General features: G+C 40.3%; 1 protein-coding gene across 1 annotated transcript; it reads left to right on the top strand.

Moving 5' to 3' along the window:
- The first annotated feature begins 66,750 nt into the window (after positions 1-66,750).
- Positions 66,751-268,132, top strand: LOC134593986 (zona pellucida-like domain-containing protein 1). Its single transcript, XM_063444612.1, has 11 exons — positions 66,751-66,887; positions 168,737-168,850; positions 173,177-173,397; positions 181,693-181,874; positions 188,736-188,808; positions 196,543-196,640; positions 202,485-202,565; positions 204,847-205,018; positions 213,645-213,753; positions 238,982-239,011; positions 267,801-268,132. The coding sequence occupies exons 2-11, from the start codon at positions 168,745-168,747 to the stop codon at positions 267,974-267,976; spliced, it is 1,248 nt and encodes a 415-aa protein (XP_063300682.1). The 5' UTR covers positions 66,751-66,887; positions 168,737-168,744; the 3' UTR covers positions 267,977-268,132.
- Positions 268,133-288,358: the final 20,226 nt, after the last annotated feature.

Here is a 288,358-nt window from a genome sequence, read left to right as displayed (position 1 = left end):
AGATCAGGAACAATCTATTTATTCCACAAGGATCCCAAGCCACTGTACATTTACTCAACCAAGGATTAACGTGTGCAATAGCCAATAAGAAGAAAGTTACATAGTATTTTTACCGGGTTAAAATCGAGGATAGGTGCCCTTAAAGGCACAGAAGTAGTCTGATACGGTTCCCAGCACCCGGCTTCTCTCCTCTTTATATCTATTTGCATTACAGGAGATTTGGAGATTAACAGTCCGGTCTGGTTACTATTTAGAACCGATTGATATAGTTACTATAGGTGCCCTTGAAGGCACAGTAACAGCACTATTCAATCCTAGCACACCATCGACCTTCAGAGTGATATGGCAATATCATTAAGACTATAATTTGCCAGGCTATTTCGGGCTGACTATTTATCTTGTCCCCTTAAATCCTTACCCCTACATTATATGTCCTCAACGTGGCAATAAATGTATTATTTATTAGAAATTAGCAAATACGTACAAGACAAATAGATAGTAGACCTTACTAAACGAGCACAGACTTATTTGTATTATTAAGCAACCTAGGCATAACTTTGTATTATCACAAACAGGTATACCTTACCGCACAAATACAGATTTAAATGTATCATCTAACAACCTTGGCATGACTTTATATTATGAATGATAATAACAACTGTGTTACCACAACCTAGGGAATGTTATTAATGGTATACCGATACATTGTTTTTAACTTATCTGCCAGTGATACTTAAACACTGGACAGGGTAATATAATTTACCAATTGTATATACATTTTGTTTCTGATTTTCACATTGATCACAAATACACCACTTAAATCAAATATTTTCTTTTTTTTATCCATTTATTTGCATTGATAATAATAAAAGTTAAGTTTTACCTCAATTAGGGCACTCAATCCTTGTCTCTTCATTAACATTTCTCCAGTCACCTGGGTTACCCCCAGAAATTGTGTTATCCATAACCTTCCATATTTTTCTAAAAGGAAAATGTATAAATTAGATATGAAAGCTGTGTAAGTTATAGGTAGGGGAGATATGGTGAGGACTGCATAAACATAGTGGTTTAATTCCTAAATTGCAGAGAATCAAGCAGTGAGACATCAATGGCATGGTCTATACAACACATCCTCTTCAATATACTAAAGTTGTTTCAGTGTTTAGAGTGGCCCTTTAAGGGTGAGGGGCATGGGAATCTTCTGAGCCTTTAAACCATAGGCAAAGAGGAAGGAATAGAGACTGCACATTGGGCCTCTACCAAGTATTAGAGAGGTCCAATGGACTTAAACCTATACTTACATTATGGATCTTCAAAATGTAAATATCATGGAACTTCAAAATGGCTTCCAAGCATGATTAACTTTAGCAGCAGAGTGCTGCTTAGTGAATTGATATATAAATTAGTAAAGTACACATGAAGAAGCAAAATAAGTTACCTGGATAAACAAACTACATTTATGTTGCTACATCAAAGATAAAAACACAATTCTAATATATTTATATAAAATATAATAAATAATTCAGACATAATTAAGACATTTTAGATTATTTTTCTTTAACATCAGTAAAGCCATTCATTATGAAATATAAAGATATAAATTAAATAAATATTTAAAGCAATGACAAAATACATTATACATGACATGTTCAAGAACTTGGCATGTATTTGATTTGCCAATGTACTGGCAACCCCCTAAACACTTAGCTGTCCTGTATTATGGCCATATAAAGCCTACTTTCTTATTCCCTTTCTTTTCATTCATTTTCAGTATTTTTATATGTTATATGTGAATGATGTCTTAAGCTTGATATATCAAAATATAAACCAAGGATGCATTATAAGATAATACAAATAATACAATCTTCATGTGTAATAAAATGGGACATTCTGTCTTTATAGCTAGAACAGTGATATAAAGGCAACAATTGAATATTATGTGTGTTCAGTCACAGTTTCATAACATATTTGCTACAATTATGTTTTCGATCTTAACGCTATACTGAGACACCACATTGACTCAGAATTGAAAAGGTTTAAACCATTAAGTGTTCTCTGTAATGGATGTGATGAGCACACACAAGAAAAATACTCTTGGAAATATATGTCTCATTTTTCATTACTTTTTCATGTTAAGTGCGATTAAGTAGTACATTATATCTTATTATCTGACATCTCACTCATTCAGAGAGACATTGCATAAACTAATGCAGGTCTTTGGCTCCATTAGTACATGCTAATAATCTATTCTACAGTGTGTACACTAAATGTCCATAAAGACAGAGTGACTAAAATATGAAAGTATGTAAGACACATGTTGGCAGTTGTAGACATATTAGTTCATCACAAATGGCATCTATGTTTTACCTGCATAATTTATATGCAGGTAAGATTATAGATACATTTTAACCACATGAAAATCAGAGTGGTGTGAATAAATTATGTGTGCCATGAAAAATTAGGTACTGGAAAAATAAATAAAAGCAAATTAGATATTAAATATTATTTTTATTATGAATATCCATTCAAATATACATATGGGTAACAACATTCTAAGCATATTTATTGCATGTCCGTCATAGTCAATATATATATTTCAATCAAGAACCACAAGGAAAACAGATATTGTATCCCGGTGGGTCATCACTTCACCCAGACTGGTCACTTCATCCAAAACCTCAGGATTAAAGTTCTAAAAGGGAATTTCAAAGACTCTCATGAACGAAAGACATTTGAGATGAAAATGATCACACATTTCAACACCAGAAATTAAGGACTTAATATAGACTCTGGCTTTCTCACACACTACAAAAACTTTTTATAAACACACATCTTAATGTCCTATATAGTTCTTTTTCAATATTCTTGTTTCACCTTTATTGGATCAATTTTTATACATAGATATATGCAACTATATGCTTGCATACCCTTGCTCTGCTGTTTTCTTTTTTTTTTCTTTTTAACTAGCTTACTAACTCTCATTTGTTTATTTACCCTTTCTGGCTATTCTCAGCCAACCTGCACCTTTCACTTTCAGGCACATATTCTGCTATTTATGACCCCACTCACCCCCCCTTCTCTAACATCAGTTGTTTTAAATGTTAAACTATCAGATTGATCAGTATTGCTTCACACCTAAGGAAGAGAGGAAAACTTTTGAAAACTTGTCTTTGAAATATTATGTTAGTCCATGGCCGGACTGGGAAGAAAATTCGGCATTGGCATTTTTGTAATTACAGCGGCCCACTGAAAAGGGGGGGGGGCAGATAGGGTGTGTTTTGTCATCACCAATGACAAGCACGCCTCATCACAAAGTGAGCATGTTGGTTCAATGCTCTTCCAGGGCAGACCATGCGCAGAGCTCAGCTGAAGAGCTCTAGCATGAGAAAAAGGCCCTGTATTTGTTCTGCACAGCGCAAGCAAATTTAATAACATGCATTGCGTTTGCTTGAAATTTCTCTGGTGTCTCCATAGATGGGATACCAGGAGACAAAAATGCAAAAAAAATGTGCAGTGTGTGTGTGAGGGTGCAGGGTGTGTGTAAGGGTGCTGTGTGTGTGTGTGAAAGTGATGTGTGTGTTTGTGTGTGGGGTGTAGTGTGTGCAAGACAGGTGCAGTGTGTGTGTGAGGGTGTTTTGTGGGTAAGGGGGCTGTGTTGTGAGGGGTGCAGTGTGTGTGTGTGTGTGCTGTGTGTGAGTGATGGGTGCAGTGTGTGTGTGAGGGTACTTTGTTTGAGTTAGGGTGCTATGTGCATGTGAGGAAGCTGTGTGTGAGGGTGCAGTGTGTCTGTGTGTGAGGGTGCTGTGAGTGTCAGGGATGCAGAGTGTATGTGTGTATGTGTGTGTGTGTGTGAGGGTGCTGTAAGTGTCAGGGGTGCAGTGTGTGTGTGTGTTAGGGTGCTGTGTATGTTAGGGTGATGTGTGTGTGTGAGGGGTGTAGTGTGTGCAAGAGGGGTGCAGAGTGTGTGTGTGAGCGTGCTGTGTGGGTAAAGGTGCTGTGTGTGTGAGGGGTGAAGTGTGTGTATGCTGTGTGGGAGTGATAAGTGCAGTGTGTGTGAGGATGCTGTGTTTGAGTGAGGGTGCTATGTGTATGTGAGGGTGCAGTGTGTGTGTGAGTGAGGGTGAGGGTGCTGTGGGTGTCAGGGGTGCAGTGTGTGTGTGTGAGTGAGGGTTCTGGTGTGTGAATATGTTTGGAGGGCTTGTGTTTTGGGGCAGATTATTATCTATATATTAATTTTAAAAAAATTACGAAGCATTGATTATATCCCCCCTCCCTTCTTACCTTTAACCTGGGAGGGGGGGGGGGCATGTTGCCATCCCTGGTGGTGCTAGAGGTGAGGGAAATCTTGTAATGTTGTAAATATTGTTATATATAACTTTAACATGATAAATTAGATATGTATGTAATACAATGTACATGTCTTTGCAGTCACCAATGAATGGAAAGGGTTAACAAGTATGCAATTTTCTTCTGATTAAACAAATAATGACTTGCAATTAGGATATGAACATACAAACAATAGATTGAATGTGATCGAATACTAGTGGAACACAAATATTTTTTGATTATGTTTATGGGTCTTTTACTATGCACTCGGTGTACTTTTGCAGCAAAAAGATTTTTCATAAATAAATCCCAATGCAATTTATAGAGCAAAAAATACAATGAAATGCTTACCGAGTGCAAGAACATTGTGCCCTACTTTCCGAATGAGCAATCTGCATGTCAAAACATCCAATTTTCCAATGAATTAAAAAAATGAAATTAGGAAATATGTGTGCTTACATTTTTTCTTTCTCATTTTTTCCAGCAAACAAAACCATGCAGTGCTCAAAATACAAAAAAGAAAAAGAAAAAAGAGTTGTGTATACTACCTAAAAAAAAACTTCAGTATTTTGAACTAAGGAGTTGCAGTGGAAAAATTTTCATTTTAAAGAACATGGAATTGTAGATGTAACAGAGCTCCCTGTACCCCTGGCTGGGTACCTCCGCAAAGGACCGCTTCCTAGCTGGAACAGGGGACAAACCGCAGCACTTTGGGCCCCAGTCGCCGTGGCTTGACTTGGGCCCTGGAAAAGCTCCTTCCTGAAGCCGAATGGGGAATTAGCTTACAAGGACTTCCTGTTGAATCCCCTGCAAGCTAGAACAGCAGACACAGGAGTAAATCTTCTTTCCCTCCAATAACAGGACGACACACAGTTTTGGAGTGTATGCTGGAATATCATGGAGGCACACTGGCCATTTATGCACGTTTCCCAACAAGGGTGACACTCAGGTGGACCTTATTGGGCACAGGGACACAAAGTAAATAACCAATAAAAACAGTCATACAGTGAGACACTCCCATACACAAATAATAGATTCCCTCCTCTGTGCTTGTGAGATAATTGAATCAGGAACTGTACTAATCTAACCCAATTATCTCCAAGCACAGAAAAACACACAATTTTATGAAACCCCCAAAAGTACCTTAAAAACACATAAAACCCCATAAAGCTCCCTGCTGGGTACCTCTGCCTAGGATCACTTCCTAGCTGGAACAAAGGACAAACCGCAGCACTTCTGCCAACAGTCACCGTGGCTTGACTGGGGTCCTGGAACCGCTCCCTCCTGGGAGCTCTAGTCCTTACAAGGACTTTCCCCGTTGAATCCTCCACACTGGAACAGTGATTAGGAACAATGATTAAAGAATAGACTCCCAATAAACAGACGACACACAGTTCTGGGAGTACAAGCTGGAATACATTAATTGGCAGTCACAACTGGCCTTATATGCACGTCCCCATGCAAGGGGCACTCTCCTCTGGACCTGAAAGTAGACTACAGTAAAAATCTACACACGATTACATTGGCTCTCAGGTCCAGGACACTCCCATACAAAACAAGATAATCCCTTCCCTGTGCCTGGGAGATAATTGAGTAAGGGGCTGTACAAAACTCAATTATCTCCAGGCACAAAAACACACACATTTCACAAACACCCCGAAAGTACCTTAAAAATAAATAAAAACCCCACAAGTTACATACCTTGATAGCCCCGATCTGGGTGACCAACATATCTAAAAATCACCCAGTTTGTTACAATAGATTTTAAGTCAAAATAACCGATTTGTAAATATGCTCCAACTTGGCTATGATTTCAGTTCACCACAGTCCCATGTTGTGAATAAATCCTTGTTATTGCAGAAATAGAGAGAGCATCCTCATTATAATCAACTGAAAATAAAGAAAGCAACGTTACAATATATTCTATATGTATTTTAATGCTTTAGTTTAAAAGGCACTGTTTTCACACTACTCAGTCTGCAGGGCTCTGTGTCACAGAACAACTTCATTAACCTCTTCACAATCTTAGTGCGTGCCATGCTATCCTACAAAAGGAGAGCTTTAACACCATTAGGACAGCATAGCATGTTCTAACGATTGAATCCTCCCAGCAGCTGGCATACTTACCCTCTGTGACTATCAGGGGGATTGCCTTACAACTGAGGCAGTCCCCCTGCAGCTGATACAGCCCATCCCACACATGACTCGGAGCGGCATGATTGACAGATTCTGACAGAACTGTGTATTTATCTCTTTCTTTTTTTTACATAATTACGTGCTTTTACTTGTTATATGTTGGGGGATCTGCCTGTATATATAAAACCACCCACAGAACAGATTTAGCATAGTCTAAGAGAAACGTTGACAACAAACAAGAAGCTATATATGAATTTCAAAGTTCTTGGAGGGCTGTTTGTTTGGAAGGTGGATTAACAGTATAATGTTAACATTAACAGTTACAAGTACAGAACTTGGAAAATAACAACATTTCTTAATTTCTCACAAGTTTTTAGATTTTATTCATAATGAATTATGTTTTATATATAAATATTTAATGTGCAATGAAAGCCATATGTTTCCTGAACAAAATAATATACAATTAAGTTTGGGGGCACAGGTAGATCATGGTTAAATTTACTCAAATTCTAGGTTTTGTTTAAATCAGAATTTATACAATTACCTCCATCCTTAAAGGACCACTCCACACCCCAAAAGCACTTCAGCCAGGGAGGATTCCTTCTTACTTGCGTTAGCTCCCCTGGGCTAACGGAAGTTGCAAGCATGCTCTACTTGAGCGTGCCTGCCTGCCTCCCCCTCCCTCCCTTACAGACCTCGGAGCAGCTTTAGTAGTGCACAAGCAACGGGGCGCTCATGCACCAACATGCGCATGTGCATGCCGCAGTGCACGATTGTGCATGACTGTGCACAAGCCGACACACATGCATGCATGGGCCGTCTCGCAAGTGCACATGAGGACCAAGTCAGAGGCTTCTCAATGAGAAGCCTCTGATTGGTTATTTCCCTGTGAAGAGACTGAAAGTCTCTTGCGGTGAAAAAGGGGAAGGCTTACAAAGCCAGCAGTCATAATAACTGCAGCATTTGTAAGCTCTTTTAGACTATACTCCCTATGAATACATGCATAAAAATATGTATGCTTGTATTCATTGGGGTATATGTAATAAACTGTGGGGTGGGTGGGTTGGAAGAGTGGAGTGGTCCTTTAAGGTGTTAAGTTGTAGAGGTCATGGTGACTATATGTGAGTTTTGGTCTTGCCTTTGCATGTAAGAGCACTCATACTCCAGCATTTGTATCCCTGCAAAATTGTTTATTTTCATTGTAAATCTCAAGTGATATTTACTCATTAGAGCAAGCATGTCAAACACAAGGCCTTCTTAAAAAAAAAATTTAAAATAATTTTAAGCAAAATAAAAAGTCATATATTAGTCTGGAAACATAATGATTAAACAAATAGAGAAATGTTTAAACAGATTATTTTTTTGTATTAATTCATTCTAAGCATGTATTTGATAATCTATAGCCTTAGCACACACATCTGTGCCAGCAGCTGGCCAGATGTCCTTGTAGCCTATTGACCTTACACTGCCCCTTATTTCTCACAGAGTTAAGGCAATCTGTTTAGTGTTTTTCTTTTTTTAGAATGAACCTCAGCAAGTAGAGTGTGCTAGCAGTTTATCACATATTATCACTTGTTACATTGTGATGAATCTGGTAATGCAATGAGTGAGGAGAATACTAACCATTAGCACAAAGGAATCATAGTGTTCTGGTATACTCTCCAGAACAAGTGCCAAGTAAGTTACAGCACTTTTATTTCTACTTTCCTTTCTATCTGCATTTACAGAAGGTTGAAGTGCATTTACTGGATTCTCACACCTGAAAATTGTTGCAAGTGACCCAGATTATACATTCTGTTTACATCCTTTGTTATGCTTTATTATTGGTAATGTAAATCCAAATCCATATTAATTATGTCTGAACACAAAAATGTAAATGTAGCCACTGATGCATTTTTTTCATCTGTCAACAAGCTTTATCTACAAATGTAAGATAACAAAAGACACTGTAATTTTCATTAGTTGAATAATCTATAACTAAAATAGTTTAGGAGAAAAAAAAAGCATTTTAGAGAATAGTGCTAAAATTGAGCTTTTTAACATCAGTAAATTGTAAAGAAATTAAATATAAAATATACAATTTTTATCACCTGTAACCTGTAAATAACAGATAGCCAGATAACTCTGATCTCGAAATCAATGCAGATTATCATGAAAGTGTAATAAAGGACCTTCCTTTAAACAGAACAACAGATTTTGTTATCATGTTACCGGAATAAAAAATGCCCTTTGAGGTATTCAAAGAGAGAAATATGGGTTTGTCTGAAAGTTGTCCTACTGCTTCTGTGTTGTGAATATAGTCAGTCTGCAGGGACTTCAACAACAGAAGCATGTTTTAGAAATATAAATGCGTGCAATGCCTTCTGTGACTAGAGGAATGTTCATATCAAATGACTTCCTGTGATAAATGAGAATGGAAATATAGCTAGAAAACACTTCAGAAATGGCATGCAGCAGAATTCAAAGACCCCAATTTAAGAACACATGTTTATGTGGCTTCAATACACACTGCATTGTTAAACAAGGTATTAATGTTCTTCTTCTGTGTAACACCCCCTAAATGCTTTTGTTAACCCTCATGTTTCTGAGCAATGAAAAAAAGCATTACAGCCTGATTTCACACACCACTTTTTAATTAAATGGTTATTAAAATGTTTTCTGAATAGTGTAAAAAAGACGCAAAAAGTCACAAATGGAATGTGCCTGCTGGTTCCACAGGCTTTTCATGATGATTATCTAAAATGTAGTACTTTTTTTTTTTTTTTTTTTTAACATAACACTTGACGAAGTTTCCTTGATAAGGTTCTGAGGTAGGAAAGATATTTGAAAGAGGAGGAATAATAAGAAATCCATTATGCCAGGGATCTATTATTTCAGAGTTGAGATGCTGCATGTGCTGACAGTAGAATTGCCATAGCCTGGTCCTGTGGTGGAATCTCGGTAAAAATAAATTTAGTAGGCCGAGATTACCACGTGGCATGTGTACGTGCATATGCTGACGTATCGATCAGTTGGTTGCACGAGGCAAGATACGATCAGTAGTGTACGGAGCATGTGCAAGAATACAGGATGTAGTATTCCCCCTCCTCCATTGTGCTGGACAAGCCATGCGGTCAAACAGGAAGTTAATTCTTATTTGTGTTGATTGGTTAAGAGAATGTGCGGGTGGAGCTTAATATGGGAGGAGTTATGTGCCTATATAAGGAGCCTGCACTATTGTCCGGGGCTCAGAACTTGCTGTATTTTGGTGACGTCAGTCCCTCTGAGTCCCGATCGGTGATCCAATAAAGAATCTCTTCCTTCCTGAAGAAACCTGTGTCCATCTCTCTGTGCTTGGCTTCCGTCAGTTTCTCCAGTATCATTTGGTGCATTGGCCGGGAAGCTCATCGTTCAACGGTAGCTGAGAGGCAGAGGCGTGAGACGGTCTATCTTTGCCCACGTTCTCTACGGCTGCACCCCTGAACTTCTGCGTGGACCTCCCTTCGTCTCGGCGCCACTGGTCTGTTGTCCAGGAGATCATCGGCCTCTACGTGAGAAGTGCTGGGGTGTCCCCGTCGATGAGTGTGAACTCAGGTTCAGGAACGAGGAGGTAAGACAACTGCTGTTTTAGACGGCAGGACCCACTAGGGGTATACCGATTGTGCGGTAGGCCCAAAGGGGTTTTGAATCTGTGTATCTGCCCCCTCTGTCGGAGGGAAGGAGCGAAGGCGCACCGCTCGATCGAACGCTCTTTAGTCAAACCGTTTGATTCTGTTAGTCAGGCGGGGCTCTGGTGTAAATAGCCCTAGCCGGACACCGGTGTCTTGTCTAGACTAGCGTTCTAGGGTGTACATTTTGTTCGCTAGGTCGGAGGGACCGGGAGACTAAGCGGCGTCTGTGTAAATTCGGTTCGCTAGTTCTCATCCTATCTGGGCTAAGTGGGAAGGCGTGTAAATTTGGAACCCACTAGACTTTTGATAGTGCGACTAAGAGGCGTCTGTGTAAATTCGGTCCTCTAGCTCGCTATATATGTGGTGATTGGGCAGTGTGGCTAACCAAAACGTATGTAGATTGTTTTTAGGTAGTCCATTCAAGGTACTGGCCAATAGTTTAGTTGGGAATTGTAAATGTGTTAACGATTGTTTAGAAAAGTGTATATCTTGTTAGATAGCGCGAGCTCAGCCGTCTAGCGAGAGTGTTAATAGTGTGTTGCTGTATTATAGTGCACGGTACCATAACCCTGTATATTTACTGACACTGTATATAAGTACTAATCATTGTCGTCCATTGCATGTTTAACACCATAACCACTAATAATTGTATTGTGACCTTAACTTGTGCTTTGACCTATGCTAACCGTACTGTAACCGCTATTTGTAAAAGACGATGTTACTGGGGTGTGTTATAGACGGGTAATTCGTATATAGAGAATTATAGCGTGGGTGACTGTATAGTTACGCCAAAGGGCATAATATTGATTATATAGTGACTGGTGTAACAGCTGTGTGTGTACGGGAATTCCCTGAGTGTTTATTGTTATTGTGTACGTTTCACTTGGTAACCGTACCACGTGGTGCTGTTGCCAGAGGAAACGGGTGTGACTGTTGAATAAGTACGCGTGTATAGTATTCGTTGTCGACGACGTTCCATTGTTAAGTATGGGTGCGTCGCAGTCAACGATTCCGGATCCCTTAGGTTGTATGGTGAAGAATTTTAAAAAGGGATTTAAAACTTGTGATTTTGGGGTTAAAATGTCTCCTGTACGTTTGGTCACTTTGTGTACTAGGGAGTGGCCTACTTTGGTCGCGGCATGGCCGCCACGTGGCAGTTTGGATCCAACTCTGGTACAGCGCTTACACGTGGCTGTATCAGGTAGGCCTGAAATTTACGGCCAGTTTCCTTATGTTGATTGTTGGAGACAGGCCGTAAATGACTCGCCAAAATGGCTCCGGACATGCCACGAGGAGCAATGTCGCCTCATGGTAGCTAGGACTTGTTCGTCCACTAGGACTGGTGTTAGGCCCATTTTGGACACGCCCCCTGAGTCCGAGATCCCTATGCCGCCCCCTTACTTTCCGTTAAGAAGAAGTGACGCAAACGCAGGAAGTCCTGCAGCCCTCCCCTCATTACCCCCATCCACTTCCGCTTCCTCCTCCAGTACAGGATCCACCCCCCCTCGTACTAAATCTCCCCTTCCGGAATCAGAACCAACCCCCATTAAAAACGAATATCCTGATTTGGCGCCACTTCAGACTTCCGGTCAAGCTTCATCTAGCTCGGCTCGAAGTGTTCTATTTACAACCTTTTCCCAAAACCAAGCTCCCACATCCCCATACCCTATTTCTCCCCGACTGGAACCCATGACTGACGCCCCTCCACGTAGCCCCATACAGACCCGACAGTTGACCGGTGCCCAACAATTAAAGCACTATCAGATGCCTCTTCGTCTGAATCCCGGGTCAGCCTATATCGATGCCGCAGGTCAAATGGCACACGCTGACCCTGTCTTCGTATATGTCCCATTTACTACAACCGACCTTTTAAACTGGAAGACCCACAATTCCTCGTATACCGAGAAACCACAAGCTATGACTGATCTGTTCACCTCAATAGTACAGACACATAACCCGACATGGGCTGATTGCCAGCAGTTATTAATGACTTTATTCAATAATGAGGAAAGGACAGGAATAAATCAAGCAGCCATTAAAGCATTAGAAGATAAAGCCCGTACTTTAAACCAAGCCAATCCATCAGCATGGGCCGCAACACATTATCCCAACACCGATCCCGATTGGAACGTAAATGGTGCTGATATGGTTCAACTCAGAGCCTATAGAGACGCTATAATTGCTGGCATGAAAGCCGGAGGAAAGAAAGCTATTAACATGTCGAAGACAGTTGAGGTGATTCAGAAAAGCGATGAAGCGCCCAGTGTCTTTTATGACCGATTATTGGAGGCATACCGCTTGTATACCCCCTTTAACCCGGAAGACACAGACAATTCCCGAATGGTAAACTCCGCCTTTGTCAGCCAAGCTTACGGAGATATTAAGCGCAAGCTACAGAAGTTAGAAGGGTTTGCAGGAATGTCAATCAGCCAACTAATGGAGGTAGCGAATAAGGTTTATATGAATAGGGAAACAGAAAGCAAGAAAGAGGAAGAGCGCAAGATGCGTAAAAAGGCTGATATGCTAGCGGTAGCGATCGCAGGCGTAGATAGACGGGGCCCAGATAGAGGCGATAGTAAGTGGAATGAGGAACCTCTAAGTAGAAATCAGTGCGCTTACTGTAGGGAAGAAGGGCATTGGAGAAATGAGTGTCCGCGAAGAGAACAGTCTGAGAGAGACAGACCTAGGACAGGTTATGTAAACTTTAGAGGCAGAGCGAGAGGTAGAGGAGGCCCCGGAGGGAGTAATGGTTATAGAGGGAGTAATGGGAACAGAGGAAGTGTTAGGGAAGACAGGTATATTCCAGCAGCGCAAAGGTCCCGCGATAGAGAAGGTAGGGACTTCGTAGGATTGGCTGACACGGTCATGGAGGACTATTGATACCGACCGGGCTCCATCCCCCTTGGTCGAGTGGAGCCTATGGTCGATGTATCAATAGGGGGAAAAAGGAGTGCGTTCATGATCGACACTGGTGCTGAACATTCAGTGGTGACTAATCTAGTTGCTCCTCCATCTGGAAGGACTATTACTGTGATAGGAGCAACTGGAAGAAGTGCTGAAAAACCGGTTCTTAAAAGTCGACTCTGTACATTGGGAGGCCACGTAATCAAACATCAATTCCTTTATATGCCTGAATGTCCAGTCCAGTTGCTGGGACGTGATATGCTGTCAAAATTACAAGCGCAGATTACGTTCCTACCAAATGGAACAACATCTTTAAAGTTAAATGGACCTTCAGGTATCATGACATTATCCGTACCAAAGGAAGAAGAGTGGCGACTTTATACAGCGTTGACTAGCCAAAACCCTAGGAGTGATGAGACATTATTTAACATACCAGGAGTTTGGGCAGAGAACAACCCACCAGGACTGTCCCGCAATATTCCACCTATAAAAATTGAACTGAAACTTGGGGTTTATCCAGTGAGCCTAAGACAATACCACATCCCGCAGAAGGCTAAGAAGAACATTCAATCCTATCTGGATAAGTTCATACGGTATGGTATCCTAAAATTCTGTACTTCCCCCTGGAACACCCCATTGCTGCCTGTTCAAAAGCCCGGTACAGATGAGTATCGACCTGTGCAGGACTTGAGAGCAGTCAATGATGCGGTTGTTAGTATACATCCAGTTGTACCCAATCCATATAACCTGCTTGCTTTAATTCCGGGCGGGGCTACCTACTTTACAGTCTTAGACCTCAAAGATGCCTTCTTTTGCCTCCGAATTGCCGCAGAAAGTCAATGTATTTTCGTTTTCCAATGGGAGAACGCTGTAACGGGCTCAAAACGCCAAATGACTTGGACAAGACTACCCCAAGGGTTTAAAAATTCACCCACCCTATTTGGTTCAGCCTTAAGTCAAGATCTACTGGATTTTGAGTCCATCCCAGGAGAGTGTGTCTTGTTACAATATGTAGATGACTTGTTGATAGCAGCAGTTACAAAAGAAATCTGTCAGCAAGCAACGCACGATCTACTGCACATTCTCTGGAAGGCAGGATACAAGGTGTCTAGAAAGAAGGCTCAGTTGTGTTTGCCAACTGTCAAGTATCTGGGATTCCATATCTCTGAAGGTCAAAGAATTATGGGGCCAGAGAGAAAAGAAGCTGTCTGCCAAATACCAATACCCAAGAATAGAAGACAAGTGCGAGAATTCTTGGGGGCAGCAGGCTTCTGTAGGATATGGATCCCCAGCTATGCGATACTAGCAAAACCTCTGTACGCAGCTATCAAAGGTACAGAGCACGACCCCTTCTTATGGACCCAAGAACAGCAAACGGCATTTGAAGATGTGAAGAAGGCTTTGATGAGTGCCCCAGCATTAGGTCTACCTGATCACACACGACCATTCTACTTATATGTACACGAGCAAAGAAGAATGGCTGTGGGAGTATTGACACAGTACTTGGGATCATGGCAAAGACCTGTTGCCTACATGTCTAAGCAATTGGATGCAGTGGCCAGCGGACTTCCACCTTGTCTAAGAGCAGTAGCTGCAGCCGCCCTGCTAGTAGCTGAAGCCGATAAACTCACTCTGGGTCAAGAACTTTATGTACGAGTCCCACATGCAGTACAGACGTTGTTGGATTACAAAGGAAATCATTGGTTTAGTAACAGCCGTATGACCAAGTATCAAGCAATGTTGTGTGAAAACCCAAGAGTGCATTTAGAGACTGTAAACACCTTAAATCCAGCTACCCTTTTGCCACAACCTACTGAAAGTCAACATGATTGTTTGGAAGTAATGGATGAAGTATTCTCAAGTAGACCAGATCTTCGTGATTTTCCCATCCAGAACCCCGATGTTCAATATTATACTGACGGCAGTAGTTATGTGAAAGAAGGGATCCGCTATGCAGGATATGCAGTAACAACAATAGACAAGGTGATAGAAGCTCGGCCACTGGCGAAAGGAACATCAGCACAAAAGGCAGAATTAATAGCACTAACACGAGCGTTACAATTGGCTGAAGGTTTAAGAGTGAATATCTATACGGACTCTAAGTATGCGTTTTTAACCACTCATGCCCACGGAGCTTTGTATAAAGAAAGAGGACTACTGAATTCAGAAGGCAAAGAAATCAAATACGCAGCTGAAATCCTACAACTATTGGAAGCAGTGTGGGAGCCGAAAGAAGTCGGTATCATACATTGTCGAGCGCATCTGAGAGGAGATGGTGATGTAACCAAGGGAAACCGGATGGCAGATAGTGCAGCTAAGCGTGCTGCTGAATCAGGAAGACAGGAGTATGTGGGGCATATAGCTGCTCTTATACCAACTCCACTGTCCCAATGGACTCCAGTTTATACAGCTCAAGAAGAGGAGTGGTTAAAGACTGAACCGGGAAAGTATTTGGAGAACAAGTGGTATCAGCTAGAAGATGGAAGAATAGTCATACCAGCATCACTAGCGGTAGAAATTGTCCAAAATTATCACAACGGGACACATTCTGGGAGAGACAGTACTGAAGAATCCCTCAGAAAACATTTCTACATACCAAGATTGTCCAACTTGACTCAGGCCATTGTACGCAGATGTGTAACGTGTGCTAAAAATAATGCAAGACAAGGACCAGTAAAGCCACCAGGAGTCCAGTTTATGGGGGGACTCCCCATGTCCGATCTACAAATAGACTTTACAGTGATGCCTAAATCGGGTGGACATCGTTACCTGCTGGTAATTGTGTGCACCTATTCAGGCTGGGTAGAAGCATGTCCTACTCGTACAGAGAAAGCAGGAGAAGTTGTAAGATTCCTGCTACGAGAAATAATACCCCGATATGGACTACCCTGTTCTATAGGATCGGACAATGGTCCAGCTTTTGTTCATCAGTGCCTACAACAACTGACTCATATGCTAGGTATAAAGTGGAGGCTTCATACTGCATATAGACCCCAGAGTTCTGGTAAGGTAGAGAGAATGAATAGAACTATTAAGAACCAGTTGGCTAAAATGTGTCAGGAAACCCAACTTAAGTGGAACGTTCTCTTACCCATAGCTCTATTGCGAATCCGCAGTACCCCTACCAGAAGGATGGGCCTCTCTCCTTTTGAAATTATGTATGGGCGACCACCTCCCGTACTTGGTAACTTAAGGGGGGATTTGAGTCAGTTGGGAGAAGGAATTACCCGGCAGCAGGTTGTAGAGTTGGGTAAGACTATGGAGGAGGTACAGAAATGGGTACAAGATAGATTACCTGTGAATATTTATCCCCCTGTTCATAGTTATCATCCAGGAGATCAAGTGTGGATTAAAGAGTGGAATAATGTACCGTTAGGGCCCAAGTGGAGAGGTCCTTATGTTGTTCTTTTGTCTACCCCTACAGCGATAAAAGTAGCCGAAGTGACTCCGTGGATACATCACTCCAGGGTTAAGCCAGCAGCAGTCGATTCTTGGCAAGTTACAGCAGATCCAGAGAATCCCTGCAAGATCCGGTTAAAACGCACTACTCAGTCGGAGTAACGAGGAATCGTGTGGATTACAAATTTTATTGTTACAGGGAGTGAGTGAGAAGGCCATAATAAAGCCTGTCCTCTTACCAACACATAGTGTATAAGCCAGGAAAGTCTCGAAGGGACACCTGTGAAGACGAGCAGAACTCCATTCCCTGCAGCCCTCACATCCTGGAAGCTGAGGATCCATCGCACGGACGAAGACTGAGGATGACGGCGAAAGATGTGCTTTTGATAGTGTTTATTTATATGTGTTTTTATATTCAGGAAGGTAGAGGTACCGACACTCCTAGCTGTGAGGTATGCATTAAGACTACGAGAACAGGTAACCATATTTCCCAAACCCTAATTTGGCATTCACAATACGAGTGTAAAGGAGATGTATCGAGATGTAGATACTTAAATATAGACTATAGTGTGTGCCATTTAGGAGTAGGAGAACCTAAGTGCTTCAGTCCGGAGTATCAACCTCGTACAATTTGGTTGACTCTCAGGAATGGAGATCCTCAGGGGACCCTAATTAATAAGACGGTGTTAGAATCCGTACATTCTTCGGGTGTTCTGCTATTTGATGCGTGTAAAGCGATATCGAGTGGTAGAAAGCCGTGGAATGTATGTGGGGATCTTAGATGGGAGAGGACGTATGGGTCTAATGATAAATATATTTGTCCCAGTAGTAAAAATAAATATGTAAGTCCTAGATGCCCAAATAAAGACTATAACTTTTGTCCATATTGGTCTTGTGTGGGGTGGGCGACTTGGGGACAGACAGTAGATAAAGACATGATAGTGACTAAGTTGCCGACTAGCCCATATTGTAAGTCTATGGAATGCAACCCAGTCCATATACTTATTAATAACCCCGACAAGTTCTTAGACAAATATGGCAATTTATTTGGGTTTCAAATATACGGGACGGGTTTAGATCCTGGGACATTATTGTTTATAGGGATAGAGACTGATACGGTATCCTCCCAGACTCATCAAGTATACCATTCCTTTTATGAAGAGATGAGTATAGATAATAAGATCCCCCATAATGCTAAAAACCTGTTCATCGATTTAGCCGAAAGTATTGCCGGTAGTCTTAATGTTACCAACTGCTATGTGTGTGGAGGTACTAACATGGGAGACCAATGGCCTTGGGAAGCAAAGGAGGTAATGTCCGGTTCTGAGGCAGTTGACCAACTAATATCTACACAAGCCGATTATCATATGAGTGTTAGAGGTAAATCTGAGTGGAGATTGAAGACCTCCATCATAGGTTATGTTTGCATAGCAAGGAAAGGAATAATGTATAACACTTCTGTAGGAGAATTAACTTGTCTAGGGCAAAAAGCTTATGATGATGATACAAAGAATACAACTTGGTGGTCGGCTTCAAATGTCTCAGAACCATCAAACCCGTTTGCTAGATACGCCAATTTAAAGGATGTGTGGTTTGATTTATCCATCACATCTACCTGGAGAGCCCCAACAAATTTGTACTGGATCTGTGGTAAGAAAGCCTATTCGGAGTTGCCACAGGACTGGGAAGGGGCATGTGTGTTGGGTATGCTCAAACCATCCTTCTTCTTGTTACCAATTGAAACAGGTGAGACTTTAGGTGTTAAAGTGTATGATGTGAATCATAGGAAGAAAAGGGGACCCATAGAGATAGGCACCTGGGAAGATAATGAATGGCCTCCCCAGCGTATCATAGATTATTATGGGCCAGCCACGTGGGCTGAGGATGGTACCTTTGGTTACAGAACCCCTATTTATATGCTCAACCGTATTATAAGATTACAGGCGGTGGTTGAGATTATCACTAATGAGACATCACAAGCGCTCAATCTTCTAGCGAAGCATAACACCAGGATGAGGACAGCAGTCTACCAAAATAGATTAGCCTTGGATTACCTTTTGGCAGTAGAGAAGGTGTATGTGGGAAGTTTAACCTAAGCAATTGCTGTCTTCAAATAGATGACGAAGGGCAAGCAATAGCTGAGCTTACTAGCCATATGGTTAAACTAGCGCATGTGCCTACTCAGGTATGGAAAGGGTATAATCCAAGTAGTTGGTTTGGTAGCTGGTATGAGTGGTTTGGAGGGCTTAGGGCAGTGGTAGGTGGAGTCCTACTGATTTTAATGTTGTGTCTACTCCTGCCGTGTCTTATACCCCTAGTAGTTAGGTCTGTGCAAAGCCTGATAGGAAGTATAGCAGAGAGGAAGGCTGCTGCACAGATAATGGCGATTTATAAGTATAAGGCTTTAGATCAGGGAGAACCAATGCAGGAAGATGAGTGTTGAAGATTCACATCATAAGATAAGTCTGGTCTGGTTCAAGGTAACTTGCGGTGTATGCAAACTAAGGTTAAGTGATGCCTCAAGTAATTGTAAAATATCAAGAGGCATCAAAGGGGGGAATGTGGTGGAATCTCGGTAAAAATAAATTTAGTAGGCCGAGATTACCACGTGGCATGTGTACGTGCATATGCTGACGTATCGATCAGTTGGTTGCACGAGGCAAGATACGATCAGTAGTGTACGGAGCATGTGCAAGAATACAGGATGTAGTATTCCCCCTCCTCCATTGTGCTGGACAAGCCATGCGGTCAAACAGGAAGTTAATTCTTATTTGTGTTGATTGGTTAAGAGAATGTGCGGGTGGAGCTTAATATGGGAGGAGTTATGTGCCTATATAAGGAGCCTGCACTATTGTCCGGGGCTCAGAACTTGCTGTATTTTGGTGACGTTAGTCCCTCTGAGTCCCGATCGGTGATCCAATAAAGAATCTCTTCCTTCCTGAAGAAACCTGTGTCCATCTCTCTGTGCTTGGCTTCCGTCAGTTTCTCCGGTATCAGTCCCAATGATGCTGCTGGAGCAAAAGGGTTAAACTTAATATGTGCAGAGTCTCATAGTGAAACACAACACATACAGACTCAAAGCACCGTGACCACATCAAATCACTGAAATGGTCATGGTGCTTAAAGTCTGGGTTTTCCGTGTTGCTATATTTCTCACAGAGATATGGCAATCTATTTAACGGTTTGTTTGTTTTTTTAAGTTTTTTTTCCCCCCAGAAGTAGAATTGATACCGGAGAAACTGACGGAAGCCAAGCACAGAGAGATGGACACAGGTTTCTTCAGGAAGGAAGAGATTCTTTATTGGATCACCGATCGGGACTCAGAGGGACTAACGTCACCAAAATACAGCAAGTTCTGAGCCCCGGACAATAGTGCAGGCTCCTTATATAGGCACATAATTCCTCCCATATTAAGCTCCACCCGCACATTCTCTTAACCAATCAACACAAATAAGAATTAACTTCCTGTTTGACCGCATGGCTTGTCCAGCACAATGGAGGAGGGGGAATACTATATCCTGTATTCTTGCACATGCTCCGTACACTACTGATCGTATCTTGCCTCGTGCAACCAACTGATCGATACGTCAGCATATGCATGTACACATGCCACGTGGTAATCTCGGCCTACTAAATTTATTTTTACCGAGATTCCACCACATTCCCCCCTTTGATGCCTCTTGATATTTTACAATTACTTGAGGCATCACTTAACCTTGGTTTGCATACACCGCAAGTTACCTTGAACCAGACCAGACTTATCTTATGATGTGAATCTTTTAACACTCATCTTCCTGCATTGGTTCTCCCTGATCTAAAGCCCTATACTTATAAATCGCCATTATCTGTGCAGCAGCCTTCCTCTCTGCTATATTTCCTATCAGGCTTTGCACAGACCTAACTACTAAGGGTATAAGACACGGCAGGAGTAGACACAACATTAAAATCAATAGGACTCCACCTACCACTGCCTTAAGCCCTCCAAACCACTCATACCAGCTACCAAACCAACTACTTGGATTATACCCTTTCCATACCTGAGTAGGCACATGCGCTAGTTTAACCATATGGCTAGTAAGCTCAGCTATTGCTTGCCCTTCGTCATCTATTTGAAGACAGCAATTGCTCAGGTTAAACTTCCCACATACACCTCCCTCTACTGCCAAAAGGTAATCCAAGGCTAATCTATTTTGGTAGACTGCTGTCCTCATCCTGGTGTTATGCTTCGCTAGAAGATTGAGCGCTTGTGATGTCTCATTAGTGATAATCTCAACCACCGCCTGTAATCTTATAATTCGGTTGAGCATATAAATAGGGGTTCTGTAACCAAAGGTACCATCCTCAGCCCACGTGGCTGGCCCATAATAATCTATAATACGCTGGGGAGGCCATTCATTATCTTCCCAGGTGCCTATCTCTATGGGTCCCCTTTTCTTCCTATGATTCACATCATACACTTTAACACCTAAAGTCTCACCTGTTTCAATCGGTAACAAGAAGAAGGATGGTTTGAGCATACCCAACACACATGCCCCTTCCCAGTCCTGTGGCAACTCCGAATAGGCTTTCTTACCACAGATCCAGTACAAATTTGCTGGGGCTCTCCAGGTAGATGTGATGGATAAATCAAACCACACATCCTTTAAATTGGCGTATCTAGCAAACGGGTTAGATGGTTCTGAGACATTTGAAGCCGACCACCAAGTTGTATTCTTTGTATCATCATCATAAGCTTTTTGCCCTAGACAAGTTAATTCTCCTACAGAAGTGTTATACATTATTCCTTTCCTTGCTATGCAAAAATAACCTATGATGGAGGTCTTTAATCTCCACTCAGATTTACCTCTAACACTCATATGATAATCGGCTTGTGTAGATATTAGTTGGTCAACTGCCTCAGAACCGGACATTACCTCCTTTGCTTCCCAAGGCCATTGGTCTCCCATGTTAGTACCTCCACACACATAGCAGTTGGTAACATTAAGACTACCGGCAATACTTTCAGCTAAATCGATGAACAGGTTTTTAGCATTATGGGGGATCTTATTATCTATACTCATCTCTTCATAAAAGGAATGGTATACTTGATGAGTTTGGGAGGATATCGTATCAGTCTCTATCCCTATAAACAATAATGTCCCAGGATCTAAACCCGTCCCGTATATCTGAAACCCAAATAAATTGCCATATTTGTCTAAGAACTTATCGGGGTTATTTATAAGTATATGGATAGGATTACATTCCATAGACTTACAATATGGGCTAGTCGGCAACTTAGTCACTATCATGTCTTTATCTACTGTCTGTCCCCAAGTCGCCCACCCCACACAAGACCAATATGGGCAAAAGTTATAGTCTTTATTTGGGCATCTAGGACTTACATATTTATTTTTACTACTGGGACAAATATATTTATCATTAGACCCATACGTCCTCTCCCATCTAAGATCCCCACATACATTCCACGGCTTTCTACCACTCGATATCGCTTTACACGCATCAAATAGCAGAACACCCGAAGAATGTACGGATTCTAACACCGTCTTATTAATTAGGGTCCCCTGAGGATCTCCATTCCTGAGAGTCAACCAAATTGTACGAGGTTGATACTCCGGACTGAAGCACTTAGGTTCTCCTACTCCTAAATGGCACACACTATAGTCTATATTTAAGTATCTACATCTCGATACATCTCCTTTACACTCGTATTGTGAATGCCAAATTAGGGTTTGGGAAATATGGTTACCTGTTCTCGTAGTCTTAATGCATACCTCACAGCTAGGAGTGTCGGTACCTCTACCTTCCTGAATATAAAAACACATATAAATAAACACTATCAAAAGCACATCTTTCGCCGTCATCCTCAGTCTTCGTCCGTGCGATGGCGCCTCAGCTTCCAGGATGTGAGGGCTGCAGGGAATGGAGTTCTGCTCGTCTTCACAGGTGTCCCTTCGAGACTTTCCTGGCTTATACACTATGTGTTGGTAAGCGGACAGGCTTTATTATGGCCTTCTCACTCACGCACCAAATCCCAAAAATAATAAAATTTGTAATCCACAATAGTTCCTCGTTACTCCGACTGAGTAGTGCGTTTTAACCGGATCTTGCAGGGATTCTCTGGATCTGCTGTAACTTGCCAAGAATCGACTGCTGCTGGCTTAACCCTGGAGTGATGTATCCACGGAGTCACTTCGGCTACTTTTATCGCTGTAGGGGTAGACAAAAGAACAACATAAGGACCTCTCCACTTGGGCCCTAACGGTACATTATTCCACTCTTTAATCCACACTTGATCTCCTGGATGATAACTATGAACAGGGGGATAAATATTCACAGGTAATCTATCTTGTACCCATTTCTGTACCTCCTCCATAGTCTTACCCAACTCTACAACCTGCTGCCGGGTAATTCCTTCTCCCAACTGACTCAAATCCCCCCTTAAGTTACCAAGTACGGGAGGTGGTCGCCCATACATAATTTCAAAAGGAGAGAGGCCCATCCTTCTGGTAGGGGTACTGCGGATTCGCAATAGAGCTATGGGTAAGAGAACGTTCCACTTAAGTTGGGTTTCCTGACACATTTTAGCCAACTGGTTCTTTATAGTTCTATTCATTCTCTCTACCTTACCAGAACTCTGGGGTCTATATGCAGTATGAAGCCTCCACTTTATACCAAGCATATGAGTCAGTTGTTGTAGGCACTGATGAACAAAAGCTGGACCATTGTCCGATCCTATAGAACAGGGTAGTCCATATCGGGGTATTATTTCTCGTAGCAGGAATCTTACAACTTCTCCTGCTTTCTCTGTACGAGTAGGACATGCTTCTACCCAGCCTGAATAGGTGCACACAATTACCAGCAGGTAACGATGTCCACCCGATTTAGGCATCACTGTAAAGTCTATTTGTAGATCGGACATGGGGAGTCCCCCCATAAACTGGACTCCTGGTGGCTTTACTGGTCCTTGTCTTGCATTATTTTTAGCACACGTTACACATCTTCGTACAATGGCCTGAGTCAAGTTGGACAATCTTGGTATGTAGAAATGTTTTCTGAGAGATTCTTCAGTACTGTCTCTCCCAGAATGTGTCCCGTTGTGATAATTTTGGACAATTTCTACCGCTAGTGATGCTGGTATGACTATTCTTCCATCTTCTAGCTGATACCACTTGTTCTCCAAATACTTTCCCGGTTCAGTCTTTAACCACTCCTCTTCTTGAGCTGTATAAACTGGAGTCCATTGGGACAGTGGAGTTGGTATAAGAGCAGCTATATGCCCCACATACTCCTGTCTTCCTGATTCAGCAGCACGCTTAGCTGCACTATCTGCCATCCGATTTCCCTTGGTTACATCACCATCTCCTCTCAGATGCGCTCGACAATGTATGATACCGACTTCTTTCGGCTCCCACACTGCTTCCAATAGTTGTAGGATTTCAGCTGCGTACTTGATTTCTTTGCCTTCTGAATTCAGTAGTCCTCTTTCTTTATACAAAGCTCCGTGGGCATGAGTGGTTAAAAACGCATACTTAGAGTCCGTATAGATATTCACTCTTAAACCTTCAGCCAATTGTAACGCTCGTGTTAGTGCTATTAATTCTGCCTTTTGTGCTGATGTTCCTTTCGCCAGTGGCCGAGCTTCCATCACCTTGTCTATTGTTGTTACTGCATATCCTGCATAGCGGATCCCTTCTTTCACATAACTACTGCCGTCGGTATAATATTGAACATCGGGGTTCTGGATGGGAAAATCACGAAGATCTGGTCTACTTGAGAATACTTCATCCATTACTTCCAAACAATCATGTTGACTTTCAGTAGGTTGTGGCAAAAGGGTAGCTGGATTTAAGGTGTTTACAGTCTCTAAATGCACTCTTGGGTTTTCACACAACATTGCTTGATACTTGGTCATACGGCTGTTACTAAACCAATGATTTCCTTTGTAATCCAACAACGTCTGTACTGCATGTGGGACTCGTACATAAAGTTCTTGACCCAGAGTGAGTTTATCGGCTTCAGCTACTAGCAGGGCGGCTGCAGCTACTGCTCTTAGACAAGGTGGAAGTCCGCTGGCCACTGCATCCAATTGCTTAGACATGTAGGCAACAGGTCTTTGCCATGATCCCAAGTACTGTGTCAATACTCCCACAGCCATTCTTCTTTGCTCGTGTACATATAAGTAGAATGGTCGTGTGTGATCAGGTAGACCTAATGCTGGGGCACTCATCAAAGCCTTCTTCACATCTTCAAATGCCGTTTGCTGTTCTTGGGTCCATAAGAAGGGGTCGTGCTCTGTACCTTTGATAGCTGCATACAGAGGTTTTGCTAGTATCGCATAGCTGGGAATCCATATCCTACAGAAGCCTGCTGCCCCCAAGAATTCTCGCACTTGTCTTCTATTCTTGGGTATTGGTATTTGGCAGACAGCCTCTTTTCTCTCTGGCCCCATAATTCTTTGACCTTCAGAGATATGGAATCCCAGATACTTGACAGTTGGCAAACACAACTGAGCCTTCTTTCTAGACACCTTGTATCCTGCCTTCCAGAGAATGTGCAGTAGATCGTGCGTTGCTTGCTGACAGATTTCTTTTGTAACTGCTGCTATCAACAAGTCATCTACATATTGTAACAATACACACTCTCCTGGGATGGACTCGAAATCTAGTAGATCTTGACTTAGGGCTGAACCAAATAGGGTAGGTGAATTTTTAAACCCTTGGGGTAGTCTTGTCCAAGTCATTTGGCGTTTTGAGCCCGTTACAGCGTTCTCCCATTGGAAAGCGAAAATACATTGACTTTCTGCGGCAATTCGGAGGCAAAAGAAGGCATCTTTGAGATCTAAGACTGTGAAGTAAGTAGCCCCGCCCGGAATTAAAGCAAGCAGGTTATATGGATTGGGTACAACTGGATGTATACTAACAACTGCATCATTGACTGCTCTCAAGTCCTGCACAGGTCGATACTCATCTGTACCGGGCTTTTGAACAGGCAGCAATGGGGTGTTCCAGGGGGAAGTACAGAATTTTAGGATACCATACCGTATGAACTTATCCAGATAGGATTGAATGTTCTTCTTAGCCTTCTGCGGGATGTGGTATTGTCTTAGGCTCACTGGATAAACCCCAAGTTTCAGTTCAATTTTTATAGGTGGAATATTGCGGGCCAGTCCTGGTGGGTTGTTCTCTGCCCAAACTCCTGGTATGTTAAATAATGTCTCATCACTCCTAGGGTTTTGGCTAGTCAACGCTGTATAAAGTCGCCACTCTTCTTCCTTTGGTACAGATAATGTCATGATACCTGAAGGTCCATTAAACTTTAAAGATGTTGTTCCATTTGGTAGGAACGTAATCTGCGCTTGTAATTTTGACAGCATATCACATCCCAGCAATTGGACTGGACATTCAGGCATATAAAGGAATTGATGTTTGATTACGTGGCCTCCCAATGTACAGAGTCGACTTTTAAGAACCGGTTTTTCAGCACTTCTTCCAGTTGCTCCTATCACCGTAATAGTCCTTCCAGATGGAGGAGCAACTAGATTAGTCACCACTGAATGTTCAGCACCAGTGTCGATCATGAACGCACTCCTTTTCCCCCCTATTGATACATAGACCATAGGCTCCGCTCGACCAAGGGGGATGGAGCCCGGTCGGTATCAATAGTCCTCCATGACCGTGTCAGCCAATCCTACGAAGTCCCTACCTTCTCTATCGCGGGACCTTTGCGCTGCTGGAATATACCTGTCTTCCCTAACACTTCCTCTGTTCCCATTACTCCCTCTATAACCATTACTCCCTCCGGGGCCTCCTCTACCTCTCGCTCTGCCTCTAAAGTTTCCGTAGCCTGCCCTGGGTAGGTCTCTCTCGTACTGCTCTCTTTGCGGACATTCGTTCCTCCAATGCCCTTCTTCCTTGCAGTACGCGCACTGATTCCTACTCAAAGGCTCCCTACTCCATCTACTATCGCCTCTATCTGGGCCCCGTCTATCTACGCCTGCGATCGCTACCGCTAGCATATCAGCCTTTTTACGCATCCTGCGCTCTTCCTCCTTCTTGCTTTCTGTTTCCCTATTCATATAAACCTTATTCGCTACCTCCATTAGTTGGGTGATTGACATACCTGCAAACCCTTCTAACTTTTGTAGCTTGCGCTTAATATCTCCGTAAGCTTGGCTGACAAAGGCGGAGTTCACCATTCGGGAATTATCTGCGTCTTCCGGATTAAAGGGGGTATACAAGCGGTATGCCTCCAATAATCGGTCATAAAAGACACTGGGCGCTTCATCGCTTTTCTGAATCACCTCAACTGTCTTCGACATGTTAATGGCTTTCTTTCCTCCGGCTTTCATGCCAGCAATTATAGCGTCTCTATAGGCTCTGAGTTGAGCCATATCAGCACCATTTACGTTCCAATCGGGATCGGTGTTGGGATAATGTGTTGCGGCCCATGCTGATGGATTGGCTTGGTTTAAAGTACGGGCTTTATCTTCTAATGCTTTAATGGCTGCTTGATTTATTCTTGTCCTTTCCTCATTGTTAAATAAAGTCATTAATAACTGCTGGCAATCAGCCCATGTCGGGTTATGTGTCTGTACTATTGAGGTGAACAGATCAGTCATAGCTTGTGGTTTCTCAGTATACGAGGAATTGTGGGTCTTCCAGTTTAAAAGATCGGTTGTGGTGAATGGGACATATACAAAGACTGGGTCAGCATGTGCCATTTGGCCTGCGGCATCGATATAGGCTGGCCCAGGATTCAGACGAAGAGGCATCTGATAGTGTCTTAATTGTTGGGCACCGGTCAACTGTCGGGTCTGTATGGGGCTACGTGGAGGGGCGTCAGTCATGGGTTCCAGTCGGGGAGAAGTAGGGTATGGGGATGTGGGAGCTTGGTTTTGGGAAAAGGTTGTAAATAGAACACTTCGAGTCGAGCTAGATGAAGCTTGACCGGAAGTCTGAAGTGGCGCCAAATCAGGATATTCGTTTTTAATGGGGGTTGGTTCTGATTCCGGAAGGGGAGATTTAGTACGAGGGGGGGTGGATCCTGTACTGGAGGAGGAAGCGGAAATGGATGGGGGTAATGAGGGGAGGGTTGCAGGACTTCCTGCGTTTGCGTCACTTCCTCTTAACGGAAAGTAAGGGATCTCGGACTCAGGGGGCGTGTCCAAAATGGGCCTAACACCAGTCCTAGTGGACGAACAAGTCCTAGCTACCATGAGGCGACATTGCTCCTCGTGGCATGTCCGGAGCCATTTTGGCGAGTCATTTACGGCCTGTCTCCAACAATCAACATAAGGAAACTGGCCGTAAAGTTCAGGCCTACCTGATACAGCCACGTGTAAGCGATGTACCAGAGTTGGATCCAAACTGCCACGTGGCGGCCATGCCGCAACCAAAGTAGGCCACTCCCTAGTACACAAAGTGACCAAACGTACAGGAGACATTTTAACCCCAAAATCACAAGTTTTAAATCCCTTTTTAAAATTCTTCACCATACAACCTAAGGGATCCGGGATCGTTGACTGCGACGCACCCATACTTAACAATGGAACGTCGTCGACAACGAATACTATACACGCGTACTATTCAACAGTCACACCCGTTTCCTCTGGCAACAGCACCACGTGGTACGGTTACCAAGTGAAACGTACACAATAACACAATAAACACTCAGGGAATTCCCGTACACACACAGCTGTTACACCAGTCACTATATAATCAATATTATGCCCTTTGGCGTAACTATACAGTCACCCACGCTATAATTCTCTATATACGAATTACCCGTCTATAACACACCCCAGTAACATCGTCTTTTACAAATAGCGGTTACAGTACGGTTAGCATAGGTCAAAGCACAAGTTAAGGTCACAATACAATTATTAGTGGTTATGGTGTTAAACATGCACTGGACGACAATGATTAGTACTTATATACAGTGTCAGTAAATATACAGGGTTATGGTACCGTGCATTATAATACAGCAACACACTATTAACACTCTCGCTAGACGGCTGAGCTCGCGCTATCTAACAAGATATACACTTTACTAAACAATCGTTAACACATTTACAATTCCCAACTAAACTATTGGCCAGTACCTTGATGGACTACCTAAAACTATATACACCCGTTTTGGTTAGCCACACTGCCCAATCACCACATATATAGCGAGCTAGAGAACCGAATTTACACAGGCGCCTCTTAGTCGCACTATCAAAAGTCTAGTGGGTTCCAAATTTACACGCCTTCCCACTTAGCCCAGATAGGTTGAGAGCTAGCGAACCGAATTTACACAGGCGCCGCTTAGTCTCCCGGTCCCTCCGACCTAGCGAACGTAATATACACCCTAGAAAGCTAGTCTAGACAAGACACCGGTGTCCGGCTAGGGCTATTTACACCAGGACCCCGCCTGACTAACAAAATCAAACGGTCTGACTAAAGAGCGTTCGATCGAGCGGTGCGCCTTCGCTCCTTCCCTCCGACAGAGGGGGCAGATACACAGATTCAAAACCCCTTTGGGCCTACCGCACAATCGGTATACCCCTAGTGGGTCCTGCCGTCTAAAACAGCAGTTGTCTTACCTCCTCGTTCCTGAACCTGAGTTCACACTCATCGACGGGGACACCCCAGCACTTCTCACGTAGAGGCCGATGATCTCCTGGACAACAGACCAGTGGCGCCGAGACGAAGGGAGGTCCACGCAGAAGTTCAGGGGTGCAGCCGTAGAGAACGTGGGCAAAGATAGACCGTCTCACGCCTCTGCCTCTCAGCTACCGTTGAACGATGAGCTTCCCGGCCAATGCACCAAATGATACCGGAGAAACTGACGGAAGCCAAGCACAGAGAGATGGACACAGGTTTCTTCAGGAAGGAAGAGATTCTTTATTGGATCACCGATCGGGACTCAGAGGGACTAACGTCACCAAAATACAGCAAGTTCTGAGCCCCGGACAATAGTGCAGGCTCCTTATATAGGCACATAACTCCTCCCATATTAAGCTCCACCCGCACATTCTCTTAACCAATCAACACAAATAAGAATTAACTTCCTGTTTGACCGCATGGCTTGTCCAGCACAATGGAGGAGGGGGAATACTATATCCTGTATTCTTGCACATGCTCCGTACACTACTGATCGTATCTTGCCTCGTGCAACCAACTGATCGATACGTCAGCATATGCACGTACACATGCCACGTGGTAATCTCGGCCTACTAAATTTATTTTTACCGAGATTCCACCACAGAATGGCTTCACTGGGCGGTATACTGGGCAAGCTACCAAGCCCCCTCTGGGTGTAAGGTTCTAAGTCTGTAATCGTGGCTAAGAATTTGCCCAGTGAACATGATTAATAAATTGGGTTAAGGGGTAAAAAGAGATGATGATGTATGAAGTACACAAGATTAAGCCCTCTATATTAAAATTATACAACAGGTTTGGAGGTCTCTACAGCTCAAAGCTCACAATCTCAATGTAAAAAAAGGAATGCGGCGATATTTGGAATGAGGATGGCATGTACTTTATGATATTACATTTAGCATACTGGGCTGTCAGGTTTTCACCTGTTACTGTGAAACACTATTCAATTCAAAACCGCTTGGAATTCTCGATATCATCTGCTTTACAGCCAAGGTAGATTTCTTTTTGTTTTTATTTGTTTGGTTATTTATTTTTATTTTATTTTACATTATTAAGGTCCTGTTTAGCTCAGGAGGTTTTATTAAAATTATGAAAGTGCCATCACATGTGTTGACGTCCTTGCAGAGAATGTTTAAACGCACACATATGATTACATGATAGCTCAATGCTAATGTAGGACTATTGAAACAATACGTTTGTATACAATGCATTACTGAACTATATTAACCCCTTAACACCGCAGCCAAATGTACAAGTTGTGAACGAAACAAAATGTAAACAAAACCTGGCATTTGCGCTATATGTCTGTCCAACCGTAATTCACCTCTTTCATATTAAATGCACCCCCCTTATTATATATCATTTTATTCAGGGGAAACAGGGCTTTCATTTAATATCAAATATTTAGCTATGAAACATAAAATACACATATTTGTATTCAGCAAAGTCTCACATGTAAAACAGTACCCCCTATGTACAGGTTTTATGGTGTTTTGGGAAGTTACAGGGTCAAATATAGTGCGTTACATTTGAAATTGAAATTCGCCAGATTGGTTACGTTGCCTTTGAGACTGTATAGTAGCCCAGGAAATAAATTTACATCCATAATGGCATACCATTTGCAATAGTAAATGACCCAAGGTATTGCAAATGCTGTATGTCCAGTCTTTTTTAGTAGCCATTTGGTCACAAACACTGGCCAAAGTTAGCGTTAGTATTTGTTTGTGTGTGAAAAATGCAAAAGACGCCAATTTTGTCCAGTGTTTGTGACTAAGTGGCTACTAAAAAAGACTGGACATACCCCATTTGCAATACCTTGGGTTGTCTACTATTGCAAATAGTATGCCATCATAGGGGTAATTTTCATTCTTGGGCTACCATAGGGTCATAAAGGCAACGTAAGCAATCTGGCGAATTTTAAAGTGAAAAAAAATGAAACACAAGCCTTATATTTGACGCTGTAATTTTTGAAAACACCATAAAACCTGTACATGAGGGGTACTGTTGTACTCGGGAGACTTCGCTGAACACAAATATTTGTGTTTCAAAACAGTAAAATGTATTGCAGCAATAATATCGTCCGTGTAAGTGCTTTAGAACCCCAGTGAATGGCTACATAAGAGGATAATGTCCTAGAACAGTGTTACAAATCAATTCACACTGGCTAGCCAGTAGCCACTGGCTAGCCAGTAGCCAGTGTGAATTGATTTGTAACACTGTTCTAGGACATTATCCTCTTATGTAGCCATTCACTGGGGTTTTCTAGCGGGCTTTTGTACACACCAAGGGCACATTTAACTACTATAGCATGTGTGAACTACTTAATATCACACTGGTCTATACAGTACCCTTGAGTTAACTTTTTTCTGTACTTTGTTGCTCTGGGTATTGGAGTGTCTCTCACAGTAGCCTCTATAGCTTACGTCCACCTCTCTAGAGAGCAGTATACTCTTGTGTGGACTTATATATAGCTGTACACTACTTTTACCTCCTTTTACCCTTTGCCCAAGCTCTTCCCTGAGCTACTTACTTACCCTCTCTCCCTTCTAGAGTGCGTTTATTTATTTTTATTTTTCACCTTTTATATTCTCTCTTTTCATTTACTTTAAGTTCATGGTTTTGTATACCAATTAAATGATTTTTTATTTTAAGTGACTAGCCACTGAGATCAGTATCTCATTAGTGTTCCCTGGACGCCTGTCCTAGGTTTACACTTTACTTTCTTTTTTGTATTTCTTATACCATGCAAAAGTACTCTTATTGGTAATGCCTGATGACTATATTTTGATGTTTTTTATTTGGATGTGATGATTAATCGATAATGCCTGATAATGCCTGATGACTATATTTTGATGTTTTTTATTTGGATGTGATGATTAATCGATACAAAATACATTTTAAAAAATAAAAAATTTACATGCTGGGCTTTATTTTATTGCAAGGCAGAAAACCTCTGAAACGAAGTGTAAAACCTTTGTGCATTAAAAATCCAGAGTTTCTCTTTCTCATGCAATTTTATTAAGGCCAAGTTTCCGCATCATATCCTCCTCCAATGCAAAATATGTTTTCATGCAAAAATTCTTATCTCATATGTAAATTGGTAGGTTTTGTGCAGCAATACTCAAAAATGAATAACACTAATTGTAATGGAGCTCCCTGTACCCCGGCTGGGTACCTCCACCAAGGACCTCTTCCTAGCTGGAACAAAGGACAAATCGCAGCACTTCTGGCCACAGTCACCGTGGCTTGACTTGGATCCTGGAACCGCTCCCTCCTGGAGCCGAATGGGGAACTCACTCTATCCACCCCCAGGCATTGGACGACACTCAGTCCTGGTAGCTCTAGTCCTTACAAGGACTTTCCCCGTTGAATCCTCCACACTGGAACAAGCTGGAACAGTGATTAGGAACAATGATTAAAGAATAGCCCTTTCTCCTCCCAATAACCAGACGACACATAGTTCTGGGAGTACAAGCTGGAATACATTTATAGGCAGTCGCAACTGGCCTTATATGCAGGTCCCCATGCAAGGGGCATTCTCCTCTGGACCTGAAAGTAGACTACAGTAAAAACCTACACATGATTACATTGACTCTCAGGTCCAGGACACTCCCATACAAAACAAGATAATACATCCCCTGTACCTGGGAGATAGTTGAGTCAGGGACTGTACAAAACTCAATTATCTCCAGGTACAAAAAACACACACTTAACAAACACCCCAAAAGTACCTTAAAAACACATACAAACCCTCTGATATCCCCGATCTGGGTGACCAACATATCCAAAAATCACCCAGATCAGTTTAGGTTTTTTTTCTGAAAGTCATAATTTGACCGACCACACACATGTTCCCATGCCCAAAACAGTTTCAGAGAATCAGGGCTAGCGGTCGATTTAGTTTGGTAGTTTAAAAACGAACAAACTACTAGGAGAATTCACTCTGGGAACATCATCTCTTTTGAAACTTCTACTAAATTACTGAAATATAACCTATTTATTTAATACAGGAATAAGTAAAAATATTCTTACAAAATCCTGGAGAGTGGCAGTTCCCCTTTTAATTGGAGACTTGTGCATGGCGTAAAAATTCACTTTGTCCAAATCGATTTGTTCAAATTTTCATTTCCTTCTTTTTTTTTTTGGTGATTTGAGTTTCATCCATGTTACATTTGATTTTGTCTATGTGATTGTTTCATGTAAAATTCTTAATTAAGTAAATTAGTGAAGAAATAGATGCCTTACTCCAGGCATGTAAAAAACTGTGGTAGACTGAGAATAAAAATCAGAAAAGTCTAATGCTAAACCTAAGCAGCATGTTATAATGGGGGCATAATGAGGTGTATGGGAGGAAAAATAAGTAGTTCAGGTTTGAGATATTACCTTTTAGATAGCAATAAGATACCCAGAAATAAATATCATGTAAGGCATTCTAAAATTTTCTTCAATATCTTTTTAGAGTATTTAAAGATATATTAAATTGTCATATGCTTTTATTATTATTATTATTGCCATTTATGTAGCGGCAACAGATTCCGTAGTGCATTACAATATTAAAAGAGGGGGGGATTTAAGGATTTAACTATAAATAGGACAATTACAAGAAAACTTACAGGAACGATAAGTTGAAGAGGCCCCTGCTTAAACAAGCTTACAGTCTATAGGAGGTGGGGTGTAATACACAATAGGACAGGGATTAGCAATCAAATAAGGTGGGAGTGAAGTATAGCTGGAGGAGAGAGTAGAGTGCTGCTCTTTAATTTCTGTTTATGATTTGGTAGACATCTTCATTGTCAGGAGCGCTCACACCATATTTTCATCTTTAGGAGAGAGCAAGAGACAGGTATGTAAGGTAGAGGTTACTCTGGGTGGCCATAAGCTTTCCTAAAGAGATGGGTTTTAAGGCACTTATTAAAAGATTCAAGACTAGGGGAGAGTCTGATGGCGGTAGGCAGGCTATTCCATAGGAAGGGAGCCACCCGCGAGAAGTCCTGCAAGCGTGAGTTGGCCATACGGATGCGAACAACGGACAGGAGAAGGTCAAGGGCAGAGTAAAGAGAGCGAGAAGGGGCATACCTATGGATCTGTGGGGCAAGAATTGTTCAGTGCTTTATAGGTTATAGGTTTATAGGTATATATGGGTTAGCACTTTGAATTGACTCCTATAGGATACAAGAAGCCAATGTAAGGACTGAGAGAGGGGTGAGGTGTGAGAGAACCGACTAGAGCGGAAAATCAGTCTGGCGGCAGCATTCATTACGGGCTATAGCGGTGCATTATGGCTTTTGGGAAGACCAATCAGGAGAGGGTTACAATAATCCATTCAGGAAATTACTAGAGCATGGACAAGCTGCTTGGTAGCATCTTGCGTAAGAAAGGGTCGGATGCGGGCTGTGTTTTTAAGATTGAATCTACAGGATTTGGCAACATTCTGGATGTGAGGCTCAAAGGTGAGAATCAAGTATGATGCCAAGACAGTGCACTTGCAAGGATGGACTTATGTGAATACCACTAACTTGAAGGGAGAGAGAAATAGGAGGATCTGTATTAGGAGGAAGAAAGACAAGGAGCTCAGTTTTAGAGAGATTGAGTTTCAGAAAGCGGGAGGATATCCAGTCAGATGGAGGAAAGGCAAGCAGTGACATGTTGCAGGATGGCAGGAGAGAGGTCTGGGGAGGAGAGATATATCTGGGTGTCATCACCGTACAGGTGGTAGAGAAATCCAAAAGAGGTAATACGTTTGCCAAGAGAGGCAGTATAAAGAGAAAATAGAAGGGGAACAAGGACAGAGCTTTGGGGGACTCCAACCGAGACAGGACGAGGGGAGGAGGTATCATTATAAAATGAGACACTGAATGAGCATTGGGAGAGATAAGAGGAAAACCACGAGAGGACAGAGTCACAGAGACCGAGTGATTGAAGAATTTGAAGAAGGAGAGCATGATCAACAGTATCAAAGGCAGCAGAGAAGTCAAGAAGAATTAGTATGGAGTAGTGGTCTTTGGATTTAGCTGCGATTAGGTTGTTAGTAACTTTGACTAGTGCAGTCTCAGTAGATTGGAGAGGGCGGAAGCCAGATTAAAGAGGATAAAGGAGAGAGCTGGAATTGAGGATGTGAGACACATGGGTAAAGACAAGTCTTTCCAGAAGCTTTGATGAAAAAGGGAGCAAGGATATAGGACAATAGTTAGAGGAGGAGGACGGGTCAAAATATGTTTTCTTCAGGATAGGTACTACAGTAGCATGTTTAAGGTCAGCAGGGACAATGCCAGAAGAGAGAGAGAGAGCAGTTGAAGATGTGTTTTAAGGAATGCACAAGACAAGTGGAGAGAGATCTGATAAGGTGAGATGGGACAGGATCGAGCGGGCATGTGGTGGGGCAAGAGGAAAGGAGAAGTGCAGCCACCTCTTGTTCAGTAGCCGGGGAGAAAGTCTGAAGAGTAGGAAAGGCATGTTCTATGTGTGGTTGAGTAAGAGAATGGCAAAGAGGGGAGAATTCTTACCTTAGCTGTTCAATCTTGTTGGTAAAGTAACATGCAAAGCTATCGGCAGCAGGGTAAGTTTGGGGGTGGCTACAGCAGGGCAAAGAAGAGAATTAAAGGTGAGAGATGCCTGGGATTGCGGGAGCATGAACTAATGAGAGTGGAAAAGTAGGACTGTTTGGCGAGGGCTGCGCTGTATGAACACAATATGAATCTATAATGGAGAAATTCTGACTGGGTGCAAGACTTTTACCTGAGAGCTGTACAAGTTGTATTCAGAGAGTAAGTCAGATACTTGAAGTGTCCCTAATAAAACAAGTGGGTCAGTAGTTGAGTCTGAATTTGCACTTATATGTTTGAAAATAATTAATATAAATGTAAAATATAAATCAGGAGTAGATTAGTTCACAGGTGTCACCCAGGTCCGCTCTGCTGATGTACATTCCTGTGCAGTATGTCCACTTACCACTGGTGCCGCTCTTGCCCTGATCCTTGGAGACCTCCTCTGGCATTTTAATGGTCACCAGTCACTGTGCTTCTGAGTCCTTTTATGGCTCCACCTTCTCCTCCAGTTGCAAATGTGCATGCATCATAGCAGAGACATCACACATAAATGTTTAGATGTTACATGACTGTCAATAACCAATCAGTGCCCTTCATTGGCTATTTAAACTCAAATTAGGTATTTCTCAGTGCCCTCTCATGGTTTACCTTAGTGGTTATCCAACAATGCATTCTTATTACTGTTTCTTGCTATATTTGACCTTGACTTGTATATTGACTATTCTCTATCCTGTATCCCTGAATCTTGGCTTGTCTTATCGATTTTTTACTCTCAGTCTTCCTGAACTTAGTCTATTCTTAGTAAATTGAGTCCGGCCACTCTAAGGCCCAGTAATAAGTTTTAGTATTTAGTCCTTATATATTTTGTAATTGTTCACTTGAGTTCTGTGTGTTGCGTTTTGTTAATCCTGAAGTATAGGAAAGGTCTGGAGAGAATGGTATAAACAACATTTGTGAAATTAAGAAAAGGTGAAGAAGTGCCCTTTGGATTTAACTAAATGGGAGGTCATATATCACAGGGGGCATAATACTGAAGAAGATCAAACACGTTATGGGATGTGTGAAAGAAGACAAAGGAAATCTAAGCACTATGGAATCTTGAAGGACAGGGTTTCAAGTGATACATGGCAGTAATTATAAATCTAAATATATTGACATACACTCTCTGATAATTATCAAGTAATTATTGAGCAATGAAAAGAAGAAAACAAGAAACATTAGTTGAGTATAAGGATGATAATGATAGGTGGAACACATAAGATTCAGTAACAAAAAATTAACACAAGTTTAAAATGGAAGGTTAAAGAGTAGCAGTCTTTAGAATCAAGTCTGGAGGGTGAAAGATGCCATGTGAATCATAGGTAAACATGTATCAGTTTGCATTTCTTCTTGTTGTATTTATTGATGACAAGACCACTTTAATAAAATTATTTTTCAAAATACAGTACGCTCGAAAATGCATGTGTTTCTTAAATTAATGTTTCTATCATTATATACTGTCTATGCTTCCTTTGGTAGAAATTAAAAACTTTCTATGTTTAGGTTATCTCTACATCATATAGCTGGTACAACAAGTGCCAGGGAATACTCAGAGGGGATATTGGCCCCTCAAATTTCAGAGGAGACACCTTTTGTATGATTGAAACATCTCAAGTCTTGTAAGTGCAATTAAATCTGGCACTATAATGTGTATATTGACTGTATTAAAATATATCATGTTCTATGTTTAAGGTTTCAGTTGGTTACTTATAGATTGTATATTCTAGATAGTCACTGTGAAGAGACAACTCTGGCATCTCAGGCCGTGGAGGTGGACCAGTTCAGACCTAGTATCGCCCGTGGTATTCTTTGCATTAGCCTGTACTTTTCCTGCTAGTGAACGCAGCGACTCATTTAGCTGGTGATTCGGTTGGAAAGCATATGGTCCTGGCGCAACGGTTCGAACCTTGTATCACTTATGTGAACTTCCGCTAGCTCACCTGGCGAACATCTGCGCTGAGCTCTAGGATTCTGGTACTTGAGTTTCTAATTCCCTGGCAAAGCAGGATTCACTGCAGAGTTGCTCCGGGTATTACAGGATATTCTACCTAGCTAAAATCTGCTAGGGCCTATGATCACACTATATCAGACCGATAGTTACAACACAGAAAGAGACAAGGAAGCTTCTTCTTGATGTGAAAGCGTACTCCAATGAACTGGTTAATTGTATGAACACACAGCTCTTTCTACACTTACAGGCATGACACACTTGCTTGCATAATACATGAAGGAATATGCAGGTACAGTAATTACAGTAATAAAATGGTCAGGGCCAGCTCTTGCAATATCATGAGTCTCCATGACGATCAGAGTTTAAGCTTACAATAGGCAGGATGCGACACTGTTGACTCAATCCCACCTCCCACTGCCACTGTGCTAGCTAAACATCTTATAAACATCTTACAAACATCTTACAATGGCTTACTAGGTTCATTTCCTAATCCCATCAGAAATCCTAGCAGCTAGCTAAGGCAATCTGAGACAAAAAATGAACAGAACACATTACACATGTACTATTATTATTATTATCACTGGTAAGACCACATAAAGAAGGATATCATGGCACTAGAAAAAGTGCAGAGGCGGGCTACAAAATTAATAAAAGGAATGGAACATATCAGCTATGAAGAAAGGTTAACAAATTTAAACCTATTTAGTTTAGAAAAACGTCGCCTGAGAGGGGATATGATAACATTATACAAATATATTAGGGGCCAATACAAACCATTGTGTGGAAATCTATTCACAAACCGGACTTTACATAGGACACGAGGCCATGCGTTTAGACTGGAAGAAAGAAGATTTCGTCTAAGGCAAAGGAAAGGTTTTTTTACTGTAAGAACAATCAGGATGTGGAATTCTCTGCCTGAAGAAGTGGTTTTATCAGAGTCCATACAGATGTTCAAACAGCTACTAGATGCATACTTGCAAAGACAGAATATTCAAGGATATAATCTTTCAATGTAGGGTAATAACTGCTTGATTCAAGGATAAATCTGACTGCCATTGTGGGGTCAAGAAGGAATTTTTTGTCCTAGCTTGTTGCAAAATTGTGCTTCAAACTGGGGTTTTTTTTTTTATTTTGTTTTTGCCTTTTGGATCAACAGCCAAAAACAGGTGTGAGGAAGGCTGAACTTGATGGACGCAAGTCTCTTTTCAGCTATCTAACTATGTAACTATGTAACTATGTAACTATTATTGGTATTTATATTACGCCAACTTAATCTGCAACACTTTACAAGTACTACCACAGTTCCATAGTTCCATTTCCCTCTTGTAATCCTACATGTTGCAATAAGGTAGAACACACCTCTACAATCTAACACTGTCCTGAGATCATCATACGTCTGCCCTAATTTTGCGAGCCAGGGTAGTGGCATTATGAACTACACTCATCGCTTGCGATGGTAGCAAAATGGCACTGTGAGTTTTCACACAGAAAAAGGGGAAATAGGGCAGATAGGCCATTCATCACAGTCACATAGGAGGGAGTCCAACTGGAAAGGCTTCTTTTTGACAGCTATAATTGTGGTGGAACACTAATTAAGGGACCAGAGTGTCGCCTCTAAGGCTCTCCTTTCCTCTTCGAAGCATTAAATTCAGTGCAGTAGTCAGTGATTAGTGATTAGTCAGTAGTCATAGTATAGCTGTAGTGTATAGCAGTTTTATAGCCTTTCTCACTCCATATATTAGTCGAGACTTAATGCTCAGAGAAGAACTGATTTTATTGTCACCAACATGGTCATTTATAGATGGACCCCCAGCATGGGATCCCAATGGAATAGTACAATGATCCTGCCCTGGGGCCTCTGTGTCTGGCAGATAATTGTGTTATCTCTCGCTAAACTAATTACCTCCTGGACACAGAGGTTACAACATAAAATATCCACAAAAACATAACATAAACCCACAGAAACCCATATGTTTTACATCCCTGGATAACTCTTATCACCATTGGGGTGAAGATTAAACTGGCCACTGGCAATGTCTATGCCCAAAAGAGTTCCAGGAGGAATGGGGCTTTAGCCGGTCAAATATAGGGAATTCCTGTGGACTGAAAAAGGGGCGCTCTCAGGGAGCATTTGTTCAAAAGAGTCTCTAGTATATTCCCTCCAAAGAGCGCTCTCTTGGCTGGTTGGGAAGTGGGGGAAAGTTAGCCGGGACAGTGACCAATTGCAGCCGGGCCAGAGTTCCATAGGTTTTTCTTGTAAGTCTCGCCGTAGTCTGTCTGGATCCTGTAGGCAGGTTGGTAGCATGGAGGGCATGTGGTGAGAGCCAGGGGTTTGGGACAACGTCTCTAGGAAGGGAACATAAGGAATATGGGAGTGATCAGGCCCTTTCTGGGAGTAAGGTGTGGGGTTGTTCCTGGTATGGGCATGAGTGACTGGGTGTTCCGTCACAGTAATATATTACCAAACCTGTGAAGTATTTTGCTAGAGTGGTGGGAATTATATTTATTTATATTTCTTTTTGCGCACATACATTGTTTCATGTTGTTTGAAATAATTTCTTCTAACTTTTCACTTCATGAAGAAGCAATTTCTAACCATTTAGTTTGCAAATCTAGTCAAATAAGTGTTTTCTTTTTGTTTTATTGTACATGGGTCAATACACACTTACTCATTTCTTTATGAACTTTTGAATAATGTGTAGAAGACAGCAAATGCTTTTTTTCCTCTAAGTGCATATAATTGCATTTAGCTATTGTGTAAGCTAAAATGTAATATAGAATTTTATATTTATTCCTAGAAAAGTTTGAATCTCAAGACTAAAGTTCAATCTCCAATTCCTTCATCTGACAGTTACATTTGCGGTGATTTGTAATTGCAGCACTTTAAAACAATATTCAAATTCAATTTGAACTGAATCGAAAGAAAACTTACCATATTTTAATGGCTCGAGTATACTGGAAAAAAGTAAATTTCTGTTTTCTATGCTTCCATGCTTCTACGTAAACAAAATAATTTTAATTTCTAACATTTCTTCCTTATGCCTGAACATCAATACCTGATGAATAGGTAGTAAGTGGTCAAGTTCAATGGAATTTGCATAATTTAATTAAAATCAGGTAATTAAAAAACAACAGCTAAGTCTGGGAATTTTCTTTATTTCTCTAGTTTAGAAAACTTGCCTGATTACAGTGCCAATGCATTGCAGGTTTTTGGTTGTTTTTCTAAAAGTACATACTAATAGAGTATTAATTCAGTTTTTTTTTTTATGATAAAGGCTTGGTAAGTCCAATGCCTATGAACATCTGAGATCTAAATTAGGCCCTTTAAACATCTTCATGCAACATTATTATTATTATTATTTTTTAAATAGGGCTTGAGGGATGTCTTGAGGGATGTAATACGCATCATCTAATATACATTGCAAAATAAGAGCACTTTTTCTAACACTCCACCCACACAGTAATTATCTTTTGCTGTGTTATTGCCTCTGATTATTTTATATAATGTTTTATTTAAAACCTGAAGACAAGCTAATTTCCCATGGAAAATTACCAATGGACCCACCAAGTTTATAATCACAGTTGACTTTAGTGATTTAGTTTGGGTGACAATCATATAACATGCATTAAAACAGTGGCAGAACTAATGTAGAGAGGGCCCTGGTGTAAAACATTTTTTTTGCCCCCTCTCCCCTCTAGTGTAAGAGTGGCCAGATCCTCATCTGTCGTACAGTTCCAACGAAGCTATGCCAGCTGGGAATCTATCATCTGCCCATCGTTGCATTTTTGTGCAGTGTTTGTATGTATGAATGTAAGAATATTTTATATAAAGTATATATTTTGTATAAAGTATATGTGTGCATGTAGGGGTGTATTTGTATGTACTTTTTCAATTGGAATGCAGTGGTGTACTTGTGTCTAGTGTTTGAATTTGAATGCAGGGTATGTTTGTATGTAGTGTTGGCTTTTAAATGCAGATGTGCCTTTGCATGTAGTTTTGTTGTTTGATCGAGGGGTGCTTGTATATAATTTTTGTGTTTTAATATAGGGGTGTGTTTGAATGTAATGTTTGCTATATATTTAGTTAATACAATGTTAAACAAAAATCTGCACACCAGTCAAGCCATAAGACTTGCTTTTCCCACAGAAATCACAAATTTGCAGGGATGTTACTATCGCAAAGGATTATGGGTGGGCATATGCAAATTAGTTTAACAAAGAATCACATTTTTACTTCATTCCATTTTAAACATGGATTCCTTTGAGACTGTGTTTGCTGTATACAATGCCTTTGAAACACAACTTAGGAAAAGATGCAAAGCCAGTGAACCACTCATGGACAGTTGTTTCATTGTTAATGCAAATCATCAGCATGAGGTTGGTTACTGGTTTGCTGTTTAGTTAAACTAATTTGCATATGCCAACCCAGAATCCTTTATGGTAGTAACATCACTGCAAATTTGTGATTCCTGTGGGAAATATGTGGCCTATGGTAGAGGAAAAGGAGGCCAATGTCATGTTTAGTTTACAACAGACTTTTATCTTTCTGCAAAGATAATATTGTACACCTCAGTTGTCATAATTTAAATGTTTTTATTTGCTTTTTACTGTTACAAAATTGTAAGATGGATACTATATGTAATGATCAAAAACTATGTGTAATGTATTGCTTTGCTTGTGCCTATCACAAAAAAAATATATAACTGTTCTCAATGTTGTTTGTTTGTATCCTTATTACTATGTTGTACCTATTTACAAGCATATATTTAACTGTGATATAAATGTCAATATTTTCTTAATGGTAAAACACTCTTTCAATAAATAAAATATGAATCCAACACCATTATAAAAAATCAGGAAGACATAAACAAGTAAGAAGGAAACCATTTTGCTGGAGGTTATTCTGCAGGGTCAATGTTTCACACTCGTGTCAACCATTATATGAAAAACAACTGAATCACTCGGCTAGCTGCTAATCACACTATCTGTGAAGTAAGATGCTTTCTTGACCTGACCAATTCATGTATTTTTCAGACATCATTCCATTTATTAAATAAAATGTCAGATAGTATAAACCAAATGAACGCCTAAAAATCTTCAATTAAAACAATTTAAAAAATGTATATATATTGGAAATAAGGGTATTCTGTACTTAGGAATCTCAAAGTCTAATAGAAATTAATTTTCTTTTCACCAAGACAAGTATTTTTAAATAGTCAGCAATCAGAATTATTATAATCAAACACTGCCGTCTTGTGATCCTTGGCTTAAGGCATATATAAAGCAGATGCAGTTAGAGCAGACTCATCTGCTCTCCACTTGTGAGTGTAATCACATACATTGTTACCATATTATATTTTTCTAATACTGTGTTACACTATGTATTTCTTTTTGTTTTCCATACACATGCAAATATAATTCGGGGCAACTTGATCTGTGGTGCCAGTAAAAGCTAAATTATAAAATGATCCTGTCCTTCCCCCGCCCCTAAAACACACGCAAAAGGCATATTAAGTGAATTTATTATACATTAACTGATGTAAAAACAAAAATCTAAAAAAACATATATTCTGTTATTTTTTACATTTGAAAATTGCCTCTGTATATACAGTTGTGCTCAAAAGTTTGCATACCCTGGCAGAAATTGTGAAATTTTGGCATTGGCTCTGAAAATATGACTGATCATGCAAAAAATATCTATTAATGAAGCATAGTGATTATATGAAACCATGTAAATATTATCACATAGTTGTTTGGCTTCTTTATAGGTCATAATGATAACAGAAATCACCCAAATGGCCCTCAGAAAAAAGTCTACATACCCTTGAATGTTTGGCTTTGTTACAGACACACAAGGTGACACACACAGGTTAATTTCCCACACCTGTGGTTTTTAACCCCTTAAGACCGCAGGACGTTCTATGCCGTCCTTATTTTGGTGGCTCTAAACGCACCAGGACGGCATAGAACGTCCTGCGATCTTTTGCACTTATCCGGTCGCCGGCGATCCCACGCCGGCGATCGCGGTATGGGGGACTTACCTGGGAGCCTAGGGAGTCCCTCTCTGTCCTCTTCGGCCCCCAAGGGCCATGTGATCGCGAGGTCCTTGCGAGGACCCCGCGAGCATAGCCGTCCATGTCAATGCCAGCAGGGGGAGAGCCTGTAATGACAGGTACTCCCCCTGCTGCCTGAAAATAAAATGAAACATGTTAAATAAGTGTAAACATAAATAATATATACTTAGATCATATATATATTTATTATATATATGATCTAAGTATATATATACACATATACACATATACACATAAATATACGTACACTGTCTACGTGTATTTTAATATTAATACAGGGAGTGCAGAATTATTAGGCAAATTAGTATTTTGACCACATCATCCTCTTTATGCATGTTGTCTTACTCCAAGCTGTATAGGCTCGAAAGCCTACTACCAATTAAGCATATTAGGTGATGTGCATCTCTGTAATGAGAAGGGGTGTGGTCTAATGACATCAACACCCTATATCAGGTGTGCATAATTATTAGGCAACTTCCTTTCCTTTGGCAAAATGGGTCAAAAGAAGGACTTGACAGGCTCAGAAAAGTAAAAAATAGTGAGATATCTTGCAGAGGGATGCAGCACTCTTAAAATTGCAAAGCTTCTGAAGCGTGATCATCGAACAATCAAGCGTTTCATTCAAAATAGTCAACAGGGTCGCAAGAAGTGTGTGGAGAAACCAAGGCGCAAAATAACTGCCCATGAACTGAGAAAAGTCAAGCGTGCAGCTGCCAAGATGCCACTTGCCACCAGTTTGGCCATATTTCAGAGCTGCAACATCACTGGAGTGCCCAAAAGCACAAGGTGTGCAATACTCAGAGACATGGCCAAGGTAAGAAAGGCTGAAAGACGACCACCACTGAACAAGACACACAAGCTGAAACATCAAGACTGGGCCAAGAAATATCTCAAGACTGATTTTTCTAAGGTTTTATGGACTGATGAAATGAGAGTGAGTCTTGATGGGCCAGATGGATGGGCCCGTGGCTGGATTGGTAAAGGGCAGAGAGCTCCAGTCCGACTCAGACGCCAGCAAGATGGAGGTGGAGTACTGGTTTGGGCTGGTATCATCAAAGATGAGCTTGTGGGGCCTTTTCGGGTTGAGGATGAAGTCAAGCTCAACTCCCAGTCCTACTGCCAGATTCTGGAAGACACCTTCTTCAAGCAGTGGTACAGGAAGAAGTCTGCATCCTTCAAGAAAAACATGATTTTCATGCAGGACAATGCTCCATCACACGCGTCCAGGTACTCCACAGCGTGGCTGGCAAGAAAGGGTATAAAAGAAGAAAATCTAATGACATGGCCTCCTTGTTCACCTGATCTGAACCCCATTGAGAACCTGTGGTCCATCATCAAATGTGAGATTTACAAGGAGGGAAAACAGTACACCTCTCTGAACAGTGTCTGGGAGGCTGTGGTTGCTTCTGCACGCACTGTTGATGGTGAAGAGGTCAAAACACTGACAGAATCCATGGATGGCAGGCTTTTGAGTGTCCTTGCAAAGAAAGGTGGCTATATTGGTCACTGATTTGTTTTTGTTTTGTTTTTGAATGTCAGAAATGTATATTTGTGAATGTTGAGATGTTATATTGGTTTCACTGGTAAAAATAAATAATTGAAATGGGTATATATTTGTTTTTTGTTAAGTTGCCTAATAATTATGCACAGTAATAGTCACCTGCACACACAGATATCCCCCTAAAATAGCTAAAACTAAAAACAAAATAAAAACTACTTCCAAAAATATTCAGCTTTGATAGTAATGAGTTTTTTGGGTTCATTGAGAACATGGTTGTTGTTCAATAATAAAATTAATCCTCAAAAATACAACTTGCCTAATAATTCTGCACTCCCTGTATATACATAATACCTGTATATATATTAATATCAAAATGCACGTACAATGATATTGATTAAATATATATATATAATTTTCATTATATATATTTTTATATAATAAAAAATAAATAAATATATAAATATGTTACAAAATAAAATTAAAAAAATTATAAAAAATAAATAGATAAAAAATATATAAACATGCGTCATTTCATTCTAACTGTATTTTAAAATTAATATATATATATTGATATCAAAATACATGTAGAACGAAATAATATATATCTATATACATAAGTATATACGTATATATCACTATATATATATATACCTATATATAAATAAAAATAATAAAAAAATGATATACACATATATATATATACACATATATATATATATATATATATATATATATATATATATATATATATACACACATTTATATATAATAATTCTACGTATATATTTATGTAATACGTTTATATAATTAGGTAATTTCATTAATTACAATTTGCAGGACCTGCCTGACAACCCAGGCCGAAAGTTCAGGGAATTAAATTTTCTAGCACTATATTTAACCCTGTAACTTTCCAAGACACCATAAAACCTGTACATGGGGGGGTACTGTTTTACTCGGAAGACTTCGCTGAACACAAATATTAGTGTTTCAAAACAGTCAAATATAATACAACGACGATATTGTCAGTTACAGTGAAATTGCACTAACACTGACGATATAATTGTTGTGATACGTTTTACTGTTTTGAAACACTAATATTTGTCTTCAGCGAAGTCTCCTGAGTATAACAGTACCCCTCATTTACAGGTTTTATGGTGTTTTCAAAAGTTACAGAGTCAAATATAAGGTTTGCGTTTCAGTTTTTTCACATTAAAATTCGCCAGGTTGCCTTTGAGACCATATGGTAGCCCAGGAATGAAAATTATCCCCATGATGGCATACCATTTGCAATAGTAGACAACCCAGGGTATTGCAAATAGGGTATGTTCCGTTTTTTTTAGTAGCCACTTGGTCACAAACACTGGCCAAAATTTGCGTTCAAATTAGTTTTTTGCATTTTTAAATATTAACACTAACTTTGGCCAGTGTTTGTGACCAAGTGGCTACTAAAAAAGACTGGTCATACTCCATTTGCAATACCTTGGGTTGTCTACTTTTGCAAATGGTATGCCATCATGGGGGTAATTCTTATTCCTGGGCTACCATATGGTCTCAAAGGCAACATAACCAATCTGTCGAATTTCAATGTGAAAAAACTGAAATATGTAACACGCTATATTTGACCCTGTAACTTCCCAAAACACCATAAAACCTGTACATAGGGGGTACTGTTTTACATGTGCGACATCGCTGAATACAAATATGTGTATTGTATTGCAGTAAAAGCAAACAGTATTTTGACATTCACAGTTAATATGTCACGTAGAACTAAAACAATTACAAAAATTTGTATTTTCTCCCATTTTTTTATATTATTTTCATATTAAATTATGTTCCATACCTAAATATTTGATGTTAAACGAAAGCCCTGTTTCCCCTGAATAAAATGATATATAATAAGTGTGGGTGCATTTAATATGAAAGAGGTGAATTACGGTTGGACAGACATATAGCGCAAATGCCAGGTTTTGTTTACGTTTTTTTTGGATCACAACTTGTACATTTGGCTGCGGTCTTAAGGGGTTAAATATGCAATTAGTGCCTGTGTATAAATAGTCAATGAGTTTGTTAGCTCTCTCTCATGGATGCACTGAGCAGGCTAAATACCAAGCCATGGGGAGCAGAAAAGAACTGTGAAAAGATCTGCGTAACAAGGTAATAGAACTTTATAAAGATGGAAAATGATATAAAAATATATCAAAGCCTTGAAATGCCAGTCAATACTGTTCAATCATTTATTAAGAAGTGGAAAATTCAGGGATCTCTTGATACAAAGCCAAGGTCAGGTAGACCAAGAAAGATTTCAGCCACAACTACAAAAATAATTGTTCGGGATACAAAGAAAAACCCACAGCCAACCTCAAGAGAAATCCAGGCTGCTCTGGAAAAATATGGTGTGATTGTTTCAAGGAGCACAATATGACGATATTTGAACAAAAATGAACGGCCGAGTTGCCAGAAAGAAGCCTTTACTGCGCCAATGCCAAAAAAAGTTACAATATACCTGACAACACCTTTACATGCCTCACAGCTTCTGGCAAACTGTAATTTTGAGTGATGAGACCAAAATAGAGCTTTATGATCACAACCATAAGCGCTATGTTTGAAGAGGGGTCAACAAGGCCGATAGTGGAACAAAATACAATATTACAAACAGCTTCTTTTTGGATTTAAACAGATTTACACAGAAAGGGGACTTACCATCACAGGACTTATAGAGACTTCAAGAGTGCATTTTTGTCTGGAAAAAAGTGGCCCCATAGGGGGCAAGGCTTTTATTGCACAAAACTTTTTTTTGCCATTTTATATTGTGAGTGTCTGTTTTGCCATATGTTTTTTTGTTTGTTTCTATTAAATACTACACTATAGGTTCTTTACTTTTTTTTGTTGCTATTTTGTCTCCTCCTATACAGTTACCATACATGTGTTCCTATCAAGACTTCGTATCATATGCTTAACTTGCTCCAGGTAATAGAGTATCCCACACTGGGTTGTGTTGTGTGGGTGCACATTATAGCACTTTTGGTTTTGTGCTTAAGAAACTGTATATTATGTATACTTTTTTTGCACATGCTATTGTGAAAATACCATCCCGACTGTGAAGCATGGTGGTGTCTCACTGATGTTTTGGGGGTGTGTGTGGGCTCTAAAGGCACAGGTAATCTTGTGAAAATTGATGGCAAGATGAATTCAGCATGTTATCAGAAAATACTGGCAGACAGTTTGTCTTCTTCTGCATGAAGGATGTGCATGGGTCACTCTTGGACTTTCCAGCTTGACAATGACCCTAAGCACAAGGCCAAGTTGACCCTCTGAAGTAGCCATCACAGTCTTCTGACCTCAATATCATCAATCCACTCTGGGAAGATCTCAAATGTGTGGTTCATGCAAGATGACCAAATACTTTGCATGACCTGCAAGAAGAATAGGCAGCTATTCCACCTGCAAGAATTAGGGGCCTCATAGACAACTATTGTAAAAGACTGCATGCTATCTTTGATGTTACAGGGGGCAATACACAGTATTATGAACTAAGGGTATGCAGACTTTTGAACAGGGGTCATTTTATTTTTTTCTTTGTTGCCATTTTTTTTAATATTCTTTATTTGCCATGTTTTGTTTTATGATTGTGCCATTCTGTTATAACCTACAGTTGAATATGAATCCTATAGAAATAAAATAAATGTGTTTTGCCAGATTTGATACATATATTACCAATTCTCCAAGGGTAAACAAACTTTTGAGCTCAACTGTATGTATGTATAGTGAGTATATGCAGTTGTGTAAGTGCATGGATGGTTAAAAATAATCTTAGAAGTGGTTAGTATAAAGGGAAAGGGGTTAAATTTAGTGAGGAGTTAATGTCAGATTTAGTTTATATATATATGATGTAGCGGAATGAATCTTTGGAAGTCATACTTTGTTTCTTCAATGGGCTGTCCGTATCTCCCCCCCTGTTATTTTGTATGTTTTGCTTAATATGTTTAGTAATTTGTTTGGTTTTTAAACTACCGAACTAGACCGACCGCAAGCCGTGATTCTCTGGAACTTTTTTGGGCATTGGACCATGCGTGCGGTCGGGCAAATTATGACTTCCAGGATATTCCTGAACCCCTGAACCGATCTGGTGATTGGATATGTTGGTCACCCAAATCGGGGCTCTCAGGGGATGTAACCTTTCTGGGGTTTTATGTATTTTAAGGTACTTGTGGGGTGTTTGGGAAATGTGTGTTTTTTGTGCTTGGAGATAATTGAGTTTAATACAGTGCTTGACTCAGTTATCTCCCAGGCACAGGGGAGGCATTATCTTGTTTTGCCTAGAAGTGTCCTGGACCTGAGAGCCAATGTAATTGTGTGTATGTTTTTACTGTAGTCTACTCTCAGGTCCAGGGGGGAGTGCTCCTTGCATGGGGATCTGCATATAAGGCCAGTTGTGGCTGCCAATAAGCGTATTCCAGCTTGTACTCTCAGAACTACGTGTCACCTGGTTACTGGGAGGGGAAAGGCCTAATCACTGTTCCAGCATAGAGGATTCAATGGGTAAAGTCCTTGTAAGGACTAGAGCTCCCAGAGTGTTGTCCAGTGCCTGGGGGTGTCTAGAACGAATTCCCCATTTGGCTCCAGGAGGGAGCGGTTCGAGGACCACAGTCAAGCCACGGCGACTGAGGGCTAGAGTGCTGAGGTTTGTGCCCTGTTCCAGCAAGGAAGCGGTCCTTGGCGGAGGTACCCAGCCAGGGGTACAGGGAGCTCAGCTACATATGATATTTACTGTTGTGAGGATTAAACATTTGAGAGGAGTTTTAGTTGTGCTACAAGGGGTGTTTAAAATTATTTTGTTTAGTAATGGAATGGAATTAAATTGAACATTGAGGTAAATGGTGTATTTAATTTTTAACAGGGGTTAAACTTAGGATTGAGGTTACGGGTTTTGCTTCAGGTTTAGGCATTGAGTGCTTAAGTTTGGAAAATAGTTTCTTTAGTTTACAGGAGGTGTTAAATGTAGATTTAGGGAAACATTGATGTTTAGGTTACAAGCATGTGGAGTTTGAAGGGTTATACAGTGTGCATCACTAATTGCTGCCTCTCCTCCTGCTGCAAGTCATTTCCTGTGTGAGAGGCTGTTAGTGGGAGGGTGAGAAGTCATCCCATCCATGTCCTGTCTTGCCCCAAACAGAGACACTGGAGGAGCTTGGACAGCACTGAGTTTTACCCCCTCTCTAACTGCTCCTATGGTTCTACATTCAAGCATCAGATGCTGACTAGAGGTCATTGTTCAAGACTCCTAATACTTATCTCCTCTCACCAGCCCATATGAGCTCAAAAAGACACATAAAAGTGCTATAAATAGGCACCCTCTATAAGAAAGGCACCTACATGCAAGTGTCTACTCTGCCTAATGGGAAATCCAGCTTTGAGTAGCGGTATACATTATGTAACATACCATGAAGACACACATTACAGAATCAGCAAGTCATATAAATGTATTTTTACTCCGGGGAGAGCAAAAAAAACAGGTTACAAGAGAATACTGAGAAGGGTCAACAGCTCTTTGGTTGAAATAATCGTCCTGGGTTGTTGTATTTCTCATGCAGAAAGAACTTACTGACATTTCGGTTTTGGATTGGCTTTATGGGTGAGATCAGTCTGATATGCAAATGGTATAGGTTCTCTTTGTAATGGCACAAGTGAGAAAAAAACATTTTTGAGATCTGAATGGGTACTAACCACACGGCAAGCTACTGAGTTTCTCTACACTTTCCCCTCTTTCTCAGAGTTCTCATAGTCTTTGTTTTTTTTTTTTACTCTACTCTACGCAAATTTATTTCCACCACTTTTCAATCATTCCTGGCTCTTTGTAGGTTAAAAAGTAATGCTTCACTATATGCTTTTTATCTTTTTGAAATTGAAAAGCAGGTTAATGTAAAAGCATGCTATCCTCCAGAATGTATTATCTGCAAAGCAACACATTCAATGTCCTGACAATTACTGATGTAAGAATACAATAAGGATCCCTTTATTCATTTTGTGATTTAGCTGATAATCTTCTTAAAACATATATGTATAATTCAGTGTTAAAACAGCTTTTATAAATTATTGCAGTTATTAATGTAGTTCTAAAGGCATAAGGAAGCTATCCTCTTGTTCTCTTACTGTACATCTCATGTGAATTGATGTTTTCAACCAAATAATTACTGCTTCACTCAACCCATCTACAATGGCCAGTGAGTTGTAAATTACAGAAATGGCACAATCTTTCTTCAGCAAAACACGAGTCTTAACAATATACAAGTGGAAAATTACTGTAGCTTAAATCCTTGCAATCATAAATTATACAATACAGCAGTGTGTCTGGTTCAGAATTTGAATTGTTTCACTTGCAGAAGTTATGGACACGTTTTCTATATTTCAATCCAAGAAGCTCTTTTGACTATATGAATTATGTTCCGTGTTAAAACACAAAAAGAAAAAGATGTTCCTAAGCATCATCTGGGAAAGATCACTAATGTAGGAACACAATTCTATATTGTGTGTTGAGAGACTATTTTCTTATGTTTTGCTACATTGGCTATACCTTTCACCTAATTATTTTTTTTATCACTTTTATTGCAATTTAGTTCTGATTTAGCAAGTGTATAGTGGGATCCTTAGTAAAGCTAGATAACTTTGCAGCGTCTCTATAGTTTTATCAGTACTTCATTCTATTTATTAATTTGTCCATTTAGTGTTTCCAATTTTATTGGCTTTTTTTCAGCCTCTATATGGATATTTAGTAGTCTGAGTTTAGTTATTTATATTTCACAACATGGGATTATATATATATATATATATTTTTTTTTTTTTTTTTTGGTATTTTTGCAGTGCCGAAATATACAAACAGGCTTGTGGTGGCCCAACGGTTTGCCCCAAGTATAGCATCACTCAGCACATTTGGGACATTTAAATTGACATGCACAATTTTTGTAATATAATAGATTAACTAGGTCATTAGTGCTCAACTCACAGGTGTTAGGCATAGATAAGAAACACAGTGCTATAGGAGAAAGAATTTGTCATAAGACATAAGTATATATGAGTTTGCAATACACAGTGATGGGGGAGTCTGTGAGCTGAGGATTGTTACAGAAGTAAAGAGTGAACTATAGACAAGTAGACAACTAAACTGTCGTGTGTGGGGGAATAAAATGAACAAAGGACTAGTTGGGGCTGACGCTCTTTTCAACAATCGACTTCTTGCCCTACATTTGCTTAGGTGACTAAGTAAGTGTGTTCTTTTGAGCATCAATGTGCGTAGCCGTATACCCGCCATCCACCTAGAACTCCTGCTGGGTGTCAGGTAGACTCCGGATGGGAAGTTGGATGCCTAAGTGTATTTAACACCTCTGGGCCTTAAGAAGTTAAGAAGGTTGATTAATTGGGCATATGCAGAGTTAGAGGCAAGGTGGGGGAACGGGGGAGGAAGGGAGGTGGGTTTGAGAGAGCTATCCACTCCTCGGCATTATATTTTCTAAGTGTCATATTAAAGAGTTTTATTTTAAGCCTTGTTCAACAATCCTTTTGTCTCTGTTTTTTTCTTTCCCAGATGATGTTTAGGAGCATTTTTTTCTTGTTGTGTTTTTGATAGATAGGTTTATCCACTGTTTTCTCCTATGTTTAATTAGGCATTACAACCTTTTTTTTTTTCATGATATATTTTCCATGCTGAGCTGCCATTATTGCAATATGTTCCATGCCTTTACAAAAATATTTTTGTTACTGAAGTTAAGTACCAACCAACAGCCAACCAAACCTGTAGTTTAACCAATAAGTTCAGTTTTTAATATCGTATGGAAGGTACAATAACCTTAACATAGTGTTTTTTGTTTCCTTTTTTTGAATCTGCTGGTAAATAGAAATGTGAGTATAATATATATAGTATTTATTTTATATCTTATAGAAGGTTTAAATCAGTTATGGTAAGAAATCTGATAAATAACTAAATACCAGAAATAAATATTAATAACATTTAACAATAGGATAATTGCATATACACTCCTATCAACTGTTTAGCATTGGAAAAGTTAGCAATACATATTGGAAGAGTTAAAATCACGTTCAATGGACCAAACACAACAAACATGCTCTAGATTTAATATTTTTCAAGGAAGCAAATTTTATATGTGGTTATTGATAATGGTGAAGGTTCTCAGTTAATTTGACATTGATTCTCACATGTTAAAAGTAAAAATTTTAATAATGAGTATCATTAACACATTTTTTTTATATTTATAGCTGATTTGTGATCTACTAATATTCTCACTCTCGATTTCTATTCTTTCCCTAATTCTGATTTTCGTGTATTTGGCTAAGATTTGCTTCTTCCTTTACCACACCTTGCTATTTGCTGTCTTATTTAGTGTAAACGAGTGTTGTACTAAAAAATGAAGGAGATCCTTGAAGCATGATGGTGTCTGCGTGAGTCTAAAACTGAGGAATATTCTTGACTTGGTGCAGAAATATACTAAATATTATTAGAGACAAGAGGCAAATATTCCCCCCACCCTTGTTTTTCTACCCTTCCCTTTTTATTTCTTTGTGTCTTCATTTCATGATGGGTGTTTGTGCTGATGTGTTTTGATTCTTGGGATTCTGTTAAGGGTTCCATTTTTATATAGATTTGCATATTTACATTAATAGAATGTCTTTATGAGGATGTGACAACTTGTTTCTGATAGTGTACTTTCACAAGTCTTTCTGTTTCTTTTCCAGTGTGATCCGGATCATCCGGTATCTATATGGTTCCCATTTTCTTACATTTGATTCATATGGTTGCTGTTTATGGGTGTTCTGCTCTCCTGCTCAACTATCAAAGAAAGAGGAAGTTGGAGAGTTCAGTTAAATGTGTTATATGCTTAAACTTGTGCTGATTGGTTGGTTTCTTTTAACTATGTTAAAGGAGCACAAAAGGGTCAGGAACACAAACGTATATTTCTGAACCTATACTGTTAAAACCACCATCTAGCCCCCAGGCCCTCTCTTGCCTCCCTATATATAGTAAAATCTTGCTTGTATTCAAGCCTGAAGCCTCTGGCTCTGCCCCTGTGTGCCTCAGACCTGAAAGCAGTCTGCTGACATCATCAGAAGTATTATTCTGAGCCAATCACAATGCTTCCCCATAGGATTGACTGAGACTGTGAAGGGGGCAGATCAAGGGCAGAGCCAACACAAGTCAAACACAGCCCTGGCCAATCAGCATCTCCTCATAGAGATGAATTGAATCAATTAATCTCTTTGAGGAAAGTTCAGTGTCTGCATGCGGAGGGTGGAGACACTGATATGTTGTGATGTACACTAGGCGAGACTGCTTAAGGAAGCAGCTCTAGCAGCCATCTAAGGGGTGGCCAGTGAAGTTATCACTAGGCTATAATGTAAACACTGCATTTTTTCTGAAAAAAACTGTGTTTACAGCAAAAAGCCTGAAGGGAATGATGCTGCTTATCAGAACAAATGCAATAAGCTGTAGTTGTTCTGGTGACTATAGTGTCCCTTTAAGGTTTTTCTTTGCAATTGGAGGTGTCAGTAAAGAAGGTATAAGCAAATATTTGCCTCCAGTCTTTAGTACTCAATTTTGATTATTTCTTCACCAAAGCTATTTCTCAATTTTAGGCAGCATTCAAAAGCTTAGTTCATCACAAAACCCCTCCGAGCCTCCATTTTACCATGACATGACCCATATGCTGCAAAACACTCCCTCTTTTACTCTCTACACTCCCATTAATTAATGAATTCTCTCTCACAAATTCTCTTCTATTAAGTTATCAGTTGCTGGTAAGTACACATCTAAAATGGTGATTTTATAGAGCTTCATGGTTCCCAAAGTGCAAAGATAGCCAGCTTTTAAAATTAATTATTTAGAATGTAGGAACGTTTTTTAACTATAAATGTTCCCTTTATTATTTATAGAATATAGGACAAGTTTGGGAAGGTTTTTTCAAAGTTATTATCACCAACATTTTGCAATTAAGTTTTCATTACACTGAAGTTTGGTATTAGTACAATTTACATATAAACATAAATTGGGAAATTCAGAGCACAGTTACAATCAAAAGTCTCCTCAGCATTTGCGTTGAAGGAACGGTTAAAAAGGGTTATGTATACAATAATCAGAAGGAAACATATGGCTTCTGACTCACTTTCTGTTATTGAATATAAAATAAGCAGTCCACATCCAGCCTTTTGTTCCGATTTGTTACAGTCTCTTGTAGTTGATTTCTCACAGTGTGCAGCTGTTTCAATTCACAAACTAAACATATCAAAAGAATAAGCCGGATATCTCCTACCTTCCTTTCAATAGCCCTAAAAGGTAACAAGTCTGTGTTAATTAATCTTGCAGATGTCTTAAAGGTTAAACATAAAATAAAATGTATTAATTGTATAATTGCAACACTATGTTGGCGGTGAATTAACACCCATAACAGAATAACATGAGGGACGGGTTATATAAACCTTTCAACATTCACCCTGCTGTATATACTAAAAATAAGGGGTTTATTATTTCCAGTAATGTAGATGTAAAAAACAGATAACATTTGTAATACCTTTTTTATTGGACTAACATAATTTTTTATTGACAAGCTTTTGTGAGAAGTCTGAAGGTATTACAAGATACAAATTATATATATACCTAGTAGAGAGCACCTTGGAGTCTTGGTGAAGTAAATTCAAACTGCTGCTTTATTAAGAAAACACAGTGATTAACACAATAGTCGACGTTTCAGTCTATGCAGACTTTTTTCATGGTTTTGAAAAAAGTCTGCATAGACTGAAACGTCGACTATTGTGTTAATCACTGTGTTTGCTTAATAAAGCAGCAGTTTGAATTTACTTCACCAAGACTCCAGATTGCTCTCTACTAGGTATATATATTTTGGTTGGAGATTGTGCACTGGAGCACAAAAAGATCGGGATCATCGAGTGCTGGGACCTAGAAATATATATATATATATATATATATATATATATATACACACCACACTTACACTTATTGGTTGCAGAGTTTAAGCATTTTATTATCCGATAACTCTGAGAACCATAATCTCAGAAAACCATAATCTCAACAATCTGCTGAAGTGGTATGGTGCAGAAAGTGCCCCTTGTTTTTCCCAAAGAAAGATATTAAACCATTTGGGCACAGTTTAACAACTTACCTAAGTCCTACCAGGTGCCTGCTCCACATCTACCACTTCCTGTTTTCTCCAAAAACAGATGCTAGGTGTCACTTTAGTGCAAAAAGGACTGATGCAGGATCGTGACATATTCCTAGAGATATATTTATAATTCCTCCCTTGCTGTCTATAAAAAGACATTAGGGGGTATAAATGAAAAATACTAAAATTAGTCTATGGCAGGATGATCAGGGCCATCTTAAATATTGATTGGGCCCTGAGCAAGCATTTGCTTGGGCTCCTGGACCCACTCCCTGGCATGCAATCATGCCTCCACCCCAATGCAGTGGGCGAACTAAAGTAGAAAGAGTCCTGGTGCAAGAATTTCATTTGGACCCCCATTGAAATTGCAAGGTTGGAAAGAAGGTAGAACCCTATCTGTCGTGCAACTCCAACAATGCATTGACAGCTGGGGCTCTACCAATTTCCCATGCTTGCAGGGTTGTATTTAGCACTGTGTTTGTATGTAAACATTTTTTTGTATGCAGTATGTTTGTGTGAATGTGTTTGTATGTAGTATTAGAGTTTGAATGCAAGTGTACATTTAAGTGTAGTGCTGGAATGTAGGGGTTTGTTTATATATAATTTTGGTGTTTAACACACGTGTGTTTGTATGAAGTGTTGACTTTCAATGCAGGAGTGTGTTTGTATGTAATGTTGAAGTTTGAATGCAGGGGTGTATTTGTATTTATTGTTGGTGCTCTGACACAGGTAAACACGCTGACACACAAGCAGATACATACACTGACTACATACAGATACGCACACAGATAAACACACACACACAGAGATAAACTGAGACATACTGACACACATAAAAACATACAATGATAGACATACTGACACACACAATGGCACAAACTGTCACACAGGCAAATACGATGACAAACATACTGACACACAGATACATATACTGACACACACACAGGCACAAACACTAATAGACATACTGACACACACACACAGGCACATATACAGACATACTAACACACACACAGTATCTCTATCAGCATAGGTGGCTATGTGTGTGTCAGGATGTCTGTATATGTGACTGTGTGTGTGTCAGTATATCTATCAGTATAAGTGCCTGTGTGTGTGTGTGTGTCAGTATGTCTGTATATGTGCGTGTGTGTGTGTCAGTATGTCTATCAGTGTATGTGCCTATGTGTGTGTGTGTCAGAATGTCTGTCAGTGTATGTATCTGTGTGTCAGTATGTTTGTCATTGTATGTGCCTGTGTGTGTCATTATGTCTATCAGTGTGCCTGTGTCAGTATGTATATCAGTGTATGTGCCTGACACACACACAACAGGTACACACACACAGACACATACACTGTCAGACATACTGACAAACAGGCACATACACTGGCAGACATACTGACACACACAGACACATACACTGATAGACATACAGACACATACACTTTCAGACATACTGACACTTACAGACACATACACTGTCAGCCATACTGACACACACACAGACACATACACTGTCAGACATACTGATAAACACAGACACATACACTGTCAGACATACTGACGCACACAGACACATACACTATCAGACATACTGACACACACAGACACATACACTGTCCGACATACTGACACACACAGACACATACACTGTCAGACATACTGACACACATAGACACATACACTATCAGTCATACTGACACACACAGACACATACACTGTCAGACATACTGATACACACAGACACATACACTGTCAGACATACTGACGCACACAGACACATACACTATCAGACATACTGACACACACAGACACATACACTGTCCGACATACTGACACACACAGACACATACACTGTCAGACATACTGACACACACAGACACATACAGTATCAGACATACTGACAAACATATAAAATTTAAATTTTAAGTCCACCCTCCAGTTTCCTACCTTTTGCTGGAGGGTGGCCTCCCTGGGATCCAGTGTGCTGCCTGAGGATGATGTGAGTGAGGAGCCCTCATCCTCACTGGCTCCTCCTCCTCCCTCCCGTGCAGGTCCTTCTTCTCCTGCGCAGCAGCTCTTTATGGGAGGAAGTGACGCTCGGCACTCACTTCCTCCCAGTGCTGCCGAAAAGCAAGGGGCCCGGTCGCGCTGTTAAAGGGCCAAAGCGCCCGACCGGGCCCCTGCTGGTACAAGCCCACTGGGTAGCCCTAAGTGCATGGGCCACCTGGTGGGACTCCTTACAGGGCGGGGCCCGCCTAAAGTGGCCGGGAAACATTTTTTTTTTTTTTTTTAGGGCAGCGGGGCCCATGGGACAGCTGCCTTGGGTCCCCAGGAGTAATTGGGCCTGGGGCAGCTGCCCCGTGTTAAAGATGGCCCTGAGGATGATCACAGATTCCCCAAGCACTACCAAAATTAGCAGAAGAACCCCGAATAATTAAAGCAATTCATTGCATATTAGGAAATGTAGTGACCTTCTGAAAGCTTACTTTAAACTGCTCAGCTTTCTAAAGGAAAATATATCTCACTGTAACTAGGAAGGTTGAAAGTACCATTCAAGTGTCAGTGTCTATTTGGATAAGAATTAATGACATTTGAATGAAAGCAAACAAACAAACAAGATATATTTTCTCACAGACTCTTTGACCTTAATGACTGTGTGTTAATTACTGACATCTTTTTGGCAGTTTTCTTTTGTTTCACTGTGCTTTGCTGCTATCCCATTAAATACATCTTCACATGTGTGTCTCTTAATCCTCCTTTTAATTTTTTACCCCCTTTTTGTGTTTCTTATCCCCTTTTAGTTTTCTTATGTGTCTCTTACAGCCACCTTGTCTGTCTTTTATTTTTACCCAGACCCTTTGTGTGTTTCTGACTTCCCTCTAGCCCTTTTGTGTATCTCTTACTCCCCCAGCCCCATTATGTGTAATTCCTTCCCTCCAGCCCCTTTGTGTGTCTTTAACTTCCCCTAAATTCTTTGTGCGTGTTTTTTTTTGGGGGGGACAGCATCAACTTATGTTTAATGGGAGAGCTGGGACCATTTACATTACAGGGTAATAGCTTAAGCCCATGAGGTGAGAGTGACATTGGTATTGGTATAGAGGGATAACACATTAACCTGGATCATAAAGGAGGATCAATAGATTAAGCATTGAGGTATACTGTTGCCCATTCCAATGTCTCAGCCAATGGGGAGAATGAAGAGATAGTGAGAGGCTAAAATGCTACTAAGAAATTCTTGTAAATCGACTGCGGTAGAGAGCATAAGAACAAGCAACAGTAAAAATAAACAGTATAACATTGAGAACTGTAAACTTAACATACAGCCAGCTGACCACCCATTCATGTGGTTTGTTGATTCATGGATTCTGGATATCAGATGCTTTAGGTGTAGTTGAGGGGGGGAATCAGTTTCAGCAGGACGATCAAATAGATAGGATTGATTTACATGAGTAAATTTCATCTTGGCAGGAAATTGAAGTTGTAATTAGATCTTCTCCATCAATGTTTTGCAAATTGGAGAAACCTTTAGATGATGACTTCATGTTTCTGGTAGAGCTATTTGTTTGTTCTTCTATGTGCTTGGAAAATGGTTTCTTTACAGCAGAAGTTTAGAAGGTAAATAATTACTAGATGGCCACCTCCTGGCCACCTCTGACAGGATTTTTATCGGCGCCCCCACCTTCGGTCGCCAGGAGGATCAACCTGGTGCTGGGGGGCAGCTCAAGAGGATCCAACTAGGAAACATCCTGGTGGGCGCCCCCAGCAGGTTGGCGTCCCAGACAAATGCCTAATTCGCCTAATAGTTGCGCTGGCCCTGCCCAGGATGTACAATTTGACAGGGTTGGGAAAACAATCAAGCAATATTACTGTACTGCTTTATTGTGAAATTATGTTGTATTCAAAATCCTGTGCTCTTGTTTTTCCTGACCGTGATGAATATTTGTTTGTTAGTTTTACCTTAATTGTGAGATTCACTTTCAGTTTATAACAGTTTACTATTTACTACATAAAACAATATGTCTTTTTCCACAACAATGGTATAAAATCTTCACTTAATTTATGATTATTATTTTTTTTAAATAATAGCCTTATTTTCTTGAAACGGTATATTTTCTTAAAATTGAATACTTTTTATGAGCTCCTTATATTTATTGGAACAGAATGCTTCATTCAGGATAATTAGGCTAAAATAGTAAAATACATGCAGAAGAACGGAATCACATCAAAGTGTCTTATTTTCTATTCTTGATTTAGCTTCTAAACTAGGAACTGAACTCAGAAAAATATAGAATGCTTTTTTTGGTTATTTTCTTTCTGCAATTAAATAAATACATAAATAAAAACCTATAACATATGGCATGCACTTCAGAATTTCACATTTCCTTAACAAAAGATTGCAATAATGAGATATTTACTATTTTGTATTAAAAAGTGTTATTCATGAATCAAACATTTGTCTGATTTTAATAGGACTATCAAGATATGTAAATGTGTCTGCTAGTTAACAATACATAATTCAATGCACATAAGAGATTGCTTGTTTGCTAAAGGTTATTATCTGTCTCATTATTATAATCAGGAATTATTTAGCACTATTGTTAAAGGGAAAGTTGGTTTCTTCTAAATGATAGCATGTTTGATAACATCTAATAGTAAGTATGTAAAATTTTCCATACATATAAAAGCAAAAGAATAACAGTATTTTGTTTTCTGATTCAAATATTTTAAAGTTAATGGTGTACACAGATAGAAAATAGCAAATATATAAGTTTTTATCATTGCCACTTAAAAAAATAAATAGTGTTATCATTTCAAAATCTGCGTTATAGCATGAAAAGCTATACAGCTAAAAGTATACATTCTGCATACATGGTAAAAATGCTGAGGGAAATCAAATAATCTAATTTATTTGCTAAATACCTTCTCTCTCTCTATTTTAAGGTATCTTTTATATATATATATATATAAAACAAAAATAATCTTGCACTCCTCCTATAGAAAACCTATGTGCCTGGTGCTTGTCAGCCAAAAATGTAGAAAAAATATCCAAGATAGGACTCCAAGGACTTAATAAAAATTAACTTTTATTACCTTAAACTAAAACAGCGAAAATCAACGTTTCAGCTTGATCCCCTCAAGCTTTCGTCAGGATACACGGTGCAAACAAATAACCCCACATATATAGCATAAAATAAGATATTTACTCACCACACCTGTGTTACATCCGACTCCATGGACGCACGGACCGGGACTGCCGCGGGCTACCCGAAAACGTCAGCAGCCGCACGGCGTCACGTTCAATGACGCGGCCAGGGGTCGTCACCATGGCGACCTGTAAACACAGGGACGTAATGAGAATATGCAAGTTTAAAAACAATTTCACTATAGCACGCTCAGTGGATGTAGACAAAACCTGGAAAGTAAAGGGCTGAGCAAATACAGCAATACCAACTAGACTATAATCAAATGATTGACTCATAAGACCGGCTGTGTTGTATTAGACGGACATAAAGCCTAAAAAGAAAGGGCAAAGAATACCTATCAAGCCATTGCATAGATCCAACATAAATTAGGAAATACATAATATAGGACACCTAATGTGTATAAGGATACTAATGTGTGTATCAAGATATTATACAACTTGCTGGCCAATCTCTAAATACTTCTTAAAGAGAAACAGAAGTCCTGGAAAAAATGCAAGCAATATCTTAATACTTGGCAGTTAGCCTTTTCCACAGACAAATGAGGTCACATCTATATAGAATATATCTATGTAAATTGTCATGTCATAACCCATACAGACTGTAGGACCAAAATCCTAGACCCAGAGATTATCATAGAAATTAAACAAGCTCAAAAGGAATTGTATATTGTGATAAGGAAAAGCAAAGAGCACTAAACCCAAATGAGCCCCCTATCTAATAACGAGTGTATAGAATGCATATCGCTATCAATACTAGACTGCAAAATTCTATATCCACAACCTTGATCTCTACCATAATCACTGTGAGTAAATGAAAGGGTTGCCTATCCCCCCGGGTGGGCACCCTATCTCAATCTCACATATGTGATTACACATAAACACAATGTACAAGGTATCGGAGAAGTGCGGAAATGCATGCCTATTCCCAAGGGTGGGCATCGCATTGCTCTTCTCATAAATACCATAGGTGAGACTAAAAATGCAAAAATGCAGAAAGAGTATATTTCTCATTGAGACCAACAGGGTGTACTGTTCTCAAAGTTCTGATCCAATATAGTTCACGTTGTAGAAGCATCGTTTTACGATCCCCTCCCCTCCTGGGTAGTGGTATATGATCAATCGCCATCAGTTTTAAAGTCGGTAATGTATGCCCTTTTTCCAAAAAAAATTTGGCCACAGGGAGATCCGATTTTTGATCTCTATAAGCCACTCTTATACTTGATCTGTGGTTGCGTACACGGGAGGGAGATATAATTTTTTAAAATTCTCCAATTCTTGTCGACCATTTGCTTGAATTGTGAAGACGCTGTGGTGTAGGTAGTCGGGAACACCAATCTCTTTGTAGATGAATCTCTTGGTCTAACTGATGTTGAATGGCACTTATTAAGGGCCTTTTCAAGAGTTTGGTCATTGTAGCCACGCTGGTGAAACTTTTCCCACATATCCCTTATTTGTTCTGTTGCTTTATTGTGATCAGAGTTATTTCTCAAACTCTTAGGAATTGAGAGTATGGTAAAGATTGTTTAAGTGCATGAGGGTGAAAACTATTCGCCTGCAAAAGGGTGTTGCGGTCAGTTGGTTTGGAGTATAGAGTGTAGGCCAACTTAGCACCTTCTCTCATAACTCGTACATCTAAAAAATCAACTGTGAGTGGATCCACTGTCATAGTTAATTCCACATTCGGTGTACATGAATTGATTGTTTGAATCATCATTTCTGCCATGTAGCTGTCACCCTTGATAATCATGAAAATATCATCAATATAGTGACCGTACAATAAAATTACATCTTTGAAAGGCTCCAATATGTATTTGGACTCAAACTCAAACATGTATCCATTGGCATACATCGGAGCCATCGCGGCTCCCATTGATGTGCCCACTGACTGTCTATACCAATCCCATTCAAAACAAAAGTAATTTTGTGTCAAGACCAGCTCAAGAAGTTCCATCACATATTCTTTTGACGGTCCCTTGTATATATCTGAAGTTGAAAGGATCAATCTCATAGCCTGGACTCCCTCTTCATGAGGTATGATCGTATTTAGGCTTTTGACATCACATGTAACTAGTGATGTCAACCCAGCTGGTAACGTCAATGTGGAGATTAATTTGATGAAACTGCGGGTATCCTTGATGTATGTGTGAAGATTTTCTATTGTTTCCTTGAACAGGAAATCCAGCCACTGTGCCAAAGGTTCCAAAATACCTCCAACAGCCGACACAATTGGTCTCCCTGGAGGGTCCTGAAGATTTTTGTGGACTTTCGGGAGTGTATAGATTACTGGTGTCCTGGGATGGAAAGGGCCTCCTGTCCCAGAAGTGCTTGCTTAGCTTCGGAGTATACAGGGAGGCTCCCTGCATACTCCAAAGCGGTATACTCCGTGTATACTCCCTGTATACTCCGAAGCTAAGCAAGCACTTCTGGGACAGGATTCTGCAATTTTGCACTTTTGTTATATTAAGTGTGATTATATTGGACAGACACTCCTTTTTTGCACTATTTTGATGCACTAATTTGCACTTTTAATTTTTAAAGGTACTGCTCACCTTTCTATTTATATTCTTTGTATGGTGTTTTTTGAGCTTGTGCACTTTTAGGTGCTGCTCTACCTTTATCTTTAATATTTGCACTAATATTTTACACTTTTAGCGCCTATATTGCTTGTTTGTTTTTATTCTATAATCTTTTATATAAAAATATGAATGCATTATCTTGCCAAGATGTAGCCAAGATGGGACTTTAGGGAAATTGGAGAACTCTATATTTTATGAAATATTATATAAAAAATTTGTTCATAACAAATGTTTTTGTAGAATGCTGACCTTAAAACATACCCACGGGGGCGGAGCCTGACCAGCAAGAGAGAAAGACATGCTTTGCTTGAGCTCCTGCCGTGCGGGAAATAAAAGCATGAAATCTGGGGGTAAGAGACTGGAGGACTCTAAAAAAGAAGCTAGACAGCTTTGGGAACCCGGTACACACCTGCAGATGCCAAACTTGTCACCCGGAACGCTCGGGAACAGAAACGGCGGACTGAGGCCTACAGGAGAGGACGGGGTGGGAAGGCGGCCACTTCCCGCTCACTACTCCGAGCCACAGACAAGCACCAATCATTACCCCCCCCCCCCCCCAATGGACCGGTGGGGGATATCCCGGTCCCCGCCAAACGAAGCTGGCCCGACCTCTTACCTGCAACCAGGTCTGACAGCCAAAACCAGCACACCAGAGGAGAGGGCCTCCAACATGGCGGACTCAATCGACTCCAACACTCACGGCACGCTAAAGCAGCAGCCTGCAATGCCCAGCCCCATCCCTAAAGTGAGAGGCTCCCTTGAGGAAATCTTTGAACGGTTCTGGGCTCGGTTACTGGCACGTACACGACCAGCCATACCCACATATGAACCACCTACAGTGCAAAGCTGCAGCATAAGGAGGCTTGGGAAACCCCCGAAGGGCACAAAGACGACCCCTACTCCGGCAACTCACATAAAACGCCCACCTGGACAGAGGGCGCTGAGGGGCCAGATCCACAGGTACCGGCCACACAAGCGGAGGGCCACGAGAATCATGCGAAGACGCATGCCTGACCCACGCAAGGCCCAACGCAACCATCCGTCATTGAAGACCCTGGACCTGGAAGGATCCCAGGCTCGTGGTCTGAAAGTACCAGCCCTCGCATTGCTCCAGGACCGTGGAGGAACCATTCCTGCAAGAGGCTGCACAGCCAACCCACTGAAACCCCTTGAACGCTTTCCTGCCCAGCCACGCAAGGGAATTGGCTGATCTAAGCACTTGGACATGACCGGCTGAGATATGCGGCTGCTAATTGAACATAACTCAGTAGGACTGGAAAGCATATATTTCACCTAATGACTCAGTTTACCTACAATCGTTATAACCTATGTGCCACACTCTATCCACACACTACTACACTGCATAACATGCTATCACACTACGAGTATGCCAGCACAGTTAACCTAGCATCGCTACACATCGCCTACCTAACATACTCTTACAGCAAAACTGTGGGGACACGCTTGGTATATATACAACCACTATCGAGTGCTACACATAGAAGCGCATGCATAAGCTTGTTTAAATATTTTTTTATTTTTTTTTTAAAAAGTGCAGTCATTTCTATGCCGTAGATGTAAATAAAACATGTGAAAAAAAAAAAAAATGTGCAGTTATCTCAAAACCACATATGTGACCTTCTGTGCTATTGCTATAATTATTAATGCTGTTGTGGCAACATAAGATGTTATGTTATTCCATGCATGCAGAAAATAAAGAATTAAAAAAAAAAAAAAAAAAAACATACCCACAAGGACCAACAACAACAAAATAAACTAATAATCAAAGTATTGAAGGGTTATTTTCTCTTTTATTGTTTACCTATGAAATGGAAATATAAATTAAACATGTTATTTGTTAACTGTTTAATAATGCCTCAGTTACTTAAGTTATAATTCTAAACTAAAATGTCCTTAAAAATGCAGTAAATTTAAGAAAGAAATAAATAAAAAAAGAGAAAGATTTCTGGGAAGGCATACTACATGGCGCCAAACATTACAGGTTCCCTTGTCTCTGCTGATGGTTATAATACTGTTCAAACAGTTGGGGATAAACAAGAATTTTAGAGATACAAGACTAGATGCTATGATGTTGGTTTCATTGCTACCAGTTTGATCTTCACAATTGTGTCCACCTGCTTTGTCTGTTTTTTTCTCGATGATAATTATCATTCCGATGACACGAATCTTTATGATGACACTAAATATCACTATTTCATCTGCTTTCGTATTGTAACTGTTTTGTGTTTTTTCCAGTTCAAGTCTAGTCTGGTATTGAATAAACTAGACATTTCTCACAATAAACAATAGAACAATGATAACATTCAAGTTAGCGAGCAGTACTTAGCTTAACTTGAAAAAAGGTGCCCCCTCAAAAAAGTTGATGACAGAATAATTTCACTAGACTGATCTTTTGCACCCTGAGCCTTCTAAACTACTTTCAAAGCTGAACAACTCTCAAAACTGTCCATTGAAAAAAAGAAGAAAAAAAAAAAGAAGTAGACATGAGAATAAAATCTCAGGTTTCAGGATAATATAGAGATTTTTTAAAAGAAAGTGAGATCTGTTCACATTTCCCATCTAAATCAAGGCCTATTTCAACAAGAGGGCTTTTGGAATGAATGTGTCTTTTGGCTGTTCTGAGATCTGCAATTCTCCATGAAAATATTTTGTAGGATAGAGAAGTTGAACATTTGATCATATGCAGTAGCACAGGACACATGGAGGACAGCTGACCTGATTACAAAAGAGTATTTGGGTGAGTTTCCATTCTCTTATCTTGAGAGATTTAAATCTTTATCATTTAAGGATGTGGAAAGTCAATAGCATTGTATAAAGCCAATATTGTTAATATTATTATTTTTTTTAAATATATACACTAGTTCATAATGAATAAAACATGCATTAATACACTTGTTTTTATGATTAAAAAAACATGTATATTCTCCCAATATATTTCAAGAGTTTACATTTCAGCATCGTATATAATTAAATGAAGAAATTATATTTCATGAATTGTGAAGCTTATACTAAGAAATAAAAAATATATATTATTTTAGTGAACTGCATATGAAAAAAAGTTGCAGAAATAATTGGTGAGCTTTTTTTTTATGCGTGCAAAATCAAAAGAAAATAATATACATTTGGTACCCTGATAAATAGTAACCAACTTAGTAACTAAAGTGGTGATTTTCAGGATTTCAAAGTGAGTTCAAAGTGAGTTGTGTGATTATTGGATTTCAATTTTTTGGGCCAAAATAGCAAACTGGAAGCATTCTCAAATCAGCTAGGTTTTCAGTTTAACTATTTTGGCTTCATATTTGAAAGACATTTTGTAATCAATAGGAATTCCTGACAATTCACATTTTAGTAAATAACGTAAAATAGAAAATGATATCAAAATAATACAAACATCATGCTAATTACTTCTGCTAAATACAAAATAATAAGAAATGTTCATATATTGTGATTTTTTTTTTCAATCTATGCCTCTCACCTGCGAATGTAATCCATGATTTTTTTTAGTGAAAATCTTGTTTGTTTCGTTATGTATATCATCACAGCAGTCCGCCTTGTAAATCTAACAGCTATTAAAATTGTCATGGAATAATAACACATTGCATATTAAGGGTATTTTTTTTGGAATTGATAAATGTCAGGAGAACCCAACGTGTCTTTCAAACTTGTATTTTTTTTTTTCGTGACTCTGTGAATTATGTTATGAGGTTAAGAAAAGTCGCTCTACATTATATTATAGCACAGTTTGTAATTTATGATTGTGAATGTCAATGAAAACGAACGATTAGTATGGTTTAGTTAATTTATAGATGGCAAGGAATGTTCAGAGATATGCATAATATTGCTATAAAGAAATAGAATTGAATTATGTGCACATGCTTAAACAGTACAGTCTGATTTTCTTTGACATGTATGTTTTTTTCCCCTATAAATAGAATATCTTGGCCTTTAGGCTTCTCTTTACCAAACAGCGAGTTGTGATGAGCTTAAAACTGATCTCTAAAATATAGTCCAAAATAGCTAAATAACAAAAATGTGAAATTATTTAGAGTTTTTTTTGGCATCTCAGCATTTTGGGGAGAAATGATTTAGCTTGATTTTCAACTAATCATAGTTTGCTTTATAGGCAGTATTCCTATTACTATCACTTTATTCACCAAGCATTTAATTGCACTGGATTCAAAATACAATTAAAAAACGTAGGCTAAAGTATGTGTATTGTGTGATTATTGGAGAGTTGGAGAATATTTCCAAACTTGCTATCTAGGCCTATATTTCGCAACTTGTTTTTGAATTCACTTAAATGTGGTTTGAATAAACCTTGATATATTGAAAAGCAATTATGGATTTGGAAGTAAGTGTCTAACTGATGGCATGTGCATTTGTGTATTAATGCCTTAGAATTTCACTATAGAAACAAAAGAAATACCTAAAATATAAACATTAAATGGAAAAGTGTTGTCGATCTAATTTGGAGTGAAACAGTTTGTCTTTGGACTGAAACGATAAGATCAGATAAGAAGAGAAACATGGTGTGTCACAAAACTACTGTAAATCTGTTGGTAGACAAGAAAAGATAATGTTACATATAAACTTTGGCCTAATGTTTGTAAATTCATTGTAAATTTACCAAAGTTCCCTGTTTACCTAATAATTTAATTAAATATTTTCTATACTGGCAGAAGATATGAAATTCACATACGTTTAGTGTAATAGTTAGAGTACTAATGACACCCAATATGTTTATGATTAACTACATCCCTAATATTTAAAAATGTCTTTGTAAAAATAAAATAAAATGTAGAAATACACATAAGTTTTATCCAGCAATTGGGCACCTCCATTTTAGCTCCCTGTCAATCATTGCTAGAACTTCTGTTCTTCGCGCCAGTCAGTAATCATAGAGAAAGCATTTAGAGACAAAGAGAAATTAAATAATGTTTCTAGTTCTTCTCCTCATTTCCAATGTGTGGCCTAGCTGTGCCAGGATTGAACTGGATTTCTAATCTGTTATATCATTAATATACATTTAAAAGAAATCGGAGCATTGCATTAACAATAATAATCAGAGCAGATGCAGTTCCCCTTTAAAGAGAAATGTAATTTGCAAATATCTCTGGTGCTAAGATTTGCTGTCACTGATTTAGAAGTAAAAAATACAACACATTATAAGTTTCATTTGAACTGTTTAAATAATTGCTGCGGGTGTAATTTGTCAGTGACCGTTGTGATTTATATAGTAAAGATCACTCCAAAACATTAAGATAAAACATTAATTACACAGCCCAATGATGTTTATATGTCATGTCACTTCATTTAACGGTTTCCCACCTACACTGGCATCTTTACCGAAGCTGACACATTCTGCACCTTCTTTGTTTCCCTCTTTTTAAATTACCTATAAAAGGAAGTTAAATGATGTGGAGAGAGTGGCTGATTGGTTTAGATGACTAGAAGGGATTAATTACATTTTTATTAGTTTTAGACAGAATGAAACCACATTAGACTTAGTAAATTAGAACAATTCCTTTTAATTAAATGTTCTTTTTAATTAGCATATGGATGGGTCAAATATCCCGGAGAATGAGAAGGGAGGACGACATTCAGTCTGTGGTCCAGTCTGCCTGTTCTTGTAATTACTGCCTTAACAAAAACAAATTGACAGCCTGGGATGAATAAATTTGAATTTGGCATATCAGTAATTTTCTTTATACAAAACTATTCTAATTCTTCACTAAAAAGAGATTGTGTTGAGCTTATTTTTTTTGTTTTTTTTTGTTCACTTGCAACTGCATTGTGGTAATAGGAAAAGCATTCAGCGGTGGATTCAGAGTTCAGGTAAGTCTGTCTATAAAGCTTGAAGTTACAGCTTCTATTGTTTAAGGATGAACTTAATCATGGTAGTAGAGATGCCTTTCAAATTACTATAAGCGCATCATAGCTCTGGTTCTTGCCAGTTGAGGATAACAATAAATAACACATTTGCATTTATATAGCACCTTTTATTTTAACATTCCCAGAATGCTTTGCAATTGATATACTTCAGAATAATCTTTTCTTGGCAGTACGTTTCATAGTAAGACATGCAATCTGATGAATACACTCTTACATGACAGCATCTAAAGGAGTGGAAGGGAAAATATTATTTTTCTTTAAATGATGGCAGGTAAAGTAACCTGTTCCAGTATTTGGTAGTGCATCAATATTTCAAACAATCAAGGTTTTCAATTTACATTGAGAAGTGCTTTGCACTAGATCAAACTCTTTGTTTCAATATAACATTTGTGAAGGCAGCCATTACTGTGATTGAGATGTCCATTGTGAAAAGCAATATATGGAGCACGGAATACAAAATGGAATAATGTCTAAGGAGAAGTGTGCCTCAACAGATTTTTTTTACAAGTATTTTGTATACCTAATATTAAAATATATGTGGCAGAAAATAAAAAAAATGCAACATCCAACTTTTTTCTGTAAATTTATTATAGCCACTCTAAAACCGTGACTTTAACACACCATCATAAAAAGCCAATATGTATTGTAAAAAGAAATATTAGGCTATTGGAAAGAATTTGGGTGGAAAAAAAAATGTAATTTTAAGTCAGTTCCAGACAACTACTTGAAACAGACCCCCCCACACAGTATTCTTTAAAGCCTAGGGTGAATATAAGACAAACTTGAAAAACATTAACTTATGACACCTTGAACTGACCCTTATAACCTATTTGATGCTGAATGTCAGTCAATCAATGCTCGTTAACAGCTGTCTTGCAAATATTGGCTGTGTAAGTTCAGTCAATTGGCACCAAGCATGTTAAAAATAAAAAGGACACAGTGCCATTATTAGCAAATTTCTAAATTTAAGAAAAGACAAAAAAAAAAGGAAAAAAATGAAGTAACAACTTAATAATAACTAGGAGTCCCCATAATAACTGCCGAATCAAAAAGCAGCTGGGATTCTTATGATCATGTAGAGTTTTTTTTTTTTTTGGTTCATATTAATAATAATATTAAAAGGAAGAATTGTATGAATATTTATAGTGTGAACTTTAGCCTTTGTTACTTTAATGTGGCAATTGTATTCCATTTGCCCATTTGATCTGCAGATAACCTATAATTCATATTTCACGATTTAGTGGATGCACTCTGTGGTTAAAAAGCAATTATATTGCACAGAAAAAGATTACAGAATACATTTGAACATATCTTCTGGTTCAACATTTATGCTTAACACAGGTAAATGTTATTCAAACGTTTTTGGTTTTCAAAATAATTAAAACTGCTCATGTAACATCAGCTTTGCATCTGTATTCATTGATAAGCAGTTTAGAGTATACTAACATCATCATTTTCAATCCAGCACACTGCCCCTAGAATACTGCTTGTGATTTAAAATCTCCCTTAATTTTGCAATAATTTAGAACAGATTAAAATAGAGGATGCAGGTTCATAGATTTCTTCACTGAAACCAGGTTGTTCACATCTTTGGGAAGACTAAGCATACTTTAATTAAACTCAGCCAAATTAAAAGAATTTCATGTTTGTTGAATCGTTATATCTGACTGTGTGGTATACCAATGAAGATGGAGTACCGAAAAGCAAACACAAAAAATATTTGCCTTCAATTACATGCACTTCTATGATAGATTTATAAAGCAATGCTCTATATACATCAGGGCCATCTTAACAGCATTATACTTACAAGGAGTCCATGAGGGCCCTGCCTACACAAACACTCACATGAATAAAAATGTAAATTATCAATAAAATTAAACTCAGATTTATTGGTACCTCCAAACAAAATCAATGTTGTACAGCACAGATGAATCCAAACAAATGTTTGGACAATATAACATGAGCCTTGAAGTTGAAAAACAATAAATTCTACATAAAAATAGTACTCAGATGCAGGGCCGGCGCTACCCTATAGGCAGACTAGGCGGTGGCCTAGGGCGCTGTGTGAGAGGGGGCGCCCGCAGGGGCTGTAATACTGTCTTAATCACCTGTCCGAATATGCTGGCAATATCACTGACTGAGAGCACAGAGACCCCGCCTCCACCTGTGATACAGCTGCAGGCGCCCTCCCCTCACTGCTTCAGCCCTCCTTGTTTTTCAGGTTACAGTAAATGCTTTCTGTTAATTATAGGAGTTACGATTGTAACTCCACCTCTTCCCGCCCACAAACACTTAACCCCGCCCCCAGTCTGCCTCTTCCCCCTCCCTCCCAAAACCAGGAGGTTAGAAGAGGAGGGCAGTGTGCTGCTCCCCCTGTCCTGTGCCTGAGGAGCAAATGGAAGAATGACAACAAAGGAGGTACCACAGTGCCTGACTGGGCTGCTTCCAGTGCCCCCAGCCCCCATCTGGTATTTGTGTGTGTGTGTGTGTGTGTGTATGTGTAATAGGCAGTGTCTGGCTGTGTATGTAATAGGCAGTGTCTGTCTGTGTATGTAATAGGCAGTGTCTGTCTGTGTATGTAATATGCAGTGTCTGTGTATATTAGGCAGTGTCTCTGTGTGTGTATGCATCAGACTGTGTGTGTGTGTGTGTGTGTTTGTGTGTAATAGGCAGTGCCTGTGTGCTTTAGGCAGTGTCTGTGTGTGTATGTATCAGGCAATGTGTGTGTGTGGGTGCGTATGTAATAGGCAGTGTGTGTGTGTGTGTGTGCGTATGTAATAGGCAGTGTGTGTGTGTGTATCAGTCAGTGTATGTGTGTGTATGTAATAGGCAGTTTGTGTGTGTATCAGGCAATGTGTGTGTGTGTATGTAATAGGCAGTGTGTGTGTGCGTATCAGGCAGTGTGTGTGTGTGTATGTAATAAGCAGTGTCTGTGTGTGTATTAAGCAGTGTGTGTGTGTATGTAATAGGCTATGTCTGTGTGTGTATGTAATAGGCGGTGTCTGTGTGTGTATTGGGTAGTGTCTGTGTGTATCAGGCAGTGTGTGTGTGTTAAGCAGTGTGTGTGTTAAGCAGTGTATGTATGTAGTACATGTATGTTATCATAATATATTGCAATTATGTATAAAGCATGCAGTTTGTATCAGGGATATTAAATTTATATCGCCCAACTTATGGGACATGCAGTTCCAGGCGTCGGATAGAAAGATTTTTTTTCTTTCAGGGCTGAATCGGGGAAGCTGGTGCCAAGCAGGGAGTGTATCTCTGACAGGCATACCAGGATGCTGTAACTGGGCCTTGCTGCAGCTCACAGGGAGGTGTGAAGAGCGGCAGCATCCAACCGCTCTTCACAGTGGTTCCCAACCCATTCCTCAAGTACCCCCTACCAGTCCAAGATTTAGGGATTACCCTGTTGTGTCTAAAGTGTTTTTTTCTTCTTTTTTCTAAAAACACCTTTAACACATCTGGGTAGTCCCTAAATCCTGGACTGTTAGGGAGTGGTTGGGAACCACTGCTCTAGATTCATGACCGCCGAGACTCGATGTGACGCCATACCCGGCAGCCAACAAAGGGCAGAGTGAGCATGGGAAACTTCTTCCTTTCTCAATGAGCTGAACTAGAGCTCAATGTGAAACATAGGATATCTGTGATTGAATGTGCATGCGCACAACTGCGGCCCTAGAACAGAGGCTTCTCAATCAGAAGCCTCTAATTGGAGGACTTGCAGAAAAAAAACATTTTCTTTTGGGGTACTTCTACTAAATTGTTCAAGGAAATCTGTGGAATGCTTCCTTTTGGAGTTCAGTGCATAAACTTGTGACACGATGGAACGATCTCATGAGGGGGCGCCAAAATTGATCTTTGCCTAGGGCGGCAGAATAACTTACACCGGCCCTGCTCAGATGAAAAATCAAACAGACAGAGATGGCAAAGTACAAAATTACAATGGATTATTCTTTATTAATCAAGTATTCAACACAAACGCTTGCAAACTTTCTTTACAGATAATTGTTTTATAATTGGCTTAAAGTCAGTGGTCTTCAGGATGTCATTTTCCATACACATAAGTGAAAGCCAATTCAAACGCTGCTACCCCATTGTGCTGCAAAGCGGATTTTTAAAAATCAGTTTCAGTCTTAAATAATGAACATTCTCCTGCACAGTTGGTCACGATCATGAACATGAACGCTCTGAGTTCAAACTAAGGTGATTAGTCCACCTAAATGTTTAATTTTTTTTTTTTTATTATTCTATATTTTTTATTGTTGTGCACATATAACAACACAAGTTTGCCTTGCCAAGACAGCAAGGGCCAGCATAATCATGACCCAGATTTAAGACACGAGTGTGGGATTCTGAAAATCAACATTTTTTTTTTTAATAGTTAACAGTCAAGTAAGACGAGCATATAGTGGAACTGCCAAATATAGCAACACTGGTAAGGCATTAAATAGGCTCCTCATAGATAAGTCAGGAGAGATAGGTCGAGAGTGGTAAACTGAATAAGCTGTCATGACTATATAGAGTTTGTAAGTAGGACATGAGTAAGATATGTGTTATAATTTTTGCTCATTGATTATAGGGATAGTAGACTGAGTATAGCTCAGTTGCTGGGCAAGAATAGAGTATTATATCGCTTTTGCCGACATCGCCTTTACAAGCCTGAGGCATGTTAGGTAAGTATGTTAGAAAGTTTGAAAGAAAACAGAGGTAGAGTAAATGATACATCAAACTGGATGCAAGTGTCTACAGGCATATGCAGGTACAATGGCTTCAATGGGAATTTAGTGGGTCTAGTGATTTAGGCACAGGGGAGGTAAGTCCGCAGTACACCGGCAAAAAAGTGAAACAAAGGTTAACCTGGGTAGAGAAATGAATGGTCATTATTTGTAGAACATCAGAACATGTCCTTTACACACAGGCATGTACAGACAGTAACAGAGTAATGCTAAGTGTGAGAGTTTGTGACTGCACTATTTTCTTTTTGTGTGAATGTTTAAATAACAAATTGTGACGTACAGTTGGGGAGGGTTATGCTACCCATACATTATAATGTGTCAGGTGAAGGCAAATCATGGTGATAGTGAAAATAGGGTGAACTATGGGGCTAGTAATGCTGATACATGCAGGAAGAGTAGCTTATTCAATAACAAAAAAATGAAAATCAAAACTCAGAACAATGCTAAATCAGAACTATGCGTCCTACTTATTTTATAAGAGTGCAGAGAGTAATCTAAGCGCTTGGTCTATTCAATATAAATGTTTTACACATCTAGCTACCTATGGTATCTTGTTCCATTTGTGATAACCTGAGGAGGGAGCAGGGAGGATAAGGTGGTTTGGGCGCCAACCAGGCTGGTTAGGGTGAGTGTGATCAAACTGGTCTAGTCTAAAGAGCTGCAAGGTCTAAGGCAGCAGAGTCATATAACCATTTAACATAAGGTAATAAGTAAAACAAAGGTGTCCAGGGTATCCCCATGTTACAGCAGAGTTGAGGTCTCCAGTCAGAGCTCGGGTAGTGACTGCAGCATATGGCTTTGGTGTAGGACGCCGGGGGACGAATAGAGTGATGCGCTTCCTTTCCCACACTCGTGTGTTCTGCTGCATCGTAGCTTGTCTGTTTTGGTCAAGGGAGTCCAGGGGCAGTCCCAGGCTTTGGAGGAGAGCTGAGGATTCCTGGAGGTCAGTTATGATGTGTGTAGTATCACCTTGGTACACGATGAGTGTGCGAGATAGACGCCATTGATATCGGATAGTATGTTTTTGCAGGAGTGAGGTAAGTGGTCTTAAAGACCTTTGCCATGCCAAGGTGCCTTCAGAGAGGTTGGTGTAGAAGGTAAGTGGTATATTTTCAAAATGAGAGGGAGAGTTATCTCTCACGGCTTTCATGGCTGTTGGCTTGTCAGCCCTATTCTTGAACTGGACACCAGGTCCCTTGGGGCCGTAGTCGTGGCTTTGGCTTGTTTGGGGACACGGAAGACCCCATCCAGTGAGAGGGCCTTGGCTTGTCTTGGCTGCAGTAGGGCCTCCATATGTGGTAATTCAGCCTCTGGAATGTCTTCAGAGACTCCTCGCATCCTTAAGTCATTCCAGCGCCGTTAGTCTTCCTGGCCCGCAAATGCTGCTTATATAGCAGGTGTTTTTGCTGCAGTTACTGTACCACTTGCTGGAGTGAGTGTATTTGCTGTGTGTTCCTGGTGGAGGCACCCTCCAGTTCTCCCACATGGCCAGTTAGTCCCGTAGGTCACTGCCGATCTTAGTCACATCAGCTGAGATTTTTTTTGGAGCAAGCATTTCCTTCAGCACAGCTCTTGTCAATGGAGAGGAGGCCAGGTCCACCAGGTTCTGTGGCTGTGTGTTCAAGTTCTGCCATGGGACAGGTACACCCTCATCCTCTGTCTCAATGGAGAAGTCGTCTGAGAATTCAGAGCAGTCTCCAAGTAGGGGAGCCATCTTGGGCACCATGCGCTTGCCGCCACGTGTCTCCTATAATAAGCCCCACACCAGGTTTGTCCGGCCTCGGCTTTTTAGATTTTAGCCACCATTGTCATTGGGCTAGTAAGGGGGGTCCCCCTGAATAGAAAGTGTTAGGGTAGAATATAGCCGATATTTTACTTCTGATATCCGGAGCTCCAGAGGCCAGCGTGCACTCGCCTTTGTAGTTAAGCTTTGCCCCTAAACATTTTAATAAAGAGGGTCTGATGGTTCTGAATAAATCTCCCACAATAATATACTGAAAAGTTTGCAAGCCTATGGAGTTCCTATGCTCGTGGGGCCCCTGGACAACTGCCCAGCTTGCCTATGCATTAAGACAGCTCTAAAATACATTTTCCATCTGGCTTCAGCATACATATCTCATGCAATAGCCCGTTTACTGGCTGCAATTGCTAGCAGGTTGTTGTGGTACCATATGCCAGCCATCTGATGCCCTGTAGTGTAGGGGAACATTGTAGTTTTGCTGAACCCCTGATACATAATGATCCAAAAGTGTGCCAAGGTCTTGTTTGATTCCTCTGGGATGAAATAGACAGAAATCTGTCCCTTTTACAAGCTGGCATGTTGATCAGATGCATCAACCCTTTATGCAGTCCTTGAAACCACTATAGTAATCACTTTCCACTGGACTTTTACCAGATACATCACATGTTGCAGTCCAGCAATAAAAAAAAAACCCTTTATTTTGGGATGTTAAGCTTCTTAATTTGCAGGGCATCATGATACAATGTTTGAAACTGGACAATATAGTAACATATAGTGCTAGATTATCTAATTTGGCACTATAACTTTACAAAAAAAACAAAAACTTGCTAAGGTATGCTTATGTATTGATGTACTTAGGCGATGTAACGGAATACAGTTTGGGGGAAATTATAAAATAGTTATTAAAGGGACTCTATAGTCACCATATAAAAGCAAGAAAGACAGGTCCCCCAGCCTTCCTTCTTGCTTTTATATGAACTTTCATTCATTAAAAAAAAAAAAATCGGTGTTTTTATATTAAAAACTTACCTCCGTTCCAGCGCCGAGCTCCCCGCTAGGCCGCGCCCCCTTTTTCGTCAAAATGACGAAATCGCGGGGCCCAATGGGACGGCTTCGCGCTGGACCAATCGCGTTCTTCATAGAGCGGCATTGAATGCCGCCCTATGAAGAACCTGAGCGCTTTACCGCGCATGTGCGCGGAATGCGCGTTCGCGAGCTGAGCTGTCTGACTGACAGCTCAGCTCGCTTTCTAAAATTATCAATAATAATTTAGGGCCCCCACCCGCCCTGTGCGGCAGGTGGGGGCCCTAAAATTATAAATGAGGGGGGGACCTACTGTCCCCCCCCGGCCCCCACCCCTGTGCGGCGGGTGGGGGCCCTAAAATTATCAATGAGGGGGGGACCTACTGTCCCCCCCCGGCCCCCACCCCTGTGCGGCGGGTGGGGGCCCTAAAATTATCAATGAGGGGGGGACCTACTGTCCCCCCCCGGCCCCCACCCCTGAGCGGCGGGTGGGGGCCCTACAATTATCAATAAGGGGGGGGACCTACTGTCCCCCCCCCGGCCCCCACCCCTGAGCGGCGGGTGGGGGCCCTAAAATGATCAATAAGGGGGGGGACCTACTGTCCCCCCCCGGCCCCCACCCCTGAGCGGCGGGTGGGGGCCCTAAAATTATCAATAAGGGGGGGGGACCTATTGTCCCCCCCCGGCCCCCACCCCTGAGCGGTGGGTGGGGGCCCTAAATACAAAGGGGGGGGGGGACCCTAGTTAACCCTCCCCCCCCCAAAAAAAAATATCTCCCTACCTACCCCCCTCACCCTAAAAATAATGAGGGGGGACCATTAACTAAAAACCTGTAAAAAAATGAGATAAAATCAACTTACCATTCGATGTTTTCTTTCTTCTAAAATCTTCTTTCTTCAGCCCCAAAAAAGGCCAAATAAAAATCCATAATAACCGACGCAATTAAAAAAAAAAAAAAAAAAAACCGAGCGCAAAAAAAAATAATCCATCTTCACCCATGGAGGGCTCCGCGCAGACTGAGCTCCGCAGGGCGGGGGAAGGCTTATAAAGCCTTGCCCCGCCCTGCAATTAGGCTAAGAACACTCTGATTGGTGGGTTTAAGCCAATCAGAGTGCTCTTTGTCATTTTACAAGCGTGGGAAAGTTCTTTGGAATTTTCCCACGCTTGTAAAATGACACAGAGCACTGTGATTGGATGGATTTCAAGCCATCCAATCACAGTGCTCTGTGTCATTTTACAAGCGTGGGAAAGTTCTTTGGAATTTTCCCACGCTTGTAAAATGACACAGAGCAATGTGATTGGATGGCTTGAAATCCATCCAATCACAGTGCTCTGTGTCATTTTACAAGCGTGGGAAAATTCCAAAGAACTTTCCCACGCTTGTAAAATGACAAAGAGCACTGTGATTGGATGGATTTCAAGCCATCCAATCACATTGCTCTGTGTCATTTTACAAGCGTGGGAAAATTCCAAAGAACTTTCCCACGCTTGTAAAATGACAAAGAGCACTCTGATTGGCTTAAACCCACCAATCAGAGTGTTCTTAGCCTAATTGCAGGGCGGGGCAAGGCTTTATAAGCCTTCCCCCGCCCTGCGGAGCTCAGTCTGCGCGGAGCCCTCCATGGGTGAAGATGGATTATTTTTTTTGCGCTCGGGTTTTTTTTTTTTTTTTTTTTATTGCGTCGGTTATTATGGATTTTTATTTGGCCTTTTTTGGGGCTGAAGAAAGAAGATTTTAGAAGAAAGAAAACATCAAATGGTAAGTTGATTTTATCTCATTTTTTTACAGGTTTTTAGTTAATGGTCCCCCCTCATTATTTTTAGGGTGAGGGGGGTAGGTAGGGAGATAAGTTTTTTTTTTTGTGGGGGGGGGGGGGGTTAACTAGGGTCCCCACCCCCTTTGTATTTAGGGCCCCCACCCGCCGCACAGGGGTGGGGGCCGGGGGGGGACAGTAGGTCCCCCCCCTATTGTGAATTTTAGGGCCCCCACCCACCGCTCAGGGGTGGGGGCCGGGGGGGGGGGGGCAGTAGGTCCCCCCCCTTATTGTGAATTTTAGGGCCCCCACCCGCCGCACAGGGGTGGGGGCCGGGGGGGGACAGTAGGTCCCCCCCTTATTGTGAATTTTAGGGCCCCCACCCGCCGCACAGGGGTGGGGGCCGGGGGGGGACAGTAGGTCCCCCCCCTATTGTGAATTTTAGGGCCCCCACCCACCGCTCAGGGGTGGGGGCCGGGGGGGGGGGGCAGTAGGTCCCCCCCCTTATTGTGAATTTTAGGGCCCCCACCCGCCGCACAGGGGTGGGGGCCGGGGGGGGGACAGTAGGTCCCCCCCTTATTGTGAATTTTAGGGCCCCCACCCGCCGCACAGGGGTGGGGGCCGGGGGGGGGGGGCCAGTATGTCCCCCCCTTATTTTTTATTTTAAGGCCCCCACCCACCGCACAGGGGTGGGGGCCGGGGGGGGACAATAGGTCCCCCCTTATTGATAATTTTAGTGCCCCCACCGGCCGCACAGGGGTGGGGGCCGGGGGGGCAGTATGTGCCACCCTTATTTTTAGGGCCCCCACTCACCGCTCAGGGGTGGGGGCCGGGGGGAGGAGAGTAGGTCCGTCCCCCCCCCCCTTCAACCACTATTGTGGCCAGACAGCATCCCTGTGGGTTCGGGCTTCAGATGTCAGCTGAAGCCACGCCCACAGCAGTGCTGACAGGCTGTCAGCACACAAAGCGCGTTCACAGTGCTTTGTGTGCTGATAGCCCGTCTGATGCATTCACCCAGAATGCATCGGACGAGAGGCCTTTTTAGGGCCTCTGAACTCGGAAGTCCCTCTGGTGGCCGTCTGATTGACTGCAACAAGAGGTGTTCCAAGCTTCCAATGTAAACACTGCATTTTCTCAGAAAATACAGTGCTTACAAGAAAAAGGCTCCGGGTAGCTGTAGCACTCACCTAAACAACCTCATTAAGCTGAAGTTGTTCAGGTGACTATAGTGTCCCTTTAACGAATAATTAAAAATATATACACAATTAAAAGCAATGAAAAAGTGGGTTTATGTGCTTACTGCAATCTTTGGCAAAAACTGGCTCATAAATTTTAAATAAACACAAAATACTAGATTTACATTTGGATTTGGTCGAATTGCATTTCAAATGAATTTGGTCCTATTTCGTATCTAGAAAGCACTATATGTCTAATCAATTAAACAATTAGTGAGACGGTAGGTTTGTTTGATTTGGAATTTGAAAGTCTGAAATAATCCAACCATATAATTTGCAATATATAAATATTGTAGCAGAACTCCAATACTCCAAGCTAGTATCTCCACTGAAGTCCTCTTAGGTTGCAAGAAATGCTGCTGTAAGGATTATAGCCCACCTCCCCAAGCACTAGGTGACACTTAATGAAGGCGAGAACAACAACCTTAATTAAAACAGAACATCTATTCATACCTCCAACAGCCTCATTTACTTACAATTGTGTTACAGCGGTACCCAATATGAGTATAGACTTTAGACAGAACAAATCACACTGCATATCCTAAGCTAACCAATAACAGTATTAACTTAGGATAGCAACCAATCACACTACAACACTTACAACCAGTGTGAATATAGCCCTGTAATCACCAAGACGGGACTGAGAAAAACAAAGGCTGAGGACCACATAAAAGGATTAAAGGAGTGTCAGGACAGCCAGTTTGAACTGGTCTGGAAGTGTCGTTGGAAGAATGGGACAACACCCTACTGTGAAAACAATAAGACAGGAAAAGGGAGGAGGGGGAAAGGCACATACAACCTGGACAATCAACACCTTCAATCGAATACACAAGACCAAGTCATATGGGGAAACATATAGGCACTTGTAACAACACAATATAAACACACAGGGCACAGGGATTCTGTTGTAATACAACAAGCAACCAGGGCCCCTCACCCAAAGGGACAACAGCCCCTTTCTGGACTCCTGGGACCAGGCCCATAGTCTGTGGGTAGTAGGCTAGGCTTTACACCTCTCTAGGAGACTGTGGCATGGGAGCTTCAAATATATATTGCAAATTCCAAGTTTATATTAGTATATCAACACAGTTTTCACATATACATTGCTTCATATAACAAGCCCTATCCATCATTTGAAAGATAATACATAATATGACTATGACATGATGGGTATCTTATAACATGTATCTAACAAACACAACTTCAAATTTAGCAAAATGAACTTAACCGGAAATGCACTCATCAAAATCTTAGTAATTGAAAGGTTACAGTAAATTCACTATTCTTATGAATATATATATATATATATATATATATATATATATATATATATATATATATATATAACGTGCCTGCATAGTTGCACACAAAATATTAATAGTTTTTATTTATACAACAATGCCTGGCATGTTTTTAATGGAGACTTAACCCCTTCGTGACGAATGGCGGACCCGGTCCATCATGCCAGGCAAGCAGTTAACACCGGATGATGGACAGGGACCATAACGCGCTAAAGTTAACCTCAGATCTGTATTCGAGGCAGACCGGAAGCACCCAATTGCACTGTCCGTGCAGCAGTGATCGCTCTGACAGGCTTTTAGAGCGAGCACATGTGCTGCAGGGACTCGCGATCTGCCTTCCTGCTCTTCCACGTTCTGTGTGAAGGGCAGAGAGACGGATCAGCAGTGATCTGCTTCTCCCTGTAAAAAAAAAAAAAAAAAGTTAAAGTAAAATCCCACCACCCCTTTCCCCTGCTAAATAAAATTAACCCCTTCAGGCCAATTGATCACTGACTACAGTGACCAATTGGCAGGGACTACATTTTACTGTCATCTGATTTTTTTTTTATTACCCCCTGAGTGTCAACTTTTATTTTTTGTAACCTTCAGGGGTTAATTTTATCTTATTAAATAAATTAAAACGATATGTTTAACTAACTGGGGTGGGTGGAAGTTAGTGGGGAATTGGGGAATTTGGTGTAAGGTTAGCTAGGGGTTAACGTTACAAAAAGTTTTAAAAAGTTAAAAATGTTTTAATAACGTTTTTTAAAAAGTACAAAAAATCCCATCTCCCTTTACCCAGTCCTAATAAAAATTAACCCCTTCCCTGCCAGCTGATCACTACCTACAGTGATCAAAATACAGATCACAGTATTATACTGTGGTCCAATTTTTTTAAACCCCTTAGGGTTAACTTTTATTTTTTTTAACCCTCATAGGTTCAATTTATTTAATTAATTAATTTAATTATTTTAAAATGAATTATTTTGCTAACTGGGGTGGGTGGGAGTTATGGGAAATTGGGGAATTTACTGTTAGTGCTGCTTACTGCTAGTTAGGGGTTAACGGTAAACAACAAGCTTATAAAAATGTTAAATCTGTAAAAACAAATGGGACATTGACACTGTAAAAATTTAAAGTTTGAAAAAACCTGGAATGACTGTCTCAAATGTGCCCCTTCCATTTCCACATATACCTGGCAAAGGTACATATGGGGGTATTGCTGTACTCAGACGACATAGCTGAGTGACATATGTAGTATTATACAGTTGTAGCATGCATAAGGTTTGCAAAATATACTTTGCAAACTCACTTTGTGTGTCAAAAAAGCAGAAAAAAAAACGCTTATTACCACTATACTTGGTACAAGCTAGCGGAAAAATTATCCCACGTTAAGGTTCAAAATATGTCTTTAGAAATACCCTGGGATATCTTCTTTAAGAAATGATATGTATAGTTTTAATATGTAGCCTGGTCAAGCGCTCCAAAGTGGGACACGGACGCATCAAAACCCTCCATGAAAATTCACACTTAAAACCTGAACTTGTCATGTCTCTTTTACAGCACAGTAACTTCACAAAATAGTGTATAGGTCATACATTGGGCATATTGTTTTACTCAGAAGATGTAAATGAGCATAATTTGGGGATTTTTATGACAGTGGTACATATCAAGTGTAAGAAATACTCAGCAAAAATGCAACATATATGTAAAAATGCTATTTTTCCCCCTCACCACAAACATTGACATAAATTGGTGAAAAAATGGTGACAAATTAAGGCACAATATACACCATATAAGATACCCTGGGGTGTCTGCTTTATCAAATGAAAGCCCTTTGTGGAGTTATTTGAACAGTCACACTGCAATAATACCCTAAAATGAGACATAGGCCCGTCAAATCCATCTACGAAAATTCTAACTATAGAAACTGAATTTGACTTGTCTCTTATATGGCATTGTAGCTTAACAGAAAAGTGCCAAAGGCCTACAATGGGGTTATCGTTATACTCAGCAGATGTAGCTGAACACAATATGGGGTTCTGTACAGGAATAGCACACACCAGCTTTAAGAAATACACATGTTTGTTATGTGTAGATGCAAAAATAAAGAAAAAACACAATTTTACTCCAATATTTAGCAGAGATTGGCGATGAAATGGCTACTAACCTTAGGTAAATAGCCTGTGATGTCTACTTTATATAAATATATACTTTTGTGTGGCAATTTTTTTCTGTGATGGCTACTAAACCTACAAGACAAACATACCAACTTCTGAAATTTTTGCAAATGGAAATTTTATTTAAGTCCTTGTATTTTGTGATCTGTAACTTTCAAAATAAGCTGAAATTCTATACATATGATGTACTCTATAAATCAAGACACATAAATAAATTTATTTTGAATTACTTTTTCTAAGCTGGACATATTATGCACACGCTAATATTGGCAAAACTGTGAAAACAAATTATTTTGTAGTTTTTTTTCGATTTTTTCCCAATTTGTTGGCATTTTTTTTTATAATTAATGAGAATGTATCTATGGATATGTGACATCAAATTAAAGTGCTATTTTACCTCTAAAAAACAATATATAATATGTGTTGGTGCAATAAATGACAGAGATGCAAATTGCGTTTGAAAACAAACAGCAAAAAATGCAAAAATGGCTTGTGTCCCTAAGCGTAAGACAAACTTCTGAAGCTGTGTCCTTAAGGGGTTAAAGGATCACTCCACATCCCACATGGGGAAAAAAATGGAAATCACTGTTTAGTAGACATACACCCAATGAATACTTGCATTAATTTTCTTGTGAACTGCAGCTTTAGCAAGCTCTCCCCTTTTTTCCTGGAAGAGAGGAAACTAACCAATCAGAGCTTGCTCGTGCACACTCGCACATACATCCCGTGACACATTTGTTCTGCGGTCTAAAGCTGAGGAGCTGGTGAGTGGGGAGGCAGGCACGCTCAAGTAGAGCGTGCCTGCCTTTTTCTGTTAACTCAGGGGAGCTAACAGAAGGAGTCTGCAAACCTCCCTGGCTGTTTGATGGACAGCCAGAGGGGAGTTCCCTAGCAAATGTATAAAAGTACTGTTTTATCACAGAAAAAAAAAATATTATGAGATATTAATAAGTTGGTTAAGTTGCATTTTTCATGAAAAAGCTTTGAATGAAATGATTGTTAAATCATTCATAAAAAAATGCTAATCAGATTTGATAAAATTGTATGTTTTCTGTGCCTGGAGATAATTGAATTTAATACAGTGCTGACTCAATTATCTCCGAGGCATAGGGGAGGGATTGACCTATTTTGTATGGGATTGTCCTGGACTTGGAGTGCCAATGTAATTGTGTGTATGTTTTAACTGTAGTCTACTCTTAGGTCCAGGGGGAGTGCCCCTTGCATGGGGACCTGTATATAAGGCCAGTTGTGGCTGCCATTAAAGAGATTTGTTTTACCCTTCATGAAGTCTAGGCTCATGTTTGGGGTATTGGAGAGCTATATTCACTCTGGGGATTGCTATAATCACTATACTTCCTTGGCTTACAACGATTGCTCTTGTAAGAGAAGCATGCTTTGCTTTCTGTACTAGGAGAAATCTACCCACTGGAAGCTGGATCCTGGTCTTGGGACCAGGGTGGGTGAAGGACAGCGAGACCCCAACCAAGCTACGGCAGTTTGTGGGGTTTACGGTGGTTGTGGTGTCTGATGCGGTGTTTATGGTACTCAAGGATTACTAGGAAGCAGCAATTGATGGAGGTAACCAGTCGGGGTGCCAGGTGGTCTGTCACATGCAGTAATTTGCTGTCTGTACATGGGAATATCAAACAATTACTAAATAAGGGAGCTATCTGATAAACAGCGCCCTAATTTAGTATCCTTGTTTTTTATTTTTATTATGCTCTTTGAGTTGCTTAGTCAGTAAGTCCCTTATATGGCAATTCCATATAAGGATACGAAATTAGGGAGCTATCTATTAAACAACTGAAAGAGCAAAATTAGGAAAAGCCTAATAAGGTCCTAATTTGCTGTCTTTATGAAAGTGAATGGATGCAAAATAATTGGTTGCTATTAATTCCAGGGTGAATATAAATTTCAACATGGAGGGACCCAGACATATCTGTACAAGTACCTGTCTGAGGTACCCCCTCTACACCCTGCGGAATTCTTTTTCAGAGTCAGTTGATAACAGGATGGACTGGGGTGACTCTTCCAACTCTGCAAACAATATGACTAGGGCTTTCATGGTGTTGTGCCTTGCCTCTCATCCTGCAATCAGGGGCAGATCTAGAACCTAATCTCGGGAGGGGCACTGGAAGATAATTTTTAATGGAACAATCCAGGCACCATTACCACTACATATCCCTGTAATTGTTATGGTGCCCGAAGTGCCGTGGCATCCTCCAAGAGTAAATAGTCAAACTGTTTAAAAGCTGTTTCACAACTTACCTGGGGTCTGCCAGGATTGGAGCTGTAGTAAGGCATAGGGGGTATAATAGGGTATAGGGTCATCAGTGAGTGAGGGGGGCAATGTGTTTGAGGGATGAAGTGTGTGTTATTAAAATAAATATACTTTGGTTGGTGGGGCCGGACCGCCATGCGGACTAGTCGCATAAATGAACAGCTCGTGTACTTTGCAAACATCCCGGTCCACCCTGAGGTCCCACAATCAGCTTCATCCAAATCACCGACTACTTGAGTCAGAGGACTCGCTCATCAAACAAGATGGCGTCTGAAAGCACTCCACGCTTCAGGAAGAAGGTCGTCCCCCTTGGGGCTCTTGATGTCCTTGGCGTGCAATGCAGTGCAAAACTAGCTGAGTCACAAAAGGCTCACGAGGCACAACCCAGGGCGCTTACAATCAACACAGAGGCCCAGAACAAAGAATGTGGGAGATCTATACAGCTGAACAACTTTTCAGTTAGTGGCAGACCGCCCAAAGCATCGGCCGACCCCTCTCTACACAATCTACCTGGCTTCTCCACTACACCTCTCGCTCCACCGCTTGATGAAGTACTTGATAAGTCACTGTCACGGCTTACCTTGGTGGGAGTCCAGTGTGCAGAGATATGCTCACCCTTGCAATTAAACACAGGCCAAGGTGGTCAGGGAAGAACTCACCTGGCCTGTGAGTCTGTGCACGGGGGCTGTTCAGGATAACCAGGTCGAAGTACAGACAAGGACTAGAGCAGGAGAATCGTCGTGGGTAAGCCAGTGGTCAGAGGATGCCAGAAGGGTCTCTCCCTATGAGTTAATGTGTAGTTAATCCAGAAGTTAATAATATTCCTCTGACTGTAGTGTAGGTATCTCTACCCAGGGGTCTACTATCGTCATGGCACGTTCAATCTAGCATTACTTTACTCCCACTGTTTCCTTCCTCCATGCCATATTGTTTTACTTGTTAATGCCTGATTACTTTTGATTTAATAAAAATAAAAGATGCAATATATCATATGACATATGCTACTGATTTCTCCTGTGAACCATGTATGTCTCAACCATCCTGTACTTTTTCCTTTACACCACAAAAATAAAGAATTCAATTTTTTTTTTATACTTTATATATCGCCCCACCCTTCTTAACTTTGGGGAGTGAACTTTAGCATTCACCATCTGGATGAACTCCCCTCTGGTCCATGAAGGCAAAGCATGGCCAGCAAGGGAGATGGAGAGCCTCGGTGCTTTACTCTTTTCTCGGAAGGGGGGATGGATGGGAGCCTTCCTGGATTCACCACTGCCTGGAATGAATTCTAACAGATGGGCTAAATGCAGCAAAGTATGATTGGCCAGTGTCTTGGAGAATAACTTTACATCTAGGGTCCTTTTCCTCCTTTGGGATGAATACTAGCTGCAGTTACATTATGGCCGCTTTTGATATAGGGACGTCTCCCAAGTATGCTTGGGTTTAAATGGTACCTCACGAGGGTATGTTCTTGGGTCCCCCGCTATGCCGGGAGGGTATTTCCTACAGTGTTCATTTGCCTTGTGTGTTAGGAGTGACCCAAACAGAGTACGCCTTATCGTTTAAGATAACATGCTAAAATGTCCATGAACTGTTATTATTTTCAGTTACATACATAACGATCTGGGTAACAAGATTTTATTTTATAGTTGTCTGTACCCATGCACTGTTTATGATTCACAATTATCATTATCATTCGTCTGATATCTCTGGAGTCTTGGAGCTGTGGAGGGCTACTACTTCCCACCAGGGGTCCAGTAAATTATACTTTATATCTTTAGGCATGATAAAGGAATATTTTGAGATAGCCTGCTTTCACTCTGCAAGCACACTAATCCATTCTGTTTTATGGTATGTTTTCTTTTTGTCCATTTTTTTCTTAGATGCTCCTTCCTATTTCACACAGGCACAGGTTTAAGCTTTGTGGTTGAAGTTAGGGAACATGACTAATCAGACCTCAAGTATACGGGTCACCTCCCTTATCGTTAGAGGCATGAACACTATGCAGAAGAGAGTACATATATATATATATAACGCTATCAAAATAGAGCGGTGTTCTCATGACATGGCCTGGCAAATTATTGCTTGAAGAGAACCGTCCCCCTACCTGTGCTTAGACGGTCACAAAAAACCCTAAAACATAAAAAGGCCACTGAATCTAGAACTTTAACCTATGTATTTGCAGGCAGAGGGTTCCCCGCTTGTGGGCAGCTTCTAAAGAATGGCACTAGGATCAAGGCCCTCACTGCAAGTAAAGATGCAATGATATCTTCCTGACAGGGGTTGCAGGTAAAAATTGTTCCCTTCCAAGGGATGTATTTGATTTCCAGTACCATTTGTGGAAATTGCCTCGGAGATTTAGAATCTCACTGTCTGCCATATCTCACTTGAACACAAAAGAGAGGGGTAACAAACTGAAAAGCTTAAGGAACATTTATTTTTTCTTTCCTTTTCTTGTTTTTGCCCCTTTTTCTCTTTTACCCCTACTTTTTTATTTCCCTCAATTTTTTCTCCTTCTGTTCCCCCCTCTTTCTTTAATTTTTCACCTTTTCTCTGCTCTTTGATTATTCTCCCCGCTCTTTGATTATTCTCCCCCATCATGTCTTCTCTCCCTCCTAGCAGCTGGTGGAATTTGCCCCACATAGAACCCCCCTCAAGAACTTTTCCTTAATCTTCTTGGCGGAGTATATTGCATGGGGTGCACATGCACCAATTTCCCTAGGTTTGTCTAAGTTCACTAGCAACCATCAGGGAAAATGAGAAGCCCCAACTTTAAGGCATTTAGTGAGTGGTCTGAACGCCCTTCTGTGCTGAAGAAGGGCACTCAGAGAGATGAGAGATGCTGGGTAATATCAGAGAAACTGCTATGTTTACATTAGGGTTAAAAAAAATGGAAGAATGAGACAGCGCTTACTTAACTTATAGGCAGCAACCTTAAAAGGAATCCCTCAAACCCTTTAAAATAAGACAAGAAAAACAATAAAAAAGGCTGCGCCACAATCAGTAATAAAAAATCCAGTTAAAAGGCAAAAGTCCAAATATATTATCCTTACAAATGGTCTTTAGTGATGAGGTCTTCTACTATTGCAGTGGATCCACTTTATATGAAAGATAAAAAGAGAGAAGGACAACCAATGGTGCAGTATGTAAAATTCAAATATAGACGTAAAGGAGTAATAATATAAAACTCACATTTGCCAGAGCTAATAACCAGCTCTGGGGTGAAGCGCATACAGCGGTTTAATCCCCGCTTGTGGGATATAAATGGATTCCTCACTGTTGTCCAATTCTCGGATAAAAAGAGACAACCAATAGTGCTCACTGTATGGTAATATTGATAAAAGAATAAAAGAATGTGCTTACAAGAAAAGAGCAGACCAACTGCTCTGTGATGACAGCGTCGGTGGATTTATCCCCAACTAAGGATTTCTTTAGGTACAGGAAACTTCCAAAGATGTATTTCAGAGGTTTTACATAAAACCAATAAAAGGTGAATAAGATAATACTAAAAAGCCAGGGTAAAATAGATTATGTGTCTATAAAAAAGGTAATTGGCACAATAAAATGACCAAAAATACTTTAATATATATAAAAGAACACAATATTAGATATCCATAACGCGTTTCGTCAAAAAGACTTTTTCAAATGGAAATGGTTAAATTACTTTGTTTCTGTTTATGCAGCCTTTGTCACACTTCCCTTGACTCTGGTTGATGCAGCCTGCATGAAAAAAAGAACTGGTTTGACTTTCAATCAGATGTAATTTACCTTAAACAATTGTATCTATTTCTCTGTAAATTGAACTTTATTAACATACAGGATGCTCTTGCAGGGTCTAGCAAGCTATTAACATAGCAGGGGATACGAAAATCTAAATTAAACAGAACTTGCAATAAAGGAAGGATACATTTTAGATGACTTTTTACATGAAGTGTTTAGGAAGGCTGTGCAAGTCACATGCAGGGAAGGGTGACTAGGGTCCATAAAAAAAAAGTGATTTAACTCCTAAATGGCAGAGAATTGAGCAGTGAGGCTGCAGGGACATGATCTATACACCAAAACTGCTTCATTAAGCTTGTTGTTGTCCCTTTTTAGGGACATCTTAATTATCAGTGGATATAACAAATTAGATATTTTAAGGGTGGAGATGTTGGTTTAAAGGAGCACTATAGGGTCAGGAATACAAACATATATTGCTAACCCTATAGTGTTAAAGCCCCTATCTAGCCCCCCTGACCCCCCTTGAATCCCTAAATATAGTAAAACCTTACTTCTATTCAAGCCTGAAGCTGCTGGTTTTGCCCCTGTTTGCCTCAGAACAGCGAGCTGCCTGCTAAAATTATCAGAAGTGTTGTTCTGAGCCAATCACAATGGTTCCCCATAGGATTGGCTGAGACTGTGAAGGATGCAGATCGGGCAGAGCCAGCACAAGTCAAACACAGCCCTGGCCAATCAGCATCTCCTCATTGAGATGAATTGAATCAATCAATCAATCTCTATGAGGAAAGTTCAGTATCTGAATGCAGAGGGAGGAGATACTGAATGCTGAGATTCAAACTAGGCAAGACTGATATAGGAAGCAGCTCTAGCAGCCATCTAAGGAGAGGTCAGTGAAGTTATCACTGGGCTGTAATGTAAATACTGCATTTTCTCTGAAAAGACAGTGTTTACAGCAAAAAGCCTGAAGGGAATGATTCTACTCACCAGGACAAATGCAATAAGCTGTAGTTGTTCTGGTGACTATAGTGTCCCTTTAAGTAAAGTTTTAAAACACACACACAAGCAAACAAACAAAATCCTCAAAATGTATCATGACAGAGGATTGTTATTATGACAAAATTATTATTTGAGATTTTCAGTTTTCTAAAATTCTGCAAATGTTTTCCTTATCAACATCACAAATTGTCGTTATGTTCAAATAGCCCCAGTGCAGTGCACAATGCTAATTTAGAATGTTAATATGGTACTATCTGTTCCTTTTCCATTTCAGCTTTGAAGTTAATGAAATTATTTGCATCCTTCAGACTTCAAAAATGAAAAATGATCATTTGGAACAAAAACACACAGAAGGTCTTTGCCAAGTGCCCAAGCAGTTTCTAACAATTTATAATTTGACATGACAGCAGTGTAAACACCAGACTTTCTGAAAGATCATCTTAATGTTTTCCACAAACATGCTTCATCCTCTGTCACAGACAGACATTGTTTTTAAATCCTTTTACACTTGAATACCACCGCATGCCATTAGTCACTCAAGTACACTGTTTATCTTAAAAAAAGCACAGCATTATGAGATATATAAAAGTTAATTTTCACATAATTGTAACTTTTTAATTGTTTTAACTGCCAACACCTAAATAAAATGAAATTGGTTGCTGAGATACAATTATAGTAGAACTGAGACCCTCTATTGGAAATAAATGCAAAATCAACCAATCCAAAGTAAACATAGATAAAGAAGAAACATGTTTGTGCATGTAGCCACAAATTACATAATTAGTTTTCTGGTTAAAAAATAGTTGTGAATATTTACTTTATTGTATACTTGTGTAAAATAACCAGGGAGTTTTCATATATTGTATTGTTTTAAATAAAACAAACAAACAAAACAACACAGTGGGTGCTCGGATTACATAACCAAACACCCAACGAAATATTGCCATGGCAAAGTCATTAAAAGAAACAAAAAAACCCCCCAAAAAATAACATTTATTAAAACAAACATTCAATGTAACCTAATAATCAAAATCATTTCCATATCAAAGTATAGAGTAATCCCATTCCCGAAATAGAGATAAAAAACATTTGACAGATGAAAGTGTTATCAAATATACTCTATCCCTCTCCACTATCCAAGTTAAACTGACTTTCTCCCACAGAGTAGTCTTAACGAATATAAATTGTTATGTAGAAATGTATGGTGAAAAAGGTGTTTATTACGCGTATCTAAAGCTTGTACGTATGGCTCCCAATATTGCAACCTTACATTACCTGAACTAGGAGGCTTCTACTTAGTCCAATTTTAACACATAAGCTTATTTAGTTTTGCTTGATGTCAGAGTTTGCTTGTAGAATGAAATCCAAATATAATGAATGATTTTCCTGACAGCTGTCAATACATTTGAATGAACATAGAGCAGTTTGTGGCAGTTTGAGGACAAAATACCATAGCTGGGGAAGTGGCATTGAAAATCTATACAAACTACTGCCTCCTACCAGCATTTCAGGCAAATCGAGGAATCAGTTAAATTTAGTCTGAGTTGGGAGTCAGGGCTTAGGTAGGCATGTAATGCTATCCACAAATACATCTCTTGATATAGCGGCAACGGAAATGATTTAAGTAGATTGTTTGTCGCAGTAAGGATGTCTTAAGTCAAAATGAGGGGAGTAATGTTGACCATTTGAAAACACGGCTAGTTGGGAGATAATGGTCCGGGATTGGTCTAATAAAATTGTAGAGTAATCTGAAGGAGTCGTTTCCTTGGAGTTCGCTACAATACAGTGCAGTGGGTTAGTCCAGTCACTGTTATGTTGATGTGGTAGAACTGTAGAGATAAAGTTTCTAATTTGTAAATAGAGAAAAAGAGGGATCTAGAGTGAGGGAGACTAGTCCCATAATTGTGATAATGATAGGAAATCCTGATGCTAGTGCCCAAATAATGACAGGAAATCCTGATGCCAGGACCAAAAAATCTGGGGTTGTTTGAGAAATTTTGATCAGAAATTAATGTATTACCAATGAAGATTGAGTTGAATTCTTGTTTCCATGCTTTGATAGTGGTAAAATGTATAGAGTTACTCCAAACATTTTGGTTAGATTGATTTGGGGGCAGAAATGTTGCTTGAGTTAGTAATTACTCACCCAGGAGGGTTTCAGTTGGGATGGAGAAATATGGCCACAACGCTGGGACTAGACATTTAAGGAGTATGAGATGCAATTTGAGATCCATTTAGATATTAGGGAGGAGGGTTGTTACATTTCCAATGTGTTTCTTGTTAAGAGGTAATTTTGGGTCAAAATCTATAGAGATGTGTTAGAAACAATTCACTATTTACTGGATTGTTAAGGCCTGCCACATTTTACAACTTAAAAGTAGGTGCACAATGGTGGTAGTGTGAGGACATACAGTTAGGATAACTATCAATTGGGGGTTCAGTACCTGACAAGAGGGTGGCTCAAAATAGCTTGGAAAAAGAGTCCTGATACCAAAGCATATTGAGATATTGAGACAACTAAACAAATTATAAAATATATTTAAAAGGAACCCATCTTTAAATAAGCAAGAGACAAAAAAAAGTGGAACTTTAAAAAAAAAAAAACCCTAGAAACAAATCCAATAAGAAAAGTCAACATCATCAAAGAATAATAAAGGCCGGAGGCTAGGTGAGAATCAATCAAGAGTTGAAACCTTCTGGATCGAAGTAGAACCCTGCACAGGGCCGCCATCACCGCTTTCAACCACTTTCTTTCTCTGCACACATAGATAGCGAATATCGCTATCTATGTGTGCAGCCGCGGGCCCCCCCGGCTACCTGTTACCGCAGAGGGGCCCAGGCAGCCCACAGCTTCTCCTCTTCTGCTCTCTGCTAATAACTCTCGCGAGACCCGGTTGCCATGGCAACGCTCCGCGGGTCTCGCAAGAGTTATTGGAGGAGAGAAGAGAAGAAGCTGTGTGCTGCCTGGGCCCCCTCTGCGGTAACAGGGAGCCGGGGGCCCCCAACCGGACCACCAGGGATCATGGAATCTCCCCCCCTCCCTGGACACAGGTAAGCAGGGAGGGGGGAGAAACATTTAATTAAATTAATTTTTTTAATTTATGTGAAAATGCCCCTGCCTCCCCCTCCCCCCCCCCAGATTGCATATTTACACACACACACACACACACCACACACACACACACACACACACACACTACATACACTGACACAACACACACACTACATACACTAACACAACACACACACACTAACACAACACACACACACACACACTACATACACTAACACAACACACACACTGCATACACTGATACAACACACACACACTACATACACTGACACAACACACACACTACATACACTGACACAACACACACACACTACATACACTGACACAACACACACACTACATACACTGACACAACACACTCTGCACACACTGACACAACACACACTGCATACACTAACAACACGCACTCTGCATACACTGACACAACACACACACACTGCATACACTAACACAACACACACTCTGCATACACCAAAACAACACACTCTGCATACACCAACACAACACACACTGCATACACTAACACAACACACACTGCATACACTAACACAACAAACACTCTGCATACACTAACACAACACACACTCTGCATACACCAAAACAACACACTCTGCATACACCAACACAACACACACTGCATACACTAACACAACACACACTGCATACACTAACACAACACACACTCTGCATACACTGACACAACACACACACTGCTTTCACTAACACAACACACACTGCATACACTAACACAACACACACTCTGCATACACTGACACAACACACACTGCATACACTAATACAACACACACTGCATACACTAATACAACACACACACTGCATACACTAACACACACACTGCATACACTAATACAACACACACACACACACTGCATACACTAACACAACACACACACTGCATACACTAACACAACACACACACTGCATATACTAACACAACACACACACTGCATATACTAACACAACACACATACTGCATACACTAACACAACCCACACACTGCATACACTAACACAATACACACACTGCATACAATAACACACACTGCATACACTAATACACTAATACAATACACACACTGCATTCACTAATACAACATGCACTCTGCATACACTACGCACTAACACACTCACTGCATCCACTATACTGACACACACTCTGCATTCACTACACATTAATGCACTCTGAATTCACTACACTAACACAGACTCTGCATCCGCTACACACTAAGACACACTGCATACACTGACAAAACACACACTGCATACACTAACACACACACTGCATACACTAATACAACACACACACTGCATACACTAACACAACACACACTGCATACACTAACACACACACACTGCATACACTAACACAACACACATACTGCATACACTAACAACAAACACACTGCATACAATAATACAACACACACACTGCATACACTAACACACACACTGCATACACAAATACACTAATACAATACACACACTGCATTCACTAATACAACATGCACTCTGCATACACTACACACTTACACACTCACTGCATCCACTATACTGACACACACTCTGCATTCGCTACACATTAACACTCTGCATTCACTACACTAACACACACTCTGCATCCGCTACACACTAACACACCCTCTGCATTCACTACACATTAACCCACTGCATTCACTACACTAACACACACTCTGCATCCGCTACACACTAACACACTCTCTGCATTCACTACACATTAACACACACTCTGCATTCACTGCACTAACACACACACTACATTCCTTACACTGACACACTCTGCATTCACTGCACTAACACACACACTACATTCATTACACTGACACACTCTGCATTCACTACACACTAACACACACTCTGCATTCATTACACACTAACACACACTCTGCATTCAGTAAACTATGCACACACTCTGGATTCACTATACTGACACACACTCTGCATTAACTGTACACACAGCATCCACTACACAAACATCCTGTATTCAAAGTACACACACTACATCCACCACAAATTGAAACACTCTGCATTCACTATACACAGACACTGCGTCTAATACACACACTACATCCACTACAGACACTGCATCCACTAAACACATTTCATCTAGTACATACAAACACTACATCCACTACACAAACACACACTACATCACTGTACACACACTACATCCACTACTCAAACACACTCTGGGTTCACTATACACACTGCATCCGCTACACAACACACACTCTGCATTCACTGCACAAACAGTATCTAATACACACAAACACTACATGCATTACACACATTCTAATTCACTTCCACTATACACACCACATTCAGTCCTGCATCATTGTCAGCGGACTAGGTAAGGCGTGGGCGGGCCCGGGAGGGAGGGGGTGAGGGGGCGGGGGGCCCAGACCTTGTGCTTTGTCAGGGGCCCCAAAATTTCTGATGGCAGCCCTGACCCTGCAAAATGTGAACTTGGCACACTCGGCCATTTTTTTTAGTCATGTTGCTCTAATACTTTGTCAGTGAAGTTTCTTTAATGTACATATATCAATAGAAACACAACATACACCTCTGGAATCAAGCATTTCAAAACATCTAAACATCTAACGTCTATATACAAAAAATGAATATGTGCTTGAAGCATGTGTTAATACAGTGCAAAAGGACATTAAAAAACAATTACTACTTTTTTTGCATTCAACACTAGTATAGTAGTAATTTACTTATCAAACAGCCAGCTGTTAGAACACATTACACCTGCTAAATATATTTGAAAATTAGAACTGTCTGATGATTTTAGTGAAGTGATAAGTAATATTTACTGTGCGTATCAATATTTATCTTAGTAGCTCAATTATATTCAGTATTACATTTTTGGAATGTTAAGCTGCAAATAAGGAAAAGACAACAGTACATTTGTTATTGCAACTTGTTCCATATACCAGTCATTTATTAAATAAAGGATTGCATCGATTGATAACTACATGCCCTTCATAATTCATTTCTACAAACTATATAGTGTATTTAGGGTGATGCAGGCTTAGCTCTGTTTAGTTGTTATAGAATATTTAGTGATTTATATGGAATACTATTTTATATACGGTATAACTGTAGTGGTTGAATGTAGAAATTAGTCACAAGCCTACTCAGTGGACCTCTACAATTATTTTATAACAGTATTATGTACCCAAGAAGCATACATTAAGAAAATATATTTATTTTTCAAATCAAAATCTTGCATTCATTCTGTTTTAACTCTGCTGGACACTTGCCTCACTCTATATACAATGTTCATTTGTACTGCACTGTCATTGAACAGTGTCTGATAACATCTTTTATTTAATTCTATACTTATTAGGTCTGAATTTCCATAGTGGCGTCACATATTATTCTACAAAACAGAGATTTCTGCATTTAGACATGTTTTACAGGCAGCACAGTAAGAAAATACTTATTATAATATATTTCCCCAATCATGCTTAAACATACATGCATATAAAAGCTTGTTAAATATACATTACCAAAATGATTATGTTAACATTTATAGTTCTAATTTATAGACAACTACTACACATTTAACAGATAGTGACTAAAACAGTAGATTGATAATAGCCTTCACTTGTTTATTCATAAAAATTTCCAATCTATTATTATAACTTAATAATAAAACAAAAGATTTGTATTAAAAAGTTTTATTTTCAGAAGATTTAAAAAGTTAAATAGCGTAGACGTCATCCAGAGTGTGACTTTCTTTAACTCCATTAAAAAAAATAGAAAGTACAAATAAAGCTTCATATACCTACATTTATATTCCAGGAATGATTACCAGCTTATAGAGGAATACATTTATCTGACAATAACCCATTGTACCAATTTTATATCTGCTTTATTTACCGTTATCTAGAGGGGACTTTAAAGGATCACTATAGTGCCAGGAAGACAAACTCATTTTCCTGACACTATTGGGTCATTGGGTCCCTCTCACCATCACAGCCCCCTTCCCACTTGGCTGAAGGGGTTAAAACCTTTCTCTAGCACTGGGCTCCCTCGGCACTGGGGAACTCTCCTCCCTCTGCCGACGTCAGCTCCGAAAGCGCATGAGCATTCAAACCGCCCATAGGAAAGCATTACTCAATGCTTTCCTATGGACGTCCAGCGTCTTCTCACTGTGATTTTCAAAGTTAGAATCGCGGAAGTGCCTCTAGCGGCTTTCAGTGAGACAGCCACTAGAGGCTGGATTAACCCTCAGTGAAACATAGCAGTTTCTTGGAAACTTCTATGTTTTCAGCTGCAGGGTTTCAACTAGAGGGACCTGGCACCCAAACCATGTCATTGAACTGAAGTGGTCTGGGTGCCTACAGTGGCCCTTTAAGTTCCCTGGTGGAACAAGCATATACATGTCTATGTTTTTAATAAAAGTGTGCCATAGATCAAATCACCTTAATAAGCAAGTCCAAATCAGCCTTCAAGGGCTGCCATAGCCTTACATAATTAACATTATATATTATCCTAAAATACTGCTACAAGTGATGGCAGAGAATTACAATCCAACATCATTGCTTCAAAATATTCTAATTTTTCCTGTCAGATTTGGCAACTTCATAACAAAAAAAAAACATAGAAGTGTCCACATTGAATAATAAATGGAAATTATGCAGATATCATTAGGTCACAGGGATTAAGGTCTACATTTAGTGAATGCCTCACAAATGAGCTACTTTTGCCTCTAGTATCTTAATTACTTGAATACTGAGGATATTTTAATTATGCATTACACATTTATAGACACTGTGTGAACCCAAATTATTTATAAAAGCAGTCCTTTATTTCAGATTGAAAGGAACAATGCCAAATTAGCACAATTAATGATAATGTTTCTAGAACTTTGATAAATAATTAAAAACTATTTCCCAAAAGAGTTCTGTTGTATGAATGGTTTTTTTTTTCTGTATCTGCTTAACAATTTAATGGTAAAATGCCAACATTTTAAAACCTTTACTCCAGAAATATTTTCAAATGGATGGCTATATTTTTTTTGAGGTCCACGTATCTTGTCATATATCTAAAGCTCACACATCATAAATTAAACTATATTGTAATAACGAATTACAGCAATTACCTTCCTCTGTTATCATGAGAATATATACATGCTCTTCCTTTGTTCTGCATCATAAAATACTCTCTCTTCAATATCCCAATATTTCACTGTATTTAGTGATATATATGTAACGTAAGTTAAAAAGATAAGCACAAAAGTAAAGTTAGTAAACAGCAGCAAATGTAGGCTCTATGGCACGTTACAGAAATAAAACAAAAATAAATACAGTTCCATCCTATATTTCAAAAAAGACCACTATATTCAAAGGAACATTTAACATCCTGCAGCAAATCCTACAACTCCTAGGTACTGACGGAAGCTTGGAAGATATTCCACCTCATTTATTCTTGCATTGCTACCATATTATCATGTGTTAATATAGAATGTAGTTTGCCACTGTAATTTTCTGTGCATGCAGTTATTATTGTCATTTAATGTTTCTGACCAATATTTCATGTACACAGTTATTAATATTTTGGTTGTTACAATTTGGTTGCTAATCTTTTCAATTGTATACAACACATGGCTACTCTACTCTTTCCCACCCTCCCCCTATTCCTATGCTCCTCCTGACTGTAAATACCTTCAAATACCCTATCTCTGTTCTTCAGGCCTTACCTCACACTCACATAACCAACAATACTCAAGCTCTGCATTTTTCCCCAGCACTCCCCCTAAACATATAGCATGCTCCTCCAGCTGTTTGAGATTTGCACTCAATTACCTCTTCATTTCCACTATATTTTACTAATAGCTGCTACTCTCTGTCAACCTCTTTTAGAGATCACTTTCAAATTTCCCCTGCTACCTCTTGTCTCAAATCCCCACTGTATCCTTTAGAATGTAAGCTCACAGGCTGCCTAGCTGAGCACTTTGTATAAAAGAGCTTAAATGGCTAGATATCAGCTTACTCTACCTTTTCTATTTGTCTGTGTATATTGTACATCCTCCACTAATTATACTAATGTACGTCCTCCACTATAGGGTATTCCTGAAATTATAGTGGTGGAATAAATCATTAGGTCTCCGGTCCCCATCTTTGTTGAGTTTAAGGTTCATTATAATATTTTTTGTCTCCCACGCTGAGCCAGTCTCGCCATGACTGGCTTTGGCTCCGTGGTGAGATTATCAATCTTGATGATCTTGCTCAATCCAAAGCTTTCCCGATGGAAAGCACAGGGAGCCTATTTCGCATTCGCGGCATAAATCAATGCATATTTATGGGGAACGTTCAGTGTCTCCATGCAGTGGGTGAAGACACCTGTGCAGCACTAGACTAGGAAGCACTTCAAGCTATAGTGGTTCTGGTGACTATAGTGTCCCTTTAAATAGGAACAAGTTTATTATAAATTATGTGTTTATATATATATATATATATATATATATATATATATATATATATATATATATATATATTTTATTGGCTCCACCAGTCCTCATGTCAATCCAGCCCTGCATCAATACAATGTAAAGGTATTATGGTGTTTTTGAAAGTTACAGGGTCAAATATAGGACATGGCCATTTATGTCTTCATACCTGAAAAATTTGATAACGTGATTTTTTGGGCCTATGTCACCTTTGAGACAGTATAGTCTTTGGTAATAACATCAACACCATTATGGCATACTTTTATTTGTGTTTTTCACACACATGAATTCCAATCACAGCACATTTCATAATCCTGACATGAATTAGTGCGATAACGCTTCAGTGTTTTCTCATGAATATAACAGTACCCCCACATACCAGTTTTTCAGGTTGCTTGGTAAGTCACAGGACCAAATATAATAGATGCCCATTTCAAATTTGGAAATTTGATGAAGTCTTAAGCACCTTAAGCTCAATGTCAGAGGCTATCATAATGTCACTGTCTGCCAGAATGGCATAAGCCTACTCTGTTGTATAACAGCATGCTATGTTGGGGAGATTTTTAATAATTTTCCTACCTGACTAATACTAACTACCTCACCCAACACCCAATTTGTACTTCCACCAACAGAAAACCCTACACCCAAACCAAAAATGAAATAAATTACTGATTCCAGACATTGGCGTTGATAAAGGCATCTCTTTTGCCGAAACGCTGGTGGCTTGCTTATTGATTTTTTTCCCTCCTCTCACTTATTCTGGTTCACTATTACATAGTGAACAATTCGATACTTAACATTTGTGTACTATTCTTCATGTCTGGATATTATTATAGAACTCTTGACATGTTTTTGTATATCATCAGTATTTATGTCATACTGTGATCTGTTCTGATATGCATTGTGAGATATTGATTCTTTTTGTACCTATCTGATTATTAAAATATTTTCTTTATATTATGGTTCTGCTCCTTGATTGGATATTTTCTGCAGACAGTGGCATACACACAATTCATGGTGCCTCAGTGCGAAACTGATCCATGGGCCCCCCTTTCCTCCGACAGACACACACACACATGCATACAGACACACATACATACAGAGACACATGCACACATACATACAGACACGTACATACATACAGACACACACACATACATATATACAGACAGACACACACATACACACACAGACAGACACGCACACACAAGATACGCATACATATAAACAGACAGGCACACACACAAAGACACACAGACACATACATACACACAGACACATACAGACACACAGACACATACAGACATACACATACATACAGACACACACATACATATATACAGACAGACACACATACACACACAGACAGACACGCACACACAAGATACGCATACATATAAACAGACAGACACACACACAAAGACAAACAGACACATACATACACACAGACACATACAGACACACAGACACATACAGACATACACATACATACAGACACACACACACGCAAGACACACATACATACAAAGACAAATACATACATACAAATAGACAGGCACACAGACACACACACTCACACAAGACACACAAACATACAAAGACGCATACATATAAACAGACAGGTACACATACATACATACAGACACACAGACACATACATAGAGACACACACATACACACAGACACATACAGACAGACACATACATACAGACACACACACACACACACACACACACACACAAGACACACATACATACAAAGACACATACATACAAATAGACAGGCACACATACATACACACAGACACATACACTCACACACTCATACATACACATACACACATACAGACACACACACACACATGCAAACAAACAAACACACACACACACACATATACAAAATGTTTAAGTCACCCTCCTGTTTCCTACCTTTTAGGTGCAGGAGGGTGACTTTCCCTGGGGTCCAGTGGTATCTCAGGTTGATGGGAGTTCCCACTCTGACTACCTCCTCTCCTTCCTCCCGCGTGGGCTCTTTGATAGCTGGGAGGAGTGACCGGGGCAGTCACTTCCTTCCAGCATGTGATGTCATCACAGGGGGCCCAGTCGCACTGTTAAAGCACTGACTGGGCCCCTTGAAAATCCATACCCATCGGGTGGTCCTAACACCATGGGCCATGAACGTGATCGCACTTGATCGCAGCCGGGCCCGACCCCTATTTTGCATGCGCGGCATAAATCAATGCAAATTTATGGGGAACGTTCAGTGTCTCCATGCAGTGGGTGAAGACACTGTGCAGCACTAGACTAGGAAGCACCTCAAGCTATAGTGGTTCTGGTGACTATAGTGTCCCTTTAAATAGGAACTGTCACTTCCTATAAATGTATGCCACTGATTGCAGATCAGACAGCTGTGACCAGCACTAAAAGGTTTTTTTTTATATATAGAAATAACAGAAAAACCATATCAGCTTTATCAGAGAGCCCTCTGATCACACTAATCACTAATACAGTACTGTAAAGTCCAAATACTATACAATACAATGATTCGGCAGCATGGAAGGTTGTTACAAAAATAAACCCTGCTGTAATTGACTCTCTAAAAATATATATTAATAGTAGTAATGTACTACTCAGACTAATCACAGGGTTAATACTGTGATAATCACTGAATAAATTGGATTGGATTGACACAGATCATCCTTTCTGATGATCTTAGCCAGGGAGCAGGGTGTGGGGCAGGGTGTGTGTGTGTGTGTGTGTGTGTGGGGGGGGGGGGGGGGGTCAGGAGGGCCCAAACTCCACTCTGGCCAATCAGCATTTACTCATAGAGATGCATTGAATCACTGCATCCATATGGGTAGAGTTCAGTGGAGACACTGAGTGTCAGTGTTGCATAATCCCCCCACCCCTTCTAGTGGCATCTGATTGACTGCCATTGGAGGTGTCCTTAGCCATCAATGTAAATACTGCCTTTTATCTGAAAAGGCAGTGTTTACATGAAAATGCCTGCAGCGACTGACTATACTCAACAGAACAACTACATTAATCTGTAGTTATTCTGGTGACTATAGTGTTTCTTAATGTTGTAATTTTCATTGTATGGTTGAATGCAAATATACTATTTAAGTTAAACAATCATTTTTCAATATGTATAAAAATAAATCCCAAATTTACACCAAAAAATAATTATGACATTGTTTGAGGGATACACATTTCAATATCAATATTAAAATGCTTAAACTCTGCAACCAGTAAGTATGTAAATGAAGGCTTATGTTGTTTTTTTTTATAAATGCTTAATGGAATCTGCATTTTATAATTCAGATCAGGTGAGTCATTCTGTATTATATAAAGAAATACCCGAGTAGGTATAGCTTAAACCAAGCATGTCAAACTCAAAGTCTAGCATGGGCCAAATAAACAAGGTTTAGGTAATGTGGGCTCCAAAAACAAAAACAAAAAAAAACTTAAATTTTAATTGAAACGTAGGTTTATTTTGTAATGTGTAGTAAAAAAAAATAAAAAAAATAATCACCCTCTACTAAACTACAGCACCACCTCTACTAAATCCCAGTCCCCCCTCTACTAAATTCCAGTCCCCCTCTCTACTAAATTCCAGCACCCCCCTCTAAACAACAAGCAGACTCCACTCACATTGCCGCTGCCAGTAGTCCGGCCTCTGGTATAGCCCAAATGGCGCTGTCCGCACCCTGTGCCAAAGAGGATCCTTCCGCTACTTCCTGAAACCCTGTCAAGGTGGAGCATCGGAATGTGATGTGGCGTTGCGTGCATCCGTGCACCTCCATGTACTCCACTGTCCAGCCGCGGCCATCGCAACAATGACTGACACACACACACACTCACTGACACACACACACTGATATACACACACAGACACACTCACTGACACACACACACACACACACTCACTGACAGACACACACTCACACACAGACACACACACTCACTGACATACACACACTGACAGACACACACACACACACACAAACACACTCACTGAGAGACACAGACATACTAACTGACAAACACACAGACACACACTCACTCAATGACAGACACACACTCACTGACAGATACACACTCACTCACTGACAGGCATACACAGACACACACTCTGAAACACACACTGACAGACATACACATTTATAAATTTTTGCACACACTCAAATCATTCACTGGGGTCCAGTGGGGATCTTCTATCTTGATATCTCTTTATTGCTCCGGGTGTACCTGGCATCACTACAAACGGCGCGCGAGGGAGCAGTGAGGAGCAGGAAGACTGAGCTCCCTCGCTGACACCAACATCCTGTTTCCTATCCGGCCGGGTAAATTTTAGCAGAGTAGGCACCTGCAATTTGGAGAAAGCAGGTGCCTACTCTGCTTTAACACCAAGCATGTACTCGCGGCTCGCCAGGGCGCAAGGATTTTCATTATGCGCCGCATGCGGCCCATGGACCGCGAGTTTGACATGCTTGGCTTAAACCTTGGAAAAGATCATAGAAAGATAGTATGTGTTCACCTATTTGTGTGAGTAAATGGTGTAGATGTTCACGTATTTGTGTGGGTGAACCTGATCAAGTTACTGACAAATCACAGTACGCTCAATCAGACTGTCCTCTGTGCCATGTATATTTTCTACTGTTTATTTTCCACGTTACTTTATTTTTGTCACATTTTATTGACATATTAGAATAAAGGTCAATACCTTTCTTGACCCCAATAAAGTTTTTTTTTTAATTCACGGGTTGAGCATCCTACGGTCTGATGGAGCATGATAAGACATGAAAAATGTTTCCCTGTGGGACTGTATGGAATATTATCATATGAATGTATTACTGGCAGAGAAGAGCTGACAGCTCCGTGCTGAATCATATAACATTCTGATTACATCACTGGACAGTTTCTCAGTTGTGGGAAATTTATCTGTGAAATTCAGATACACATTACCAGAATCACACTACAAAATGTAATCTTCGATGAAATTCCTCCTTTAGCAAACAGACAGAAATTGTACTATGTTAAGATACATAAAATAAATGGTAAACATTTAGGATTATATATTATAGAGCCAATGTTGTTTTAATGCATATTTCTTGATCCATGGACTGTGAAAAAAAAGGTTATAACTTTGTTTATAATCTGCAGCACTAGTATGCCTTGACCACTGCTGCAGGTGTTATTTTACAAAATGTTCATCTTCAATCCATTGTCTGGTTTTATTGCCAATAATGATCATCATTCACATTATTTTATACATCCTATTTGCAGTTTCTCTGTGAGAACTTACAGCCTTGCACTCTCATTAGCTAGAATTTGCTATGCTAAACTGTTTATACACTGATTAAAGAAGCTCTGCAAAATCAGAAAACATAACTTTTTGAAAAGTATTTAATTATGCTACACAGTATCTTTATTTTGGACTCCTGATTTAAAATATTAAAAAATTAAATATTGTTTAATACCTTTTGAAATATGGCAGCACAAAATATAGCAATAGTATATATATCTTGATTAGCCACAACATAAAAAACAAAAAAAAAATGGCACCAAGGGGTGGGATATATAAGGCAGCAAGTGAACAGTCAGTTCTTGGATTTCATGTGTTGGCAGCAGGAAAAATGGACAACACATGAAAAGTGACTTTGATGAGAGCCAAATAGTGATTGCTAGATGACTGGAGCAGAGCATCTCCAAAACGGCAAGTCGTGTCAGGTGTTTCCAGTATGCAGTGGTTAATACCTACCAAAAGTGGTGAAAGCAAGGATGAACCAGCGTCAGGGTCATGGGTACCTAAAGGTTCACTGATGCACATGGTGAGCAAAGGCTGGCCTGCCTAGTCTGATCACACAGAAGAGCTAATGTAGCTGAAATTGCTGCAAAACTAATTGCTGGATATTACAGGAAGGTGTCAGAACACATTGCAATTTCTGGATTTGGGGCTGTGAAGCCGCAGACTGGTCAGAGTGTCCATGATGACCACTGTCCACTATCAAAAGCTCCTTTAATGGGAGAAATGGAACATGAAGCAATGGAAGAATGTTGCCTGGTCTGATTACGTTTTCTTTTAGATCAGGTGGATGGCCGGGTACAAGTGTGCCATTTGCCTGGGTAAGAAACAACAGCAGGATGCAAGACAGCAGGCCAGCAGAGGCAGTGTTATGCTCTGGTCAATGTTCTGCTGAAAAACCTTGAGTCCTTGCATTCCTAGCAACTTTGACACATACCACCTATTTAGAGATTGTTACAGACCATGTACACCCTTTCATGGCAGTGGTGTTCCCTGAAGGCTATGGCCTCTTTTAGCAGGATGATAAACCCTACAGCACTACAAAAAGTATTTAAGAATGGTTTGATGAACATGGCAAAGAGGTTAAGGCACAGCCGTAGCCTCTAAATTCCCCAGATTTCAATATGATTGAGCACCTGTGAGATATACTGGTACAACAAATCCTATCCATAGATGCCCCACCTCACAACTTGCAAGACTAAAATAATCTACTGCTAATGTCTTGGTGCCAGATGCCATAGGACACATTTACAGGTTGTGTGGGGTCTATGCCTTGACCTATCAGATCTGTTTTGGCAGCACAAGGAAGACCTACACAATATTAGGCATGTGGTTTTCATGTTGTGGCTGATCAGTGTAAATATATATTTGTGGATGTTTATATATATAACAAGATAGTATGCTACAAATACTGCAAATAATAATAATAATAATAATAATAATAACAACAATATTTACGTATTACTCTAATTTACATAAAAACTTTAATCAGGACAAATATTGCAACACAACTTCAACCCTTGGTTATCATAGCAACCAGAACGCTATGCTCACTAAAATAGTGTGATTAAAAACAAAAGCAACACAACACTATGTACAAAGTCTATTACAAAATAGACAGTGTTAAAAATGTATGTATAGTAGTGATGTACCGAACTGTTTGCTGGCGAATAGTTCCCGGCGAACATAGCGTGTTCGCGTTCGTCACGGCGGGCGAACACATGCACGGTTCGATCCGCCCCCTATTCGTCATCATTGAGTAAACTTTGACCCTGTACCTCACGGTCAGCAGACACATTAGCAGCAGACCCTCCCTTTCAGACCCTCCCACCTCCTGTACAGCATCCATTTCAGATTCATTCTGAAGCTGCATTCTTAGATAGAGGAGGGAAAGTGTAGGTGCTGCTCATTTGATAGGGAAATTGATAGCTAGGCTAGAGTATTCAGTGTCCACTACAGTCCTGAAGGACTCATCTGATCTCTGCTGTAAGGACAGCACCCCAAAAAGCCCTTTTTAGGGCTAGAACATCAGTCTGCTTTTTTTTTTCTGTGTAATGTAATTGCAGTTCCCTGCCTGCCAGCTTCTGTGTCAGGCTCACAGTGGATACTGTGCCCACTTGCCCAGTGCCACCACTCATATCTGGTGTCACAATAGCTTAAGCTTGCATTTAAAAACCAAAATTTAGTTTTCACTGTAATAGATTGAATAGCAGTTAGTTGTCTGCAAGCGTCTGGGTGTCAGGCCTTCAGCGTGTACTCTGCCAACCTCTGCCAGTGTGCTTTGCCACTCATATCTGGTGTCACTATAGCATGCCTTTAAAAACAAAAAAAGTTTTTCACTGTAAGCTAATAGCAGTCAGTGTCCTTAAAGCGGGTGTCAGGCCTTCAGCGTGTGCTCTGCCAACCTCTGCAAGTGCACTTTGCCACTCATATCTGGTGTCACTATAGCTTGCCTTTAAAAAGAAAAAAAAGTTTTTCACTGTAAGCAAATAGCAGTCAAGGTCCTTAAAGCGGGTGTCAGGCCTTCAGCGTGTACTCTGCCAACTCTGCAAGTGCACTTTGCCACTCATATCTGGTGTCACTATAGCGTGCCTTTATAAAGAAAAAAAGTTTTTCACTGTAAGCTAATAGCAGTCAGTGTTCTTAAAGCGGGTGTCAGGCCTTCAGTGTGTACTCTGCCAACCTCAGCAAGTGCACATTGCCACTCATATCTGGTGTCACAATAGCGTTGATTTAAAAACAAAAACATGTTTTTCACTGTTATAGTTTGAATAGCAGTTAGTTGTCTTCAAGCGGGTTTGTCAGGCCTACAGCGTGTACTCTGCCAACCTCTGCCACTGCACAGTGCCACTCATATCTGGACTCACAGTAGCTTGCACGCATAGTACCACTAATCCAAAAAAAATGACAGGCAGAGGCAGGCCACCCTGCAGGGGTCATCGTGGTCATGGTGCTGTGATTCCCTTTTGCCCTAGAATAATGCCCAGTTTTCAGAGGCCACGTACCCTGAACTTGAAAAGTTCTGAGGACATAGTTGACTGGCTAACACAGGACACCCAATCTTCTACAGCTTCCGCTCGGAACCTTGACGCACCATCCTCCTCCAGCTTAGCTTCGGGCACCTCTCAAGATACCACTCACCCGCCTGCCGCCACCACCAACACTAGCACCACAGCCGCTTCACTTGGTATGTCAGAGGAGTTATTTACACATCCGTTTGAAGAAATGAGTGATGCGCAACCATTATTGCCAGAGGATGTAGATAACAGGGATATATCTCAGGTAGGCAGCATTACACACATGGACGTACGGTGTGATGATGATGATGTTGTACCCGCTGCTGCTTCCTTTGCTGAGTTGTCAGATACAAGTGAAGCGGTTGATGATGACAATGCGTCCATGGATGTCACGTGGGTGCCCGCTCGGCAAGAAGAAGAACAGGGCGAAAGTTCAGATGGGGAGACAGAGAGGAGGAGGAGGAGACGAGTTGGAAGCAGGGGGAGGTCGTCACAAGGAGCTAGTGGCACAGTCAGACAGCATGCATCGGCACCCGGGGTCAGCCCGACAGCACGCCAATCAACGCATGCTGTGTCCACCAGCAGAATGCCGTCATTGCAGAGCTCAGCAGTGTGGCATTATTTTTGTGTGTCTGCCTCTGACAACAGCGATGCCATTTGCAACCTGTGCCAAAAGAAACTGAGTCGTGGGAAGTCCAACACCCACCTAGGTACAACTGCTTTGCGAAGGCACATGATCGCACATCACAAACGCCTGTGGGATCAACACATGAGTTCAAGCAGCACACAAACTCAAAGTCGCCATCCTCCTCCTGGTCCAGCATCTTCAGCCACGTCAACCACTGCTGTCCTTCTTGCCCCCTCTCAACCATCTGCCACTCCGTCTCTCGCCTTGAGCAGTTCCCGCTCATCTGCCCACACTCAGGTGTCTGTCAAGGACATGTTTGAGCGTAAGAAGCCAATGTCAGAAAGTCACCCCCTTGTCCAGCGTCTGACAGCTGGCTTGTCTGAACTATTAGCACACCAGCTTTTACCATACAAGCTGGTGGAGTCTGAGGCGTTCAAAAAATTTGTAGCTATTGAGACACCGCAGTGGAAGGTACCCGGACGAAATTTCTTTTCACAAAAGGCAATCCCCAACCTGTACTCGATTGTGCAAAAGGAAGTAATGGCATGTCTGGCACACAGTGTTGGGGCAAGGGTCCATCTGACCACTGATACCTGGTCTGCAAAGCATGGTCAGGGCAGGTATATCACCTACACTGCGCATTGGGTAAACCTGCTGACGGCTGCCAAGCATGGAATGCATGGCTCTGCAGAGGAGTTGGTGACACCGCCACGAGTTGCAGTCAGGCCTGCTGCCACCTCCTCTACTCCTCCTACTCCATCCTCTTCCATAACCTCCTCGGCTGAGTCCTCTTGTGCTGCTGCGTCTTGCTCCACATCAACGGCACCCCCCAGCTCCCCAGGTACTATTCCTCATCCCGGATAGGGCAGTGTCACGCCGTCTTTGGTTTGACTTGCTTGAAAGCAGAGAGTCACACCGGACAAGCACTCCTGTCCGCCCTGAACGCACAGGTGGAAAAGTGGCTGACTCCGCAGAAACTGGATATCGGCAAAGTGGTTTGTGACAACGGAACAAATTTGTTGGCGGCATTAATGTTGGGCAAGTTGACACTTGTGCCGTGCATGGCACATGTGTGTAATCTGATCGTACAACGCTTTGTGCATAAGTACACAGGCTTACAGGACGTCCTGAAGCAGGCCAGGAAGGTGTGTGGCCATTTCAGGCATTCCTACACGGCCATGGCGCACTTTTCAGATATCCAGCGGCGAAAAAACATGCCAGTGAGGCGCTTGATTTGCGACAGCCCGACACATTGGAATTCAACACTCCTAATGTTCGACCGCCTGCTCCAACAAGAAAAAGCCGTTAATGAATATTTCTATGACCGGGGTGCTAGGACAGCCTCTGGGGAGCTGGGAATTTTTTTGCCATGTTACTGGACGCTCATGCGCAATGCTGTAGGCTCATGCGTCCTTTTGAGGAGGTGACAAACCTAGTCAGTCGAACCGAAGGCACCATCAGCGACATCATACCATTTGTTTTCTTCCTGGAGCGTGCCCTGCGAAGAGTGCTGGATCAGGCCATAGATCAGCATGAAGAGGAAGAGGAAGAGTTGTGGTCACCATCACCACCAGAAACAGCCTTATCAACATCGCTTGCTGGACCTGCCTTAACTGCAGATATCGACACTCTGAGGAGCGATGAACCCCTTGATTACTGGGTGTGCAGGCTTGACCTGTGGCCTGAGCTATCCCAATTTGCGATACAACTTCTGGCCTGCCCCGCTTCAAGTGTCCTGTCAGAAAGGACCTTCAGTGCAGCAGGAGATATTGTCACTGAGAAGAGAAGTCGCCTAGGTCAAAAAAGTCTAGATTACCTCACCTTTATTAATATGAATGAGGGATGGATCCCGAAGGGACTGACAGTGGGCGATACATTCGACTAAAAAAGGCCTGATGAGATGAGCTGCCTTGGGCTAAAAATGGTCCACACGCTGCTGTATTTTAGCTCTGAATGCCGGTTGACTTGCGTGACTTATCCGCCACCAACTAGGATTCAAGCCGCAATGTTTTAGGGCACTTTCTGCCTGGGAAACAAACATACATTTTTATGGCCGCGCTACAGCAGCGGCTGCAACAATACCTAATTTTTCAGGCATGTGTACATGCCTAATTTTTCGTCCCTCTGGTGCTGCACTGTGGCTTCAAAAAACAAACCAAAAAAAGGCACATAACAGGGATTAAACTGATAGGAATAGTACTACTTAACTCACCACTCCTATCTGGTGGCACATTAGATTGCACGCGCAGTGCCCCAAATTTGAAGTAGGAGGACAGACCAAGCATCTTTTTCCATCTCCCGGTTCCTAAAATCGATGCCATATACACGTCCCCTGATAGGGCGCCAGCTCGTTATTCTCTTGGGCGCCAGCTTGTTATTCTCTTTTTCACTTCACTAGGGACACTTTACTGCACTATGGGCACTTAGACCCACTCATTGTCTTGCACAGTGTTATTCCTAGCCAGCATCTGTGATGGGAAATCAGGCAGTCATCTAAACGTTTAGATTGAGCTTTAGCTTAGAACACCCTTGAAGGTGTTTAAGGAGATTAGGGCTAGTTTAGAGGATTCTTCTTAGACCTCTCTGAGTCTTTATAGCCCTTCTACCTATCCAGCATTTCTGGAAACTAGCTAAGAGAAAGGGTGGCTGTGTGTCTGTGATACATTTAACTTTATATCACCTTATTGACACTTTATCACTCCAGTCTCCATACTCTCTGCAGATACCCATCTATTTAGAGGGAATTTCCTTGCCCCTGCCAATATTATATAATAGGTAATATTATTACCATTATTACACAATTAGGTCTCTGAGGACAGGTGTCAATCCATATCTTCCAAGTGACCCTATGTAGGGGGAACAGTCCCTATTCTGCTCTGTGTCAGTGTGTATCAGGGATCCTTAGGATAGGTTTCAATCCATACCTGCCAAGTGACCCTATGTATGGGGGAACAGTCCCTATTCTGCTCTGTGTCAGTGTGTATCAGGGGCTCTGAGGACAGGTGTCAATCCATATCTGCCAAGTGACCCTATGTAGGGGGAACAGTCTCTATTCTGCTCTGTGTCAGTGTGTATCATGATCTCTGAGGACAGGTGTCAATCCATATCTGCCAAGGGACCCTATGCAGGGGGAACAGTCTCTATTCTGCTCTGTGTCAGTGTGTATCATGATCTCTGAGGACATGTGTCAATCCATATCTGCCAAGTGACCATATGTAGGGGGAACAGTCTCTATTCTGCTCTGTGTCAGTGCGTATCATGGTCTCTGAGGACAGGTGTCAATCCATATCTGCCAAGTGACCCTATGTAGGGGGACCAGTCTCTATTCTGCTCTGTGTCAGTGTGTATCATGGTCTCTGAGGACAGGTGTCAATCCATATCTGCCAAGTGACCCTATGTAGGGGGAACAGTCTCTCTTCTGCTCTGTGTCTGTGTGTATCATGGTCTCTGAGGACAAGTGTCAATCCATATCTGCCAAGTGACCCTATGTAGGGGGAACAGTCTCTATTCTGCTCTGTATCAGTGTGCATCATGGTCTCTGAGGACAGGTGTCAATCCATAGCTGCCAAGTGACCCTATGTAGGGGGAACAGTCCCTATTCTGCTCTTTGTCAGTGTGTATCAGGGGCTCTGAGGACAGGTGTCAATCCATATCTGCCAAGTGACCCTATGTAGGGGGAACAGTCTCTATTCTGCTCTGTGTCAGTGTGTATCATGATCTCTGAGGACAGGTGTCAATCCATATCTGCCAAGTGACCCTATGTAGGGGGAACAGTCCCTATTCTGCTCTGTGTCAGTGTGTATCAGGGGCTCTGAGAACAGGTGTCAATCCATATCTGCCAAGTGACCCTATGTAGGGGGAACAGTCTCTATTCTGCTCTGTGTCAGTGTGTATCATGGTCTCTGAGGACAGGTGTCAATCCATATCTGCCAAGTGACCCTATGTAGGGGGAACAGTCTCTATTCTGCTCTTTGTCAGTGTGTATCATGGTCTCTGAGGACAGGTGTCAATCCATATCTGCCAAGTGACCCTTTGTAGGGGGAACAGTCCCTATTCTGCTCTGTGTCAGTGTGTATCAGGGATCCTTAGGATAGGTGTCAATCCATACCTGCCAAGTGACCCTATGTAGGGTGGACAGTCCCTATTCTGCTTTGTGTCAGTGTGTATCAGGGTCTCTGAGGACAGGTGTGAATCCATATGTCAAGGTGTCAATATGTCATATGTCAGGTGTCAATCCATATCCATTGTTATTTAGGAATGCTAGGTGATTTCTGCCCTTTATGGATTAAAACCAGACTCTGCATCAACTGTGTAATTTTCCATGGGAGTTTTGCCATGGATCCCCCTCCGGCATGCCACAGTCCAGGTGTTAGTCCCCTTGAAACAACGTTTCCATCACTTTTGTGGCCAGAAAGAGTCCCTGTGGGTTTTAAAATTCGCCTGCCCATTGAAGTCTATGGCGGTTCGCCCAGTTCGCCGGTTCGCGAACGTTTGCGGCAGTTCGCGTTCGCCGTTCGCGAACCGAAAATTTTGTGTTCGCGACATCACTAATGTATAGATTATATGAAACAAAACATTTAAAAAACAGAGGTGCTGCCTCAGTGTAATGTGTAAATAACAGAACACTAAAATATAGACTCTTGGAGCATGCAGCAAGTAGTAGCTGTCTTTTACCTATAACATGTCCTACTGAAATGAGTTATCAAAGTGCAAAGTGCAGAGCTAGGTTTGAAGAAAATTATTGACATAGAATGTAGACTAGTAGAAAAGGGTTAAAAACAAACAAAAAACATTGATTAAAAATGTTAATTTTTTTTTCTTGCCAACATAGCACTAGAGCAGCTATACTGAAACGTAATTATACTCAGAAAAGTGCAATGCTTGGTTAGTCACTTGGCTAGCAGAATACTGGCATTTTGTTGATTTTTGAAACTATTAAGATCAATACAACTACTGCTGTACGTTCAACAGTCTCCCTGGGTTGTCTGTGTATCTTCTGTTGCATATCCCAAAGAGACATTTCCACTAATGAAACCAAGCCTTGGAACAACATTCTAATAGGCTGATATTGATTTGAATTCACACATGCAGTGAAGTTCAATAGAAATATGCAATATCATTCACTTTTGTGATGAAAATATAATTGAAGACTTCATTTATATAGGCATAGTGAAGTGTCATATGTTATAGCACATGCATGAAATCATATGTCTGATACAAAAAGTCAATCCATATTTTCATTTAACCCTTAAGGGCCATGGGGGTTGTGAGACACACCGTGTATCATGCTACTACTCAGGGGACTCAGAAGTTAAATATGTAGGTAAAGTGCATTGGCTCATTTTTATTGTTCTAATTTCATTTGTGCTACCATTTTTTTTTTTTATCAGCTCAATAGTACATTTAATTTGAAAATGCTTTAGCAGTCAATGTTGAATAATCTTTGCAGGTCTCCTGAAAGGTAATCACCTTTCATTTTTTTTCGGGCCTGCATAATACATTCACTTTTATCGCTGTATCATTGATATTGTTCTAACATTATTCCTCAAATTCTTTGAGCTGGATCTTAGAAATGAAAATGCAAGATGCCAAAAAACAAAACAAAAGTAAGATAGAGCATTATCTCACAGACTGCTGACAATAATAAGTAGTAATAGACATAGGATTTTGCAGAGAAAATCAAATCTCTGCAGAAGAGCTTATCAACTAATATTTAATGTCTGAATCACTAAGAGATTAATGAAGGGACATTATACGGTCTGCTTCACTGCATTTGCTTTGTCTAGGAGTGTGTAGAGATGCTATGCCATTCTTTCAATTTCTTTAGAGACCCATAATCATGCAGTCTAAGCACAGCTACATTTGAATTAACTATTTGTAGCACACTCAGCTATCCCCTTAAAACCCTCCCCCATTCCCTTTCAAGTGGGATGGGGCAGGTAAACTTTAAAAGTAAATAGAAGTTCGTGTTTCTTCAATGCACTTTGGACAGGTATAATAAATTATTTAGAAAACACTTGTTTAATATAACCAAATTGGTAATACTTGAAGAAATTACAACCTTACTAAATATACCACAAAAAAAATCAGCTGTGTTTCCCTGAGAGGAATATACAATCAAATGAAGACTTTTCTTTAAAAACGCAAGACGCTATCCTCCCGTTACTCCTTACCGTGAACCCTTACCTTTCCTTCGCTCCAATACTCCATAACTTAAGCCTCGGAAAACCGTTTTCAAATATTACAGAGTCACCATTTAATGGTTTAGCTAGTCAGTGTGTGGTTTGATATGCGACATGAACAATTCGACTAAATGTGCTCCTGATTTCTGGTAGTTATATCTTAGTACCATAACACTTATTTAATTTTTACTCTGTTAACTGCTTTTGTATAGAAAAACTATCAAGAATACTGAAATGTAAATGTCTCTTTCTGGATTTAGTTTTACTAGTTTTACTAAAGAAGTTTTACATTGGTAGAGATTTAATGTGTACTTCTACATTTCTGTACCTATTTTTTTAAAAATACGTGTTCCCAACTTGCCCCGTTATAGTCTATACTGAATGCGGCGGCGAGGCTCATCTTCCTGTCCGCCCGCACCTCCCATGCCTCCCCCCTTTGGCTTCCCGTAAGATATAGGACTCAATTTAAGATCCTGATACTTGCTTACAAATCTCTACACAATGCTGCTCCAACCTGCTTATCCTCACTAATACATAAACATGTCCCATCTAGGCCTCTACGCTCTGCTGGAGACCTACGTCTAACCTCTTTTCGTACTCCTACCTCTGATGCTCATCTTAACCCCTTAAGGACCAAACTTCTGGAATAAAAGGGAATTATGACATGTCACACATGTCATGTGTCTTTAAGGGGTTAAATACTTCTCTAGGGCTGCACCATTCCTATCGAATGCCCTTCCCCTCTCTGTTAGACTTTCACCCAGTACCCACTCCTTCAAAAAAATCTTTGAAAACGCACTTCTTTAGGAAAGCATATCAATTAAACTGTGAACAGCTTTCCCTCCCCGCACCCTGATTCCGCTCCTGTAACTGTCATCAAAACAAAACACTAAGCCCTCAATGAATACTATCCTAGCAACCTACTTTTCTACCCTACCCTTACCTTTTGTGTCGCATTACTCCCTCTAGCATGTAAGCTCATTGAGCAGGGCCCTCAATCCTTCTGTTCCTGTGTGTGAAACTCGTCTGGTTACAAATACGTGTCTGTTAGTCCACCCATTGTACAGCGCTACAGAACTTATTGGCACTTTATAAATAATAATAATAATAATAATAAGAATAAAGAAAGTGTTGAGTACAAACAGTGAGAATACAATTATTTAAACAAGACATTGCAAACCCCCATTGAAATTCAGTTTTGTCAAAATTTGTCAAAATGTACAGACTTTCAGCTGTTTGCAATTAACAAATCAAACAAAACCAATTAAAATAGCTCAACACAATGAATGCTATAAGTGGTTTTCCCAAATTCAACTGAAAATACAACTTCTAATCACTTCTCCAGTCTCAAAATGATTGTGAAAGTCACATAGATCTTTTCGCTTACCCAATTTCCCTGCTTTCAACACATGGAATTCAAGAACTGACTGTTCACTTGCTGCCTATTAGTGTTGTCGCGAACCCGAAATTTTCGGTTCGCGAACGGCGAACGCGAACTTCCGCAAATGATCGCGAACCGGCGAACCGCGCGAACCGCGCAAACCGCGCGAACCGCCTTTGACTTCAATGGGTAGGCGAATTTTAAAACCAACAGGGACTCTTTCTGGCCACAAAAGTGATGGAAAAGTTGTTTCAAGGGGACTAACACCTGGACTGTGGCATGCCGGAGGGGGATCCATGGCAAAACTCCCATGGAAAATTGCACAGTTGATGCAGAGTCTGCTTTTAATCCATAAAGGGCAGAAATCACCTAACATTGACACCTGTCCTCAAAGCCCTGCCCTGATACACACTGACACAGAGCAGAATAAAGACTGTTCACCGTCCACAGAGACAATGATACACACTGACACAGAGCAGAATAGGGACTGTTCCCCCTACATAGGGTCACTTGGCAGATATGGATTGACACCTGTCCTCAAAACCCCTGATACACACTGACACAGAGCAGAATAGGGACTGTTCCCCCTACATAGGGTCACTTGGCAGATATGGATTGACACCTGTCCTCAAAACCCCTGATACACACCGACACAGAGCAGAATAGAGACTGTTCCCTGTCCACAGAGACCATGATACACACTGACACAGAGCAGAATAGAGACTGTTCACCGTCCACAGAGACCATGATACACACTGACACAGAGCAGAATAGGGACTGTTCCCCCTACATAGGGTCACTTGGCAGATATGGATTGACACCTGTCCTCAAAACCCCTGATACACACTGACACAGAGCAGAATAGGGACTGTTCCTCCTACATAGGGTCACTTGGCAGATATGGATTGACACCTGTCCTCAAAACCCCTGATACACACTGACACAGAGCAGAATAGGGACTGTTACCCCTACATAGGGTCACTTGGCAGATATGGATTGACACCTGTCCTCAAAACCCCTGATACACACTGACACAGAGCAGAATAGGGACTGTTCCCCCTACATAGGGTCACTTGGCAGATATGGATTGACACCTGTCCTCAAAACCCCTGACACACACTGACACAGAGCAGAATAGAGACTGTTCCCTGTCCACAGAGACCATGATACACACTGACACAGAGCAGAATAGAGACTGTTCACCGTCCACAGAGACCATGATACACACTGACACAGAGCAGAATAGGGACTGTTCCCCCTACATAGGGTCACTTGGCATATATGGATTGACACCTGTCCTCAAAACCCCTGATACACACTGACACAGAGCAGAATAGGGACTGTTCCTCCTACATAGGGTCACTTGGCAGATATGGATTGACACCTGTCCTCAAAACCCCTGATACACACTGACACAGAGCAGAATAGAGACAGTTCACCTGTCCACAGAGACCATGATACACACTGACAAAGAGCAGAATAGAGACTGTTCACCGTCCACAGAGACCATGATACACACTGACACAGAGCAGAATAGGGACTGTTCCCCCTACATAGGGTCACTTGGCAGATATGGATTGACACCTGTCCTCAAAACCCCTGATACACACTGACACAGAGCAGAATAGGGACTGTTCCTCCTACATAGGGTCACTTGGCAGATATGGATTGACACCTGTCCTCAAAGCCCCTGATACACACTGACACAGAGCAGAATAGGGACTGTTCCCCCTACATAGGGTCACTTGGCAGATATGGATTGACACCTGTCCTCAAAGCCCATGATACACACTTGGGGGAGCTACTGTCCTCCCCAACCCCTGCGCGGTGGGTGGGGGCCATAAATCACAATGGGGGGACCTACTGTCCTCCCCCCCTCGGCCCCCACCCCTGCGCGGTGGGTGGGGGCCATAAATCACAATGGGGGGGCCTACTTTCCTCCCCCCCGGCCCCCATCCCTGCGCGGTGGGTGGGGGGCATAAATCACAATGGGACGGACCTACTGATAGGAGTGGAGTATTGTTCATATCAGTTTAATACCTTCCGCGTCTCCTATCAGTGGACGTGTAAATGGCAGAGATTTTTAATTGTTGAATCACCTCCCCTTTTTAGGCCAAGGTGGGAAGATGCTTAGACCACTGGTATATTGGTGCCATCTTGGAGGATTTTTTTTTGGTTTGGTTTTTGAAGCCACAGTGCTGCACCAGTGGGCCTAAAAATTAGGCATGTACACATGCCTGAAAAATTTGGTATTGTTGCAGCCGCTGCTGTAGCAACGGCCAGAAAAAGTGATGTTTGTTTCACAGGCAGAAAGTGCCCTAAAACATGGCGGCTTGAACCCTAGTTGGTGGCGGATAAGTCACGCAAGTCAAACGTCATTCAGAGCTAAAATACAGCAGCGTGTGGACTATTTTTAGCCCAAGGCAGCTCATCTCATCAGGCCTTTTTTAAGCGAATGTATCGCCCAGTGTCAGTCCCTTCGGGATCCATCCCTCATTCATCTTAATAAAGGTGAGGTAATCTAGACTTTTTTGACCTAGGCGACTTCTCTTCTCAGTGACAATACCTCCTGCTGCACTGAAGGTCCTTTCTGACAGGACACTTGAAGCGGGGCAGGCCAGAAGTTCTATCGCAAATTGGGATAGCTCAGGCCACAGGTCAAGCCTGCACACCCAGTAGTCAAGGGGTTCATCGCTCCTCAGAGTGTCGATATCTGCAGTTAAGGCGAGGTAGTCTGCTACCTGTCGGTCGAGTCGCTCTCTGAGGGTGGATCCCGAAGGGCTGTGGCGATGCATAGGACTTAAAAAGGTCCGCATGTCCTCCATCAACAACACGTCTTTAAAGCGTCCTGTCCTTGCCGGCGTGGTCGTGGGAGGAGGAGGAGGAGGATGACTTCCACCTCTCCCCCTGTTAGATTCCCATTGTGCTGTGACATCACCCTTATACGCTGTGTAAAGCATACTTTTTAATTTATTTTGCAAATGCTGCATCCTTTCCGACGTGTTGTAATTTGGTAACATTTCAGCCACTTTCTGCTTATACCGGGGGTCTAGTAGCGTGGACACCCAGTACAGGTCGTTCTCCTTCAGCCTTTTTATACGAGGGTCCCTCAACAGGCAGGACAGCATGAAAGACCCCATTTGCACAATGTTGGATGCCGAGCTACTCATTTCCCGTTGCTCCTCCTCACTGATGTCATTGAAGGTATGTTCTTCCCCCCAGCCACGTACAACACCACGGGTACCAGATAGGTGACAACGAGCACCCTGGGATGCCTGTTGTGTTTGGTCTTGCTCCTCCTCCTCCTCCTCAAAGCTACAATCCTCCTCTGACTCCTCTTCCTCACAATCCTCTTCCAGCGTTGCCGCAGGTCCAGCAAGCGATGCTGATAAGGCTGTTTCTGGTGGTGATGGTGACCACAACTCTTCCTCTTCCTCTTCACGCTCATCTACAGCCTGATCCAGTACTCTTCGCAGGGCACGCTCCAGGAAGAAAACAAATGGTATGATGTCGCTGATGGTGCCTTCGTTGCGACTGACTAGGTTTGTCACCTCCTCAAAAGGACGCATGAGCCTACAGGCATTGCGAATGAGCGTCCAGTAACGTGGCAAAAAAATTCCCAGCTCCCCAGAGGCTGTCCTAGCACCCCGGTCATACAAATATTCATTAACAGCTTTTTCTTGTTGGAGCAGGCGGTCGAACATTAGGAGTGTTGAATTCCAACGTGTAGGGCTGTCGCAAATCAAGCGCCTCACTGGTATGTTGTTTCGCCGCTGGATATCGGCAAAGTGAGCCATGGCCGTGTAGGAACGCCTGAAATGGCCACACACCTTCCTGGCCTGCTTCAGGACGTCCTGTAAGCCTGTGTACTTATGCACAAAGCGTTGTACGATCAGATTACACACATGTGCCATGCACGGCACATGTGTCAACTTGCCCAACTTCAATGCCGCTATCAAATTTTTTCCGTTGTCACACACCACTTTGCCGATATCCAGTTGCTGCGGAGTCAGCCACTTTTCCACCTGTGCATTCAGGGCGGACAGGAGTGCTTGTCCGGTGTGACTCTCTGCTTTCAAGCAAGTCAAACCCAAGATGGCGTGACACTGCCGTATCCGGGATGTGGAATAGTACCTGGGGAGCTGGGGGGGTTCCGTTGATGTGGAGCAAGACGCAGCAGCAGAAGAGGACTCAGCCGAGGAGGTTATGGAAGAGGATGGAGTAGGAGGAGTAGAGGAGGTGGCAGCAGGACTGCCTGCAAGTCGTGGCGGTGTCACCAACTCCTCTCCAATGCCACGCATTCCTTGCTTGTCAGCCGTCAGCAGGTTTACCCAATGCGCAGTGTAGGTGATATACCTGCCCTGACCATGCTTTGCAGACCAGGTATCAGTGGTCAGATGGACCCTTGCCCCAACACTGTGTGCCAGACATGCCATGACTTCCTTTTGCACAATCGAGTACAAGTTGGGGATTGCCTTTTGTGAAAAGAAATTCCGGCCGGGTACCTTCCACTGCGGTGTCCCAATAGCTACAAATTTTTTGAACGCCTCAGACTCAACCAGATTGTATGGTAAAAGCTGGCGGGCTAATAGTTCGGACAAGCCAGCTGTCAGACGCTGGGCAAGGGGGTGACTTGGTGACATTGGCTTCTTACGCTCAAACATGTCCTTGACAGACACATGACTGTGGGCAGATGAGCGGGAACTGCTCAAGGCGGGAGACGGAGTGGCGGATGGTTGAGAGGGGGCAAGAAGGACAGCAGTGGTTGACGTGGCTGAAGATGCTGGACCAGGAGGAGGATGGCGGCTTAGAGTAGGCGTGCTGCTTGTACTCATGTGTTGATCCCATAGGCGTTTGTGATGTGAGATCATGTGCCTACGCAAAGCAGTTGTACCTAGGTGGGTGTTGGACCTCCCACGGCTCAGTTTCCTTTGGCACAGGTTGCAAATGGCATCGCTGTTATCAGAGGCAGGCACACAAAAAAAATGCCACACTGCTGAGCTCTGCAATGACGGCATTCTGGTGGTGGACACAGCATGCGTTGATCGGCGTGCTGTCGGGCTGACCCCGGGTGCCGATGCATGCTGTCTGACTGTGCCACTAGCTCCTTGCGACGACCCCCCCTGCTTCCAACTCGTCTCCTCCTCCTCTCTGTCTCCCCATCTGAACTTTCGCCCTGTTCTTCTTCTTGCCGAGCGGGCACCCACGTGACATCCATGGACGCATCGTCATCATCAACCGCTTCGCTTGTATCTGACAACTCAGAAAAGGAAGCAGCAGCGGGTACAACATCATCATCATCACAGCGTACCTCCATGTGTTTAATGCTGCCTGCCTGAGACATATCCCTGTTATCTACATCCTCTAGCAATAATGGTTGTGCATCACTCATTTCTTCAAACGGGTGTGTGAATAACTCCTCTGACATACCAAGTAAAGCGGCTGTGGTGCTAGTTTTGGTGGTGGCAGCAGGCGGGTGAGTGGTATCTTGAGAGGTGCCTGAAGCTAAGCTGGAGGAGGATGGTGCGTCAAGGTTCCGAGCGGAGGCTGTACAAGATTGGGTGTCCTGTGTTAGCCAGTCAACTATGTCCTCAGAACTTTTCAAATTCAGGGTACGTGGCTTCTGAAATCTGGTCATTATTCTAGGGCAAACAGCACCACGACCACGACGGCCCCTGCGGGGTGGCCTGCCTCTGCCTGTCATTTTTTTGGGGATTAGTGGTACTATGCATGCAAGCTACTGTGAGACCAGATATGATTGGCAATGTGAACTGTAACAGTTCTGCAGAGCACACACTGTAGGCCTGACACACCCGCTTGAAGACAAGTAACTGCTATTCAATCTATAACAGTGAAAAACAAATTTTGGTTTTAAAAGCATGCTATAGAGACACCAGATATGAGTGGCAACTGTCAAAGTACGCTGGCAGGGTTGTGCAGGGCACACGCTGAAGGAAGGCCTGACAGAGCCGCTTGAAGGACACTGACTGGCTGCTATTAGCTTACACTGGAAACCTTTTTTCTTTGTAAAAGCACGCTAAAGAGACACCAGATATGATTGGCAACTGTCAAAGCACGCTGGCACAGGTCTGCAGAGCACACGCTGAAGTAGGCCTGACACCCAGACACTTGCAGACAACTAACTGATCTTCTATTACAGTGAAAAAAATGATTTCTTTAAAATCTAAAGCTTAAGCTATTGTTAAAACAGATATGAGTGGTGGCACTGACTGTGCAAATGGGCAAGGCATCCAACCTGACACAGAAGCTGGCAGGCAGGCAGGCAACTGCTCTTCTATTACAGTGAAAAAAAATGATTTCTTTAAAATCTAATGCTTAAGCTATTGTTAAAACAGATATGAGTGGTGGCACTGGGCAAGTAGGCACAGTATCCAATGTGAACCTCATACAGAAGCTGGCAGGCAGGCAACTGCTCTTCTATTACAATGAAAACAAATTATTTATTTAAAATCTAAAGCTTAACCAATTGTTAAAACAGATATGAGTGGTGGCACTGACTGTGCAAATGGGCAAGGCATCCAACCTGACACAGAAGCTGGCAGGCAGGCAACTGCTCTTCTATTACAGTGAAAACAAATTATTTATTTTAAATCTAAAGCTTAACCAATTGTTAAAACAGATATGAGTGGTGGCACTGGGCAAGTAGGCACAGTATCCAATGTGAACCTCACACAGAAGCTGGCAGGCAGGCAACTGCTCTTCTATTACAGTGGAAACAAAATTTTGGTTGTAAAAGCACGCTATAGAGACACCAGATATGAGTGGCAACTGTCAAAGTACGCTGGCAGGGTTGTGCAGGGCACACGCTGAAGGAAGGCCTGACAGAGCCGCTTGAAGGACACTGACTGGCTGCTATTAGCTTACACTGGAAACCTTTTTTCTTTGTAAAAGCACGCTAAAGAGACACCAGATATGATTGGCAACTGTCAAAGCACGCTGGCACAGGTCTGCAGAGCACACGCTGAAGTAGGCCTGACACCCAGACGCTTGCAGACAACTAACTGATCTTCTATTACAGTGAAAAAAAATGATTTCTTTAAAATCTAAAGCTTAAGCTATTGTTAAAACAGATATGAGTGGTGGCACTGACTGTTCAAATGGGCAAGGCATCCAACCTGACACAGAAGCTGGCAGGCAGGCAGGCAACTGCTCTTCTATTACAGTGAAAAAAAATTATTTCTTTAAAATCTAAAGCTTAAGCTATTGTTAAAACAGATATGAGTGGTGGCACTGGGCAAGTAGGCACAGTATCCAATGTGAACCTCACACAGAAGCTGGCAGGCAGGCAACTGCTCTTCTATTACAGTGGAAACAAAATTTTGGTTGTAAAAGCACGCTATAGAGACACCAGATATGAGTGGCAACTGTCAAAGTACGCTGGCAGGGTTGTGCAGGGCACACGCTGAAGGAAGGCCTGACAGAGCCGCTTGAAGGACACTGACTGGCTGCTATTAGCTAACACTGGAAACCTTTTTTCTTTGTAAAAGCACGCTAAAGAGACACCAGATATGATTGGCAACTGTCAAAGCACGCTCGCACAGGTCTGCAGAGCACACGCTGAAGTAGGCCTGACACCCAGACGCTTGCAGACAACTAACTGATCTTCTATTACAGTGAAAAAAATGATTTCTTTAAAATCTAAAGCTTAATCTATTGTTAAAACAGATATGAGTGGTGGCACTGACTGTGCAAATGGGCAAGGCATCCAACCTGACACAGAAGCTGGCAGGCAGGCAACTGCTCTTCTATTACAGTGAAAAAAAAATGATTTCTTTAAAATCTAAAGCTTAATCTATTGTTAAAACAGATATGAGTGGTGGCACTGACTGTGCAAATGGGCAAGGCATCCAACCTGACACAGAAGCTGGCAGGCAGGCAACTGCTCTTCTATTACAGTGAAAAAAAAATGATTTCTTTAAAATCTAATGCTTAAGCTATTGTTAAAACAGATATGAGTGGTGGCACTGGGCAAGTAGGCACAGTATCCAATGTGAACCTCACACAGAAGCTGGCAGGCAGGCAACTGCTCTTCTATTACAGTGGAAACAAAATTTTGGTTGTAAAAGCACGCTATAGAGACACCAGATATGAGTGGCAACTGTCAAAGTACGCTGGCAGGGTTGTGCAGGGCACACGCTGAAGGAAGGCCTGACAGAGCCGCTTGAAGGACACTGACTGGCTGCTATTAGCTTACACTGGAAACCTTTTTTCTTTGTAAAAGCACGCTAAAGATACACCAGATATGATTGGCAACTGTCAAAGCACGCTGCACAGGTCTGCAGAGCACACGCTGAAGTAGGCCTGACACCCAGACGCTTGCAGACAACTAACTGATCTTCTATTACAGTGAAAAAAAATGATTTCTTTAAAATCTAAAGCTTAAGCTATTGTTAAAACAGAAATGAGTGGTGGCACTGACTGTGCAAATGGGCAAGGCATCCAACCTGACACAGAAGCTGGCAGGCAGGCAGGCAACTGCTCTTCTATTACAGTGAAAAAAAATTATTTCTTTAAAATCTAAAGCTTAAGCTATTGTTAAAACAGATATGAGTGGTGGCACTGGGCAAGTAGGCACAGTATCCAATGTGCACCTCACACAGAAGCTGGCAGGCAGGCAACTGCTCTTCTATTACAGTGGAAACAAAATTTTGGTTGTAAAAGCACGCTATAGAGACACCAGATATGAGTGGCAACTGTCAAAGTACGCTGGCAGGGTTGTGCAGGGCACACGCTGAAGGAAGGCCTGACAGAGCCGCTTGAAGGACACTGACTGGCTGCTATTAGCTTACACTGGAAACCTTTTTTCTTTGTAAAAGCACGCTAAAGAGACACCAGATATGATTGGCAACTGTCAAAGCACGCTGGCACAGGTCTGCAGAGCACACGCTGAAGTAGGCCTGACACCCAGACGCTTGCAGACAACTAACTGATCTTCTATTACAGTGAAAAAAATGATTTCTTTAAAATCTAAAGCTTAAGCTATTGTTAAAACAGATATGAGTGGTGGCACTGACTGTGCAAATGGGCAAGGCATCCAACCTGACACAGAAGCTGGCAGGCAGGCAACTGCTCTTCTATTACAGTGAAAAAAAAATGATTTCTTTAAAATGTAATGCTTAATCTATTGTTAAAACTGATATGAGTGGTGGCACCGGGCAAGTAGGCACAGTATCCAATGTGAACCTCACACAGAAGCTGGCAGGCAGGCAACTGCTCTTCTATTACAATGAAAACAAATTATTTATTTAAAATCTAAAGCTTAACCAATTGTTAAAACAGATATGAGGGGTGGCACTGACTGTGCAAATGGGCAAGGCATCCAACCTGACACAGACCCTGGCAGGCAGGCAACTGCTCTTCTATTACAGTGAAACAAAATGATTTCTTTAAAATCTAATGCTTAAGCTATTGTTAAAACAGATATGAGTGGTGGCACTGACTGTGCAAATGGGCAAGGCATCCAACCTGACACAGAAGCTGGCAGGCAGGCAACTGCTCTTCTATTACAGTGAAAACAAATTATTTATTTAAAATCTAAAGCTTAACCAATTGTTAAAACAGATATGAGTGGTGGCACTGACTGCAAATGGGCAAGGCATCCAACCTGACACAGAAGCTGGCAGGCAGGCAACTGCTCTTCTATTACAGTGAAAACAAATTATTTCTTTTAAATCTAAAGCTTAACCAATTGTTAAAACAGATATGAGTGGTGGCACTGGGCAAGTGGGCACAGTATCCAATGTGAACCTCACACAGAAGCTGGCAGGCAGGCAACTGCTCTTCTATTAAAGTGAAAAAAAAATATTTATTTTAAATGTAAAGCTTAACCTATTGTTAAAACAGATAAGAGTGGTGGCACTGGGCAAGTAGGCACAGTATCCAATGTGAACCTCACACAGAAGCTGGCAGGCAGGCACCTGCAATTACATTACACAGGAAAAAAAAGCCTGATGTTATAGCCCTAAAAAGGGCTTTTTGGGGTGCTGTCCTTACAGCAGAGATCAGATGAGTCCTTCAGGATTGTAGTGGACACTGAATACCCTAGCCTAGCTATCAATTTCCCTATCTAATCAGCAGCAGCTAAACTTTCCCTCCTCTCACTAAGCATGCAGCTTCAGAATGAATCGAAAATGGATGCTGGGAGGGAGGTTGGAGGGTGTGGAAGGGAGGGAGTGCTGCTGATTGGCTGGAATGTGTCTGCTGACCGAGAGACACAGGGTCAAAGTTTGCCCAATGATGACAAAAAGGGGGCGGATCGAACTGAGCATGTGTCCACCTGCCGCGGCGAACGCGAACACGCTAAGTTCGCCGGGAACTGTTCGCCGGCGGACAGTTCGGTACATCACTACTGCCTATGATATCCTTGGCAGGTGCCATCGTAACAATATAATCAATGTTATTCATTTCACCTGCCAGTGGTTTTAATATTGTGGTTGATCAGTGTAAGGTATTCTGTAAATCAAGTTAGATAAAATTATTTTCAGGTATTGTCCTGTAATTGAACTAGTTTAGTACAAATTATAATAAACAGAGTGTTGACAATAAAAATCTTTTTTTTTTTTTACTTTAACCCCCTTGAGGACGCTAGACGGTTCAGGACCGTCATCTGCATTTTTCCCTTGCCGACCGACGACGGTCCTGAACCGTCCTAAATTTAAAATGTACTTATCCGATCGCCGTCGTTCCCCCGGCGGCGATTGGCGGTGCTCCCGGTGTGGGGAGACTGCCTGCAGCCCAGACAGTCTCCCCATGGCGGTTTAGGACCCCTGGGGCCACGTGATCGCCCAACAGGGCGACCACATGGTCACAATAGGTGTCCTAGTCTCTGCCTGCAGGGGGACTGTCTGTGCTGACAGGCAGTCTCCCTGCAACTGTAAAATCAAAGAAAAATTTAAAGTGAAAGTTAATAAAAAAAAATATTATTATATATGTGTATATATATGATATATAGACATATATTATACCTATATAATATATGTCTATATATCATATATACAATGTCATGCTAAGTGTATTTTTATATTAATATGTACATATATTAATATAAAAATACACTTATAATTAATTTACACACGTATATATATAATATATATATAATAACTATATATATTGTATATATATTATTATAAAATACGAATAATAAATAATTTAAATTAAAATGAAAAAAATAAAAATAATAATAAAAATTAAAAAAAAAAATATATCTATACGAAATTTTATTCTAACTGTATTTTGATATTAATATATATATATATTTATATCAAAATACACTTAGAATGAAATTGTATATATATCTATGTATATATAAATAAATAAAAAGAATGCAAACTATTCATATGTTCATATACAAAATTACATAAATAATTATATAAATATACACGTAGACTTCAAATATATAAATATGCATATATATTTAAATTCTACGTGCGTATTTATGTAATATTTTTACATAATTAAGTTATTTTATTGATTGCAATTTAAGGGACCTGCCTGCCAACCCAGGCCGAAAGTCCAGAGAATTTAATTTGCTATCACTGTATTTTACCCTGTAACGTTCTACGACACCCTAAAACCTGTACATGGGGGGTACTGTTTTACTCGGGAGACTTCGCTGAACACAAATATTGGTGATTCAAAACAGTAAAACATATCACAGCGATGATATTGTCAGTGAAAGTTACTTTTTTTGCATTTTTCACACACAAACAGCACTTTTACTGATGATATAATTGTTGTGATACATTTTCCAGTTTTGAAACACTAATATTTGTGTTCAGCAAAGTCTCCTGAGTAGAACAGGACCCCCCATGTACAGGTTTTATAGCGTTTTTTAAAGTTACAGGGTCAAATATATGGGTCAAATATTTTTACATTGAAAATGGCCAGGTTGGTTACGTTGCCTTTGAGAGCGTATGGTAGCCCAAGAATGAGAATTACCCCCATGATGGCATACCATTTGCAAAAGAAGACACCCCATTTGCAATACCTTGGGTTATGTCCAGTCTTTTGTAGTAACCACTTAGTCACAAACACTGGCCAAAATTAGCGTTCAATTTAGTTTTTTACTTTTTTCACACACAAACAAATATGAACGCTAACTTTGGCCAGTGTTTGCGACTAAGTGGCTACTAAAAAAGTCTGGACATACCCCATATTGAATACCCTGGGTTGTCTACTTTTAAAAAAATATGTACATGTGGGGTGTTATTTAGCAATTTATGACAGATAATAGTGTTACAATGTCACTATTGATACATTTTAAAAATGTATGTTTTGAAACCGCAATATCCTACTTGTACTTATAGCCCTATAACATGCAAAAAAATAGCAAAAAGCATGTAAACACTGGGTATTTTTGAACTCAGGACAACATTTTGAATCTATTTAGCAGTTTATATCATTCGCTTTTGTAGATGAGTAAAATATTTTTCACATAAAATTCAAAAAACGTGTATTTTTTTCAATTTTTCATCATATTTTTTCATTTTTTTAAAATTAAATTACATGAGATTATATAAATAATGGTATGTAAAGAAAGCCCCCTTTGTCCTGAAAAAAACAATATATAATTTGTATGGGAACAGTAAATGAGAGAGCGGAAAATTACAGCTAAACACAAACACCACAAAAGTGTCAAAAAGATGCCTGGCCGCAAATGTACAACATCGCAAAAAAAGTCCGGTCCTTAAGGGGTTAATTATAAGAAAAATATTTAAATCATTAATTTCTTAATTATGTATTAAAGTTAAAGGGATACTGTAGGCATCAAAACAAGTTTATCTTAATGAAGCAGTTTGGGTGTATAGATCATGCCCCTGCAGTCTCACTGTTCAATTATCTGCCATTTAGGTTATATCACTTTTGCTTCTGTTCATACAGCCCTACCCATACCTCCCCTGGTCATGACTTACACAACCTGCATAAACAAAATGGATTTTCATTCAGATGTTAACTTGCTTTAGACATTTTTTTATCTTCTGCTCTAAAATTGAATGTTAATCACACACAGGAGGCTCTTTCATGGTCTAGAAGGCTATGAAAACATCAGGAGATAATAAATTATAATTTAAACAGCATGTATAATACAGTTTAAACATTAGACCTCCCTTGACAGGACATACTTAGGAAGGTGCTTAGCTCATTGGCTGAGATCATCAGCATATTCAGGGATTAGCTCCTAGGCTTATAGTGGTATGGTGCTTGGAGTGTTCCTTTATATATTTTTATGTAGAAAGTTATAGTTATATCCTCTTCTTTTGTTTGCCTGTATAACACAATGCAACAAATTAGAAAAGTACGAGAACAATTATACTACTTTATCTAAAAGGTGTTTCTGTTTTCTTTTTCTGTTGTCACAACATTTATCACATCAAAGACTTTTATGTAATTGTAAGTCCTCTTAATAAACCACAATAATGTACCCAGGTCCAGACAGCGCAGCGCTCCCCTCTTTCCAGTCACTAAATGAAGAATGGCCAAACTGTGGACCGCAGGAGAGGAGCTCTGTAACCTGTACCCAGTCTGATATATGGAAGGGCTGGGGGAATGAGACACATTGAGTTACTGAAGGAGACGGAGACACACAGAGGAGCTTGGGGGGCATACACAGAGGGGCTTGGAAAGGAGAGACACAGAGGTTCTTGGAGTGGGAGAAGCACACAACGGGGCTGTGGGTAGAGAAAAAGACACACAAAGGGGCTTTGGGATAGAAAGAGACAAACAAGAGAGGCCATGAGGAGAAAGAGACACAAAGAGGGGCTGTATGAAAAAAGAGACACAGATGAGTGGGAGGAGACACACAAAGTGGAAATATGGGGGATACGATACACTAAAGTGGGTAAGACTATCAAAAAATGGGATGAAAAACTAAAAATGGGGCAAGTAATTCAAAAGGAGAACAGGTAAAGATGCATTTTTTTTTGTAGGGGGTTGGGGAGTAAATGCATCCTTGCCTGTCCCTCCTGCTCTCCCTGTATCTCAGTTCTTCAGCACAGGAGTTTATTCTGAAGAGTTGATTGACAGGTGAGACAAAGACCTCTTATTGAAATCGTTTTTCACCCAATATAAGCATTTTGCTAGCAATCCTGCTAACACAATCTACAGATAGAAATTATAATTGATGTGATTCTGACCGTAAAAAAAAAGAAAAAATATAAAAAATATAAAAAAAATAAATAAATACATAAATAAATACACACACACACACACACACACACACACATGCATTGGTAATATATATTATGCCTTTAATATTTACGCATATATTAATATACATGTATATATGCATAATACACACAGACATTTCATTAACATATAACACATTTCTTGTTGCTAGGCGCACACTTTAGCACAATAACATATTCACAGTGTAGAGCACACTCATGGGATTTCAAAATAAACACGAATACTTCATCTTTTACAGTTGTGCAATAGCATACTTTTTGTATTTCAGTCCCATTACCAAACCTTAGTTAATATGTCAAGGTAGTTGGACTGAAACATTGGTTATATTCAAATACACATCTGCTTAAATTAAATCCTCTCTTTTGTTTATTTTGAAGATTGCTTTCTTTCACATTGGATTAATAGTTTTCAAATTTAAGTTATCTTTTCCACCTCTATATCTGCACACTATGCAGGTGCGACGTATTATGGGGTTTGTTTAGAATTTTTTTCCAGGGCTGCTATTAGTTCCCAGTCCAGCCCTGAATGTACGTAAACTCAAACAGAACACTCCAGTTTTAGGACATTATTGTCAGTGTGTGGATCTTTCACCTTAATAGCATAGAAGGCTAACTAACATTTTGTCCATTACCTGTATGCAATTAATCTCACGCCAAGCAGATAAAACAGACATTATCTCTTCCACACAGCTTTGACAAAATTTGAGATTAAACTGACCCATTAACCCCTTTATTGCTAAAGTATTTCTAAAAAATGTGAAACATTTAATTGAAACCTTGAGTGAATAGTTAGCACAGTCACTTAATAAAATGTCAGTTACGAGATAACAAAAACATAAAATAACAAAAACTGAAGCTATTTAAATTTTCATTTATTTATTTAACTTTTAGAACAAACTGTTCTATATATATATATATATACTGTATTCCTCATATTTCATTGTTTGAAATATTAGAAGAAGAATCATTCATTAATTAATTGCTTAATTTATTCATTCATTAACTCTTTGTTTGCCTGCAAGTCAGTGAGCAACGTATTTTACCGAACAGCAATTAGAAATCTGTGCTTGTAATTGCTGTGTTTTTTATCAGCAAAACAGATAAAACGTTTTTTTTTTTTTTTTTTTATCTATATCATCTAATTATGTTTACCATGTTTTAAATACATGCTATTCTTTAAAATGAAAACAGTTGGTAGTTAAGGGGTTCACCTGGATCCCTAAAGGTCAGGGGATTGTACATTTCATTAGTGACTTCTTAAGTTCTGTCAGCAAATTGTAGATTTTTGTTTTATGTTTTGTTTTTGTTTTTAGTAAGAAAATAATAATCTGAGTTTGTGAATTAACTAATAAGTGTTCCTTGTGTTCAGAACAGTGGAAATCATTAATGTTTTCTTTAACTATATACAAAGGTGTGGTCATGCAATAGATTTTAGCATTTTCATGTCATTTATAATTTATAAGCACAAGCATTATGAATCTTTAGGCTTGCCATGAAAATTTAGTGTGTTATGATACGTAACATAGTAGTTCAACCCTGCTGCATTCATCCTTGCCTGGATTTAACCAGCTGTAGACCCATTTCACTTGTACTCCATCAATCACATCTTTGGCATTACTTTTCTTATGCATGTCTTCAAGGCATTTCCTATATTTGTGCATAGAAATACACTGGAAGCAAATGTATCTCTATAAAAGGATCTGCAAAAGCTCTCACTAGATTGGCAGGAGTTTAGTTTACCCTTTTCTATGGGCCATTAGCCAAAACAAGCATAGATGGGCCGAATGGTTCTTATTTGCCGTCACATTCTATGTTTCTATGTTTCTATGTTTCTATTGGTTAAAATCAATTATTAGTAATAGTTTGAAATTAAAATATCAAAACACATTTACTACCTTGCATGCATAGTAACACTTGTATTTACAAATTTTTTCAATTGTATATAGAGGTTAGTGTGTAATTGGAGCAGGAAGGAAGCATAGTCAAAATAAGATTTATTATTTTAAAGATATATGATGCTGTCATAAAAAATCAGAATATTCTAGTGCATGTTGCAATAAGCTGTGTAATGACTAAATGTAGTAAAGAAAAAGCACACCATAGATCAGGGGTGCCTGAAAGGTCCCCAGATGTTGTTGAACTACAACTCCAATGATGCTTTGCATCCATCTGAATGCTTTTTGAATAACAAAGCATCATGGAAATTGTAGTTTTAAAATATCTGGGGATCAACCTTTTAGCACCCCTACCATAGAGCCTTAAAGGACCACTATGGTGCCAGGAAAACAAACTCGTTTTCCTGGCACTATAGTGGCCCCCCTCCCACTGGGCTGAAGTTGGAGGAAGGGGTTAAACACTTACCTTTCTCCTCCTCCTTTGGATGCCATCGGCTGAATGCGCATGCTCGGCAAAAGCCGCGCGTGCATTCAGTCAGTCCATAGGAAAGCATTCTCAATGCTTTCCTATGGACGCTGGCTATGTTTACAGCAGGCAGGGTTTACCCTAGAGGGACCTGGCACCCAGACCACTACATTGAGCTGAAGTGGTCTGGGTGCCTATAGTGGTCCTTTAAGATTTTAAACAAGTGGATAGACCAAAGTCGTGTTTTTGAATTATAGGTCCACTAAATAGGTTTCATTGAAGTGTCAGCCAAAAGCCTTAGTTAACATTTACAGCTTTCAGCTTGTCACACTTCTCACACTTTACTCTATACTTTTTTGCATTACTAAGGCAAGTGTTATTATTGTATATTATGTATCCTTAAATGTTTTATAAGATACACTTCATAGCAGCAATATTCCTTACAATCAGCACTTTTATCACAAGAGTCACATCGAAAACATTTGAACCAATTATTTTAACACCTGTGGTAAAGCAGTTTTTTCTTTGCCCCTTTTTGAATTTATTTGATGCCTCCCGCATTGTAGACTATTCAGTGAATGACAAGCTTTTCGGAGCTGGAAGATGTCTTTTGATAAGCTTTGGGTAAGATCTGACAAGAGATATACTTTCTACGAAGTCTCATCTATGAAAACTTCTTTCTAATAGTAGTTCATAATGAATAATACCTTGTTGGTGTCTGGCACTTTCATAGCAGAGATCAAACGTAACAAGAGATTACCCAGAGCAGCCAAGAACAGCCTGACAGCTTATGATATGCAATGTAGCAAGTGAAACCTTACTATCAGGAAACAGAAATACGTGTATTCTGGTTAAAAGTTATCTTTATTTTCATTTACAGTGTAACTGCATCATTCTGTCCCTAACTGCGGGCTTGTATAATGCATCTATGCTTTGAATTTAATTTAGAGAATTCCATATTACCCTTTTAAATTAATTAAATGTCAGGAATGGAATGGGATCCAACATGCAGAATGTAGACAAAAGGTAATGTATACCGGAACTTAGAATGGCCAGGCTAAGATAAAAGAACAAGGATTAGCCAGTATATATAATAAATACTTAAATACCCTAAACATAGAGTATTCCTTCTCCAGGTGGATATGAATGTCTGGAATAGTTTTAAGTATTATTAAGTAAAAAGAAAGTGGCTTATTGGGGGGAAAATACTTAACGACTATTCTACTTGAATCAGTTAATGTTAAGGTAACATGGGTTACTTTTTGATGGGGGAAAGTATAGGTAGTGGAGTCGGAAGAGGGTTAAGAATAAAACGGATGTGTCGCTTTAATGTGACTTTGCATACTGCAACAAACTATAAAGTCTCAAAATTGGGTACAAAACATGTTAACAAACTGTAATATTGCTATTTTACAAGGAAATTCTTTTTTTTTAAGTATTGCAAGAGAGAGCAGTTTTTATATAACCATTAGAGATGTCCCGAATAGTTCGCTGGTGAATAGTTCCTGGCGAACACAGCTTGTTCGCATTCGCCACGGCGGGCGAACATATGCGATGTTCGGTCCGCCCCCTATTCGTCATCATTGAGTAAACTTTGACCCTGTACCTCACAGTCATTCCAGCCAATCAGCAGCAGACCCTCCCTCCCAGACCCTCCCACCTCCTGGACAGCATCCATTTTAGATTCATTAGGAAGCTGCATTCATAGTGAGAGGAGGGACAGTGTAGCTGCTGATGATTTAATAGGGGAAATGATAGCTAGGCTAGTGTATTCAGTGTCCAGTACAGCCCTGAAGGACTCATCTGATCTCTGCTGCAAGGACAGCACCCCAAAAAGCCCTTTTTAGGGCTAGAACATCAGTCTGCTTTTTTCCTGTGTAATCTAATTGCAGTTGCCTGCCTGCCAGCTTGTGTGTCAGGCTCACAGCGTATACTGTGCCCACTTTCCCAGTGCCACCAATCATATCTGGTGTCACAAAAGCTGGCATTTGAAAAAAACAAAAAAAAACTTTTTTGATTGTAATATAATAGCAGTCAGTTTCCTTCACACGTATGCTTTTCAGGGCCTGCCAGGGCACAGTGTCACACCAGTGCAACTCATATCTGGTGTAACAGTAGTGTACATTAAAAAAAAAAAAAAATAGAAATTTGACTGTAAAATAATAGCAGTCAGTTTCCTTCACACATGTGCGTTTCAGAGCCTGCCAAGGCACAGTGTCACACCAGTGCAACTCATATCTGGTGTAACATATCTGGTGTACATTTAAAAAAAACAACACTTTTTTGACTGTGAAATAATAGCAGTCAGTTTCCTTCACACGTGTGAGTTTCAGGGCCTGCCAGGGCACAGTGTCACACCAGTGCAACTCATATCTGGTGTAACAGTATTGTACATTTAAAAAAAACAACACATTTTTGACTGTGAAATAATAGCAGTCAGTTTCCTTCATGCGTGTGCGTTTCAGGGCCTGCCAGGGCACAGTGTCATACCAGTGCAACTCATATCTGGTTTAACAGTAGTGTACATTTAAAAAACAACAACACTTTTTTGACTGTGAAATAATAGCAGTCAGTTTTCTTCACAGGTGTGCGTTTCAGGGCCTGCCAGGGCACAGGGTCACACCAGTGCAACTCATATCTGGTGTAACAGTAGTGTACATTTAAAAAAAAAACTAGAAATTTGACTGTGAAATAATAGCAGTCAGTTTTCTTCCCACGTGTGCGTTTCAGGGCCTGCCAGGGCACAGTGTCACACCAGTGCAACTCATATCTGGTGTAACAGTAGTGTACATTTAAAAAAAATCTAGAAATTTGACTGTGAAATAATAGCATTCAGTTTCCTTCCCACGTGTGCGTTTCAGGGCCTGCCAGGGCACAGTGTCACACCAGTGCAACTCATATCTGGTGTAACAGTAGTGTACATTTAAAAAAAACAACACTTTTTTGACTGTGAAATAATAGAAGTCAGTTTAAATTACAGCAAGTCGGAAAGGATGCAGCAGTTCCAAAATTAATTAAAAAGTATGCTTTACACAGCGTATAAGGGTAATGTCACAGCACAACGGGAATCTAACAGGGGAAGAGGTGAAAGTAATCCTCCTCCTCCCACGACCACGCCGGCAAGGACAGGACGCTTTACAGGACGTTGTTGATGGAGGATATGCAGAGCTTTTTAAGTCCTACGCATCACCACAGCCCTTCGGGGTCCACCCTCAGAGAACGACTCGACCGACAGGTAGCAGACTACCTCGCCTTAACTGCAGATATCGACACTCTGAGGAGCGATGAACCCCTTGACTAGTGGGTGTGCAGGCTTGACCTGTGGCCTGAGCTATCCCAATTTGCGATAGAACTTCTGGCCTGCCCTGCTTCAAGTGTCGTGTCAGAAAGGACCTTCAATGCAGCAGGAGGTATTGTCACTGAGAAGAGAAGTCGCCTAGGTCAAAAAAGTCTAGATTACCTCACCTTTATTAAGATGAATGAGGGATGGATCCTGAAGGGACTGACAGTGGGCGATACATTCAACTTAAAAAGGCCTGATGAGGGGGACGTAACAGGGATTAAACTGATAAGAATAGAACTACTTAACACACCATTCCTTTCTGCTGTCACATTAGAGTACACGCGCAGTGCCCCAAATTTGAAGTAGGAGGACCAACCAAGCATCTTTTTCCATCTCCCGGTTCCTAAAATCGATGCCATATACATGTCCCCTGATAGGGGACGTAACAGGGATTAAACTGCTAAGAATAGTACTACTTAACACACCACTCCTTTCTGGTGGCACATTAGATTGCACGCGCAGTGCCCCAAATTTGAAGTAGGAGGACCGACCAAGCATCTTTTTCCATCTCCCGGTTCCTAAAATTGATGCCATACACACGTCCCCTGATAGGGGACGTAACAGGGATTAAACTGATACACCTTATAACTTAACACACCTTAACACACCTTATAATAATGCAGAGAGAGGCAACGCAGAGAGAGGAGTCTGAAGAAGAGGAGTCAGAGGAGTAAGGTGGCTTTGAGGAGGTGGAAGACCAAACACAGTAGGCGTCACAGGTGGCTTGTTGTCACCTTTCGGGGACTCTTGGTGTTGTACGTGGCTGGGTGGAGGAAGAGACCTTCAATTACATCAGTGAGGACAAGGAACGGGACATGGCTAGCTTGGTATCCAACCTTGTGCAAATGGGGAGTTTGTGGTTGTGCAAATGGACTGTTTGCGGTATTTTGCGGTGCGTTAAACTGGGAGTTTGGTCTGTCACTGTGAAGCGGGCGTAACCCTTACACTACCTGATCGATACAACATCATACCTGATGTTTTAAAGCACGCTATTCCAAACAATTTAGGAATGTTAGGTGATTTATGCCCTTTATGGATTAAAACCAGACTCTGCATCAACTATGTAATTTTCCATGGGAGTTTTGCCATGGATCCCCCTCCGGCATGCCACAGTCCAGGTGTTAGTCCCCTTGAAAAAACCTTTCCATCACTATTGTGGCCAGAAAGAGTCCCTGTGGGTTTTAAAATTCGCCTGCCTATTGAAGTCTATGGCAGTTCGCCCGGTTCACCCGTTCGTGATCATTTGCTTAAATTCTCGTTCGTCATTTGCGAACAAATTTTTTTTTGTTTGTGACATCTCTAATAACCATTACTTACATAATTTTCTCTCAAAAAAAAACACAACTGGCATTGATAATTCTATGCAAATATTAATTACCAAATAACGTCCTCATACAAAATCCATATATTTTCTAATTTTCTAATGAGTGGTTGTACTGTATTTCCTATGGTTTAGCCATTTTTCAGGTAAAACATTAAAGGGACACTATAGTCACCTAAACAACTTTAGCTTAATGAAGCAGTTTTAGTGTATAGATCATGCTTCTTAGGTTTCACTGCTCAATTCACTGCCATTTAGGAGTTAAATTACTTTGTTTCTGTTTATGCAGCCCTTGTCACACCTCCGTTGACTCTGATTGACACAGCCTTCATTAGTGTTGTCGCGAACCCAAAATTTTCGGTTCGCGAACGGCGAACGCGAACTTCCGCAAATGTTCGCGAACCGGCATTGACTTCAATGGGCAGGCGAATTTTAAAACCAACAGGGACTCTTTCTGGCCACAAAAGTGATGGAAAAGTTGTTTCAAGGGGACTAACACCTGGACTGTGGCATGCCGGAGGGGGATCCATGGCAAAACTCCCATGGAAAATTACACAGTTGATGCAGAGTCTGCTTTTAATCCATAAAGGGCAGAAATCACCTAACATTGACACCTGTCCTCAAAGACCCTGATACACACTGACACAGAGCAGAATAGAAACTGTTCCCCGTCCTCAGATACCATGATACACACTGACACAGAGCAGAATAGAGACTGTTACCCCTACATAGGGTCACTTGGCAGATATGGCGGGGTCGTGGGAGGGGGAGGATGACTTTCACCTCTTCCCCTGTTAGATTCCCGTTGTGCTGTGACATCACCCTTATGCGCTGTGTAAAGCATACTTTTTAATTTGTTCAGCATGGCCACTTGAGTTTTTATAGTTTTCACGCTGCTTGTAGTTTATATATGGTTCACAAAAATCAAACAAACGATAAAGTAAACATGTAAGGATTCAGAATATTCTTTCAAACCCTTACACATTGTGTGTACGTATTTTTTGTCTTAAGTTTGTGGCTTTAAAGAGGTTCACGTTGTTTCTATGATGTGCATAACATGTTCTTGTAAATGTTTGTTAAATTTTTCCTGGAATTGTAATTTTTGAATCTGAATAAAGATAGTCAAATCCCTGATACACACTGACACAGAGCAGAATAGGGACTGTTCCCCCTACATAGGGTCACTTGGCAGATATGGATTGAAACCTATCCTAATGATCCCTGATACACACTGACACAGAGCAGAATAGAGACTGTTCCCCCTACATAGGGTCACTTGGCAGATATAGATTTACACCTGTCCTCAAAACCCCTGATACACACTGACACAGAGCAGAATAGAGACCGGGGGTCTAGTAGCGTGGACACCCAGCACAGGTTGTTCTCCTTCAGCCTTTTTATACGAGGGTCCCTCAACAGGCACGACAGCATGAAAGACCCCATTTGCACAAGGTTGAATGCCGAGCTACTCATTTCCCGTTCCTCCTCCTCACACAGAGCAGAATAGGGACTGTTCACCCTACATAGGGTCACTTGGCAGTTATGGATTGACACCTATCCTAATGATCCCTGATACACACTGACACAGAGCATAATAGGGACTGTTCCCCCTACATAGGGTCACTTGGCAGATATGGATTGACACCTGTCCTCAAAACCCCTGATACACACTGACACAGAAAAGAATAGGGACTGTTCCTCCTACATAGGGTCACTTGGCAGATATGGATTGACACCTGTCCTCAAAACCCCTGATACACACTAACACAGAGCAGAATAGGGACTGTTCCTCCTACATAGGGTCACTTGGCAGATATGGATTGACACCTGTCCTCAGGGACCCTGATACAAACTGACACAGAGCAGAATAGGGACTGTTCCCCCTACATAGGGTCACTTGGCAGATATGGATTGACACCTGTCCTCAAAGCCCCTGATACACACTGACACAGAGCAGAATAGAGACTGTTCCCTGTCCACAGAGACCATTATACACACTGACACAGAGCAGAATAGAGACTGTTCCCCGTCCACAGAGACCATGATACACACTGACACAGAGCAGAATAGAGACTGTTCCCCGTCCACAGAGACCATGATACACACTGACACAGAGCAGAATAGAGACTGTTCCCTGTCCACAGAGACCATGATACACACTGACACAGAGCAGAATAGAGACTGTTCCCCGTCCACAGAGACCATGATACACACTGACACAGAGCAGAATAGGGACTGTTCCCCCTACATAGGGTCACTTGGCAGATATTGATTGACACCTGTCCTCAAAGCCCCTGATACACACTGACACAGAGCAGAATAGAGACTGTTCCCTGTCCACAGAGACCATGATACACACTGACACAGAGCAGAATAGAGACTGTTCCCCGTCCACAGAGACCATGATACACACTGACACAGAGCAGAATAGTGACTGTTCCTCCTACATAGGGTCACTTGGCAGATATGGATTGACACCTGTCCTCAAAGCCACTGATACACACTGACACAGAGCAGAATAGAGACTGTTCCATGTCCACAGAGACCATGATACACACTGACACAGAGCAGAATAGGGACTGTTCCCCCTACATAGGGTCACTTGGCAGATATGGATTGACACCTGTCCTCAAAGCCCCTGATACACACTGACACAGAGCAGAATAGAGACTGTTCCCTGTCCACAGAGACCATGATACACACTGACACAGAGCAGAATAGAGACTGTTCCCCGTCCACAGAGACCATGATACACACTGACACAGAGCAGAATAGAGACTGTTCCCCCTACATAGGGTCACTTGGCAGGTATGGATTGACACCTGTCCTCAAAGCTCCTGATACACACTGACACAGAGCAGAATAGGGACTGTTCCTCCTACATAGGGTCACTTGGCAGATATGGATTGACACCTGTCCTCAAAACCCCTGATACACACTGACACAGAGCAGAATAGAGACTGTTCCCTGTCCACAGAGACCATGATACACACTGACACAGAGCAGAAGAGAGACTGTTCCCCGTCCACAGAGACCATGATACACACTGACACAGAGCAGAATAGAGACTGTTCCCTGTCCACAGAGACCATGATACACACTGACACAGAGCAGAATAGAGACTGTTCCCCGTCCACAGAGACCATGATACACACTGACACAGAGCAGAATAGAGACTGTTCCCCCTCCACAGAGACCATGATACACACTGACACAGAGCAGAATAGGGACTGTTCCCCCTACATAGGGTCACTTGGCAGGTATGGATTTACACCTGTCCTCAAAGCCCATGATACACACTGGGGGGAGCTACTGTCCTCCCCAACCCCTGCGCGGTGGGTGCCATAAATCACAATGGGGGGCCTACTTTCCTCCCCTCCGGCCCCCATCCCTGCACGGTGGGTGGGGGGCATAAATCACAATGGGACGGACCTACTGATAGGAGTGGAGTATTGTTCATATCAGTTTAATACCTTCCGCGTCTCCTATCAGTGGACGTGTATATGGCAGCCATTTTAGGAACCGCACACCTGGGATCCGAGCAAGATCACCTCGTTCAAGCTGCTCTGGTTCCTTGATGAGCCAGCTGCCCGTGAGTTAACATGTCCCGTGGAGAAACACTCTGTCCTGTAAAGCCTCACCACAAAAAAATTTAATAAATAACAGCACTCGGAGTGGTGAGTTTAGTAAATGTTGATATCAGTTTAATACCTTCCGCGTCTCCTATCAGTGGACATGTATATGGCAGCCATTTTAGGAACCGCACACCTGGGACCCGAGCAAGGTCACCTCTTCAACAGGCGACAAAATTTGGCCCTGTAAAACTCTCCTGGATATTATGTACAATTTCTATGGATATGGCATTGATTTATGTAACAGGGAGATGGAAGAAGATGCTTGGTCGGTCCTCTTACTTGAAATTTTTCAGGCACTGCGCGGGCAAGCTAATGTGCCACCAGATAGGAGTGGTGAGTTTAGTATTGTTCTGATCAGTTTAATACCTTCCGCGTCTCCTATCAGTGGACGTGTAAATGGCAGCGATTTTTAATTGTGGAATCACCTCCCCTTTTTAGTCCAAGGTGGGAAGATGCTTAGACCACTGGTATATTGGTGCCATCTTGGAGGATTTTTTTTTGGTTTGGTTTTTGAAGCCACAGTGCTGCACCAGTGGGCCTAAAAATTTGGCATGTACACATGCCTGAAAAATTTGGTATTGTTGCAGCCGCTGCTGTAGCAGCGGCCAAAAAAATTGATGTTTGTTTCACAGGCAGAAAGTGCCCTAAAACATGGCGGCTTGAACCCTAGTTGGTGGCGGATAAGTCACGCAAGTCAAACGTCATTCAGAGCTAAAATACAGCAGCGTGGGGGGCGGAGCTTAACCAGCGAGCTAAATGGACGCCATCTCGACAAGCTCCCCAGTAAACAGGCACAATCTATTAAAAATCCCAACACCCTCAGCCGATCCAACCTCCTCCAGCCCCCAGCTGGACTCCCTACCTACTCCCGAGCCGATCGATGCCCTTCTTTGCGGCTTCCACCCAGCAGAAGTGGAGACGGAAGGTTGGGGCCTACCCCACGCTCACAATCCCAGACCTGGAGAAACTACTCGGCGGCCACGGAGCGCGACAAGCGCGGGACGAAGCCTCCCTCCAAAGGTCAGACCATCCGTCACACACACCAGACATGGGCCGCCGCTCACAGCGCCCACAAGCCATAGAACAAAAAAAGACATAGGGACCATGCTTCAAAGGCCTGCTCCGGCTAAAACGACTCCCGCGGACACGCCGCGTACGGCGCCCCACTACCAACACACGGATCAACCGGAGGCAGAAACAACCTCAGAAGCCCACATAGGGCCACAACACCAACTAGACCCTCCAGCAGACATGACCCCAACATCCAGGCATGATTTAAAAATCCTATTTTTGGACTTCCATAAAATCCTTGCGGCAGAACTGGCCTCCATCAAAAAGGACATCACTGCCACTATAAACAGGGTACACACTAATGAAAAACACATTACAGACATGCAAACTCACCTAGCTGAGCTGCAAAAATCAATGCACCACCTTCAGGCGCAACAAAGAGCCATAATGGCACAGCAGACAACCATGGAGGAATGCCATCGGCGCACTAATATAAAAATTAGAGGCATCCCGGCAGCCATCTTGCCAGATGAACTACCGCACTACACAAGGCGCCTTCTGGCCACTATTCTGCCTCACACCACGGTCAAGAAGATGGTCACTGAGGAGATCTACCGCCTGCCTACGTCCTCAAAGGTACGCTCAAACACACCCAGAGATGTGATACTCAGGTGCCCAAATGTACACGACAAGATTCAGGTCATGTCTGCATTAAAAGGTAAAACACCCCTGATATTTGAGGGCGCTAGCCTAACCTTTTTCCAGGATCTTACAAAGTCTACCCTCATGTGGCGCAAAACCTTCAGCTCCCTCACCAACAGACTGAGGGCAGCAGACATCACCTATCGATGGGGGGCACACGGATCCCTGGTGATACCACAGAACGGATCCCAACTCACACTTGCCTCCATGGAAGAGGCACCCACAATAATACAGGCCTTGGGACTGGACCCACCGACCGCCAACTCACCCTCAAGACCCTCTACTACCAATTGGGACCCAGAGCGCACCGCAACGTTTGTACCGCGGAACAGAAGCCCTCGGTCCTCGGACCCAAGACAGCCTCAAGGGACTGGCTGACAATGAGGCACAGTAGGGACACCTTCCCAGCGCTCACCTTTACCTTAGGTCTAAAGACTGCAAAGTTATTTTCATTGAACGTTTAACATTTCTTATAGTACCCCATTGTTCTTGGGGGCAACAATATATATATATTTTTTTTTTTGTGAGCCCAATTTTGGTAACCAAGTGCCGTTTTGGAAACGTTACCATAATTCCTACAGTTCGTACACTCAATGCGAAAATCACAATTGTTTATTACCTTGTTCTTTCTCCTGAACCCTGTTTTTGAGCCGGTGGCTGTCAGTTTGTAAGGTCTCCAAACATCTGATAGAGGTTAAAGCCAAGCTCAGTGTCCCATGACTAGGGGACATTACCCTCCTAAGGCTGAATAGGGGCACTAACATTTAATAAACACACCTCACTACTTTCAAGCTACAAAAGCAAGATTAAATTGTCTTTCAAAATGTATATATTGCTAAAGCCCATTAAATGCTGACCTTATATAGATGACTAATCTAGAATACTGAACAGTAGCCGACCTTTAAGAGGGCAGCATAGTAAAGGTACAGGTTGTATACGACCCATTACCTACCGTCAAAGTGTCCATATGGCAACGTACATTATTCTGCAAAGATTAGGGTTTGTCCTGCACTCTTAGTGGGTGTAGAGCTTTAAGCTCGAGGGTTTGTGAAGTCTAAAACGAGTCAAGAATTGCATACAAAAGCATAGGTCAGGAGAAACCTATCTAACTTCACACCATACCTGAGCTACAAAAGGAGGTTTATTGTTTATGTTGTTGCGATCCCTACTAGAAGACTGACACACGTACAACAATCGACAGGCCTAACCCTGACATGGACCGTACTTGACTGACACCACAGGCTCAACGGGACCCACTCTCGCATGACTGGTACACCTAAGACGGGGACATACCACAAACGCTTAATGGAGTGACTGCTGCACTCTTACCACGACCACTCCCCCCCCCCCCCCGCGACTTCCTAGGTTAGGAGTTTCGATCACGTGAGGCAGAGACCACACTCACGGCAGGAGGCTGCACTGGACAGCCCACACGCTTCAGAAGTCACTCACTAGTACACACCCATCAATATGCCCACGGGACACCATACCGACACATACAGGCACACCCAAGTGTCATAACCATGGAGGCACCACATACTCCATAACTACTTCACACACGGAACGCGGATACCAGCACCGAATATACGACTCAAACACAAAAATAACACAGGTTAAGCGGTTAATGACCCGGATCCAAGTTATTGCTTGTATTTTATAAAATTATATAATTGGTGCAGTCTCACAAGATGCAAGATAAATATGTTGATGCTATATACTGGAAATTCTGACTTGCAATGTACTGTTTTACTGTCATGCAAAGCACCGCAAAAATAAAGAATAAAAAAAAAAAAAAATACAGCAGTGTGTGGACCATTTTTAGCCCAAGGCAGCTCATCTCATCAGGCCTTTTTTAATCGAATGTATCGCCCAGTGTCAGTCCCTTCGGGATCCATCCCTAATTCATCTTAATAAAGGTGAGGTAATCTAGACTTTTTTGACCTAGGCGACTTCTCTTCTCAGTGACAATACCTCCTGCTGCACTGAAGGTCCTTTCTGACAGGACACTTGAAGCGGGGCAGGCCAGAAGTTCTATCGCAAATTGGGATAGCTCAGGCCACAGGTCAAGCCTGCACACCCAGTAGTCAAGGGGTTCATCGCTCCTCAGAGTGTCGATATCTGCAGTTAAGGCGAGGTAGTCTGCTACCTGTCGGTCGAGTCGCTCTCTGAGGGTGGATCCCGAAGGGCTGTGGCGATGCATAGGACTTAAAAAGGTCCGCATGTCCTCCATCAACAACACGTCTTTAAAGCGTCCTGTCCTTGCCGGCGTGGTCGTGGGAGGAGGAGGAGGATGACTTCCACCTCTCCCCCTGTTAGATTCCCGTTGTGCTGTGACATCACCCTTATACGCTGTGTAAATCATACTTTTTAATTTATTTTGCAAATGCTGCATCCTTTCCGACTTGTTGTAATTCGGTAACATTTCCGCCACTTTCTGCTTATACCGGGGGTCTAGTAGCGTGGACACCCAGTACAGGTCGTTCTCCTTCATCCTTTTTATACGAGGGTCCCTCAACAGGCAGGACAGCATGAAAGACCCCATTTGCACAAGGTTGGATGCCGAGCTACTCATTTCCCGTTCCTCCTCCTCACTGATGTCATTGAAGGTATGTTCTTCCCCCCAGCCACGTACAACACCACGGGTACCAGATAGGTGACAACGAGCACCCTGGGATGCCTGTTGTGTTTGGTCTTGCTCCTCCTCCTCCTCCTCAAAGCTACATTCCTCCTCTGACTCCTCTTCCTCACAATCCTCTTCCAGCGTTGCCGCAGATCCAGCAAGCGATGCTGATAAGGCTGTTTCTGGTGGTGATGGTGACCACAACTCTTCCTCTTCCTCTTCACGCTCATCTACGGCCTGATCCAGCACTCTTCGCAGGGCACGCTCCAGGAAGAAAACAAATGGTATGATGTCGCTGATGGTGCCTTCGTTGCGACTGACTAGGTTTGTCACCTCCTCAAAAGGACGCATGAGCCTACAGGCATTGCGCATGAGCGTCCAGTAACGTGGCAAAAAAAATCCCAGCTCCCCAGAGGGTAGTCCTAGCACCCCGGTCATACAAATATTCATTAACAGCTTTTTCTTGTTGGAGCAGGCGGTCGAACATTAGGAGTGTTGAATTCCAACGTGTAGGGCTGTCACAAATCAAGCGCCTCACTGGCATGTTGTTTCGCCGCTGGATATCGGCAAAGTGAGCCATGGCCGTGTAGGAACGCCTGAAATGGCCACACACCTTCCTGGCCTGCTTCAGGACGTCCTGTAAGCCTGTGTACTTATGCACAAAGCGTTGTACGATCAGATTACACACATGTGCCATGCACGGCACATGTGTCAGCTTGCCCAACTTCAATGCCGCTATCAAATTTTTTCCGTTGTCACACACCACTTTGCCGATATCCAGTTGCTGCGGAGTCAGCCACTTTTCCACCTGTGCGTTCAGGGCGGACAGGAGTGCTTGTCCGGTGTGACTCTCTGCTTTCAAGCAAGTCAAACCCAAGACGGCGTGACACTGCCGTATCCGTGATGTGGAATAGTACCTGGGGAGCTGGGGGGGTTCCGTTGATGTGGAGCAAGACGCAGCAGCACAAGAGGACTCAGCCGAGGAGGTTATGGAAGAGGATGGAGTAGGAGGAGTAGAGGAGGTGGCAGCAGGACTGCCTGCAAGTCGTGGCGGTGTCACCAACTCCTCTCCAATGCCACGCATTCCTTGCTTGTCAGCCGTCAGCAGGTTTACCCAATGCGCAGTGTAGGTGATATACCTGCCCTGACCATGCTTTGCAGACCAGGTATCAGTGGTCAGATGGACCCTTGCCCCAACACTGTGTGCCAGACATGCCATGACTTCCTTTTGCACAATAGAGTACAGGTTGGGGATTGCCTTTTGTGAAAAGAAATTCCGGCCGGGTACCTTCCACTGCGGTGTCCCAATAGCTACAATTTTTTTGAACGCCTCAGACTCAACCAGATTGTATGGTAAAAGCTGGCGGGCTAATAGTTCGGACAAGCCAAATGTCAGACGCTGGGCAAGGGGGTGACTTGGTGACATTGGCTTCTTACGCTCAAACATGTCCTTGACAGACACATGACTGTGGGCAGATGAGCGGGAACTGCTCAAGGCGGGAGACGGAGTGGCGGATGGTTGAGAGGGGGCAAGGAGGACAGCAGTGGTTGACGTGGCTGAAGATGCTGGACCAGGAGGAGGATGGCGGCTTAGAGTAGGCATGCTGCTTGTACTCATGTGTTGATCCCATAGGCGTTTGTGATGTGAGATAATGTGCCTACGCAAAGCAGTTGTACCTAGGTGGGTGTTGGACCTCCCACGACTCAGTTTCCTTTGGCACAGGTTGCAAATGGCATCGCTGTTGTCAGAGGCAGACACACAAAAAAAATGCCACACTGCTGAGCTCTGCAATGACGGCATTCTGGTGGTGGACACAGCATGCGTTGATTGGCGTGCTGTCGGGCTGACCCCGGGTGCCGATGCATGCTGTCTGACTGTGCCACTAGCTCCTTGCGACGACCCCCCCTGCTTCCAACTCGTCTCCTCCTCCTCACTGTCTCCCCATCTGAACTTTCGCCCTGTTCTTCTTCTTGCCGAGCGGGCACCATCGTGACATCCATGGACGCATCGTCATCATCAACCGCTTCGCTTGTATCTGACAACTCAGAAAAGGAAGCAGCAGTGGGTACAACATCATCATCTTCACACTGTACCTCCATGTGTTTAATGCTGCCTGCCTGAGACATATCCCTGTTATCTACATCCTCTAGCAATAATGGTTGCGCATCACTCATTTCTTCAAACGGGTGTGTGAATAACTCCTCTGACATACCAAGTAAAGCGGCTGCGGTGCTAGTTTTGGTGGTGGCGGCAGGCGGGTGAGTGGTATCTTGAGAGGTGCCTGAAGCTAAGCTGGAGGAGGATGGTGCGTCAAGATTCCGAGCGGAGGCTGTACAAGATTGGGTGTCCTGTGTTAGCCAGTCAACTATGTCCTCAGAACTTTTCAAGTTCAGGGTACGTGGCTTCTGAAAACTGGGCATTATTCTAGGGCAAAAGGGAATCACAGCACCACGACCACGACGGCCCCTGCGGGGTGGCCTGCCTCTGCCTGTCATTTTTTGGGGGATTAGTGGTACTATGCGTGCAAGCTACTGTGAGACCAGATATGATTGGCAATGTGAACTGTAACAGTTCTGCAGAGCACACACTGTAGGCCTGACACACCCGCTTGAAGACAAGTAACTGCTATTCAATCTATAACAGTGAAAAACAAATTTTGGTTTTAAAAGCACGCTATAGAGACACCAGATATGATTGGCAATGTGCACTGGAACAGTTCTGGAGAGCACACACTGAAGGAAGGACTGACAGAGCCGCTTGAAGGACACTGACTGGCTGCTATTAGCTTACACTAGAAACCTTTTTTCTTTGTAAAAGCACGCTATAGAGACACCAGATATGATTGGCAATGTGCACTTGAACAGTTCTGCAGAGCACACACTGTAGGCCTGACAGAGCCGCTTGAAGGACACTGACTGGCTGCTATTAGCTTACACTGGAAACCTTTTTTCTTTGTAAAAGCACGCTAAAGAGACACCAGATATGATTGGCAACTGTCAAAGCACGCTGGCAGGGTTGTGCAGGGCACACGCTGAAGGAAGGCCTGACAGAGCCGCTTGAAGGACACTGACTGGCTGCTATTAGCTTACACTGGAAACCTTTTTTCTTTGTAAAAGCACGCTAAAGAGACACCAGATATGATTGGCAACTGTCAAAGCACGCTGGCAGGGTTGTGCAGGGCACACGCTGAAGGAAGGCCTGACAGAGCCGCTTGAAGGACACTGACTGGCTGCTATTAGCTTACACTAGAAACCTTTTTTCTTTGTAAAAGCACGCTATAGAGACACCAGATATGATTGGCAATGTGCACTTGAACAGTTCTGCAGAGCACACACTGTAGGCCTGACAGAGCCGCTTGAAGGACACTGACTGGCTGCTATTAGCTTACACTGGAAACCTTTTTTCTTTGTAAAAGCACGCTAAAGAGACACCAGATATGATTGGCAACTGTCAAAGCACGCTGGCAGTGTTGTGCAAGGCACACGCTGAAGGAAGGCCTGACAGAGCCGCTTGAAGGACACTGACTGGCTGCTATTAGCTTACACTGGAAACCTTTTTTCTTTGTAAAAGCACGCTAAAGAGACACCAGATATGATTGGCAACTGTCAAAGCACGCTGGCAGGGTTGTGCAGGGCACACGCTGAAGGAAGGCCTGACAGAGCCGCTTGAAGGACACTGACTGGCTGCTATTAGCTTACACTGGAAACCTTTTTTCTTTGTAAAAGCACGCTAAAGAGACACCAGATATGATTGGCAACTGTCAAAGCACGCTGGCAGGGTTGTGCAGGGCACACGCTGAAGGAAGGCCTGACAGAGCCGCTTGAAGGACACTGACTGGCTGCTATTAGCTTACACTAGAAACCTTTTTTCTTTGTAAAAGCACGCTATAGAGACACCAGATATGATTGGCAATGTGCACTTGAACAGTTATGCAGAGCACACACTGTAGGCCTGACAGAGCCGCTTGAAGGACACTTACTGGCTGCTATTAGCTTACACTGGAAACCTTTTTTCTTTGTAAAAGCACGCTAAAGAGACACCAGATATGATTGGCAACTGTCAAAGCACGCTGGCAGTGTTGTGCAAGGCACACGCTGAAGGAAGGCCTGACAGAGCCGCTTGAAGGACACTGACTGGCTGCTATTAGCTTACACTGGAAACCTTTTTTCTTTGTAAAAGCACGCTAAAGAGACACCAGATATGATTGGCAACTGTCAAAGCACGCTGGCAGGGTTGTGCAGGGCACACGCTGAAGGAAGGCCTGACAGAGCCGCTTGAAGGACACTGACTGGCTGCTATTAGCTTACACTGGAAACCTTTTTTCTTTGTAAAAGCACGCTAAAGAGACACCAGATATGATTGGCAACTGTCAAAGCACGCTGGCAGGGTTGTGCAGGGCACACGCTGAAGGAAGGCCTGACAGAGCCGCTTGAAGGACACTGACTGGCTGCTATTAGCTTACACTGGAAACCTTTTTTCTTTGTAAAAGCACGCTAAAGAGACACCAGATATGATTGGCAACTGTCAAAGCACGCTGGCAGGGTTGTGCAGGGCACACGCTGAAGGAAGGCCTGACAGAGCCGCTTGAAGGACACTGACTGGCTGCTATTAGCTTACACTGGAAACCTTTTTTCTTTGTAAAAGCACGCTAAAGAGACACCAGATATGATTGGCAACTGTCAAAGCACGCTGGCAGGGTTGTGCAGGGCACACGCTGAAGGAAGGCCTGACAGAGCCGCTTGAAGGACACTGACTGGCTGCTATTAGCTTACACTGGAAACCTTTTTTCTATGTAAAAGCACGCTAAAGAGACACCAGATATGATTGGCAACTGTCAAAGCACGCTGGCAGGGTTGTGCAGGGCACACGCTGAAGGAAGGCCTGACAGAGCCGCTTGAAGGACACTGACTGGCTGCTATTAGCTTACACTGGAAACCTTTTTTCTTTGTAAAAGCACGCTAAAGAGACACCAGATATGATTGGCAACTGTCAAAGCACGCTGGCAGTGTTGTGCAAGGCACACGCTGAAGGAAGGCCTGACAGAGCCGCTTGAAGGACACTGACTGGCTGCTATTAGCTTACACTGGAAACCTTTTTTCTTTGTAAAAGCACGCTAAAGAGACACCAGATATGATTGGCAACTGTCAAAGCACGCTGGCAGGGTTGTGCAGGGCACACGCTGAAGGAAGGCCTGACAGAGCCGCTTGAAGGACACTGACTGGCTGCTATTAGCTTACACTGGAAACCTTTTTTCTTTGTAAAAGCACGCTAAAGAGACACCAGATATGATTGGCAACTGTCAAAGCACGCTGGCAGGGTTGTGCAGGGCACACGCTGAAGGAAGGCCTGACAGAGCCGCTTGAAGGACACTGACTGGCTGCTATTAGCTTACACTGGAAACCTTTTTTCTTTGTAAAAGCACGCTAAAGAGACACCAGATATGATTGGCAACTGTCAAAGCACGCTGGCAGGGTTGTGCAGGGCACACGCTGAAGGAAGGCCTGACAGAGCCGCTTGAAGGACACTGACTGGCTGCTATTAGCTTACACTGGAAACCTTTTTTCTTTGTAAAAGCACGCTAAAGAGACACCAGATATGATTGGCAACTGTCAAAGCACGGTGGCAGGGTTGTGCAGGGCACACGCTGAAGGAAGGCCTGACAGAGCCGCTTGAAGGACACTGACTGGCTGCTATTAGCTTACACTGGAAACCTTTTTTCTTTGTAAAAGCACGCTAAAGAGACACCAGATATGATTGGCAACTGTCAAAGCACGTTGGCACAGGTCTGCAGAGCACACGCTTAAGGAAGCCTGACACCCAGACGCTTGCAGACAACTAACTGCTCTTCTATTACAGTGAAAAAAAAATATTTATTTTAAATCTAAAGCTTAAGCTATTGTAAAAACAGATATGAGTGGTGGCACTGGGCAAGAGGGCACAGTATCCACTGTGAACCTCACACAGAAGCTGGCAGGCAGGCAACTGCTCTTCTATTACAGTGGAAACAAAATTTTGTTTTTAAAAGCACGCTATAGAGACACCAGATATGAGTGGCAAATGTCAAAGTACGCTGGCAGTGTTGTGCAGGGCACACGCTGAAGGAAGGCCTGACAGAGCCGCTTGAAGGACACTGACTGGCTGCTATTAGCTTACACTAGAAACCTTTTTTTTTTGTAAAAGCACACTATAGAGACACCAGATATGATTGGCAATGTGCACTTGAACAGTTCTGCAGAGCACACACTGTAGGCCTGACAGAGCCGCTTGAAGGACACTGACTGGCTGCTATTAGCTTACACTGGAAACCTTTTTTCTTTGTAAAAGCACGCTAAAGAGACACCAGATATGATTGGCAACTGTCAAAGCACGCTGGCAGTGTTGTGCAAGGCACACGCTGAAGGAAGGCCTGACAGAGCCGCTTGAAGGACACTGACTGGCTGCTATTAGCTTACACTGGAAACCTTTTTTCTTTGTAAAAGAACGCTAAAGAGACACTAGATATGATTGGCAACTGTCAAAGCACGCTGGCAGGGTTGTGCAGGGCACACGCTGAAGGAAGGCCTGACAGAGCCGCTTGAAGTACACTGACTGGCTGCTATTAGCTTACACTGGAAACCTTTTTTCTTTGTAAAAGCACGCTAAAGAGACACCAGATATGATTGGCAACTGTCAAAGCACGCTGGCAGGGTTGTGCAGGGCACACGCTGAAGGAAGGCCTGACAGAGCCGCTTGAAGGACACTGACTGGCTGCTATTAGCTTACACTGGAAACCTTTTTTCTTTGTAAAAGCACGCTAAAGAGACACCAGATATGATTGGCAACTGTCAAAGCACGCTGGCAGTGTTGTGCAAGGCACACGCTGAAGGAAGGCCTGACAGAGCCGCTTGAAGGACACTGACTGGCTTACACTGGAAACCTTTTTTCTTTGTAAAAGCACGCTAAAGAGACCCTAGATATGATTGGCAACTGTCAAAGCACGCTGGCAGGGTTGTGCAGGGCACACGCTGAAGGAAGGCCTGACAGAGCCGCTTGAAGTACACTGACTGGCTGCTATTAGCTTACACTGGAAACCTTTTTTCTTTGTAAAAGCACGCTAAAGAGACACCAGATATGATTGGCAACTGTCAAAGCACGCTGGCAGGGTTGTGCAGGGCACACGCTGAAGGAAGGCCTGACAGAGCCGCTTGAAGGACACTGACTGGCTGCTATTAGCTTACACTGGAAACCTTTTTTCTTTGTAAAAGCACGCTAAAGAGACACCAGATATGATTGGCAACTGTCAAAGCACGCTGGCAGTGTTGTGCAAGGCACACGCTGAAGGAAGGCCTGACAGAGCCGCTTGAAGGACACTGACTGGCTGCTATTAGCTTACACTGGAAACCTTTTTTCTTTGTAAAAGAACGCTAAAGAGACACTAGATATGATTGGCAACTGTCAAAGCACGCTGGCAGGGTTGTGCAGGGCACACGCTGAAGGAAGGCCTGACAGAGCCGCTTGAAGTACACTGACTGGCTGCTATTAGCTTACACTGGAAACCTTTTTTCTTTGTAAAAGCACGCTAAAGAGACACCAGATATGATTGGCAACTGTCAAAGCACGCTGGCAGGGTTGTGCAGGGCACACGCTGAAGGAAGGCCTGACAGAGCCGCTTGAAGGACACTGACTGGCTGCTATTAGCTTACACTGGAAACCTTTTTTCTTTGTAAAAGCACGCTAAAGAGACACCAGATATGATTGGCAACTGTCAAAGCACGCTGGCAGTGTTGTGCAAGGCACACGCTGAAGGAAGGCCTGACAGAGCCGCTTGAAGGACACTGACTGGCTTACACTGGAAACCTTTTTTCTTTGTAAAAGCACGCTAAAGAGACCCTAGATATGATTGGCAACTGTCAAAGCACGCTGGCAGGGTTGTGCAGGGCACACGCTGAAGGAAGGCCTGACAGAGCCGCTTGAAGTACACTGACTGGCTGCTATTAGCTTACACTGGAAACCTTTTTTCTTTGTAAAAGCACGCTAAAGAGACACCAGATATGATTGGCAACTGTCAAAGCACGCTGGCAGGGTTGTGCAGGGCACACGCTGAAGGAAGGCCTGACAGAGCCGCTTGAAGGGCACTGACTGGCTGCTATTAGCTTACACTGGAAACCTTTTTTCTTTGTAAAAGCATGCTAAAGAGACACCAGATATGATTGGCAACTTTCAAAGCACGCTGGCAGGGTTGTGCAGGGCACACGCTGAAGGAAGGCCTGACAGAGCCGCTTGAAGGACACTGACTGGCTGCTATTAGCTTACACTGGAAACCTTTTTTCTTTGTAAAAGGACGCTAAAGAGACACCAGATATGATTGCGAACTGTCAAAGCACGCTGGCACAGGTCTGCAGAGCACACGCTGAAGGAAGCCTGACACCCAGACGCTTGCAGATAACTAACTGCTCTTCTATTACAGTGAAAAAAAATTATTTATTTTAAATCTAAAGCTTAAGCTATTGTAAAAACAGATATGAGTGGTGGCACTGGGCAAGAGGGCACAGTATCCACTGTGAACCTCACACAGAAGCTGTCAGGCAGGCAACTGCTCTTCTATTACAGTGGAAACAAAATTTTGTTTTTAAAAGCACGCTATAGAGACACCAGATATGAGTGGCAAATGTCAAAGTACGCTGGCAGTGTTGTGCAGGGCACACGCTGAAGGAAGGCCTGACAGAGCCGCTTGAAGGACACTGACTGGCTGCTATTAGCTTACACTGGAAACCTTTTTTCTTTGTAAAAGCATGCTAAAGAGACACCAGATATGATTGGCAACTGTCAAAGCACGCTGGCAGGGTTGTGCAGGGCACACGCTGAAGGAAGGCCTGACAGAGCCGCTTGAAGGACACTGACTGGCTGCTATTAGCTTACACTGGAAACCTTTTTTCTTTGTAAAAGCACGCTAAAGAGACACCAGATATGATTGGCAACTGTCAAAGCACGCTGGCAGGGTTGTGCAGGGCACACGCTGAAGGAAGGCCTGACAGAGCTGCTTGAAGGACACTGACTGGCTGCTATTAGCTTACACTGGAAACCTTTTTTCTTTGTAAAAGCACGCTAAAGAGACACCAGATATGATTGGCAACTGTCAAAGCACGCTGGCACAGGTCTGCAGAGCACACGCTGAAGGAAGCCTGACACCCAAACGCTTGCAGACAACTAACTGCTCTTCTATTACAGTGAAAAAAAATTATTTATTTTAAATCTAAAGCTTAAGCTATTGTAAAAACAGATATGAGTGGTGGCACTGATTGTGCAAATGGGCAAGGCATCCAGCCTGACACAGAAGCTGGCAGGCAGGCAACTGCTCTTCTATTACAGTGAAAAAAAAATATTTATTTTAAATCTAAAGCTTAAGCTATTGGAAAAACAGATATGAGTGGTGGCACTGACTGTGCAAATGGGCAAGGCATCCAGCCTGACACAGATGCTGGCAGGCAGGCAGGCAACTGCTCTTCTATTACAGTGAAAAAAAAATATTTCCCTATTGTAAAAACAGATATGAGTGGTGGCACTGGGCAAGTGGGCACAGTATCCAATGTGAACCTCACACAGAAGCTGGCAGGCAGGCACCTGCAATTACATTACACAGGAAAAAAAAAAAAAGCAGCCTGATGTTCTAGCCTTAAAAAGGGCTTTTTGGGGTGCTGTCCTTACAGCAGAGATCAGATGAGTCCTTCAGGATTGTAGTGGACACTGAATACCCTAGCCTAGCTATCAATTTCCCTATCTAATCAGCAGCAGCTAAACTTTCCCTCCTCTCACTAAGCATGCAGCTTCAGAATGAATCGAAAATGGATGCTGGGAGGGAGGTTGGAGGGTGTGGAAGGGAGGGAGTGCTGCTGATTGGCTGGAATGTGTCTGCTGACCGAGAGGCACAGGGTCAAAGTTTGCCCAATGATGACAAATAGGGGGCGGATCGAACTGCGCATGTGTCCGCCCGCCGCGGCGAACGCGAACACGCTAAGTTCGCCGGGATGTAATTTACCTTAAACAATTGTATCTCTTTGTCTGTAAATTGAACTTGAATCACATACAGAAGGCTCTTGCAGAGTCTAGCAAGCTATTAACATAGCAGAGGATAAGAAAATCTAAATTAAACTGAACTTGCAATAATGGAAGGATAAACTTTAGATGACTCTTTACAGGAAGTGTTTAGGAAGGCTGTGCAAGTCACATGCAGGGAGGTGTGACTAGGGTTCATAAACAATGTGATTTAACTCCTAAATGGCAGAGAATTGAGCAGTGAGACTGCAGGAACATGTTCTATAGACCAAAACTACTTTATAAAGCTAAAGTTGTTTTGGTGACTATAGTTGTAGGAAATTGGCATTCCGTGAGATCTTTGTTTTTCACACCAGTTTCTGAAGAAATCGAATCAGAGTATCTTGCAGTTAAAACCGTATATTTATTCCAATATACATTTCATCCGGAAAATAACAACAGTCTGTTTTTAAAATCATATGGACCAATAAACAATGTATATTCACTTCTAGATCTTATCCAAGCTTGATGGTAAAAGTATTGGTAAAAATTCTATCTGCAAAAGGTTTTTTATATGTTTAAATTCAGTTACATAGGGCGTATACACAAAGACATAAGGTTTGCCTTCTTTAAAATAATTGGTTATCTGAGAAAGAAAGGTGGTAACCCAAATCTCTGATTAAAGCCATACGTTATATTATTTTGGTAAATTACACACACAAAGACTTCTATATACATGATGTAATGAATAATTGCCTGTAGAAATGTGAGTCTTCAAAGGAATTCAGGCTTTCAAGGCTAGGTCAAAGGTTATTATCAACAGGGTCCACAAGTCTCCATCCATCATTCTTGACTAGAGCCATATGTGTATAAATTACAGTATGTTTGTAATATATATGCCTATGTATGACCCTTTAATGTCTGGATATGCTTAGAATAATAACTTATAATATTTCTACATTCCTAAAACACATTGAGTACATTTAAAGTTCATAAAAATATTTATCAAGATCCCCTTTGATGCTTTATGTACATATAATGCATCATAATTTACTCCAATTCCTTGTAAGACTTTAATTTTGTGGTCAGAAATTTACATCTGTATTCAACATCCATCAGTTGAGATCGCATATGATTAATTCTTTTAGACATATAACAACTAAATAAGAATAAAACCATAATGATAATTATCAATATTACCAAAGGATGAGTTATGAAGTGTGTCATACCCATAACTAATCCTGTCTTTTGTCCCCCAAACCACCGTTGCCACCAGGATGTGGTTTCTTCAATATAGTCTTGTTTAATGCTTTTAATCATACCTTGCACTGTATGTATTTGTACTAAAGTGTTATGTACTCCAGTCGCAGCTTTATCAATAACTTGTATTAACTCTTCATTGTTCTTTAACTGCTTATAGAAATCAGCTCCGTAACCTATGCTTACATTATACAAAGTTCGTTGATCATACCTCATAATAGAATCAGTCCTTTTTAGTATGGGCGGTATTATATCATAATATTTACCCCTTATATCCTTGGTAGTTACTGACAAAGCAGGTCTCTTTGTACAGTAACTTCCCGGTGCTAAGCTTACTGTCTCAGAACAATTTTTCTCATGTATTTCTGTTTTTCCTTCTATTTGATGCCAACATACCATGCCTTTATTGTATGTCCATGCAGGCTGAATTGGTATTTTATTTAATTTCATTTGACATGTGTCATTATTTTCCCAGCACCATGATACCTCTTCTAGAACATTAACACCATAAGGGCAGACATAATCACCATCATTTAGCAAACAATTTTCTATATTAAGCATGTACTCTACAGTTTTTACTCCCACTAGGATTTTATCATTTTGCTTATTATCCATTTTTATCCATTTGGAATTCACTATTTTACCCAAATCAATATATTTAAATCTGTTGTAATTAAATCCTCTAGTAGGGAGAAAAATAGCAAAAGCACAATTTTCTATTGTGTCTTCCAGACATCCTAACCATTGTGTATGCCAAAAAGCTCTGTAGTAAAAACTTAATTTAGGCACTTCAAGTGGGACTTCATAAGGCCATTGATGGTTAAAAAGAGCTTGCAAGAATATTTTTGCATTTGTATTGATGTCCATTTGTAAAGCTATACAGCCTAAAGCTAAAGAGGTATCCGTTGCAATCTTTTCCATTCCTACACTGATATTATACTTCTTATTAATGAGATTCTTAATAATGGAAATATCTGTTCTGTAGTTGTTGACAACTGTTTGCATCTGTATCTTAGATAATAACAATGAAGCATCCTGCGATTTGCTACCTGCAGCTGCTAGTGTACTCATTCTAGCTGCTAACGATTCTATATTTACTCCATTTAACATACTTGCTCCTACACCTAAACCACCTAATACTGTGTTATACCACTCACATTTTCTTCGTGTATTCACTGGTCTCGAGAAAGTGGTGTCTTGTTTTAACCAATAATAGAAATCTTGCTGTATTCCTACTGTATATTCCTGACATTGTGGGAATGTACGTGTAATGTCCCATTCTGACATGTTCAATGAATATGTGTATATACTGAATGAAGCCCCAAATAATACTTTGTGGTCATCATCTTTGTATATTCTAATGGGATCTTTCCCCTCCTGTTCTACAATATTACAATCATCTGTTATTCTTTGTTCTGGAGCCCAATTATCATGAAATGTCATGATCGTGAATGCATATGACAGCGAAACAGTGTGTCCATTCCTATTTATTGTATGTCTCATAACAAAAATAGGTGTCCATAACCATGTAGGTTTTCTAGATTTTGGATGCCAAGGCCACATTGTGATTTGGCCTGCACATTTAGCTGGGTTTTGATAAGTAAATGAGCTGTCTTGTGTTTGTTCGAGTACTTTTACTTTAGCGTTTGTGTAAGGATTAACAAGTGTATCTATTAAGTACATGTAGCAATTTAACCCATCATCATTAATACTTCTCACATTAAACATAGTAAGGGTAAGGGTGTTGTCTATACCAGTAGGTACCACACACCTACTCTCAGTATTATTTTGCCTTATATATGTCCGATCCTTGGTAATATTAATGATTAAATCAATTCGTCCGTCAACTGATAGATATGTCATACATGGTTCCTGGTTATCATGAAACATGAGCATACCAGATATTGCATCCTCAGATGTGTCTGCATTAATGCATCCACAATAATCAACATCAGGAGTCTTACAATATCTCACTTTACAATCATATGGAAATGCTGTACATTTAGTAAAGGTATCTCTGCTTTCACAATCTGGAGTACCTGTATCTTGGGCATTGATTGTACCTAACATTATCATGATTAATAACAGTATTACATTTACAAGAAACCCCAATCGGTTTGATTTAGTCCATGAAGTAATGTCTTCTCCAATCGCATCAATGAGAGCAGTCTTTTTGTCCATAGTGTCTTTTAAAAGTCCACACAGTTTGTCCTTTTTAAAATTAAACAGTCTTTGTCCATGAACAAACATTATTGGTTCTGTAATGAAAAACAGATGGCAGTTTACTATTCTTATACATTTGTGAGTTTACATTGATCAATATGCACAAGAATTGCTTTATTACATTTCCTACCAACTTTTGCTCTTTGAACCTGTAACACAGTTTGTCCTAATTTCTTTAGAATAACATAAGGACCTTCCCAACCTGCTTTCCAGGGACCTGGTGTTCTAAATGATTTTACCATCACCTTGTATCCTGGTTTAAATTTATCTGCATAATTCCCCTGAGTTACATCTTTAACCCATTGTTTGCCAGAAGGGGCCATATTCAAAGCAGCAAACTTCAAAACTGACTGCAGCTGTTCTTGTAATACTTTCAACCATTCAGCATGTTCTGCAGCAACTTTGAAAGTACTTGGAACAAAAGGTTCATTGGGGAAAGTAATTGGCATGGTTCTGCCTGTCATTAACTCATGAGGTGACACTTGCGTTTTAGAGTTTGGAGTTGCACGAATAGACATTAAAACTCCTGGTAAGTGTGTTACCCAACTACTCCCTTTATCCTCAAGCATTTTTTTCAATCTAGATTTCAATGTCCTATTCATTCTTTCCACTATGCCAGCCGACTGTGGATGATATGGGACATGAAATCTTTGTTGGATCCCCAACAATCTACACGTTTCTTTAAGTACTTCTCCAATGAAGTGTGGACCATTGTCAGATTCAATGATTCTGGGAAAACCCCATACAGAAAATACATATTTCCACAGCGCTTTACTTGTTGATAACGCCGTACAATTGGTAAGTGCTATACAATCTACCCATTTGGAGAATATATCAACAATTACCAATCCGTACTTTAGACCTCCTGGAGCTATAGGTAATGGTCCAATAAAATCAATTTGTATAGAGTCCCATGGTCCTTTTGCCAAAGGCACTCTCTGCAATTTTGGTTTCTGACCTTTAGGTCTGGGATTAAATTGAGCACATATGAGACATTCCTGCACTATATTTATACACCATTTTTTCAAATTAGGATGATAAAATTTATTTTGCAGGACCTTAAACAGTTTTTCTGTACCCAAATGCCCCAGTGTACGATGATTGAATACAATCAACTCCTGCAATAAATCACTCGGTACAAATGGTACAAAAGTTTGTGTTTCCTCATGTTTAACCCCGTACAAGCCAGTTTCAGTATCTAAATCCATTGTTTCTCTACTGAAAGCTACATCTTTACTCTGATTTTCTTTCAGATCTTGTAAGGGATCTGCTATTGGTCTTTTACTCACAGTTGCAATCATTATATTTTCTGAATATTGCAACGTTCCTATTAAAGCAGCTTCCTTTGCTCCCTGATCTACAAGTCTGTTTCCTTCTGCCATTTCATCCCCATTTTTCCTGTTTTGATGTGCTTGAACTTTCAAAATAGCACAAGTTAAACCTTTTTTTTCTGCATAGTCAAACAGTTCTGTCAAAATACCTGCATGTTTTAAAGCTTTGTCTTGAGAATCTACCATCCCCCGTTTTCTCCATATTGGGAGATGAAGTGTTAAAGCTTTAACTACATAGCTGCTGTCACTGATTATATTCACTGGGTCATATGCTGTTATTTCAAGAGCTTTCCTTACAGCCTCTAACTCAGCTCTCTGAGCAGACATATGGCCTGGCAATTTAAATCTTTGCATTTCTTTTGTTTGATCGTCATATATGGCATAACCTGTGTGATGTGATCCATCAGCATAAAATCTCGTACCATCCACATACAAACAAGGAGCCCCTTGTATTGCTTGTTTCTCAAAAGGAGATTTGGATTCAATTTCCAATTCCTTCTGACAATCATGTGGCGTTCCATGTATTTCTATCAATTCAGGAATAACATATCTTTTACTGCTTTCTACTCTGAGTGGTTTATCTTGTAACTTCAATATCCAATGAGCTACTCTCTGGCTATGTACTCCTAAATCTGGACAATTTTGTAACAGTTTTAAAGGCGTATGGGGGGTTTGTAAAATTATCTGTCCAAATCCTACAATGTGTTGTGTGGCTTCTAAAGCCCAAAATACAGCCATGAGCTGCTTTACACAGGAAAACATTCCCCTTTCCACTGGAGACATGATTTTAGAAAAATATCCCAGTATTCGTAAGGAGCCATGTTGCCTTTGCATCAAAACTGCTATTAATGAAGAGACACCTGCGTAACATTGAACAATATATGGTACTGTTTCAATGGGAGCAGCTAGCACAGGCGCTTGTGTAAGAGCATCTTTTAACAGATTCCAACTCTTTTCAGCTTCCTCTGTCCAGAGTAGCTTATCTGTATTGGCACTATCTTTTAGCATATTGTACAAGGGTTTTGCTATCCCTGCCATATCATAGATGAATTCTCTGCTAAAATTTACCAAACCTAAAAATTTCCTTAGGTCAGACACTGTCATTGGCCTTGGCAATTGCTGTAACGCTTTAACCCTTGCTGTTCGTGGGGTTTTACCTTCTGGATCTATATTTACTCCTAGGAAAGCCACACTTTCTTTCAAGATCTGCACTTTAAATGTGTTCAGTTTTAACCCATTATCTGCCAGTGCTTGACAGATATCACACAGTATCTTCTCATGCTCTTTCCTTGTAACTGTTTGAACCAATAAATCATCAACATATTGCAAAATCTTGCTCCCATACCCCAGGGGTTCCAATACTTGAGCCAATGCTTTATGAAAATAAGCTGGCGAGGAGTGGAAGCCCTGTGGCAGCACCTGGAACAGATATTGATGATTTTTAAAGGTAAAAGCAAAACGATACTGACTATCTGGGTGTACTGGTATTGAGAAAAACCCATTGGCTATATCCAGGACAGAAAAATACTTAGCATTGCCGTCTACTTGTGCCATGATATCTGGTGAGGAGGCCACTATATGGGCTGCTGGTGGGGTATACTTATTCACCACTCGCATGTCCACAATTAAACGATAAGAGCCATCTGGCTTGATTATTGGCCAAATGGGGGAATTACATTTGGAATTACCCACTCTCAGCACTCCTTGAGATACCAATGCCTCTATCACCTGACTCACACCTTCTTCTGATTCTTTTGGAATTTTATATTGTTTTACTGCAGGGGGGTCTGGACCTTCAATGACAACTTGTAAATTCATTCTCCCACAATCTTGTTTAGACTTAGACCACACTGTGGGGTATTTTTCTTTGAGATAGGTTACAAACTCATCATCTTGTTGTATAGAAGGTGGCACTTCACTCTGTTTTACAGCCATGACATGACTATACCATCCTAAATCATTAGGTTTAACAACTCCACCTGATTTGCTCTCACCTGGAGCTTGCCACAAAACCAAATTCAATAAATCCACATACAACTTTTTTTCATTGATAACATCCATTCCCATAATAGTACAGTGGGAGGAGAGGTCGACCCATAAGTCACAATTTATTTTACCTCCTTCAAATTCAATGTCATTATCAATGGATAGAATTGCGTGTGCTTGAGCTCCATTAAAGCTTAGAAGGGAAATTGTTGGTGCTTCAATTTTTAAAGGCAAGCTTTTGTTGGTTAGAGACACTGCAGCTCCTGTGTCTACTAAAAACTCTGTTATATTCCCCTCTAGTGTTCCATAAATATATGGCCGTCCATCTTCACCCAGAGTAATATCAGTAAGATAGACCAGAGAACAACTAGGGGTTACACATCCCTATTTATAGGTGTGGTAAGCAGAATTCACTTCTGGACTTGTAACTGCTTCCACCTTCTTTTCAATGGCATTTAACATCCGTCTACACTCTTCATATGGATTTGCTATATGAGGGGGTTTTGAAGATGTATTTTCGGGTTCTACAGCTGCCACTCTCAGTTGATTCTTATAGCCTGGCACAATGCCATTTTCTCTACCTTTCACTGGGTAAGATTTTTCTTCATTTTTAGGACAATATCTTTTAACATGACCTTCTTGGTTACATTTATAGCATACCATAGGATTACTCTGATTAACCCTATAGTATCTATCATGGGATGGGGCCGAATAATTTCTAGTACCTTGGTAATTTTGTGGTTTACTCATAGACCTCCCTCTAAAATTACCATTCCTATTATCATTTTCATATCTTCCTCTACCTTCTTCACGAGACACATAGTTAATAGGGGCCAGACCTGCTGAAGTATCCCTAGAGAAGAGTGTGTCTGTGAAAGCAAAAATCTTAGCTGTTTCTGTGTTTTTCTTTTGCAACAATTGCAAAGATTTCATTATTTCAGTAGCAGCAAAATCAACTGTGGGTGAATCAAAAGCTCTTAATTTTATCTCATTTGGCAACCCTGCTATTCTAGAGACAAATTCAGTAACACTCTGCTTATGTTGTTCTTTAGACATAGCAGACGGTTCTGTATCAGTAATTAAATTCCATGCCTTATTCCACAAATTAGCACAAACACGTATATCATCATTTTTCTCCATTTTAAATGAATCAAGAGTAGAAAATTGAAAATTCTCCACACCAGTTGCACACTGTACCACCATTAGCAATCTTTGTGTATTATTTGGAAACAATTCTTCCAATTCAACTCTGGGCTTTTCACTTGACTTCCCTTCCAACATATCAATGAGTTTAACTTTAACCCATTCACTTAATGAGGTTGGCAGCCAGATCAAAAGACCTCTTGTGGCTACCACATCATCAAATTGTCTTTTATTCATTTCACCTTCAAAAACACTCATATTGTAAAAAGGTCCTCTCTTCTCATCATATTTAGGCAAATCCTTAATCAATTTAGCTAATTTGAGAATATCCAACTGACCCTTTCCTTGTACATTTCCCAATTTATTTTCTATTTCACTTCTCGCCTGCCCGTTTTCACAACTTAACCTTTGAGCTATTTCATTTTCACTTTCCTCTTTCAAAGTAAAATCCAAATCTTTCTGATTTGTAGCTTTCCACAAAATATCTGTAGCATTCCCCAGATTAGTAATTTGTCTCTGCAATTTGTCAAAATTAGTAACATTTATGTCTAACTCTTTAGACATGTGAGACAGGGTTTGGTGAGTTCTATCTAACAGATCAGTCTGATTCCTAAGCATCTCTTTCATTATAGTAATATCTTCACTTACTTCATCCTCACTAAATCTTTTCAACAATCGCCGAGAATCTTCTATTTGAGTTTTTGCTTCAGTTAACGTGGAGTCTAAGTCACTATCAAAAGAAAGCCTTGGGGGCAATCTCCCTTCTGTTAACAGCTTTTGAGGAGATTTCACAGTTTTGCTGGGGGGGCTAGGGAAATAACTAGTCCTTGTGACAACACATACATTTTTCAGTTGTTTTAACAAAACATCTCTTTTTTTTTTTTGTTGTACTACACACATAACAATTACTGGTCTTTTTAAGTTGACACCATTCATTCATTGCATCATTAGTTTCCAAAAAGCTCTTTGCCAGTAATGCAACTTTTTGACTTTCCTTCTTAAATACATTGCTGTGCTCAATCTCACTTAATCCGTCTAACAATTTCAATAAACAATCATCCCAAATATTTTCAGGATTAACCCCTTTTACAGAAAGATCACTATTAGACTTGGCAGCAATCTTTTGCAACCACTCCATAATTAACTTAAACAGTTAAAACTATTTGTTTAACAAAACAATATATATGTGAGAGCACTTTTTACATATGATTTAAAACAGACACATACCCATTAAGTATTTCGGCTCCACAGATATGGCCACTTTCTGATAGAAAAATACTTTCTGGAGTATGTAGTTATTTCTTGAGAATCCTCCGAAATGCAATCTTCGATCTGCAAGTCGTCACAAATTACTTAATAAAGTGTGGATAAAAAGGATCCAAATTGTCCATCTCAATTATTTATCTTCATATATATATATATATATATATATATTTATTTTCCTCCAGCGCTGGAAATACACATTAGCCGCGTTCGAACGTCTTCTCCCCTGCTTCACCTCTGTCTTCGCATCAGATCTGGGATGTTTAAAAAAAGTCTTTGGGATGCCCTCCTGCTGTTTCAATCACTTGTATTTCTTCCTGTTTCAAGCCGGGTAGTACAGCTTTTTCTTCAAGTTACAATTTCAGCTTTTCTTCAGTGATTTTCTTATCTTCTTGTCTTCTTGTAGCTTGTAGCAGAACACCTAAATATTAAGTCAGTAATAATTCAGACTTAAATCAAAGTTGTTGTTGTTGTTGGTGTTGGTGCCCGCATTCTCCACCATTAAATGTAGGAAATTGGCATTCCGTGAGATCTTTGTTTTTCACACCAGTTTCTGAAGAAATCGAATCAGAGTATCTTGCAGTTAAAACCGTATATTTATTCCAATATACATTTCATCCGGAAAATAACAACAGTCTGTTTTTAAAATCATATGGACCAATAAACAATGTATATTCACTTCTAGATCTTATCCAAGCTTGATGGTAAAAGTATTGGTAAAAATTCTATCTGCAAAAGGTTTTTTATATGTTTAAATTCAGTTACATAGGGCGTATACACAAAGACATAAGGTTTGCCTTCTTTAAAATAATTGGTTATCTGAGAAAGAAAGGTGGTAACCCAAATCTCTGATTAAAGCCATACGTTATATTATTTTGGTAAATTACACACACAAAGACTTCTATATACATGATGTAATGAATAATTGCCTGTAGAAATGTGAGTCTTCAAAGGAATTCAGGCTTTCAAGGCTAGGTCAAAGGTTATTATCAACAGGGTCCACAAGTCTCCATCCATCATTCTTGACTAGAGCCATATGTGTATAAATTACAGTATGTTTGTAATATATATGCCTATGTATGACCCTTTAATGTCTGGATATGCTTAGAATAATAACTTATAATATTTCTACATTCCTAAAACACATTGAGTACATTTAAAGTTCATAAAAATATTTATCAATAGTGTCCCTTTTTAACATTTGTAAAAAAGTGAGTGTCCAAAAATATAACATAAACCGTGTTCTGTTTAAACCATATAAAAAATTATAGCATATTTCTTTGAATGCACATCAAACCAACTCTTTCAGTATAGGTAGAGTGAATCAAGCATTAACCCCTTAAGGACTGAGCCCATTGTACATGTAAATTGTGATCAAAACGCAAGCAAAAACTGGAATTTACGCTATATGCCTGTTCGACCATAATTCACTTCTTTCATATTAGGTGCACCCACACTTATTATATATCATTTTGTTCAGGAGAAACAGGGCTTTCATTTATAAAACAACATTTATTATGAATAAAATCTAAAAAAGTGTGAGAAATTAAGATTTTTAAAATCCTTTTTAGTTCTGCATGGCATTTTAACTGCGAATGTCATAATACTGCTAGTTTTTACTACAATAAAATGCACATATTTGTATTCAGCGAAATCTCATGTAAAGGCTTTATGGTATTTTGGAAAGTTACAAAGTACAAAGTATACTCCGGAAACTTTGCTGAACACAAATATGAGTGTTTCAAAACAGTAAAACATATCACAACAATATCGTCAGTGAAAATGCCGTTTGTGTGTGAAAAATGCAAAAAACGTCACTTTCACTTTCAATATCATCGCTATGATATGTTTTAAAGTTTTGAAACACTAATATTTGTGTTCAACTAAGCCTTCTGAGTAAAACATTACCCACCATGTACAGGTTTTAGGTTGTCTTGGAAACTTACAGGGTTAAATATAGTGCTGGCAAATTAAATTATCTGTTTTTTCTTCCTGGGTTGCCAGGCAGGCCCCTCAAATTGCAATCAATAAAATTACTTAATTATGTAAAAATATGACATAAATATGCATGTGTAATTTAAATATATATACATATTTATATATTTGAAGTCTACATGTATATTTATGAAATTATTTAAGTAATTATTTATATGGATATATATATATATATATATATATATATACATAAACCAAAAAATTGAGAGCACTTAGTGTTTTTTTAAAATAAATTCTATATTAAATATAAAGCATGAAAATCAATGTTTCGACCGTCTTGCGGTCTTTATCAAGATCTTGTGCTCTCAATTTTTTGGCTTACATATTTGCATGGAGAGGCACCTGGTCATTTCTGGATGTGTTCTACATTTTGCTGGGGAAGAGTGCCAGAGATTTTTCAATGTGATATATATATATATATATATATATATATATCCATTCTAAGTATATTTTTAGATATATATATATATATATATATATACACAGTTGGAATAAAATTATAATTTTTTACACTTTTTTATTTAATTTTATTTATGGTACTTATTATTTCAATTGTATAATTATATATATATATATATATATATATATATATATATATATATATATATATATATATATATATATATATATATATACACACACAATATATATTTATATATATGTGTGTGTGTGTAATCTAATTCTGTGTATTTTTATATTAATATAAAAATACACTTAGTATTACATTATATAAGATATATATACATATTATATATAGATATAATAAACATATATATTTATATATATATATACATATATTTATTTATGTATTTATTAATTTATTATTTTTTTTTATTTAAACAGAAGCAGGGAGACTTCCTGTCAGTTCAGGCAGTCCCCCTGCAGGCAGCACTATGGACGCCTTTTGCGGCCATGTGACCGCTCTTTCAGAGCGATCACATGGCCCGCAGGGGCCTAATTTGCCAAGCGGGGACTGTCTGGGTTGTCAGACAGTCCCCCCAGGACCGGGAGGAACACCGATCACCAGCCGGGGAACGGCGAGAATCAGGTAAGTGGGGTGGATGGTGGTGACGTTCTATGCCGCCCGCCCGCGTTTAGGCTCGGCTCCTTAATGAAAGCATAGAACGCCTGCCTTACTTAAGGGGTTAATGTGAATAAAACAATCCTGGCAGCTGGCACTGGTTTATAGAAAATGTACTAGTGATAATCTAAAAATCTATTCAAATCTGCCCCACTCTTTTTTTGGTAGGCTTGGCCATGGAATCAATATGGATGTTACTGCTATCGGCAGTATATATGTTGAAAGTGTGTGCACAGTTTAATGGATACAATTGTGATGCCAATCATCATAGCAGATTTCCAGGTAAGAAATATTTTATAACTTTGCTTTCTTTTTAGAAATGAAAGTTTTAACATTCAGAATTTACAGTTCTAATATACTTTGAAATGTCTACATTTGCATATGTTACATAGTTATAGTAATAACTATAAAAAACATTAGCATAGCATGTAACTTTAAGAACTAATTATACATTTCCTAAAAGTCAGAGTTATTTAATAAATCTGCTCATGTTTGATTTCATTTGTTTACATTTCTGCCAATATTTAAAATATCTATAGATTTAACCCTTCAAAGTAATTATTGCAGTGTCTCAATAACTGCACTAATTGCTATTGCAGGGTTGAGGAGAATGGAAATACGTATCCAGACCACTCCGGTGAGCTGAAGTGGTCTGGGTGCCTATAGTATCCCTTTAAAGTGAAAGGGAGTTATGATAAAACACATAGGACTGGTGTTATCAAAGTAATTTTTTTGACTGTCCATTAATATGAAAAAATATGTATTTTTTATAAATACCATGCAAACTATTACTGCCAACAAATCACATACACATAGGCTCACATGTATCCAGTTGCACACATTGCACATAGTTTCAAACAAATTATAAGGACAGGTTTATTCACTAAACACTCAGTTGTAGTACATTGAAATCAGAATAGCAAAAAACTAGGCAAAACAGCTAAGCAAAATTGGAGAATTATTCTAGATCAGAACATTTGCCTCTATTTGACAATGAATTTTTCAGTGCAGTACAATTTGGTCAGACGTGAGTAAACACAACTGCAATATCTATACAGAACGCACATACAAATGCTGTCACAGTTTTAATATGCAGCAATACAAAATGGAGGTGTATTACTGGTCCGTAGAGTTGCTGGGTTTAATGCAAAATGATATACAAAGAGCAGTCTCAACATGGAGAGCTGACTGTCGTGCTTGCGACCTACCTATGGGAGTAACTCAAAACTACAACACATTCAAATAACAAATGTCCAATATGCCCAACTGCACATGTTAGGCAATGCTAAGTCCCTCTAATGAAAAAATAACACATTCTTTATTGAAAAGAACATAAAATCTAAATAAATGTAAAAAGACTCACATAAATAACAAACAGTTGAAATTGGGCTGCAACACAAAGAAGAGGGGAGGAGCAATTGAATGCAATCCACTGAGGTTGGTAAACAATTAACCCTTAGAGACGTACTCTAGTCAGGAAAAGTGCTTATTGCATAAAATGGTAATTAAAACTGGCATCAATTAATTTCACAGGAAGAGCAATTCACTTGAGCCCTATGTGTTACCCCTTGGGCTACAAAGAGCTACAAAGTGTCTCTTATTATAATCTAGTATAAATGATACCCTTATCACTGAGACAGCTAGTCAAGTGATATCCAAATGGAAATAATATAAAATAACATAGACGTATGAGCACAGACCTATTTACGCTACCTCTATGATGTCGTCTGCTATACTCCAAACATCTGAGAGAAAAGAAGCAAAAAGATCCATACATAAGTAAGTGAATTGCTCCTCCTGTGAAATGATTTAATACCATCTGTAGTTACCATTCTAAGCAATTATTACTTTTCCTGCCTAGAGGACCTCTCTAAGGGTTAATTGTTTATACCCCAGTTGTCTGCATTAATTTGCTCCTCACCCTTTTTTATGTTGCAGCCCAATTTAAACAGTTTGTTATTTATGTGAGTACCTTTTTCATGTATATATATTTTACGTTCTTTTCAATAAACTATGTATTATTTTTTTCATTAGTGGGCCTTGTCATTGTCTGACATGATCACTTGGGCATATTGAACATTTGTTATTTGAATTCATGCAAAATGAAATAAGTCAAAAGAAAAATGCCAATGTCAAAGAAGTAAAGACTCACAAATCAATGCTGCCAAGCTAGTCCAAGAAAGTCAGAGGACAGGATAATCGTGATCAAACTGTGTTAAATACCAGGGATTTAAACTAAGAACAGAATTGCATGCCATTGGGATGGAGAAGCACACAAAAGAAGTGTCAGCAGGTTTTTTTTATAGAAAATTATATCTGTAATTTCTACTTGCCCAAAACAAATGTGGGCAATGGTGCATGGATGACTCAAAGTGCACGTAGAATAAATCACAATCTATGCAGTATAAATGTGTGCAGAGTACAAGCAGCCAGCGTCAGAAGTGACGTAGAAATGATGCACCTAATGAGACACATTGCATGGGCACTTACTGAGACACATTGCCTGCACTTTTGCCTCTAGATACGAGGTCAGTATGGAATTACATTTTCATAAAGCAATTACATATATAATTTCTCACTGTGCTAAATGATATATTCAAAGCATAAAGAGATTACCGGTATATTTGTTAATGTTAATCTGACAGGCTTACTTTAACCCCTTAAAGGGAAACTCCAGTGCCAGGAAAACAATCCATTTTCCTGGCACTGGAGGTACCCTCTCCCTCCCACCCCCCAATCCCCGGGTACTGAAGGGGTGAAAACCCCTTCAGTCACTTACCTAAGGCAGCGGCGATGTCTCTCGTCGCTGTCTCCCCCTCCGCGCCGCTCCTCCTTCTGATTCCATCGGCCGGTGGGCGAGAGTGATCCCGCCCTCCGGCCGAGGAGACCTAATGCGCATCCGCGGCAATGACGCGCATGCGCATTAGGTCTCCCCATAGGAAAACATTGAAAACGAATTTCAATGCTTTCCTATGGGGAAATGAGCGACACTGGAGGTCCTCCTACAGCGTGAGGACGTCCAGCGACGTTCTAGCAAGGAAAATCTAGAAGACAGCCACTAGAGGTGGAGTTAACCCTGCAATATAATTATTGCAGTTTATAAAAAAATGCAATAATTACAGTTGCAGGGTTAGGAGTAGTGGGAGTTGGCACCCAGACCACTCCAATGGGCAGAAGTGGTCTGGGTGCCTGGAGTGTCCCTTTAAGGACACATGACATGTGTGACATGTCATGATTCCCTTTTATTCCAGAAGTTTGGTCCTTAAGGGGTTAAACGTCTCTCTATATAGTAAACTAATTTAAATTATTATCTGGCTATGCAGTGGTCTAAATATTAGTAAGGCCCCATCACAGTTTTCTAAAACTAAATTATTATCTGACTATGCAGTGGTATAAATATTAGTAAGGCCCCATCACAGTTTTCCAAAACGAGAAACACATGGAATTTTTGCAATACTTATATACTTATGCTTCAATGCAATTTATTTTTGTTTAAATATTTTTTCAACTATTTTCACTATTTTCAACTAAGGTTCTGTAAGTACTTGTTTAATTAAACCATGGATGAAATGTGCTTGCATATGCACTTAATATATGCAAGTGTTTGAACTCCCCATTTAATCTTGCTGAGGGCTTTTCATCAATGAACTTTGATGTTAAACTGTAGATATAGCTTAGCTTAGTAAAATGTAATAATTTACTGCACTAATCATTGAAAAATATTCCGATATGTACTCTAACTTGTCTTCTGTGACTTGTGTGAATATGCATTGTGTAAGAGTAAAAATAAAGAATGCAGGGCACATTAGAAAATGTCTAAAATAAAACAAAATTGTTGATCATAAATACAAGCCCCAGAGAGAACTTATCATATTTGATGTGTAAATGGAGAAATATGAAGTGGCATAAAAATAAATGTAAGAAATAATTAAAAAAACATTCACAACCAAGTACGTTTTATTTTTACCACAATATATTTTTAAAAGATGGGTTGAATAGTGTGTATTCCAACAGCAATCTTGTATATAATATAGCTTGTTGCTAATGCAAGGTTTGGAAAAAAAATAAAATGATTCAGATTTAACTTAAGTTTTTTTGTTTCGATTATATTTTCATCCTTTCATTGATATTTGGATTAACATTTTAGAGGTTATATAAAATATCTTATTTTACACCATTTTAGAAAGGTTTTGAAATAATAGCATATACACTGAAATACTGAAAGATGTTTAAGTATCCTGAGTATGCATATTTATAGGATGATGATTCTTTGTTGAGATTGAAGAAGAAAAAGCCATCAAAATACCATTTGCTTGTAGATATAGTAACCATACAGAGCACATCATACAGAAAGAGCCATTTGTTTCATATTGGACATTGCAGGCTGTTATTACAGCTTGCAAACAGTTCCTATAGTGTACGAACTGTGCTGAATAGTAATGTGATCATTAGAATGTAAACAATGCTTACTTATTATAATGTAAACAATCATTTAAAATACATGCAAAAAATACAGTTACAAAGAATATTAAAGGTGTATAAAATCTTTACTTAAATGAATTACATTTTCACAATGTTACAGCTCTTCGTTTTATGTATAACTTTCAGCGGAAAGAGATATCAGCGTCTATTGTGGAGTACAGACAATTACCATGAAGATAAACTTTTGTACAGTTCTCTTCTCTGGTTATTCAGAAACAGATCTATCACTGAATGGAAAACATGGAGATGCACTCTGCAGAGGCTTCATAAACAATAACACTTTTCCAGCTGTTGTGATCTTCACTATTAACCTGAGCACCCTGGAATCATGTGGGAATAGCTTAGTGGTAAGGAGACAACTGTTATATGAAAAAAAAAAAAAAGAATAAAAAACACTATTCCGTGCTTGCAAATTGTGTATTATTATAATTAAATATAACATGCTTTTTATATATTTACTTTCAATTAAATGTTATGTTTTAATTGTATTTTGTTTTAGAAAATATGAAATCCATGGCCACCAGCCTGTACATCTGGTCTGGGATATTTGAGATTAACTTCCCAAAATATATGTTTCATTGCTATATATGATAAAGATGTAATATTTTGTTGTGATATTATCAATTCACTATTTTATGTGAATATGGAATGGAAATTTGGAGGCATAGTGTAGATTTCTGGTTTCAATGATTGAGAACAGATGGCGGGCTTCCAGTTGTACCTGATACCACTTTTTATGTAGTTAAATTATTGTGTATAACATATATCTACAGTAGAAATATAAACTATTTTATTATTCTATAATATACTAAGTACTTGGCCTTTTCATACTTCTTCATAATTTTTTCAAAGGAACACTATAATGTTTGGAATGCAAAACAGTATTCCGAACACTATGGTCTCCCTCTGCCCAAAGGTTACTGTCCACTCTCCTCCCACTGTTGAAAGGGTTAAAAAAGTGTTCGCTCTTAAGCCTTTAACACTTACCTCTGGCAATGGGGGGAACCTAATGAGCATACGCGGTAAGCGTGGTGCGCACATGAGCCCTTATCCATAGGAAAGCATTGAGTCAATGCTTTCATATTGGGTATTTGAAGATGCTGGATTTCCTCATGCACAGCATCCTTTAACAGAGTTAAACATTGTGAAAGGCCAAGAAACGCCTCTAGTGGGTGTCTGGTAGACAGCCACTAGAGGCAGTCTTAACTCTCCAATGTAAACATTGCAGTTTCTGTTTTGCACTGCAGGGTTTAGGGGACAGGGACACTGCACCCAGACCACTTCAATGAGATAAAGTGGTTTGGGTGCCTATACTGTCCCTTTAAGTAAATACTAATAACCATAATGCTTGCTGAGATTTGCAGCTTTTACTCCATACATGTGCACTTTCTATGCTTGTAACTGAAGGTCACTTTCTCATTCAATACTGTGGAAGAAAATACAGTTCATTCAAAATTGCTTTACTATATTAACAACTCAATTTAAGTGTTTGAAGTAAAAAGCATGGTCTTTGTGTTTTCTGAGCTATATATAGTGTGCTCGGATGTAACATACATTTTAAAGTTGTAGGGCTGGCACTTATTTGCAACATTTCAATGTCTCCAATAAAATTGCATGCTTTTGCTTGCGTCTAAATTTGTTAGCAATTTTGTTGCAACTTAAATGTTTTTTATTCCATGTTAACTCTCCTGCATTTACATGCAGTGCCTTTTGTAGTTAGCAGTAATAATAATGACCATGCCACTATGAATTGCAATATAAATAAATAAAACAAATCTGTAGCCTTCATTGTTAAAAGATTAGAGAAATGGGCAGAATTGCTAAATTAAAAATGACTAAATTTAAATGCCCCACTTCGTGATACTGAACAAAGGTCAATCCGTGTAGAATCCAAAGTAAAGTGAAAAACAGTTATCTAGAGGAATACTCCACTGCTGTACATCATGTTAAAATGTCTTCATCTTTATTACCATAAAGTTGCCATATCTTAAACAGACAGTGCTTTAGGCTCACAGAATCCCATGTACTTTATCCAGAACTGTATAGAGCAGGTTCCCCAAACTCCGGACCTCCAGATGTTGCTGAACTACAACTCCCATGATTCTCAGCCTATCTATTTCATTCATAGAATCATGGGAGTTGCAGATCAGCAACATTTGGAGGGCCAGAGTTTGGGGAAGCCTTGTATAGAGTAAATAAACTTAATAAAAAACAGAGACAATAGATATACATTTAGTTATAAAAGAACACTTTAGATTACAGGAGATAAACATTCCATTACACATTTAATTCAAGAGGATTTCTGGATCTCAAAGTGAAGTTCCCAAACATTTCTCACCTGCATTGAAAAAATTGTGAGTACATTTGTTAGGCACCCTGGTTTCTACAGTAAAACAAGGGGCAAAGAGCAAAGTAGAATAGTGTAGGACAGCGAGAATGAACAATTCACTATGATTTATAAGCTAGAGCAGACGTACTGGGCACTGTAGCACAATCAATGGGTTCTCTTGCAAAAGATCCTTGACTTTTCCTACAGCACTTAACTTTAGTAGATTTTGTTGATCTTTACACATTATAAGGTTGCTAAAGGCAGCTAAAAATAAGCAAAAACATGCACTCAACTTTTGTGTGTTTTGTGTGTAATTCATGAGTTTTGCTACATACTCTAAATTGTTCTGTAAGGCTGCTTAAAACTGTTTATATTACCCTTACTATTACTACTTATACTAGAACTACTATTATTGATACTGCTATTATTACTATTATTCTGATTAATATTGCTGTAAATATGACTGCTACTACAGCAAATAACTTATTTTACCTTCAATTCCATTGTTTTATTCGTTTAGTTTTCGTATCACAATGTATTATTTAGTGTACGAATATCTTTACATCGTTGGAGTTACATTAGAGTTTGAATCATATTTTTTGATACATACAGGGAGTGCAGAATTATTAGGCAAGTTGTATTTTTGAGGATTAATTTTATTATTGAACAACAACCATGTTCTCAATGAACCCAAAAAAACTCATTAATATCAAAGCTGAATATTTTTGGAAGTAGTTTTTAGTTTGTTTTTAGTTATAGCTATTTTAGGGGGTTATCTGTGTGTGCAGGTGACTATTACTGTGCATAATTATTAGGCAGCTTAAAAAAAAAACAAATATATACCCATTTCAATTATTTATTTTTACCAGTGAAACCAATATAACATCTCAACATTCACAAATATACATTTCTGACATTCAAAAACATAACAAAAACAAATCAGTGACCAATATAGCCACCTTTCTTTGCAAGGACACTCAAAAGCCTGCCATCCATGGATTCTGTCAGTGTTTTGATCTGTTCACCATCAACATTGCGTGCAGCAGCAACCACAGCCTCCCAGACACTGTTCAGAGAGGTGTACTGTTTTCCCTCCTTGTAAATCTCACATTTGATGATGGACCACAGGTTCTCAATGGGGTTCAGATCAGGTGAACAAGGAGGCCATGTCATCAGATTTTCTTCTTTTATACCCTTTCTTGCCAGCCACGCTGTGGAGTACTTGGACGCGTGTGATGGAGCATTGTCCTGCATGAAAATCATGTTTTTCTTGAAGGATGCAGACTTCTTCCTGTACCACTGCTTGAAGAAGGTGTCTTCCAGAAACTGGCAGTAGGACTAGGAGTTGAGCTTGACTCCATCCTCAACCCGAAAAGGCCCCACAAGCTCATCTTTGATGATACCAGCCCAAACCAGTACTCCACCTCCATCTTGCTGGCGTCTGAGTCGGACTGGAGCTCTCTGCCCTTTACCAATCCATCCATCTGGCCCATCAAGACTCACTCTCATTTCATCAGTCCATAAAACCTTAGAAAAATCAGTCTTGAGATATTTCTTGGCCCAGTCTTGACGTTTCAGCTTGTGTGTCTTGTTCAGTGGTGGTCGTCTTTCAGCCTTTCTTACCTTGGCCATGTCTCTGAGTATTGCACACCTTGTGCTTTTGGGAACTCCAGTGATGTTGCAGCTCTGAAATATGGCCAAACTGGTGGCAAGTGGCATCTTGGCAGCTGCATGCTTGACTTTTCTCAGTTCATGGGCAGTTATTTTGCGCCTTGGTTTCTCCACACGCTTCTTGCGACCCTGTTGACTATTTTGAATGAAACGCTTGATTGTTCGATGATCACGCTTCAGAAGTTTTGCAATTTTAAGAGTGCTGCATCCCTCTGCAAGATATCTCACTAGTTTTGACTTTTCTGAGCCTGTCAAGTCCTTCTTTTGACCCAGTTTGCCAAAGGAAAGGAAGTTGCCTAATAATTATGCACACCTGATATAGGGTGTTGATGTCATTAGACCACACCCCTTCTCATTATAGAGATGCACATCACCTAATATGCTTAATTGGTAGTAGGCTTTCGAGCCTATACAGCTTGGAGTAAGACAACATGCATAAAGAGGATGATGTGGTCAAAATACTCATTTGCCTAATAATTCTGCACTCCCTGTATATGTATGCCCTAAGCTTGTATCAGGATATTTATAGATCAAAGAAATCACTATTTTCTTAAGATAAGCATTAAAATAATAACACATCAGTTATGTAGTACATAGATGCATTTCTGCCCTGGCTGTTGTAGTTCTCTTTGCTGCATTAAAAGTCTTTGATTTGAATTTCTTCATAAAACAAAGAGTGGACCCTGTCTGTGTTTTCTAGATTAGTGGTTGCTAACCCAATCCTCAAGGTAATCCAGCAATGCATTGTTTCTCAATTCACTCTAGGGGATAATGAAAAAAGCTTGGCCCATTAATATGCCTTTGAGACAAGGTTGAACATCACTGTTCTAGATCTATTAATTGTAAAATCTCTTAAGTTTGCAAATGCCTTTGCAGTGAGAGAATCTAGGTTAATAACAGTCTCCGACTGTAGCTCCAACATGTGCCAGTGATTGGCTGGTGACGTGTGTTAATAATATCAACTCCAGCCTCCAGCCATGCCAGCTGTCTGAAAATGGTGAGTGGCACAGAATACAAAACAGCAAGCATTCAAACAGATGTATTTCTTTACACTATTCAGTCTGTAACATGATTTTAGAATTTGCACCTATAAATAAAACAAACAATAATACAAACACCAAATGCATTTGTTGTACTATGGAAAGTAATATTACTTTAAATATTTTTATTTTCTCTTACTATTTTACTAGATTACTATTGCAATCTTCTAGCATACATTTTATAACCTATCAAACCAATGCTTGTTGAAGCCATCCCCATGGTTTTATAGTAGACCATGTAAAATACTTATTTTGTAAAAAACGTTGTCGCATCATTTATGCATCTCTGTTTACAGAGAATAGTGAGCTTACATTAAAATTAAGTACCTCTCTATCAGGATAATAATACTCATGCAATCTCAGCTGCAGTAAAACATATGAGTAAAATACACTCCAATTAACCTTATTTAATTTACATCAAAACATTGCTAGTAATAAATACTCATATCACATTTTTAATAATGTGAATTTTTTTCACAGAAATGTACAATCTGACACTCCCCTCTCTGGATCATTGCTATTCATTTTAATATAATTGGAAATAAATTAGATAGAACTGACCTATCTTCATCTTCATATTGTATCCTGGATCCAGAGAGGAGAGTGTCAACCCACAAATTGACACTATGTCATCAAACTTAGAGCCAGTTATTGAAAGGCTCTAAAAAAGGTGAGCACCTATTTTATTCAATTTGGGCTTATTTATACCAAATATTGAAGTATTACACCTAGAAGTCTCCTGCGTATATTTTCTCTTTTACATGAGCCATTGTGAGGATATACCAACAAAAGAAGGTTACATTTGCCTACCTTAAAGGCACGGATGCTGAAGTGCTTAGAGCCTTTATCCATATGAAAGGCTCTAGAAAATGTGAGTTTATTTTCACTCACTACATTAAACCCAATTCAGTATTTGATATAGAGTATCACACTATTTTATGTTTTTCTCTTATCCATTTTGCATGTGTAACCCCAACCAATATTGAGGGATAAGTGTATGTTTTTCTCATTATACACCTAAAGAGCGCTGCTCTTTAAGTGTTTGAGAAGGAGACAAACCAACCAAACACTGAGCTACAACTTTTTGGTGGTTTTAAAAAAGGCTTAATGCCTACAACAACTTAAAATACATGAATTTTAACTGATCGGATATGTAATTATTTTGCTTGTGTCTTCCTTAAAAAGGTTTACTGTATTAAAAGATAGGGTATAATATTGATAGCTTCTAGACTTGTCCATTAGAAAAATTTTGGCTTGTCCAAGTTGTTTTTTTCCCAAAGTAAAAAAAGTTTGAGGGATTAAAATTGGAAGTGGCAGGAATAATTGTCTTTTTAATGACTAATTCTTAGTCATTAAAAAAGAAATGTAATAAAAGTTGGTGGGAGTCAATATGACATCCACATTAGTACAAGTAAGGTTTTGTTCCTCCCTGAAACCCCTATACACTACATATGGGCACATATATGCTAAACGGCTAGCAGGTGATTGCCGCTGGCTGTAATAAAAGACTAACAATCATGGACTGTGGAGGTTCTAATTAATAAACCAAGGGGGACCTAATGTTTATTAAGAACCCCCTTCTTTAAATTGAAGCCCGAACCAAATGTTTATGAGTGGAGCACGGGAGATGTACATTACTAATAAATGGGAGACAGTAACTGCAAGTCACTACTTTTTTATTACAGTGGACAGCCACTGTCTGACTGCGGTTTAACAGGCATGCCCTTACTTGTGGCATGGCGTTAGGGGCATGAGGGTGGTACAAAATCTCTTTTGTACTAGTCATACAGACTGCTAGTGATGCCAGCTGGCAAATAGTTAAATCTGGATCCCAAAAGAAATGGCAGCTCAGAATTTGGATGTTCAGATGATTTGCCAATTGTCCAAAACTTGGGCAAATCGCTTTACATTTGAAATGGTATTTCAGGAATTTCCAAGTCTAATAGATAAAACAAAGAATTATTTTTCAAAGGCTTGCTATAACTAACTAACTTATTATTATTTATATGATACAAAATATTTCACATATCACGCAGTGAATGAGAGACATAAAACAAATCTTACCAGGAGTAAAAATGAAGAGCGCTCTGCTTAAAGGAATTTGCAATCTAACTACAAGTACACCAGTTAATTAATTAGGACTTCCATATTATTAATGTAATTGGAATCTAATTATATAAAAATGTGTATTCACTAATTATAATACATTTGTGAGTTGTAAAGCAATTTGCAAAATTCAGATCAAAGTTGTAAAAAAAATGACCTACACAGCTCTGTTGAATAACTTGCAGGATGTTGCGCTTCAAAGTAAAATATGTGGAAACAAACGGACAAAACATAAAAGAGAGCCAATAGTGTAGTATAGTAGTCCCCAACCCAGTCCGTATGGACCACTAAAAGTCCAGGATTTATGTTTTTCCCTTTTTTATTCAAATGGAGATACTGACAAATCCTGGACTGTTGGTGGTCCGTGAAGACTGGGTTGGGGACCACTGTAGTATTTTCTTAAGTGGAAATAATAAGGAGGGCAAACAGGTACATTTACAATTTATAGAGCTAATAATCAGCTCTATTCTTATGGTGCAAGCAGTACAGTCCCTGGGTATGGGTGATGGAATAGAGTCATTGATGGTATAAATCCTTGAGATATTTAAAACACAACATAAAAAGGCACTCTATGGTGAAGGAAGTACCAGTAAGTAACAGCTCTATTAATGATGATGCTTGTCAATGCAAGTTATCGGTCAGTGCATCACACATTACAGTTTGATAAATACGTCCCAAAATATAACAGAATAATTCCAATCATAATCTATCCATAATATATTAATATTTTGATGTATGTGGGATCTTTTCACATAAGACTTCAAACATGCTGTACATACTGGTACAAAAACAAAGAAATGAAAACAGACAGATGTTTATATGTTAAAAAAAAACCCACTAAATATCTTATCAAGCAAGACAAATCCTATAGATTAATTCAATATTGTATAATATATATATATTCAGATTAGTTAGTATTTTTCAGAGGCTTGTTTTTTTTTTTTAAGAGGCTGAAGACTTAGAAAAAGGGACAGTGTAACTTACTACAGAAATGCATTTCTAGACCTTCAGGGTTTGATTGACTTGATATTGACTGATCTTTATTCTACATTCAGATAAACTGTCGATCTTTATTAAACCAAAGTATTACATTGCCACCATGATGAATACACATTTAGTTAAGCATGTTCCCGTGGGCAAATATGTCAGGGCTAATTTAAGCAACAAGCTTTTCATTACAGATTGTATAGTGGTCTTGTGTAGAAACTGATTAATGATGACTGTTGAGTAATGATGCTATTAAAATAGCCTTGTTAGCTAAATTGTGTTTACAAAATATAAAACAATTATTTTACTCTTTTACCTTTTTTCAGATACTGTTGTGATACTATGCATACCAGGTAACATTTGCAAGAAAGGCAAATAGCTAACTTGGCAGCACAATTAATTTTGTATAAATAACCTTTTATCACATTTTAAGTGTATCATAAAATCCAAGATATTGCTTTATACATAAAACATGATTATAATATATTTTATCTCCTGAAAATCAACAGGTATCTACAGTTCCAGGAGTTAATGTATATGGGAATGTATCAATGGTGCAAATAGGAAACGTCTCTGGATACATAGATACTCCAGATCCTCCTACAATAATCAGCTATTTGCCAGGACTTTTGTACAAATTTAGTTGCAGTTATCCACTTGAATACTTGGTTAACAACACACAACTTGCATCGTGAGTATACATTGCATTTATCTAATAGTGTAAACATTGGTAAAGTAGCTAAACTAAAAAATGCTGTTCAAGTTTTAAAAATATGTGAACATCAAATAGAGTAACACATATGTGTATTTAACTGTAATACTTTTTATACCAGAAATCACAAGTACTATACGCTAGCACAGTTTGTAATTACATAACTCTTTCAAAATTTTGCATTAGTTTAGTTTAAATGTCATTGGGCTTCTGTCAAGGGGCTGGTATACTGCCAAGTTATGGAGGATGTTTCGCAGGAGTATAAGTGCAACATTAGAAGACATGGTCCATGAGAACGTATACTAGATTGGAATAAAAAACTGTTGCATTACTAATTAGTTTTTATATGATCTCATTTAAATAACACATTTTAAAAGGACACTCTAGGCAGAATATAAAGTGGCTAGGGTACTTCAAGTCCCCTGCACTCTTCTACTGTTCAATGTCAAATTGATCTTGATTGGTTCACAGTAAGGGCTCTACTCTCTACTGGAAGTATGGCTAAAGCTGAGTTTATCTCCTCAACCATACCAATTCCTATCAGTCATGGGTGGCAGTGATAGGCTGTGAGCACTCAGCAGACACTCTCAGTATATCACTACTGCTCATCACTGCTTGGGCTAATGCACATGCCGGAGTCAACTGGAGATCCTCATTCAATGTTAAATCCATTGAAAATTAACATTAACTAAAAAGGAGTGAACAATTACATATACCACACACGGCAAAAACATGCAATTTGCCTTTGCAAGGACTAGAAAGGTCATATGTAAAAACAGGTATTGATTCACGTGACCAAAAAAAAAAATTGTCTCTTTACAAATCAATGGTAAGACCCAACTTTGAATATATGGGGCCATTATGGGTACTAGTTTTAAGAAAAGATATTGCAGAGCTAAAAAAATAATGCATTTGGTTTCTTTAGAAGAAAAGGTATTTTAGAAAGATATGATAGCACAATACAAATATGCCCTGGGTCAGTATGAACCACAATATGCAAAGGAAAATAAATCATTAATTGAAATGGGGAAATGGTTCTTTACAGTAAGAACAATAAAGATGTAGAATTATCTATCCAAACAAATAAAGTAAGTATGTTTTAAAAAGGCAATTTTACTCTTACAAACTATTCTTTGGAGAGCCTTCAATGACATCTTCTTGGTGGCAGAGGACCGCAGACGAGTACAAGGAGGTTAAGCTCACAGGATTAGAGGGACACAATTGGATGGCCTGATGTGGTCCTTCACCAAACAGGCGGCATATGGAAAATACAACTACCTAATGTCTGCGATTTAAACTTCTTCTATTAGTCATATTCATTAATCATTTATTTTCTAGTTGTCCCCGCTATAAGAGCCCAAGTCATATCCTCCACTATAGGGTCAATTACCTGGTCTGATCATGCAAACATCACCTTGCCAATGACCCTACCTCATATCATGAGGTCAAGGGGTCATGGCACCTTCATTCTACCTTGCTTCATAACTCATAGATTAAATTAGAGAGAATGTACTGAAATAATTATTTTTCTTCACAAATGTTGGTGCAGTCACATCCCCGGCTACCTTGTGAGCAGTACATAAGGCAGTCCTAAGGGTAAAAATCATCAGTATTGCTTTTGTACATAAAGAACCTAAATTACAGGAAAAAAGATGCTCTTCTCTCTACCATCCAGAACCTGGAACAGCAACGTAAAATTAAGTCTACCGCAGACATTAAGATTACACTAGATTTACACAGGAATACATTCCAAGCATAACTTTGCAAAGGACCCACAAATGCCTTCCAATGAACTAGACAAACCTATTACAAGAAATCCAATAAAGCAGATACAATGCTAGCTCTCAGAATGTGAAATAAAACCTAGGACGTTCAAATCAGAAAGCTACATATACCCCCCGGAAGCACAACGGATATGCCTTCCCAGGTAGATTATTTTATATCTCTAATGACCTCTTTCCCCAAATTAGATTAGTCCGAGACTCATTTTCCATACATTTTGTGCTTTTTTTAGTGCAAACCTCACTTTCATCTTAATTAGAAGAACCAAAATCCTCTCTGTCGAACATTTCTCTCTGTCTTGTAAAATTGGTGCATCCAGACCAAGTAGGCTTTATTCCGACTAGAATGACATGTGACAACACACGTAAATTTGGTACGCTATCCAAAGTAGATTCCAACTCACTTACTATCATAAGATGCAGAAAAGGCATTTGATTGGTTGCTTTGGCCTTTTATTTTAGTCACTCAACAATTTGGTTTCCCTGATCAATTCATGAATGCAATTTCTTGCATATACCTAAACCCATGAGCTTACCTCCTCTTACCTCACACAGTCCCACCTACCTCTACTTTATATAATGGCACTAAGCAGGTGTAAGACCCCCTGTACTCACCCTGGCGGTTTGCCAATCTGCCGCCACTCCCACGCTGTCAGAGGCTCCAGTCAGCTCCTCGGATTTCGGCCACTGTGCGCCGGCCCCTTATTATGATGCTGCGCACATGTGCCGGCGTCATGACATCATGGGAGCTCTAATCAATAGAGCACTGCACACTCGCACATTTTAAAACATATAAAACTCAGATTGCCCAAGGCACAGTGCCCTGTTCTGGTTCCTAGTGTCTCTAGTGTACCAATAGCGCGTTCTTCTGTCCTTTCGGTATTTTTAATATTTGACTTGGCTTGTTATCGACTATTCTGTTTTCTGGTTTCCCTGACTCAGCTTCGTTCCTCATGATTGTGCATTTCTGGTTCCATTGACTTTAGCTTGTTTTTGACGTTTCTTGTCGTTTTCTCTATATTCCAGCCACTCTAAGGACCGGCTTAGGGACTTTCTATTTGTCTCTGTTTCTACTGGTGGGGTTTCACTCTGTGTGTTGGATTAATCATTACAGCAGGATTGCCCGTTATCCCCTTTGCTGTTAGCACTGTCTTTGTAACCATTATTACAAAGAGCCAGGGATGAGAGATCTGTAGTGGGACTCCAAATTTGAGGTAAAGAATATAAAATGTTGGCATATGCCAATGATCTACTTCTGACATTAACTAATCTACTACTGACATTAACATCCCTCCATACCCTTTTTCCCCCTCATAGAGTCCTATTCACTTGTATCAGGATACAAATTAATCCTGGACAAAACAGAGACCTTAATTTTAAATATTAAAGGAGATCTTAAACAAAGCATACAAAATAGATGCACATTTCAAGTGAAGAAATCTCATCTCCAATATCTTTGAGTCAATCTGCCATCAGACCTAAATCTTGCATATGAACTGAACTACTCCCCTGCATTAAAAGAAGCAAAGTAATATTTTAATTATTGGCATAAACACTATATCTCAGGGCTAGGTAGGATAACCTCTTGTTCGCAAAACATCCAAAAACTTAAAAAACATCTGGGACCCCTGGATTTCATACCCAAACTTAACATTCTAAACTAAACTATTCTTCCCACACAGCACCCTAACCTTGACGTATTAACTGGGTATTCCCAATTCATCCTCTCTTCTTCCCACCTTCTTCTCTTTTGTGCATTGTTGGTTGTTCCACATATTTTTCCTTATCCTGACATTTCTTTGTCTAATTTTTACCAAGTTACTTTTATATATTTGACTGGTGGGATAAGGTTGAGTACTGACACTTATCCTAATTATGCCCACACAATGATCCCTGGTATATCTGCTTGGTTTTTGGTGGTTAAGCAACATTGTCTACATTAATAAAATTATACTAATACTGTCAAAGAAAATTTAGTAATGACAAAACACAAGAGAATGTGTGACAATTGTATTCATGTTTTAATAAGATATTCTATGTTGACTGGAAACATACTTTCTTTTTCTATGGTTCTATTATTGTGAATACTTGCTTAAAGGACCACTATAGTGCCAGGAAAACATACTCAGGGTCCCACTCCCGTAGCGCTGAAGGGGGAGGAAGGGGTTAATCCCTTACCTTTTTTCCAGCGCTGGGCTCCCTCGGCGCTGGGACTCTTCTCCCTCTTCTGACGTCCCTGGCTGAATGCGCATGCGCATTCAGCCAGTCTCATAGGAAAGCATTTTCAAGGCGCTGGCATCTTAAATCCTTAAATGAAGACTATAAAAAAAATAAAACAAGAAAAGGCCTAGATATTTATCTTTTTACTACACAATATATATTCAAGGATTAAATTTACATGTGTGTGGCTTGTTGATCCAAGGCAAAATCTGATTGCCAATATGAAGCCAAGAAGGATTTGTGGTATAATTGGCAATCATTGTTTTTTTGCCTTCTTTTAGATCAACAGCATACAAATATGTGTTTTAAAGATTAAACACAATAGACTTAAGTCTTTTTATTCACCTTGTTTACTACGAAAATGGCTGAATGCTGAATAGTGGGATGTCGCCCAATGCCTTTAGGTAACATAGCCACTTTAATGAAAAGAAGTCAAAATCATCTTTGATAGCAGAACAAAATACAAATCACTTGACTTAGCTCCCACATTGCGTATGAGAATCTGCAGAGTCTGTGATTATATATTTTGTTCTACATCATTTGAATGGCAGCTGAACATACCAGACCGCTCAAGGAACAGTCAATCCTGTCATTCACAGTGGACTGATATACAGGCCTTATCAAAGATTCCTCTGACTTTTTTTTAAGTTCTCATGTAATTCATAGTTTTCTAGCTCTGGCAAAAAATAAGATGTAACTATCCCACCCACATATAACCATTCACTCCTAAACCACGTGACACTTATGAAAATATTTCAGTATTTAATATCAGTGCTAAACAACTGAACAATTGTAGCGGTACTTACCCTCTCCAGGGGCCGGCCGGGGTCCTCTCTTCTCGCCGCGCGCGGTCCTGCTCCTGCACGAGCCGCGCGCGGCTCAGCCAACGAGATGATCAGTCAGGCGGGCAGTGACCGCGAGAAGCGGTCACGTGTCCCGCCCGACACTAAGAGCGCGCCGCGCGTCTCGGGCGCGCTCTTAAAGGGACAGTGGGAGACTAAATTAGAATCAGTCTCCCATTGGCCCCTGTCAGGCCACATTCCCCATACACTCACATTTTGGGGGCGTGGATATGACAGGGGCCAATCAAAGTGAACCTTAGGGTATTTATACTCACCTGTTTCCCTTGCTCCTTGCCCTATCGTGGTTTCTGTCCAGTTTCCCTTTAGTGCTTGTATCGTTCAGTTGGTTTTTTGGTGCTTGACCTTGGCTTTGTTCCTGACTCCGCTCTCTCTTTATCCTTGCTTGCTTATCCGCTATTTTGTCCTCTGTGTACCAGTCCTCGGCTTGTTCTACGTTACGCTGTCTCTCTGTTCCCTTGACCTCGGCTTGTTCTAGACTCTGTCTTGCTTTTTCTCGTCAAGTCCGGCCATTCTAAGGTCCGGTAAGACGAACCCTGGTTTCTTGTCTCCTGACTATCTGTACTATTCCTGCGTGTTGGGGTATATTACCGTGACAACAATAACAAATAAAATATCCTTTTTTAGTATTTAATTATTGCATTATTAAGTTTTTGTTTATTTTAATTTGATCTATGCCATTCAATGCTTGGCCTTTTTATTGTAAGAAACACTTCAATATTCATTGTCTTCTCATTGACAGATGAATCCTATATTGAGGACTGTCACAGTCAGTTCAAGATTGCTGAGGCAGGCTTGTTTTTTAAGATTGCTCTGGATAATAGAATTTTTCAGCTATAGTGCATCGATAGATAATTGGCTGGCTTGATAGACTTCATTGCTAGTTATCATGTAGAGTTACAATACAGTTCACCAAAGGGAAATTATTTTTTTGTACTTTTTGTTTTCAATGGGTACAAAAAGTACAAAAAAATGATTTCCTTTTGGTGAACTGTATTTTAACTCTACATGATAACTAGCAATGAATTCTATCAAGTCAGCCAATTATCTATTGAATTGCTACTGGGCATACATCAAAGTAAAAATTAAAATAAATGAAAACATTACAAAAATGATGAAATTAAGTAAATTTTTAAAGCACAACCATTGTCATGTATAATCTTTCAAGAGACTCTAGATAAAAAAATGTCAAAAGAACCTTAATTAGTTAGAAACGAGAAAAATAACAATTTCATTTTTTTTTCTTTAAAAGTTATAGTGGATATATTAGTATTAAATTTATTGAACCTGCTTAGCATTACACAATCTTGTTTATAAGATTAATCTTCCTGTCAAATCAAGATTATTGCTCTGAAGGAGCCTAGTGGCATGTGACTCTTCTTGTTTCCTTGTTTGCACATGCTCATAGTACACATGGCCTTAGATTTGCGTGATAACATGTATGGGCATGCCACATGTCATCTCTCGGGCGTGTAATAGGTATATTTTAAGGATTCAATATATATATTTTTAACAACCTGCATATGTAGAGAGATAGTCACTTGTTCCAAACAAATCTAATCTATGAGTTACATTTTTCCCTTCTTACCAAGTTGTCACAAGCTATTTTATATTAAGGTAGATAAGTAACTTGTCAATTTGATACATTCATTTTAGTATCTTGCCAAAGCCACTATGCAATATAGAGACTGTATTTCTTCTTTTAAATCATTTCTAATTGTGAATGCAACAAAGAATTAAAACTATTTAATAAATCTGTACAAAATGGTTATTATCTATTTGTACTTATCAGGGGAATCCTTAGACTGACTGTATTTTAGTGCAAAGACATACAATTTAACTTAATTCAATACAAAGGGCATCAAAATGAAAAAGTGCACTTAAAGTAGAACAGATGACCTGATACAAAATATGTTTCTGAATGTGCTAAATCTTCTATAATGCCACTCAAATACATTATTTCTGATTTATCAATGTAGATCTTCAGCAGCTATTTCTGTTCGTGATGGAAATGGTACATTTATCAGTACTCTGAATTTACTCCTCTATAATGTAAGTAGACTGTATGATTGTTTGTTTTATCTATCATATTTTCCAAGCACCGTTGTAGTGTTTAACACATAAATAGAAAGAAAATAAAATGTCTTAAATGTCTTCTGAATTTTATAGCAAAAGTAAAAAAAAATGGTTATTCACAGAATAGCAGAGTGTTTGCAGAGTGAAACAATAAAGCAAATAATAGAGCTTTATGCTATGTTCTCTTAAAAAATATAGAGCTAGGGCAAGTATACAGGGTTTTCTTAGTATGGCTTTTACATACTATTAGCAAAACCTAGTCGAAAATGATCGCCTGGTTTTAGACGATATTGTTTTATCAAATGTCGGATTTGATACCATCTTGAACTCTAGCAGTCAAATCCGATAAATGGTTCAGCTGCTTCATCTGATACATTTTCTTTGGAGACACAATTATCAGCTTTTTACTATTGACTAATCTTTTTAATCAATAAATAGGTAATTAGATAAAGGCTATGGGAGTCACTATGTCCACCCCCTTTTTTTTATTTTCAATTATCGTTCCACCTACCACCAATTGGTGGAGGCTTAGGGAGGCATTAGATCTATATGTTATTTACAGTCATAGGCCCCTCCTGCTACCAATGGGAAGGGGCAAAGGAGGTGGTTTCAGGTCCCCCCCCCCCATTAATTTTCTGACCACAGGTGAAGGCAGAGTTGATGCTAAGTTCCCCCATTTATTATTTAATTAATTGACCAAACTGTGAGGGGACACTAGGAGCCTCTTCCTGCTGGCTATGGATGGGGCAATGGGGGTTGACAGTGATTTACTTCACCCCATTCTTTAATTTAAAGCCCCCACACAATGATCTCAGGTGGGGCCCCATGTATGTTAAAAGTATATTATAACAGCAAGCAGCCACTGTTTAGCAGACATGCTCCCACTTGTGGCATGGTGAGGGAGGTAATAATACTAATACCCTTGTACTAATATGGGGTCATGTTACCCTACAGGTTTTTTTTTTTTGTTTTTTTAACAATTTGCTTTCTGGCTGGCAAAATTTTCCATGCCATTTATCAAGCATTATGTCCTTGACAAATAGGATTGAATCTCCAAATCTAATATTTTTAATGCTTTTGTTAAGTATATTATCGATGTTCGATATATTTTAAAAATTCATTATAATTTGAACCAATATTTATCAGCTGGCAACAAGCCTTTAACTGCAGTAATGTAATTGATTCAAACCAATGAAAGGTTTATCTGGAGCTGAAAACCACTAATAAATGTTATCTGGTGGAATGTGATTGAGACCATAAAACATATAAATATTTGTAATCAAAATTAACGTCATTAGCGTCATTAGCATTTAAATTAGATGCCCTATGAGCATATTCAGGTTTGCCATTTGACAAGAGTTGTATTTCAATAGGCAAGATACTTCGATAACAAATGAGATTTCTTAACATCAGTTCAAATGCCACATCTATTGTCTCACCTATTACTTTCGTCCTCATAACAGTCTATTGTATGTGCCTATTTCATTTACACAAATGCATTATTTTATTGATGTATAATTTATAGGCATGATAGGCATTTGTTGTACACTGTCTGCATTTTATATGTCTCTGTTGATAATATCATGTAGAAAACAACTAATTTAGAGTTAACAGTTCCGTGATTCAAGTGGTTTTAACAATTATGAAACAAGAAAAACTATATTATGTTCAAAAACGACTCTTACATTAGTAGTGAATGGAAAAATGGCATATATAATTCCCAGATTTTACTAATAACATGACGTAAAGTCATGATTTTATTAATGACACGGAGGCGAGTATTATGCTATCTCTTTCTTACTTTATTCCTCAGCAGCAAAGAAAAATATAACTGAAAGAGAAAAATATGTAGAATATGAAATATATAACAGATACAACCATATCTGCCTAGTAACAGGGCAGCCAATCAGTCTCTAGGAACAGCCCATAAATCTCCATCCTTGTATTTCCACTTCCTCTTCTTTGCCTTCTGAACCGAAGACCCAAACCGAAACATCCATATTAGTAACGATTAACTTTCAAACTGGTAACTTCCACAGAACGAAATCAAGCTGTAAAACAAAGAAATATGTGGTAAACTCCAAACTTAGGACCTGAGTGTAACATATCGTATACATAATACCTGTACATAACGAGTATCCTAGTTAGATTAATAAAGATATATGTCACGCCCGACAAGAATATGCATTCAAAACAAGTAAACCAAGTGCACTTACCATGAGTGAGAAGATCACCCCGATTGAACCATAAACATAAACTTACCCCAGATCCATGGGCGGGTGGGTGGGAATAATACTCGCCTCCGTGTCATTAATAAAATCATGACTTTACGTCATGTTATTAGTAAAATCTGGGAATTTTATTAATGACACGGAGGCTCCTATTATGCTAGTTTAAAGCTGAGCCACCACCAACGAAGAAACATGTTCAATCGGGCGGAAATAGAAATCACGGAACGTAGATTCTTTAGACCAGTCCGCCGCTCTCAAGATATCGTCCAGACGACATCCCATCGTAGAAGCCTTCGATGCCATGGCACCCCTAACCGAATGTGCCGAAAAAATCGAAGTATCAATTCCTGCAGCGGAAAGTAGACCCTTAACCCAGCGGGCTAACGTAGTCGAGGAGACAGGTAGAAACGGTGCCTTAAAGGAAATAAATAGTGGAGGCAAGTCCGTTGACCTCAACTGTCGAGTATGAGCCAAATAGACCTGGAGACAAGCCACAGGACATAAAGCCGGTCTGACGGAGCACCTAGGGTAGTCCACCGACTTGGAAGCCGACTTAGTCCTCCTTGAGATATTAAACGACACACCTTCGGGGGTGAACGAAATCGCGTTCCAATCCAGAGCCCTGATGTCCGATACTCTTTTGCACGAAAGTAAGCACAGAAGCATGACCAGTTTCCATGACAACTGTTTGAGAGTCAGGTCCTCATTACAGGGCCAGGAGTCCAAGAAACCAAGGACAACGTTAACGTCCCAAAATGATGAGTATCTAGAGCTTGGAGGCCTAGCGAAACGGATACCCTTCAACAGTCGACACACAACAGGATGTTGTCCAATCGGAGATCCATCTAGCCCTCTGTGTCCGGCCGAAATAGCCGATCTATAAACATTAAGGGTACGATAGGCCAAACCCGAATCGAAACGTTCAGTCAGGAAACTGAGCAGAGCAGTTAGAGGAGCAGAAAGTGGATCCAGCAATCTTCCCAAGCACCAGCTAGACCACACGCGCCATGCGGACTTGTAGGCCTGCCTGGTACCTGGCGCCCAGGCATTCTCCAAGAGTCGAGCAGTCGCCTGCGAAACGTCCGTGACACACCAGGGTCCCCTGAGATCAGCCAAGCCATGAGTTGGAGCAAGTTCTGATCCACCAATTCGTGCGAGTTCCCATCCGGGTCTAGAAGCACATCCGGCCTCATTTCGATCATCCGTGGGAAGTCTATGGCCATTTCCAGGAGACGGGGGAACCACGGTTGAGATTGCCACAGGGGAACCACCATTACCAGCGTGCAATCCTGCCTGGTCGCGTACGCCAGCGTCCGGGATATCAGATTGAACGGTGGGAACGCAAAGTGGCGCCCTTGCGGCCACGTCTGTAAGAACGCGTCCACCGCAGCGGCTGTCGGGTCCGGTCTCCAACTGAAGTACTGGGGCAGTTGGGAGTTCAGTCTGGACGCGAACAAGTCCAGGCGTAGAGGACCCCATAGCCGGTCCATCCTTTGGAAGGTTGAGGATAGTAAATGCCAGTCTCCTGAATCTTTCAGGTAACGCGAATTCCAATCCGCCCATTTGTTGTCCAGTCCCGGAATATGTTCGGCCGTAACCGATATAGCGTTGTGGAGGCAAAACTGCCAGAAGTCCCTTGCCAGGTTCGCCAGCTGTTTCGACTTCGTACCACCCAGGTGGTTTATGTACCTGACTGCGGACACATTGTCCATGCGCAGTAGTACGCAGCAATTCCCTTGAGTCGGAGATAGGCTCCGAATGGCGAACGAACCTGCCAGAAGCTCCAGGCAATTTATGTGTAAGGTCGACTCGACCTCGGACCATCTTCCACCGGTGGAGATACTGCCACAGCGAGCGCCCCAACCGTGTAGGCTCGCGTCCGACTCTATAACCATGTCCGGCGCGGAGCCGAAGATGGCCCGGCCGTTCCACGCCTCCATGTGGTCCAACCACCAACGTAGCTCGTCTCTGGAGTCGTCGTCCAGGATCAATACGCTCTCGTACGAGCCCCCGGCCCGAAGATGGGAACCTTTCAAACGTTGTAGGGCCCGGTAATGTAATGGGCCTGGGAAAATCGCTTGAATTGAAGAGGCCAAGAGGCCGATCACTCTCGCCAGTTGCCGGACGGAGAGAGAGGAGGCCCGTAGTGCACGCCGTATCTCCTTCTTCATCGACCGAAGTTTGCTTTCCGGTAGGAACAGAAACTGGGTGACCGAATCGACATTGAAGCCCAGGAATTCTATCCTCTGTACCGGTTCCACAATGGATTTTTCCCAATTCACGAGGAAGCCCAGGCCTTCCAGGAGGTTTACCGTCCATCCCAGGTGTCTGAGAAGTTGGTCGGGGGGACGAGGACATAATCAATATGTCGTCCAGGTAAATAATCATGCGGACCCCTCGGGCCCTGAGGAAAGCCACCACAGGCTTCATCACCTTCGTGAAACACCATGGAGCCGAAGATAGACCGAACGGCAGACAGGTAAACCGCCATTGACGACCTTGCCACGTAAAGTGCAATAAGTCCCAGTGCTCTTTTGCCATGGGTATAGTCAAGTAGGCATCTTTGAGGTCCAATTTGACCATCCAATCCCCTTGACGTAGCAGGTCCCGGAGACAGTGGGCACCCTCCATCTTGAAGTGATGGTAACGGAGGAAAAAATTTAGGTGTTTGAGGTTTATCACCGGGCGGACACCTCCGCCTTTCTTGGCGACAAGAAACAAATTGCTCAGAAATCCTTGGTGGTCGTAAGGATTTCTTGAATGGCCTATTTGGCAGACAACTCCGCGATCTCCGCGGTAATTAGCTCGGACTGATCGTCCGGCAGTCTCAGTTCCTGTGGGATAAAAGTCTGGACAGGGGGAGATAACAGATCCAGACGGAAACCCCTGACCGTCTCCAGAACCCATACATCTGTGGTGATCATACCCCACATTTCTAGAAATAGCGCTAACCTGCCCCCCACACTCGCTCTGCAAGACATACGTTTTGGGGTACTCATCGTAAGGGCGTCTGTATGAGGGTTGTCCACGACCTCCTCGACTTTGCCAAGGTCTTCCACGTGAGGGGAAGAAGGGTGCTGGCTTATACTCCTGGTAGGTTCGGGGGGCGGAGAAGGAACCTCTGTGGGTCCGCGAGGGACCTCGAGCTCCACGGCCGGGCGGACGGCTCCTATACCTCCCGGCCCCATGGAAAACCTTAGGGCCAAAAACCCGCTTTAGGTTAGACTGCGCTTTATCAAGAGCGGTGAAGGTACGCACAAAGGAGCCCAAATCCTTGACAAAGCACTCCCCAAAGAGCATACCTTTGGCCGAGGCACCCGGCTCCTTCACAGCGAGGTTCACTAACTTTGGCTCAATCTTGAGCAAAATCGCCTTGCGGCGTTCAGCCGACATGGCCGTATTTGCGTTGCCAAGGAGGCAAATCAACCTCTGGACCCACCCAATCGCCTCATCGAGGTCGATGGGTTTTGTCCCAGCTTTAGCTGCCTCCAAAAGCTCATAGAGCTTGGCAGCGGGGCCCAGGGTGTCCAGGATCTTGTCCTGGCAGTTATGCAGTGAAAACTCCAGCCCTTTCCTGGGCTTCCAGCCTGTTTTAGCCAGGAATTGGGAGATCTGAGGGTCAACCTCTGGCGTCTTGCACGCCGCATCAGGCACGGAAGGCCTCGGGCACTCGGCCCTCAATTTACTGCGCCCCTCTTTGGAGAGAGGGGTACGCATACGAAGTGCCAGATAACTGGCAATGTGTGCGGGCGGGTCCCATTCCGCCGAGCGAGGATGGCGGAGATCATCGGGATCGAACAGGGGTAACCCTGAGGATCACAGATGTCCTGCCCCTCACCCGGAGGAAGTGCCGAAGCGTCAAACTCTGCCTCATCGCCGGAGCCCCCCTCCTCATAGGAGGCGTAATCAGGGGGGTCCGAATCCGACTCTCCAGTCTGATCGGTATCCGATCCATCATCACGGGCACGCGCCCGTTTCCATTTTCTGGCCGATTTTGCCTGGCCAGCGGCTCTCTTGCGCGGAAACGCGCCATCTTGGACGGCCATGGGCACGTCAGTCAGGGCAGGTAACACCTGCGTCACATCTGGAGAGACATGTTTAACCTTAGTTTGAGCCTTGCGACCCGCCTGAGTCTGAACTGCAGGCATGGGAGCAGGCAACACGACAGGGGTCAAAGGCAGTGTTAACGCCTGTTGGATAGTGTGGGAGAGGGACGAGGACACGGTCCCCATGGCCGAAGCCAGAGCCCTCTGCATAGTAGAATCAATAAGGGCCTGGAACTCCTGGGAGGGAGTAAGGCCTAAGTCCCCTGCATTAGGAGTCTGAGAGGGGTCCATAATGGGGTAACTGGGGCTACCAGAACCCTCACCTCCAGCCTGCATAATTTGCAGAGCAGAAAATAAATTTACGTACTGCCCCTTTAAATAATAATAATCAGGCACCGAGCAACCGATGCAATACTGAGTCAGAGCAGTATTAGGGAGAACACACAAAGCTAACAATAAGGGGTTGATTAACCCACAAGCAAATACCTGCACAGAACAGTTATAAGGGAGAGGTAAGGGAGCCGACCCGCTGAAAAAGCGGCCAGCCCTCGTGTGATGAGGCAGAAGATGGCCGCCGTGTGCAGAGCGCGCCGCGCTGCCACAAAGCTCCTCCCCCGCCAATGGCCGGGGAGCGCGTGAGTCACACGCGGCCGGGAACTCCCTCGCACCAGCGGGTGCGAGGAGATAGCGATCGGGTCGGCAAACAAACGCGGCCGCAACCGCAGCCGCGAAGGGAGAGGGAAGGGAACCAAGGAGTATAAAACTCCGATGTAAGTCTCCCCTGCTAGCCGCGAACCCTGTCTGGGTGAGTGAAAAGGCAACACAGACAGGGGAAGCGGCGGGAAAAACGCAGGGGAGGCAAACAGTAATAAAACAACAATAAAAATAGACTAAATAAACGCAGATATACAGAAAATCGCAAACAATGTAATCAACAATAACAATTAGGCAGTAAAAACAGGGTACAAAACCCTAGTAAATACAATCAAGCACACTATGTAGGAGAGAAAAATAATACTTAGCTGGTCTGAGGACAGCAGCAAAGAAAGAGGAAGTGGAAATACAAGGATGGAGATTTATGGACTGTTCCTAGAGACTGATTGGCTGCCCTGTTACTAGGCAGATATGGTTGTATCTGTTATATATTTCATATTCTACATATTTTTCTCTTTCAGTTATATTTTTCTTTGCTGCTGAGGAATAAAGTAAGAAAGAGATAGCATAATAGGAGCCTCCGTGTCATTAATAAAATTAAAAAGTAAAATCCTAGAATGATTAATTCAATGCAAAGACACATTTGTTGCAAACATAATTGTTAATTCTTGTATGTACTGATTTGACAGGGCTACCATAACCTTTCAGTTCTGTACAGTAGTGTGTTAGAGATGTATATTGGTATAGATATGTTCCTGACATATTCAATACTATTACAGGATTCAACCTACAGAGAACAATTACTAATACCAAGTGCAGGGTTGCCACTGAAAACCAAAATATATGCAGCAGTAAGAGCAACCAATCTTGACGGACGGTATTGTTACTTGAATTTTACCATTTATAATTTTGCCTGTTTTATTTTTGACTTTGCATATAAACAAGTTCCTAAAACTTTTAAATGTGTGTATTTATGCCAATCAGCAGTGCCTGTATATCTATTCATTTCTGTAGGTGCGTTAGAATAGAGTTACGGAGATTATTTTTACATAAATAGTGCTTGCCACATTTAGGACATAATTATATATTTTACACCAATTATCATAATTTAAAATAATCAGCTGGAATGCTGCCCTAACATGTGAATTGTACAATATTTATTATATCCTTTACTATAGTTACTATAGTGCAACCAGTTTATGAATATCCACGTTTGTTTTGGTAAGCTATAATATTTTCGCTTTGTACACTATACTCATCTATAAATGATACTCCGGAATCCTTAAAAATACCAGTGTCATAGATGTTTCTTGTGGAGAAGATGAATCATCTGGACAGGCATAAAACATTGTCCTCAGTCTTTACTACAGTTTAGCAGATGTGATTTAGTGATTGATCAAACAAGACTGGAGTAATTGTATGTGGTTGATGAGCATTACTTAACCATTTAGAGTTTTGACAATTATTTAGAAGACAGGCATACTAAAGTCAACAACAAAACTGAATAGTAGTTGTAACGGATCGCCTGGCACCCCGACTGGGTACCTCCGTTAATGGATGCTCCTAGCATTTCCTGAGGACTCCAAGCACTCTGGCAGACACCACAATCACCGAACCGATGCAGCATATGACCTTCTCAAGCATAGGAATGCTGTAGACCGTTGAATAGGACCCATACGAATAGGCTTGCACTCCTAGCAGTCAACTGGAACAGCATGCAATAAATCCTTTCCCCCAATAATGAGACGACACATCACTTTGAGGGTAAAACAGGAACTCTGGACTGGCTCATCCAGCCTGGCTTTTATTACACTTGTACACTTACAGGCCACTTACAGGCCACACCCAGGGGGAGGCATAAAATAACCAAAATAACCAATCACATACATGCTACAACCCACACATCCCCTCCCCTCAGATAACCAGTTAACATAATTATTACAGCCAGGAAAACTACAGTTTTTATACATGTGCTATAACTTTAAATCCATACATCCAATCTTCCCAAAAAAAACACATATTTAGAATCAGCACACTTTAAACATACACCCTTCCAAAAATCAGACAAATCCATCCAGTGGATCAAAAGTTAGCTGGAGGTCCCTTTATGACCGACCGCAAGCACATTTTCCTGCCCAAAACAGTTCCATAGATTTCGAACGGGACTTAGTCTCTGGAGCTGCAAGTTCAGTATGGAAGAAGGTAAGGGTCAGCGGTGTTCGGTAAAATGTGTAGCCGATTTTAGTTCCACAGAATCTTTAGCATACACCGCTGACCGCATTCGACTGAACAAAGATGGCCGCCGCCACGTGCAATTAACCTGCAGTAACCTCACAGCCTGGGAGGTAAATTGCCTGTACACTTTAACTTCTGGGTGGTCCGCCTGTGTGGTACTTGGTTCAGTAAGCCCTATTTACTGAACCAAGAGGGAGAAAGCCAGGGGCAAGTTACTTTACAGGTCTGGGGACATAGTCTTAAAGGAGCATTGTTCACCAAAGTTACAAGATGTCCCCAGACGGTTCTTAAAGGGCCATACACACCCAATAAAAGTCCATACGTTTTCAGGGGCCATAGTCTTAAAGGGTATTGTTACCCAAAGTCTCAATATGTCCCCAGACAGTTCTTAAAGGGCCAGCAGAAGTACAATAAAATACCATTCACTGTGCTTAAAGGGCCAGCAGTCGCACAATAAAATACAATATGCCCCAAATAACCCAGGGGCCATAGTCAGCAGGTAGGTGTAAATTCCAATGTAAGGAAATTAGACATGCATGGGCCAGTATACACAAAAGCTAGACTGGGTCAAATATATTGACTAAAACATTTACTGTGCAAAAGTGCTATTAAGTGAATATGTAACTATTGTAAAATACTAGCAATAAATATATTACTGGCAAGCTACTACCACACCAAAGTGCATAATCCCTCTTCACATACTAGTCAAACAATCATTTAAAACCAAAACAATTAGAGGAGTGCTTATATATCAATAAAGTGCAGTGCTTATATTGCCACTTCTAAAATACAAAAACAAATATTATCTGAGAAATCTGTAGCTTTAATTCTGTTGTGTATACACCGTTTAAATATAAACAGTTTATAATAGTGTACAACTCTTTATACCATAAAACAATAAAAATAAAAATGGAAGACTCACACTATACAGAGATAATTCACCTAGCTATGGTATGAGAAGTTTGTGGGTTTGTATAGGCATGCCATCATTTGTTTAGACATGTGTAGACTATTCTTACATTCAGGTATTCTCGTAGTGTGAGGGATACAAGCATATATACAAGACACGACATAAGAGAGAATACATATAAGATAAAAAAACAAAAAGAGTTCAAAATACAGATAATGAATAATAATCAGGAGTCCAAAAAGTAAGTCCAAAAGAATATATGCCTAAAAAATACAGCAAAAAGTTCAAATAAAACTTTGTATAAGAAGTAAATCACAATCTTGTCAGGGGAAGTATTCCTCAGTAAAGTATGGGCATGGGATATTTTTGAGATCCACATGAAAAAAAAATAAAAGGACAGCAAATAATGGTACAGTATATCCCAACAGGTACTAAGTACTAATTTGTAAGAGGTCTATATGGTCCTACTCATGTTTTTCAGAGCTATAAGACTAGCTCTTGTGTGGATGGCATACAGTGGTACAAGTTTTGAAGTTTTGTAGCAGATGGATATCTTGCTAGTATAAGGACCATATGATTTATAAAATAAATAATAATAGTGCTTATTGTATAAAAGCCAGAGGTGAAATAATAAAATACCAAGTGGTTACTCAGATTTTATTGAGAAGGCAGACTGCTCAATGAATAAGGTATGAGTGGTATAATCTCCACCAAGGATTCTTTGGAGTAAAATTCTCACTGGAACAATAAAAACTCAGGTGCCAGGCAAAAATAAAGTTAAACATAAATAAAAGAGTAAAATGGCTGACTCACAAGTTGAAAGTGGCCACTTTCAACTTGTGAGTCAACCATTTTACTCTTTTATTTATTTTTACCTTTATTTTTACCTGGCAACCTACGGCACTGCAGATGTTTTGGACTACACCTCCCATGATGCTTTGCTAGCATTACAGGTGTAAGAGCATTATGTGGGGATATTTATGGGATGATAATAGTAAACAGTTGAGAATTGCCCACTATTTCAATTCTCAGATCCCAAAGATCGTTATCATGTAAGTGAAATGTATTCCAAATAAATAAAATCACAATTTGTTATAAAAATAGATACAATTTATTGTGACAAATGTAATAATAATAATAATATGTAACATGCGTGATAATATTCAATTAATATTCAGTATAACATGAGTATGCAAAAAAAATGTCAATACATTCCAATGGTTAACATAGTCAATTGTCAAGACAAGATTTATGATGGGCTTCACAGAGACAAAGAAAAACTTTCTTTCATGGAGCTTGAAGCGTAAGGGCATAAAACTTTAGCTAACAGTTAGAATAACCCACTCAATGCTGGCTAGACCTCCTAGGTAATTAAGACCTATTCTCATGTAATTTTAAATAAAATAACACCTAAACCAGCTCATTAGTCTTTTCCTGGAACCATCCAATAAGAGAAATCTACCAAGTTCTATAAGCCGAATTTTAATTTGCCTAATGAGATATCTTGTCTTAATTTAGAGCAAATCAATACACCTGGATAAATACAACGGTATGCTAACATGTGATACATCACATAAATACATAATTATTCTAATTCCATCTACAGAATGGAATGGTTATAACTATATATTTCTTAGTTAACTAAGATTTCTAAATATCGAAATCTGATCGTGATTTATCCAGTCATATATCATGCTATTATAAAATTTTAATTACTTTCTATTCCATTAGCATCTAGACAGAGAATCCATCCCCCGTTCTCATTTCTTATCACTTGGTTTGTATATACAATGCATTATTTAGCTCCGGCTAGGTTAGTCACAGAAAGGATAGAAATTTGTGCCTTTGTTAGCTTGAAATCCAAAATGGAGTCTGCTCTGTTCTGAGTGATTCAGGCAGTATACCCTTTTAATTTCTATCATAGCACAAAATGTCGATATAAATATCCTGACAATTATGGGGGATGTAGTCCACAACATCTGGAGTGCCGGATGTTGCCTATCCCTGCTCTACCTGTTCAAGGTAATTTAATTTTTGGTATGATCCTGGATTAGGCAATAAATGAGGTATCTGAATGGAAACAAACATTCTTATCCCAGGAAAGGAAAGAGGAATGTGCAGATACTTAGAGTGATAGAAATTTATATTTTGCTACAGCTGCACTCTGAGATAGCTATTATTATAGATCTAGAACATAAAGTTGGAAGATCAGTTCTCCAGAGGAGATAGATTAAAGATCACATATTCCCTTAAATGATCAGTTTCATGTCTATCTTTTATCTGGAGAGCATAAAGGTCAAGCAACTTCAATATTTTATCAAAAGACTCAACAGCTTATTATGGCATGAAATGTGTCAGCAGCAGATCCTGACATTAAAGTTCTGCATTCAAGTAAGGCCACATCATCTTCTTGAGGAACTGCAAAACACCATGTATAAGAACATTTGTACAATAGCTATATAGCCTTCCAAGCAGTAAGCCATATCCATTCAGATTGCATAAGCCTCTACTTTAAATATGTTGTAAGTGCCATCTCTATGATGACTATATTTCAATAATTTTTGCATTCATCCTTTGTCTTGTATGTAATTCAAAACTTTTTTTCCTATCCTTATTTATGAGTTTTAACATAGTTATTGTCAGGGTGGCGGTCCGATGCCCGGGACCCAGACACTGTCTGGGCGGCGGTGCAGGACCGGGACCCAGTATGCCTGATGTTCAGAGTAGGAGTCACTGTGTGGAGGTGGATTAGCAGGGTCTGGTGCAGGGTAACCGCACGCCCCCTGGTGTTGAGCACCAGCGTTTGTGCAGCCACATACCAAGACCCTGAATCAGCTTCAGCGGATACCAGGAACTAGGAACTTGGAAATTAATCTCCACAGAACAGAGCAGGACGTGACAGTTATTGACTTATGATGATGCTGCCCTGTAATAAGAAAACGTAATCATACTTACCAACATTTTCTTTGCCTAGATTTATCTATGGCAGCATCAGATTTCTCATCCTATATTTGTTAACTATATTGGATCTTACTGGAAGATGTTTTATTACCCAATCTAAGCAGCCAAGTGAGAGAAGCTAAACATATGGCAATGTTGCAATGGATGTATGCTGTAAAATAATATCACAATAAGTGCAATTAAATGTTGCTTATGATGTACTTATAGTACCATAAACAAAATTAAACATTCCAAGATTGTCTTTATTTTAAATGCTATAAGATACTGCTGTTCAGACAGCCATGATAAGCATGGACTGCATATTTGCAATGTTTAGATCACATCTACTTTCATCAGTCAGTATTAACCACTTTTTTTCTGTAAATCAGACAGTTTATTAATGTGCATCAGTCTGAATCAAAATGGTAAAATGGAAGTATTGCCTAACTTAGAAAGTCAGAAATTACCTATGCGTTACTACAATTAATTTCTAATCAGATTACGTGTAACAATTCAATTTCTTTCATTATACTATACATCGACATCTATGAGAAACTAATTTCACAATGTCATCTAGTGTAACAAAAATGGTACTCGAACAAATATTTTTCCTTCTATGATATTTTAATAATATAGGTGGAACGTTTTAATGGACTACTGTTACACCACTCCATCTGGCAACCCAAACGATGACATCAGATATGATCTTTTCCTCAGGTATGGGATCCTGTAATGAAAGGTACTCATTACTATGCACCCTTCACATTACCCTTGTCTGTGCCACATAGCTGTTCAATTCATTGGTCAAAGACTATTCTGAGCTGAAGCAAATGTGACATTTCTGAACAGATGCACACAAACAGTTAATTTACAAGTTTTCCACTCAGTATATGACCTAAAGTGACCAATTAACTTATGTGTAGATAGATGCAATCTCACAATAAAAGACTTCTTTAGAAACTTTTGAACTATAAATACTCAAAATGCTAACACCTTTGAAAATGAAAAACCTCACATGATTGCAGTATAGTGATATAAAAATAATTAGAGAGATAAAAAATTGATAAGTGGAACCACTGAAGCATATCATTTTGAATCACTCTGATATTAAAGTGTATATATGAGAATGGGAGTGCTTTCACAACAAAGACCCCTACTGTGCCTCGAGCCCAGAAGCGATTACACTCCAAGGTGTATGAAATAGAAATTAGGACTGGAAATTGTGTGAGGACCAAGGCAGCTTTATCAGATGAAGCACTGTGTTTTAATAAAGCTGTTATGGACCTTACACAAGTGCCCAGAGAGGAAGAACACATTTGAATTTCATTATAAATTCTTGAGTAAAATTACGTACCAGTATAGCACTAGAATATTAAAACTGACCCATCACTTGTGTTTAGTTTTCTGTTTTTTTTTTTCATTTAAAAAAAAAAAACAAAAAACATATTAAGCCTAACAAATGAACATTAACTTATTCTTACTCTGAAATAGTAAGCTAAAGAACCAGTGTGCCATCTTCTTACCACTACTACTGGCAATTTCGAATTTGCTTTAATTATGTGTCATCACTGTATCAACGTGAAACACATACGGTAAATAAATACAGTATTTTTAAATAAACAGGTTGTTTTTTATTAGCCCACATTTATTATTTAGAAGTATAAATGCGTGTTTATTGAATATATTTCTTTGTATTTTGTTTACAGTGCATGTATAGGATATTTTTTATACATCTTTTCACATGAACTGAAACAGAGCATTTTTGACAAGGTTAACAGATGCCAACATAATTAAATATTATTCTTCCTGTAATCATATGAGTTTATAGTGAATGAATTATAAGGAATATAAAAGTTGTTAATTAAGATTATGCAATTAGATTGTTGGAGGATCTATAAACTGAGAACATCTTCGGCCATAATTCTCCACCTCATCTGACTGACCAGGAAATAGGATGAGAAGATGTGGAAGCTGCAGATCTACAATTCCATATTTAATGGGTTGCAGAAATAGACAGATCAGTAATGGAAATCTCTTTGATTGATATTGGGATATAAGGCCTTATATTTCATTAATTTATTTCTTTAAAAAAAAAAAAAAAAAAAAAGCTCTTACCTTCTCGCAGCTCAGTCCAATTATTGATAACGGCTCATACATCCTTCTCAATAAATCTGTCCTACCCTATTTTATGCCAGTGTCCAGTCCTGAGTTCTTTTCAGTATTATCATTGGGACTCTTTTCTCCATAACAGCACAATTTGTAATTATTACTTGCTGATTGGTGGCATTACTTAAAAGTCAAGTTGTCATCTAAAGGACTGTAAGTATCAGTTCAAATTGGCTTAAGTTGTATTTTTCAAGTAAGCTTTAGTTGGTATATATTTTCAGATATTCAGCTACAGACGAATAGCACAAGTATGGGCCAACTTCAAGCAGCCATCTCAAAACCAACCTGAAACCACTGTATTCAACAAACTGTATTTGTTATCTCTAGTTATGCCTCAATTTAATAAGCTTTCCAAATGATTCAATACTGTCATAAAAACTTTCCAAATTATTTATCTGCAGAAGTGGCCATTAAAGTTTATGGGAATATTTGCAGATAAACCGTTTGGAAAGTTTTTTTCATAATGTGAAATTATTTTAAAAGTTTTCCAAAAAATATGAAATTATTTGAAAAATGTATTCAACAATATTTAATTGAAAAAAGTTCAAGCCTTTGTAAATAGGCCATATTGTATTTGAAGAAGAACATGTTTTCAATTGAATGGAATAATTTTTTAACACACCACAAGTGTTTTCTTATTTTTGGAAAGGCAGCTTATAAGTTTAATTGATTATAACCCTGACTTCCTATAGGGCTTATATTTGTCTTCATCCATTAATGTCTAATTTGGGAAAGTGACAGTATATTTCGACATTGAGATATTTTCACAATATTTTAATTTAATTACTGGTATATTATGCTTTATCTTATCCTCTTTATCATTCTTCCAAAGCTGTGACAAAGACCCTCAGACTACTATTTTTGAGAACGGCAAGAGTCAAATGGGGAGGTTTTCATTTGAAGTTTTCCGATTCGTCAAGCATAAAAACCAGAAAATGTCCACAGTATTTTTGCACTGCGTGACAAAGCTGTGTAGATCAGATGATTGCCCTTACTTAACACCTGTAAGTTTTTCTGTTGTTTTTTTAAACATACTTTTATAAAAATGGAGGTTTGAATGCGTTGTATTTACAACTACATATTAATTAGAAAGCCATGTCTCAAACCTTTATTTATTTAAGAAATAAACATTTTGGGATAGATGAGTTTGTAAAAAAAGGGGGGCAATAGAAGCTCAAGGGCTTGGCTCTTGCCCCTGATCCCTGTTCACACCCACCTTGTAGAGTGGGGAAGTCAGTTTGATGCACCTCCGGGACAGACCTTGCACATAGCCTTATTGGAGAGTTATTACACATGGAAAATGCCATTTGTTTGCTTGTGCACAGCAAATATCACACTAGTTCTGTGTTTCCTGGTGACTTGTCTTTTGTGTCCCCATAAGTGGAATACCAGAATACAAAAGGAGGGCAGAACTGGAAGAGGGTGTTGTGTATGTGGTGTATATGGATAGACTTCTTTCTTTTTTGTGGTTTTGTATACTTCTGGAGGCTGTGTTTGGGAGGCTGCTTGTAGGGTTGCGTATTTGAGGTAGACTACCTATGTTGAGAGAAAGGCTGCTTGTATGGTTGCATTTGTGTGGAGAGGCTGCTTGTAGGCTTATATTAATGTGAATGGGGCTGTTTGCAGTGTAGTTGCATGTATAGTGGCTGTAATGTGTGTTGGGGATAGGAGCTGTAGTTTGTCTGTGGTGGAGAGTTAATTAGTGTGGCATGTGGTGGTATGGAGCTGGTGATGTAGTGTGTGAGGTTTGGGGTTGCGGGGGTAGTTTGTGTGTGGGAGTTAAGAATAATTGTATGTGTATTGGGGTATAGGGGCTTATTTGATGTATGGGGAGAAAGGGGTTGTAGCATGTAGGGAATGTGTGATGGATAGGGCCTGTAGTGTGTGTGGTATAGGGCCTGCAGTGTGTTGGGGAAATATGAGCTGTAGTATATGGTTAGGTTTAAATGAAGAGTTTAATTATACATCTTTTTATATAGATTGGTGCTAAGCGTGAATTTTGTTGGGCAGATATACTTATGTATATATTTCTTTATATATTGTTAATATTGATACAATATATAATAATCTAGGGTGTTTATTTAAAATAATGTATTTTCTTTGCTTTTGCACTAGTTTTTATTTATTTACTTTTTCATTCTATATTTTCATTTGCTTCAACCTTTAAGACCAGACTACTATCTTTTGATGTAAATCTGGTCATTACTTAAGGATTTGTATGGAAATAGTGATAGCATCTTTCTTTCTAATATGTTTCTTAATATTTAGCTGCTGCCACACTATTTGCAATCATCCCCAAAACACACATACATAGCACAATTCAATAATAAAACACAGCAGAGTGCTATCTTTTCAATAAAGTGCAAATGTGATGGTGGTATTGTATTAAAAAGGGAATAGAATGCTTACAAGCAAAAGCAAAATGTTATATTCCATTTTTAATACCACCATCACATTTACTCAGTGCTCCACTGTGTTTTATTATTGCTGTGTCTAATTTAGAGTTTATTATCAGGGTGTCTGGATTGGCTAGAGAATCCTCAGAAAGGTGAGGGGCAGTGACCTAACACAGGCAAAGACAGAGGGATAGGAACATAAGAGTGGCCAGTCTAATGTAAAGGTAGATTTATTAGCAGGACAGACAAAGAGAGGAGAGAAAGGTACAAAATACGAAAAACACAATATCAAACACAAATGGAAAAAGAGTTAAAAAGCACATAATACCAGACACAGGCAAGGGTCAGGAGTACAGAACACGGCTAAGTCAGTAACAAGCCAGGGACTGGTACATGGGACAGGGAGTCAGCTAAGCCAGGGACTTGAGCACAAAATCAAACATAAGGCAAACAGGCCAGGTCAGGTACACAAGGGCAGGAGAGCTGAAACGTAGTCAGGTAGGCTGGTCAAGATATACATAAGTATATCTGCCCAACGAGATGCATGCTTAGCATCAATCTATATAAAAGATGTATAATTAAACTCATAATTTAAACCTAACCATATACTACAGCACAAACTACCCCAACACACTGCAGGCCCTATACCACACACTACACACCCTATCCCTCACACACTCAGTCTCTATCCCTCACATACTAATACTTCTACATACACTACAGCCCCTATTCCCCTATACACATACAACAGCTCTTAACTCCCACTCACACACCACCCCTGCAGCCCAAATCCTTACCAGTCTGACACTAAAGGTGCGCTCACTGGGTATTTTAGTAGGAAACCGTGAATCCTTTTGACTCAGAGGGAGGCATGGACATCCTGTGCAGGAGTCCAAGATATATCCTCTAGACCCCTTACAAAAAATAAGTTATTGCAACTTGATTCTGGAAATATTAAAGTCAACAAACTGCTGAACTTTGTATTCCTCATGGTCATTGACATGGACCAGAGCGGGAGTTAGCACAGAGGAAGGGAATTTATTGCAAACCAAGGGTTTGATAAGCGAGACATAAAAGTTCTTAAGCAGGGTTAACGATGTAAGCCACTGGGTTGACTCTCCTGAAGATGCGGTACATGCTTAATAGATTTGGGAGACAGTTTAGGAGTGGTAACACTGAGCTTAATGTTCTGTGTGGACAACCAGACTCTGTCTCTAAACGGGAACAAAGGTGCTGCTCTGAACCTATGGTCAGCATGTCTCTTTTGAAACACTACCTTATGGCTCAAGATATCCTTAACTCACACACAAAGGGACTAGAGCTCAGCTAGGTGGTCATCCAAGGCTGGGATTCCAGACACAGATCCTACCGCAAGAAGAACTGTAGGGTGAAACCCGTAAGAAGGGACTGTGTAGGAGGCATCATGATAAGCATTATTCCTGGCCAACTCGGCCCATCAGAGTCAAGTCAGACCAGTTGTCCTGGATTTCTGAGACAAAACAATGGAGGTACTGCCCTAAAGAATGGTTAGAGCTCTCAGCGCCATCATTGGTCCTTAGATGATAGGCAGAGGAAAATGAGAGATGAACTTGATCCCATCAGAAAAAATCTCAGAGAGCAACCAATGTAGCCTAAAAACCTATTTGGCAAACACATTGGCAAACTCGGCAGTGGATGTCAACTTGGGGAGTAGAACAAAGTGTGCCATTTTGAAAAACCTGCTGACAGCCATGAGGATGGTAGTATAGCTCTTGGATGGAGGTAGGTCTACAATAAAGTCAATAGAAAGGTGGAATCAAGGATTATCAGTTATGGACAGAGAAGTGAGAAGGCCACAAGGTAATATGCAAGGCACCTTTGCTTGAGCATAGGTAGGACAGGCAGAGCCAAAGTCCCTGACTGTCATGGTGATATAACACGCAGAGATTAGGATAGCAAGAGACAAGACTAGGAAATAACATATTACCGGGCCTTAGAATGGCCGGACTAAACGTTAGATAGAGAAAAAGCGTAATCAGAGCTGAGGAAGTCAAGGTTTGGAGAGACAGTGAAAATAAGAGCTAGCCAGAGTCAGGTACACGGTAATCAGTCTAACGGGCAAACAAGACAGAAAATGGGTAAAAAATAAATTCAGAGTCAGATACAAAGCCAAGGTCAATATCAGAATAAACACAAAAGATCAAAGAATGCACTAAAGGGTACTGAAACAGAAACCACGATAGGGCAAAGTGGATATCGCTAGGAAAGTTCAAATATCCTTAACTAACATTTGATTGGCCCACATCATGCCCACACCCCCAAAATGTGCATGTGTGGGGGCACTGGAATGACTTGGCCAATGAAAGCCTGAATATACTTTTGGCTCCCACTGCCCCATTAAGAGCATGCTTGTGCCGCGAGCCGTGCTCCTTGTGCTAGGCGGGCCGCATGACCGCTCATTGCAGTCCATGGACGCGGCCTGTTCAGACGAGAAGATTGAGCCACACATGGCTTTTGTGGAAGCAGGACTGCTCGAGCCACAAGCGGCTTGAGCTGAGGACCCGGCCAGCCCCTGGAAAAGGTAAGTACCATTACACTGACATCTTTAGCCAACTTGGGCCACTAAAATCCTCTTTCAATAAGCTAAAGTGATCTTATGAATAACAGTATGCCCGGCAAATTCAGAAGCATGAAAATATCAAATAACTCGAAAAAGTCTCTGAGGACGTCAGTGATGAATTCTTGGAAGATGACAGGGGCATTGCATTGGCAGAAGGGCATGACAGTATATTCATAGTGTCCGCTTGAGTATTAATAGCTGTGTTATGGTTGCCACCAGGCTAGCTAGAAATTGGACCGCTTGGTTATCCCAGATCCTGAACTCAGAGAGACGAACGCTGCTTAAATCGTCAAAAACCTGCAAGTGTTGAATATCCCACTAGCTATAGTAGAGCTAGGATTCACTGTTCCCTACAAAACGAATCAAGGCTGCGAGTTGAGGATAAAACAAACTGGTTCTAATGGCACTCATGCATAGCAATTTATACAATTTGTCAGGCCAAAGGACAACCCCTCTGGACCTGATGGTACACTGGACAATGCAATGTCCCAACCAATGAGAGTACAATGTATCTTTTAAAAATGCTCCCTCCCAACTTGGAGAGAATTGGTTTCAATGGTTACACTAACCTAATTATCTCCAGCGCATGAAAACACCATGTTTTATAGTACACTTGAAAATAACATAAAAATACATAACATATATTTTCTCATGAAAATAGCCCATTCAAACATTCGTTAGATAGCTCAGATCTGAGCGCACTATATATACGAATAGAGCTCAGATCTGAGCACACTATATATACGAATAGCGCTCAGATCTTACGAATTGTGTATAAGAGTCACATAATTATAGTTTGTTCATATGGTTTTGTGCGAACGGATGGGACACCCGGCACTTCAGCGGAATTCGTGTAAATCATCCGCCGATTATAGTTCCAAAAAATTTACTCCCAGGTCCCGCTGACCACGGCATACGAACCGTGACCACCTTGGAATAGGTACTTAGATTGCAGTTAACTGCAGAAACCACAGCTTAATTGGTGACACACGCCAGGGTCTAGGTGGTCGTTGTTTAACAGTTCTTTCGTGCGAGGTTCGATATTCCGTTTGGGCAAACGGCGACCACCCTGATGACGGCCAATTAGGTTGTGGTTAACCGCAAACCGCAACTCCTGGGCGGTCAATTGTCGGCACACTCCTGTAATGGGGTGGTCTGCAGTTCGTTAGTTCTTTAGGCGTTTTCGAGGTCAACGAGGTTAACTAGCGGCACACGTCAAGGGCCGGGTGGTCGAGCATTCGTATATATGAACGGCTTGCAGAATGGGTTTGTGTGAAACAAAATAGCAAAAAGTGAACAAAATAACTGTACGTATCCAATAGAGGAGATCTCTGTAACAAGCTGTCTTCCACTCATGACCTTGTTTCATTCTCACTAGATTGTAGGCTGCTCTGGTAAAATCTTTAGAGCCCTTGATCCTGTCAAACAGCTCAGTGATGAGGGAAATTGGATAAGCACTTTTGATGGCAAGTTTATTGAGTCCACGTTGGCAATACAAGAATGCAATTCCCCTCCATTCTTTGCAATAAAAAAAGAGGATGATTTAAAGATAAACTTGCCGGTGAGGATGATTTACAGATAAACCTCTTGACTAAAGCCTCTGATTATAGTCCTCCATGGCTTTGTTGTTGGCAATAGACACAGGATAGATTCTTCCCCTAAGAGGATTATTACCAGGCAAAAGGCCTGGTAGGCACAATCGTAGGGATGATGAGGAGGAAGCTTATCAGCCTCTCCTTTGTCAAAGACTCTAGCCAAGTAAGTGTAAGGCACTGGGATGACAGGGTGGTTACATTGTAGACCAAGCATATGGGGTGAGGCTAGCTGAGACATGACTCCCGGCAACTGGGACTCCAAGATGATATGAGGTAGGTATCCTGACACTATGGAGTTTAATCTATTTCAAGCCTTGGGCTGTGAGGGTATCTATGATTGGTCCTATATGGCATTATTTTTACCAAGATTTGTACTTTGCTAACTTAATGCGTTGTGGGCATATAATAGTGTATGTGTACATATGTTTGCTTTTCAATATCTCTACTGCTTGACATTTGTTGTCAATTAAGATATGCGTTTAAGTGACATTTATCATGAATTAACATCTGACTGGACTAGATTGAAGTAATAGGAGAAATCGATATGGTACGGCCGTGAGATCCCTGCATTTCTGGAAATGACAAAATTTTGAGTGTCCAGCCTGGATGGGGCATAGTATATTGTGTTATGGCCTTGGATAGACTGCTCGTCTTTATTAGTATCAAGATCTTACTGTATACATTTTAATAAAGTGATTTTCTGAGTATCACCTCGTTTACTATGAAGACATATGTAACTCCCCATAAGTACCCCCTTTTTCTGTACGAACTTTCTAACTAAGCTGGTCAAGATCAGTATGAGGTTATGATCAACTCAATTGCAGCATTATAGATGTGGATAACCGGTCTCCACATGTTTGATGCGGCAATAAGACTCTGATCATTCATGCAATATTATTATACTTTTTAAAATTTTCGTTCTATGGATACGATCTGGCATCTTGCTATTTCACCATGCCCCATAGTCACTTATGTATGTAAGGAGGGTTATTCATTGTCAGAAAGCCCTTTACCCCCACCATGTAGATGGGCTCTGTCTGGTCCAGAACCATCCCTTCAGCACATGGACAAGATTAGGGTTGGGTGACCCTCCCATTTATCACGCCTCTTATGCCTCTCACAACAAACTTACAACACATTAGGCAATCATGTGATCACACCATTGACCAATCAAAAATAGTGTCTGTACCTGTAAATATCCAGCTAAGCAGCAAATTTTGGAACCTGATGATCCAGAACCGTGGGTGAAACATGTGTCAAGTGCGTTACTTATCTATTTATTTATACTTCCACTCTTATACTGCATTCATTTGTTAACTTGGTCAATGATGGCTGGGAAATAAATAGAGATACTATATATCTATAAGAATTTTGAGCAGGGCTACTGTAAGGAACAGCCAGAATTTAACCTTGCATTTTCTTTTTCCCCTCTTCATTATGTGCTAAAATGGAGATATTGATCTCTTACTATTAAGACTCTTTAGGTGTAGCTGATATTTTTAGGCATTGCACATATATTTGATTTGCTACAGGATTTCATTAATAGAACTTATTTACGACGTGAGAGAAATATGATTTGTAATAAACACCCCCAGTTGACGAGTATGAGGCATTACAGGATGGGAATGATTGGGCATTATATTTATATCATGATGCACTACTCTTAATTATATTTATATTAAATTTATATTAGATTTAGTAATCAATGTTAAGACATTTGCCTACTACTTTCCCCCCAGAATTATAATTGAATTGAAAGTGGTAGATGCAGTTTTTATTGTATATAAATTCAAGGTTATATTGCATATCCTTGTTTTGGGGATTCAGGGCTTAAACACATTGGTTGTGTAGACACTACTTCGGGAACTCTAATTATTGCTTTTTGTATAATATGGGGGGATAAACAATAAAGTGTTTGTGTGTGGGGAATGGGGGCTACAGTATATGGGGGAACAGATTATGAATTGTGTGTAGAGAGTGGAAACTATAATATATGGAGAGATAAACACTGTAGTGTGGTGGATAGGGGCTACAGTGTGTGTGGGATACTGACTGTACTATGTGGAAAGATAAGGGCTGTCGTATGTAGAGTGGATAGGGGCTATAGTATGTGGGGCAGATATTACTAAAATACAACAACTTAAACTTAATTTCCTCTCCCTCTTGCTGACCTATACATAAGTAGGTACCCTTGTGGGTACCCCCAGCCGGTGTAGACTTCCTCTTCTGGCCTTATGATAGGGCTGGTCATTGGTCTTCTACTGACCTTGGATTCCCTTGTCTGGCTATCACTCAAGTAGTGTTGGCCCTGCAATTGTCAGTCGGGGAGATCCTTTGATCTCCAGCTGTCAGGTCCTTGGTCCATGACCGAGTGCCCAATGGGACAACCTGTTCCTGCTTTAATGTATCAGCTATAATTAGCAATTGGTGACTTTAGACAAGTAAACATGTAAAAAATTAAGACGTAAAAAAAAAGTAAGTTTTCAATTATAAAGAAAATGTTTACTGGCACTGGAGTTTTCCTTTAAGTTTTCATCCTCGCAGCACTGGTTTCCTAACTGAAGCTCTTTGCCTGAGATCATTGAGACTGGTGATCTCGGCCTATTTAATACTTCCCATAGGAAATAATTGAGAGACTAGTTCACATGTGTGGCAAAATGCCATGCTGCACAATGCAGATATAAAAGCTCCACTATTTCGCTGTGGTGCCTCTAGTGGCTGTTAGCATAACATCCACTAAAGGTAAGTTAAATCAGTCATGTAAACATTGCCTTTCCTGCAGAACAGCAACGTTTTCAACTACATGGTTAAAACAGGGGCACATGGAACTCACACCACTTCAATTAAATGAAGTGGTCTGGGTGCCTATAGTGTTCCTATACAATAGTAAATGTTGAGGGAAGCAAAAGCACATAACCAATATTAATAGTTAATTTTGTCTCTTTAATTATTGCTGTGTTTAGAGGTATTTAATAATTAGTGTTTGTTTTTAGATCAGTGGTCACAATAATGTAACACCAATGCTATTATATACCTACAGACTTGTCACAACAGAGAAAGAAGAGATGCAGTATTGAAAACCACACTTACTCCTCAAAGCCTTTCTGGAAATGCAGTGGTATCTGCTGGACCCATTATTACCAGAAGTGGTAAGACGACATTGTATATTGTTTTGCATAGAACTAGTGATGTCGCGAACATAAAATTTTCCGTTCGCAAACGGCGAACGCGAACTTCCGCAAATGTTCGCGAACGGGCAAACCGGGCGAACCGCCATAGACTTCAATAGGCAGGCGAATTTTAAAACCCACAGGGACTCTTTCTGGCCACAATAGTGATGGAAAAGTTGTCTCAAGGGGACTAACACCTGGACTGTGGCATGCCGGAGGGGGATCCATGGCAAAACTCCCATGGAAAATTACATAGTTGATGCAGAGTCTGGTTTTAAACCATAAAGGGCATAAATCACCTAACATTCCTAAATTGTTTGGAATAACGTGCTTTAAAACATCAGGTATGATGTTGTTTTGATCAGGTAGTGTAAGGGTTACGCCCGCTTCACAGTGACAGACCAAACTCCCCGTTTAACGCACCACAAACAACCGCAAACAATCCATTTGCACAACCGCAAACTCCCCATTTGCACAAGTTTGGATACCAAGCTAGCCATGTCCCGTTCCTTGTCCTCACTGATGTCATTGAAGGTCTCTTCCTCCACCCAGCCACGTACAACACCAAGGGTCCCCGAAAGGTGACAACAAGCCCCCTGTATTTTTTTTTTAATGTACACTACTGTTACACCAGATATGAGTTGCACTGGTGTGACACTGTGCCCTGGCAGACCCTGAAACGAACACGTGTGAAGGAAACTGACTGCTATTATATTACAGTCAAAAACGTTTTTTTTTTGTTTTGTTTTTTTAAATGCAAGCTATTGTGACACCAGATATGAGTGGTGGCACTGGGCAAGTAGGCACAGTATACGCTGTGAGCCTGACACACACGCTGGCAGGCAGGCAACTGCAATTAGATTACACAGAAAAAAAAAAAAAGCAGACTGATGTTCTAGCCCTAAAAAGGGCTTTTTGGGTGCTGTCCTTACAGCAGAGATCAGATGAATCCTTCAGGACTGTAGTGGACACTGAATACACTAGCCTAGCTATCAATTTCCCTATTAAATCAGCAGCAGCTAAACTGTCCCTCCTCTCACTAAGAATGCAGCTTCCGTTGGGCGGGGCCTAGATGTCATGGAGGAAAGACGCACTTCGTGTGAGCTCCCTCAATATCTCATTTTAAGCAGCTATCAACAAGCGAATTTCACCCCAGAAGGGGATGACCCAGCAATGTTGCTCCTACCTGACTGACCCGACATGCTTAATAGCGGTCAGGTAGATGGTAATCAGTCACACAGGCAAACAAGACAGGAAAGGGTTAAAGATAAATTCAGAGTCAAGAACAAAGCCATGGTCAATACCAAAATAAACAAAATAGATCTAGGAACGCACTAAAGGGTACTGACACAGAAACCACGATAGGACAAAGTGGATAGGGCTAGGGAAGTTTAAATGTCCTTTAACATTTGATTGGCCCACGTCATGCCTACGCCCCCAAAACATTTGTGTGTGGGGGTGCTGGAATGACGTGGGCCAATGGGAACCTGAATCAACTGTTGGCTCCCACTGCCCCTTTAAGAGCGAGCTCGTGACTCGAGCCGTGCTCCTAGTGCCAGGCGGGCCACGTGACCGATCACTGCGGTCAGTGCACGCGGCTAAGTCTGAAGAGGAGATCAAGCCGCATGCGGCTCGTGTGGAGGCAGGAGTGATCCAGCCATGCGCGGCTCAAGCTTAGGAGCCAGGTCGGTCCCAGGATAAGGTAAATACAGCCACAACCACTTATCCCAATCACACCATTCCTAATGTCCTATCCCATTAAAAGCATATTACCGCATATTTAATAAAACAGATAGACCCCCTACTTCATCCAGGTTACCGATCGATGGTTCGATATTCTGAGCCTTCTCTGATTTACTGTACACGACTATTCGATATTCCCACAAATTTTATATAGCATTTTATGTTTGTTTGAGACCACCTTAAAAATATTGGATATTGCTAAAAATCATGATCACTATATACTTTCTCTACAAACCTCTAAAACGAACCAAACTACTCATCCATCCGCTATACCACTTTATCCCACCTAGAACTAGTGCCCAGTTAAAATACTTGACTCTTACTTACCCACACTCAGTCATGCCACACACATTTCACCACTACTCTCACTGAATCCCTCTGACTATGGCTAAATTCATCTTCTACATCAGAACACTACTCCTAAGATTGGGTTGTATCCATGTCTTGGGTCTTTCATTTAGAATAGGGGCAGGTTCGGTCTCCTTCAACACTGACACTCCAGTGCATATTATTAAAAGATTGGGCAGATGGAAATCCTCAGTCTACAACCAATATATTCCTCATCCCGAGAAAGAAATGAGGAAAGCTTTTAAAAGTTTGGCTTTGTAAATTTGATGCAATAAGTGTGTTTTTCTTTAATACCTTTTCACCCTCTTTGCATGAACCCGATTTACATATATTACTAATATGTTTCTGAACATATATATTATATTATTCACTCACTCACTCACTCACTCACTCTCTGGGCCGGCCTAAGACATCATGCTGCCTAGGTCCAACGATAAATGACTATGGGGAATAATGTATAATAAACACAGGTTACTGGCTATGGGAGGGATAATGTATAATAAACACAGGTTACTGGTTATGGGAGGATAATGTATAATAAGCACAGGTTACTGGCTATGGGGGGATAATGTATAATAAACACAGGTTACTGGCTATGGGAGGATAATGTATAATAAACACAGGTTACTGGCTATGGGAGGATAATGTATAATAAACACAGGTTACTGGCTATGAGGAGGATAATGTATAATAAACACAGGTTACTGGCTATGGGAGGATAATGTATAATAAACAGGTTACTGGCTATGGGGAGGATAATGTATAATAAACACAGGTTACTGGCTATGGGGGATAATGTATAATAAATACAGGTTACTGGCTATGGAGGATAATGTATAATAAACACAAACAAAACAAAAAAAAACAAAAATAAAAGAATGCAGCTTAAGAATTAATCTAAATTGTATGCTGTCTAGGAGGGAGGGTCTGCTGCTGATTGGCTGGAATGTGTCTGCTGACTGTGAGGTACAGGGTCAAAGTTTACTCAATGATGACGAATAGGGGGCGGACCGAACATCGCATATGTTCGGCGTCAGTGGCAAACGCGAACACGCTATGTTCGCCGGGAACTGTTCGGGACATCACTACATAGAACCCATTTAAAAACGTCATATTAACCACTGGCATAAAATACAGTTAGACTATCACCAGCCACTTTCAGTGTGTCATTGCTGGGAGAGTAAGTTCTGATTCAAAGAATCAACATCAGCCATGTTGAACTAGAAAAAGGGGTTAGTAAACTGTCTCCATTTTATTTATTCCTCCATCGTGTACCCAAAGTTTCTTTGCTAATAATATTGAATTTCACAAACTGAGGCCATATAGTACATTACATAATCCCATGGGTCATGCAGCCCACATGTGATTATCTTTGAATTTTGATTACAGAATACATTCTGTGCCTAAAACATTAGGAACATTTCTAATTTCCAATTTATTTTGATGAATCACCTGCTGGCTCAGTGTTAACATAATGTTGTTATATGATCTGTCACATACATGCCTACATTGAGGAAAAGCTATTTGGTTAAAAAAATAAATGCAATTTATTTTGTACTTGTAAATAAGTGTATAAATCTGACCACTATATGTTCTGTTTAATAGTATGGATTATTTTAGCTATTTTATAGTGTAGGTTGCTTCACACAGTTTGGCTTTAATTCTGTTTTCTGTTTTCTGTTCTTAATCTAAATATTTGTCTCTAGTGTTGAGTTTTTACACATGTACTCCTAGTTAAAGCCTGCTGTTTAAACACTAGCTTCATAAATATATACTTTCTTGCTTGCCATCAAAAACATCAATAAGCAGCAGCATGTGTGCCCTGACAATGTTGTATAACAGAAATCTAATGTATAATAAATTACTAAGTGTGAATTAGTTTTTGTTGTTTTCCTTTACAATCTTCTCGTTTAGCACAGTTTTATAAGAAATAGGAGTAGCTACATTGCTTTAGAGAACAAAGAAAAAAATGAAACCTGTTAATACATTTGTAAAAGAACTTAAGGTTGGAAAAATGATTTTACGTTGGTTTAAGTTGGCTGTTTCTAGATCTGTTTGGAAAAAAAACCTTTTTTTGTTAGATTTGAAAATTAGTCAATTAGTCTGAGCTGAGTGCAATGTTCATATTTATTGGTCTTAAAGGAGCACAAGGGTGACAGAAATACTGTCACTATAGTGTTAAAACATAGTTTAGGCCCCTGCCCCCCCTTGGCACACTTTAAAAAGGTAATAAACTGGAGCCTGAACGCTGGAATGAACGGTCGCACAAACTGAACGCTCCGAGCACTACATGGGGAAAAAAAAAAAATTGCAACACCCCATCACCCCCTTACAAACGACCAAAACATACCCCACAAACACATGGGGCGAAAGGGGAAAAAAATTATACCAAACAAGCCAAACCTCGGGGCTCACGATCGGGGAGATGTGGAGTCAAGCACAAGGCACCAGCAGAACCAGCATGGCGGCACAGCATGGCGGCTGTTCAGATTTCTCCGAAGAATTGTCCGATGACATAGATGAGGAGGACCAGCCGTCTCCCACCCCAACATGGAAGAAGAAACAAAAGGGCACACGTGCGGACTCAGAACCAGTAACCACGGCAGTACTAAAGGCACTGCTGGCAGACCTACATCAGCACATCCACGCAGATGTCACAGCGCTACACGCTGACTTGAGAGGCCTGACAGGCCGCATCACTAAACTGGAGGGATCCACACAGTTCCATGCACAGAACATAGCCACGTTGCAACAGACCGTGCAAAACCTACAAATGCAAAGCCTGCAATATGAACGTCGCCTTGCGACCCAAGAGGACTTCAAGCGACGGCACAACATAAAGATCAGAGGAGTCCCTGAGGGAATATCAGAAACAGAGTTGCCGAAAGTCACGGGACACATGCTCTCTGCAATAATGCCGCACGGTCAAGGCAAACTTACCCCAGAGGAGGTCTTCAGGGTACCCAAGCCAATAACGGCCCCCGCCACTGCCTTGAGAGACGTAATAGTCACCTTCCGAACCGGCAGGGACAAGGCGGCGGTCCTCTCTGCCCTATGGGGTAAAACCCCTTTCCGCTTTGAGACCATGGAACAAGCCTTCTTTGCGGACCTGTCCAGCGGCACTCTAGCCTGGCGGAGGTCACTACGCCCTCTCACCTCTATTCTCCAGAAACACAAGATTGAATACCGATTGCGGTCCTCCCAAACCCTAATAATTAGACAGGGGGCGAACACACACGTAGTACAAAACATCCAGGATGCTCCTGCCCTACTACGGGCTCTTGGCCTGCCGCATGACCCCCTCTCCCAGGAGGGGCCATCCAACAATGCCCCATCAACCCACACATGGAATCCGGCTAGGGTGACCCCATTCATACCACAAGGATCCACGCCGGACTCCTACGCAGCGGTCACCACTTAAGGCCAACACCCGACGTCACCCGCGGGGTCCCTGGCTATTTACCAAGCCATCAAGGGGATGCAACAAGAGCTTAATGCTGCCACTAACAGTGTACCCTTTCTAACTACGGCACCCCAGGACCTCCGAGTGCGGGAATCGGACCACCGCCACATGGCACCACCGGGTTCCTACATGACATCGTTTAGTGACACCGATACCTACGCAGCTACACAGACTCGGAAACTACATCCTCTGCACTACTCATCCCTGATAAAATAAAATTGTGCCAGTTGAAGGAAGGGAGGGGAAGGGGGAAGAAAGGAGGAAAAGTGTATGGTATGCGTTGACTAACATAAATAACCTCTGCACATAACCTTGTATATAGTTAATTTTAGTTTAAGCTTACTACACGCTGAGGGAGATAGCGGAATGTAGGATGCTCTGCCCGGTGGCACCCTACTTTAATGAAAATATTAGCTAAGCAGAAAGCCGAGGTAGAACGGCATACCTCTCTTTAGTCAGCACTGTGTAATCTATCATAACCTGAACAGTGAATTTAATGTCTTACCTATTGCATGTTATGCTGTTACTGAACAAATTGTAAGACCTTCGCTTCAGCATAATCCTGCATAACCATATCAATGACACTGAAGTGGTGACACTTTAAAAAATAAAAAAAAAATCAACCTTACGCTACTGTTACTAAGCGACAAAAATTTGCACTGTTAGGCGGAGTTACCCTGCTTGTATTTAATTAGCTTGTATTATTAACTAAAAAATGTGCGTTTTCTCTGATGCTGTTCAACAGTTAACTAATAAGTGCTTGTAAACTGTTTGTGTATGCTGTTGTGACATTTCTGATATTCGATTGTTAAACTATGCACAAACAAAATAAAGAATTAAAAAAAATTAAAAAAGGTAGTAAACTTACCTTTATTCCAGCACCATGTGGGTCCACTGCAGCTGGCTCTGCCCCTGCTCTGCCTCCAGCCAATCAAATACTTTCCCATAGGAAAGCATGAGGAGGCTATTACGCATGTGCAGAAAAACACCACGCTGTGACAATTAGCATCTCCTAATAGAGATGCATTGAACCAATGCATGTCTATGAGGAGCATTTAATGCCTCCATGCAAAGCATGGAGACTTTGAACATCAGTGTCTCCACATTGTGCTGCATTGACCCAGGAAGCATCTTTAATGGCCATCTGCTGCAGAGGTGTCCTTAGGTGTCTGAAAAGGCAGTGTTTACATTAAAATGCATGCTGTGTCCTACAATATCGATCATCAGGGCCAGCACTATCATTAGGCAAATAAGACATTCACCTGGGGGAACCCACCTGTCAGGGGTGTCTGCTTTCTGGGGCTGGTTTGCTGAGTGGGCAGCTCTTTAGCCACCCCCCAATGCAGCCATTTCTTCTGCTGGGCTCCCTCTGCTGCCAATTACCTGCTCGGGGAGCAGGGTTTACTGTAATCCCAGCACCCGAGCAGAGCACTCTGCTTCCTTCAGGCAGTGAAAGCAGCCTGTGCTCAGAGTGCACTGCTCTCACTTCCTGCATGCTGGAGGCCTTCTCCTCCAGTCAAAGCACCCAAGTATCACAAGAAAAAAGATAGGTCAGCATACCCTATCAATCAGATATATATAAAAAAAAAAAATCTCAGGCACTCACTGTGATAACTTCAAGCAGATTTAATGGGCACAACAATGTTTTGACCTGTACCCAGGTCTTTATCAAGCTTGATAAAGACCTGGGTACAGTTTGAAATGTTGCCAGGTCCATTAAATCTGCTTGAAGTTATCACAGTGACTGCCTGGGATTTTTTCTTTTGACAGCACCCAGATATGGCATACCGTATATACTTGAATATAAGTCGAGTTTTTCAGCACATTTTTTTGTGCTGAAAAACCCCAACTCGATTTATACTCGAGTCAACGTCTCTATTATGGCAATTTACATTGCCATAATACAGACAAGGGGCTGTGTAGGAGGGGGGCTGGCAGGAAGCGTTTACTTACCTCTCCTGCAGCTCCTGTCAGCTCCCTTCTCCTCCGCGCCGGTCCGGTCAGTTCCCTCTGCAAGTCCCAATGTAAGTCTCGCGAGAGCCGCGGGGTCAGAGCGCGGACGTAAAACTTACACTGGGAGCTGACATGGGAGCTGACTGGACCGGCGCGGAGGAGGAGGGAGCTGACAGGAGCTGCAGGAGAGGTAAGTACACGCTCCACTGAACTGCCAATGCCACTGGACCACCAGGGAGTGAGAGCCCCCCTCCCTGCATGTATCAAGCAGGGAGGGGGGACGAAAAAAAATATAAATAATAATAGAATAATATTTAAAAAAAAACAAAAAATAAATTATAATAATAAAAAAATATTAATAAAACAAAAAACAATTAATATTAAAATAATAATTAAACAATAATAAAAATGCCCACCCCCACCAAGGCTCTGCATCACACACACACACTGCATTCAAACACACACACTGCATTCAAACACACACACTGCATTCATACACACACACTGCACGCATACACACACACTGCATTCATACACACACACTGCATTCATACACACACACTGCACTCATACACACACACTGCACTCATACACACACACTGCATTCATTATATACACACACTGTAAATAAATATTCAATTAATTTTATTTAGAAATTTACCAGTAGCTGCTGCATTTCCCACCCTAGTCTTATACTCGAGTCAATAAGTTTCCCCAGTTTTTGGGGGTAAAATTAGGGGCCTCGGCTTATATTCAGGTCGGCTTATACTCGAGTATATACGGTAACTGGAGGTAAAGGCGGATTGTTCATTGTATGAATGGTTGTAAATTGGTGTGTGTGTGTGTTAAATTGCTGTGTTTATGTAAATAAAGTGTGACTTTTTTATAAAGTGGTGTGAGTTTGTGTTTGAATGACAGTGTGTGTGTGGGTTTGTGTGTAAGTGACACTGTATGTAGCGGAGCTCCAACACCTAGCATAGGTATCTCTGCTATCCCTTCCTCATAGCTGAAATAAGCAGTATACTAATCCAAAACACTTTCCCCCCAGCAACTAGACAACACATAGTTCTGTGAGTCAACTGATTTAATTTTGGTCACACACGGCTTTTATGCACTGACCCCTACATGTCGTCTCCCATACAAGCACAATCTTCTAATGGGACAATGTGACAAGCACAATCTTCTAATCAAGCCTAAACATGAATTTCAAGCATGGAGACCACACACATTTTTTCGGTAAACAAACGAGGGGGGTTCAAATACCCGAACAAAGGGAATAAAAGTGTAGTTAGTGCCTCTATCCCGCTACACTGCTCCTACTTAACCACAAGCCAGCAAACACAGTCTGATCTTTACCAGAACTGCTTGGAGAGGTCGGAGGAGTACTCACGGATCACTTTTCCAGTTCAGTTTGTCGAGATAACCTGTCGGCATTGCCATTCTGCTTCCCTGGGCGGTAGTAAATAGTAAAGTCAGCCAAACTCCAGTGCAAAAACTATGCACTGTCCTCCGCAACTCGGTTTAGTCATACCAATGGATTGTGATCCATGAGTAGAGTGAACTGCTATCCGTACAACATGGTTGGAGTTTCTTTAGGGCCAACACCACAGCCAGGCACTCCTTTTCGATGGATGCGTATCTCACCTCCCTGTGTAGAAGTTTCCTGCTCAGATAAGCCACGGGATGTTTTCCAACCTGGCTCAGTACCACTCCCAATCTGAAGATTGAAGTGTGTGTGTGAACAAGAAATCATGGGAGCAGCTAGCACAGGACTATTAACAAGGGCCTGTATGAGCTGTTGGAATGCCTGTTCACACTCTGGGGCCCATGCTACCTGGTGGGGTAAATTCTTTCTGGTGAGATCCATGAGGGGTTTGTCTAGGGCACTATAGTTTGGAACAAATTTCCGGTAGTAGCCGGCAATTCTTAGGAATGCTAAAACCTGGGTTTTGGTACGGGGTGTGGGCTACTGCGCTACGGCCTCAACATTGACCAGTTAGGGCTTCTGCTTCCCACACCCAAGTACTGGACTTCGGCCATTACAATATGGCATTTGCTCGGCTTGAGGGTTAAGCCAGCCTCTCTAATCCTATCTAGTACCGCTTTTATATGACTTAAGTGTATTTCCCACGTTTCGCTAAAAATCGCAATGTCATCCAAGTATGCACATGCATAATCTTGGAAGCCATCAAGCAACCAGTCCACCATACGACTACCCATCTGAACGGTTTCTTGTGGGGATCTCCCGACTTGCCTACCCTCTGACATAAGTCACAGGTTTGGCAATACTGGCATCATCTTTGGAGATGCAAGGCCAAAAGAAAGTGTTGGTGAGCTGATATCTAGTGCAGCTGGCCTCTAAGTGGCCAGACAGGGGAATATTGGGCACTATCTGAAGTAATTATTTCCTATACTTCTGTGGGATGATCAGTTGTCAGGTAGAGACTGGTATGGAGTCGGCCGAGAGTATCTCTCCCCCTTTAATTCTGCCTGGGAATGGGTCAATTTATATACCTGCAGGGTAGGGTCACTAAGGGTTTCCTGCCCAAATTCTGTTGGGGTATCCCAGGGTGCAAGCAGTTCTCCGTGGTGTGAGCCTGGGATCCTGTGGTGACTGGGCAGGTTTCAGTCCTGCGACAACAGGAATACGGATGTCAATTGGCCGAGATCGTTCCCCAGCAAGACATTGGCGGGGAGCTACTTCATCAGCCTCACATCAATCAGCCCCAACCCGGCACCCCAATTCAGGTGGACTCTCGCCATGGGTAGTCGGTGTACTGCTCCCCCGGAATCCTGCACAGCTACTGAACTTCTGGTACGGTCGGCATCTGAAACCAGGGGACGCTTGACCAATGTGAATGGCTCCTGTATCTTGAAGTCCTTGGGCTGGCTTTCCATTCAGCTGCACTGACTGGCGATGGTGTTGCCGGTTAACAACAAATGAAACAAGGTCGGCACACTCCAATACTACATATATGCTAGCCCCAAATTGAGCTCTATGATAAAAGGATGTAGGGTGCTCACTTACATAAAGCTCTATCCTCAAAAGCCCAAATACATGTAACTACAAATTGAGTAAGGAGCACTACCGTAAATCTTTGTATACAAAAGAAAATCTTTATTCAATGGGTACACACTAATAATATATCTCATTACATGAAAAACCAAGACATAAAGTCATATCATGTTATTAAGCAACAGCCAGAATAATTCTGAATATATATAAATGCCAAATACGCAATGTGTGAAAAGAAAAAAATATCAATATCATAGATAGAAAAAGTGAGATACCAATATAATTAAACCTACAAATACAAATACACATAAAAAAATAATAAGCATAACAGACCTAGTGAGAAGCAGGGACAGAGTCAATCACCAAAACACCCCCAACGTTCTGGCAAAAATGCCTTTATCAAGGGAGACTGTTGAGAGAAACTAAATCCTGTTCTTATATACCCATAAAGAAACACATAAATTAATGACACCTGAAGTAAATGGGTGGCCACCCATAATGACTGGGATCCTCCCAACCATAAACACCTGCTTATGGTTACCAAGGAAACCGAAAGTACTGACATGTACACATCCATGTAACATACAGGTTTAGAAAAAATATATACAAACAAATAATGTACAGCATTCAATTTAGAATATGCAAACATGTAGTATCAAAAACAAATATTATAAACAATCAGGCAGAAACATATGATGATGCAGCAGACAAAAATGTAACTTTATGTCAGTATTAATGTATATCACCATTCAGAATCATAAACTGTAGCAAGTGGAAAAAAAAGTTAAAATGCATTAGACGTGTAGTCAAATGGAAATACCAGAACTCGCAGATGAAGGAACCCGATAAGGAAACTTAAAGTGGTTAGCAGTACATTCAATAGGAAACGCAGGCATAAACCATTTCAAATACCCGAATCTGGAAGTGTATTGTGCAAGGTGGAGCACACGTGCGTTCCAATACGTCGTGCCACGTAAGCACGTCAATGCCAGGCGCATGCACAAACTGCCAATGGTGTTGCCGGTTGTCAGTAGTAGCCTGCACCGTCAACGTCATGCAGTGCAGAACTGAACCAAATTGGAGAAGTGCCGAATTACCGAATTGCTGAAGTTCCGAATTTTGGAAGTGCCAAAGTGCTTTGGATTTCTGAAAAGTGGCATAACAAGAGAGGGAGGAAAAATTACGTGAATGATGACAAGAATCTAACCCTAACACTAATCCTAGCCCTAGATGTGTAAGTGGTTGTGGTGGTTAGGGGTTATGTTAGGGGTAGGATAAGGGTCAAGGATACAGCTAGGGTTAGGGTTAGGGGTAGTAGTTAGGGGTTCGGAAGTGCCGAACCAAACCAATTTTTTTGCCCATGCACATCCCTATTATACATGTATACTGCACTATGAAAGTTTATTTCTATTTCTGTAGAGTTATCTATATTTTGTTTGTCAAACATCCTGTGGTAATTAATATATCCATTTGAGTGCACTTCACATTTATCCTGTGGTAATTAATATATCCATTTGAGTGCACCATGCACATCCCTATTATACATGTATACTGCACTATGAAAGTTTATTTCTATTTCTGTAGAGTTATCTATATTTTGTATGTCAAACATCCTGTGGTAATTAATATATCCATTTGAGTGCACTTCACATTTTTTTTCTCATATTTCTCCATGATAGAAATGTTTTAGAATACACAGTGCATCACAGTTTGCTGCGTACAGGGCTACATAGCTGCAAACAGGTCAGAGTGACCATTATGACCCCTATCCACCGCCTAAAGCACTTTTAAAGGGGATGTGAGCACTAGACCATGAAGCAGTGGAAGAAAGTGGCTTGATCTAATGAATCACATTTTCTTCCAGATCAGGTGGATGGCCTGGTACATGTGTCATTTACCTGGTGAAGAGATGGAAGCATGATGCACTATTGGAAGAAGGCAGGCTTGCAGAGGCAGTGTTATGCCCTTTGCAATGTTCTGCTGGGAAACCTTGGGTCTTAGCATTCATATGGATGTTACTTTAACACATACCACCTACCCTAGAGATTGCTGCAGACCATGTACATACCTTCATGGCATTGGTCTTCCCTGATGGCAGTTATCTCTTTCAATAGGATAATGCACCCTGCAATTTTGCAAAAATTGTTCAAGAATGGTTTGAAGTCTTCAAATTCCCCATATCTAAATCTGATTGAGCATCTGTAGAAAGTTCTGGAACAACAAGTCAGATCCATGGAGGACACACCTTGCAATTTGCAGGAGATGAAGGAACTGCTGCCAATGTCTTGGTGCCAGATATCACAGGACACATTCAAAGGTCTTGTGGAGTCAATGGTTCGAATGTATCAGAAATGTTTTGGCAGCACAATAGTATAGTGCCCAGAAGGGTCCAATGTATCTAGCATTAAATACCCCTGACAGTAATTCACAGTAGAACTAATACTTAAGATTTTTATATTTAGTTTATTTATGCTTTGCGAAGTGTGAAAAAAAGAAATTAAAGTCTCCTTATCATTTTTTAAAATCTTTCTTATGTATTTTAATAATTATATTTGGTATTGCCTTGAGCCTATATTTGTTTACTTCATTGCCTTTTATTATTTGCATTGAAGCTCAATCTCTGGGCACTACAATTTTGTTCAACTCTATCTATGATGTCTGCAGTTTGCACCTCTGTGAGTACTTAAGTCAGACATACATGCACAGATTGGCATGTCACCCACTTTGATTCATGTAGCCAGAACTTGCAAGAAGATAAACAGGACAGAAGAAAGTAACTCCATCAATTAATCACTTTTTACTGATGTATTGTGAATAAATTAGTTTCAGACGTAACAACTGTCCTGATTTTGCAGGACAGTCCCTATTTCATGATCCGGTCCCAGTGACTTTACTCCCACTATACTTAATCAAGTACCAAAAAGTATAGCAAAGCTCCTTGCATTATGCACAGAGCACAATGCAGGGAGAGCTGAAACAGCGCTCTCAGCAACGTCTGTATTTACTATACTGACTATTCTTTGGGCAGACACTCTCCCTTTATGGGTGGTTCCGCCTCTTTGAGTGTCACAAGTGATTCATGCCACTTGCCAAGTCCCTATTATCTAACTACTGGCATGCTGCTTTACAGGATGCCAATGTTGGGGGGTATGTCATTTGGCAGGAAATGTGACACCTTGCCTAAACTCTGCTCATTGCAATAGATTGTTTAAAATCATGCCCAACATAACAAAAAATAATCTAATTTTCTTTCTCTATATAAAAAATAAAAACAAAATAATAACACTATTATGATTTTTCACAATTATTAAGAGGGGACAATAAAGGGAAAGAGGGGACAATATAGGATATAAACAAAGCAAAGATCTGCAAAGTGACTGTGCCACTTAAAATATAGATATCTAATTTACTGTATTTAGCTTTCTGCTGGAACTGAGGTCTTGTTAGAAAACAAAGCGTAATCTGGACCCTGGGACATCAATCAAGCCACAGTCCAAGTTACTATGTTGATGCATACATGTCAATTCAGGGTTCTTGCTCCAGGTTTGATGCACCCATGTCAATCTCACCATGGTTCTTGTTCCAATATTGATGCATCTGCATCAATTCCTGCATGTATACAAAGTCATTGGTTTGAATGTAGTAAGTATGCTTTGCTGAAGGATTTTGGAATTTTATGGTTTTTACCTGGCCTTGCTATTGACTTGCTTTTGTCTCAGGTGTCCTAGACCCAACTAGTCTTGACTTTGATTTTTGTTTCTGTATATTACGGTTTACTTATTTTGTTTAGTTTACTGGCATAGTAGTTACTAGTAGTTCTGAAATTTTCTATATTAAGTTTAAGCCCAGCCATTCTAAGATCCGATAACCCTTTTATCTCTCCTAATGTGCCATTTCTTAGCAGTTGACTTATATCTTGCTTAGGATCAAACCTGTTTCTGACATAACCAAAGGGCCAATGGATTTGGTGGGCATACATGGATCCCCTGTTATATGGACATACCAAAGTTGCAGAACCACAGATTGGACCAGTTTGCCCAAGTCATTTTAACCTTGTTTGCATGTACTGCTCAACTCTCCAGCAAAAACTCCTCTGTGGATCCTCAAGCAGTAATATCAGCTCCTCCTACTCCCTAGGATACAGGCAGTAACATAACCACACTCCGCCCATCTATTCCTCCACCTTATGCTAGAGATTGTTAGGAATGTAGGAGAGTTTCCATTAATTTAGAGTTTTACCTTATTCCTTTCCTACTGGTAGAGCAAAGGTTGGATTGCACTATAAGCCAGCTAACTGGGAAAGCCTTGGCCTGGGCAAAATAATTTGGCAGAGTAATGCACCAACTGCTTCTGATTTTAAGGGATTTATAGAAACTTTTGAAAAAGTATTTAATCCTCTGGGTCATTCTGGTTCTCCTGTCAATGCTCTTCTCTGTCTTAAACAGAGCTCCAGATCATTGGGAGGACGTGGGTAGTCTACTCCAACAACAACGCGTTGGTTGCCACTTTCCTGGGGGGTCTATCTGATCCTAACTGCACTGACTTTGAAGATCTACTGCCTATCTGTTTCAGATACACATTTCAGGACTAGGCAAGCTATTGAGGAGAAGGCTTTGAGCATCTAGCTCCTAAATCTTCTTATGCCCCAAAGCTATACTTTCCTTCTCCAACACAAAGAAGTCCTGTATGCCATACATATTTTGTTAGAATTTGAAGTTGTACAGTGCTGCGGCATATGTTGGCACTAAACTTGGTAGAATTGATCCTGTTTTGAAGACAAAGTATGGTCACACCAAATATTGATTTGACTTAATTTTTTCTTTTCACTTAATTGATAATAAATTAACATTTGTATTTTTTAAAGGTCCCTCTATCCATCTATTCATGCATTCAAAGTAACGTAAAAAAATACTTCTCACACTTTGGCAAAGTTATCCTGGAGAGCAGCCATGGGTGTCATTTGTGCCTTCTAATCAACACTTCTAGAATCCACTAATCAATAAACTAGCAAACAAGTTCTTTTTGGAATGAAGTGTTCTCATCATCACTCCCGTAGATGAGTTCTTGACATATACTTGTTCTAAAATGGAATAAATATTGAAAATGACTTGCAAAAACAGGACTTTAAGTCATTTTAATTAAAGCCTAACCTTGAATGTTAATGTTGGTAATAGGTGTGCCTGTTGCCTGCCCAACTGTTTACACTTGATGCTTGTCTTCTCAGTTGAGGCTGTTATATGGATCTGCAGTGAGACTTGCCAGCAGTTTGTATGAGCATAGCTCTGGCAGACAAATGCACAATTCTATGCAATTAATGTTGCTTTTCTAATGCTAAATTATTCCACACATATCACCAGCCCATTTGGAGAGAAGAAATAGGAACAGTGTTACTGCATCTGCTTTGAAGCCAAAAGCTTGATTAATATGAAAACTGAAATCTATCTAAACATGTACAGAGGAAAGGAAATCGACAGCATTAATAAAGTTAATGGAAAAATATATCACTTCACCTGAGTACTGGTTGATGTATTTTAACCAAGTATTTACTTACAAGCATATTATAAATATATTGTTCTGCTTAGTATAACTTTGTTTGATGGAGCAGGGCATATCCTTTCCAAATTGCTCTGCAACAGTTGCGGACAGCATTCAAAAACGCTTCCAGGTTACATAGTTGGTAACATAAGGGCACAGTCAATTTAGACAAACAGAAATGTGCTACTATTGCTGGAATTCTGCCTGTACAAAGTGTGTGCCCACAATGTTAGTATAATGTTTAGTTTACGATTTCAGGAAGCAAATAATAAAAATGTCCGAATGTTTGTTCTTCTAAAATGGTAGTAACTTTATACACACACATGTATATGTGTATTTGAAATAAGAAAAATAGGTCTAGAGCAAATAAAAAGCTTTAACATAGTTTATCCATTCAATAGTATTCAATATAAATGCAGTGTGTAATTATGAAAATTTTGGTAAAGGACCATAAGAAACATTTATTTTTTTTCAAGGACTGTCAGTTTATTTTTCCAAGTTCGGTTAAATCCATTTGTTTAGCTAAGCTATCCATGTATTGCAAGGTTTGAAATTTGCCATCTGTGAACAGACTACATTTACTACCACATCCAAATTTTCTAAAGCTGGCAATTGAGACTTATTGATGCCTTTGATAAAAACAAATACAATAGGTACAAAGTTATTGTCATACATTGTGAATGAATTTATCTATATATTCCAGCAACTTAACTACCTACCAAATGTTTGACCACAGAGTTGTTTTTTGTAGATTGGTATATGTATTTTTCATATTATCTTAAAAACTGTGTGTGTATTGTATCGACAATGAATTTGCTTTGTCTTCTTTTTTTATCTTCAGACCAAGAATATATAGAAAATGTGTATATTGTTACTGTTTGGTTTAAAGCAGGGATTTTGTGTGTTTGGATTATACTAAGAAACCAATAATTAGGTCACATATTACAGAATATTTAAGTATTAATTTGTTTTAGTGTAATGTCAATATTTAAACCCAGATATACAAATAGATTTACTCTATAATATTTTAGCTGAGTTGGATATCACTTTTAGCATGGTGCAGAATTATGTAATACAAAGGAGTATAAATGTGGTATAGCACAAAATAAGTCAGCTATGCAAGGTTTAACTATAGCTTGCTTTGGCACTTGTACCCATTGATCTTTCTCCAGTGGCGGAACTAATGCAGATAGGGCCCCATTGCAAGAAATTACACTCACAGATGCACAATGACACACACATACTGGCACATACACACACACACACACCTAAACATACACACTGGCACACAAACAAACTGTATATTTTTAACCACCCCCCAGCTTCCATATCTTTTGCTTGCGGGGAGGTGTAGGCAATTTTTTTTATAATATTAGATATTTTTAAATGTATATTAAAAATTGCTTAACAATATTACATCAAGACCAAAGTATCTCAGAAAGAAAATGGTAGATAGATAGAAAAGTGTCTTCGAGTTATACTACTATACTACTATACTACTAAAATGTATTAAAAAAACTACTTTGCATAAAAAGTTTGTGTTCTGATATAAATTTTATTTTAATTTACACAAAGCAATAACACAAATCAAATAGGTCAGGCAATTAAAGAAAGGGAACCATGATCTGTAATCAATACCAATACTACATATGCTGAATTAGTGCATCCACTGGATGAGAAAAATACTGACCGTGTAGGATTCTAAAACACTTTTAATATTTATATAAATGTTTTTCAACTATACTAGTATACATACACATACACAATGTTTGTCACAACACAGTTCCACTTTTCTACATTACTTTAATTTTCTATGTTTTTAAAAGAGTTTTTCATAAAGATAGAATCTGGTTAGAATTGGAATTTCATCAGAATTCCAAATTAGTCAGAAGATATACATCACTTGGTGAAGAACAATGGAAATGGCACTCACCAAATACGTAAATATGGAGACAGAAAATGCAAGAGACTAGGATCTGGTTGGCACCCAAAACAGGAACTTTATTAGAAACACACCAGCAATGTTTCAGCACCAATAAAGGCTTTTCTCAAGTTGTGAGAAAAGATCTTATTGATACTAAATTGATGATGGTGGGTTCCTAATAAATTGTGGTTTTTGGAGTTCATTAGTGCCAGATTGTTTTTATTTTCTTTATATAGAAGATATACAAAGAAATAAAGAAACTTTAGTTATGCAAATATCTCTTCCACATGTCCTTACAGTCCATGTAAGCAGAGAAATGTGAAGATCCCATCAGTGACAGTTCTGCTTTCACCAGTATTTTTATATTAAACCACAATCAATGTGCTTCATTCAATCCTGAAAACAGTAGTGGGGAATTATGCACACAACAGAACACAGTGGAGAGGGTTGATAAAACAATACTTAATGTTAGCAATATAAACAATATGTCTCACTTACCCTGAAGTAATAAAATAAAGCTGGGCAGGTCTCACTGTGGCCAACATTCTCCCCTGGCTCTGGTTATAACTGATGATGATCTAAGCTAATCCAATGTTTCTCAATAATAATAGGGGCTAACGTGCAGGCAACAATCAGCATCTTCTCTTTTAAATGCATTACTATATACTATGTATATAGTATATATTTCTACATACCATGTCCCAACTGGGACATGTATGCTAAACAGCGAGCAGCTTTGTTGTTAATTGACCCATGTGGCCCAAGTTAACAAACTGGTGGTGGAAATGTAATTGTCAAAACACTCCGGGCACCTACATTGGGGATAATGTTTTTAAAAAATTATAATAATTTTAAAAAAGAATAAGATAAAGTGGGGAATCGGGTGAGGGACTTTAACATAATTAAAGGACCACTATAGGCACCCAGACCACTTCAGCTCAATTAAGTGGTCTGGGTGCCAGGTCCATCTAGGGTTAACCCTGCAGCTGTAAACATAGCAGTTTCAGAGAAACTGGCTGTAAACATAGCAGTTTCAGAGAAACTGCTATGTTTACACTAGGGTTAATCCAGCCTCTAGCGGCTGTCTCATTGACAGCTGCTAGAGGCGCTTCTGCGCTTCTCACTGTGAAAATCGCAGTGAGAAGATGCTGCCATTCATTGGAAAGCATTGAGAAATACGTTCCTATGGACTGATTAAATGCACGCACGGCTCTTGCCGCGTATGCACATTCGTCGGAAGAAGGAAGAGAGTTCAAAGCGCCGAGGGAGCCTGGCGCTGGAGAAAGGTAAGTGTTTAACCCCTTAACCCCTCTTGAGGTGGGAGGGGGTCCATGAAGGTGGGGGGGACCTATGTACACTATAGTGCCAGGAAAATGAGTTTGTTTTCACTTTTCACTTCCCTGCATGTGGGTGCAATTAATTATAAAAACAGCTCTGATGCATCAAGAAATGGATTCCACAAGACCTCTGACTGTCATGTGCTATCTGGAACCAAGTCATTAGGAGCAGATCCTTTAAGTCCTGCAAGTTGTGATTTGAGGCATCTACAGATCAGATATGTTGTTCCAGCACATTCCACAGATGCTTAATTAGATTGAGATCTAAAGAATTTGGAGGCCAAAGCAACACATTGAACTCTTTTTGATTTGTTTTTCAAGCCATTCCTAAACATTTTTTGTAGTGTGGCAGGGTGTATTATCCTGCTGAAAGAGGCCACTGACTTCAGGGAACACCACTGACAGGGGTGTACATGGTCTCCAACAATCTCTAGGTAGATGGTACATGTCAAAGTAATATCCATATTAATGCCAGGACCCAAGGTTTCCCAGAAAAACATGGCCCAGAGCAGAACACTGCCTCTTCCGGCCTGCCTTCTTCCCTTAGTGCATCCTGTTACCATCTTTTCCCCAGGTAAGTAATGTACATGCACCTGGTCATCCACCTGATATTGAATAAAACATGATTAATCAGACCAGGCAACCTTCTTCCATTTCTCTGTGGTCCAGTAATGACGTCCCCATTGAAAGTGCTTTCTATGTAGGTAGTCAGGGGTCATCAGTCTGCCGCTACGCAGACTCTTATCCAGTGAAATGTGATGCACTGTGAGTTCTGATTTCTTTCCATCATGGCCAGCATTAGTTAATTTTTACTTACAGTAGCTCTTCTTTGTGATCGGACCAGATAGACCAGCCTTTGCCTCACATGTGCATCACTGGGCCTTGGGCGCCCATGACCGTGGTATTGGTTCACCAGTTGTCCTTCCTTGCACTATTTTTCATAGGTACTAACCACTGCATACGTGAACACCCTCTGACCCAATTCATCACTATTTGGCCCTTGTCAATGTCACTCAGATCTTTATGCTTGCCCATTTTTCCTGCATCCATCACATGAAATTTAAGACCTGCTTGTACACTTGATGTCCAATATATTCCTCCACCTTGACAGATGCTATTGTAACAATATAGTCAATGGTATTTACTTCACCTGTCAGTGGTTTTAATGTTGTGACTGATCAGGTGTGGTGTGGTTGACCTTGCTATATGTAGCTCCTACGCTTATTCTGTCAGAGTAAGGGCAAGGATATAATATATAATGTCCAAACCCTGCCTCTCACCATACCATCTGGAACAAATCTGTATAGCACTACTCAGAAAATAATAGACCAGTACTGGCACTAAAGAATATAACAATCTCTATCTCGGTCACAGAATAATGCCAGGATTTGCTTTGCCAATTGTCACGGTAAGGGTGCATAATTCATTGTTGCACTATGGAATATTTATTGTAATTTGTGCAGTGCATAGATGAACTGGCTGCTTGGTAGAGGTGGTTTTGTCAATTCCAAAAGGGGTTAATTTGATTGTATGGGATGGCATAAGGTTTACAGCCTAAATTCCTCTTTGAAGCTGGGACCCCCAACAGAGCACCTCTGTAAGGTATGAGAAGTCACACACAAGTGGCCTGAAAGTCTGGTTTAAATATAAACTAACTCTCAACTCTGTCATATGTCTATATTCCCTCTTAGATAGAGGGCCCTTTGATATGTTAATGGCTAGTAGCCTTGTGTTCCAGTATCATATCCAAAAGAAACATTAATACTTACCCACAGATTAATAATTTAGACTCATTTTTATAATATTTGGAATGGAACACACACAATCTTTTAATCAAGCCTAAACATGATTTGCGTAACTCAACCATAGGGGAAGGGATTGTGATGTCTGCTATAATGGGTCACAAGTACAGAGTGTGACATATCTATGGAATAGGAAAATGGTAACAGATTAATAGATGCAATTATTATTTATGTGGCAAGTACATAACAGGAGATAGAACCAAATGTTTCCATTTGGATTGATGTTTGTCTGGAACACAAAGGGGTGACCACTTATAGTTGCTATAGGTACACCTCTAGGTGAGGCTTGGTAATCCACAGGGTATATATATATATATATATATATATATATATATATATATATATATATATATATATATATATATATAATAATACTGAAGTCTGTATTGGACTTGCTTGGGACCAAAATCTAATTTTGAATGAGTCACCATCTTCCTTACCTGAGTAAGTGATTAGGACTTCTGTTATTTTATCTTTTTTTTTATCTGTTGTTCGTGTAAATAATTTGTTTATCATCTATTTTTTGTATTCACTGTGACTATTTTTTGCTCATAATAAATATTCATTTATTAAGTTCTGCCTTTGTCTTGTAAAGAATCACGTTACCTGAAGAGACTAGTGTTTTGCAATTGCTTAAATATTGTGCTAAGTTGTATTTGGTAGTTTTTTTATTAAGTTACCTGGGGGACCAAGGCACCCTATTTATAAATTGTCTTGGTGGTGGCAGCGTTAAAATAATAATATTTATATTATTACGCTTAAGTGTGGGTCGTGTTAAGTGGGATTTTATAATTATTTCCGGTCTAGTGCAGTCAAATAGTGAACTTTAACCCTTTCACCACCACAACTACATCTCATACACACTCTTGGAGTAGGGTGTGCTTGTGACACCGATATTTTTGCAATACAGGCACTGGACAGACCATCTCAAATATCAGTCAGGTGGCAGTCCTAGTGAAAAAAGTAGGGGATATGCCAGTTGCACATCTTACAGGGTGCAAAAAGATAGAAAATAAAAAAGTTAATTGATCATTTCAGATGATGAAAATGTCTGCATATTGGCTATTGGTATCAGGATACTAGTGGGGATTAACACCAAAAACATAGATGTTCTTCTAAAATAAATTTACAATATTCTAAAAAAAAATTTGGAGAGAAAAATCCTTCTTACAATATATAATTATATTCTTCTTCTTGCTGGGTGGCGTACCATGATTTTAATATACATATATAGTATAATTCTAATGTGTGTCAGTTAAAAATCTCAATATGCATCAGACTTTCTATAGGTTTATTCTGCTTACAATGGCTAATGTTTTATAAAATACAGAAGGATGTTACAGGATGATGGATGTTCAACAGCAGATGTTAATTGCTTTACTTGGGAATTGAGAGAGAGTTTTTAAAGTCAGAGAACAGGCCGGCAACAAGACTCATGGTCCTTTGTCCACTATTCTTTATAGCTATGATCATAGTGACGTCAGACCTTTTAGCTAGGACACGTATGACAACCCTCTTTATACACAACCACATTCCCAGAATTCTCAGAGAGAGAAGTCCATGTGACTTATTGATACCATATGTTACTTATGGTCAATCCAGACACCCACAGCTAATGTGTGAATAGAATATGCAATGTTCTACACTTTGTGACTCTGATTTGCATCCAGAGAAACAGAGCACTACACTTACTATCATAAGATAAAGCAATGCTGCTGGAAACTCCACCATATTGTTTTAGTGTGTATTATACAAATAAAATATTCCTCAGGCATTTCGAACACGTGCTATTGGTGCAGATTAGTGTAGATACAGGATGAGGTCTGTGGAAGATATCTGGAAATGTATAAACATTTTTTATCAATTAAGCTAGCATAGTGCGCATATATATATATATATATATATATATATATATATATACATATATATATACATATATATATGTATATATATATTTGTGTAAGGGGCAAATAGCCGTATATGGAGTAAGGATCCAGCATAAGCGTAGGATAATATAAAGGGAGCAAGTCGGTTGTGGTGTGCCGAGACCGACGATACGGTAGGCCTGTAAATAAAGAGGGCCCACCAAGGAGTAAGAAAGTAAAAGTAAATGGAAAGAAAAGAGAAAGTGTTTAGGAAAAGCACTCCAAGGACTTCTTTCAATGTAGAAAAACAAATAAATTTTATTCGGCAACTGCCATGAAAACTCAACGTTTCAGTCCTGTGTCAGGACTTTCGTCAGAATCCTACACTTGATCTTTATAAATTTTGCTGACAAGCACCGGGCAATATCTACATTTCTACAGGAGTGCAAGCATTGGACAATATTATATATATATATATATATATATATATATATATATATATATATATATATATAATTACAAAGTAGGATTTGCTCATGTTATACATTAATAAATAACTTCATAGCAGCAGTATAGTAGGTTCAATGTGATGGCCTTGCACATTTTAAAACCTGCTTTCTTTAAGTTTATCAGAATAGTTTATGTCTCTGGGGATGACATTCACACTCGTTATTTAATTCATTTTGTTCATAGCATCAAGTTTGGTCATCTTTCCTAAAGTCCTGATCTCTTGAGTTTTGCAGTAGTTACTTGTGAAACTTGTAGAGATAAATCATTGGTATTCTAATGTTCTGGTAGTGAAAAGGGCAAAAGAATGGTACATGAATTCCTGCAGCCACAAATCAATGACCTTTTAGTAAGTGTTTAGCTATATATTATGATGTTACAAGCAGTATAATCAAGTTCTAGATAAATTATACATTACATCAACTATACATTTTGCAAGTACTTGAACATTGTTTGTAAACTAGTAACAACAGTTCTGGCATCATCTTAATAAGAACATTTATTCTGGTATCCAGGAATGCATCAAAAAAAATATGAAACAATATATTACGCATATTACTTAGGAATATTGTACCTAAAATGCAGATTACATTTTTGAATTTAAGCTTATATCTTCTCAATGACTTCTTCATGCCATTCGTTATTTCCATAACATTATTTGTGTGCATGGCTAATACATTGGGGTTTATTCCCTGTATTCACAGCGGTGAACTGAAATCTAAAAAATGCTAAATTTAGGTTATCCAAGTTATGACTACAGCTGAGTTGGTACATTTTTTAAAACCAACACATTCGGTCTAAATTTTGTAGTTAAAGGGGCACTATTGTCACCATAACAACTACAGCTTATTGTATTTGATCTGGCAAGTATAATCATTCCTTCAAGCGTTTTGCAGTAAACACTGTCTTTTCATGCCTAGGGGATACCTTCACTGGTCACTCCTCAGATGGCTACTAGAGGTGCTTCCTGGGGCACTGCCATTCAATGTCTCCACCCTCTTCATGCAGACAGTGAACGTTCCTCGTAGAGATGCATTGATTCAATGCCTCTCTATGTGGAGATGCTGACTGGCCAGAGCTGTGTTTGGCTTGTGCTGGCTCTGTCCCATATCTGCGTCCTTGACACTCTCTGCCAATCCAATGATTTTCTGTGGGAAAGCATTGTTACTGGCTCAGATCAACACTTCTGATGATGTCAGCCAAGGAGGCAGATGAGGGTCAGAGCCAGCAGCAGCAGACTGGAATAAAAGTAAGCGTTTACTAAATTTAGGGAGGCAAGGGAGGGCAGGGAACTAGATGGTGTTTTTAACACTATACCATCAGGAATATATGATTCTGTTCCTGACCCTTATGGTTCCTTTAAGTACATCTCAGTGTTTAATGATTATACTCCAGTGTCATTTAAGGTTATAAACTAAACTATGAGAAGTAATCAAGAGAACTGAAATTGTAGACCTACAATGTTTCACTATCTTTGTCTAAAATTAAAATGTAAACTTCTGTTTATTAGTTTCCAATTTCTTCTTTAGTGTACAACTTTGTCACTTGTTACCAAACAATCAGTGGATTGTGTTGAAGTGACAATGAAATTACATCATTAAGGAATAAATCATTAAGATAATAATTGGCAAGTTGTTATTTGATTTTTGTAAAAAAAAAAATTTGGGAGAATATATAGTAAAAACATAACATGATTGATTTTATTTTTATGCAGACGAGACACCTACAAACAACTCACAGCTTGGTAAGCATTTTTTTTACCATTCTTCTTTTTACTTATCAAACATACTTTTTCTATCTTGTCTTAATTATATGAAAACAATGCCAGAGTACAAATACAAATTGTTTTACACAATATGCCACACAGAGCTTTAATGAGACCTTCAGAGAACTTGTACTTGTACATACTTTATTATAATACATTTCTCAATTGTTAATTATACAAGTTACTGCTGCTTTTCTTCATATTAGTTATGGTATTACTACCTATTTATATAACATAGAGAATCATGATTGTGCTACATAAATAGGTTTCATGTTATAATATAATTACTATAACTATAAATAAAATATTTCCTCATTATTAAAATGGCAGGAGAATACGTGGGGTTACATGCAATCTGTTTCTATTTTACTCCTATTGTCTTACAGTCTTTTACATTTCTGAAACTTGCATACTCTCTGGTTCTGATAGCTAACCATATACATGCATACTCAGACATTTTATAGTCATATTCCCACACACACTCATATATGCATTTTTTTTTATCATGTCATGAACATACTGACCTTCTTACAGGCATTTATTACTATATCGATTTGTAAGCAGGGGTCGGTTTACTACTAGACATCTACACCAATGAGAACAAAAATAGCTTCGCTATTTCTCTTTCAAGCTGGCAGATTAAAGAAAAACAGATAATTTAAATTCAAATGTCACCTCACTAACGTAGAAGCCAAATACAGTACAAAAACCTCAATCATTTACACCAAGTTAGAGCTCAGGGTTTGGGAGCAATGGTTATAAGATGGAGGAGAGGGGTCAGGGGTGCACATTTGAAGTTTAATTAAAGGAGATAGATAGCTATATATAATACATACACACAAATATCCAGGCTCTGGCACTCAACCCCATAAAAAGTAAATAAAGCAACTTTAGCCGGGTTCTTCCCAGAAAGAAATATAAAAAAAAGTCAGAGGAGCACTCTCTTGGTTTTCCAAAGTGTATTTCACAAAATATTGACCACCTCTACATCAACGTTTCGACCCTTCAGGGTCTTTATCAAGATCAATCTTGATAAAGACGCTGAAGAGTCAAAACGTTGATGTAGAGGTAGTGAATATTTTGTGAAATACACTTTGGAAAACTGTGTGTGTACGTGTGTGTGTGTGTGTGTGTGTGTATATATATATATGTATATATAAGTAGAAATTGTAGCCGTATTAGTCCAGTGATGTAGATGTAAAAAACAGATAAAATTCGTATCTTGTAATACCTTTTTTATTGGACTAACAGAATTTTTTAGTGACAAGCTTTCGGGATAACCTCCCTTTCTCAAGTCTGAAGCATTTCTCGAAATGCTTCAGACTTGAGAAAGGGAGGTTATCCCGAAAGCTTGTCACTAAAAAATTCTGTTAGTCCAATAAAAAAGGTATTACAAGATACGAATTTTATCTGTTTTTTACATATGTATATATATATATATATATATATATATATATATATATATATATATTAGCAATTTTATTGTGCAAGGGCAGTTACTTGATAAGTGACTGAGTATCTGAGGACTGAATGTCAGTAACTGAAGTCTAAGTGGTACCTGAAGTGGTATAACGGCATAGCAGGCTGAGGATGTAGAAGGGGTGGAAACATGAAAGAGATATCTGGACAGGAAAGTAGGAGACATGAAGAACTGTGGGTGGAAATGCAGGTGGTGGAAGGTAAATTGCCATGTCCAGCATGACAGACACACACGAGCGAGGGAAAGGCATGTCAAGAGGACATAGTAGGTTCAATGTGATGGCTATGCACCATCATAGCCAGTCAGTACAGGCATAATGGCTGGGCAAACAGACCAAGGGAGTATATGAGATTCACAATGACTGGTCTAATTTCATCAATGGTGTTAAAGTTAACCGAGTTAAAAATATACTTAAAAGCTTGGCATTGAAATGAAAAGCATGCAGAATTTTCTGCAGTGTGCAAGTCACTAAGAGGATTGTGGAATCATTCACGAAGAGATGTAATGACTGAAAAATGTTGTTGAAAAAGATGATCCAAGTCAGCCTACAAATAAAAGTCACCGGAAGAAGATTACCATCTGATATCATTCATCACATTAAGGATTCCAGATGCACCAGCACAACCATTGACACTGGTAAGTTATTAAAAACAAAACAAAAACAAAAAACACTTCTATGGTTGTTTTTTTTTAACCCCTTAAGGACTGGACTGTTTTTGCGATGTTGTACATTCGCGACCAGGCCTCTTTTTACACTTTTGTGGTGTTTGTGTTTAGCTGTAATTTTCCGCTCTCTCATTTACTGTTCCTATACAAATTATATATTGTTTTTTTCAGGACAAAAAAAAGGCTTTCTTTACATACCATTATTTATATAATCTAATGTAATTTAATTTTAAAAAAACAAACAAATATGATGAATTTTTTTTTAAAAAAACATGTTTTTTTGACTTTTACTTGAAAAATCTTTTACTCATCTACAAAAGCGAATAAAAAAAACTGCTAAATAGATTAAAAATATTGTCCCGAGTTTTAAAATACCCAGTGTTTACCTGCTTTTTTTGCTTTTTTTGCAAGTTATAGGGTTATAGGTACAAGTAGGATATTGCGATTTCAAAACATATATTCTTTCAAATTTATCAATAGTGACATTGTAACACTATTATCTGCCAAAAGTCTCTGAATAACACCCCACATGTACATATTTTTTTTAAAGTAGACAAACCAGGGTATTCAATATAGGGTATGTCCAGTCTTTTTTAGTAGCCACCTAGTCGCAAACACTGGCCAAAGTTAGCGTTCATATTTGTTTTCTGTGTGAAAAAACAAAAAAACTAAATTGAACGCTAATTTTGGCCAGTGTTTGTGACTAAGTGGCTACTAAAAAAGACTGGACATACCCCATTTGCAATACCTTTTGTTGTCTTCTTTTGCAAATGGTATGCCATCATGGGGGTAATTCTCATTCCTGGGCTACCATACGCTCTCAAAGGCAACATAACCAACCTGGCCATTTTCAATGTAAAATATTTGACCCATATATTTGACCCTGTAACTTTCAAAAACGCTATAAAATCTGTACATGGGGGGTACTGTTATACTCGGGAGACTTTCTTGAACACAAATATTAGTGTTTCAAAGCAGGAAAACATATCACAACAATTATATCATCAGTAAAAGTGCTGTTTGTGTGTGAAAAATGTGAAACAAAGTCACTTTCACTGACAATATCATCGATGTGATAGGTTTTGCTGTTTTGAATCACTAATATTTGTATTCAGTGAAGTCTCCCGAGTAAAACGGTACCCCCCATGTACAGGTTTTAGGGTGTCATAGAAAGTTACAGGGAAAAATACAGTGCTAGCAAATTAAATTCTCTGGAATTTCGGCCTGGGTTGGCAGGCAGGTCCCTCAAATTGCAATTAATAAAATTACCTAATTATGTAAAAATATTACATAAATATGCACGTAGAATTTAAATATATATGCATATTTATATATTTGAAGTCTACGTGTATATTTATATAATTATTTATGTAATTTTGTATATGGACATATGTATATTTTGTTTTATATTTATTTATTTATATATACATAGATATATATACAATTTCATTCTAAATGTATTTTGATATAAATATATATATTTTAATATCAAAATACAGTTAGAATAAAATTGCATATAGATATGTAATTTTTTTTAAAAGTTTTATTATTATTTGTAATTTTTGTAATTTAATTTAATTTACTTATTATTTGTATTTTATAATAATATATATACAATATATATAGTTATTATATATATAATATATATACGTGTGTAATTTAATTATACGTGTATTTTTATATTAATATATGTACATATTAATATAAAAATACACTTAGCATGACATTATATATATGATATATAGACGTATATTATATAGGTATAATATATGTCTATATATCATATATATATATACACATATATAATTATTATTATTTTTTTATTAACTTTAACTTAAATTTTTTTTTATTTTACACTAGCAGGGAGACTGCCTGTCAGCACAGACAGTCCCCCTGCAGGCAGACACATGGACACCTATTGTGACCATGTGGTCGCCCTGTTGAGTGATCACATGGCCACAGGGGTCCTAATCCGCCATGGGGAGACTGTCTGGGCTGCAGGCAGTCTCCCCACAATGGGAGCACCGCCGATCGCCGCCGGGGGAACAACGGCGATCAGGTAAGTACATCTGACCGTTAGGACGGTTCAGGACTGTCATCAGTCGGCAACGCAAAAATACCGATGACGGTCCTGAACCGTCCTCGGTCGTTAAGGGGTTAAACTATCATTTCATTTTTTATTCTTATGTTGCTTATTCTCCCTGTCTGAATACTGTAAAATGAACTAGTAATGTTACAGTTACAATCCATTTTTCTTGCATAACCCTCTTTGAAGCTCACTGCAATGGTGGAAATCTTATTTAGAATACTTTCAGCTCTATATTGTAAAGGTATATATTAACTAGTAGAAATTATAGCTTGTATGCTTCAAATAACATTAAAGGGTTTTGTTATTGACATATGCATGGGAAACCCTCCGATTATGGCCATAAAGAGTTTATGGCCATTTTAGTAATCTTTATTTTTTGTCTCCCTACAGGACTATCAATGGAATCCACTATTGACCTTAAGCTGCCCCATAACAGCGCATCAGTAGATATGCTATTGTCAATGCAGCAAGTATGAACAAGTAGAGGTATAAACTGATGAAATCCGTTCTCTCCATCAATTGAGGTCTTTCAGAAGAAACAGAGGGCAGTGCAGAAGCCAACAAGCTGATCAATGATGGCTACAGAAGGCAGCAAACTAGTGGATGCAGAAAACGCAAGGATGGATATGAATCAAACTGCATGATGCCTCCACTTGTCTCACCACTCTATGCCAATCAGTTCTTGCTTTGTAGACTAATGTGATCCTCTTTTAAGCACAGTGCTGGACAACCATCTCAATCTATGCCAGGGAAAGTGTAGATATTAGAGAGCCTCAAACATTTACATAAGTCTCCTCACATGCACCTAGATCTTTAGTACCAATATCACTTGCAGGATATGAAGAGAGCATTGACCTGGTGGGAGACAAGGAAGACAACTTTTCCTTCTTTACTGCCTCCTGTAAGCCCACAGAAAATCCTCTCCAGCCTCCTTCTCTTTTCTTCCTCCTCTCCACTCCACTCCCTGCAGCATCTATAGTCACTGTTCTATCTTCTAAAGCCACTGCAGCCACTTCAGTATAATCACATCACCTTTCCCCTTCCTTACACTCTCACATGACTTTTGCCTTTTCTTTTTCTCATTACTATTTACTCCCATGCCATTTACTTCTCAATTGCAGACTTCTCAATTGCAGCATCTATCCTCTGGAATTCATAAGCTGACTCCTAAAGCCACTATACTGAAGAACTAGTGAATCTTTGATAACTCTATTATTTAAAGAAGCCCCTACCACCATCCTCTACTTCTAGTCTCCTGTAAAGATTTCTAATTTTCCAAGTCTCTCATCCACCTCCACCTTTACTTACTTTATTCTATGTGTTGCACCCCATGTTCTGTCCTTTATCTTATGTTTGTAGAATCCCCCCCCCCCCCCCCCCAATCCCGACACACACCTGCTCAGTACCAAAGTTACACGAACGGGACCCTCTATATTTCTGTATCAGTATATAGCTGTGTGTTTGATATGTTTACCTTTATGTCATATGTGATAAACATAATTTATATTCTAAACAGATTGTGCTTGCACTGAGTATATTTAATATATACTATTAATAACAGGCAAATCACTTCTATTCTGCCACTGTTACAGGTATTCCACATTTTGGAATTTAGTGTTTTACACTAAAAGTGGAAACTCATTTAATTCCAAAATGCAATTGATACAAATCTTTGTTCGATTAGGTGATAGTATGAATTCCAACATTTTAAGTCGAAACATAACTGACCATGAGCCAAATGAAACATGCAATGCACGAGTATGTTCATTTTGATTCAAGGGGTTGACAGAAAAAAAATAAACTATTGATGATTAGGTGACAGCCACTAAATACTGATTTTATTTACATATCAAGTGAGAAGTGAAAAACCAACAAACCATGGAGCAGCAAATTTATGTGTAGTCAGCTTTGTTGCACTGCAATCAGTTGTGAAAATAAGGAAAAGCTCTTTCTGTGAGTTTTGTAAATGTCTCCACCTGCCTCTTTCATACTGTAATACAGATTAAGGAACAGTGCACACATACAAATGCCCTTTAAAATTTTATAGGGCTACTTAAAATCACCTATCTCATATGGGGATCCAGTTCCACTATATGGACATATTGTGTTAAGCCCACCACTACTTCACAGTACCCCAATAACAGTTGGTCCTACACTAATTCCAATGTGGGAGACAAATAAAAAAATGCTTTTTCGTTATTGTTGCATTGAGGGAATGGAAACATATCCTGGATGGTTCTAAAGATCCTGTTGTAATTTTAACAGACCATAGGAATATATCATGTCTTGGAGAGGTTAAATTCCCAGCAGGCTAGATGGTCTTTTTTCTTATCTTGGTTTAATTTTTTTATTTTTTATTACATATAGACCTGAACCAGGTTAATGTCAAAGCTGATGCTTTGTCAAGGCAATTTGATGTGATTCAAGAAGACAAGCTTATATAATTCCTCTAAAAAAGAATAGTAGCTACAGCTGTTCTTTCTGTATCCTCTCCATTATTGAATCACATAAAATCTAATATCACCTAAAAATAATGCTAAAGATAAGCTATATGTCAAACCAGAAGTCAGAAAGGAGCTTATGTCCTTATTTCATTAGAACAGGTCTGCAGGGCATCCTGTTATTACAAAAACTACTACCCTTATTGTGACAAAATCCCTATTTTGCCTTCTCCAGAGTCATTCTCCTACTCTGTTCAGACATTTAGTTCATATTTTATTCCCCATTTAATTTGAAAGAACTAAGTACTGAACAAACCACAGGAGTTCAGTGCAAACCACAGGAATAAGTTCAAACAAACCACAGGAATTCAGTGCTCTCTTTGTGTGGCTGCCGTTCGTATAACAGAACGCCACATGGTGGAGAAAATGGTGACCATCTTGTCGCCCGAAAGCAGGCAGCGGGACTTGGTCATCGAGTGCCTGGAACTCTGAGGCAGCCACTGGATGGCCTGAACACCGTGAAAACGTACAAATGTCTGCTTCTAGTCGTGGCAAGCAAGGAGAGCGCTGTTCAACAGATTGTTCTACAAGAACTCCCAAAGAAACCTATGAGCCAGGAAACCCCATTGACCTTCTATGAAACTCTCGAACTAGACCGACCTCTACCCCTTAACTTATGGAACTATTTCTGGGTAGACATCGCCAGAGCGGTCGGTCAATTATTTTCTCCAGCGGTGATTCAACTATGTGTGTGGGATCTGAGCGCTTTTCTAATATATTGGGCACTCAGATCCAAGCTATCTCTGGATGTGCAGACTATGGGGGTTCGGTTACATGAAATATGACTTTTGTATTTTAAAGTGATATAATTGAGTTTAAGCTGTTATTGGTTATTGTGTTTGTGTCCCTGTCCCCAACAAGTATAGGGGATCCATTACACTTATAAGCCATGACATCTGGTGGCCATCTCTTAAAGGGGACAGTAAAAAATATTTCCAAGTATGTAATGTTTGTGCAACAAATAAGACAAAGTTCCATGTGGAACCATTATCTATACCCACTAAGCCTTGGTCTAGTATATAAATTGATTTTATTCCCCCTTCCAATGGACTCAGTTATTCTTATAGTTGCTGAGTAATGTTCTAAGATGGCTCTCTTTAACCCCTTAAGGACACATGACATGTGTGACATGTCATTATTCCCTTTTATTCCAGAAGTTTGGTCCTTAATGGGGTTAAACTCCTTAAAAACTTCCCTCCTTATCAGAATTAACTTAAACGTTTTCTCCAGGTAGACATTTTGTATCCTTGGTATACCAAAACAGATTGTATCTGCTAGAGGTAGTTAATTTGCTTCTCGTTGGGTATTGAACTGTCTTTTTCATCTGTCTACTACCCTTTTTTACTGTTTTGACTGGAAGAGTCCAGATATCAGTAATAAACCAAATGCGAAGTACCAGATAGGGATTATCAAAATCATAGTTAAGGGAAGTCAAGGTTAGGGCAGAAAGCACAGGCTCAAAATAAGAGGCTCAATAGGTAAAAACTTAAGGAAACAGTGATTATATAGGGAAGTTAACCAACACCTCTCCCACTCTGTTGGTTAACTTGCTTCCACCTCTCCTAATCATGTCCACTTCCCCTTTAAGAGGCTGTCCTTTGGGCGCATGTGCACTGATGTCCTTATTGTGTGAGGGCTCCACCCCTATTGTGGGTGATGCTATCCGGGTTCAGCGACTATCTGCAAATACAAAAATACAAAAAGGTCCAATGAATTTAGGACCTTATGTTTTGGTGGATGTTTTGTAGATAACCAACAAGTTGATTTTCTTTGTTTGTTTGGGGAGAACTTCTTTCGAGATCAGCATATGTCTTGCAAGATTGATGACTTTATTTTAAAGTTTGTTGACCTTACTGGAAACATTGAGTCAGCAGTTGTAAATCCATGGTGACATTTGGAACTGGTGTGAGAGAAGGATTCCCTGGAAGGGTATTCAGATGAAATACATAGTTTAACAGGAAAGTGAGAATTATGAGTGGAATCATGTTGTTTAGTGTTGTATGAGAACTCTGCTGTAGAGAGTAAGTCTTACCAGTCAGATGGAAAATGGGTACAATAGGAGTGGAGATATGTTTCCAGAATCTATTTTATCCTTTCAGCTTGTCAGTTAGATTGGGGATGAAGAGCAGTTGACAGGTCTACTGGAATGTTGAGGGACTGACAAAACGCTCTCCAGAAATGGGAAGTAAAGGATGGATTTGGATATTTCATGTAGTCTGAAAATGTTCTCAAGCAAAAAGAAAGCAGGGTGTTTGGCTGTACGGAGTCCTTCAACAGGTACGATGTGTCCTATTTTGGTCAGACTGTAGAAGCGGAGTATCCTTGAGAAAAAGGTAGAGTAGAGCTACAAGTAAATCAACTGTAAGATGTCTCCAGGATCTGGATGGGACAGGTAAATGTTGTTACAACCAAGCTGTTTTAGACGTATTGGTTGACACAGGAGCTAACATAGTGCTTGAAATCTTGTTGAAGAGAAGGCCACCAAAATCATTGTTGAATGCTCTCTATGACGCTGCTAGCTGAGTTAGATCAACCTCCAGAAAGAAGGGTTTATCAGGGTCTGGTGGATGAAGGATGAGTGCAGCAGTGAATACCTGTTTCAGATTATCAAATCCCTTTTGTGCCAATGCAGACCAAATCCATTTCACATTCTTCTTTGTGAGAATGTTCACTTTTGAAAAGTTAAGGATACATTTTGATAAAAATTGTAGAATCCCACTGGTCTGGAGAGAAAACCAAGATGTCATTTAAATACAAGACTATGTATTGATCAAGACGGTCATGAAATAAATTGTTGAACGGTGGCAAAAGCATTAAAGAGTCCATAGGGCATGACTAAATACTCATAGTGGCCATAGCAGGAGCCAAATGCTATTTCCATACATTGCCCAAATTGTAAGCACCTTTCATATCCGGTTTGGGATATAAATATGCAGATTGAAAATCTTCAACAAGTTCAGAAACAAGAGGGAGTTTGTTGAGTTCTTTATAATCCACACAGGGTCATAGACTGCCATCCTTTTTATCCCACAAGCCCCAGCACGAGAAGTAGAAGGTCTGATAAACTCTTTTTTTCATATTTTCTTGTATATAATCTTTCATGATGAGTGGTTCATTTTCAGACAAGGGTATACTCTGCCAAAAGGCGCTTTTGACAACAAGTCAATCAGGCAGTCATATTTCATACGGGGAGGAAATATCTGCACACTTTTTTTTTTATCAAACACACTGTGACAAACTCCCCTTTTTAAGTGAGTTTGCCATGAGTTTTTGGAGGGGTCTGCTTGCAAGCCTCCTACCATGGGACTATGGGCCCTGTGATAACCCATGTTCAAAAGTACTGTTTCTGCCCCTTGGACTTTTAACTGGAACAATTTCAAACATGTGGCGGCGGCCATCTTAAATTGTCCAGTATTGTTTTGCCGTCGAGTGTATGGAACTGTTTTGGGCGTGGGACCATGTGCACGGTGGGGCAAAAATAAGACTTCCAGGAAATTCCCGAACCCCTGAACGAATCTGGGTGATTTTTGTATATGTTGTTCACCCAGATCAGGGCTGGGAATATGTGGGAATATGTTGTATTTTGGGGTACTTTTTGGAGTTTGTAAAAATGTATGTTTTTTTCTGCTTAGAGTTAAATGAGTTAGTCCATTGTCTTAGTTAAAGGGAAACTCCAGTGCCAGGAAAACAATCTGTTTTCCTGGCACTGCAAGTCCCCTCTCCCTCCCACCCCCATCCCGGTTGCTGAAGGGGTGTAAACCCCTTCAAGTCACTTACCTGAGACCCCGCCGATGTCCCTCAATGGTGGTTTCTTCTCGCCGCCGCTCCTCCCAGTCTTTACATCAGCCGGTGGGCGATACTGATCCCGCCCACCGGCCAGGGAGACCTAATGCGCATGCGCGGCATGCCGCACATGCACATTAGAGCTCCCCATAGGAAAGCATTAAAAATGCTTTTCAATGCTTTCCTATGGGGAATTGAGCGATGCTGGAGGTCCTCACATAGCGTGAGGACGTCCAGCGATGCTCTAGCACAGGTATTCTGTGCTACAGATCAGGAAGTGCCCTCTAGTGGCTACTAGAGTTAACTAGAGTTACTGGAGTTAACCCTGCAAGTTAATTATTGCAGTTTATAAAAAACTGCAATAATTACACTTGCAGGGTTAAGGGTAGTGGGAGTTGGCACCCAGACCACTCCAATGGGCAGAAGTTGTCTCGGTGCCTGGAGTGTCCCTTTATTTGTATCACAGGCAGAGGGGAGGGATTGTGTACACTGTATGGGAGTGACTGAGTGTAAAACTCTGTTTTTATTGGATTGTGAATTTCATGTCCTGTTCCCTACAAGGTCCACCTGTGCGGTTACCTTGTGGGGAAAAACTGTATAAAAGATCAGCTGTACCATTAAACCTTCAGTTCTACTTCACCCTCAATCTAGAGTCCTGTCTCTTATTGGGGGAATCTGCTACAAGGGATTGCTATGCTCTTCATACTCCCTTGAATAATCACTAAGCTCTTGTAAGAGCTTGTTCCTGTTCCTGCTTCACTCTCTGGGGAAAGAGAGGTTCACCCACTGGAACCTGGCGCCTTGTTGTAGGTCCAGGGTGGGTAGGAGACGGAGAGACCCCAACCAAGCTGCGGCGGTTTGTGGGGTCTGCAGTGCTTATGGTGTCAAGTGGAGTGCTTGAAGCCCTTGGGAAGCACTAGGAGCATCCGTCAATGGAGGTACCCAGTCGGGTGCCAGGGGATCTGTTACACACACATTGATATTCAATATATGCTTCAGGAAGAATGATATCTTGACCATTTTTCATAATAACTTCTAATATATAGTGTATGAAGCCCTTCTCTGCTTTATTAACCAGACAAAGTTGAGAACACCATGGTAAAAATAATGTAAAATTACCTGTGGACCATGTAATATCAGGGCCATGTGCGTGTAAACAGGTGATTCGTAAGATGACAGGAAACAAAGGAGAGGGAACCAGATTGAATGACAACGTCTCTGTGTGTTTTCCTATTGTCCGCAGAATAGGTTTGGCCTGTTCAGTAATCAGACCTAATTGCAAAAAAGACCCAACTACAAGTTAAATTTGCAAAGGAGAGGCTTCATTGTGTACAGGAATATATAGTATACATGCAAGAATGTTGTCCAGGAAACATCAACTGGCCCCGGTTTTAATCAAAGCTTGACACTCGCTGATGTTTTTATTCGAAAATGTAGTTATGACCAAGGCTGATTGCATAGAGACATGGTCAAGCCACTTAACTACTGGTGTGCTTTTTTGGAGCAGCGTTTCACCATATGATGAGGGCACACAAAATAGAGACACACGTTCTCCCTTATTCTTCTTTGCAATTCAGCAGGAGGTAATTTTCCCTGAACCAGGCCAACTTGCATAGATTAATGCTGAGGAATCAGACGGTATAACCAGAGGAGGTGGCTTTAGATACTGAAGTATAGGTCACTGATTTTTCTTGTCCCCATTCCCTAAGGTCTAATTGAATTGTTTGTTACTTAAAGGATTCTAGGGTATTAGGTATACCAAAATGGGTGAAGCCGTCTTTTAAGGGTTCAGACAACCACATATAGCTTTAAATCTGTCATGTAATCTTTGCCTGGTCTGCTGCCTTGGCATAATGCTCTAATAGCAGTTTGTACAGTCTCTTGTCTATTAGGTTCATCATACATAGAGGACATGGTGGTAACAAAATCACTCCAAAATTGGATACTTGGATCTTTGATATGCAGGTGGTCATGGGCCCATTCTTATGGTGGTCCAGAAAGAAGAGTTAAAACTGTGCAAACCTTAACAGTATCAGAGCAATAGGTTTGGGGTTTCAGATCAAATAACAGATTGCAAGATATGATAAAGGAACTAAGACCTGTTTCCTGTGAAATGTTCCACTAGTGATACTTATGGTTCTGGTCCCAGAGCATGTTTTTCTGGCAGGGGTACCAGGTGAGCAGCAATTAGTGACAGAGGAAGCAGCACGTTTCTTGAACTCTTGTACAGCTTAAAGGGACACTCCAGGCACCCAGACCACTTCTGCCCATTGGAGTGGTCTGGGTGCCATCTCCCTTACTACCCTTAAACCTGCAGCTGTAATTATTGCAGTTTTCTTTTTTTTTTTTTTTTTTTTTTTTTAATTTCAAATTTTTTTATTTTTTTCATGTGAAAAAGGTTTACAACATCAGTAATGCATTTGTTACAAATGTTCAGTAGTTGACTGAATGTAAAACTGAGAACATATAATGCAAGTGGAACAGTCGAACAAAACCGTTGTACAATAGTTCAGTGAGGGTATCAAGTTATACAGTGGTTCATATAAATGATACAAGAAATATACATTTGAACAACTATTTACAGAGTATTAATACCAATTTAAAGTTCCGTTTAGGGTGCGAAGAAGGTGAGTCAAAAACCCTCATCGGAAGAAGTTGTAATAAATTAAAAGATAACAAATAAAAGTATGGGAGGAATAGGGAGGGAGGGTACTGGTGGGTAGTATGGTGGGGGGGGGAGGAGAGGAGTGGGGAGGCAAAGTTTAGTGAATGTCTGTGTTTTCCATAAATTGTGTCCAAGGTTCCCATATTTTGGTAAATTTAGTGTAGTCTTTTGACCTGGCGAAAGTGATCGCTTCCATTTGTTTAGTACTTTCTACCCTCATAATCCATTCCCTTGTGGACGGAGCTTGTGGCGATTTCCAATAAATGGGGATTAATTGAGCTGCAGCCATGGCTAGGTGTTGAAATAGGATGCATTGTGATTTGTTTAGCTTCAAATTAGTGGGTGGTTCTAGAAAGATGAAGTGTAAGGGTGTTAGAGATATTTTTCCGCCCAGGATCAGTTGGATAAATGTGTGGATTCTTCTCCAGTAGTTAGTTACGATTGGGCAGTGCCACCAAATGTGTGCGTGATCTGCGTTGCTGTTATTGCACCTCCAACACTTGTCACTTTCTGTCTTATGTATATGATGTATTTTTGCTGGAGTGTGGTGCCAACGTGATATTCGCTTATAGTTACTTTCTTGGGCTGCTAGAGAGATCGAAGCCCTGTGTGTAGATGTGAAAATGGCTTGCCATTGTTTTTGAGAGATAACCATTTGTAATTCTTGGGACCATTTTTGTGTGAATTTTGGGAGTTCGAGTGAACGTGAGTTTTTAATCACCTGATATAGGGTAGACATTATTTTCTTTTGGGGTTTAAGAGTTGTGCATATGATTTCAAAGTCCGTCAGGGGGCGATTACCTGCCGGCAGCAAGTTTTGAGTTTCTATGAATTTTTGAAGTTGCGTGTATTGGAATATTTGAATTTCTGTTGGACTTTTATTTGGGAAGATTTGATGTATTGTTTTCAGATTATTATTGTCCGTGATCATGTCACCTAGCAGTAATGAGGTACCCTTGTGGTAGATATTATAGGTCTTCCCTGATTGTCCTCTTTGAAATTTCGGATTGTTTGTAAGCGGGTATAGAGGAGAAGGGTAGGGGGAGATTGTTGAAGAGTTTACAAGTTTATGCCAGATTTGAAGTGTAGTTTTGATAGTTGGGTGTGTGTCAGAGAAGGGTGTGGTGTGAGATAGTTGTTTGGGTAGCCAAGGGAGGACCTTCAGAGGGGTGGTTGAAAATTCGTTTTCTATCTGGACCCAATGCTGGACCACTCCTGTTCTGGTCCATTCGAATATTCTGCTAAGATGGATTGCTTTGTGGTATGTATCTAGGTCTGGAAAGTTCAGACCCCCGAGGTTTCTGCTTTTTAGTAGAGTCTCGTAAGCTATTCTCGGTTGAGCGTGTGACCAAATAAAATTCATGAGAGTCGATCGGATTTTAGAGAAAAAACTCGAGTGTAATTGGATTGGGAGGGTTTGGAGAATGTATAATAGGCGAGGAAGAATATTCATCTTAATAATGTTGATTCTACTGAACCAGCCGAAGCAGGGTTTGTGCCACTTTTGTAGGTCGAGATTGATTTCTGTAATTAATTTATGGAAGTTTAATTCATATAGGAGCTTTAGTGTGTGTGGGATGTGAACCCCCAAGTATTTAATTGAGGTTTGTTGCCATGTAAATTGAAACCTATTCTTAAGTTGGGTGTTTAGAAATTTAGTAGAGTATAGAGGCATAAGGTCACATTTTGTAATATTTGCTTGGAAGTTGGATATTTTGCCATAGAGCTCCATTTCTGATATGATACGCGGTATTGTGGAAAGTGGGTTGGTGATCGTAAAGAGTAGGTCGTCGGCAAATGCCATGACCTTGTATTCCTGGTTGTCTACTTTGAGGCCCTTGATCTTTGAGTTATCCCTTATGCCCTGAAGAAATGGTTCTAGGATGAGTATGAACAAGAGGGGCGAGAGGGGACAACCTTGTCTTGTCCCATTTGTGATTGAGACCGGTTGTGAGAGTTGGCCATTTATACGAATGCGCGCTGTTGGTTTGGAGTAGATAGCTGCTATCCACTCCATCCAGCGAGGCCCGAAACCCAAAGCAAGCATTGTGTGTGTGAGTAGGGACCAATTGACCCTATCAAAGGCCTTCTCAGCGTCTATTGCAAGTATGGAACTGTGTATCTTATGTGTATGGGCCCAGTGGATTAGATTGATTACTTTCATAGTATTGTTTTTTGCCTCCCTACCTGGAACGAAGCCTGCTTGATCCTGGTGTATCAAGTTCGGTAGGAATGCTTTGAGTCTGGTCGCCATGATCTTTGTTAGTATTTTTAAATCAATGTTTATTAGGGAGATGGGTCTATAGTTGCCACACATAGTTGGGTCTTTGCCCGTTTTTGGGATGACTGTAATAGTGGCTTCCAGAGCTGCTCTGGGTATTTGGTGAGAGAGGCTTTGAGTATTGAATGCCTCTGTAAAGGGGCGCGCTAGTTCTGCGGCAAATGTTTTATAATATTTCCCTGTATAACCGTCTGGGCCTGGGCTCTTACCTAGTGGTAACGATTTTACTATCCTGTGAAATTCCTCGGGTGTAATAGGTTCGTCTAGAAAAGCAACTTCGTTAGGTGGGATTGTTTTCTTGATTCTAGTATGTAAATATGTGAGGATTTCCTCTTTGGATGGTTGGACCTTGGATATGTTATATAGGTTGGTGTAAAATTTCTGAAATTCCCCCATTATGTCAGGCATTTTTTTGGTCATTATCCCTGATTCCATTTTAATTTCGGGGATAAAAGTGGATTGTTTGATAGGTTTCAATGATTGTGCAAGTAATTTACCCGCTTTCCCTCCTTTTTCGTAAAAAAGATGTTTTGTTAAAGAGATTTTGCGTTTGGCGTGGAGTTGTAGTGTAGTCGTGAGTTCTGATCTTTTATGAATGATTGATTTATATGTGTCGAGGGATAAATTGTTGTCTTGATGTAAAGATTCTAGAGATTTAAGTTCTTTTGTCAATTGTGCTATTTTTTGTTCTCTATTGCGTTTGGCTGCGGAAGCAATTCTGATAAGTTCACCTCTCATTACGGCTTTATGGGCTTCCCAGGTAAGAGGAGGAGCTATGTCAGGTCTGGTGTTCTCATTGAAGTAAACACTTGCAGCCTTTTTTATACTAGTAATATTGTCTGTGTCGTTTAGTAATAGGTCGTTTAGTTTCCATTGGGCTGATGGGTTTTGTAGATGTGGGAGCTTTAGCGAGAGGGTCAACGGTGCATGGTCCGACCAAGTGATTGGGCCATATGCAGCTGCTGAAACTAGTGTCAAGTATCTGTGTTGTAAAAATATAGAGTCAATCCTAGAGTATGTGTGCGCAGGAGGGGAATAAAAGGAATAATCTTTCCGTGTGGGGTGTAGCAACCTCCAACAGTCAAACAGTTGTGCTTCGTGTAGTGTAGAGTTTATTTGTTTCCTAATTTGAGTTGTGTGAGGTTGCATTTTGGCCGTGGAGTCCAACTCCCCGTCCAGAGAGACATTTATGTCCCCTCCAACTATTAGGATACCCTCTTGAAAATCAGATAGCTTACTTAGTATTTTTTTCAAGAATTGGTTTTGTTTCCTGTTGGGTGCGTAGAGATTGGCTAAAGTTACTGTGGCTGTGCCCAGGACTCCCTTAAGAAACAGGAATCTGCCCGAATCATCAGTTAGTTGTTCCTGAAAGGTGAAAGGGGTGTGTTTACCTATCAGTATCGCTACTCCTCTTGATTTAGATTCTGAGTAGTGGCCATAGTATCCCTGTGGATAATCTTTATTTCGTATTTTTGTGGTTGTTCCCTTACGTAGGTGTGTTTCCTGAATGAAAACTATATCTGCTTTCTGTCTTATTGCAGTTTTCATAAACTGCAATAATTGCATTGCAGGGTTCACTCCTCCTCTAGTGGCTGTCTACTAGACAGCCACACGAGGGCACTTCCTGGTTTCTAGCACAGGTTTTCTGTGCTAGAGCGTCGCTGGACGTCCTCATGCTATGTAAGGACCTCCAGCGTTGCTCAATTCCCCATAGGAAAGCATTGAAAGCATTTTCAATGCTTTCCTATGGAGAGGTCTAATGCGTGCGCGCACTGCATTGCCGCGCATGAGCATTAGGTCTCCCCCGTCGGTGGCCGCGCATGCGCAATCGGTCTCCCCCGCCGGAAGACGTCGGCAGGTGGAGGAGCGTGGGCGGACCCAAAACCACTGCCGAGGGACATCAGCGGGGTTCTCAGGTAAGTCACTGAAGGGGTTTTCACCCCTTCAGTAACATGGGATAGGTGGTGAGAGGGAGAGGGGACCTGCAGTGCCAGGGAAACAATTTTTTTCCTGGCATTGTAGTGTCCCTTTAAGTAGGCATAGACAGACACCTGTCTAGGCAGAGCTTGTAGCATGTTGGCCAATTATGTGTGCTCCATGTGAGGTTAAGTTATTCCGTTATGGTTTTGGCTGGAGGAAATCATAGTCAAGGGAAGTCAAGGTCAGGGGCAGACAGCACAGGATCATATACAAAGTAACAGGCAAATTAGGTAGAAAACAATAGAAATCACTGTGAAGTCTACACACTGAGAGCCAGGGGCGGACTGACCACTCGGGCATATCGGTCATGGACCGAGGGCCCGAGGCAGTCAGGGGCCCGGCAGCACAGACATGCTCTGGCTGGGGAGATCAGAGATCTCAGCCAGAAAAGCATGATTTCTGCCATATTACAGTGATATGTTGCAGGGCCCCTGCAACATATCACTCTGTAAATTATCCTCCTCGCCCCCTCCCTCACCCTTTTCTCCTCTCGCAGGGAGACCTGGCAGCTCCTGTTCTTGTAGGTCTCCTCCTCCTGTGCGGAGCTGTGTGGGAGGAGGAAGAGGCGGGGCCAGGAAGTGACATCACTTCCTGCCCGGCCTGAAGAGAAGAAGCTGCAGCAGCCTGGCAGACAGCTCAGGTAAGTTCCTTATAGATTTTTATTTTTCATATTCACCTCAGCACCCCCTGTCTCCTTGCACCCACCACACCCCCCCGTACCCACCTCAGCCTCCCTTTATCTATCTCAGCCCCCCTGTACCCACCTCAGCCCCCCTGTACCCACCTCAGCCCCCCTTTATCTATCTCAGCCCCCCTTTATCTATCTCAGCCCCCCTTTATCTATCTCAGCCCCCCTTTACCCACCTCATCCCCCTGTACCCACCTCAGCCCCCCTTTACCCACCTCAGCCCCCTGTACCCACCTCAGCCCCCTGTACCCACCTCAGCCCCCTGTACCCACCTCAACCCCTGTACCCACCTCAGCCCCCCCGTACCCACCTCAGCCCCCCCTACCAATCTCAGACCCCCCGTACCAATCTCAGACCCCCCCTGTACCAATCTCAGACCCCCCCTTCATCCACCTCAGACCCCCCCTTCATCCACCTCAGACCCCCCCTTCATCCACCTCAGACCCCCCCTTCATCCACCTCAGACCCCCCTTCATCCACCTCAGACCCCCCCCTTCATCCACCTCAGACCCCCCCTTCATCCACCTCAGACCCCCCCCCCTTCATCCACCTCAGACCCCCCCTTCATCCACCTCAGACCCCCCCTTCATCCACCTCAGACCCCCCCTTCATCCACCTCAGACCCCCCCTTCATCCACCTCAGACCCCCCTTCATCCACCTCAGCCCCCCCTTCATCCACCTCAGCCCCCCTTCATCCGCCTCAGCCCCCCCTTCATCCGCCTCAGCCCCCCCTTCACCTGCCTCAGCCCCCCCCTTCACCTGCCTCAGCCCCCCTGCTCCCGCCTCAGCCCCCCTGCTCCTGCCTCAGCACCCCCTGCTCCTGCCTCAGCACCCCCCTGCTCCCACCTCAGCACCCCCCTGCTCCCACCTCAGACCCTCTCTACCCACTTCAGCCCCTCTTTGTACCCACCTCAACTCCTCTTTGTACCCACCTCAACCCCTCTTTGTACCCACCTCAGCTCCACCTCCACACACCACATCTCCCCTTGCACCCACCTCAGTCCCCCTGTACTCACCTCAGCCACCATTCCTCCCTACACTCACCCCAGGATCTTCCTAAGCCCCTATGTACCCACCACAGCCCCTATGCCACCTCCACCTACCATAGCTCCTATGCCTTCCAGTACCCACCACAGCCCCTTGTCTACCCGCATCCACCACCCACCATAGTCCCTATCCCTTTCAGTACCCACCACAGCCCTTATGTCCTCCTGCGCTCACCACAGTTTCTATGTCCCTTCCTGTGCTTACCACAACCTCTGTCCAGCCCCGCACCCACCTCAGTCCCTGTGCCTCCCCGTGCCCACCACAGCCCCCATGCCTTCCTGCACCTACTTCAGCATCTACCCCCTATGCACACACTACAGCCACTATACTACTTATACACAGTAGAGCCCCTATTATCCAAACACGCACACACTACAGCCCCATTAACCACCAGATGCCTACTACAGATTCTATCCCACACACACTGCAACACAACCAGCCCTGTCCACTCACATACTGCACTGCAAATATCCCCATTAACACACGCAAACACCCACAAGGAGCCTCGCTGTATAGACACAATCCCACATGCAGCCTCCCTACAGATACACATCACAAACAGCAGACTCCGAACACATGTGGCTACTTGTATGGTTGCACATGTGGGGACGCTGCCTGTGATGTCCTCAGCAAAATCAGTGGAAGTGTGTCATTAAATGTGCTTTATTTTAATTGCTGGGGAGGCACGTCAGCAAGGGTTACTCCATCTAAATACAGTGTTTATTAAAAAACTGTTTCTGGTTGGACTAACCACTTAAAAGTAAATTTAGCCATTTTGGGGGGCTCCACGGGTGTGGGAGTCAGGGCTGTGTGGCTCTCACACAGCAATTCTGTGTGCTGGCCAGCCTACACATAATATATGTGTGAAAGCAGCAGAAAAAAGGGGGAGAAGAGTAGTAGGGGACCAAGAAACCTTGTACCAGGACGGGGGGCCCTTGATCACCCACTGCCCGAGGGCCCTGTGAGTGGTCAGTCCGCCCCTGCTGAGAGCACAGTATAACTGAGAACAGAGGACTAGATTAAAATGCTTATATAGGGGAGAGGGCCACAACTTGTCTCCACATTTCCTAATCTTCATGTACCCTGCCCCTTAACCCCCTCAGGATGGAGTCAATAGTGCACGTTCTGATCAAAACAAAACGTAAACAAAAACTGGGATTTGCGCTATATGTCTGTTCAACCGTAATTCACCGCTGTCACATTAAGTGCACCCACACTAATTATATATAATTTTGTTCAGGAGAAGCAGGGCTTTAATTTATCAATAACTATTCATATATGGAACATAATTTATTATGAATACAATTTAAAAAAATGTGAGAAAATAAGATTTTTTTTAACATTTGTATTTCCGTCTGCCATTTTAGCTGTGAATGTCATAATACTGTTAAGTTTTACTGCAAACAAAATGCACATATTTGCAATCAGCGATGTCTCACGAGTACAACAGTACCCCCCATTAACAGGTTTTATGGTGTTTTGGAAAGTTACAGGGTCAAATATATAACGTTCCATTTTCAAATTGAAATTTGCCAGATTAGTAATGTTACCTTTGAGACGGTGTGGTAGCCCAGGAAAGAGAATTACCCCCATAATGGCATACCATTTGAAAAAGTAGACAAGTCAAGGTATTGAAAGTGGGGTATGTTTAGTCTTTTTTAGTAGCCACTTAGTCACAAACACTGGCCGAAGTTAGCGTTCATATTTGTTTTTGTGTGAAAAAAGCAAAAAAACGAATATTTGGCCAGTGTTTGTGACTAGGTGGCTACTAAGAAAGACTGGACATACCCCACTTGCAATACCTCGGGTTGTCTAGTTTTGAAAATGGTATGCCATCATGGGGGTAATTCTCATTCCTGGGCTACCATACGCTCTCAAAGGCAACATAACTAATCTGGCAAATTTCAATGTGAAAAAAATGAAATGCAAGCCTTACATGTGACTCTCTAACTTTCCAAAACACCATAAAACCTGTACATGGGGGGTACTGTTATTCTCAGGAGACTTCACTAAACACAAATATTAGTGTTTTAAAACAGTAAAACATATTACAATAATATAGTCCATAAAAGTGCCGTTCATTTGTAAAAAAATGCAAAAAATGACACTTTTACTTATAATATCATCGTTGTAATACAATTTACTAGTTTCAAACACTAATATTTGAGTTCAGCGAAGTCTCCCGAGTAAAACAGTACCCCCTATGTACAGGTTTTATGGTGTCTTGGAGAGTTACAGGGTCAAATATAGTGCTTGCAAATTAAATTCTCTGCACTTTCTCCCTGTGTTGTCAGGCATGTCAATCAAATTTTAATTAATCAAATCACATAATTATGTTAAAAGATTACTTAAATATACATGTAGAATTTTAATATATATACATATATATGTATTTAAATTCTACGTGTATACTAATGTAATCTTTTATGTAATTATCTATCTATCTATATATATATATATATATATATATATATATATATATATATATATTTGCAGTTATTTGTATTTTATATATAGATATATATATATATATATATATATATATATATATATATAGAATGTCATTCTAAGTGTATTTTGTTACCAATATATATATATATATATATATATATATATATATATATATATATATATTAATAACAAAATACAGTTAGAATGAAATTGCATATGGATATATAATTTATATTAAATTTTGTTTCAATATTTTATTTATTTATTTTATTATTTTATTTATTTATTTATTATTTTAATTATACGTATACATATATAATATATATATATGTAGATCTATTATATATATAATATATATATACATATTATATATATGTAACGTCATTCTAAGTGTATTTTAATCCTAATATTTGTACTTATATTAGTATTAAAATACACTTTGTATGACGTTACATATATATAATATGTATTTACAATTCTGGTTCTTGCTTTCAAATGTCTACATAATGCTGCTCCCACCTATCTATCCTCCCTTATACACAAGTATGTCCCGTCTAGGCCCTTACGATCTGCTGAAGACTTACGTCTATCTTCTGTCCGTACTCCCACCTCTGATGCTCGCCTTCAAGACTTCACGAGGGCTGCACCGTTAGCCCTGTGGAACTCGCTTCCCTCCTCCGTTAGATGCTCACCGAGTCTCCACTCCTTCAAAAAATCATTAAAAACCCACTTCTTCATAAAAGCGTATCAAGTAAACTCTTAATAGCTCCCAACTGATTCCTCTTCTGCAACTGTCACTAGTCTAATACTATCCTTACCTTTTGTGTAATTTTACCCCACTCCCTCTAGCATGTAAGCTCATTGAGCAGGGCCCTCAACCCCTCTGTTCCTGTGTGTCCAACTTGTCTGGTTACAACTACATGTCTGTTCGTCCACCCATTGTAAAGCGCTGCAGAATTTGACGGCGCTCTATAAATAATATAATATAATAATATAATATAAAAATACTTTTAATTTATTTTTACACATGTTTAATTTTTTTTTTATTCTTCCTACCAGCAGGGGGACTGTCTGACATTTCAGACAGCCCCCCTGCTGGCAGATCCATAGCCAGCTATAGTCGGCCATGTGATCGCTCTTTGAGAGCGATCACATGGCCCCCGGGGGCCTCTTTTGCCGTGGGAGGGCTGCCTGGGCTGTCAGGCAGCCCTCCAGAAGAGGATCGCGACGGAGGTGAGTACCTCCTGGCTCCTGGGGCTGCAAGCCGTTACGGCGTTCCATGCCGCCGCAACAGCTTTAAAGCCCATTTAAAGCGCAACGGCATGGAACGCCGTAACGGCGTTAAGGGGTTAAAGAGGCTTTCCTTTGGGCATAGTTATTGTGTGGGGTCTTCACCCCATGGTGGGTGATGCTAACTACGGGCCGTGGCGAGATGGGAAGAACTGCGGCTCCGCTTTTGTGCAAAGTGAAGGCCCTCCTTCCTCAGCGGTGAACACACCAAAGTATCTGGCGTGCACCGACGATTTGGTTGACCTGGTTCCTTGGGATAAGCTAATTGTTCGCAATAATGCTACTCATGAATCCTCAGGAAATAGTCCTTTCTAGATTGTCTTTGGCTGCATCCATTTGGACAAAAAAAAAAGTTGAGTTAACCTTTTTAGAAGTTAATAACAGCATTATCGCCAATTATTAATTTATAGCATATCTGTAAATGCAGCCATTATTTCTAATTCTAATCTGAATACAAAAACAAAATAATTTAGCAAAATATACAAGATGTAATTTACAGTTGCCATATATACATGCAAATCAGTTGAAGCCTTTATGGTATGTGGTTTTATTTAAGGGCTAGCACTTTCACATTAGCTCAATTTCACACTCTGCAGTATTGTTTGAAGTTGTGTACAAAGTCATGCACTTCAAAAGTGTTGTATATATCAAATATGTATGAGGGTTGGTATGATTAGTTCCACTATTGCTGCATTTGTAAGCATTGGCCTTGATTAAGGACCAGGGGCAGACAGAACACTGGACTGAGGGACTGAGGCTCTTGGGGGTCCATCTGCTGTAAAGAAGCGAAACACCAGCTGGAAAGATCACAGAACTCCCCAATTGGTAATTTAGCATCTAGGGGTCCACAGACCACACAGCCCTGTTAAAAGCCTTCCCTCTTGCTTCCCCATCTCTCATATCGTGCCTCTGTAGCATGGCTGAGCTAATACAGTCACACTAATTGTCCACCAGCATCTTCAGAAGCTCTGTTCTCATCTGAAAGCTCAGTCACTCACTGACACACAGATACACATACGGAAACACACACAGATACACATTCTGGCACAAACACTCTAATACAGATACACACTGACGCACACACATATTGACATGCACACAAGTACTACTTTATCCATTTGCAGCCACCCTCCTGTTAGCTTACCTTTGTGTCCAGGAGGGTGACTTGCTGGGGGTTCTGGTCATGGCTGAGGCTGATGGGAGTGAGCATGCAGCTAGAGTTGCCACCTTTTTTGGAGAAAAAAAATACAGGCCAAGCTAATTTGCATAATTAATTATATATGTGACATCACAGGACACAGGAACGTGCATATAAGAGAATGAAAACATTTGGAAAGAGAAAATGCCCTAAATTACTAATAAACTACTTGTAATGTGTGTACTTTGTCTGACTGTGTGTATAGCATTGTGTATGGGAGGCCATGTGTATAGTAGTATTGTGTACTGTCTGAATGAGTGTGTATAACAGTGTATCATTGTCTAAATGTGAATAACATTGTGTGCATACTGTTGTCTGAGTGTGTGTCAGTGTCTGTATGCTGTGAGTGTGTGTCTACTATGTCTGTGTAAGCTATTGTGTATAACAATGCATGTACCATTTACCATTTAACAACAGAGATAGATGTTCTGGCTCTATTCTCTCACCATTCTCCCATTTGACTGCTGAAAGCATACACACACACACACACAGACTGCTGAATACAAACACACACATAGACTGCTAAATACACACAGACTGCTGATAACACATCTACAAACACTGACTGCTGAATACACAGACTGCTGAATACACACACACACAGATGGCTGAATACATAGAAAAACACAGACACTGCTGAATACACAAACAACTGAATACACACACACACACAGACTGCTAAAAACAAACACACACACAGACTGCTGAATACAAACAGACAGCTGAATACACAGACAGGCTGCTGATTACACACATACACAGACTGCTAAATACATACACACACAGAGTGCTGAATATACACACAGAGACTGTTGGATACACACACACACACACACAAAGATGGCTATGTACATACACACACAAACACACAGACTGCTGAATACATACACACATACTGCTGAATACACACACACAGAGTGCTAAGTACATATACACAGAGACTGCTGAATACACACACACATACAGACTGTTAAGTACATACACACACACACACACACACACACAGACTGCTGAATACATACACACAGACTCCAAACACATAAAGCATTTAACGTGTTAATTTAACACTTTAATATACCCATGGCTGGGATATATGAAATGGCCTTGATAGGGCCAAGAGTCTAATTTTGCCTGGGGGGCCCAGAATACTGTCAGTTCCTCATTATCTCATTAATAAAACACAAATAGTGTAATTCATGAAATGAACCTAACACTGATATATATCTATATTGTGACCACAATAACACTGCAGCTTCTTCTACCACAGCTAGTTCAAAGGTTTTGCTTTCTTGGTGCCACTCCAAAAAGAATTTAAGGCAGAGTGCAGTTGAAATTATGGCTGTACTGTTTGGGTTGTGGGATGTAGGTTATAAGATGTAAGATATAAGAATAGGGGCAGTAATAAGGGGATAGGGACTGTGATGGGGGATAGGGGATGTAATGTAAGGGGCTAGATATGTGGTATCAAATATGGAGGAATATTATCTGCAGTGTTTGGGCGGGATAGGGATGCCTGTGGGGATAGGGATATGATGATCAGGGGTATATGGGTTGTGTTGGGAAAATGGGGCCTTAGTGGGGACTGTGCCTTAGTGGGGACTGTGATGTGGTGATGGTGCAGTAGTGGGGGGAAATAGTGGCTATGATGAGGGAAGGGGCAGTAGTGAAGTGATGGTGGCAGTTATAGGAGGATAGAGGCAGTGTAAAGGAGGAGGTTAATATATAGGGGAAAATATATTTTAAAATAAAAAAGGCTTACCAGAAAGAAGGAATTCTGAATCCAGTTCAGTTCAGACAACTCCATCCAGCCAGCACCAGTGAATGTAGAAGAGAGTTGTCACAGTAGAAGGTGGGAAAACAAGTTTTCCCTCCTCCTCTTCGGTATCCCTGTGCCAGTGGATTTTCCTGTCTGGGCCGGCATGTCTAGAGAAGGGACTGGCCAGGTTGATCCCTTGATATCTTCTGGCAGCCTCAGCCCATGCCTATTACTGCCCACAGGGCATTTGCCCGGTTTGAAAGATGGCCATTCCAGGCCTCCTGTGGCATATCAAAGCAGTGCCCCAATGTCTGGTGTCTGTGGTGATAAATCTGATAATGTTACTTTTCTTTTTACCACCACTGCAAAATAAAGAAATGTCAATATAAAGAAAAGCTATAATATAAAGAAAAATATCTGAGCACTCAAAAAGTTATTAGTGAGCAGTCTTTAATGACTTCAAGCCTTTGGCTTGACAAGGGTTCGATTGATAGGCAAAACTTTACTGTACACTGTTCCTGAAAAAAAGACTGCCTGCTTGAGGAAAGTATTAGATGTGGCTGGTCTTCTTTCTAATTTACCAGTGTGGTTTGAAGGTTATCCCTCCATTCCTGGAGCACCCCAGTGTGAATACTCCTTTATTCAGCATGTGCACTACTCATATTTTATATAATGGGACCACTACAATAACTGGCATTTTGGTAAAGGTGGAGGTACAGCAGCATCGGCAGTATCTCCTCCTCTACTTAGGCAGAGCAGAGGGATGTTGGGAATAGTGCCAGTCATTGACAGAGGCAGGTTGGACAGGGGCTATTGGACTCCTCAGTATTCCAGGTAAATGTCCACCAGAGCACTCACTTTGTTCATGTTCGTGTGAAAACAGCAGGATATCAAAATGTTGATAAAGCATCTACATAGACATGAAACACAATCAGGATCACTCTAGCATCCAATGCTTTTTTCTTTCCTCTCCTTCTATCCCATACAAAGATATTTTAAGTCTTGGAAATGTTTTTATCTTAACATTATATTTGGTGGATTTATATTGTGTCGGCACTATTTCTGTTAACATGGTACTGCAAGGAAGACTGAAAATACTTTATTTTTTTTCTACTTGATGGATCTCAGAAATAAAACACCAGCACCGGGGATTTCACTTAGCTTAGTCTTCAAAGTAAGTGGATACTTATGTACAAATAAATCATTTAGATAGTTACTTCTTTCTAAAACATTGTTAAGGCTTGTGCAGCAGCTTTGAAAATCTTTGGTTACATGTAACAAAATAACCCACCTGATTCCCCGGGTTTCTGGAATGCTCTTACTGGCCAGCATGACCTTTTTCCTTGTCAGTACACTGGTGGCAGCCCATGGTGTTTACATGTGGTGCTAGTTGTGGAGGATATTCACACTTCATGTATAACATGTATAAGCCTTTCAGGAAGCTTGCTGAGCACTGTAGTGTGAGGACGAGCCAACCCTTGAGGCAAGATCAAAATAAAGAAGACCTTCCCATACATTTCTATGACAGGAATATCAGCAAACAGGGGAACTCCACTTTAGATATGGTGGAAAGATTTTTGTAACAGCAGAAGGCAATAAATAGACTACCTGCCTGCTGGGGCTGCAGTTCCCCCATTTTCCAAATGCCTTTCATTGTAGTGGTTTTGCTCTGGATGACTGAGTCTTGCGGTGCCTTCTCTGTTTGTAGATGCAGTTGGGAGAAGCTGAAAGAGCAAATGTTTTTTTCCACACTGTAGGACAGCCACTAAGGCTACAGACTGGATGTGTGGAAAAGCTTTGTTCTTCTTGGGGTGAAATCCATGAACAGGTCATCAATTGCACTTTCATTTTTTGAAGCATTCAATAGTGTTATTAGAAGCTTAATTCATGGGTGCGTGTGAGTGAAAATGTGTCAGTCATGTTTTAGCTGTTTGTAATGAGTGACCTTTTTGGAAGAAATCTGAGTACACAATATGACAAGATGACAACATGATTTGTTCTTCATAAAACCATATGATTCCTTCTATTATTGTTTAGAATGTATTATTTGTATCATTTAAAATAATTCTCCTTAAGCTAACATATTTACACATATCAACAATTCCCATATTTTTCAACTATGAATGCCACATTTAATTTACACCAATTCTATGGTACAGTTTCGAAAAATAAATAATTGTGTAAAATAAAACACAGTGGTTTAGCTATTTCCTAATTAGGCTCACTAAGTTCTCTGGATGTATACTATCTGTTAGGACTTTATTTATTGACATTTTGACTGCTGTTGCTATATAAGGGAATCAAAATGTCTTGTAGTATTGATTTGAATATCAACAACTTTCTATAGACTGAATAAAAAAAAAAGGTTTAAAATGTCGTGTTGTCCTGATCTTCATTACGCCACATTAAGGGATGCAATGAAAATGACTTGTGACTGCCAAAAGTTGGTATAGCGTTGTATTTACAAGAAAACACACAGATACACAAGGCTCACAATGTAATATGTTTGAATAAATTCAAGGAACGAAAAGCAAATGCCAACTCATACTCAATGAGCAGATCAGTTCTCAGTCTAAAAAAAAAAATCTATGCTAAACATCTCTGCTAACAGATTCACCTATATGTTATTCTTCCTCTGGTTTTATAGTACAGTGGAATAGGGTGAATAAAGAAACCAAACTTCACAACAGATACTAACAATGTATTTGTATATGTATAGGTGAATTTTGTAGAAATTCATAAGTATGTTATCTTGGAATTAATTAAAGAAAAAAAACGAAATTACTTAAAATAAAATCAATTAACAATTTTTGCAATATTTGATGTTTTCCAGGTCATTCATTAATAGTTTTCAATTTACATTCATACATATTTTGTATCTTTTCTTTACAGCCCAACAAAGCAATCCCAACTTCCAAATCAACTCTGTCACCAGTGCACTCATCTCAGGAGTGGTAATCCTTGGTGCCACCAGCTTTTGTTTCTTTATATTTTCTCTCACTCTCCTCAGCAAGAAGAAGCAAAACAGTTTGGTTTTATGTGGTGTACAAAATCCATCATTCAATTAAATTGAGATATTTGCACAAAAAAATACAACAGCAAAAACATTTGACATGTAAATTTGATTCCAAATGGACATCTCTGTGGAAATCTCTGTGGCATGTTGCCATTTAAACCCTATGTACCTTGGACTCCCTGTATATTAGAATGTATACTGTTTTGCATTGGGGAATACAATTAATATTTTATATTAGCTTATTAATATTAGATATAGTTTACTTTTTAAATGGAAGATATGTATATTGTTGCATTATAGCAAATTAAATTAGTGCATACAAATAGTAAACAAAAAAAAAGAAAAATATTCCAGATTTTTTTTTATATATGATTGATTAGTTGTCTCTAAATTTGCCAATTAGATGGTGTTTCTAAACTATTTGTTCATATCGCCATATCCAATAATACAGGATTTTCATGCACAAGAAAACCTACCTTTAATTAACTCATGAGCAATATTTATTTATATCCTATATTCGTAACAAACGTAATGGTGACATTATATAAATTAACGGAAATGCAGTATCCACAATTTGTATAGTAATTATTACTTTCAATGCAAATTGGTATACTGTTTTCCTGGCACTATAGAATCCTACTTTGCCCTCTCAATCGTTCCCCCCTACCCCCTCCGGCGGCACTGAAGGAGTTAAAACCCCTTCAGTCACTTACCTGAAATTATTATTTTGAAATCTGTAGTTTCTCTCAGTATCCCACTTGACATATGAATTGACTTATTCTTATGTATTAAATATTTTTTTTTAAAAATCACACATATAAGGAGGTATGTTGCTTTCTAGCTCTGTTAAGTGAAGTATTTCAACTAAACCGATTACTCAGCACTGTATAACTGCAGAGCTAAGTGATATTTATCATCCGGCTTAAAGCTCATTTTATATGTTACCATCAAAGTAACCTCTTATGAGGTATGTAGAAAATTATGATGGATGCTTCCTGTAGTTTAACTGTAGTAATTGTGCATTTATCAGAATGTATACTGTGTGCAGAAAAGCATGTGACATCAAGGACTATGCATTTCTAGAACATTCATTTTTGTATAATGTTCCTCTAGAAGATATTTAAGTGCCAATCTGTATGAAATTCATTGTTTTAAACACTCATTAATAAAAAAAATATCTCATTTGAAATTGTCTCTTAATTGCATTAGTACACCTCTGCCGAGGTTCATATTTTCACAATGAAAACAGAAAAGTTAGAACTTTCAAAGCTCAATGAAACTACAACATGCTATACTTGTTTGATCTTTTGATCTGTGTGTGTTGTGAAAATTATCCTTTGATTAATTGAACAAGAGATATCATAAGGTATAATTAAATGCAACATAATTTCAAAAAAATCACTGATGAAAAACAGTAATTCTGGGCCAATCTCACTTTTACAAATAATAAATTGATGAAAATGATTACTTTGCAATATCTTCTTTTACACAATTTGAAACAAAACATGCCTTTTTTTAAAAAAAATATGCATTGCAATATGAACCTTTCCAGAGATTAAATGTTATATATGTATGAATCTGCTTTTTTGATGTTCTTATATTTCTTAAATCAATAGCATTTTCCTTAAAGAGACACAGTTGGTAACAACTAATCACCAATTTTAATGCATTACAAACATAATGCATTAAAACAATATAAAACAATATTAGTAAAAACATACCGTACTGTGCAAGAGCTAGCAACAGACAATTCATACCGGACCAGGAAGCTGGTTCACCAACCAAGTGCTTCTCATTCTGTTCAATGAAGTCCTATCTTATGGGTTTTGATATAGTTTATCCCCATCCAATTTACATTCATCACATGGAATAGTGGACATTTTTAATGAGAGCACAGAAATAAAATGGCGAGCTCACTTGGTAATGGATTTGGAGAAGTAAATACAGGAAGAATTGGACAGGATATTCTGACAACACCATGGCGAGTAGAGGCAATAATCTCCAATGGTATCTTTCATAAAAATACACTTTATTTCAATTAAACTGAATAAAGCAGCCCAAATAACATATGAGCACAAATAATATAAATACAAAATAAAAATAAAAAATACATAGAAATATGCTCACACCAGTCCACATCCATTTCCTCCTTTGCAAAGAAAAAAAACTTATAAAGTTCTTACAGTTACACTTTAACATTAAAAATACTTCCTTATATTACTTATGTCATAATAAAATATTTGGAAGCATAATTGTCCTATTAGAACTACATAGCTGATTTGTCTATGCTAGAAATATTTTTTTTCTCAGGACAGATTAAGATAATTCATCTTTTTTACTTTTATATTTTCTTTCATGCATACAGGTAAAAAAAAGTGAAAATAAATAAAATATTACCAAACAGCAAAAGCAGAGATCAGGGTGAAAGAGAAATTAAGATTTGATATTGCATGAACTGAACTGCAACAAATGTAAATTCAAATTGAAATTCACAAGGTAAAGCAACCATCAATAAATGTTTATATTATAGCTCTGAACTACTCTAAGTGACATGCTTTTTTCAATAGACCCATTCACTTAAAACAAATTAATGCATTTATCATTATTAGAACATCTAGTAATTGACCCAGTCTATTGCTAACTTTTTTACATATAAAATGTATGCAATTTTTATTTGTTATGCATTTTTTGGATATATTTACTACTTTATCATATGTATGTACTGTAGAAAAATAATTGCTTTAAGTAGCTTAAAATTATGATACATATATATCTAACTAGAGATGATATATAGATAGATAGACAGATAGATAGAAGAATAGATAGTTGTATTTGTCAGTGGGCAAATGTTCAAAATCAGCAGGGGATCAAATACTATACCCCCTCACCATATAGATAGATAGATAGTAGACATGTGCAATTCATTTAGTTCCGATTGTAAATTCAGCCGAATTTTGGCAATTCGGACATTCGGATGCTTTTGATTGCTGAATTTCTGAAGTGCCGAATTTCTGAATGCCGAACAGAACCGAATTGCTGAAGTGTGGAATTGCCAATTTTCCGAATTTCAGAAGTCCCGAACCGACCCGAATTCCCGAAGTGCCGAATTTCAGAAGTGCCAAAGTGCTTCAGATTTCTGAAAAGTGGCAAGGTAGGGTTAGGGTTAGGAGTAGGGTTAGAGTTAAGTTTAGAGTTGGGCTAGGGTTAGGGGTAGGGTTGGGTTAGGGAATTGCCAAAGTCTCAAATTCCCAAAGTCCCAAACTGCAGAATTCCCGAATTGCAGAATTCCCGAATTTCGGAAGTGCCAAAGTGCAGAATTCCCGAATTCCCGAATTTCGGAAGTACTGAACCGAAGTGCCGAATTGCAGAAGTGACAAATTGACGAATTTCAGAAATTGCGAAGTCCTGAATTTTGGAAGTGCCGAACCAAACTGAATTTATTGCCCGTGCACATCCCTAATAGATAGATATATACTTCATCTAAGTGTTGCTTCTAAGTATGGTTGGAGATATTCTGGAGAGTTTTACAGAAGCTTCAACTGTCTAAGAGTTGTGCTAAGAGTTTTTCTTTTCTACTGTTACAGGGAAGATTCATCTGTAGGAAAAGGTTACTGACTGCACAAGGTTTGATTTCCTGTTGGTAATTACAAGGCATTTGATTTGATTAGTTAGCTACTTGCTATTGATTGCTGTTTAATTAGCTATTGTTTGCAAATAAGCAGAGGCCTACCCGGGTGTTAAACATTCCTAGTGGGTGGTGATTTTAGGAGTTATATAAGGGTGGTTGTCATTAGCTTGGCTAATATAGCTTGGTTGCTTCATCTAAGTGTTGCTTCTAAATGTGGTTGGAGATATTCTGGAGATAACCTGGAGGTAATCTGAGGTATTCAGGAGGATAATAAAAAGTTAAGATTTGTTTGATTTAAATTATTCACCTCATTCGAATGGCAGATTTAGTTCAATGTAATAGTTGCTATGCATTTGTTTCATGTTCCACTTTTTGAAGGTTTTGTTGTCTAATCTGTAGACAGTTCTCTATCTTGCGGCAGGAGATTGCATTTTTGAAGCCTGAGATTTGTAAATGATCTGGTAAACAAACTCAGGCTGGAACTGCTGCAAAGCCACTGCCGCAGAGACATACTAGGAAGGGCAAATGGATCACTGTAGGATCTGGTAGACTTAGAGTTGTGGATAAAAGGCATATTGCACAGTCTGTTGCTCTACATAATTAATTTTCTGCACTTTCAGAGTGTAATGGTGATATGGAGCCAGGCACTGAGGGTAGTGGTGCTGTGGAGAGCGGCATTGAGGCTAGTGGTGTTGTGGAGAGAGGCACTGAGGCTAGTGTTGTTGTGAAGAGAGGCATTGAGGCTAGTGGGGTTGTGGAGAGAGGCATTGAGGCTAGTGGTGTTGTGGAGAGAGGAACTGAGGCTAGTGGTGTTGTGAAGAGAGGCATTGAGGCTAGTGGTGTTGTGGAGAGAGGCATTGAGGCTAGTGGTGTTGTGGAGAGAGGCTCTGAGGCTAGTGGTGTTGTGGAGAGAGGCATTGAGGCTAGTGGTGTTGTGGAGAGAGGCATTGAGGCTAGTGGTGTTGTGGAGAGAGGCACTGAGGCTAGTGGTGTTGTGGAAAGAGGCTTGGAGACTATGGTGAGGCCTAATAGAAAGCAGTTGTTGTTAGGGAATTCCATCATAAGAGGTGTGGAGATGGACAATGGTGGTCTTGTGAGGTGTCTTCCCGGAGCTACTGCTCACAGAGACAGGAGACGTATCTGTAATATTGTTAAGCGAGCAAAGCAGGAAGGGGAATTGGATGTACTTGTCCATTTAGGGACAAATGACTTGGCTTGCAATGAGGTTTCAGAGGTTAAGGAAGTTTTTAGTGTTTTTGCCAATGATATACGGCAGGTTGCTTCCACACTGTCATTCTCTGATGTTCTGCCTGTGCATAACACTCAGAATGACAGGCGGATGCGTATTAGGGAATTTAACTTGTGGCTTGGTGAATGGTGTCGGGAGCAAGGATTTGGCTTTATTTCTCATGGTAGCTCTGTTTGGAATGGAAATAAACTGTACAAAAAAGATGGTTTGCATATTTCTCAAAAGGGAACAAATATTCTCAGTGAGCAGTTCAGAGGTTTTGCTAGGATGTATTTAAACTGGGAGGGGGGGGGCAAAAGGGTGATAAAACATCAATCCAATTGTCCCCCAAAACAAGGGCAGAAGGTGCCTGTAGCAAGTGTGTTAAAAAATTATAAGCTTAGAGTCATGTCTACAAATGCTCGCAGTTTAGGGAATAAGATCCAAGAACTTGTGGCAATAATGGCAACTGATAGTGTAGATTTAGTCGCTGTTACTGAGACATGGTATAATGAGAAAAATGACTGGGACATAACAATATCAGGGTACTCTTTATATAGAAAAGACAGGGAAGGCAGGAAAGGGGGAGGGGTGGCCCTGTATGTGAAGGATAGCATAAAATCTAGCCTAATAAAAGTTAGTGAGGCAAACATAGAGTCCGTTTGGGTTACGTTAGAATTTGGTAATCACACAGTAACTCGTGTAGGTGTGATTTATATGCCCCCAGGACAAATTGAAGAGTTAGATAATCTACTAGTTGATGAAATAGCTAAAATGACAATGAAGGGGGAAGTTATCATCATGGGTGACTTTAATCTTCCTGATGTGAATTGGAAAACAAAAATAGCTGCTATAGAATGATCTATAAGATTAGTCAGAAAGAGGCTAAGCAAGTTATAAGAGCTTCCAAATCACACACAGAAGAGAAAATAGCACAGTCAGTAAAAAAGGGGGACAAAACTTTTTTAGATACATAAATGAGAAAAGAAAAGTAAAACAAGGATTAGTTAGATTAAAAACAAAAGAAGGAAGGTATGTAGAAGAGGATAAAGGTCTAGCTGACTGCCTCAATGAATATTTTTGTTCGGTATTTACAGATGAAAATGAAGGAAAGGGACCTCAGTTAAGAAAAAGGATAAATGAGTAATTTATTACACGGGAGTTTACAGAGGAAGAGGTTTTATTTCAACTGTCAAAAGTAAAGACAAATAAGTAAATGGGACCTGATGGAATACACCTAAAGCTATTAAAAGAGCTTAGTGGTGTACTAGCAAAACCATTAACAGATTTATTTAACCAATCATTGATAACAGGAGTAGTCCCAGAAGATTGGAAGTTGGCAAATGTTGTGCCCATTCACTAGAAAGGTAATAGGGAGGAGTCGGGCAACTATAGGCCAGTAAGCCTTACTTCAGTAGTGGGGAAAGTGATGGAAACCATGTTAAAGGGTTGGATTGTTGAACATCTAAAAACACATGGATTTCAAGATCAGAGACAACATGGATTTACTTCAGGGAGATCATTCCAAACTAATCTTATTGATTTTTTTGATTGGGTAACTAAAATTATAGATCAGGGTAGTGCAGTAGACATTGCTTACCTAGATTTCAGTAAGGCTTTTGACACTGTTGCACATAGAAGGCTTATCAATAAACTGCAATCTTTAAGTTTGGATTCCAATATTGTTGAATGGGTAAGGCAGTGGCTGAGTGACAGGCAACAGAGGGTTGTAGTCAATGGAGTATATTCGAAGCTTGTCACCAGTGGGGTACCTCAGGGATCTGTACTTGGACCCATTCTCTTTAATATTTTTATTCGTGATATTGCAGAAGGTCTTGATGGTAAGGTATGTCTTTTTGCTGATGATACTAAGATATGTAACAGGGTTGATGTTCCAGGAGGGATAAGCCAAATAGCTAATGATTTAGGTAAACTAGAAAAATGGTCAGAGTTGTGGCAACTGACATTTAATGTGGATAAGGGCAAGATAATGCATCTTAGACGTAAAAACCCAAGGGCAGAGTACAGAATATTTGATAGAGTCCTAACCTCAACATCTGAGGAAAGGGATTTAGGGGTGATTATTTCTGATGACTTAAAGGTAGGCAGACAATGTAATAGAGCAGCAGGAAATGCTAGCAGAATGCTTGGTTGTATAGGGAGAGGCGTTAGCAGTAGAAAGAGGGAAGTGCTCATGCCATTGTACAGAACACTGAAGAGACCTCACTTGGAGTATTGTACGCAGTACTGGAGACCGTATCTTCAGAAGGATATTGATACCTTAGTCAATAGAGAGTCCAGAGAAGGGATACTAAACTGGTTCATGGATTGCAGGATAAAACTTACCAGGAAAGGTTAAAGGATCTTAGCATGTATAGCTTGGAGGAAAGACGAGACAGGGGGGGTATGATAGAAACATTTAAATACATAAAGGGAATCAACACAGTAAAGGAGGAGACTATTTAAAAGAAGAAAAACTACCACAACAAGAGGGCATAGTCTTAAATTAGAGGGACAAAGGTTTAAAAATAATATCAGGAATTATTACTTTACTGAGAGGGTAGTGGATGCATGGAATAGCCTTCCAGCTGAAGTGGTAGAGGTTAACACAGTAAAGGAGTTTAAGCATGCGTGGGATAGGCATAAGGCTATCCTAACTATAATATAAGGCCAGGGACTAATGAAAGTATTTAGAAAATTGTGCAGACTAGATGGGTTCTTATCTGCCGTCACATTCTATGTGTCTATGTTTCTATGTAAGGTTTGATACAAATTTACGAATAGATCTTTTCACTTTACTTTCATGATACGTCCATTGGTCATCTATGGATCCAGCTGTAACTATTTGCAGAACTCTCTCAACTCAATATTTCCTATTACATTGGTTGTGAAACCATTCATCAAATCTCTTGAGTCTAGGGCACCTTTTCAAGTCCTTATCACAAATACAAACATTCATGTACACATACACAAAAAAACAACAACAATATGAATATGTGCTTGGCCTGTTAGTTCTCAGCAAGAAAGAGGCTATTGATTATTTACACATAATACCCAAAGACTAATTTTAATAAGATTTTGCCTATATTAGCTGGTTGGATTTGAAGTTGCTTTTAAGGTGATATTCCCTGGTCAGACTGAGAAAAAGTCTAGGGCAGCACAAAACCAGGATACACCACTGCTCTGGATAAGTAAAAACACTTGAACCACAGATATAGATTGCAACATCCAAGGTTCTAATGCCGTAAAAGTAACTAGAGCCAGAAGGTAACAATGTAGTGTAACACATTTGCAGTCAAAATCAATGAAAAAACACCATAGAAATAAAGTTAAAAATACACCCAAATATATATAGCAACATCCAAGGTCCTAATGCCGTAGAACTAAAATCAGGATGTAGTAATCTGGTGTTTAACAAATCCAAAAAATGGGATCAATAATGAAACTCCACAGAAATAACAATAAAAATATACCCTAGAGAGGGAAAGCTGATCAAATGAGAAAAATCAGGGGTATATTGGCTAAGTGGTGAAGAACATATATGTGATTACCTCTAAAATAAGCTAAAAAGAAAAATAGGGCAACTCAATAATCATACAACTTAAACAGAAATGTGAAAATAAAATGGTACAAGAGAGTATATCGATGGGGGGCTGAGGCATATGAGGTAAGTGATGTACTGATGAGCAAAGCTGTATAGTGCCCAGCGAGCTCAACCCCTGATACCTGAGTCAAACAGCACACTGATGTTCCATCTACTGTTCCGTCTACTAATGTTCCAAGGAATAAATGAGTGCAGGTATCTTCCACTGTATGCCGTGCAGGGTGAGCACAACCATACTGGTAACACGTACCTTAATAATGCCTTAAGATCAAATATTTACCATTATTAATGAGACCAATATTGAAAGGGGACATGCATTGCCAATAAAAATTCAACACCCCAGGAATTTGTTTATCTAGTAATGTGAAATATCAGGGAAACATAATCTCTGAAATTTGTTTATTGAAACACAATATTAGCATGGGAAAGTCATTTAGCGATGTCATCTACTTTAGGGATATTCAGACCATGAGCATTAACAGACATTACTACGCAGAGATGACATAATTACCACTTCATTTTCTAGAGTCATGCTGTCATTTATGTGCTGAGTGCTGGTGGAGAGTGCTCCAATACAGCCCTCCTACCTCGACCTCACAAAAGTATAAAACCTCACAATTGCAATACCACTAACATTCATAATGTCCAAATTCCTATTACTCATGTTACTTGCCCTTGCATGTGATGTGGAGTCTAACCCTGGTCCCCCAACAGATTACATTCCTAGTCTCCCTGATAAAAAAAGGCCTCTCCTTTGTGCATTGTAACATCAGTAGCTTACTACCTAAAATGGATGCACTGCAAGCTTGATGTTCACATTGTAAGCCCAAAATCGTTGTGCTCTTTGAATTCTGGCTAACCGCAAAATACTTGACTCTGCCTCTGCAATACATGGGTATTCATGTCATAGAAATGACAGAGCAATAAGAGGAGGAGACATTGTAATTTATGTTGTCAAGTCCATAAAATTCAACCCTCTACAAAACTATAGCCTTTCTGCAACTTTTGATTTTCTTTTTGGTACAATCGAGATTCCCTTCAATAAACCAATCATTGTTGCTGGAATCTACCGCCCACCTAGCTTACCGGTACATTCCCTTTCTGACAAACAGTTGTACTCACACGTTTGCATACCCTTGGAGAATTGGTAATATATGTACCATTTTAAAGAAAATATGAGTGAGCAGGTAAAACACATTTCTTTTATTTCTTATGTGATTCATATTCAACTGTAGATTATAACAGAATGGCACAATCATAAAACAAAACATGCCAATAAAGAAAAAAATTAAATGACCCCTCTTCAAAAGTCTGCATACACATAGTTCTTAATACTGTGTATTGCCCCCTTTAGCATCAATGACAGCATGCAGTCTTTTGTAACAGTTGTCTATACGGACCCTAATTTTTCCATGTGGTATAGCTGCCCATTTGTCTTGGCAAAATGCCTCTAGGTCATGTAAAGTCTTTGGCCATCTTGCATGAACCGCATGTTTGAGATCTCACCAGAGTGCCTCGATGATATTAAGGTCAGGAGACTGTGATGGCCACTCCAGAATCTTCACCTTTTTCTACTGTAACCAGTGGAAGGTCAACTTGGCCTTGTGCTTAGGATCATTGTTATGCTGGAAAGTCCAAGAGCGTCCCATGCACAGCATTAATTGACATTGACATTAATTTTCACAAGATTCCCCATGCTTTTAGAGCTCCCCCTCCCCCCACCCCCCCAAAAAAAAAACATCAGTGAGCAATTACCATGGTTTACAGTGGGGATGACATTCTTTTTATTAAAGGACTTGTTGACCTCTCTCCAAATATAGCACTTATGGTTGTGACCATAAAGCTCTATTTTGCCTTGTCACTCCAAATTACAGTGTGGAGGCGTGTCAAGGTGTTGTCGGGCAAATTGTAACCAGGCTTTTTTGTGACATTTAGCAGTAAAGGCTTCTTTCTGGCAACTCGACCAAGTAGCTAATTTTTGTTCAAGTATTGTCATGTTGTGCTGCTTGAAATAACCACACTGTCTTTTTCCAGAGCAGCCTGTAGTTCTCCAAAGGTTACCTGTGGGTAGTTCTTTGTATCCCGAACAATTCTTCTGGCAGTTGTGGCTGAAATCTTTCTTGGTCTACCTGACCTTTGCTTGGTATCAAGAGATCCCAACATTTTCCACTTCTTAATAGGTGATTAAACAGTACTGACTGGCATTTTCAAGGCTTTGGTTATCTTTTTAGATCTTTTTTCAATCTTTATAAATTTCCATTACCTTGTTACGCAGGTCTTTTGACAGTTCTTTTCTGCTTCCCATGGCTCAGTATTGAGCCTGCTCAGTGCATCCACATGAGAGCTAACAAACGTATTGACTATTTATACACAGACACTAATTGCAATTTAAAAAGCCATACATGTGGGAAATTACCTTGAATTGCCATTTTAACATGTGTGTGTCACCTTGTGTGTGTGTAACAAGGATAAAAATGTAAACTTTTGATCAGAGCCATTTGGGGGATTTATGTTATCATGATGATTTAAAAAGGAGCCAAACAACTATGAGATAATAACTGGCTTCATATGATCAATGTCCTTCAATAAAATATATTTTTTTTTTTTTGCATGATCAGTCATATTTTCAAAATCAATGCAAAAATGTTATAATTTCTGCCAGGGCATGCAAATTGTGATCACAACTACAGCTCAACTTCTAAGTGAAACCGTAGCTGAAAACCAAAAAGATGAACTGATTTTAATATTGATTGGCTTAATTCTTTAAAATAATACTTCATACTTGCTGTTTAAGACTCTGCAGCTAATGCAATGAATATCGATTGACTGGCTCCACTGGGACTACATGATGGAAATCCTCAATTGCTTTAACTTTCCACCCAAATTTCAATGCAGTCTTCTATCATTGTTCTCCTCCCCAACAGCTAAAGTGATGAGCTCTGGCTTTGTCTCTCGACATTTTGTCCTTACCAATGGCACTCGGCAAGGTTGCCCCCTTTCACCACTTATTTTTATTCTGGTGCTAGAGTCCCTGACTCACAAAATTAAATTAGATCATGCCATAACTGGAGTGCCATCCACAATAGACCCCCCAAAATAGCTCTGTTCACTCATGATGTCCTTCTGTTCTTAGCCAAGCCAAAGAACTCCCTCCTACACAACTATGGATAGGTGTCCTTTTAGTAAAACCGTGAAGCTAAAACACAAGCACTGTCGGTAAACCACACACCCACGTCACGGAGCTCTGAACACTTTGAATGGAGAAAAGACACGCTTACCTATTTAGGAACACAACTATCACCCTCGAAACACATTATCTTAAAATACAACCATGGTAAGTTGGTGACGAAAATTGAGGCAATGCAGGAGGGCTGGGGAAGAAAAAAACTCCTGATGGTTGGGACGCATAAATGCCTTAAATATGATCATTCTCCCACAGATCCTATTCCTTTCTAGAGCCTTGCCAATCGAGATCCCTCAAATAATATTAATGCAGTATCAAAGTATGCTGAATGCTCACATATGGAAAAATAAACCACTGAAGGTCTCCCTGGCAAGCATAAGCTTGAGTATGGGAGGTGGAGGAGTACCTAACGTCTCCAAATATTTTTAAGCCACTATCCTGGCGCAGACAGCAAGACTTGTGATGTACACACAGACCCATGTATGGCACAGCCTAGAAATGGCAATGGGTGCACCACACTCACTGACAGCTACTAAAGTATTTCTTCACACTTGGCTAAAATGGGACCCAAACTGGTGACTAAATCCATGATCATGTATGCCACTTTAAATAGCTTAACATATCAGACAAGTGACTTGACCGTGGACCAATGGATACGAAGAGGGATTTCAATCGATAGGAGATAGAGGTATAAAACAATTCACTGACCTGCAACAAGCTTATCAACTGCCAGGTATTTATGAGTGAAACATATCCTAGACAGGTCTGGGCTACCCAGAGGTGGCAACCTCCAGGTTATGCGCTCTTGACACAATGTGTTTGGGACTTCCGAACCTCTCCAAACCACTCTCCCTGTGCTATCGACAACTACTAGAGGTGGATCGACCTGACAACATGGGCTACACAGTTCAATGGGAAAAAGAGTTGCAAAAAAAGTAGCAATGTAACATTGAGCCAGGCGGATGGCTTGCAGCAATGGTGCAAGTAAAAAGGGCTACACACTGCCTAGATCACATACAGGCGGCATACAAATTATGGATGAGGTGGTACCTCACTCCCCATTGATTAGCTCACATATACCCTGGCACCCAACAAATCTGTTGGCGGTGCTGCCAACACACATGCACTTTAACACATATATTCTGGCATTGTCTGTAAGTCACTGCCTTTTGAAGACAAATTAAAATCCTAATTTAAAAAAGCACAGGGAAGCCCCTACCTCTCCTACCAGAGAACTATCTACTCCATATGCTACCCAAAACATTTACTAAATATGAAGCAGCTTTGAGCAATCCATATCAGGCTAGCAGTGGAACCAGAGCTAGCAGTGGTAATTGATAAAATAAATAATACACGGCAATATGAAAAGATAGCGCACACCATCTCTGGTACTCTGGAGATGTATGACCGAATTTGGTCTAGATGGAAATAGAGCACTCGCTTTTAACCTGGAAGAACTCTAGAGCTTAAATCATGCTGCCACACCCCACTTGGCCATGGAGGGGACCCGACCCAATCCCTAAATAAATGGTGAGGATAGATGCTTAGTCTGTATTCTGTACAAGGGTAAACAAATTTTGATAGAGCAAGTATTACATTCTCTCTGTTCTCTTTGTTCTCTTTGTTCTCTTTATCGATTTCTATAAGTAATGCTATGTTCAGCACACATTCTACACACTTGTGCCCTCTCAAAAACAGAAAAGTGTGTAATTATATGTGTAACTATATGTGTAACTAATCCACATAACTGCGTAACTAAGTTGCAAGATCCCTAGCCATCGATCAATAGATGGATGCCCACGTGCAGGCCCGGACTGGCCATCGGGCAAACCGTGCTGTTTTCCATGACGGGCCGGTGAGGAGATCAAAGCTCTCCCTCACCGGCCCACTTGAAGAGACATATGGCTGGGGAGGGAGAGGAGGACCCAGCGAAGCTCTATCTTGCAGTTCCGCCGGGTTCCTCTCGCAAGATCCGGAGCGTTGTCATGGTACTGCGAGTGCCGCCCCCCCTCTTTACTTGGTACCACCATGCCGCCCCCCCCAAGGCTAAAGGTAAGAAGGGAGGGGGGACATAATGCCTACTATTTTTATTTTTTACCCCCCCAACACACAATCCCTTCTAACATTCACACATATCACTCTCATACACAGCACTCTCACACCCATCACACACAACACTCTCACACTCTCACACACAGCACTCTCACACATAGCACTCTCACACCAATCACACACAGCACTCTCACACACACATCACACACAGCACTCTCACACAGATCACACACAGCACTCTCATACCCATCACACACAGCACCCTCACACACAGCACCCTCACAGCCATCACACACAGCACTCTCACACCCCTCACCCACACACACATCACACACAGCCCCCACACATCACACACAGCACCCCTCAAACACAGCACCCCTCAAACACAGCATCCATCACACACACATACAGCACCCTTCACATACACACTACATCCCTCATAGACACCCACTGCACCCCTCACACATACACACTGTACTAAACACACACACACACAATACTTCCGAACATATTTATATATATATATATATATATATATATATATATATATATATATATATATATATATACACACACACACTACAGCACCCCTCACACACATACTTCAAATTCAAGAAACCACTGTGGTACCTCGCAGATGTGGCCAAAATAGTAAAAAACTAAAAGTTAGCATTTAGTAATTATAAAAAAAAACAGAGTGAGGAAAACAGAATGACCTATAAGATTAGGCAGAAAGAGGCTAAGCAAGTTATAAGAGCAAATCACACACAGAAGAGAAAATAGCACAGTAAGTAAAAAAGGGAGACAAAACTTTTTTTAGATACATAAATGAGAAAAGAAAAGTAAAACAAGGATTAGTTAGATTAAAAACAAAAGAAGGAAGGTATGTAGATGAGGATAAAGGTCTTGCTGACTGCCTCAATGAATATTTTTGTTCGGTATTTACCGATGAAAATGAAGGAAAGGGACCTCAGTTAAGAAAAAGGATAAATGAGTCATTTATTACACGTGAGTTTACAGAGGAAGAGGTTCTATTTCAACTGTCAAAAGTAAAGACAAATAAGTAAATGGGACCTGATGGAATACACCCAAAGCTATTAAAAGAGCTTAGTGGTGTACTAGCAAAGCCATTAACAGATTTATTTAACCAATCATTGATAACAGGAGTAGTCCCAGAAGATTGGAAGTTAGCGAATGTTGTGCCCATTCACAAGAAACGTAATAGGGAGGAGTCGGGCAACTATAGGCCAGTAAGCCTTACTTCAGTAGTGGGGAAAGTGATGGAAACCATGTTAAAGGATAGGATTGTTGAACATCTAAAAACACATGGATTTCAAGATCAGAGACAACATGGATTTACTTCAGGGAGATCATTCCAAACTAATCTTATTGATTTTTTTGATTGGGTAACTAAAAATATAGATCAGGGTGGTGCAGTAGACATTGCTTACCTAGATTTCAGTAAGGCTTTTGACACTGTTGCACATAGAAGGCTTATCAATAAACTACAATCTTTGAGTTTGGATTCCAATATTGTTGAATGGGTAAGGCAGTGGCTGAGTGACAGGCAACAGAGGGTTGTAGTCAATGGAGTATATTCAAAGCTTGGGCTTGTCACCAGTGGGGTACCTCTGGGATCTGTACTTGGACCCATTCTCTTCAATATTTTTATTAGTGATATTGCAGAAGGTCTTGATGGTAAGGTGTGTCTTTTTGCGGATGATACTAAGATATGTAACAGGGTTGATGTTCCAGGAGGGATTAGCCAAATGGAAAATGATTTAGGTAAACTAGAAAAATGGTCAGAGTTGTGGCAACTGACATTTAATGTGGATAAGTGCAAGATAATGCATCTTGGACGTAAAAACCCAAGGGCAGAGTACAGAATATTTGATAGAGTCCTAACCTCAACATCTGAGGAAAGGGATTTAGGGGTGATTATTTCTGATGACTTAAAGGTAGGCAGACAATGTAATAGAGCAGCAGGAAATGCTAGCAGAATGCTGGGTTATATAGGGAGAGGTATTAGCAGTAGAAAGAGGGAAGTGCTCATGCCATTGTACAGAACACTGGTGAGACCTCACTTGGAGTACTGTACACAGTACTGGAGACCCTATCTTCAGAAGGATATTGATACCTTAGAGAGAGTTCAAAGAAGGGCTACTCAACTGGTTCATGGATTGCAGGATAAAACTTACCAGGAAAGGTTAAAGGATCTTAACATGTATAGCTTGGAGGAAAGACGAGACAGGGGGGATATGATAGAAACATTTAAATACATAAAGGGAATCAACACAGTAAAGGAGAAGACTATTTTTAAACGAAGAAAAACTAGCACAACAAGAGGACATAGTCTTAAATTAGAGGGGCAAAGGTTTAAAAATAATATCAGGAAGTATTACTTTACTGAGAGGGTAGTGGATGCATGGAATAGCCTTCCAGCTGAAGTGGTAGAGGTTAACACAGTAAAGGAGTTTAAGCATGCGTGGGATATGCATAAGGCTATCCTAACTATAAGATAAGGCCAGGGACTAATGAAATTATTTAGAAAACTGGGCAGACTAGATGGGCCGAATGGTTCTTATCTGCCGTCACATTCTATGTTTCTATGTTTCTATGTTTCTATACTGCACTCCTAAACACACTAGATCCCTTACCCTACTCTGGATCATATACACACACTAGATCCCTATATACACTCTGAATCATTATATACACACACTCACTAAATCTCCTAGACATTATGGGTCCTTCAAACACACACTAGACTCCTGTATACACACACTGCACCACCTACACACAATGTTTTATGTGAATGGCATGTATATTTTGGAAGTTATTAATATTTTGTAAAAACTGTATTTCTCTGCCTGTGATAATTATATTGCCCATTGTGTTCAGTAATCATATCACAGGCAGAGGGGAGGATTTTGTGTGCGAGTGTCTGTGTGTATTGTACGGATTGATTGGTTGTATTTCTAAACCCTGTGGGCAGTACTATGTTTGTGGATTGTGAACAAAAGAGGCTGTATGTGCCAGTACAGTTTGTTCTGCTTGACCTCAAAACGAAGTGTCGTCTCGTTATTGGGGGAATTGGATTGTATGCTGATTGCCAGGAGTGTAAGCTGATTGTATGCTTTTCCTGTTCAGCTGTTGACAGCATTTATATGCTTGAGAGCATTTGTATGCTTCTCTGGTTCGGTGGTTGTGGTGTCTGCTGCAGTGCTTGGAGTCCTCAGGAAGTGCTAGGAGCATCCTTCAACGGAGGTACCCAGTCGGGGTGCCCGTTGATCCGTTACACATGGCCACTATTAAGATATGTTAAAAGAGATAAACTTGCGGGAATCCAGACACACCCTTAATTTTTCCAGTCTTGTGTTTAACAGCTCTTCATGTACTCTCCCACCCTAACCGAGCAGAATGCTCACCCCAGCTGTTTCAACATCCTATAACCTCCAGTAGAAGCACTTTATTTAACACAATACAGAAGAAAGCATCTCGATCTTCATTTTCCTACAGAGCACCGCAATTATGGAATGACCTCCCGCACACTTTCAAAACCTTTCACCAGCCTAAGATCCTTTAAGAGATGCCGCTCTATATATCTCAAAACAGAATGCACCTGCCATGGTTCATTATATATTTCTTACCTGTTCTATGTTAAATTTTGTATATGGGTTGTGTGTTAATATAGTTTTTGTATTTTTTTCTATTTTATTGTACCATATAATGCAATATTTGTAGACCAGGACAAACTTAAAAACATGATAAATATCAATGTATTCTTCCTGGTAAAATATTTTATAAATAAAATAAATCTAGCCATCTGGGGAAGTAGTGTAATCAGAGCTTTAGAGCCTTGCATAGAATAACAATTCTCAACCAGAACTCAAGTCTAAGGCCTGTATGCTCTGCATTCTCTATATTATGATAAACACAATACATTAATTTTGCATTAGATATATGGACAATGCTCTTGTAACAGATTATTTAAATAATTCAAGTTATTTAGCACTAGCACTATTTGATGTGTCTCCCTTGTTGGAATTAATGTAGGACCCACTAATATTGGGGTGCTGTGAAGTAGGGGTTGGCTTAACACAATATGGCCATGTGGTGGAACTGAATCCACATATTCGTTTGCTGACATAGGTGATTTTAGGTAGCCTTATATAATTTAGAAATAATTTTTTATGTGTAAGCTGTTTGTTAATCTGTATTATGTACACATTTTAGTCACTACGGCTGCACCATTCCTGCATGATGCAAGTTCCGAGTGTGCCCCCAATTCCTTTTTGTCTATGCACATAAAAAGAGACACACTCAATTCCAGAGAGAATTGCACACTCATAGAGACACAACAAACAGACAAGCACAAATTCACATATGCACCAACAGTCACATTATGACAGACAAACTCAAACTGAGACAATTATTTACAGATTCACATATTGAATGTATAGTGAGAGGAAAAGGTTATCAGCTGATCTTACTCACAGCTGCTGCTATGCTCACCATCTTATTTCTTTACTTTTCAGCTCATTCTCGGATTTGATGGAGCAGACATGGAAGAAATTAGGGGGATAAAGTGAGTAAATAGTGAAGCAAGTACATTACAGGGACAGAGGTATAAAATAAGGGTAAAAGTTCAAATAAAGTGAGACCTAGTCTCACTATATTATTATTATATTAACTATTCAGTGGTTCACAGTGTTGTGGCTTTCTGTGCTGATGCACTGTGACCTCTCCAACCGCATTCTTTGTTTGCAATAAATTAATTAATTTACAACTACACAAATTATGTATGCAAATACTGTGGTAGGAGTACATAACCTAAGAATTGTGTAAACCCAAGTACTGGTGTGAGGGAGCTTAAGTGTGGACCACAATAAATCTGGCAAAACATGAAAGCCTTAAAGAAGTCAAAATTTCAAGCCTGATCAAGTATCTGTTTTTCTGAAACGTAATGGACACTGCAAATGATACCTTTAGGTGCACCTCTAAGTTTCAGGACTCTGTGTATGTGGTCCAAAAATCTCTATGTTGTCAGGATAATAAAGAGTCCCAACACGCAGATCCTGAACAGTTCCCTGGATGGTACATAAAAAAGCCAAGGTCAAGAGAGTATTGAATAGTGATATAAAAGAGGCTAAAATCACCAAAAATGTAGTTGGTGCCATATTTGAATCCTCTATACCGGAGTTCCTTTGGTTATTGAATCCAATAAGTAAAAATGGCTTTGATAATGTGTCTTAGTTAAGCTTGGCTTACTTGGGCCTCGATTTAATATTGTTGGATACGCTTTCAAAAATATTATATATTTCTGGACAAACTTTATTTTTCAAAAAATGTTGTCATGATAGTTAGTCAAGCTTGATTGCATAGTAAAGGTATAGGGCTCGTTTGGTTGAACTGATAGTACCAAACGTTATGTTGAAAAACATCAGAAAGGTGTTATTCTAATCATGCCAACATCATTAAATGCTTATCAATATCCATTAACATGTAGATAATTACAGCATGACAGATTGTGATGGAAGACTCCACTCTATACTATTTCTTTGTTGACTGCTAATAGAATTGGCTGTTTTTTGCTACACCGATTGACATGGGACCAATATGTATCAACTCAGTACCAGGATTGAGCTGTTTACATCTTCAAATTTCTGTATTTTATTTTACTTTTCAGAGCTCACAACAGACATTTTTTTAAATATAAATGTTAAGGCAACATAATGTTAAAATTCATAGGTAGTGATAATTCCCCTTTAAGTTGTCACACAATATTTACCATGTACATCTTGTTATTGTAATACACTTGTATTAATCTATGATGAGTGCCATTTTTTAACAGGTACTAATTTTATTTTCTGTAATATTGGCAGCTACATATTTTATTCCTCCCCTTACATAGCGACTAGTGCTGTAAAAGTTCCAGTTTCTATAGAAACTGTATCTTGACCTCACAAGTCAAAAACTACATTTACAATTGATTATTGTAGCTGTTAAAGCTACTTTACATAGAAATGCACAGTTACAGAAATCAGTTTGAATGTATCAATCAATGGTTCTGACAGTACATTCACAACATTGTTTAAGGGATGCAGCTGTCAGGTTTTTTTTCTGAAAAAATAAAAAACTTAGTCATTAGTAAAGATTTTGTAAATTGAAACTAGTATGTAAGATGAAGCATTAAAACTTTGCGAATCATCAACAATACAGAAACAAAAATGCATAGTATGAAGGTTATTTTTTTGAACTGGCTTCTCAATACATAAAAATTATGTTTAAACAAATAGGCAATAACTTCTTCCTGGGCTGCAGGACACACATGGTCATTTAGAACTATCTCAAAGTTTTGAGAAACTGCAAGAACCAAACATGAATTTAAGAAACAGAGTTACACTCTGTCTCATAATCTTTGAAAGTTCCTTGGAGAAGTTTTCACCCCAGGTAAGTAATATGTATCTCTGCTCCTTTTTAGTGTTGGTCCCTTCTTTCTCATATGGGTGTGTGTGTATATATATGGATCTTGAGGAAGACCCTAATGGGTCGAAACGTCTGTAATTTTTTATGTAAATACCTGTATGGAATAAATTTATATTTATCTACAAAAAATGCCCTGAGAGTGCATCTCTTCATTCATTTTTATATATTTACAATGTGGGATTGCACCCAGGCATATAATGCTGTAATTATTCTGGAGAAAGGGTGAGTGCCAAGCTACCTATTTTTTGT

This window comes from Pelobates fuscus, chromosome 1 (assembly GCF_036172605.1).
Source record: "Pelobates fuscus isolate aPelFus1 chromosome 1, aPelFus1.pri, whole genome shotgun sequence".
Taxonomy (NCBI): Eukaryota; Metazoa; Chordata; class Amphibia; order Anura; family Pelobatidae; genus Pelobates; species Pelobates fuscus.
The sequence above is the reverse complement of the archived record's forward strand: the minus strand, read 5'-3'. Positions and strand labels throughout refer to the sequence as shown.

Coding starts and splice junctions, on each gene's coding strand:
- LOC134593986 (XM_063444612.1), top strand. CDS start 168,745: ATGGAATCAATATGGATGTTACTGCTATCGGCAGTATATATGTTGAAA. Junction 202,566..204,846: donor AGATATGATCTTTTCCTCAG/GTATGGGATCCT, acceptor ATTCTTCCAAAG/CTGTGACAAAGACCCTCAGA. Junction 213,754..238,981: donor ACCCATTATTACCAGAAGTG/GTAAGACGACAT, acceptor ATTTTTATGCAG/ACGAGACACCTACAAACAAC.